This window comes from Corvus cornix, chromosome 2 (assembly GCF_000738735.6).
Source record: "Corvus cornix cornix isolate S_Up_H32 chromosome 2, ASM73873v5, whole genome shotgun sequence".
Taxonomy (NCBI): domain Eukaryota; kingdom Metazoa; phylum Chordata; class Aves; order Passeriformes; family Corvidae; genus Corvus; species Corvus cornix.
In genome coordinates, this window is record NC_046333.1 from 44216330 (window position 1) to 44443266 (window position 226937).

At 41.3% G+C, this 226937-nt stretch overlaps 7 protein-coding genes across 15 annotated transcripts; 4 read left to right on the plus strand and 3 right to left on the minus strand.

Annotated features, from left to right (window-relative positions):
- Positions 1–6426: 6426 nt before the first annotated feature.
- On the minus strand, positions 6427–17634 carry BTD (biotinidase). 6 transcript variants are annotated; one of them, XM_019285481.2, is made up of 5 exons: positions 17616–17634; positions 15927–15998; positions 12383–12614; positions 10776–10925; positions 6427–8750 (listed from the first exon to the last, which is right to left on the minus strand). In XM_019285481.2, the coding sequence occupies exons 3-5, from the start codon at positions 12608–12610 to the stop codon at positions 7566–7568; spliced, it is 1563 nt and encodes a 520-aa protein (XP_019141026.1). In that variant the 5' UTR covers positions 12611–12614; positions 15927–15998; positions 17616–17634; the 3' UTR covers positions 6427–7565. The 6 variants fall into 6 exon arrangements, with proteins under 6 accessions (XP_019141026.1, XP_010397290.1, XP_019141024.1 ...); XM_010398988.4 differs by lacking the exon at positions 17616–17634 and adding an exon at positions 17506–17593; XM_019285479.3 differs by lacking the exon at positions 17616–17634 and adding an exon at positions 17509–17589.
- On the plus strand, positions 17071–38593 carry HACL1 (2-hydroxyacyl-CoA lyase 1). Of its 3 annotated transcripts, none has more exons than XM_039549061.1 (17): positions 17071–17193; positions 18152–18256; positions 21915–21955; positions 22508–22588; positions 25342–25414; positions 25923–26000; positions 27033–27127; positions 27535–27647; positions 29294–29429; positions 30566–30671; positions 32083–32166; positions 32461–32562; positions 33494–33648; positions 34804–34962; positions 35258–35365; positions 35971–36157; positions 36560–38593. In XM_039549061.1, the coding sequence occupies exons 1-17, from the start codon at positions 17137–17139 to the stop codon at positions 36590–36592; spliced, it is 1713 nt and encodes a 570-aa protein (XP_039404995.1). In that variant the 5' UTR covers positions 17071–17136; the 3' UTR covers positions 36593–38593. The 3 variants fall into 3 exon arrangements, with proteins under 3 accessions (XP_039404995.1, XP_019141022.1, XP_010397289.1); XM_019285477.3 differs by lacking the exon at positions 17071–17193 and adding an exon at positions 17564–17649; XM_010398987.4 differs by lacking the exon at positions 17071–17193 and adding an exon at positions 17585–17679.
- A 9401-nt stretch (positions 38594–47994) lies between these two features.
- COLQ (collagen like tail subunit of asymmetric acetylcholinesterase) lies at positions 47995–89106 on the plus strand. The gene is made up of 17 exons (XM_010398986.4): positions 47995–48191; positions 60440–60552; positions 62128–62223; positions 65128–65172; positions 65946–65972; positions 67346–67417; positions 69775–69837; positions 70751–70777; positions 71406–71450; positions 72177–72212; positions 73122–73202; positions 76407–76503; positions 78247–78386; positions 81148–81267; positions 81864–81984; positions 84176–84278; positions 86268–89106. The coding sequence occupies exons 1-17, from the start codon at positions 48086–48088 to the stop codon at positions 86335–86337; spliced, it is 1362 nt and encodes a 453-aa protein (XP_010397288.1). The 5' UTR covers positions 47995–48085; the 3' UTR covers positions 86338–89106.
- Positions 89107–102712: 13606 nt separating this feature from the next.
- On the minus strand, positions 102713–128558 carry PLEKHA8 (pleckstrin homology domain containing A8). Of its 2 annotated transcripts, none has more exons than XM_039549806.1 (14): positions 128464–128558; positions 118338–118454; positions 117543–117698; positions 115716–115840; positions 114126–114284; positions 113183–113223; positions 112338–112495; positions 109676–109835; positions 109183–109268; positions 108492–108550; positions 107098–107228; positions 106528–106598; positions 105204–105265; positions 102713–104300 (listed from the first exon to the last, which is right to left on the minus strand). In XM_039549806.1, exons 1-14 carry the CDS (start codon positions 128501–128503, stop codon positions 104103–104105), a joined length of 1563 nt encoding a protein of 520 aa, XP_039405740.1. In that variant the 5' UTR covers positions 128504–128558; the 3' UTR covers positions 102713–104102. The 2 variants fall into 2 exon arrangements, with proteins under 2 accessions (XP_039405740.1, XP_039405739.1); XM_039549805.1 differs by having other exon boundaries at positions 112338–112549.
- A 534-nt stretch (positions 128559–129092) lies between these two features.
- FKBP14 (FKBP prolyl isomerase 14) lies at positions 129093–138995 on the plus strand. The gene is made up of 4 exons (XM_010399370.4): positions 129093–129402; positions 132031–132182; positions 134888–135015; positions 136308–138995. Exons 1-4 carry the CDS (start codon positions 129203–129205, stop codon positions 136464–136466), a joined length of 639 nt encoding a protein of 212 aa, XP_010397672.3. The 5' UTR covers positions 129093–129202; the 3' UTR covers positions 136467–138995.
- Positions 138996–149242: 10247 nt separating this feature from the next.
- On the plus strand, positions 149243–188521 carry SCRN1 (secernin 1). The gene is made up of 9 exons (XM_039549519.1): positions 149243–149286; positions 160345–160504; positions 171337–171518; positions 176973–177175; positions 179984–180178; positions 181790–181955; positions 183878–184058; positions 186057–186216; positions 186457–188521. Exons 2-8 carry the CDS (start codon positions 160346–160348, stop codon positions 186213–186215), a joined length of 1245 nt encoding a protein of 414 aa, XP_039405453.1. The 5' UTR covers positions 149243–149286; position 160345; the 3' UTR covers position 186216; positions 186457–188521.
- Positions 188522–192522: 4001 nt separating this feature from the next.
- On the minus strand, positions 192523–226502 carry WIPF3 (WAS/WASL interacting protein family member 3). The gene is given in 10 exon segments (XM_039549472.1): positions 192523–192996; positions 193725–193826; positions 194512–194658; positions 196244–196460; positions 196462–196824; positions 196827–196999; positions 198518–198646; positions 199266–199398; positions 213410–213584; positions 226025–226502. Coding segments are annotated over 9 exon segments (1425 nt in total). The 5' UTR covers positions 213530–213584; positions 226025–226502; the 3' UTR covers positions 192523–192955.
- Positions 226503–226937: the final 435 nt, after the last annotated feature.

A 226937-nucleotide genomic window follows, 5' to 3' on the forward strand; every position in this document is an offset into this window, starting at 1 on the left:
CTGTGCTCTCTTCCCTCTGAATCTCTCACGTATGCGTCTCTGTGGGAGTGATGTTCGTGCCTCAGCCAGGCACACAGGCAGCACTCACAAGATCCACATTGCCCTGTCTCGGGATTCACTGCAACCATTTAAATTCAAAGGCTGAAGCAACATGGACCCATTTTTTCCTCAAATGCCTGTGGGAAACCTGATGAGAACACCAAGTGGTGTGTCTGTTATTTAAAAGGTAACAGCTGCATGTTTCTGTTCATGAAACTCTCTGATGTTGATTCTAAAGCAGTGTGAAAGGATGATATTAATAGGCCTTTATTATCTATGCTGACCTCTGTCTGACTTTGAGATGACCTGTTATCTCTGTGTGCTGTCCGTAGCCACAGGACACAGATTATAGCAGGGGACACTCCTGTCCTACTGGAAAAATTGCAGTAGTGGCCGAGCTGTTCATGTCCACTGCATGCCTGGGTGACAGAGGAGGAAAAGCTCAGATGGCATTGGTTTGCTTAAAAGTGGAAGATTTGGGTATGGAATACAGGGACATGCAGAAAACAGTGGTGTTGAACATGTTTGTTTCCTTACATCAGTCAGAAATCATGCCTTTCATTTCATTGCTACTCACCTCTTGAGGAAGAAAAGTTTCCCACTGCATTAAATTACATTATTTTAAGTTAGGTTTTGTGAACTTTTTTTAGCTAAATATCTGTCTTTTCTAATTACGAATTCTCAAGTCCAGTTAGGAATTCAGAGTTACATGATTTGTGTAGCTCACATATCTCATCATTGCAGTGTTTTCAGTGAGCCTGTACATTGCAATTTGCATGTATTTGTTAAATAAACCCCCAAAACTATTACTACCTGGCAGTATGGGTAGGACAGTAATTGTGCCTTGTAAGTGGTAATTGAGACTATTGCTATAATATGGTCTAATTCCAAAAATGGAACGTGATTTGTTTAAAGACCATGCTACTGTGCTCAGAGACCACTTCCTTAATGAGTGGTCAAGGAACAGCAGGTTCCTTGTTTCTGAAAAGCAAAAAATGATGATGGTGTCTGGTGGGGGGTTTAAAGAAAAATGTTCATACCTCAGTTGGAGGCCTGTCCATTTCCAGAAAATTATGTTGGAACCTCCATTTTTCTAAAAGAAATTCTCCTGATTGTATACAGATGAATATTGCACAGTTACTCTTACAGCCCTCATCCAAACAATCTCTTGGATTTTCAGCAAGGGAGAGCAGTGAGCCTTGGCTGGACTACTGAAGCAATATATTACAATCAAAGAAACCCTTTTTGTTCTGGGGGGGAAAAAAGTCAAGTGAACTTAAGGAATGAGGACAGCTGGCTCTGCTCAGTTTTCTGTGTACTCTGACTTCTGGGATGTTTTATGGGTTTTCCGTTCTCAGGATAAATGTTCTGCAGGAGAAAATGCCAAGTCAGTATTAACCTCATAGGTTGAGCTGTTACTTTTAGAGTGTCATGTTGCAGGATAAATGCTGGATGCTGATGAGATGAAGAATCAGTCTGTCTCCCCCTGAGAGTAACCCTACTGCAATCGAGATTTTTCTTGTAATTCCATATAAAATCTTGACTTTGCTTTGTATTTCCTCCTGTAACTTTTTATCACCTTCCTGTGCTTAGGTGTCTCCAAAATAGTTGTATAAATGTATGTGGAACAGTCAGAGCTTTTATTATAGGCACCTTTTAAACTTAGATTGGTTGCAATTGTTTGGGGGTTTTTTTCTGGTCATTTATTTTGTTTAAAATTCTGACTTGTCTATATTCTGGTTTTGGCTACCAGGCTAGAGAATTAACAAATGTTTAGTTGAAAAACAAGTTAATATGTAAAAATTAATACCTCTACAAAGATGTTAAAAGGAGCACTAAAGATCCCAAAGCTGTTACCTAAACTGTAGGGAAGATGACTAAAAAGGAGACTGAGATAATGTTTACAGATTCTCCAACCCAATTAATTCTGGTTTTGAGAGGCATTAGCCTTCCTGTCTTGCCCAGATTGTACCCATTTAAAGACAACAACTGCTGTAGTAATCCAGAATAACATGCTCTATTTATATCTATCTACTATACAAAAAAAATGAGAGAAGGTTCATTAAATGCAGTTGGTTGGGGATAACACAAGGGTTTGGGTAACTCAGCTTCTCTTTTGCAGAAAAAAGTGTGGTGACCTTTCTGTTGCTGATCCTGCAACAACTGGGTGAGAGGATCAGAGTGTAGAAACATGGGAAGTGGCAGTGAATACTGCCCAAAGAACTGGCTGGCATTTACTTGTGAGAAGTCTGTCTCTATCAGGGAACATTTTTAACAGTCTGAAGGGAGCCCATACTACTCAGTTCCATGTTTGGATCAGTGAAGTTCACATCTTTAAAAACTGAAGCCTAAATAAAAAGGGTGTTTATGGAAGCAGCAGTTCTGGAGAACTGGAGGTCGTGCTCTTTGGCTCCATGTACCACAGGGTGGGCGAGGGACCTCCATGGGCTTCCCTGGCTACAGCTGGAGGAGCAGCAGGAGGATCTTCCTCATCTCCCACAACTTTGCCCTGGGCCTCTGCCGATGGTATGTATCCACAAAAGAAATGCTATCACACTTTTGGTTAAAAAGCATTGATTCCCGCTGACAGTAATTTCTGATAATCCAGTCCTGTTGCAATCAGACTAACTAGATGTTGGAGAGAAGGGCCTTTATTAATCTCTTAATGAGTAGTTTAAACTTCTAACACAATTTCCAAAGATCTGAATTTAAACTCGGCAAAATTGATATTAATATCACGAAAAAGTAAGTATTTAAATTCTTAAAGTTGGTCAAGCCAATTCATACAAATCCTTAAATCCAAGATCAGTGGTTATTGCTTCTTGCAGTAGTCTCAGTGATTTGTGATGATTTCCTTATAATCCTCTTTAAAATGCTGCAGAAGCTGGCAGGACAGTTGGAGAAGAATTCTGATTGGGATGGAAAACATTTTGTTGTATAGAAGTGTGTAGCTGTGACTCTGAATCAGACAAGATGAGAATTTATAAAACATGGGGCTCCAGACTTTACAGACTGAAATCCAAGGCGTTAAATGCTCTTGGGAATGTGGTGTGATCCCTGGGATGATCATGTGCAGGGCCAGGGGTTGGACTTCAGTGATCTTTGTGGGTTCTTTCCAATCAGACTATGAAATGAGAAGAGACATGGCACAGGCCTCCTTGTTAGCTGATAGCATTAGCTTTTTGCTTTTTCTGGAGTCCTCTCACTATAATATCTGTATGTTTTCAAATGTTAAGGGCAAAGGTATCACTGTGCATTAATTTTAAACAACGAAACAACTGGCTGTTCTTAGGTAACTATCCTGTTACTGTATTTATGAGAATCTGTAAGCCTTATCACAAAATCCCTTCATTTTACTGCTTAACAAGAGAAGGAAATGCCTGGCTGAGCATTGTGAATGTCACCCAGGCCCCCAGCCTGATCTGTGCTCCCTCTCAGACCTACTGAGAGAAAAACAGTCTGAAATGGCAGCCATGCAAAGAGCATTTTGTTCAGTTGTTCAGCAGTCTAGAGCCCAGCAAGATCACAGGAGTGTTTTGGTTTCCTTTCCCTGGGGAAGGTTAGTTACAAATGTGACTAAAATTTTCAAATTCTACAGCTCATCTCACAACTGAACTTTCCTGACAGGGAAAGACAACTGTCCCTGCTTGCAGGACTTGAAGGTTTCTTGCAACTCTTTCCAACCTGGTATCCCAGTCTCTTTAGGACACTATTTGTCTTCAAATAAAGCAGTATTTAAATTTTCTATGCTTCCCTGGTGTGCTGTGTGTTATTTTACATTAGGATAAATTTAGCTCGCTCCATTCCATGCAATTTTCAAGCTGAGGTTGGGAAGGAGATCTTGCAGTTTTCCCCCATGTAACTGTAAACATAGTTGAATAATAGAGAACCTAAAGAGCCTTTCAAACTGTCTTCACATTGATGGTGTCACTAAATATTTAAAGAAGAATAAAACACCTTAAAATCTTTCTTTTTTAAATTAAAATTGCAATAGATGCAGCCAGAAATCTCACTATTCAGGTTTACAACAGAACAAAACAAAACCTGCTTTGAAGCCTTGTCAAAGGACAGACAGGCAGATTTTCTTCTCAGTGTACCTGGGATCTGACATAAGTCTTACATCTCAGGTGTTCTAGGTTAAAAGAATGGATTAGATAGCTTAAATAGTTCTAAAGCAAAATCTAGTGATTCATGTATCCTGCCATGTATTTTCTGTCCCTTGCCAAACTTTGTTACTCAAGCTGTCAGCATAATTTTCTTAAAATTTTAAAAATCTTCCTAATCTATTAAAGTCTAAATGAATTCAACCTTACTAATCTCTTCTGCCAAGAGTGTGTTTCATTTGCTGTGGGTCCCACTGTTGTCTCTGATTTCTGACCTGCGTTGCCCACACCCGCTCTCCCATGGCAGGGAGAAAGGAGAGCACAGTGACTCTCTCAAGTATTTTCAGTGTTGCTGACTATTAAAAACTTGATGGAGTGATAACTCAGTTCAGCCTGTGAATATCCGGGGTTTTCATTTCACTGGCTGAGATCTGCCTAAAGGAGCTTATGCCCAGTTGGGCATTGTGAAGGTCTCTGGTCTGAACAGATTGTGTCACCTCAGCCTCTTCCCATGCCTCTTGATAGCTTAACTCCAAGGTTCTGTTTTCCATCTCTTCCTTTGATGTGCTTTCTGGTGTTTCTCTCCCTGTAAGGAGAGTATCCCAACATCCACCTGGAAAAATCACTGTGGATCCTGAAGCAGCAGATCCCTTATGAGGAACCTCCCAAGCCCTCTGACTCGTGCTGTTACTCCTGCCTGGACAGACAGTTCCTGTGGTTGTCTTTCCCCTTCCCAGTGTCAAGGCCCTTTAAAGACACCATCCCCTGCTGTCTCAGAGAGGAAGTTTCTTTAGCATCAGTACAAATTCCCAGATCCTGATTTCACTTTGGTCCGCAGACTGAGTACTCTCAATTTCAGCTCTACTTCCTCTGTCTCAAAAATCCATGTGTCCTGGTTTGGTTTTGTTCCAGTCTCAGACAGGAACGGCTCGGGAAGCTCTAATAAATCTGTTCGTATCCATTAGATGATGGGCTGCATGTTACCAGTGTGAACATCAGCCTTGCTGAAGGCTTCTCACAGCTCCTCAGTACGTGGTCAGTAGCTTCACTCACAAGACTGCAGGGTTGTTTGGGAACAGGGCAGTGCTGGGATTGCTGCTCCAGCACGCACTGCCAGCACCCACCAATGTGTGGTGGTACCGTAGGTTCCTGCTGGTCACCCCGGGTCAGACAGACACATCTGGTGTTACTCAAAGACCAGGGTGGGAGTGGAGAGTAGATAATTCCTGCTAATCCTTTGTGTTTAGTACTGCCTGTTCAAACTTTCCCAATGTCTCTCTGCAAGAGGTGGCTGTTTTGGGTGAAGGGAACAAGGTATGAGAACACACTCTAATATTTAATGCCTGCTCTTCTCAGGGAGGAGACAGCGGAACGTGCCTCAAGCAAACTCCAGTAGGGCTAGAAGGTCTTGTTCTAACAATTTTAACATACCCAGAGTTAGAATAGCTCTTTGGGACACACTTTGCAAGTATTTCACAGGTAAATACTACTACTTTCCTTAAGCATAGCAAATATGTGTAATGCTATTTATTTGTTTAGCCTAACTTATGGTGATAATGGTCTCCTTTGGAACTAAATCCCAAAAAAGTATTTTAGTGCATGAAGCTGCATGTTTTTCGGCCTCTTAAGTGGAGGGTCCTGAGAGCTGAAATCTCCAGTTGTTCATTATTCCATTCTTTCAGACTTGCTCATGTGGTACTAGAAGCAGAAGCATCAACAAGCTCTGCAAATGCTTTTCTGTTCTACCCTGCACGTCCTGGAATCATGCAGCATTCAGCAAGAACATGGTATGGGTGCCAAAAAATTAATGATCTTCAATAACCCCATGGTGGAATGGTTACTTTTATAGCAGCAAGTTTATGCCTAATAAGATGCAGACATTCCCCTCTCCATATTTCTGTCCAGTACACACTGCAGGATAAACAAACCTGGTGTGCTGCTGTATCAAAGCAGCACAGGCTGACTCACAGTGATACAGACTGGAGAAGGAGGGTTTGGTAGAGCCCAGAATCTTCCATAATTACACACTAATTTTGTGTAAATATCTAAGAAACCTAAGGTAGGAATTCAGCAACTTTTTGGTTGCTTTCCTTTCTGAAACCAGAAAGTGAGTTCATTCAAAGCAGGAGCTGATTGAGCACCTCTCAGGATTCATCCTTGTAGCTGTGGTGGTTTGAGTGTGAACCAACTCAGACCATCAAAACAGAGGAAGACTCACAGCTCTCCTGTCTACTGTGCACTGCTCCTTTCAGCCTGACTAACAGAGCAGCTGGAACACAAGGACTCACCAAAGGAACAGTTGTGTTTATTCCATTACTTAACAGCTATTACCCAGATGAAATCATAACAGCCAATAAGAACCCATAAAATTATAATGCTTGAGAATACATTAACTTGTCTGAATTTAACCCCAAATTAATAACCTTTGAATATTCTCTTCCCATCTCCTCCACTGCAGTAGAACAGCTATAGCACTTAATCTTGTTATTGCTCTGGAAAGAATGGTGTGTTTTACTCAGCAGCACAAACCTGCCATCTGGTACATGAAGCATTGATGCAAAAACCTTGATGTCCCACAGCTTCTTATGTGCTTTTCATAACTCCTCTCGAATAAATTCATGAACAGTGTGTAAGATGTCTTAAAGTCAAAACAGTCTTCTTTTAAACAGGGAAAGTTAAAATACTCAAACAGTAGGTAACATGGCCACTGATATTCAATGCTGATGTTTTCTTTAAACATAATTTCTTGTGAAGTGTGTCTTTCTGCAGTCCAGGTTTTCAGAGTCATTTGATACCCTGTTTCCCAGATTAGCTATTCTGTAGATGTTTACACTGTAACATCCAGTGAAATGTGTAACAGTATTACAGACACCGGAGTGGCCAGTCAATGGTAATGATTGCAGATGGGAGGTTTTCACTCTAAGAGAAAAAAACAATCATGGCACCCTAACCAGAAATCAGAACCTCAGCACATAAAAGCTATATGTATGTATACCTACATGTTTTTGTGCATGTTGTGCACAATATTTGTGTCTTACTTCCCTTTGGTTTTTTTTTCCTTGCAATAGTTTTCTATTCCATTCATTTCCATACTCCCAGTCAGGACCCCCAAAAACCAAACGATTAAATTTAAAGGAACAAAATCAGTTGAAATGAAAAGTGTTATTTTCCTGGTATAAAACATCTCACCAGATCACAACAAGCCTTTATCTTTGCAAGGCAGTTCTTTCACTCCTCATAGGACATAAACTACCATGGTACAGACTGTACTTACAGCCATTATTTCAAATGTGGGACCTAATCAGGCAGTGATGGGACAAACACACCTGAACCTCTAGGATATATGGATGTTCAACAATTTCTGTTAAGATACATACTCTGAACATATGGGCAGTTGTTTTCTGACTCAGTCAAATATCTGTGCTAGTCCTTTTCATACCATCGTCCATAGAGAGCAGCTGTCAGGAGGCCAGAAGATGTTCTATTTTTGCTTAGGAAATAGTAGTTGTTTTTCCAGCCCATGTGATCAGCAAAGTCCAAGGTAATACCAGATGTCAGCAGCAAAGGAAAGATGTAAGGGGTGCTCATATTTCCCCATAGCTGGAAATCTATCAGAGCAGTGGCATCTGTGACCTCCTGTCCACAAGTGCTAAAGCTGAGACCACCACACTTCACTAAGGCACAGGCCTGGACATAGTATGTGCCATGCACTGTATGGAGCCCATCAAAAACTCCCAAAGCATATAATTCATCAGTTAAAACAGCTCTCTGATAGTTTAAGTAACAACAAAGGGTATTGGCACAAACCTGGAGCTCTCCTTTTTCCCCCCATACAGGAACAAAAGTGAAGTTGTCATACATCATTTCTGCATAAAAGGAAGGAGGTGACTGTTCCTTTCCTTTTTCAGATACAATGCCAGGAGTCTCTTCTTGCTCCTTAAAGCAAACTTCATCATCCAGTGAGGTGCTCCTAAAAGTCCTGCATGAGTCATGTAAGTTCTCTCTAAATCTTTCGTTACTCTCTAAATTGGTTCTATAATCTGTGCTAATCACAGGAATTTCTGCTACTATGAGCTTGCCACCGTAACTTTCCATGTTGTGGTAGATGAATGATTTGACTGGAGTGTATATGCCACTCCCTGTCATGCCCAAGGTAGGGTGGTGGATGTTGGCTGCTAAAATATTGACATTGAAAGCTGTTGCAAAAGCTTGTTGAAATTCGACAGCAGACAAAAGCGGGAGCTGGTTCATCCAGGCAGTTGGATAAACAATTTGCTTCAAATTGTATTGTCTGATGAGGTTCACTGCAGGCTCAAAAAAGAGTATATCAAAGCAAGTGAACATGCCAAACTTGCCAGCAAAAGGGGTGTCAAAGAATGTGTAGTCTGGCTCTGGAGGGGTGTCAAAAGCATATTCGAAGTACAGGTTGTGTTTGCGATACGTGGCCAGCAGCGTTCCGTCCGCGGCCAACGCCACGTTGGTGTTGAACTGGTACCTCCCGTCCGACGGGCACCGAGGATCCGTGCGCTCACACGGCTGCTTGGTCCCTAAGTTGGCCACAAGGAATATCTTGTTCTTCAGAGCCATGCAGCTCAGGCGCTGAACGACCTGGAAAAGAGTATGGAGAAATGTGAGCACTTCCAAATGTGGTGGAGTAAGTTTTACTTAAGCATCTATGACTTATTTAATACTTTCCAAATTATTATTTTCAACTGTGTTCAAAATTGAACACATTAGACCATATCTGTGAAATTTAAAAGCACTGATGATTTTGTGACAAAAGCTACTGGAACCAGTAGCTTTGTCGGCAGAAAGGTATTTCAGATGTTAATTTTAAAATAGCTCTGAAAAAAATTGTCTGAGTTTTATTTCCTTAGAAGGAAGTAAGTAAATAAATCTATTCCAGGGGTGTTAATTTTTAGAAACTTGTGACTGGTAGGAGCATCAATGGCTTTAAAACACTGCATGTGTGTGCCTTTAGAACAGCAAATGTCTAATAATGATCATCTGCACCTGGATGTTTTTACTATAAATTTTTAAAAAGCAATTACTCGCTATGACTTAGAGAAGCAGAGATGGAAAGGGATAGACCTTGCATATTACAGAAAATAAATAGAAAATGTTGCAGACCACAGTATTGCTGGGATAGTTCTTCCATATCGGAGTGCTATACCAAGACTGACATTACTACAATCTCCAAACAGCATCATCTGAATGGCAAACTCAGTTCTTGCTTGCTTGGCCATGATCATTGGTAACAAAGATTCGTAGGCCAAATGGATCATTGTTTACAACTGCGATTCGTGTTTGCACACCAATTCTGCTTGGTAGGTACATGTAGGAACCCAGAGTGCCGAGAATTATTTCTCTGCCTGTTTTTAAGGGTTCTTACCCCCCTGAACAACACTGTTTTAGCCTCAAACCTTGGAAAAAACTGCCTATGATCAGACAAGAACTAGAAAATACAGTGGTGTGAATTAGGTGATAGACTACTATGTAAGATTGTCACAGGGTGAAAAATTTAGAGGTTTTGGGCTTCTCTTTGTAGTAAATAGATAAGAGCAAAAAATATCAAAATGGAGGATTGTTGTTGTTCTCCAAACCTTCTTCTTCTACTACTCCATATTCTGCAGTAAAAGTAATTTGGGATGATTGGACAAAGAATTCCACAGTTCCTGCCCGTGTTACTGAATAATTGGTAGGAAAGTAAAAATAATATACGTTTCTAGTAACCATTGGTTAAGTTATCTTTAAAAAGGCTGTGTAAATCTTGATAATTGGACTTCTCTCCTGCTTTCTGTGCTCTGTGTTATGCCTGGGTCACGCTAGTGGCTCTGTTCCTCTGATAAGACTTAATAAACAACTAGCTGGCAGCACGGAAACTCCAGGAAAAGTCTGGGTTTATTCTTTGAAACTCCTTGCAAGGACTTTAAAATATTCTCTCCCATCAGGAGGGATTTGATTTATGGCACAGTTTAGTGTCAGGTACATGCATGATTTCTATCATTCTATTGAGTTCTGTAATGTTAATAAGAATTAATAGTCTGTATTTACAAAGCATGGTTATTTTCAGTTCAGGTCCAGAATAGTCAATGACAATACTATTTTTGTAACAGCCAGGTCACCTCCAATGTAATCAGGCTTGGTTGGTGTCAAGCTGTGACTTCAATTACATTGTAGCAGGTAAGTCCCGTTACTTGTGCTAATGGTTGGACACGATTGCTGCGTCAGAATGCTGTGATGTCATTGAGTCATTCAACCCGAATAACGAGAATGCACCAAAAGTGAAGATTCTACTACGTTGTTTTATATAAAACAATGTTGTTCAAACTAAATTCACACACAATGTATCTTATGAGAGAGCAATTACCATTTCAGAGGTTGGGGAGGAGGAGATGACAAATCCAGATGGTTCACACACAACTAATTTCCTTGCATGTATGGATCTAAACCCTCCTCTGCTAAGAATGAAACTGGCAGAGCCTGAGCAGCCATGAAAACAGAATCTGGTACTAGGAGTTGTTAAATCTCTTGCTTACTTTCCTAAGCAAACCAACCTGAGCTATTTCCCACTTGGAGCACAAATGTAGCATTCAGTTATCCCACCCCTGCAGTCATCAGCCCTACATTTACCTCTGTGTCATTGAACAAATAGGGCTCTCTGCAGGGATTCCACTTCCCAGAGCGTGAATGCGGAACAAAATCCAAGTAAGGGTAAATGGAGCTTCTGGTGAAGTTGAAGCCATGGATTCCATCTTCAGGAAAAACAATGATCTGTGCCCCCTGTATGTAAAACCAAAACATGTTTTGTAGGCAAAGCAAAGGAAGAGAGGGGATCTCATGGCTAAAAAGAGCTAAAGAAAGTTAAGGATAACCCAATTATGTTCTGCCAATAATGTAGCTTGAAGATGTCTTTTCTTCTACTTCGTAGTAGGTGTAACTATGTAGTCGGTGTGTAACTATGTGTACAAAAAAACCACCTTATTTAACCTGACACATACCTTTATCTTGAAAAAGAATGCAAAAGAATGCATTTGGCATTATTTTAAGGGCATGCAAATAAGAGCATACTGCATCCAATTTCTTACCAAAGGTATTCTTCCTTCACAGGAGTCATGAGAATGTCATCATTCAGGTTAAACACTGATGATGTTAAAACTTGCCCTGACTTTTTTATCAGAATTATGCTATTTGCAGATACACTTTGTCAAAGGTGCTGCATCACTTAGTTAATTAGGTACAGGGTTGGACAGGGTACTGGCAGTGTTGACTACAGAAACAGCTTCACTGTGGAAGCAGTGCACAGTCTGGTAGAAATGTAGCCATGCCAGAGGCTCTGCCTGAAGTTCATGGAGATCTGAAGCATTCCTTAAAATGAGGTGGATTCTTCTTAAATCAGACACAGCACCAGCCACTCAGATTCCTGTTAGTTTTCAAAAGTCAGCTCAAATGTGTTACCTATGTAATGGCTGCACAAAAATTACTATTATGCTTCTGCCCAATCATCTGAACTTCTCAAAAAAAATTCACATTTTCAAATTATATAGAAATAGTAATTATTCTCTCCCAGAACAATAGATCTGTGAAAATTGCAAGTCAATTCTCCTCTGTGTAGGGGCACTAACATTGCTTCCTGTCACTAGAACCAGCTTTGGGTTTTCTTGGGAGGGGAGGAAAGAGGGCTGTGTGTAAGAACAGCTGGCGATACTAGTCTCTCTCCTCTAAATATATTTAGACTGAGAACCATTCCATGGTGGGTAGGAGAAAGGAATGGAAAACTTTAGTTCCACAAAGTTGTTAAAGGCGGAACATTAATTTCCAAAGCATCTGACTTCCTTAGTTTTTAGGAACATTCAGGAATTTCCATTGAGAGCATTGGAATAAAACCAAACCCAAGACAGCTGCCAGTAAGACAAGCTTTCAAGGAAACCCTTCCATTTAAGAAAACAGAAAGGAACTAGGTATTCAGACCAAAATAGAAAATTAATTTCCCTATACTAAATAACTATATGTGTGTTTTTCCAAGCTTGGAATAGCCCGAGTCAGGCAGGATGCTAATTGGCCTGATTCCTTTTCAGAGCTGCTGGCAGGTCAGATCGTCTGAGAACCCAGACCATAGTTATGTATATAAATATGGCTTTAGTTGCCTGGGAACACAAAAGTGAAAGATTATCTCCAAATAGCACTCCCTCTATATACACCCAGGGCACGCACAAGTGCTGCCTGGAGCTGGGCCGTACCTGCCTGGCAGCAGCCAGCACCTGCTGCTCATAGACGTCGAGGTTCCTGCCCATGAGCTCCAGCGCGGAGCGCCGCTCCACCAGCGCCGCCGGGGTCGGGCTCAGGATGGACTCGTGCTCGTACACCGCGGCCACGTAGTGCCCCTCCTGCCTCACTCTGCCTGAGACTGCTTGATAGAAGAGAAAGCAGATGGGCAGCTTCCAGCACAGAGCCATGGTGAATGCCATAAATCTAGAGAAGAAAACCAAACAGGGGGGTGGGGGGAGCATGAGCAAAATATAATGCCAGGAATTTAAATTTACAATTAAATAAGGATGGCAACTGATGCTCTCAGCAGTGTGGTGTCTTTGAGTTCCTGAATGACCCTGTGCATGTTGTTTCTAAACCTTAAATCCATCTACACTGGTGCTTTAAATAACTGTCCTGTTCAAAAGTGTTTTAGCTTCATATATAGCTCTACTGATCTCCTTGCTTGGTTTCTCTCTATAATAAACATTCATTTATAGATTATTTCACCATATATCAAAACATCTTTGAGAAAAGTTTAAAGCAGTTCACAAATTTGCAGTTCCTCCCCCGTTTGGTGATGGGGGATGTATTTAAAAGTAGCATTTCCTAAAATTACTTGGAGACTCTATTTAGTAGTCAAGCAGAAATAGGGCTTATTTTATCAATACTGAAAAAGATAATTGCCAAGAGAATTACACTAGACACTACTTCTGCATCTATCATATAAATGCATCTCCTAATGGATTATGAATTCACTGTATTCCAACACCACATGTGAAATAGGCAAATATTTCTCCTACAGTGCAGCTTTTCTGAACATTTATAAAAATGTTGAGTGCAATTCAGATCCACATTCCTCCCGTACGATGCAGATCCATAAGGTTAAAAATGTGTCCATAGTAACAACAATAAATCAAAAATCCATACAAAACAGAGAAAATTTGCATTAGTTAGCTTTTCTTAGAAAAAAATTAAGAATTATTGAGTCTGGAAGGCTGGCGCACTCTCTGCAATATGGGCTCTGCATGTAACCCTCCCTTTGACATCCCAGGTTAGGAGAGGACTTAGGAACAAGGACTGACACAGTCACTGGTTGTGCAATGCTTCAGAAAGACTGTTGAAATGCCTTTTAATCCAGAATTATTCTCACTTGAGAATTCTGTATTTGTCACCACAGCGTCACTAGTATCATTAAAGAATTAAATCTCAAATATCTGAAGCTGGAGGAACACGCAGGAGAGATCTACTGGTGCTGTATATTGATAGCTGTAAGTTCAGTTACTGACTTTTTAATTGTATTTGCTCTCTGGGAACTTGTATCCAAGAAAAAAAATGTTCCAAAACACTCTTAGTGCCCTTCAGTCTTCGTGATCTACAAATCCCTGAATTTTTCTAAAGCAAATACAGACTGACAGACACATGCATGAAGAGTCTTCTCTAGATCCCATTAGGAGTTCAGCAGGAGAAAAAGATCAATTCTAAACTAATCACAATCTTATTTTTATTCATGTTATATTAAATGTAGTTTTGTACCTAAAAAAAAGAAAGTCTATGGCAAGTTAACTGAAAATATCTCTTTGCTTGAATACCAGGATGAAAAGCAGCTAATAATAATGCTCAATACTGCTTTTTTTTTCCTAAACACCAACTGTTTAGTACCTAAAAATGAACAAATGGAAAAAGCATTTAGTAAGTACTATCTTAGTTTAAGGCACTTGTTTCCTTCTAGGAGCTCTACGTGCTATTTGCAACACTGGTTTGATAGCAGCACAATCCCATGTAGGACAGCAAAGTCATAACCTTGGTGCCCATGGTGGGCAGAAGAATTATTTTCTCAACCAAAAAGTCTTAACATGTAATAGTAACACTTCTAAGGGTAAAGCAGAAACTTAGCCATTCAACGCTGCTAAGCTCAACTACATATTCCTATTTCCTTGAGCTTTAATTAGCCAATGTGTCCAGGCATACATGCCTTCAAGGGTAAATTTATTTAAAGTGTGATAAAAACAGAATAAAACCTCGGCCTCCCTGCAATCAGATGGATTAGAGATACTGCATTTATATAAACAGTTTTGAAAAGTGATGTATGACAAGCTCTCCTTGCTATTCTGCAAGTCGAGGAAAGCATTCAATACTTTTTGGGGGTGATTTGGCAATGCATGTCAAGAATAGAGGTGCCTCCTTGTCCTGTGCAGCTCAGCTTTGCAAATTAAATACCAAAGCACATGTGAAGATATAAAGCAGCAGCAGGAGGAGGGAGTTCAGGGGTGGGAAACCTCTCACAGTTAAGGAATGTACTGAAAATAAACAAGCTATGTTGCATTTCACTGACAAGACTCTCTTTTCTATTTCTTGTCACCCCTTCAAAGCCAAAATGCCTATTTAGGACAGGAATGGGTTCTAGTCAGCTCCTCCTTAATAAAGTTGTCAACTAAGATGTAATTAGAATTCATCATTACTAGCGATGGAAAAAGTTGGAGAGTTTCAGCTCATGAGATGGAATTGCTATGCATTAGAAAAACTGCCTTTTTTTTTAAGGCAAAACACACTAACAGAAAAAAATTAACAGGTAATGAGCTTCTACAAAATGTTGTATTTTACAAACATGCTTGGAGAGCTGTTACTTTTCTACCACGTTTCATTTCCTGGTGGTCAGAAACACTCAAAAGTACTAATCTGAATCTCTTACTCATTTAGATGCACAAGAGGTTTGGCACTGAACAAGCCCCTGCACAATCCCATCCAGCTGAACCTGGGCCAACTAAAATAACTAAAATAGTTCCTCTGAGTCCAACCCTGGGTTGTGATTACTGCTAGTCCTACAGATGATGGCTGAACACCTGTGTGAGTGCTCCCTAAAGCCTTTCCCCTGTCTGACAGCTTAAACAACAGGACTCTGCTATCTCATGGAGAGCCGTGACAAGCCCCGAGGCTGGGCTTGGGTGTATTAAACTTTCCAGCCAAAGTAAGGATACCAACAGGGTTTATTCAGCCCTTTGCCTGTTGATATTCCAAATATGTCTGACACATTCTGGATGTTTTTACTACTGGAAAGTGCTACACCATCCCATAAGTCCTTTCCTTGAAGAGAAGTTAATTTGCTTAGGATCTACAGAGCTGTCACCTCACCCAAACCGACTTTAAATTTTCATGACCTGAAGTGCTTTATCATTTTACTTCCTTTTATGTCCCTTTCCTGTGATTTATGTGGTCTTTTGCCTGACAGACAGGCTTCAGCAGGATCATGTCATCCAAATACAAATATTTCATAGCAGTATTACTGTTCCGCAGCCACAATATTCCAGTTATAGTTCCACACAAAGGGTAAAAAGACTGGTGTTCAAGTTTGGATGCCAAGTTTTCCCCCCAGTCACATTGCAGACTGTTTTCCTATTCACCTTTTCAGAATCATCTAATCCCAGTGTGTTGTGAAGTAAAGCATCCAGTCACTCGCTTTTCAACAGCTTTGGAAACTTAGAAGTCTGTCACCTGTCACCACACCTGGATGTATACACAGGGAAAAGCAACACATACCCTCCTTCTTCACACTTCTACACTCAGAAGAATCCAACAGATGTTGAAATAGCAGAGGCAGCACGGGTCCTCCTAAGTGGTTAATAGCAAATGCATGTTAAGCTATGCCTAACATATAGTATAGTAACAGAAATAGCAACATAAACAGTAGTAAGTAATAATAGTAACATAAACAGTAATGATTACTAGGCAAATATTCAATTGGCTATGGAAAAATAAAGTCTTTTTTAGGTTGAACGATATCCATGGATTGTGATGTTGCTGCAATTTTACTATGTATTATACAATGTATTTTAAAAACATATAAACTATAGTGAAATTTAAGGGGTTTTTCCACTGATCCCTCCTGTCTACTGCTTTTATTTGCCGCCATATATTACAGTATTTTACTATGCAGGTTTTGTAAAGGTTTTTTGCGATCTATGTCATCTTATCTATGGTTGTTTGTTGTTTGGCGAGTGAGGGCGCATGGAGCGCTGCTATCGTTAGTGGTTTGGCTGCACAAACCGAGGGCGGTGGCACGGACGAGCCGGAGCGTGGGGCAGGGACATGCTGTCACCCGTGTCACCTCAGCGACACGTGCCGGGACGGGCAGAGCCGGACCAAGGGGCGTGCGCCATCCTTCAGCGCGGATTTTGGGAGGGTGTCTCGCACTCCTCTGGCGCTTCCCCTGGTGAGCGCGGGCGTCGGGCACCGGCACCTCACACACAGGCCCGCACTTTGCCCCGCTCCGTTCGCCACCTCTGACCAACCCCACAAAGCCGGAGCGCTCGGGGGCGGCTACCCCGGGTACCGCGCGGCCCTGCGGCTCACGGAGGCCACCGGGGCCGCGGCCGGGCCTGCAGCGATCCCACCCTCCCCGCTCCGCATCGCTCCCGGCCAGCCCCGCTCCCGGCGGTACCCAGGCAGACCCTTCCCCATCCCGATCCTGCCCCTGCCCCCGCTCCCGCCCCCCGCGAGCCTCACGCTGGCGGCCCGGCGCCTCCCGCCTCCTGATTGGCTGCCCGCTCTGGCCAATAGGAAGCTGTCCCGGTCTCCGCCCCGCGCCGCCCGCCGGAGGGGTCGGGGTGGGCAGCCTTGGGCCCGCCCCCTCCGCTGTCTGATTGGCCGGGCCGCCTGTCAGTCACTGCGCGCGACCTTCGGCCGGGGGCCCGCTCCGGCCCGGTCCGAGGGGCGGCGGCGGCGGCGGGGTCGGGGCAGCGGGGCCGACATGGAGGGCGAGGCGGTCAGCGGGGCGCAGCTCATCGCCCAGGCCCTCAGGGCGCAAGTAAGAGCGCGGGGCGGGGACCGGCAGCCTGCAGGCCGGGACAGCGTGCAGCGAGCGAATGTGCGCGGCCGGTCTCACTCCGACCAGCGCTGCCGATCTCCCGGGGGCGGACGGAAAGGGCTGGCCCCGCCGCTCTGTGGGAGGGAGGGAAGGAAGGAGGTTCCGCCGCACAGCCCCGGGAACGGCCCGGCCCTGGTGCCGCCGGGGCAGCCCCGAGCTGCTGACCCCGGGGCGGCGTTCCCCAGGCCGGCACTGATTCCCTTCGTCTGCCGAGCCTGCCCCCTTCCCGAGCTCAGCCGATGCCCCCGTTACCACCAAGCAATGCCGAGGGTCCTCTGCGGCTCTTGCCGTGACAGCTGGATGCGCCTCCTTCACAGTGACGAAAACTCTTGTGTTGTCTCTAAACTCGAGATGCTGCTCACCTGGCACGGGTCATGAGAGAAGACTTTGCGTTTGGTCTGTGAAACATAGAAAAGTAGTTCAGTGGTAATCTTTCTCTCTGTGTTTCTGTGGGCACGGTACTATCCCAGCCATTTCTTGGGGCTTTTTTGGCGTTAATTTTCTGTCAAAGTGTAAAAGCACAAGGTGCCATGAGGCATTTTCAGAGTAGAAGCTGACATACTCAGGAAAGTGACATAGCAGAGATATCCCAGGTAAGAACTGGTCAGTAGAAAGCACTAAACACACACTGACCGAGGTACTGAACAGTTGTCCCACTGCTTGTAGACGCCCAAAATCCAGGACTTTCACAACCACAGAGGGCTGAGCTGCAAACACTAGCTGATGCCAGCTCTTTATGCTTCCACAGTGACCTGTGAGCTTCTCTGGGATTATATACGTTGTTATATTTTGGTTTTAGACTGCCTGTGTAGTTAGCATGTCTGGGTTTGGCATGTGCTTATTAAAGCTGTCTTTTGGGAAAAAACAGTCTGACTTTTCTCAACATTTTTCTTTATAGAATATTGAATACATGTTTGGCATTGTTGGTATTCCAGTCACTGAAATCGCAATTGCAGCCCAGGCAGTTGGAATAAAATATGTGGGAATGAGAAACGAACAAGCTGTAAGTATATATCTGTAGTTTTACAATGGAATGAAACCCAGCTTAAGTTTTCTTACTAGAAAGAATGTGGTCTCTGAATGTTCCTTTAAAGAACCTGTACAAAAGCAGCCACTGTTATTTTGGAATAATGGTGCATTGGTTTGAGTATTTCTTTGTGCCCTTCTTTTCCCAGTTCCATTTTAAAGTGACCCCTCCAAAGGGAATTGCATCTTTAATTTAAAAATGCCATTCTCCAATAAGGGAGCAAAGATAGGAAAAAAAGAAAGCAAAAATAATTTAAAGACAGCATGTGATAGAGAAGAAAAATATTACCAAAGTCATCTCCTTCAAGTGATATATTTTCAGATTTTATCTGCTAGGTTTTGAGATGCGCATCCAAGGCTTTTTGTTTTCTGTAGCTTTCTACACACTTCCCAGTATTCTTCTTCCTTAATTTTTTTTACTATTTTCTTTTACTGATGTCTTCCCTTCCAAACTGGGACAATGTTATTGTTCCCACTCCAATTGGTAGTATTTTAATTCTTTTTAGGACTTTATTACCTACCTCTTTACTGTTTTTTTCCTTGTCTATGTGGTGTTCTTAAGTGCCCAACGAAGAAAGTTTTCTTGTTGATTGATAAACTTGTTCTGACAATTTAAATAACTATGGGTTTTTTTCCTTAAGTATGTTTCAAAAGCTCACAAAACAGCAAACCATAGAAAGTAATAATGCTTCCAAGTGCTCAAATCAAACATGAACATATCTTTAGACTCTTATTTATGAATATTTCAACTTTATTGTGTACGTATCAGAAATTAGAGTCAAGCTCCTCAGCATTTTGGTGTTATGCTGCTAGTTCTGCTTTTGTTTGGTTTCCCACAGTAGTAACTCTTTTAATCTCCGTAATTTCTTGGGTGGTCTGAGGTCGAAGATAATAACCTTGGGTTCGTGCGTCATTTTCAAGAGCTGCTGCACAAGATGGGGAGCTGGCTGCTAGCTACTGAACTGGAGGCAGATGGACCAGCTGTTTTCCATAGTTGGAGCTGGTCTACAGCAGTTGCCAGTTTTCCTTTATTTATGTAGTTAATAACCTTCTGGATAGTCCCAGTCCTCAACAAACTATTGTAACAGTAGTTCTCCTAAATCAGGTGGTTGTGAGCTGTATGGTTTTGCTCTGTAATCCTTACATTCTTATATTGGAATGTGAGCATTTAGGGGAGTGTATGTCTCTATGGAAAATCTGTAACATTTGAAAGAGGCAAATGTATACAAACATGTTTAAAAGTTGTATTTGAGTCTTCAAAGGACTGGGAATTCAGCACAGTCTTTATGTTCCTGTAGGCCATTTAGCAAATATTCTAGTTTTAGCTGTGGTTACTAACATGATTAAAATTAATTACCTCATGTGTGTCTGTAATGAGCAGAGAAGATTGCTTTGCACTGCCAAATGAGATGCTGTTCTATTTATTACTTTTTACTAGATGAAGGAGACAAGAAATGTTCTGCTGTGTAAATGATGAGCTGCTTTTGCTTAGTGGAATAAAAATCACGCAAATACTTGTTTTAAGGTCAAAATGTCAGGACTTCTCTTCTTTGGGGAGTGGAAAGGATGAATGAAGATGAGAGTTTCTGTTTTTTCTTTATCCTCAGGGAGTAATAGAGTAATTGCTTAGCAGAGGAGAGGGTGAAAGGTTATATATAGTATATTCAAGATATACTCAATATTTTCATGTCATGGATTTAAATATCTCAGTTGTGTGGTCTGGCTGTGGAGGATGTGTATACAGCTGCTTCCTTTATTGGTGAAGGCAGCTGTATATGATATAAGATATATGGAAAATTAAGGGTTTTTTTCCAGGGGTTGAGTTTCTACCTCATTTCTAGGCCAGATGTAGCAAAAGGATTTCCCTGTAAAACTGGTAAAAGTTTAATTAGTAGTGTTCATAGGAAATAGGGCCCATAAGCAAGTTAAAGCACAAAACTCGTGATAAGATGATAATCAAGCAATGTACTTGTTGGTTGGCATCCTTATGTTCTTATTCCGCCCAGGATGGTGGTGGAGTCAGCATCCCTGGAGGTGTTCAGAAATGACTGGACATGGCACTTAGTGTCACGGACTAGTTGACAAGATGGTGATTGGACAGGTTGGACTCAATGATCTTGGAGGTCTTTTCCAACCTTAATGATTCTGTGAAAAGCTCATAAAGCTGCAGACTAGAAACACCTGATTGAAGCATGAAGCTAAAAGTAGCACTACCAATGCCCATAAGCCAGTCTCCTGTAATATGGCATGAGTTTGCCAGAAGCAATTCAGCTGCATCCGTATGCCCTTTGAACAGTGAAAAATTGTGTTGCAACTCCATGGGGTGTGTTTTTGTGTATCTGTCCCTGGGTAATTAGAGATTGCTGTGATTGCTTAGAAGACTGATAACCCAGATCAGTTCTAAACTTCAAAAAACCCCCTTTACTATATGGCTGTTTGTTAACAACACACATTGCTTAGGTTTAGTTCTTAATCTTTAATAATAATTATCACTACATATTCAAAGAAATTTCTTGATATTTGTATCCTAAGTTAGTTGTGAATATACAATATGCTGGAGCTGTTGCAGCTGTCAAGGGAATAGGGCTCCAGAACACTTTAGTAACGACAGCTGGAACCAAAGTGGGCATCTTATTGCCAGAGTACTCAATAATAACTAAATAATCAAATCTCAGTTCAATTTACAAACAAAAGAGGTAGGTTCTAAGGCCAGAAGCTTACTTTAAAAAAATTACAGAATATTGCAAAATGATGTTTTTTCCCATTAAGTGTTAGAACTTGCTGATTTCAAGACAAGAGCAAGAAAATATGAGAGAGTGGGCAATGTCACATGTGAATTCTTGAGTTCTGTTGTCACCTGTAAACTTCTATTTCTGCTTGATCACATAGTGTCTTTTTACCAGGCAAAATTTACATCCAAATGTTCAATATCACTACAGGAATAGTATAAAAACATACTCTGCAATAACACTGCTGGTAAGGTATGCTAACACATGTTGTAGATGTCACTTTTGTCATTTTTATTCAAAACATGATTTTTCTTTAAATGTCAACATGGCTAAAGCAAAGCGTGGTACCAAAGTGGAATGAGAAGTATTTCACCAGCACAGCTTGTAAAAGACAATCCCAAATTGTCTGATTATTGTCCCCAGTGTGAGATTTCAACTTTTTGCTTGATATCTGAAATACAGTGTTTCTGAAATACAATTCAGAATGGCTGGATTTCTGCTTCTTGTCTTTCTCTTGCAAGTCCCTCTTCCATGTTAGTCCAGAAGGCAGTGTAAAGCAGAAGTTTTAGGCGTTGTTCTGTTCTTCTTCCCTGGTTTTAGTGGTTTTTTTTAATCTGGTTGATTTTTTTGTTTTTCGAATCCCAAATATTCCTAATGTAATATCTTGTGAAAACAGGAGCCTGAAATATGGAGAGAAGTGGAGAAGAGTCTTGAGATTTTTCAGAATCTTTATGTAGACATCTTATAATGGGAAGGGTGAGGTGGTGCTTTTACTTTTAAGCCCTGATAGTCAGGGAAGGATCTATAGCTACTTATTTTCGTTATTTTTGCTGAAAGTTGTGTACAAAATATCATGAAATGTATACATAATAATAATTGTATCATTAACGCCAATATTTTCAACAGGCCTGTTATGCTGCATCTGCTGTTGGATATTTGACTGGCAGGTATGTAAAGAGTCTGCAAAGCTGTTAAGAAATGCTCACTAGTTAAGAGTTACCATTTTTTATCTCATCACCTAGAATAACAAGTGTCTCTACCTGAATTAAAATGCAGTAAAATTTGCGTTGAATCAGATGCACTTCTTCCAGTGTGAGCTTTCTTCATTGGTAACTGCTGATAAAGTGCAGTTGAGAAAACTCCAAACGTAAGTTTACCAAATTGCATATAAATGTTAGATGTTGGAGCAAATGTCATAGAAGAAGTCAGGAGCTGTGTTAGGATAAGCCTGTGTATGTTGCACACCTCTCTGTGGGTGGCACATAATTGTTCACTTGCTTTTCCAGTTGGATTGATACAGCTTCATAGTTTCTGATTTCCATGTCTATCTTTAGTCATTCGTACAAATTCCTAGCCATTCATGAATTTTGATGACATGAGTAAAACTTTAATATTCTATTTCAGCACCTTACTAATTTTAGTTGATTATTTATTTGATGTTCCCTGTGCTCACTCTCCTTTTCTCTTTCTCTTTTTTTCTTTTTGTATTTTCTCTGTAGACCAGGAGTATGTCTTGTAGTGTCTGGTCCAGGTTTCTTACACGCCCTTGGTGGGATAGCAAATGCAACCATTAACTGCTGGTAATTTAACTGCATTTTCCCTTTAAAATTCCAATAATTGTGTGTTGTTATTTGTTTCAGATGTTGAGCTCCATGGTATTTAATATTTTACTTTTTTCCCCCTTCAGATAATGAGAAACAAATTCTTCCTTTATCAAGCTTAAAATTAATTTTGTTTTATTTTCTGTATTCTCATGGATAAAATTCTTCTTTTTGTCCTACCCCATTGTGTGTATATTGGGAAATCTATCAGTATAGCTGGTTGTATGGATGTGTTTGAAAAGGAAGTCAATATTAGTATGCTTTCATGATCATGGAGATCATCTTAAAGGTGTTTTCTAAATTGAAATTCATACTGCCTTTGAATTACTGTATTTCTTGTGTGAATAAATTGACAACTGCATTGTTAAAATCCCTATTTGCCCCCCCACGCAGACATTTAGAGCAGTAATTAAGTAGTGAATTAAATGAGGTACAGAGGGACAGTATGTACTCCTGTAAGCCTTCACGGAGGTGTGACAGCTTTACCTGGTCTGCCACTGAAAGCTGTTCAGAAAGCTGTACTGAGGTATTTTGGGAAGAAGCTGTAGCAATACCAAGCAGATGTGTTCACAGAACAGAATGATCCAGAACAGTGTGATCTGGAACATTGAATTTGCAGTGGCTGATGGACGAGGGAAGCTCAGCAATGGGAATGCTAACAAATCAAGTCTGACATTTTGAAAAAAGACCTCTAGTGTTCGAACTCTTTTTTTTTTTTTTTAATTGAGTTATTGACTAAAGTTTAGCTGTCACTATGTGACTTTGGACTAAAAAAGGAAGATCATATGGAAACCTTGCTTTTGAACAGTCATGGGTTTCGTTATAGGAAAGAAGTGTTCACGTCACTTATGGATTTGCAGGACACATTTTTGACGGCAAAATACATTTTCAAGGGCAAAACCTCTTGATGTTTTCATGCTGCAAATTACCTGCCATGCTGCTGCCTCCTGTCCTGTCTCATTCTGAGCAAGGTTTTGTACCTCAGTCTGGCTATGACAATAGACTCCAAAGACAAGTGTGTGGTAGCTGGTAAGATTTGGAGTAAACACTAGCATGCTGAAGTACCATGCTCTTTCCCTGAAGTTGCAGTTAAATTTTTTTTCAGTTTACTGAAGTTCTTCTCTTGCACATCCGTAAGACTTAGCATTATTAGTTTCATTATAGTCAATGTTCTTTCTGCCTCAGTGTTGTTTTTCACTAGCTTTATAAGCACTGCTCTTCAAAATGTTTACAATATTGTTACAGTAGTACAATGATTTCCTTGAGGGAAAAACTTCTTTCTAGTTAGAATTATGTAAAATTTCAAGAGCAGAACTAAATCTTTTCAAGATATAGCTGTTGGAGTTGGCTTTCTGAACAGTAGACCAGTTTTGTAATTGTATTTCATTATTGGGAAGTAGTAGTTACTTTGTTCATTAAAACATTTAAATAAATTTGGAAAAGGCAAGTGAGAGGAACATAGGTTTTGTCACTGTCAAACAGTCTTGTTATATATGGATAGTGATAATCATTTTGCTGAGGGGAGAGAATAAGCAGAATAAAATGTGTAGAGGGATCACCAAGTGCATTTTTCCCATAACGATTTTTCACAGAGGTAAGATACAGCCGGAAGTTCTCATTTCGCTGTGCCAGGGGATTAGAACTGAGATTTTTTGATTTATGGCTGAGAAATGGCCTGGTTATGAAGCTTGGATCTAGATACACATATCCCCAAGTCTTATGGGTGATTAAATTTAGGATTATGCATGGAACACTCTGTAAGTGTTTCAGCTTGATACATTATAGAGATAAATGCAGTCAAAGGAAAGGCTGTATCTGAAGAGAAATTGTTTAAGAGAAAAAGCCTAGAAAGCTATTGACCCAATATTTCAATATAGTGCAGATGAATAAGCAGATTGATAAAACATCTTTCTTCTGTTGACTCAGCCTTTAGCATTTTAAGGAGTTTGACCTACAATTTGAATAAAAGACAGGTTTTCATTCACCGTAGGAAAATTATTTCTTGTATTTTGTGGAAATTACAATAAAAATGTGCTCCTGTGGAATGTATAACCCTCACTGTAAACTAAAACTGCTTTCCTCACATAGCCGTGAACTAATTTAAGATCAGGACTGCTTGCAAGCATGTTAATTTTTTGTTCAATTCTTTGGGTTTTGGGATTTTTTTTCTAAGAACAAAATGCAGGGAGTTGTGCTCTCAGCCAGCTAACTTCTGCTGTGTTCCAAATTGTATACAAGGAAAACGTAATCTTTTTGAAAAATTGTATCCTAGCTTGTTTCTTAGTTCTAGTGCATGTTATAATACCCTTTATAAACACAAGTCTTAATACTTTTTAGACAGTCAATGCTTTTTAACTTCTTATTAGATGTTTTCATTCCCTCAAACCACCGTGTCACCTATATTATCAAACTTGAATGAAAATTGCCTGCCATGTGATTTGGTTTTAGGGCTTCTATGGTGCAAGTCACTTAATATGGCCAAGTTATCCTAAAGCTGGTGACCCAAAAGCTGCTGGGGAGCCTACCAGCTGACATTCTGATATTTAGAATCCATTTCTGTATTCTGTATGTATTCCTGTAGAGATCTGTGGATGCTAATGGTGCACAGCACACCAAGAGCAGTAGGATTTGATTGTAAGGAGAGTTTACAGGTGTGATTGCAATTGTAAAAAAAAATATATATGTATGCTTATGGGGTTTTTTTGTTTGTTTTTTTTAATATACTTTTCTAGGCCTTTGATTGTTATTGGAGGTTCTTCTGACAGAAATCAGGAAACCATGGGGGCTTTCCAAGAATTCCCACAGGTACACAGACACACAACTTTCTACAGGAAGGTTTCAGTTAAATGATTGTTGTTTCTTCATTATTGTAGGAAAAACAATCCCTAACACTAACATTTCCTAGCAGATCTTATAATGCTGTTGATTTGCTCCATCTACTGGTTGACATTGTGTAAATACAGCAGATTGCCTGGAATGTCTTTGTCCCTACTTATGTTAGAACTCATACTCTGTTTTAGGTTCTCAGCTAGTATAAATTACCTTTGTTTGTTCTGAGATGGACAAAAGCAAAATGTCCAAGAAAAGAAACCAATTTGTGGGGAAGGAAAAAAAACCCCAAAAACTTGAGTACTCGGAGGAAGGAGTATGGTTTTGACAGTTTTCAGCAGCTGCTGCTGCATTTTTCTGTGGGGAAGTTTTCACCTTGTTGTTTTTCATCTGGTATTTCTTTCATTTTACTCATATTGAAATGAGATAGAAATGAGCAAATCACTTCGATAAATCAGCATAATGGTTTTTTGCTTTTATTCAGGTTGAAGCTGGCAGGCTGTACAACAAGCTCTCTGTCCGCCCAAGCAGCCTGGAAGTTATTCCTGCTGTTATTGAAAAGGTAGGAAAAAATACAAAATTAACAACAGAACATCAGGTAACTGTCTCCTGTTTTAAATTTTGAGGGCTTATTTTTGTATAGTTGTTACTCTAAGTAATTTGCTCTGGCAGATGTGAGGTGGTGGTTGATTGAGTAAATTAACAATTGGGGAGGTTCTGCCTTATGAACAATGCTATGGAATAGGCTAGAAATAGATTCTAATCCAATCTGATGCTTACTGATCCCTGCAGTGGTTTTTGTTAGCTTCAGACAGAGTTGGAAAATTTTTGTGAAATAAATGCTTTTAGGGAGAGATGCAGTAACTAGAAATGTAATGCTTCAACTTTTTTACCACTGTCATGTGAAGGAGGTTTGGAGGGGGGGCAGTGGAGATGGTTGTGTTTGGGGTTTGAGTTTGGTTGTTGCTTTGTTGGGTTTTTTTGAGAGTGAGAGAAAACACATCCTTATCTCAATGCTTTAGAGAGGATTAGGGAAGTCTCTTGGTACTGCTGTAGCAGCCCTTCAGCCATGTCAGCCCAAATTCTGCGTACAGTCATACTGTTTCCAGAAGTGCAAATTCAGCAGAGCATCTAACTGCAATAGAAGAACTGGAATCAAAAGTAATAGAAAATGGAGGCATTGGTTATCTTGGTTTTACTCTGTTTGTGCTACTTTAAGTAGAATTCGGCATGAATGTTTAATTTTGTGTCTCCAAACATAACAGCTGATAATGCAATTATCTCATTGTAAATTAAACAAAGAATTTAATACTGTACATCTGCTGAAAGGCCCTGGCTGGTGTATAAGGGAAAGTATAAATAGGTATCAAAACTTCAATTTATGGGTATAAATCAAGCCATGGAAAATGTAAATAGTATCAAGACTTGAATTTATTGATGTAAATCAATTCATGGAAACTTCCCCTGTGATGAATCAGCAATATGAAACTGTGTACCTTGTCTGCCTACAGAAGAGTTTTCTTGCTTTTTTGAATATAAATATTTTTAAAATCCTGTCAAACAGTGATTAAAACTTTGACTGTATGTTTCCTAGGCTGTAAGAACCAGTATGTATGGTCGTCCAGGTTCCTGCTATATTGACATACCTGGGGATTTTGTGAATCTTCAGGTGAATAAGAGCTCTGTCAAGTGCGTAAGGATTATGTTCATTATTTTTCAAGTCACTGAACAAAAGAAAATTCATTTATAGGTTAATTTCATATTTCCCTAAAACAAGAAAATCCAGCTTTTAAATGTAACATTCCATCATAACATGATATACAGATTATAGTTTGTAATGAAATGTGCAAAAAAAGAGTTAATATGGTAGTATAACAATGTTACTCTGTAAATCCCTGAAACAACACTACCTACAAGATTAAAGAAACAAGGAGGGAAAACTTCAAAGCCTGTTTTAAAAAAATATATCCTGTTCTAATAAATGCTGTAAGATGGTGTGTAGCAACTGCAATTTTATGCTAAACAATAGGTTTTGCCTTTCAACATTTCTTGTTTTGGAATTTTTAAAGAGCATCTTTTGTTTTGCTTGGCTTCAGGTACGTGGAATGCTGCCTGCCACCTCCCATCAGCATGGCTGAGCACTCTGCTGTATCAAAAGCAGCCTCTGTCATTGCTCTTTCCAAGCAGCCTCTGCTCATCGTTGGCAAAGGTAGAATGATCTGATGTAGCTTTGAACTGTGCACGTTCAGGACAAGAACAGTGATTGCTTTTCCCCAGAAGTGTTACCTGTCTTCTTTTTAGTCAAACAAAGAAACCAACCAACCGGTAGTTAAAACACAAAATTCTTTGGAATTTAACGTTAAAATCTGCTCTGGTTTTAGACTATTTTTGTTTTCTGTTCTGTAATGGTTTACTTTTCATCTAGTTTAAAGAAAAATCGATTGATAAAATACAAGTTTGTGTAGAAAAAAATCAGATAACTGTTGTCTTTAATCCTAGAGCCAGTACCAAGGGATCACTTCCAAAATTCCTGACAACTTAAATTCTGTTAAAGAAATTATATTCCCTGTCTGGTGTTCTGCCATATATAGCAAGAATCAGAATAGCCAGAGGTCATTTTTCTATGGATTCTTACTGAAAGTGCCAGCCTACCTGTGTTGGGATATAAAGCAACACAGCAGGTATTGCTGTTGTTGATGTTTTACAGACTCTTCATTGTACCCTGCCAGTGTAATCAATTCCTGGAAATGGAGGGTAATTATTCTCTGTGCTGGTTCACTTCTTTTTTGCCTCCTTGTGGAATGTTAGCCAGTGCAGTGGTGTTTTTGTTGAAGATACAGGTCAGCTAGGAACAGAATTAAAATAACCAGCTCATTTAACCCAGCCTGTTTTCCTGCAGATGTGGGGAATGATCTCTATCTATGTTTAATTGGGGAGTGCAATGATTGAAATGAGATGGATCTTATGATTGATTAGGTAATGAAATTGAAAACAGAAGGTAAATCTGGAGAGGTTATGGGGTTTTTTTTCTCCCTGGCTGAATACACATGAACAAAAGGGTGTTCTTTGAAAGTGAAAGGTGGAAAACTCAAAAAAATAGATCTGTGTTTTGTTGATGTCAGCAACTGAGAATCCACTCAACAAATGTATCTGGACTTTGTGCTATATATTGTTGTATGCAGAATTTTTGGAAGATTTACAAAAGTATATTCTTCAGGATTTAAGACTCACAGACTCAAGCCATTACACAAGGACTAGTCAGTTTTTCCAGGTTGTCTGGGCAAGCTTAATTCAGCAGCCATACACTGCTGCAGCATCACAGGAAACGTGTGCATAAACACATACCTTTGCAAGGACTTCTTTGTGCTTCTCTCTTTTCACTAAAGCCTTATGGAAGACTCTTCAGGCAGGTTGTTATGGAGCATGTGGTACAGCAGCATGCAGGGGGTAAGCAAGAAATGGCATAACACAACATAAAGATCATCTTGTGTTGCTGCTGCAGAAGTCTTTGTCCAATAATACCAAACTTCACCCACTAAAAAATGGTCATTTTAAATAAACAAGATCTCCTATTTTTCCCTGCCCTGCTTCATAAAGATAGATAAAATAGTTCAGTTGAAGTCTTACAAAAAAACCAACCGAACAAAACTTTTTGTCAAAAACATGTGAAATTTTAACCCCAGATATCTATGGCTTGGCATGTTAAGTTTTGAGTTCCTCAGAATGAAAAATAACAGGCAGCTTTCATTATGGGAAACAGTACTCTTTCTGCCACTAATGTAATCAGCTTAATTGAAGTTCAAGCAAATACAGTTGGTTTCTGTAGTATTAAGCAGTCTCTTTCATTTCATTCAGGTGCTGCTTATTCACATGCTGAAAACAACATCAGAAAGTTGGTGGAGCTTTGTGGACTGCCTTTTTTGCCTACACCTATGGCAAAAGGAGTAGTTCCTGATAACCATCCAAACTGTGTAGCTGCAGCAAGATCAATGTAAATATAAAGCAAGGCTTCTAATCCTAACAACTGAGAAACAATTAGGAATTTTGGTGGGCTGCAGATGCCAGGGAAGAGAAAATTCGTACCACAGGCATTTTTTCAACCATGTTTTACACCTCACTGTGGAGCACTGAAGATCTCACTGGGAAAGGGACAGCAGATTTAAGTGGATCACTTAGAATGCTGACCAGGAAGATACTTTGTTTGAGATATATAATATTGTGTAACTGTGAAACCTATGGCAAGTAGATGCATCAATGTTGCTAGTGTGTATTTCATAACATAAAATAGAGCTGGCAAACAGTTTATGTTAAACATTTAACTTTGTGCACTAGACAAACTACTTTTTACTTTAACACCATAAGCAGAAGCTTGAACTGCCCATGTTGCAGTCGAGGTTTTGCCAGCTGTTGTCTCTGTGTGGTGTTTGCAATACCCTGTCATTAAACTGCACTTTATTCCTAAAGAAAAGTAAGGTATTTTGAACTACACTGAAAGACTATGTTTAAAGTAATTTTTAAAAGGGTTTTTTTGCCTTTTGGCAAAATTAATTTGAATGGACTCTAAGAACTCTACTATGTATGAATATGCACAGAGTCAGCTTGCAGATGAAGCGTTTATATACCCTGAGATTAAAATGCTGTCCATTGCTGAGTGTCTTAGCTTTATCACTGTTAAGCATGCTGCTAGGAAGAATGGGGAATAAAAGAATGTACCAAATATTGTTTGCCCATCTGAAAGGTAAATTAATGGGAGACTAAACTGAGAGGCCCACAACCATCTTAATTTTGACACCCACTGTTGCCAGTGTCACAATAATAAGTCTTTTGCTTTAACCTCAGCATCATTCTAGCATTTTGTTGGTCTCCTAATGTAATGATTCCTTTCCTAAATACAATGTAATAGGAAAAGAGTAATTACTTTTCTTCTTAAGTTCCTTAACTCAAGAATGGCTTGGTGATTGGCTGTATAAAAGGATACAGGGTTTTGGGGGCTAAGCAGGCATTTTAGAGGAAGGAATGTATATTCTGGGGTTTGCTGCGGTGGTTAGGATTGCTTCTAATTTTACAAAGACTATTAAATGTAATAGTGATTCCTTCTTATCTGGTTCTGTCATTTCCCTTTATTAGGGCATTACAGCATGCTGATGTAATCATCTTGCTTGGTGCAAGGTTGAATTGGATTTTGCATTTTGGTCTTCCACCAAGGTATCGACAGGACGTAAAGGTTATTCAGGTAAGCAGGAAAATTATTATCACTTAATGAAGTCTTCTGTGTTCTAGCATTGCCTAGAGAAATTATTGTAAATTATTTTGGTAATGTATTTCATGTGGCAAATACTGCCATATGGGCAGTGCAGTATGGTGCATATAGTTATGGTAATTATCAAAAAATACTTATGATTTCTTTAATTATTGTTTTTACTTCCTTATTTTTTTATAAGAATGCTTACAGTATTGTTCCTAGTATCAAGAGCTTGGTGCTGCTTTAATGAGGAGGGCAGACACTTCTATGCAGTTGACTAATACAGGGTTAGACTTATGATACTGTTGTGATCTTTGGAGCATTGGAATTTCTATGATTGAAAGAAAACTGTCTTTGAAATTGTGGAATCTTTCATACTGCTCTCTTGGCTGAATTTTTCTGAAAAATAATTGCTTTCAGATCCTGAGTCAGTCATAATGTAAGAGCTCAGCCACACGGAAAGTTAATGAAATAAGAGGAAGAAAGGCTATTTAACTAATTAATGTATTTGACAATCTGCCAGCTCTTAGAAAGAGAAGTCTTTAAATTGTGTCCTTAAAATCTCCTCCCAAGAGTCCATGGTCAAATAGTAGTAGTTGATCCAACATGCTGGCTGTCCTGCTTACACTGACCTGGAACATGATCAAAAGTTCCAAACTTTGCAGTAGCATTAATTTTTAAACTAAATTTTTACAAATACACATGCTATTTTTGCAAATATTATTTTTTAAAATAATACATATTTTATGTTTCCTCTTTCTAAAAAATTTAAATAAATTTCTTTTCCTCTTACTTAAAGTAATTTTTTTTCACTATCAGAGATTAATATTAAAATACTAAGTCAGTTCATAGTCTGTGTGACCTGGTCAAAAGTAACAGTTTATGGACCTTAGAGGGCTCATGCATCACTGATAAAGAAATTTGCTTCAGTAGTTGCAACTTACTTTTCGGTTTCTTCATGCTAGCTAAATTCTTACTGTCAAGTAGCATACACACAGTTTTCTCAGTGAGAAAATTGCTGCTTTGTATAGACTTTAAGGGTATACCTAAGCCTAGATTTTTAGCTCTCATATAATTATCATTTTATTCACCACCTTCTCCTTAATGTTGTAATAAAGTTCCATAGTGTCTGTGAGAGCTTGAAAGAAGCAAGCAGTCAATTTTAAGGATATATATGAATTTTTAATAAAATAGGTATATAACACAGGGTTTTACTTTATATAAAGGATTTCCTGATGTCATGTGAAGGAAAGGCAAAGGAAGCTATCTGTACAGCCAAAACAAGGTATGAAGACAATGTTAGACATGTATGTATGTTAAGCCATGTTCCTCTCTTGAACTGAAAAAAAAAGTTCTCTTTAATATCCTTGAGTTAATTGTGGTCTTTCTTTTTGAAATACAGATTGATATTTGTGCAGAAGAACTGGGGAATAATGTAATGCCAGCTGCAACTTTATTAGGTGACATAAACGCCGTGACTCAACAGGTAACGTAATGTCCCGTGTCCTCTGGTTTTGACTTCAATTTCCTCTGATTCATATAAAGTAAATTGCCCATTAAAAATAAAAAAAGCCCAGCTGTTCAAGAAAAACCATTTTTCAGGCAGTATATTCATGCTATATCCAGTATATCCAGTCTATTCTCAAATGGTATGTTCAAGATTCTGATTAGTGTTACTGTGATTGTGCTGGGATCATTCTTGATAATGTTATTCTTGATGCTTTTGTTGTCTTTTAAACATGTTGAAAGACCCCTCTATACCATTTCAATATTGTTCCAGCTCTTAGAAGAATTCAGCAAAAGATCATGGAAATATTCTTTGAATTCAGAGTGGTGGAAGAAGCTAAGAGGGAAAATAAAGAACAATGAGGAAAGATCGAAGGTAGTGTGACATTAAAGAAATTAAAGGGTTTCTTACTGTAACAGGCACTGATTGTGCCTGTCATAGTCATTTTTGTCAGTTTTGTAACTGGTCTATATCCAACCTCCTCAATTATTTCTCAGTTATATCACCCAGACTTGGAAATTCTAGTACAGGCTTATTCTTCTTAGGCTTAGGAACTATAAGCATTATAGTTAAAGTATTCTACGCTTTTGTGTAAATTCAAACTGTGTGGAAGTCATTAAACTTTGGGATTGGATTCTTAAAGCCATTAGTAGAAGACCACATCCAGAGCTGCTGTATTATGGGCAGTGACTTCTAAGCAATGGACAGATACTCCAAGTACTCCAAGTGGAAGCTGGCTTAGGTGAACATGCATTCTTAATTTTCTTCTAATTGTAATCACTGTTTGTAACTGTTCAGTTTAGGAATGCTGGTCTAGGTTTAATCTATGTTAAAAGCAAGTAGCTGTTAAGACCAAGAGACCACAGATGGTTGGTATATACCTAACTTTATGTAACTCATATCCTGCAACTTCAGATGCATGTTTTCAAGACTGAGATCCAAAATAAATTCATTCTAGCAGGTCGCTCTTTTGAATTATCTCCCTGCTCACTTAGGGTTGTCAATAGTCAAACCTGGGTGCAGAAAAATTTCATGTGCCTCTTGGGTTAAACTGAGTTTTAATAGCTTCTGCTAGCAATAGGCCATTGAAGAGTTGCTGAACTTTTTGATAGCCTTTGATAAATATGTTGTGTCACCAGGATAGATACAGAAGGAGTGACCTTGGTACAGTGTGTGGAAAAACCAAATACTCCAGCCTTACCTAGCAGAGTGTATTTGATTTCCGTCATTATTATTTAGGTGTCTCTGTTTAGCACCTTATTATAAATTCTATTCATGGGAATTACTAATATCTTTTATTTTTAAGGAATTAGCATTACAGAAATCTCTGCCTATGAATTATTATACAGTCTTTCATCACATCAGAGAACTGATACCCAAGGACTGCATTTTAGTAAGTGAGGGAGCAAACACCATGGACATTGGACGAACTATGCTTCCAAATTTCTATCCCCGTCAAAGGTGTGGTATCTTTTATACTGTGCTGACTCAACAGGCTACATTTATGCATAAATGTTTTCATTTAGCTAAGAAGTATAATGGTCTGGAAAACAGAAGTTTAATATGTTGAGAGAGGGGTTAAGGAAAGTTTTCCACTCACATACTGATGTCCTGTCATAGATTTTAACAATTCTCTGCGTGCTCTGCAGCAGAATGGTGATAGTTGCTCTCTCTTGTGGAAAGTGAATGATGAGCATCATGTTCATTCCTTGACCTAGATGTTTGTTTCTGTGTTCAGAGTCTGTGGTAAATATTGATGAAAAATAGAAACAATCATTGAGATTCTCATGTTGAAAAGAATTAATGTGAAGAGTTCTTCTTTGAAGCACTTCAAAATGGGGCAGACTTGAAAATTGGATTATATATTGGGCATGCTTTCATGTAAACCTGCATGCCTAAGATGTGGGTATTCAAAATACTACTTTGTGAACAAAACAGCCAACAACCAAGAAAACGCATGTATTTCGAGTAGAGTTGGGGGAAGACTGCATTTTTCTCCCTTATTTAAAATAAGGACACAGTAATGTTACTGGTTGTCTCTTCAGACTGCGTTGCACGTATCTGAAAGCAAATTCAAGAACTTAACCCTAGAATAATCTAGTGCTTTATGTACTTTTGTGTCCATTATGTGCTTCTGATTGAAATGGTCTAACTAAATTATAGCTTTCAATTTGATTTCAAATGGTTGAACAGAAGACTAAAATTTGAACAGCAGTATTTAATCAATGGCTTTCAGACTAATAGTTATATTTTCAAGGAATTAAATATAGAAATATTTCATGTTGTCTGTCTCTCTACAGTAATTGAATGTTTTTGAAATACTGTTACTATGCAAGCTAAAAGCATATGAGAATAGTTCTTTATTCTAGCACTAGTGTACAAGAGTTCCTAATTTTAATTAGAGTTCCAGTATGTTTATATCACGTAAAACATTTGCAGGTTTCTGGAATGTTTGGCTGAATATAATAATCTCTAGTATCTCTTGATATTAATTGTTTATAAAACAGTATTTGAATAGTATATGGCAAAGCATTAAAAGTAAAAGTAAGGCACCATGGATTAACTGAAGAGATTAAATAACAATAAAGGAATAGTAATTCTGTATTCTCCCTGTAGGCTTGATGCAGGTACTTTTGGAACCATGGGAGTGGGGCTGGGTTTTGCCATAGCAGCTGCAATGGTAGCCAGAGACCGAACACCTGGAAGGCGAGTCGTCTGCATAGAAGGAGATAGTGCTTTTGGATTTTCTGGGATGGAGCTGGAGACTATCTGCAGGTAACTGGGTTTTTTTTGGCTCAAGAAGGTGCTCTTCAGGGTCACTTTTACTAGAAGGCCAAGGATGCTGCTGGTCAGTGGTGTATCCATAAAGCATGTGAAAACGAGCCAAAAAACATACCTACTCATTTTTTATGTTGTTGTGATGTAGTGCCTTACCAGTGATGATTAAATCATATTTCAGGTGGAAATGATTTATTTTCTTTTTTTTCAATTTTTAAGGAAAACTACACTCTTAACATCTTAGAGAAAGGGGTAGGTATTTAAGAATTCTTCCAAATGTGTCTTTTTATAGATACAACTTGCCAATCCTGATTATTGTAGTAAACAACAATGGGATTTACACTGGTTTGGATGCAAATTCCTGGGAGGAGATGTTAAAGTTTGGTGACCCTGCTACATGGTAAGCATCTTCAAAGTATGTCCTGTTAATTGTGAAAGAAGTGATCAAAATGGTCATTCTCTTAATTTTTAATGCTTTGTGATCCAGATTGAAATTACTTTTATAAAGTCAATTTAGTCCTGGGCTAAGTTCACGTAAGTAAGAACCAGTTACCAAAAGCAAACAGCCAACCTAATCCCAGCCTATGGTTTGCACAACAGTGCAGCAGAGAGATGATTCTCTATTAGTTTTCTCAGGTTCCTGCAGCAGTTCAGCCCACACAATACAGAGCTGATAGTGGGCTAACCTTCAAGATCCTGGTAATCTTCAAAATTACCTGAGACTTGAGTTCTGAGTTTACACAGGACTTCTGCTTGTGAGCTGAGATCTCTGTACAAAGGGAACGGTGCTAAAGCTTAGCTCAGGAATGTCTCCACAAGATAAAAATGAGTATGGTACCCTATAAACATAGCTTAAGTGATATAGGAACCATAATTCTTCCAGCCCAGAATTTGTCAGGCCAGCACAATAATCATCTTGCACTTTAAAATTGGTGCTGAAATAATTAAATTGGTGAGCCTGGCAATTCTCCCATGCCATTAATCATGTTTTCCATTCTGTTACAGTGTACCTCCTGTTTCTCTCTTGCCAAATGCACACTATGAGAAAATTATGTCTGCCTTTGGAGGTAAAGGATACTTTGTTAAAACACCAGAAGAATTGCAGAATGCTCTGAAAGCAAGTGTGTCTGACAAGCAAACACCTTCTCTTATAAATGTAATGATTGATCCACAGTCAGAGAGAAAGAAACAGGTTTGTATGTGTTTTCCTTTCTTTTTCTGCAAGCTTCATGGTGGTGAGCTCAGGAGCTATCACTTAAACCACAGAGGAGGCAGAGATGGTTGCAAGGCAGAAAGATTGTGTTTAGATTTGGAAGATGGAGAAAATAGGTCCTTCTACACCATGCCATCTGCTTTCCTTGCTATCTGCTTGTTTGGGATTTTCCCCCACTGGCTATTATTAATGCACAATGTCCTTAATAAGTCCTTCCAGAATTTAAGGTTATTCCTTTTCATTCTAGACCAAATGAAATGAAATATTTTTGAGCAGTCTTTATATCCTGTGAATTCCATCTGGTAGCTAACTATTCCTCTTACTGTTTCCCCATTCTGACATGGTTTTTATTCTGTGTTGGTTTGGTTTCTTTGCTTCCAGGAATTTCCCTGGCTGACTCGTTCTAACCTGTAGAAGAGGAAGATGACGGCAGTGTGTTAAACAAAATGGAATTGTTTTCTGGAAGTGGAACTGATACAACTATATTTTGCATAGGCATTGGAACAAAGTGGGATTTTAGAATTGCTGTTAGAGGAATCTTTAAATGCTGAAATTACAATTAGGTAATTGTAAAATGAGAAAGACACATATGAATGTATACCAGGCCTTCTAGCAGATTGTACACAAACACTGATGATAAAATGATACACTTTTTCTTTTACTCAGAGTAATACCCATTATTTGTGAATTGAGGTCTTGAATATTCTGGATGAACAGAATGAGGTGAGGGTTTTATGCTGTCTGAAACAGAAGTGTTTGACAGTCTGCAATTATAGTAGCTTCATTTTTAACCAGCCACACCACCATTCTACTTGTTAAAAACTTTGTCCTCTAAGGACCAAAACAAAGCATCTTGTGAAAAAGTCCCGATTGACCTCATTATGCATTGAAGCCCGTTGCATTGGTAGTAGCTTCCTAATTTTACAGATTGATTTTTCAGCTTCTACTGAATGTAGAAGTAGCATATTAAAAATGCAGATTTACTCAAGGGCTAAGCTTCTGTCTACTGAATGTTCTTTTGCTGACTAGAGCTTATGGTGCTTGTAGGAAAAAAAATCCTGGATTTTTGTTTGAAGCTTTGCTCTTCACAAAGACACCACCATGTCTGTAGACTGAAAACAGGGCCATATTTATTAGTGAGATTTCCAGTATTGATAGATTGTAAATCTTTATAATCAGAAGCATTTTAAATAAAACCTTACCACCACTGCCAAAACATCAACAGCACCAAAAAGACAACAAAAAACAAACAAAAAAAACCAACAAAAAACCAAAACAAATAAACAAAAAATCCCTCACCAGTGCAGCAACAATGATGAAAAAAGAGACTGGAGCATAATGTTCATTTTGGCTGGAGTCACAAGGCAACCACCAGTGTTTGTGCTATGGCTGGCTAATTGTGCAACAAAGGTTCTTAATGTAACTGTATGGAAACCTAGTGTCCCACCTGCTCTGTGATGCAGAGGTAACATTTAAAGCAGATATTTGGCCTACCTGGTATTCTGTCTGCTGTGTTGTCATTTGTTGTTGCATCTGACAACCTGACTTCAAGTTCAGACTTTAAAATGAAGTAGCTCTTTGTCTATGCTTCTGTCATGGCCTACAGCAGCTACTATGCAGGGTGCTCTAAACAGATTACTTTATATTTACATCTGTTCTTAAATGCACAGGTTCTTTGTTTTTACTTGCACAAAAGAGAAAAACGTGCCAAAAATTGGGTTTTGCTTGCTTTATTTTCTATTTTTCCATTGTCAGTAAGTGTTAGTTATCTAGTGGAAGGCACTTGGATGACATAAGGAGAGGAAGGACTGGGCTGGCAGGGGATCATTGCCTACAGTCAGGTTTATTGCAGAAGGCTTGGCTTATTGGGTCTGGTACTTTAGTTTGGGTCTGGCCCAAGGCCATGGGTCTGTGAGGCAGAGGAAAGCAGGAATGTCTCTGCACACTAGAACAGGAAGATAATATCTGAAAGAAATAATATCTGAAATATCTGAAGTGCAAAAGGGTAAAATCCTAGAATAGATACAGCTCACAAAAAAATGTAGGGCTGCTGAGTTGCTGTGTTCTCTGGGGCGCTCTTCAACAAATGTGGAACAATTTTGAATCTTGACATTAATTTTATTTCATTCTTCTTGTCTCACAAATTAATTTTGATAGGTTTCAGTGATTAAACACAATCCATTATGTTGGTGAAAAATATCTCAAAGAGTTAATGCTGGAACTGACCACAGGGGAGATAATTTGCATTGGATAAGCAAATGTAGAAATTATTGTTTTATACTTGAAAAGTAATAAAAAGTGATTTTCATACTGTTTGTCCTTTAATGAGAGTATTTGAATTATGTCAGCATTTTGTGTCAGCTGTTGGAAATCAGTTTATATTTGATTTATTAAAATGTTGTTGAATAACTACAATACCACGCACAATTTATTTTAATAACTCAAGATATGGAAAGCATTTGAAACTGGGGGAAGGCAAGAACGTAATTGATGTTATCAATTTGGATTTCATTAAGATTTTAAAAAGCTTAAGAAAGAATTAACACTGCATTTCTTACTGCTATAAAACAGAGATAATACCATGATATAATAGAATTTCTTAGGTTGTAAAGATTAGGGGTTTTGAGATGAGAGAGGGCACAATTTCCATGTAAAACCAAGGAGAGTGAAATCTCTGCTGCTTTGTTTACGCAGCTTACCTGCTTGATATTATTTTACACCATGGAGTTGATCTAAGAGGAGTGTTAGGCAGGTGAAATTGCATGAATGAGGACAGTTTCAAAGATGAGACAGAAACAAGCTGTCCTGAAATGTCCAAATTTTATTAAAAGGATTAAAAAATTACAGATGCTGTAAGCCTAGAGAATGTTGTGACTCATGTGGCTTTACCCAACTGGAAATTTTCCTTCAAGGCCAGAACTTGGAATTAAAGATATTGAACAGATTAAAGAGGAAGAAAATGTCTGGGCCTCAGCTGAGGGAAGATGCTGTGAAAGAGGTAGTGTAATGGGACATGCCAGGAGTTGTTCATGTTTAAGTAAGATGCAGTTCTGAGTCTCTTTCTTATCATGGTTTTCAGGTAAATCAAGAGTACTTGAAATTTTGCTGTACATGTTATGGGTGCCCTCCATCAATCATTAGTTCAGTCCCTGTGAAAACTTTCCTAACATGGGCCTGCTCAGTTCATGGGGTTAGGAAGCCCGAAGTTCAGCCCAGCAGCACTTGTCTTCTTCAAAGAGACGTGAAAGGGATTGCAACATGGGACCAGCGAGTGGTACAGGAACAGTATTACAGAGATGTCCAAAACACAACAGGTAATTTCATTATGGGAGCGGAGGTGAAACCACAAGGAGTCACCAAAAAATGGCCTGGTGTGAGGAGCAAGAATCACAGAATATTCTGGATTGGTACGAACCCAGAAGGATCATTGAGTCCAGCTGTTTAAGTGGGTGGCCCACAGGGGTCAAACCCCCAACCTTGGCATTATTAGCACCATGCTCCAGCCAACTGAGGTAAGAGGTAAGGTTTGTTACTGTCTCAGCACCTCACAAAATAGCGTAAGGTGTTGAGTATGTGTTCCTGGAGCCCCTTGTGTGCTCAGCTTGCTAACAGGTTTAGTTTGCAGTAATTACAAAGTTCTCAGTAATTGTGTTCCTCCTTTAGTCTGCAGTGAACAGGCTCTGCCCTGTGCGCATTTGGGTGTATGGCAGGTCTGCTTGCCTTCAGTTGTTATGGCCACAGAGCACGCACCCAGATGGTAGGTTTGGTCTGGCCAGATTTGATTTTAAGCACTCCTTCAAAAGCCCAAGTACACATAAAAGCAGCAATGCATCTTCAGGTCTGCCACTCCGGACCCACAAGCAACAGGCACACACTGGCTGTAAGCTATGGTAAAAGTCTTATTAATAAATGTGTCTTCTGCACTGACTACCTCTTATTTTATATATTGTAATCAAAATCCCCATTGCAGCTCTTTTTAGGCTGTTTAAAGAGCTTCATGGCTGTGCTAAGAGAAAGGAGAGCTTTGTGATGTTCTGAGGTCAGACCAGGTGTCAGAGCTGATCTTCTGTACGGCAAACTGACAATGTGACTTCTGTCAATTTATTTACTTATTTACCCAATATTGAAATTAGTAAGAAACAGCTATTCTGAAGGAGACATTTGCTGTTACTTTTGATTAGGTGATTGAAACCAGATGGACAAGCTTTAAAGAGGCCCTCAGTAAAGCAGACCCTTCTAGCTAATTATGGCACACACTAATCTGAATGAGAGTTATTTCAGTGTCTGTTCTTTCCAGGAATCTCTAAGATATCTGAAATCATGCTGAAATAAGTAAGAAAAGTTAATAAAATAACAGTCTGCTTGCTTGAATATGCTTAAGAAATTTTGAGTTTCATCAGTCTTTTCAAGGGGATGATAGAGAAGGCAAGGAAGGTTGAAATTGTACTGAAATTGTTGCATAATTTAATCTGGAATTATTTTTCTTTTTATCAGCTATATGTAATAGTCTGAGCAATACAACTAGCAATTATTTGTGTAATGCCTTAGATCAAATTTTAAACTGTATGCAGATGAGGGATGCTTTTGAAGGTAGGATATGAATTGCTCTGTTTGAGAGTTGGAGAAATGGATTAGCAATTTATCTAGGATTGTATGGTATGATTGTATGACCATGGTCACATGAATGTAAGCAGCTTAGAACATATTTGCACATATGTGATGGGAGATTTCCTCTAGAACTTAGTTCTGGTAATGTTACCACATGAGGAAGAAGGTGGAAGACTCACATAAGCCTTTTTACATCTCCAGCCTACACAGCTACCTGAGTTTTTGTGGCTCTTGATTCCAGAAAGCAGTCACTGTTCCTGGGAACGAATTTTGTGCAGTGACTCCCTGTAGCTGTTGCAGCATGTAGCTTGTCATAACCTGCAGGCCTACCTGAGAACAAAACTGTTGGACAGAGAGGCCTTTCAGTTCTCCTCCGTGCGTTTGCCTGCCTCTGCGTCACCTTGCAGCTCTAGAGGTGATGTGGTGTCAACACACTCTCAGGCAGTCATCCAAGCTAGAGCTCCGCAATGTCTGGATGCAAGTCCCTGTCTAATGAAATCTTAACATTAAAAACACAGTTTTTAAAAATTTGCTCTTTCCTAAGTGTTTCGAGGATTTGTCTTGTCTCCTTGGCATCATCATTAGGACAATGTGCATGTATGGCATTTTATAAGCCGTGGTGCTGGGAGGTGCTGATATCAGAACTGGTGGATGTGCAGGCATACTTCAAGTTCCAGCCAAAGCAGTGCATCCTTGTTAGAGCAAGGAGACATGGCTGCTGGGATTGAGGTATGAAAGCCTCCCAAGCCAGGCTGTAAACTACCTGCTTGCTCTGAAAAAACAGGGATATCATTCAAGTGCTAGGAAAATAAGTAAAAATTATGTTAGTTAAAATTAATATTTCAGCCCTGCAAGGGATATAAATCTACCACACCTAAGCAGCTAATGCTGGGCCTTATTTTATGTAGTTGGAATCAGTGAGACCTTATTAATGATTTTAGTGCAGAATCTGTTTTTTCCTCAAAGTTTTCATCTCTGTGTGCCAAATGGCCATTTGGTAAGGTCGTCTTAAATACAAATTATTGAAGCTTCAAAAGTAGGACTTTATAATGGAAATTCTAATGCAGCCTTAATTACAGTTCCCTGATACTGCAAAGGATGCTGGGAAGATGCACTTCATCTGGTTTGATTAGATTCAGTTATCTTGTGTTTGGAAGATGACAACCCTGGCATCCCAGAATGACTGAGCAGGCGGCAGTGCCCAGGCATTTTCTATGGCTGCCACGGTAACAGTATAGCTGGGCTTCAAAATTTGAACCACTGTAAAAAGACAAATCCTCTCCACCTTTAGCCTGAACCAGCATCTTTTAAAATCAGCATGAAGTTAATTATCAGCTTACAAAAACAGGGCTTTTCCAGCAGCTAAGGTGCCAGAGGAGTCTCACTGAGTCCTGCTTGCTGTAGTGTCATGGTCAGCACTTGTAGCCATCCATTTGCTTAAAGAACCCTAAAAATCGAAAATGCTGTTTCTTCTTGCTGTTCTGCTGTGACCTATTTCTTTACCTATCCTCAGCTTTATAATGTTGGTTCTTCTGTCAAGTCTTTGGGTAAACCCTTGGCTGTTGTCCTCTACTACTGCTCCCCAAGTGGGTTCAGCAGGTATGCTCCTGCTTTTGCATTCTGTAAGTCACAGGATCCCTAAACATTTAGTGCCCAGATGTATCCAGGATAGAGCAAAATGAGCCATGGGAAAGTGAGGCTTCATGCTTTTTAAAAGACAAGGTATCTGCAGCTTTTTCAGGCCCTGATTTGGCAAGGCACCTAGGCACATGCTTCATTTCAGGAGCAGCTTCATTGCTCTCACTTGCAGGCCTGTGGTTGCACTCATGATTAAGTATTTTCCTGAACTAGTGGTGCTCTGGCCACTCACCTGAAGGCCACTGCAACCTTCTGTAGAGGATCCCTATGCCTGGTGACATTCTCCTAGGCATGCATGCACTGGTGTTTGGATCCATGTTTGTTTGCATCTCAGTGGTGTAATGGGCTGTACTGCAGTATGAAAATCGGGAACAGGATGCTGCACTGCCAGACATCTGTGAAGCTGTTTGGAATTAAAAGTCCTGAGTTTAGTGTGAGCATTAAAATAATGATGTTAATCATTTTTTCCTGCAAAAATGTTGACAGAGAAAAAACAAGGTCGTGCTTTGTGGTGTTTAATTCATTGGGCTCTTTGGCAAGCTAGATGATAAATCACTTACATTAGGAGCTGTGAGAGCCAATTACTGCCAGATATTCCTGTGTTCTGTGCCTCCGGCAGCACAGCAGCAATACCGGTACAGGCAGGGAGTTCTGCAGACATTTACTAATAGAAGTAAATAGCAGTAGAATGAAAATAAGATGAAAAAAATTACCCTGCACACTATTTCCATCTCCTCTAGTTGCAAGTACCAAGACCAGACTGGGTTATAGCTGTGACTTGTTTATGATTCACCATCTGAGGATGTTGAAGACAATTTATCTGCTTAGATACTGGTGACTGGAGACCTCAGTTTGCTGGGACTACGACTGCCAAGGCCACTGTACAGGGATTTCTGTGGGCGTCTTCTTTGTCCTGTATGACATTTTTCTGTGAATCATTCTGAGATTTTGCATGTTTGCCCCAGGTTTCCAAACCTGTCAATCCTGGACATGTATCTTTATTCTGTGCATATGTGTGAGCATGTATGATGAGTGCATGTCATCCAAGAAGCATTGCATGTTCTGCAGTTTGGAAGGCAAGGTTTAAAAGACAAATGAAATGGAAAAAGAGGAAGAAGAGTGCTTTTATAAAGGTCAGCACCTAAATTACTGTTTTAAAGTTGTTCTACTTAGTTGTGCCCTCCAATATTAAAAGGCCAGAAGTGGGGTGGTTCTGGTAGCTTTGATGGAACTCACTTTGAATTATCCCATAAACTTTACTCATGTCCTTTTGTTCTATAGTCTTCAGTAGAAAAAGAAATGTGTGCATGGGGATTACTCATAGGAGTGAACAAAAAAAAAGTGAAGGACTGAGCCTTTGAATAAAGTCTAGAAGTGCAATGTTAGAGTTTTAAGATGAACTTTCTAAACATGGGATGAGAGCTGGGCTGCTCTGTAAACAAATATGCTCTGAAGAGTGCAAAAATAGATCAGCTTCCCCAATCAGTTTTGCATTTCTGTGAACACAGAGAAGAGAGGAGGCCAGAAGGCCACTGCTTTTTGTGCGCAATGTATAACATCCATTAAGTGGCTAATTTGCAAAAAAGAGTTGCCTTTGGGAATTACTAGGCATGAATGTCCTGCCATCAACGTCCTCCCTCACCCTGTTCCTGCAGTGGGTGGTAATCTGAAGACTGACTGGTGCTGGCTTGCCTTTAGCTGAGCACCTGCCCCATGTCCTGATATGCAGCGGGGTGACTGGCATGGCTGGAGCTGTGGAGTAAACCAGAGCTTCATCGTGTGTGAATATGGTTGGATTTACTTCATCACACAGTTAGTGAGTCTGTTCCTATATGGGCTTCTAAATTAAATTTAAGTACACCAGCAAGGAAATGATGAAGCCACTCACTGCCTTTCTGCACTTGTCATTTTGCTTCAGCAGCTGCCTTTGTACTTCAAGTAACACCATCTTCCAAGGTGATGTTAGCTGTGTTGTCATAGCACTAAATCTAAGTGTTAGGCATAACTGATTCAAGTGTCCAAAATTGAGCAGGTATTTTTATTGTGAAAAACAATTGTTGCTAAATAACTATCTCACAAGGAAAATGTAATTATAAAGATTCTTTTCCAGCTCCTGTACTAATTGAATGAACAGGATTCTTCTGTACTACTTTGCAGACACAAGCTGTTATTGAATTACTGCATTAACTTGGGGTTGCTGTTTTAGCTTTGCCCCACTCAGAAAAAGAGCTTTCAAACTTTTGAACTAGAAAGCCTCAATTATATATTGAGTATCTCAGCAGGACAAGGGAGAATGGTTTTAAACTTAGAGGGTAGATCTAGGCTAGATAAAAGGAAGAAATTTTTTGTGGTGAGGATGCTGAGACAGTGGAACAGTTTGCCCTGAGAGATGGTGGATGCCCCTTCCCTGGAAACATTCAAGTTCAGGTTGGGTGGGGCTCTGAGCAACCTGATCTAGTTGAAATGTCCCTGCTTATTGCAGGGGGTTAGACTAGATGACCTATCTGACCCAAACTATTCTGTGATTATCTTTGTCCTTCTAACTAGAATGGTGTTCGTGCAAGAATTTGAGATTGATGGTATTTTAACTATATTCATTTTACCTTGTCTCATTGATGCAGTACCTGCCAACCAAAAGTGAACAGGACTGGGAAGAAGCCTTCTTTTTAAAAAGTATTCATTAATTCTTGCATAGAAAAAGACTCCTAAATTCTATTTACGTGGTAGTGTCATCAGCAGATTCCTCCATGCACTTCTAAGAGCTAAAGTTTGGGCTGAAAAGGTCAAGCAACGGCTCCTTGAACAGACAAACTATTCAGGCTATTTTCTTTCATTATGTGTTGGTTGGCTTTTGGTATTTTTATTTGCTGTGGCATCTACCACAAATAAAAGAAAAGGGAATAGCTGGAGAAATGCATTGCTTGGCTGAGCATGTTCACAAGGCTCAGGGCCTGGAAAGCACATGTTTGCCAAGTCTCTCATGCCAGACTCCCCCTGCTACGTGACACTTTCCCTCCTCAGGGTTCTCTCTGCCATAAGCACTGACGCCATGGAGGTCAGAAAGAAGCTGTGTGACCAGGTGTACAGCCTTGCCATCCAGCCTGGAGCAGGGAATATCAGTCTGCTGTGGTGTCACCTGCGAAAGTCATAAGCAATAAGCCCACAGCTATTGTCCATTTTATTTCCAATGGACTTTGTTCTTCTCCCATGAAACCATTAGCAACCTTGCCAGCAGCCTCAGCTGGTAAGGCCAACACCTCAGAATTAGAGGAAACACAACACAGGACCTGCACTCTGACATGGCCTGGCTCGCTGCCCTGTAATGAGAGCTCTCCACTGAAGTCTAAGGAGGGAATGGAACAGCATCATGAAGAAGAGGTCTCTTCAAATGAGTTAAAGTCCAAACATCTCCTTTCACGTTTGTTTGTGGAAGATGATGTGTTTTTCCCAGAAGAGTGTATGCCCACAGCGCTTTCTTCTCACATTGGCTGAGAGCCATTTCAGGTCAAACAGGCTCAGAGTGATGGAGATGCTATGCTGAAAGGAAGGAAAACATTGACAAAACCTCCATTTTTAATCAGGGTTCTCCACTGCAATAACCAGATTAAAAAGTCTCTATTTAAGAATTGACTACAAAGATAACTTTATGTGGTTTTTTTAACTCTGAAGCAGCCCTGGCTTTCTGTATCACTTCTGGCTACCTCTGATACAGAATCATAGAAGGAGGGAAAGATATGGGTCCTACTGCATGATCTTAGTTCTTTCTAGTATTATTGGATTAATTATTTCCTTATCAAATAGAACTTATTTTGTACTAGAAATTTCTACACAATTTTCAATTGCTAAAAGACTGCAGGAGGATTTCAGCAGGATTTGGAATTATTCAATTGTTCCTTTGACTAACTATTGTGTTGGTCACATATCTTCAGAGGTGAATCTTTTAATACAATTTTGACATTTCAATATTAAGCAATTTTTTCCAGCATCCATGCTGGAATTGGGGGATGGGGATTGCCCACTGCTTTCCTTTATAATCAGGCAGCTGGACATTTATCTTGTGTGCTTAGGGTTTGTTATGATAAACTTCCCAAGAGGTATTCCTTTCCCTCTGAGGTCTAGCATGCCAAGAAAACTAATGGCACTCACTTATTCCATGGTTATCTTGGTCAAAGAAGAAAGAGACCAAACTACTCTCTTCACTAAAAAGAGCCAAATACTAAGAAGTAACAGACAGCGGAATAAAGTAGATTAGATTAAATTAAAATAGAAAATCTGTTATCTAAATTGTTGCAGTACTGGAAAGGGATTTTAGAAAGAATTATGGTTATAATAAGCATGCCCTTTAAGGATAAAAATGTATAAGGCAGATGTGATTCTTCCCATCTAGCCACTACATTTAGAAAGATTTTGTCAATATGTTTGCAGTGCATTGAAAGTAACAGCCAAGGCTATTTAACCAGAAATGTGGAAATATCTCACTTTGCTGGACAGCGGAGTTAATGCCCAGGGGGACATGTCATCATTTCTGTCAATGAGAACTCTTCTTAAATGAAAAAAAATCAATTCTGTAATTAATCCAGAATACTTTCACTTTTTTCTTGGGGGAAACAACAAACAGTGGGCAAAGAAAACCATCTCTATCTGGGAGAGAATAATGATGTTTTTCACAGCAAAGGATGTACCTCTGATTTTCTTGGAAACCACCGTCAGATTCCAGGCAGAAAGGAGGATCTCTCTGCTAGTTTTTCAGAGGGCACAAGTTAATCTGTAAAACCCTGCATGTTGCAATAAGGCACAGAAACACCAAACTTTTGTACAGGTAGCAAGGGCACCTGCTGGTTTCCAGAGAGTGGGAGGTTTGTTTTCTTCACAGTGCCGTGTAGTGTGTTGACCAGCACCACCCCCAGAGCTGATAGCATTTCACTCACCCCATCACGGCACATGTATTGTTTCTTCCACCTGTTGCACCCCATCAGTGAACTCTGTGCAATTGTGCAATGTCTGGCACTATCAGTGATACTGTCGTTTTCACTTAAAACCAAAATAATGATGTGCTTGTTCATTTGTGAAGCCTTTGTGGCATCCCTCACCTTGAGCTGCACTCTGTACATGAATGCAACACTCGTAGCTACCAGGGATAAGCAGATGTTAAGTCACTGCTCATCTCTCTCATTAAGGCAATTAGTGACCTGTAGAAGATGATCAGTCAGGGATTTTATCCATCTTGACACTGGTGTCTGGTTGCCTGTACCAAAAGATTCTGTTTATGGTCCGGTTCTTAATTTCTCCCATTCCTGCTCATCATTATTATTATCCAAAGTGCCTTTTTGCTTCTGTTAGCAAAACCAGAATCCCCCATGCCTCAGTTTTAGCAGCTAATGTCCACAATAGGGGCAACTGATCCAGCACAGGAGTTAAATATAACTGTGTCTAGTGTAAGGAGAAGATTTAATGGGAAATGGTTGGCATTCTTTCTTCCTAAAGGCACGGGGAGGGAGGGGGGGAGAGAGAGAGAGAGACGTACACACACAGACACACACACGCATCCCATAGTGAGGGCAGAGGCAGAGAGCAGGCAAGGCAGAGAGGGAGAGAGGGGAGAGAGAGAGCCCCAAAGCAGCCCTGCGTCTCTGAGCTGGGATCTGCCAGGGCAGAGCCAGCATGTTGGTCCTCAGCCCGCTTGTCCAGGGATCTTACCTGCTGCTTTTCTTCTGCTTTGCTTTGTCTCAGACTGCGTACGCTGACAATGTCTTCTCAATTTCAGCAGGTAAATTGCTTTAAGTCATTACTTTTCCTTGCTTGGAGCTCTCTGCACTCTGATTCTTGCACTTTCTGGTGACTGGGAACACAGGAGAAAAAAAAATACTTCAAATTGCAGATCTCGGTGGAGGGATTTTGCATTGCAGACCTGCTCTGCCACATGCCATGACATTTTGTTGCTTGGTCGGTTTTGCTTTTTGCTTTATAATTTCTGGTTTAAACCCCTCCCTTCCCTTCCCCATGAGAAATAATGGACAAGATCCTCAGCTGCTCAAAAATGCTTTTTTTCCGTTGGCCTCTGCAGTGCTGTGCTAATTCATGGATCTGGCCCAATTAGTGTATGACTTGCATGTCTGCATGTTTCTTTCTGTTTTTGATGAGTTTAGGTAGAATACAGCAAGGGAAGGAAAATGAATCTCAATGTATATCTGCTTCTATAAATAAAGCCCTGACCTCAGTGAGTGCTGCCAGAGTCTGACTGGATGTTAGCAGAATAAACATCATCTGGCTCTGGCTATGACACTAACAAATACTCGGATGACTTACATAGCAAACAAGAGTCCACTGCATGGAAAATCCCTGCTAGGAAAAGACAAAACAAATTAGTTGTCAGTTGAGCCAGGGCACTGGAAATCCCTCTTAATACATTTTACAGTTTCAGCAGCAAGGCTTTCCTGTAGTCACGTTCTGTGCAAAGGAAGGGGAAAGCCATAGGACTCTGTGTCTTCTTTGAGGAACTTTCACCAATTCATGGCAAGTCGCTGTCTCCCACCTTCTGTCTGTTATTCTGTATCAACAGAGATGCTTCTAACTAATGTCCTGTGTTCCTTCAGTGTCAGATTTGAGATGGTTCAACCGGGTTTGTAGGTCAGGGCCTGCTATACCTATAGATCCTCCCTATGGCTTTCACAGTGATCAAAGGGGTGCATATTTTAAGTCTGTACATAAAATCAACCCTAGACATGGACCTAAAGGCATACGGCCTTTCTTGCTCTCTAATCCCTCTGGTGTACCCACAGAGCCAGATGGTTTACATTCAAGCTCTAAAAAGCCTTTGCATTTTTTACCATTTCTTTTCAATGGGATGTGCTTTTTCCATTATGTTGAGGTTAGCTAATCCTGAGGCACAGGAATCACCAGTTTTCTCTGATATACTCCAAATTGCTTTGCAATAACATGTAAGTCATCAGGCATCAAAATTTGGTTTGAAGTACTTTTTGTTTATTTGACACTTGTAGATGCCATGCAGGCAAACAAGAATGTGATGTTTCTATCGCCTTCTCCTGTGGCACGCTCTTGTGTGTCTACAGAAGACATTTGAGCTGTCCTCTTAAGAATTAAAAGTTTAACAAATAACCTGCCCCTAGGAAGAGGGAAGACTTGTCATCTCTGCTGAAACCATAGTAGAAGAGGCAAACATGAAGGAAAATGCCAGAATCTGGATTTTCCATGGTGCAGTCCTGGGGCTTGTCTGCAAGAGACCCCTTTGGGCAGATCCCCACCCTGCTCTCTGCTCCATGGCAAAGCCCCACGCTAGGCTCTTCTGGCCAAGACACTGAAAATCGCCTTTATACCCAGCAAGCTCTTAGTGAGACTCCTGCCATGAATGTATTGTCAGCATTTGCCTGATAATATGTGGAAGAAACAGCAGTTGGTAGAAAATTCTATCATAATCCCACAGCTGCCAGGCTGGATTAAGAGACATACCTGTGTGCCATTATTACTTGCTAATTAGGGCTACTTGGTATTAAAAGTTATATAATAAGGGATTCCTTTAGTGCTTTGGTTGCATCTGCATTTTAAGAAACTTCTAAGAAAAAAGCAGTAAGTTCTGATTTTTCTGGTAGAAATCTGACAGTGGGCACAGGAGGTGAACTAATTCCATTCACACTGAAGGTGAATTAATTCCACTTACATTCTCAGTTATTTTAGTAATTTCTCAAATGTTCTCTGGCTGTCAGCTGAGTCAGTTATTTGTATCTGGCACCAGGATGCAATTTCACATTTAAAGAATGAACTTCAGCAGTGCACTTTCAAATTCTGAAACTAATGCCATTTAGCAGAGAGGATGTTCTTAAGTGATGGCTTGTCTTTCCTATAGTTGGGAAAAAACATTTGGGTATCTTCCAGGTATGTCTGAAAACTTCTGGCCTAAAACTACTTTTGTTCCTGTCCTCACACATCTTTGCATAGCAATAGGTCACAAACAAAAAGGCTTACAGGTCACAAAGAAAATGGGAAACAGCCTGTAGGGTGGAAAATTGTTCATACAGTAATTGGGGAAAGAAGAATAATCTGGGGTTTTTTTTTTCCACCTTAGAGTCCCATCAGCCTCAAGCAACAGTGCATCCTTGTTTCTAGAAGTATTTTGAGTGTCATGTCAGCTCCAAAGAGTTGAGTCTCATGGTGCTGAAGTGTCATTTCTGGAGAAAATGTTTCAGGGAATAATCTTAAAACATGCTTAAGCATGTGGCTATGCTTCCTCATGGCAGTGAAGACCCCCAGGGATGGGTAGCTCAGCCCCTGGAGACAGCAGGTTGTTTTCAGGGTAACCTGTCATATCCCACCCTTCCACCACTTGTGTTCGTGGTGTCATTTACATCTATTTTTCAGAGCTCTGCCCTACTGAGGTTCCTGAACTGCTGCACTCACATGATGAAGGCATGAGTTCTGTGGTCATTTTTAGTAGGGCTACATGAACCAGTCTGCACCTTGTAAGAACCAGCCTGAAGGAAGCCACCTTCCAAATTCAGATAGTAGAATGACTGTCTTCCTCTCCTCCTCATTCCTTCTCCTCCCCTATCCTGCTCATCCAGGCCCAGCGTTTCTGGGACAGTATTTAAATTCCCAGAAGCACACAAAGAAAAAGAACTGCATCTCAGTGCTTCTTCTGGATTTTTATGCATGCCACAAATGCATCCCTTGATTGAATTGTTTCCTACAATCAATATTGATTCACAGTCCTTTGGAAAGATTAGGGTTGATCAGTTTAAAAGAACTCAATGGGATATCAGAGAACTATTGGCAGTATTCCTCACTCTTTCTTTGCCTTTGTCCTAATATTTTCCTGAAGAAAAGGAACATCATATCTCACTGGGCATTAGGTTCATCCTCTTTGAGTCAGGAAGGTGTAATATTTGCAACCAGACCTCACGTGGCAGAGCTGCAGAAAACAATTCAGTTTTCTTGTGGACTGACACTGTTGGAGCTGTGGTGATGGGCAAGGTGGGCTGGGAAGGGGAGCTGTGTGGGGTGAAAGCCTTGGCTGGGCAGCACAGAGAAGTGACCTTGGGAGCCACTGTGATGCTGTGCTATGGGGGGAGGGCATTGTGCATTTGTGAGGGGAACAGCAGGAGAGAAAGGACACAGAAACAAGGGACGATTCCTGACACTGAGGGAGTTGGGATCGGGGCTGTCTTTCTATAAAAGGAATATCTGACCCCATCCAAACCAGGGTTTGGGTTTCTTTTCCCTGCAGGAACCCTAAATATTGTCAAAATGAACAGCAAAGATGTCAGGTGGATGTATTTTGTTTTTGAAGAGAGTAATTGTAAATATTTAATTATGTAAAATCACAACAGAACGCATTATCAGAGTGTTTGCAGGAGAAAGAAAGTTGTAGAAGGAATAAAACAAGACAAAAAGTATAACTTGAAGACTCTCAAAAGGCAGCAGCCAGAGACTGCTGGGAAAACAGCCAAAAGGGTGACTAGCAAGCAAAAATGCCAGACCAGGGAAGGAAGCCTGGCTCTGCTCTATAAAGTCAGCATGGGCCCAGGAGGTGCTGAGCATCCTGGTGCCATTGGTCAGTGGTTTTCTCATGGAACACACATAAGCAGGAAAGCTGTGGTTAGATTAAAATTCCTGATGGAAATGAGCCACTGACAGGCTACAGCTTCATTAGAGAAGGGCAGCAGAGTATCATTGGCCATGAGAGGGCAGTCACCTAGCTGTGGATCTGAGTAGCCAAAGGTCTTGGGGCAGGACATTTGAGAGCTTTCTGTCTTGTTTGTGATTCATACAAGCCTGAAAGGGAGGCAAAATATTCTTTCAGTAGAACCTCTGTTCAACTTCAGAGAAAAAAAATAACCTTGGGACAGGCTGTTTTAACTTGATAGCCCAAATGGGTAGCTGGAAAGATAAGCCAAAAGAAGGATGGTGTTGTGATTACCGTTCTAAGCTTTTGAAGAAGACAGTTCCCAACCAGCCTCTGGGGAAAGGCTTGGACTGGTAGCAAATTAACAGCCTAGTATGGTGTAGTTACTGTTGCTTCAAGCAAATGGGTCTTTAAAATAAGCACAGTTAAAGAAAACACCTGGTTTGACTTTATCTGTATATATCTCCCCTGGTAGATATGACCTGTGGAAATCCCAAGCTGAGTGTCCTGCTCAGGTCAATGTAGGTGATGCTCAGGAAAGAAGTCACCTTAGAACTCATAGAGCTTCTCTGGTGGTGTATGCTGCAACAGCTGTGCTGAGCAAGGTGAGAGCAGAGCAACCACACTGGTGCACAACCTGTTCATGACTCCAGGCCTGCATCCATCTTCTTGTCAGGAAGGGCAAAGGGAACACTGATGTTATCCACAACAACCAAGGACCCCCAGAGCTGCTCTGAAATTGGCAGTAAACCAGCAAGTAGGAGCCCGCTTGATCCTGTGGGTAAGGGACAAGGAAAGGACATCAGAGGCACTTCACAGGGTTGTGGCATTTGCCTTGCAGCAGTAAATAAAAATCAGAAGAGGACATAGCCTCTAGTGAGGAAGCTGGAACGTGTTTGCAACAAGGCTCCTTAAGTACAGCCCTGGTCCTGCACGCAGGAGAGGAAACAGTCTTCTGGTGTGTTTACGGCATTACTGGTTGACAAGGTTCTTGTCTTGTCAAAAAAGGTTCCATGACAATGCAGATGAAGGGAAAGGGTTCAGTGAAATACTGTTTAAGCTGAATATCATGCCATTCACTTGTTGGGTTGTGAAGAAGTCCTCCAGCTGCCAGGGACAGGAGCTGAGGCAGCGCTTGCTTGGCTTTCCAGCAAAGGAAGCAGTAACTGATCTGAAGGTTTTTCTATAACCTATGAATGCTTCCGACAGGCAGCACCCAGCCCAAAAGGGAATCTCAGCTGAAAGTGATCTGCAGCTGACATGGAGATCCACCTGGTCCAAGCTTGTCCGTGCTGTACCGCTGCCATGAATGAACATAGCACTGTCTATAGTCCATAAGTAGTGGGCATGCTAGAATGCTAGAAGGTGAATACTAGTTTTTTGTTATGAGCAGACTGAAAGTTGGAGGCTTACATTCCAGCACAGCAAAGTAAGGTGTCTCAAAATCAGGTGTTTTCACTGAAAGGATAGAAGCTCCACCAACAAGTAATCCAAAGTGCTGCAAAATCAGCTTAGTCCCTATGTAGTTGTAGACAGACTGTGCTTGTAGGCCTCTGCCTTTAGTACAGGCAGTTCATTCATGGGTATGTCAATATTTCTAAACCCCTGCACAGGAAGGGAACAGTCTGTGACTTCACATTTTATCCTCCTTGAAGCTGACAGTCTGTTTCCTATCAGACACTGAGGCTTCCCATGGGTGGGATATTGGCACAGGAGCACCAGCAGCGTGATTGCAGCAAAAGAAACTGCAAATCCTATTTAAAACTGTAGAAAAGTATCAGTTGTGTTTAGACAGGAGGACATTTGTTGTCACAGTAGACCCTGTACCCCTGCAGTCTTTAACTCCTGGTGCTAGGATGGTGTGTGGCTGCAGAATCAGCTGTGGTGCAGCACAGGACTCAGCCAGGACACAGCCGGGAGATCTGTCTCGTGCTGCAGCTTAGAAGGTAGAAGAGAACAGGGCAAGCCCTTCAAATCTAGGGTTAATTGTTTGAGCAATATCAGAAATAAGCAAGAGAGGAAAAATTCTACAGGAATTAGCAAACCCCAACCTAGGTGCTCTATTTCTTCCCTTCTCCTCTCCAAGGAATCACCCCTTTAATGCAAAGGAAATTGTGGGGACACTTTCTGTAGTTACACAGCTGTGATGGTGAAAGGGCATTTGGGAAGGCAAGATGGGTATAGGAAAAATACAGAGGAGAACTGAGACACTGAGGGGAAAAGAGGTTAACCATTTTCCTCAGGAGCTAGCAAGAGGGTATGGATAAATGTAGGTTTCTGGGGAATGCACGCAAGTAACGGCAGTGCTACATTTCAGTTTTCTTCTACCCAGGGAAGTGATCATAGACTATTTTTATTAGCTTCTTGAAACTCCAAAGTTAACATTTTTTTACACTACAAAGTCAATATGTAGTTGGGTTTTTTGGTCAAAGGCAGGAGAATAAAGTCAGCTGGGCTGGGAATCTGTTGCAGCAAGGGAGTCATGAGGAATTAATCTAGTTCATGGCAACAAACTTTCAAAGAAGAATTGAGAGGCTTTTCTCTGAAGTCTTTTTGAGCACACAGCAACACCCACACCCTCACAGGGATTGTCTGGGACCGTCTGAGCATATGGTGGAGCAACATCAAAGTCAAGTACATGTTTGATCTATGCCAGCACTGACAGATTATGATCTTGCAGTCGCAGAAGGGTGGAACTGGTGTCTCTCAGATTTGTTGCTACTGATCTCACACAAAGTGGGAGAGGACTGTGTGGCAGTGAATGACATGTAGATGTCTTTCAGGGCTGATGCAGCAGCCGTCCTGCTTTAACCTTTAGGGCTTCAGGCTCTTCTACAGATTACAGTAAATTCTTAGGCTTTAATACTCAGAGTATTTATACTATTGCTCTGGTGTGACAAGTAGTTGAGTTTTATGATCTGGTTCCTAAAATGATTGAGACACGATATTGAGATTCACCAGATTGGAAGTCTGTTTCTGGTACTGTGACTAAGTTACCCATGGACTTGGGGGACTTGCTTAACTTCTCTGTGCCTCAGGTTCTCACACACTGATGGGGAGTGCTTAGAGTTGTCAACATTGTTTAGCAGTGTCTAGAGCTCTGGACTTCTGCAAATGAAAGGCATTAGAAGGAAAATTGCGCAAAATAGCCCTGTCATGGTTATTGGGATTTATAAGACATGGGTTTATTTTATAAACCCTTTTTATAACCCACTGAAGTGTTCCACCTATCAGATTTTACTGGGATTTTTCACTGGTTTGTGAAATGCAATGCAGAGCCAACACAAGCAAATCCTCCTCTCTCTCTCTCAGAATTTTCCTTCTCCAGTCAGTCTGAGAGAACACTGTATAATCTTCTGGCACATGTATTGTCCTCATAGAGGCACATACACACAGATAAAATGTCTGAAATGAAATACAGGGATTAGAAGGCTTTTCCTTTGCTTAGAAACCCCATAACCCCCTTTGCTTTCCCACATCTTGCCATGTCTGCAGTGTTTTCTAGAGCTGACCTCTGAGATGCAGCCACTCACTGCTCCCCAGCCAGGCTGCCAGAGCTGCTGAGGGACGTGAGCTAAATATTAGGTGGGGATGGAGGTCAGAGTGTCCTTGCTCCTGTAGACAGGTGAATACCCAGACCTGCTGTCCAGGCAGCATGCCAGGGATCATGCTACTGTCAAGCTTTTGGAACACTGACTGATTTTTAAATATATTTATTTATTTATTTATTTATTTATTACAATTTCTGAGTGTGCACCAGCTGGTAAAGTAGGTGTTACTGCTGCCACAGCCTGTAGTCACTTTGGAGTTTAAAAATGGAACACTTTCAAATTTTTCTGAGATTTTCTTGACTGTGCTAGGTTAACCTTTTGAACTTAGCGGTCTTTTTCAGCCTAAGGGGTTCTATTATTCTATTAAAAGAAACTTGCAAGGTTTCATCTGGATTTCTTAATTTTCTGAAATTAATTGAAATAATTTCTGATCTGCTTTGTTCTGTTTCTTGAAGACTCTGAAGCCCCATCTTAAGCAAAAGGAAACTAGTGGCAGGGAAGATCTGCAGCTCTGTGTCTCATCCTGTTAACTCCCACAGGAATTTCATGGGTCGCCACCTCCTCCACACAGACACCATTACCTAAGCTTGATATATTTCTTTGGCATATTTAATCTGGTTTATAGGGAAGGATATATTTAGGCCATCAACTATAAGGTCCAAGTTCTAAAATGTACTGAGAGATGCAGACAATTCACTAACTTGACAGTTCAGCCCAGCTCCAAACACAAGCTGTGTTCTCATCTCTGCTTATATGTCCTTAAAACACACTTTGGGTCAAAAAGTTTCATAAGACACACTTTAAAGAAGCATATATTGATAATGCTGGCACTTATCTTTGGGATTTTGAAGGAGAGCTTAATACCTGCATCTGCTCTGTAAATACAAAAGGTGCTCTCAAAAGGCACCAAGCTCTTAAGCTTTCCTAACTTAAGAGGAAGATGTGTCCCAGTCACCTGCAGTAGATGTACAGAACGGAGCTGGGTGTCTGCGGCCTGTGGTGCTCTGCTGTCCTTGCAAGGAGGCTGAGAGGAGCCTGAATGAATGACAACAAAGCAGATCAAAGTCTCAGTTTCAGCTGGACAAGCCCACATTCATTAACTGGCTGGTCTGCCCAGCTTGTTTATTATTAATTCTGAGTGCCATCCGAGTGGGAGAAGCATCTGTGATGGGTGTCAGCCATCAGAGGGCTCTGTCCAGCAGAGCCCTGCCTGTCACAAGCTGGGCAAGCCACCAGCCCTGCTGTCAGGGTGAGAAGGCTTTGGATAATAGCTCGGCTTCCCGTCAGGGCTTGCTGGATCAGTGTGGTCATAAATAGGAAGGGAAACACATGTTAAGTATCCCTTTCCTTTCTTGTCCTTTCCTCCTGGCGTTCGGCCTACAGCTTTGCAATTTTAGGATGAAAGTCACTTTCATGGTTTATTTATGATTTTTTTCAATGAAATCCTGTAAATTGGACTTCAATCCAGGGCAGGACTTCTCTGGTATCTCTGTTGCAGCTGTGGGGGTTTGTAGTGTTGAAGATTCCTCTAGGATCTGCCCTAGGAGGCCTCTTAGACCCCTTATGAGCCCCACTCCAGGGGACTCAGCCTGGGTGAAGGCTTCTGCTTTGTACCATCTTGAATAAGAGTTCCCAAATTCCAGCTATGGTCACAAGAAATCTGCAGGAGCAACATGAAACATCACACCTTATCTAAAGTATGTTGTTTTCTGAAGCTACCATTGGCAGTATACCCATGGATTTATAAAGTCACTTTCTTGAACTGGATTAATTTATAGCCTTGACAATAAAAATAACCTGAAAATGTGAATGTGTTCTATTTTAAAAGTGACAATTTTAGTTTTTATGTTCTTTGATAACAACTGCCTCTTGGACAAGTCCTAAAAGGATTTCTTCATTTTGTCTTTCTTTCCTTATTGAATATGTTCTTTGGCATTGAAGTTGTTGAAAGAGCAGCTTTCATATGAGATATGTAAACGCATGCTCTGTGTAGGCAGGGTCTTCATATTTCACAGAAAACTATGACAGTCCTATTCTTGGGCTGAGATTTTTTCCACTGATGGGGACTGGAGTATTCTGAAGCTCTGTTTAGCAAACAAAGCTAACCTGGAGCCTAAAAATATGCATTGCCTTTGCAGAGTGCCTGTAAGCCTGCCAAGGTAACCCTTTTGTGATATAAATCAAGGTGATACTGTAATGGTTGTACATCTTGGACCTATTGCAGTTACTGACAAAATCCATACCAAAGAAATGTGGTGCTTACTGGAAGATAAGATTATAGCAGTCATACCTGCAGTCCCTCTGTGAATCATTCATTTTTTTGCTCCTTCTGCTGTCATATCACCTGTCATTCCTGAGTGGGGAAGGTTCTTGGGTCTAGAATCAGTCTTTTCTTAAATATTTGCTTGACAAATGCACCTTCCAGAGCATAGCCAGGATTACTGATGGAGCCCCTGAAATATTAACTACCCAAGTCATTACATAATTGAAACCTGTTCTCTATAGCAGTATCTTTACTACTAATGGTATATAATTACTTAGTATATAATAATGGTGTCTATTAGAATTTAGTATCTATAATAATAGCATCTATTAATATCTAATAATATCTATAGTAATAGTGTCTATTACTATTACTGGTAGGTAGATTTTGCTTGTCTCCATGCTGACATCAGTACATGCTGTCACTGTTCATACCAGCAAACCTAAAGTGGGCTTCAACCTAACTTGTGTTGCAGTAGCATAAGGTGATAAACATTGAAATCAGGGGCTATTTTTTTACCAGCTTGGTTAGGTATAGTGTTTTTCACAATAAAGCTGTTCCACAGATTTTCAGGCTTTTCTTCTAAAAAGGAGAATCCAAATTTTTTATAAGCCAGGACTGGAATTTACTTATAGGATGTGATAAGTATAATATTAGAACTATAGCTGTAATCTTATGTTTGCAAAATATTTAAAGAACAACACTTTTTTTTTAAGTAGCAGTACAACTGTGGTAATGCAAACCTTTTTCTGTGGTGCCTGGTAGTGATCTCTTAGCAACTAAACCACATCAGGCTGGTTTTGGTATTCTTATTCTTGTTGAATGGTAATAATGCTACTGAAATTTTATCTAGACCAAGGAATGAGGTAATACTAAGAAAGATGACATTGGAATGTGGCTTAAAGTAAAGTAATAATCACACTTTATACCCTGTTAAATTTCAATCTGTCCATTACCTTAATAATGTCCTATTTTATCCCAATGCAATATGTTCAAATACAGCCCTGAAACTCAGACAACCACAGAAGTATGTGTGTTAAAAATTGAAACACTTGGTTACAGCTGCATAAGAGTGACTGAATTCAGGTTAAGCCAATATAAAACTTAACTCTTCATATTTTTGTATTTTATTACTTGTAAGATCTGGAGGCAGGAGACTCATACCTTTGTTACTTTTTAAAGGACACTGACATTTTCAGTATGTATTTAAAGCTTTAAATTAAAATATATACCTATCTTTTAATAAGTCTTCTGCCTTTCTCTTAAATTGAAGTTTTTGACTGAGTTTCAAACTTGTGAGGAAAAGCTGAGAAAGAGTCTTCATTACGGACCCTTCCAGAATTCAAATGTATCATCGCAAATATTGTTTTAATAGAGAAAAATAATCGGGATGACATGATTCAGCAGCCCCTGAATGCTGCTGAATCACACTCCTCTGGGCAGCTCTTTTTTGTGCATCAGGACTGAGAAAAAGCCGTCCCCATTAACATAGGATGATGGAACTGACATAAGAGATTTTCTGAGACATTTGAAAGTATCTCTATTCTTCCCTTACCTTGAGATGTGACTAATATCCAGCCTGCAATTGATTTGCACACAAATCTAGCAATTTCATCAGGTTTGTCTTCCCAGAAACCTAATTTAGAGATTTTCTATTAATACCAGATACTTTGCCATAGGCTTTTCTTCTTGGCTCCCTGCCACCCTTCAGTTCACAGACATCCATTCCAGCTGCCACTAGCCAGAGGAAGAAACCAACAGGCATAAATAAATATTTGCTATCCTTGGCAAAACATTTGAAGAAGGCTCTCACTCTGATTAGTGCTGTATTTCCCAAGGAGCAAGTAAAATTCAGGGGAAAAAGTACAGTGTATAAATGCACCATCTTAATATCCTTCCTTTGTGAATTTTGGTCACAGCTTCTTATATTCTTGATGGAAGTTTACCTCTTAGAAAACATTAAATACACTGCCAAACACAACTGAGGTCCTGCCTTACCAGTCAGTCGGTGACAAAGCTTTCGGCAAAGTCTGGGTTGTGGGATATTTATTCTTAGGGATGATGCACAAACCAGAAGTACAGCAACCTGGTTGAAGTCCCAGAGGAAATACAAGTAAACGCGTTGTAGGACAGCTTCCCACTTCCCACCCATCAAAGTGATTCAGTTCACAGGGAAGGTGATGGCCAACAGCACTGAGTGCTTTCCTGGTGGCACGTGGGCTGTGACAGGGACCAGAAGATGCTATTTCTAACAAAATTTTGGAACAGAGGGTAGAGAAAACAATAAATGTTTGATTCATTTTCTAGTGTCACCTATCTGAAGTTTTCCAGATTCAGCCTGTGTCAGAGCCACATTAAGGGCTTAAAACTCTGCACAGCCTTCAGCACAAGAAGGAACTTAGAGACTTAAGGGTCCACCGGGTTTCTTAAATCTGTGCTTGGATTACAGCATTGTAACCAATGCATATAGGATGTAGGAAAATACTGTGAAATGGCAACTTCTCTTATTCTGTAAGGAATGCTTGTGCTGTTCAAGACCACAGATGAGTGTTTGTATTGAACAGATCTCCCTTGTTTGGAACAGAAGAAGCAGCCCAACTGCAGAGCATGCTGCCTCCTTGGCCCTCCTCCACCGCCCCTGTTCCCACCACCATACTTCAGGCACAGCTGGAGAACTGTAAGTGTGGCTTTTACTTCTTCTACATGAGTTTTAATGACAAAGAGTGAAGCATCCTCTCAAGCACTGCTTCATGGTGTCACTCAGCAAACCCGCCTGGCTGTGCTGATATGGCTCTGTGAGGACAATCACTCAGCATCCCAGACTGGAGCTTGAAGTAAATATCAAATAGATCAAGGAAGAGGCTGGATTTGTTCAAGCAGTTAATTCAATTAACTTAAAATACTCTCCTTACTCTATTTAGAAACCTTCTTAGAGTGAGCCAATCCTGAACTAAAGGAAATGGCAATGCAGTAGACCAGTAAGGGCTGAAGGGCAATTTTCCATCCTGCACAGTGATTTCAGGGTGTTCATGATGTGTATGTCCTGTTTTGTATCACATTTGCTTTACCTAGTAGGTGAAATGAAGGTACTGAAATCCTCCCGTGGAATCTATTCATTTTGCAGAGACACACACGTGTTTGAGGTGCTGGTGTGCAGTTTTCACTCACCCACCCTTGCACAGACCTGCTCTGTGTGATACATGTCCATACACATATGCCTTCTGAGAGATCAGGGTTGAACTCAGGGTGCTGTTCTCTCCAGACCAAAATTTACTTGCCTTTGCCTTCCTCATCACCTCTCCTGCCTGTGCCTTGATTTCCACAAAAAGGAGATCCAAAGACAAGATCTCTTTAGGAATGTGGTGTACTCCTTCAGTGAGGATGACATTGGGACCAGGGTCCCTGAGATTCCTGCAAGCATCTCAGAGTAACCTGAGCCTAAAATCACCCTTCACACCATCTCTCCATAAAAACATGATACGTAAATAAGCAGTTATGAGCAGAGTGGGAGCCATGTGAATTAAACTATGAGCAGTTTGTTCTTTGGAGCCTGTAGTCAGAGCCTTACTGGAAAATGGCCTTTCACTGGGAAGCTGAAGATCAGTTGTTTTAGTCCGGTGTTTCTGGCTCAGTGTTCATCTGCATTTCTGGGGGAGATCACTTTTGTCACAGGGCATAAAAAAGGCATTTTACTCATGAAAGGTTAATTTTGAAGTCAAAAGATCAGATATTCATAATCATTTAAGGCACTGGCTCTGATCTGCAGTGAATGAAAGCCTCTGAGTTAGTGTCTTCTGGAGCGAAGTTCATGCTGCCTGTGCCCTCCCTGAGTGAAGTCTCTATTATTAGAGCAAGGATGCTATTCTTGGAGAGGAGCTGCTGCTGGCAAAGTGGGATAGAGAGGGCAGGGTCAGGTCTAAGAATAGGCCAGGGTCTCACGGTGGCTCAGAGGGGCAGCCTGGCTGTGATGTACCTCTGTGTGAGGAGGAGGAGGAGGAGGAGGAGGAGGAGGAAGAGGAGGAGGAAGAGGAAGAGGAGGAGGAAGAGGAAGAGGAAGCATGGGGCAGGAGGCTATGCTGAAGTGCTAGTGTTCAAACATCCATGAGGATAACCTTGTGACAAACCCCAGGCTTCTCCCAAAGGGAGGAAATAAACTCTTTTAGGCTGTAGTGTGTGGTGGCTGGATTTTTATGCATTTCTCCAACAGGCTACGTGTGCCTGCATGTTCACTCATATGTTTGATGTTTCATAGAAGCTGGATGTGGAAGAGCTGTGTCATGAGCTCCAGACAATACAGGCTTCCTCTCTGCCTGAACCTCACTGTTCTGCAGGGCCTCCTGGCCCCCAGGTGAGTGATGCATACGTGATTAAACCACATTGTTCTCTCACTTGCTCCAAAGTCCTTACAAAGCTGTAAAACATGTGGAAATGCTTTTTACCACTCAGTAAGCATGCCAAGCTCTGGCTTAATTTCATTTTGATAGGACTTTGCATATAATGTAGTCTTTTTACCTTGTGTTCTCATTCCTGCCTTGCATACTCCATTCTGTTTCAAGTTCAACCTTCATTTTTGTGCAGTTTACAGTGGGTAGCACCCATCAAAAATCCTGGAGGTGTCATCACTTCTTTCAGAGGGTCTTTGTCAGTTTTTTCTTTGCTTTGGACTCTGTTCTTTTTTGTGAGGACAAGAGCCTGTGGAGTGGATGCAGAAGAGACACAATGGACTGGAATGTTAGTGGAGTACATCTCGGAGAAGGCAAACATCTGCAGTAAAATCAGGGACAAGGAGAGGCTGTAGATGTTAGCAAACATCTACAGCAAAATCAGGGACAAGGTGGGCAGTGGGATAGGATTCAGGAGGTGCAAGGTCTCATAGCTTGACCTGCAGCACCTCTGCCTCTGACTTGCTGGATAGCCTTGGACCAGTCTTTTTGACCTCGCACCTCATTTTTTACAATTTATTCTTTCCAAAATCTTCAGAGGAAGGTCAGAAGTCTTAGAATCACATAATGGTTTGAGTTGGAAGGGATCTTTAAAGGTCAGCTAGTACAATCCCATGACAATGAACAGAGAAATCTTCAACTAGACCGGGTTGCTCAGAGCCCCATCCAACCTGGCCTGCTTCTTCTGTGGAAATGAACCACCTCTAGAGGGAAGATTTTTATGAATATCTCCATATTGTGGAGAAGATCACCCATTTGCCTTTCCATTTCAGTTCTCTCCAAGGAAAAATGAGAGTTTTCATGGAGAGGTACTTCCAGTTTGTCCTGGGTCTCAGACAGTCCCAATCTATGTGCTGTGCCTGGTGCTTTGGGACAATGATCTTCCTCAAGGCCCCTTGGTGCCAGTTTATTGCCATACAGCCAATAGCAGCCATGGCACAGGGCCTGTGCTGAGCAAAGCTGTGACTGAGGCTTTGGCAGCCTGAGAAGGTAACAAGCGCCCAAACAGCACTTAAATGTATGGGCACCGCATCAAGGCAAAGGCTCAGTTATGTGGCAAAAAGCATAGCTTTAATTATTTATAAGTCAGTACTTCAGAAGGTAATTGCAGAGTCTAGAAGTTGCAAGGTGAAAGCCCCAAAGACTTTGTTTTATAGAATCATAGAACGGTTTGGGTTGGAAGAGACTTTAGAGATCATGTCGTTTCAACTCTCCATGAACTTCCTCTTTATTGTTCTGCCATTTTGTCTTTGCTGAGATGCAGGATGAGGAAGATTCATTTAGTTCATGAGAGTGGAGAAGTGTGGTCAGAAGTGATGGGAAGTGTTTGCCTAGTTCTGTCTTGAGGAAAGTCTTCTCTGCATTATGAAACAGCCCTTCAGTGTGATTGGCCATGGTCCAGAGTTGCTGTACATGTGAGAAAAGCACTTGTTATTTCAGTCTTTTCTAGACTCTCTTTAAAAAAAAAAATCCTCTTGATAGTTTCTCTGACTTCAATTGCAAGAAAGTAATGTTAATTCTATTGTTCTACAAAGTCCATTGCTATAAATAATATTAATCTTGCAATCAAATGACCTATGATCCCTCCAAGAACATTTTTAAATAGAGCAGGCTGGCAGGTTTTATCATAACAGCAGACAGTAGGATGGGTATAACATGGCTTTGGAATTTTTAATTATAAGTTACAGGACTGTGTCTTGTACAGGGACAACATTAGAGCCAGTGGTCTTCTGGGAAATACTTCTGTAACAATGGCCACCTGCAATGAAATACTACCATTACAAAGAGACATCTAGTAATTACTTCTGAATTCTTCTGTAGGTTGCATGGCTTTTAGAGGAGTTTCAAAAGCTCAGACTGTTGACTCATAGCTGAATTTTAATAAATTTTCATAAGAAGGAGAATTAGATTTGTAATGGTATAACTTAGAGTGTAGTTCCTCCCATGTGTATCCTAAGGTAAAATGAAATAAATAAGGTAAAATTTGGTTCTAACTCTAATAGGATACATTGATATTTACTACCAAAAACCTAAAATAACTCTACTGACTAAAATAGTTGGAGTAATTTGTATTTGAAGGTACATTTTGCTCCTATTAATGTACAATTTGATCACATTTTGGGCAGTATAAGACAGCCAAGATCCAAACCTGGAGTGAGTGATTTTTACAGTGAATCTAATACTTCTCTGATGCAGGTTAATGGGATTTTTTTTTCATCAATCGTTCAAAAATAAAAGGTGATCTGTGAACCAAAGCATTTTAGAAACAAAACTGTTTTTCTGGATTTTTTTTTCTGAGATGGTGTTCAAGGTCTCCCTGGATTAAGAAGTCTCCTGAAAGGAGAATCAGCCTTGTATGACAGAGAGAAATACCTTCAGAATTCAGAAGTGGTGGCAATCTTCCAGGTCCATCCCATCCTGCAGAGCCCTTCCCACATGTTCCATGCTACTTCCCTTACCACCCCTTTGGCTGACCTCTTTTGCCAGCTGATGTGGTGTCTCCATGTCCTGGTTGCTAATTCTTCAGGGCTCTGATAACTTCTCATCTTTCATTCGCCACAGGCTTGTTTTTCTTGCAGGTTCTCCTCATTCATGAGATTCCCCTGCCCTTCCCATGTCAGTCGAACTCTCCATCCTGCTATTCAGCAGTGGCACAGACCTGGTGTTTGGAGGCCACATTCAAACACAACACCCAACACCTCAAACCTATGGGTTCACTGGTCCCAGGAGACACACACAGGGTCAAGGACTGAAGGAAGACAAGCACCTCACTAACGCAGTTTAATAATAGCATTCGTTTTTGTCCTTAGGGTCCACAAGGAATTCCTGGTATAATGGGACCAAAAGGAGAGAAAGTAAGTGTCTGTTGTCATGGAGTTTGATGTGGTTTTGAGGAGCAAAGAAGCAGGGGAGGGTGTTCATTTTTTGTCTCTTTAGTGAATAGTGAGCCTTATGAATGGAGAGTTTTTCTTTAATTCGAATGTAAAGCTATGAATTGGCTTGAAGCTATAATTTAAAACTTAGTCTTTCAGTGTTCATTTTCGGTCTTGAAATATTTATTATGGCTTCTCATGGCTGTGACCTCTGTTTAGCGTATGCTTTGAGAAAACATGTCGGGTGCAAAAGTCAGCATTCCTACTGACCCAAAGGCCTTTGAGCTCCCTGTCCCTCTGGGACGACTTGAGGAGCAGAGTTCTCCCATGCAGTGTGAATTGTATGGGACAGCTCAGGTACTAAAGCTGGCCTATTTGTTAAGTTATATTTCAGAAGTGCAAAGATTTGATCCATAATGATGCCTAAAGAATCTTATACCTGAAGCTGAGCACGTAATTACATGCTGTGCTATACAAGATGTTGACTGTAGGTTTAGGGCTGGGAACACAGGAAAGACCAAGGAGTTCTGATACAGAAATTCTTCTCATTTTACCTCTGTAACCAAAGTCTTGAGCACTGTGAAGAGATTCACAGTGTTTTGTTTGGTGGTATTTATTTGTTTTCTTGGGGATGGGGTTATGGATTTGCTTGTTTGTTTGTTTGTTTTTTAATAGAAATGCATTGATGCATTGACTTAAGAGCCCTTGTGCTTCCTGTGGTGCCTACAAGACTGACATATTCCTTTCTCTGACAGGGGGAGATTGGCAGGCCTGGAAGAAAGGTATGAACAAAGAAATCCATCCAATATTTAATAGCAGCTGCCAGGGAGGGGTGCAGGGAACTGTTCAATAAAAATTAGCTAATGTGGAAGTTTAACCTGTTAGTGCTTCTCTCACTGGTACCCAGGGTGGATGGTAGGGAGGTTTGGCTGGAGAGCTGCCCCAGCTGGTTTGAATTTGACAAATTCCCTGAGTAAAAGCATGGAGACAAGCCAAAGAGTGGGACATTACCTGAACTGTCTGTGTGGACAGGAGAAGCAGGTTATATGAGCTATCATAAAAGGTGTAAAAGCAAAATCACTCCAAAATTTACTCCAAAATTTACTCCTCCAAAGTCTAAACAAGACTCAGCCAGATACCCCTGAAGGAGGAAAAACTATTAATGATTACCCTTCCAGAGCTCTGGCACCAATGCAATATGCTGACTACAATCCTATGCTTGGGGACATATGAGCCATGATACATTGTCAAAAATATGTGCTCCTACATGTGATGAAACAGAATACGTTATCTCAGTCACTAAGTACATCCATTTAATGTAATTAACTTTAAAGAAGACAGAAATGCAGGATGAAATCAGAGATATGCAGGGGGTGGTCACTAACTAGGAAAAGAAGTACCCTTCTAATAATACACCAAGGATTTTGACACCTTTCTAATAATATACCAAGGATTTTGACACCAGCTACCAATCAGTAATTCAAATAAATATAAAACACATAAACAGAAGAGGTAATTTTCTTTAATCTATTTTCAAATGCGCTACAGTAAACAAAAATATTAATATAAATTCAAGGGTTCAAAACAGTAATGCCTTCAAGAGAGTAACCCACCAACCTACAAGGAAGTGCTAAACTTTAAACACAGTACATCAACACTTACTCTTCTGACGAGAACAAGTAGGTTCTCAAAGAAAAGTTGCTCATGTTGGAAATAAAACTGTGCAACTCTTGTTAAAAGCTGTCTGGCCCGTGAGAGTTCACTTGTGACCCTGAATGTCATGATGACATTTCTGAGATCATATTGTCTAGCAGTGTAATGCAGTGGAATAGCATTAATCTGCAGCACTTTAGGAGATATTCAAAGAGTGATTTACAGGCAGCAATTAAAGCAGATAAATGACTGTATGTACATACGTAGTTATTGCTATAATATAGTAGTTAATAAAGAGCAATTACAGCTAGCAGTATAGGAATGTTCAGAATAAGGACCATAGTAATAGGAATAGCTTCTTAAAGATTTGGTTCCGCTCTCAACATAAATTGGATTTGTATGGATATAAGTACACAAAGGTCTTTTTATCCCCTGTCTGCAGTAGTGACCTGTGTAGGAATGGTGTTACATGAACCATTGTAATCAATGTTTTCCGTTCAAGGGTAGACCAGGTCCCCCGGGCGTCCCTGGGATGCCAGGACCAGTAGGATGGCCTGGACCTGTGGGACCGAAGGTAAGACTAAAATTCACATGGAACAAACTGTTCAACATCACAGTTTGAACAGAAGAGTTGTCTTGGGAAATCTCTAAACAAACAGCTAACTTGCAGGAGGCTGGGAAGCTGCAGCAGTGCAAGGACACTCTGTGCTTGTCCCCTCTCTTACACTGCTCTGCAAAGGCCTGTCCAGTCTAGGGTTAGGTTACTCTGCCTCCAGCCCAGCCCCTGTAGCACTTCTTATGTGGATTAAACATGTCAAAGGGAAATTGAAAATTAATACAATGAAGGCTCACTGATAGCCCCCGGTGTCTCACAATCACACGGATCAGTGTTTCTAAACTGATTGCCATCATTATGACTATTGTTTATGAGGATCCATGTGCCTGAAGGTGTACTGTGAGCTCGTGTGATCAGAGGGAAAATACCAGGCTGGTATCAGGGGAAAGAGATTACAAACCATGAGAATGGCTGATCATATCTTTGAAGTTCATTCCCATACAAACAAATATTAATTCCTGTTATTTTTATTAACCAACAGCAGAAGAAATTACATTCTTTAATACTGCAAAGTGACTGCTTCACCTGCATTTGTTACAAAAAAGTCTTCAGGACAGTCCTTTAGTGAGTACTGGCTTATGAAAAAGATATGAGCTCTTCATAGGAGCTGTGGTTTATGGAGGTTCTACTGGAACTTTTGAGATAACTTGCTTTTCTTCAAGCTAGGATGCATTAGACTAAAGGACTGCACAAAATGCCTAGTTTGAAACTGCTTTTTCTGGTAACTCTTGGACTCTCCATTTGCTCTATGAAGGTTGATGCCCCCACCTCAGAGGATGTGATGCCATAGCTCTTGATACTGAAAGAGTAGTAGTAGGTGACTTGTGAATTCAAGCCACATCTGGGAATCAGACTTTCAAGATGTTCACAGACACGTCAGATGAAGAATATCATCTAGTATGTGGGAATGTAGGCAAGCAACAAGAAAGTATGCACTTACAAGAAATCGATGTTCACTTTGAACTATGGGAAATGGTTCTCCCCACAAATGCATTGTGTGCTATGATTTACCACAGCAGCAGCAGTGAGGGCAAAGTTCAGTGAACCCCTTCCTTCATAGTGAAGGAAGAGAGCAAAGCAGACAGAAAACTCATTCACTTGGTCTTTTCCTTATAAACAGTTTAGGTTTTTTTATGTAGTCTTCCTAATTTTGATTTAAACTCCACTATCTACTACTTTGCTTTTTCATCACACTCCTGGAAGCATCCCTCATATTCAGTAGTAATACTCTTTCCTATACTTTCACTGCAAGTCCTACTTGCTGTTTGATTATGATTCTTCTGCCTTTATTGTCTCTTCTAATACTGGTCCCCTCTGTTCTTTAGGTAGGTTCACAGTTTCATTTCTTCTGGTCTTTATAAATTTCATTTTCCTGCCAGTCAGCAAAGGCTCCAGTTGAATACAGTGCAGAAGATCTCTGTGGTCACTTCAGTTGGTTGTGTCTTTCTTTCTTTTCTCCCCATCTCTGATCTTCTCAAACTTCTAATTCTCCTCTTCACCATAAATATTTGCTGCATCCCTGTCTTGCTGTAAATCTCCAGCAAGCTGCTGTTTGGATTTTTTAACTCATGTCCACCTCTGTGGATATTTGCTATTTCTTTGGCTGGGTTTTGTTGTCTTCTCTTACTTTGACACAGCCTTACTCAGTCCATATTTCTCCTACTTCATTCCTTCAAGTCTTGTCTGAACTTCTGCAGGGGCAGCAGCCAATGGGAAAATCCTCTCTGTTTCTCGGACAGTGAAAACCAAAGGAGAGTAAGAGCCAAATGTGTTCTTCTGGTAGCACTGCTGCATGTCTGGGGGTCTACTCTGTATTTCACACTAGATATAATTAGCTGACAGCAGCCAGAGAAGTGGTTGTAAAGCTTTTTCATGATTTACTGGCTCCAAATGACTGTTCAGCACATGGTGTCTTGGAACTACAATAAAAGCAGTCACTATGCCTCCACAAGCCACAAGGCATGCAGCAAAATGCCTTTCTTTTCTGCAGCTCAGTGGAGGTGATGCTGGGTAGAGGCAATGCACCTTCATGCAGAAAAGGATGCACTGCTGATGGTGGTTTGCTTGCATGTCCTTTAATAACATCTGGGAAAACTGAAGCAAAAATTACCCACACAAGAAAGCGCAAACAGAAGAGTAAGATAACATGTGAGGGCTCAAGCAGGATACAACTGCAGTATAGACCCTGGTCTACAATGCTACACCAAGGTCAGGTTTAACTATTTGACATAAAACCTGAACCACTGAAATGTCAGACATTCAAATAGGACCTCATCAGAGTCACATTCAATAACTCTCTTTATTGACCCCTTTAGGGTGAAAAGGGAGAGTTGGGTGTGATGGGATTGCCAGGTACAAGAGGACCAATGGGCTCCAAGGTTTGTTAACCAAACACTGCATTTTCAGACATTGGTTTCTAATGCTCTGCTGACAGCTGCTTCCCTCACAAATTTTCTTGAAAGCATTTATCAAGGTTTATCTTTTCTAATACAGCTAAAAAATATGTTCTACATCAAGCAAGGTTACGCTGTCTGGTTGGGCTTGGCTGTGTTTTTGGCTTTTCATAAAAATGCTTTGGTATAAATTATTGTAATTTATTTTAAAAGCAAGCTCAGATATAATTGAATCCCACTAGAAAAATGGAGTTCTTAAGCATACCTGCAGCGTTAAATCATGTCTGCAGTGTTTTCCACTCGCCTCATAAGTCTGTGGAGATAATTTTGGTCCCCTACTACAACTACACATACGTACTGACAGTTGAAATAAATTATGTAATCAGCTTATTCAAATAAAGGACTGGAAAGAAGAACTGAATACCTTTGTTTATTCTATGTTTCTTTAACAGAAACTCAGTTTTATATCAATGATCACACTAGATTACTTAAGTATAACTTAAGTATGTTCAGTGGGGGAAAAAACAACAAACAAACAAACAGAGGAGGAAGATTATTGTTAAAATTATTTTATATTATTAATTGTGGCATCTAATGCTTTATTTACTCTCAGTTACATTTTATTTCACTTGTTTCAGTTTCAAAGCTTTATCAAAGCTGCTGGCTTTACCTGGCTTTTTCATAATGGCTTTTGGGCTGAATTGTCTTGCCTTTAATTCATATTTCACAGTTCTGTTTTGGTGCAATTTTAGGAGCTGTAAATATTCATTTGCATTTACATGTTGATGCAATTAATTATTTGTGCTTCGTTCTTTTTCTTCACTTCAAAGTTTGAAAGTCCGGCTTCTTGGGTGATCTTGAAAGCGAGAAGCATTAAAATATCTATCATTCCCTTTAGGGTTTTCCTGGAACTAGAGGAGAAAAGGTCAGTGTGACAACAGAATAATGTATAATTTAACATTTGGAAACACTTATGTTAAAAACAAAAGTATCTGTAGGAACGAGATTGAATTTTGATGAAATCTAAGGGTCCCACTGAGAAATGAAAACAAGTATTGAGAAGGAGCACAGTCTTGTGGCTTGGGCTGGGGTGCTGAAGAAGTGAGTTTTACATCCTCTAGACTCATGAACAAGTTGCTACAGTGAAACTCACTCCAGGTTCCCCATCTGCAGCATGGGTTAAATAATCCTTAGTTGTTGGTCTGGTTTAGTTAGGTGATACACACTTTGGCACTGAGACAGTTTGTACTCTAAGACTTTACAGTGGGACCTGAACTGGAGAAAGAAGCCAACTGGGAAAAAAATATCAAATTTTAAAGTATTATGTCCAGGAAAGCATGTATTTAAAGTAATTGTCTGAGGAGAATGAGTCCCTTTTCATACAGTCCTTACCCTCAGTTCTGTTATGATATCAATAATGAACCATATACCTCACTCTGAAGATATTACTGTACTCTATTGACTTCAGTAATGCACTGTGGAGGAGAAATATTTTTTGCTTCTTCATGAAATGGTAGTTATTAGGCTGTTGTTCCCCTGTTATCTCTCTTCAGGGATCCAGAGGTGACAGAGGTGACAAAGGAGTCAAAGGAGACCAGGTAATTTTCTTTTCCAAATGGCTGTGAATGTGCATCTGAGGAGAAATGTACTTCTGACAGGGAAAAACAGTAGGGTCATAGAGGAAAGGAGCCTGGAAGCATCTTCCAGAGAGGGCAAGAGTGGTGAGGGAAAGCAGTGGTCCCATCTGATGTGAGGGTCATGGGGCAGCTCCATGTCCATGTGCCCCTAGCCCAGTGCTTAGGGGGACTGATGGGTCAGAGAAGGATTTTCCTGGAGGTCACCCCAGCCCCTCCTGGGCTGTGCAGTCCAGAACCATGGCAGCTTCCCAAAATGCTTTCAGCTGGTGGTATGATAATACCAGGAGGGGAAGAGGGGGAGAGGTTCATGGCTTGGGGGTTCTTTCACCTAAGAAATGAAAAGTAAACTGCTTTAGGTGCAAATGGACAAATGGCTTTCCCAGAGGTAGGGTTTGGGAGCTGTCCAGGTAGCAGAGCTGCCTGCAGACAAGAGCACAATCAGGATGGTTTTTCCAGAGAAACAGAAGCTGGCAGCAGAAGATCAGACAGAGGAGTAATGGTACCATACAAGGAGCTTTATAGTAAAATTTTGCTTATAAATCTCCACCTACTGCATTACCTGCAGTGCTGAGTCAGTTTTTAACCAATATCCACACGTGGCACTTATTATCTTCCTTCCAAGGAAGGTGCTGCTTTGTCAAAGATCACTACACATTTTCTGATTATTTTTCTCCTTTGACTTTGTAGGGAGAAATTGGCTTCCCTGGAATGCTGGGACAAAAAGTAAGTGGGCATGATGTGTTGGGGAGTTGTGTTAAATGCTGAGACAGGGTCAATGAGTGGATTCAGGGCCTTCCTGGAAAGTATAAGACACTGAGGGTCTTGCTTGACTCAATGACCAGCACTGCCTGGACTTGATCAAATTCTTTAGACTTTTTAGTTTAGGAGAAAACTCTCAGATTTAACTCTTTGCCATTGTTTCTCTTTTTCCCCCAGATTGTTTGTTTAGTCATAATCTTCCTCCTGCTTAACATATCCAAACTCTTGTTTATAGATTTGTAACTGCCCTAATTGCTTGGGTTTTATTCACTTGAAACTAATAAATATTTCCTTCTTGATACTCTGAAACAAAATAGCACTACTGTAAATAGCAGTGGTAACTATGACCAGTTTTCTGTTATCATTATTCTGTACTTGAAAATCAATCAAGATTCAGATGTTGGCTTATGGAAAACCTAAAGGTGGATAATTTCGTGACATAATCAAATCATATCTCTGAAATTAGGAAAAGGAAATAATAGTTGCTCCTAAAGAGATTAGAAGATGAGTGAATTCACCTTCCTTTCCCTAAGCATTTTTATCACACATGCATCTTAACAGCAAAGCAAGGTATTGCCAAGGGGTCAGAGAGTTTTTCAAGCCTTGACCCCTCCAAGTCTCTAATCAGGTTTCTGATCTCATTTGGCCTCTGCCTTAAGAAAGGATTTTTCAGGGGTATGTGGGTAAATGGTGTGAGGTGGGTTTTTTTGTTTGTTTTAAAATATTTTTATAATAATTTTGGATTTCTAAGAAAGAAACGGTGCCAGAATTATCTAGAGGAATCATGTGAATGAAAGCAATGTGCATCTGTTGTCTTGGATGAGGCATAACCATGTACTCACCTCCTGCTTCCTTCCCTCTGCAACCACCAAGGGAGAGATGGGCCCGAAAGGACAGTCTGGAGTACCAGGATACAGAGGACCTATAGGAAGACCTGGAAAACGAGGCAAACAAGTAGGACCACAGTGTTTCCTCTTCCTGTGGCTCATGGCATCTGTGTGATTGTGTGGTCTAAGCTCTTGTACCCTGCCCTGTATCGCACAGGGAGTGGACAGAATTCCTGGAACACCTCACAGGCATGCACAGGCTACACAGGAGTTAAAGCCTCAGCTTTAGGGCTGGAGTCTTGTCTGCAGCATTCAACTCCCTGCCCATGCAGCGTGGGAAAAGATGTATTTATCCTGGATTGGTAATGAGCTCATTTAATACAATTTGAGCAGACTTTGAAGGCTTCCTTTGAATCCTAAGCAACATAGAGCTACGCTCCCAGCCACACCTGATGGCTAGAGAGCTCAAAACTATGCTAGCAGAGCTATATTTTCAGACATTCAGATGAATTGTAAGGACTAGGAATTGTGTGTAAATTGGATACTGACTCCACCACTATAGCATTTCAGTGGTAAGGGCTTAGCTGGAAGTATTTTATTTGCAGTCTTGTTATGCCCGGCATGGCAAGGAGAGGCACATCCCTGCTTCACTGTTGCTCTGATTAGAACAGGTAATATCTGAAGTGATAAAATAGCCAGGGTGGGGAAAAAAAAGGGTGGGTGTTAGGGAGGAAATAATAGGTAGGAAAGTAAGGAAGGTATGTGCAATGTAAGTCTGCTTGATGACCAACAAGAAGGTTTTTTTGTCCTAGATTTGTCAGGTTTTAAAAGCTGGTGTGTGCTCTTTGCTGGTTTTGAGGGGTTTTGCTTTATTTTTTTTGTGAACTCTGCTCATCCATCCTGCCTGTGTGCTGTGGAATATCTTTCCACAGCATAAGGCAAGAGAACACTCAGCGCCTGCAGAGCAGCTTGAACGCTGTGCACTCCTTCTGTGCACAACCTTAGACATGTTGTCACCTTACACAGTGGCTTAATAAAAAAGTGGTGACATAAGTGTGTCATAAATTAAGGCAACAATCGATGCGACTAAAAGACCTATAGTCTGGCCCTAAATCGGTGTTTCCAGTCCCAAGGCTCAGTACACAAACCCCTTTCTGGTGCCCTGAAAGCAATCTTAGCATTGATTCATCATTCCCTCTCTGTAACTGGTGAACTTGGTATTTCCTTTCTTCTTTTCTAATCCTTTGAAAAAACTGGGGAGTGGCATTTTAAGGCTGTGGGTCTGGCTGCCACCTTTAAGTACTGTACCTGTCTGGCTGTTTGTTCAGCTGAGAGGATAGTTTCCACCAGCATGGGGCCATTTCCTGTCTCTTGGTACAGCTGACATGCCTAGATAAAAGCAGCTAAATTAAGCAGGTGTCACTTCCACTTCCATTTTGAGATACGTCTTGATTAGCTCACTGACTTCTTCGACTCTCCCTGCCTCTGGGGCAGGCTCTTCCTAAAAGGTAGCCAGGAGGAGGGAGTCACAAGTCACAGTCCCACAGCTGCTAACTGAGATATAACACCCAAAGCTTTATAACTTGGGAGCTGACCCTAAGCAAACCCAAGTTTAGGGTTTCAGTCTTGAGAAGGAGGAATGACTTAGGGCTTTAGATAATGCTACTTTGAAAGAAAGAACATGAATATAAATATTGTCAATGGGAAAAGCTTCTCCAAATGGCGTGGGCACATGTGAAAAATAAACAAGGCAGAAATATTGAACATCAACCCTTGCTATTATTATTTAATCCGTCAGTGCTAAGCAGGAGAGCATTAAGCAATCGTTCCTCCAAAGCAGGGGACACAAAAACCAGCTTGTTTTCAGTCAGTACACGTCCGACTGGCACCGCCTTGCCTCTGTCAAATTGCTGCTGTGTGGGGGAAAGAGATTTCCCACAGTCTTCTTTGGGGTTACAAAATCCTGGTCTGCTAGTTCTGGGTTGCGTAATGTAAGAAGTAATTAGAGATCAGCATCACTGACATTCACATAAATCCTGGAATGTTTTTATGGCTCAGAACTTACCTAATAGGATTAAACAAAGCAAATATTCAATTAATTCTTTATAGGCCATGGCAAAATCAGCCTTCCTCTGCTGAAACGGTGCAAGTGACATTCAAACGTATCCATGGGATGTAACGTATTATATAACAACAATCATTTCAGCATGTATTACTATATATGCTTTGCTACTCTTAAATTAGACATGCAACCATTCATCATATGCCTTTGAATACACATTAACCTGGAATTACACCATCTTCAAGGAAATATTCTCCTTTGTCATTAAAAGAAAGCTTACGTAGTAGACATCACTTTGATTATGCTAAATAATGTATGCTGCTACATAAAAATCAAGTCGGATACTTAAACTTTAAGCTATGTAATACACTTCTGAAATATAAAGCTGAGAAATCCAAGCCTTGGAGAGTATATGAGCAGGAAGGTAAATATAGTTATTTTTAATAAGCGTCACCATATTAAATTCAGGAGCAAAAAATGAGAAGGTGTCAAACAGTTCTACGTTGAAACTTCCAAATGCCTAAGGATATGCTTGTATGAACAAGCTCCCATGAGGCAAATTAGAGCTGATTTTAGAGAATATTAGCTATTGCATGGTAACTGTGTGCAAGCCCCTCTCCCACAGGTAAATTTGAGGCATTGACTGCTTGTTTGGCTGCCAGAGGGACATCATTTATCAGCATGCTGTTGCTAAACACTAACCTGCACTTGTAAAGCCAAGCCCTCACTTGGTTTGTGATGATGTGTTAACCTAGATACACCCATGGTGAAAGTCAAGAAGATACAGGAATCCAGGCACCTCAAGCACTTCTGAAAATAGTGTGAGCTTCAAAGTCATTAGTGTGCTTCTGAAAGGCTGCACCCTAAGACTGGGAAATGTCACTGTGGAAGCCCTTGACAACTCCTCAGTGATTTTCTCCTTTCTTTCTCAGCTGCACTCACTCCTAGAGAGTTACAAGGGTTAAAAACTCATCCTTAAAAAAAGGCTATCAAATGACTGAAGTCAGAGCAGGGTGATTCCTGACTCCTCACAGGGCAGATCCCTGTGACCATTCCCATTTGGGAGCAGAAGTCCTGCCTGGGCATGCCTTTCTGTCTCCACATAGGAGAGGAGAGCACCTGTTCCCTGAGGTGGTGTCCATGAAGCTTGTGCTGCGAGCTTCTTCTGGCAAATCTCTTGGCTTTCTTAAATGGGAAGCCAGTGTTGGCTGGAAGAGGTTGTTTGTTACTAATAGTTTAGTCAGTAAATGGATGTCACTTCTTTTCTAGGGACTCAAGGGAGATGTTGGACCGGCGGGTGTCATGGGCCCACCTGGTAAGCCTGGTCCTGTTGGCCAGCCAGGCCCCCCTGGACCGTCAGGATTAGGTAAGCAGAAGATGAGGTGATGTCTCCAAGAGTGTCCCTGCTCCCCAGCCCCTCCTGACTCATCAGGCACACATAGGCTCCTCTTCACAAAGTGCTGGAGGGCTTTGTTTGCTTCTCCTCTGATGGCAAGGAGAGGATTTCTCCTGGAGGCAGGTAATGCCATCCTTGTCCATTATAAGGACTCTATACCTTACTTTAAAGCCTACTTTATGGCTTTTTATGTTTCAAATAAAACCAAAAGTAAAGCCTATGTGGTCCCTGAGGGATTTTTGTAGATGGGGATAATGAAAAGCCATCTGGTGGCCTCAGAGAGACTAGGTAATCTCCATCATCAAAGGTCTGCTTTTCCAGGTATCCTGGAAAATGCTCACCTTGTGCAGCTCTGCAAGAGAAAAACAGATGAGATCCAAGTTACAGTGGCATTAAGGAAAGAAGGAAAGAGAATGGAAGTGAAAGGACTCAGGGAAAAAAGAGCAGTGGAGAAAAACTCTCTATATAATTAAGTGCTTGAGATCTATGTTCACTGAAATCGTGTGTGTTGTAGAAATCATGAGGAAAACCTTGTAATAACTGGTAATTGTACAGCATCAGAGCTGTGCATGCACATGAACCCTGGTCAGCTTGTGGGTCCAAACGTGGACATGAAGGACAATACATGACCCACAATGCACAGTGGCAGTGAAGCCTCAGGTAGGGTTTCTCACCCTGGATATAAACTAAAGTATCTGGAAAGAAAAGCAAAACCTTACTATTGCTTCAAAGGTACAACAGCTGTTTGTACTGCAGCCAATCTCTTCAATGTCCCCTTCCATTTTGCTTTCCCTTTTTCTTCCCTTGCTTACATCAGTGGACAGGAGGTCTCTTCTTGTGGTGGTGGGGAAATGGAACATCTGTGAAGCTGGACACAGCTTCAGAGTTTTCACATATCTCATGCCTCCCATTAAGAAGCATATTTGCTTGAGTAAATTAGCTGGAAGCTTTCAGAAGGCAGAATTTTCACCATGCTGATGGGAAGGCAGCCAGGACCTTAAGATTACTTTTTAAAGGCTTTATTCCATCCACAGAAAGTTTGTGTGTCAGGGTTGTTAATAATTTTCCTCTAGAATATGAGTTCTGATCCTAAAAGACATTTCTGTACTGACTCCACTGCTTGCAGAATGAACATACTGGCTCATTGTCTAAATCTGCAGAGCAGCACATCCTTGCCAAATTTTAAAAGTCAAAAAGCAGTATTTTTTTAAATGTTTAATTAAAACATAAAAAACCTCCTGTATTTTTAGTTGTGTTTTGCTGTACAGAAACCTGTGAAACAGCATTGGTCAAGTGGTTGTACAAAGGCACAAGTCCAGTGTGTTGTAGATGCATACAGAGAATGACTCCACAAAACTTGGTGCATAGGTGCTGTAGAGTGATCTGTGTGTTCATCCTGTCCTGAATTTCTGTAGCTTCAAACAGGCTGACATTTATTCTAAGCAAATGGTCTCTCTCTTCCTCTATAAAACGGGTAGAAAAATTCAAAAAGCAATCTGAAACAATACAACTGTGGTAAAAACCTAGCATCTTTCTCCTGAATTAGTGTTTCTGGTAACCCTTCGGTTCCCAGTGGATTTGGTGGGAGATGTGCCTATCTGGAAACTTGGGTAAATGCATATCTCCACCTGGCCTGTACTTTTCCCACTAAGGCTGTGTTTGTGTGTTGTGTAGTAACTTCGTAACCAGGCAACCTGGTACTCTGCTTCCCAGGGCAATTTGCAATAGGACCAAAGGGAGAACGAGGACTTCCAGGGCCTCCAGGGAGATGTCTCTGCAGAACCCCACAACATATGAGTAACCCATCATATGAGGAATCTGTGTTTGGACACAGCTACCCAAAAGTTCCCGCGGTAAGCAGGTTTTCTGGGAGGGGATGTGAGCAGTTCTTAAGTGCTTTTACTACAAGAGATGTGGTACTCACTAATTTTTTTATTTAATAGGAAGATATATGGGCAATGTGTGATTTCTAGTACCCAAAACCTCTGAGATCCAGCTGGTGAAAAAAAGTTCAGTCTCATAGATAGTTGTGTGATTGATGTGCTGAAGTGCAGCTGTTTCAAAACATCAGCAAGGCAGCAAGTATTTGGAAACCTTTTTCAAGCCTGAGGATGCTGTCTTTCATCTACTACTGTATATATATAATCTTTTGTTCTTTTTATTTCATTAAATCAAAATGCATTTTAGATTGGTCAGTAAAGTAAGCATCTCTTTCTTGGTTTTTTTTAAGACAGTGATTTCAGAATTGAATATTGTGGTCAAGCATTTCACATATACAATAGAACTTTCTCCCAAAGCACACACCCTCAACCTTGAACCGAACAGGAGTTTCCACAAACCATGAGAATCAGGTGTCTGGGCTCCTGTCTGCAGACACATTATATTGCTAATAGTACACATGATATAGCTCATTCTCATCTCTAGCCTTGAAAGCATTTTTATGAGCAAATTGGACAAAATAAAGGACAAGGCACTGGTGAAATGTGACCTAGCAACTTTTCATCACTGATTTCTTTGGGCTTTGTAACTACTTTTTATGTACTTTTCCTTCTGCTGGGCCCTGCCTTATTATTCTGTACACTGTAGCCCTTAGTCAGCAATGCAGATGCTACCTTGCTGCTGTGTGCCAGCACAGCCCAGCCACTCCACTCACGCAAGTGGAAATGGAGCCGTGTCTGGCAGTCTCTGAATGTCAATAAGCAGCAATCAGCTTTGTTAAAGCCCCATCTATCACACTGTCAGAAAGCTGTTACAGTGTGTGGAAGGGACACACTCACAACACTGCCCATTAAACTGGGTCATTGAGCTCAGCCTTTTGCACAAGTGTGTTGCAAGTCTTGTGAGCTGTGTCAGCTGCTCACTCATCCCTAGCTGTGTTGCATTAGGAAAAACGCTCCTGCTGTTTTTAAAACATACTGGTGAGAGATGAATGTGCTGAAATAAAGGTGCATTTCACATCACACTGCATGCAAAAATACATCATGTGCTTTGCAGCCTGGAGAACTCACAGGAAAAAGTATAAGGCTCACACTAAAATGTGTAGGTCTTATTACCCTCCTTCTCCATCAGGCACAGTTTCATACCCGATCTTAAAAGATAGCAATGAGTGTGTAAGCATCTAAAATACCATACACTGTCCCTAGGAGCCCCCAAGTGCCATTTTGTTGCCAGGAACGTGGGATGGCAAAAAGGCAAGGCTTAGCTCTGGAAATGAAGCACTTCCAGAGCAGCAGTCCTTGTTTTCCTGCCTGCCCCATTTGTTTTACTCCCTCAAGTGTAAAGAGCAGGAGCTTAAACATCACTGTTGTTTATTCTGTTCAGATCCCCATGTAGCAGCTTTGAAGCCTGTCTTGGACCACTTGTCAGCTCTTGTCATGGTTTTATAGCTGCACATGGAAAAGATCCAGAGATGGTGCTCTCTGCCCTGGCCCCGAGGTTTGCCAAAGCAGCACATCCTCAGCACCATCACCCACTGCACCCAGCTGCTCCTCCAGTGCCAGCACAGCCAGAGGAGGGCAGAGGCTGGGGAACAAAGTGCTGTTTTTCTGTCACTGGCTTAGATTCATTCGCTTTTTTCAATCTTGTGTAATTTCAAAGGCTGATACCAGTTGAGACAGCACAGTTCTGCTATTGATTTCAAGAGAAATTGGAGCTCTGGGGCAGGGCCATGAGCTCCTGAACACAATTACAGAATCAGTTCTGTACGGGCATCCTGTTCCCTTGCTTTCTTTCAGTCAAGCTGAAGGCATTTTTATTCAATGCTTCCTTAATGAAAATGGCCTTTGTCCAGGGTTATGGGAATATTCTACTATGTAAAAATTTCAGGGTAACTTGTTTTTAAAAGAGCCAATTCTGTTTATGCTGGTGAGAATCAGACTCAGCCCTAAATCCATTTTGCTCAGAAGCACTCTGTTTGCTTTTTCTTAATTTAAAAATGGCTTGAATCTTGCAAAAATTAAATAGATTAAGATGCTGAAGGAAGAGATTATTTCCTAATGCCTCTTACATCCAATTTCATTGATCAAGACAATAAAAAAATGGGTAAGAGAGCAGCTTGTCCTAATTTTACCATTTGAACTAAATTTTTTTTTCAGTGTAATTGAAGACTTGGCTTTAGACCGTAGTGTATGCATATAAAGAAACATGCATTTTAGTGCCATTTAAGTCTAAAGAAAGCACAAAGTGGTAAAAGTTAAGTGAAGGTTGTATTGAGCCATGCATTATTTATTTTGTAGCCACAAACGTGCCTAAAAAGTTATAGTCAATCCACAAAAAGCACTTATGCCTATTTGGATTTTGTACTTGTTTCAGCATCAAACCATTTGAACACCAGAAAGTTCTTCTCAGCAGTGATTGTGCACCAGTATTTGTATGATTTTTATCTGTGGATGTGCATTTCAAAATAGGGGCCATTGGAGCCATAGTTAGGTGCTCATGAAACACCATTCTTTCCGTGGGTGCAGGTTCTCACCTCCTCTGTTTCTGAAGACAACTAAACCATTTTTCTGTGTGATTATTTACCTATTTGAAGATACATATGGCGAAACTAGATTCTGTGACACTCCAAAAGGCTTCTTGAAAAAATTACCAATCACCTCTTTTTCTGTGCCCCAGATATTTGTGGTGAATAATCAAGAAGAATTGGACCAGTTAAACACCAAAAATGCCTTAGCTTTTAGAAGAGATCAGAGATCTTTGTATTTCAAGGATACCTTTGGATGGCTGCCAGTCCAGGTGAAAATATGACTGTGGTCTCAGAAAATTCGTGAGTGTATGTTTCATTTTGAAATACAGAACATACTTCTGTACTTAAGGTGTCATACAGAATCAATTAAGCAAATGGGGGGAAAGCTCATTTTTGAACACTGCCACAATTGTACATATTTCTCTGAATTTTGTTCACAGGAGTCTTAACTACTGAGGCATTAACTCAGCAGTGGTGCAGGTTTTGCTAACCTCCCTGTTAACCAGGTTCCACTGTGAGCAAACTGGAGCAGAGCTCAGGGAATTACGGTAGTAAAGAGAGTTTTTATTTAATACAAAATAAGGTAAAACTCACCAGGGTACAAAGCTGCAGAACAAAAACCCTTCAAACCAAACTCACATATTTCCTTCTTGCTCCAAGGAGCTGAGTCCTGCTGAAATTAGCAGCAGGATCCTTCTTGTGTCTGCTGAACCTTGGATCAGACTCTGTATAAACCCTCTGACCAACAAATAACAAGACATAAAAACCTGGTTGTGGGATCTGCCCCCCAGAGCCCTTCACCTCTGCTTGCTAGCCAGGCTGCTGCTGGTCTGGTTCAGTAACCACTGTGTGTTTTCTTGGTCAGCTCACCCCTTTCTATCCCATGGATTACCGCTTGGAGGATGGGGGTACCTGTGGAGATGGGATCGTGCAGGATGGGGAAGAGTGCGACGACGGCAATGCAGTGGTGACTGACGACTGTATACGTAAGTTACAGTGCAGCAGGAGTGGCTTCTTTCTACCAGGGAAGGTGCATTAGTTGTACCACAGGGTACACTGCTGTCTAAATCACACAAGGAGAGCTGGTGTGGTTTGTGGATCAAGTGCAGGCACAGGGAAAGGGAGGCACAAGGGGCACAGGGTGAAAACTGAGGCCTTCGTGCATGTGGATGGCACACACTAGCACAGGGCAGAGGTGACAACAGCACTTCTCATGAAGTGCTCACTGGCTGAGTCAGAGCCAAACCACTGCATTTTGGGGGCCACATCCAGCAGCTGGTTTACTCACACACCTTTCCTGGGGGCTACCAGCTCTCTGTCTAAAAGCTGTAGCACATCTTTGCAGTGCAGCACAGCCCTTGGGATAGACACTGATGCTGGCTGTTTCTTATGGTAAAATAGATCCTGAGTCCAGAAACACCACTTTGAATTTCGTTATTCACTTAGGGATAACGAATAGGGATAGGTGTCGACCCACTACCTTCACTATTAGATTTATACAACATTTAATTCATGTCTACTGATTTTGGATGGCAAAGAGCATACAAGCATTCAAGCACCTGTGGCAACCTTCACTTCTCCCTCTCAGTTACTTTTATGGCTTGAATCCTTCCCCAGAGCACAGCTCTATACCATCTCCACACAGCAGGTTTGGTACTCTGCTGTTCCTAGCAAAGGGATGCTCCGTCACATTTCAGAAGTGTCACCCAACACTGAAAGATGCAATTCTTCATTTATATATCACTCCATTTTTGAAAATGGTGTCTATGCAGCCATGCCCCATGCAAGTTTCTCCATCCACCTGTCCATCACCACCCTTCCCCTTATAACTTAGGAATCCCAGTCAGCTTCTCAATGACAACAGGAAAGAGATTTCAAAGGCAATTCAGTCTCAACAGGTCTAGGGAGACATAAATAAAAGCTCCTCTAAGCTTGCCTGACTGCAGAGTACTCCAGAGAGACAGCATGATCTCTCCTGTCTCCAGACATGAGAAAATGATTCAATTAGAATTTGCAATCAACCGTGGGGAACAACCATGCAGGAAAATAGTCTTTATTAGTTCTAGTGCCTGCAAAATTATACGCTGTATGTCTGAGGGCACATCGTGTTCTCTGTGCTATGCTCTGGGCAAAGCTTCAGGTCAATGGAGGCCTTGCAATTCATACATTTCTGACACTGATGTGACCCAAGGAGTCAACACTGAGTTACTTGGAAATGAGCACATTGTCATCATTCTTCTCCTGTGACCGAACCAAAAGGAAAAGGCTAGCCAAGTGTTAAATGGATTTTATTGTAAAATAGACTTGTTGGTCTTAGAACCATCAATTTCTGACAAACACATCCTTGGTGCAATTAATTAATCATTTCTATTTGTAAACAACCCACTTTAGCCTCTTACAAACTCCCTATTCCAGAGTGTCTGTTTAATCCTTTGCTTAACACCAGTGGATTATCTGAGAAGATGTCAAAGGGATTTTAACTAAATCAATTTGTTCATGTTAGAAAGTCATTCTCAATATGCTGAAGATACCAAAATCAAAGTCCAATTGCTAAAATGGCAAACAAACCCACAAATTACTGCAGCCTACACGTCAGTCACCATGAAAAATTGTGACAAGTCCCACTCACGCTCAAGTCAGTAGCAGTCAGCAATGGGAAAAACACATTTTTGGCAACCATCATATACCTTTTTTTTATAGACAGGCTGCATAATTCCATTTGTATGTGGCAACTCATAGCAGACAAACATAGATGCTGCACAGAATTAGGTAAAGGTCTAGGCTAGGAATTTCAAATGACTTAAAGATCTAAGAGTATTTTTTTGAGATTGTGACCTCCCCAGGCCATTTATGTTAACTGTATTTTATGTTTCCTTTAACTTGTTTTTATAGTAATTATCTACGGCAGTAATAATTTTTAGAGCAAGTAATTAGAGATTCGGTAGTAATTATTTTTAGTATTTATCCATTCTTTCCCTTGGTCATTGAAATGGGGCTAAAACAAGTACATTCTTTGCAGTGAAGAGTACTGTTCCTCCTAAGACAGCCCTTACAGAATGCCCTCCCCAAAATATCTTGTTTTATACTTAACCCTTAAAAATCTATTTCCACTTTCTTTACCTGTTTCTTTTACATATGAAGTGCCTGGAAGATATTTGTTTCTTTGTTTTTCACCAGGGTGCCGCCGTGCTTACTGCGGAGATGGCTACAAGCATGAGGGGGTTGAAGACTGCGATGGGACGGATTTTGGATATTTGACATGTAGAACATACCTTCCTGGGTATGTAAGAGGAGGTCTTCACTTTGGTTTGGTGGGCTTTTGGTTGGTTTGTTTGGGGGGTGTGTGTGTATGTGTTTTTCCTTTCTTTTTTCTCTTTGCCAGCTTTAAAACAGAGGAACCTCACTACACTTAAAGCTTGTTCTACTGGGACCACTGCAAATAACAGGGAAGAAAGAGTCTATCAAATTATTTCTGCATATCATTGACTTTAAGGGGCAGATCTCATTTCTCTGTAAGAAGTACATGCCTCTTACTGCACAAATCAAATGAAGGTCACATAGACCTATGTTTGCCCATTTCTTGCCAATATTTCCTTAAATGTCCAGCCATGACATAAGAAGAGTAGGAAAGGCCATGAGAAGATGATCACACTGAAGGAGAAAATCCACAGCAACCAAAGCACAGGCTCCTGCCGACCTCCTGCTGCCTTTCCCGTTAATGGGTACTCTAGGGGCGTATTCGCTTCTGAATCAAGCAGTCATCTGTCAGCTTTTCCAAGGCGCAGGAAATTCATTCACCAGCAGATGCAAAGCCTTGCATCTGCTTAGCAACCTCCTTCATTTTGAACATCTGCTTATTGTTGACTTGCTTTCTCTGCCTTAGTTTAGGCAGCTTCCTCTGGTCAGCGTTTTGCCTCCTACAGCAGCACCTCTATTTAGCTGTCAGGTATTGTTACTGGCTAACAGGAAACATTTAATTTGCAAATTAAATTATGCGCAGAGGCCTCATCATTCAGGGAACAATAATGTGCTAATTGACAGGAATAAGAAACCACAGGACGTCTTTGTAAATCGAATGCTGTGCTAATCCCTCCACTGTAATTGTTGGAGCACTCCCGGTGTAAGAGATTACTAAAATCCAGACCAGTAAACCTGACAAACCTGAAGCACTTTACAGAGACCTCATCTTCAGACAGTGTGGAGCTGTTTTCTACTGTAAGAACTATTCCTTTCTAAGAGTCTGAAGTTTGGTGCCAAAGATAGCACCACAAAAGACTGAGGAAAATTTTATAGATTTCACTTTGTGTGTATATTCAAGTTGTGAAGAGCGACTGAGATCTTTTATTTTTGTGTGTAGTCTGCAAATTATCTGCCAAACTAAAGAAAAAGCTGTGAATCATGAGTAAAGTGGGCTGAGTATGTGAGTATGGCACTCCCATGGGAGTTTTACCCCAAAGTAACCTTTCCTCCAAGAATGCTGTTGCAACTGATTTTCCCATTTTTACTCTTTCCAGCCCACAGATCCCTCCTCCTATTTCACACACCTTCTCTTCAGATTTTATGTTGGTCTGAGAATGTGGGTTATCCAAGGACATAGTTCTAAAGCTGCTTAGTCCACAGCTTGATGCTGTGGATGGGCTATTCGTTTAGACATGCCAGCATTAAAAACTCATTTAAATTCTTATTAACAACTCTGGTGAAGTCTTCAGTAGGTAGAGTCACTGCAGCTCAGTTTAAGTCAGTAGAAAGACAAAATCTCTGTTTTTCCTTATTTTGCAAGGACTCTTCAATTTACTTTTTTAAAAAATTATTTCAAATGTGGGAATGTGTCACTCATTATTTCAAGAACATGAGAAATAAGTTAAAGGACAGACACCGTCACGCCTGCTGAAGCTGTTGGGAGTAACTGGAAGAACACTTAACTCAGACCATCAGATATTTCGTTCCACAGCTCCCATGGGTGAGTGCCAGGGCCTTTTGCATCCACCCCCACGAAATGCTCTAGTCCTGCTGCCAATAGGGATTTTAGTTTTTTTAACTGACATTATGGGGAGTTAAGTCTTCACTCACAGTTTCTCCTGGACTCCTCTTTTGCTGATAAAGGAGAACACACTTGAGTACTGATGAAAATTGCCCTCCAGTTTTGTTTCCCATATGTTGTTGCATGTGTATATTCTGAGGTTCTTCGCTCCTATGGAGAGTTACATCCAGAAAACCTATAAGTGAACTATACCATGCTTTGAAACTGAGATATTCTCTTTTATTCTAGGTCTTATGGAAAATTGCGATGCACTTCCTACTGCTACATTGACTCCACACAGTGTCGATACTTCACATGAGGGGAGTGGAGGCGGGTAGCATCCCACGTGTAGCGGGTGCTAGGTGCTACTCTATCACCTATCCAAGAAGGACTGGGACAAAAAACACCCCACCCACCTCTGTGAGAACAAACAAAGACACGTCATGCTGCTGATGGCCATTTTGAGATTTTTTTTATAAATTTGTGAGATAGGGAAAAATAGGACCACTGCATCCTGTCTTAATAGAGAAATAGATGTCAAACAGTGTGAGCCAGTGAGACTTTCATGTGGCTGAGGATGGCAACTTGCTCTCAATCATAAAAGCAACATTAAACTACTGGAAGCTGAGTTCCATTAACCAGGAATATTGTGTAACAATTACCTCCACTTAACACTGTTAAACCCAAATATACTCTCTTCAGGGGTTTTGTCTTTAACCCTTCTCTGCATAAACACAAAGTGTATCTTGGATGCGGTGTTTAGAGGGACTTTCCCTTTATTACAATGTGAACTTAGCAAGTGCTGTATCCACAAGAGATTACTTCAGCAACAATAAGGTTACCAATACTCCTTCATTGGTCAAAGGAGTTAAAGTTCTTTCAGAATCAGCAAATCAGCCAAACAAGCTTGTTAACATCACCTTCAGGCCAAGGCGTTGTCTGTGTGTGTCTGTGCACTACAAGCAGTCACAGGAGGCCTGCAAAACACAGTACAAAGGACAGACTGGACAAATAGACTGTGAAATAGCCAAGAAGTTCTCTCCCAGGAGAAAATCAGACAAGGAGGGAAGATAAAGAAGGAATATATTTCCATATTTTTCTCCTCTGTGCTGAGCTGGCTGGGCTCTGCCTGACCCCAAGGGGCTGGGACAGCATCGGTTCCCTGCCTGAAACCATGGCCGTGTACACATTGTCTTCACTCTGGTGTCCACACTGGAAGGTCTTTACATGTGCAACCCCTTGTCCACCTGACCATCATCATTCAATTCCCAGTTACACCCTGTCCTCCCTCCCCCTCTGCCACTTTCTGTTTCTGCTGCCATGTACCCCAGTGTGCACGCTCACTTTTGTGTCGCCGTAAATCAGACCTCGGAGTAGTGTGTTTATGGATGCTCAGTCGTGCTGTGCACTGTACATGTGGGTTTTGTTTTTTTGGGAAGGTTGCTCAACTATATCAGCTCTGATTGGAGTCAGGGTAATTATACACTTATTTATTAGCAAGTAGTGAAGAGCCAATTTCATATGGAAAGCATATTAAATGTTATGTGACAAAGAGTCTACAACAGAAAATGAAACAAAGAATGTGCAGAATTCAGGACTAAAAGCCTTAACACTAGGCTTTGTTTTCATACAAGCCACTCTTTTCTGCTTTGTGGTAAATGTTGTACAGGACTGTGTGAAATGTGTGAGTTATCTGTGCTGGTGACAGCGCTGCAACAGCTGCACTGACACTGGCACTTCTGTAGAGGTTAAATAAAGGTGGACGTTGTGGTGTAATGATAATGCATTAAAGCAATCAAGAAATACATGCAACTTTTACCACCTGCCAGAAGACTTTAACTATGCATGTATAAAGTGATATTGGAAATCAACAGTTAACAACAAAAAAAGAAAGAAAATTCGTGTACTCTTCATGACTATCACTTACCTGGGCTATTTATGTTGCTATGAAGCCAAGCCACCAGCATTTGTAGCCCATTTCAACAGTTTAATTTTTTTTTTTTTTTTAACTGAGGTCTTAATAAAAGGTCAAGGAACCACTGGAGCAAGAAAATTGCCACAAACTCTGGAAATCTGGGCACTAGCACAGCTGCCTTTTAATTTCCTGTGCTTGTGCAAGCAGCAGGTTCCAGCAGCATCACACCACGAGGAGCAGGTGTAGGGTTGCTGGGAGGCTCTCGAGGACAGACACGCTCCCAGCAGCATGTCCTGCTGGCCATCCCTCCGGCTGAGCCTGTGGCAGCATCTGCTGGGTGTTACTATCCCTCGGGCTTGGAGACACTTCATCTAACTACTCACCTTCTCCAAGGAATTAATCTCAACCTCCCGAAAGGCTGGAGTCTCCGAGAAACTTGGTAATTCCAGTGGCCTTTCACCTTCAGTTTTCAGTCGAATCATTTTGAATTAAAATCTCCTACCTCTGAAGGACATTGGAATAACAAAGCTACGTGCATGGATCATAGAATACGTAAACAGAAGATGTGATCACCCAGGTAAAACTGCACTGTGCTGCACATGCTCAGAAAGGGGCCTATCAGTCTGGTCAGTCTGAGAACACTTACAAAGCGTGGATTTTAAATGGACAAAGCAATGTAAAATATAAGGAAACAAAACAAAAGTTTCATACTACTGTTACTGTCTTGGTTCCCTCAGCTGATAAAGCATGAAAAAGACACCAGGCAAGGTATAGAATATATATGATTTAAAATGGTGCAAAATAAATCCTTTGCCCTCATTTCTGACATACCTGATTTATCATTAATTGGGTATTCTTCATCTGGGTTGTGCCTGGTCTGCTGCAAATTGTCTTCCCTCCTTCTCTGAGCTTCTTAACACATTGTGCCAAGACTGGTTCAAAAGTTAATTGGAACATTTCAGCTCATTGGACTTTTGTAGCAGCAAATGCTTGTGGGAGAGTTTTCTAATGATTAGTATGCAACTCTAGGCAAGTACAAAGCAGTATGCCATGCACTGTATTAATGTATACAAAAAATCCGGCTTGCACTTAATATACAATTAAATATATGTAATTACCTACTGCCTATACTAGCAGCTCATGTCAATAAATCATGCTACCTTAGTTCCCCTATGTCCTTACTTTCACTTATTTAATTTTGGGTTTAACAACAGGTTTTTTAAATATAAGTACCTAGTTTAAGATGCTGGGGAGGGAAAAAACCCCTCTTTTCCCATGCCTGCTGCCTGTCCCTGCCTGCCATGGGATCTGGTTCTGTGTGGGCACAATGACGCGCGCACAGCCTGGGAGTGTGACTGTGCATTCCTGCTCCTGGGCTTTCCGCTGCCTGTTCCCCAAACTGACCCCTGCAACACACCATGGGCAGAACAGCTCCACTTCCATTGATTCCTGGCTGGAATCTGCAATGTACTTGTTTTTAATAAGGCTTTGGGCTGTGGTTTGGAGGATTACCCCCTCCTGCTACCTGATAATGTATTTACTGGCCACTATGTAATTTTGTATCAGAGGCTGAGCTGATGGCTGCCAACCAGAAAGCAACAGCCTCGGGTGCTGGTGGACAATGGGAATGGTGGTGTTGGCACCTGGGATTTGGACGCTCCCAGAAACTGGCACCCGGGCTTCGAGAAGAGGGCCCTGCCTTGCAGTAGCAACCTGTGAGTCTGTTGTCTCAAGGCTTCCATGTATAACAGGGCATTCCAGAGATGGGCAGTGCTGCTGTCCCCAGGGGAAAAGGAAGTGTATTGACAGACAGAGAATGAGTGAGTCTGTTTTCTGCCTGTCCTTTCTAAAAACTCAGCTTCTGTGACACTCACCTTGCTGGCACCCAAATGCCTACATCATTTCCCCCTTCCCTTCAAACCATTCAAAATCATAGCTGTAAAGGCTGTCCTTGGCCATAAATCTGGCCATGCACGTCATCTCCTTCTTTCTTTCTTCTTATTTCCTCTAAAGGCACCAAAGTTCATATCCTTTGAAGCCTCCTGAAAACTCTGCAACACCCTTGTTGCTCTGCCGGGTTTCATCAGCTTCTCTTTCAGTCTCTCACGCCATCCCTTTTCTAACATCTTCTGCTTGTGACAGCCCTGCATATGTCACAGCAAAGCACCTTTGGTCATGGTTCTTACCTTCTGAAAATTGTAGGGTGCATCTCCCACTTCAGCCCCACTCACTTGTACAAGAGAGAGGGGATTGGTGGTTATCCTTAAACTGCAAGTGCCCAAGAACGGTCACTGTCCTTGAGCACCAGCTGTTTATGAGGAATAACAGTAATAAGTCCCCAGTTAGCAGCTTTTGGGGACAATTCAATAGACTTGGCAGCCACATACACTCAGGAGATGTATTTTAAAAAGATGACCAAAATAAACCCAAGAGAAGGAAATCAGTGCTGTGCTGTGGTTCTTTGATGATATTTAAGTCTATCACGCACAATGCTGCAAGGAGATCTTTAAAAAGCTGTTGGAAAAATCATGTTTTAATTCACAAAGGCTGAGGCAAAGAGAGCACTTTCTGATAGACTTTCAAGTTCTTTCTCTGACAGCTTTTGCCTAAGGAAATGGATATGTTGAAGCAAGGGTCCCTTCCCTGGAAACCATTCCCTTGCAAGGAAAGCACAGAATCACGGGCTATTGAACTCTGCTACAGGCAACATTAAGGTACTGGCAACAGCACAGACAACTGGTGAATGTAAAATTTGGATCAGGAATTTGGATCAGAGTAACTGATGCTTATTAATCTGGTAAGAGACTATATAACTTGTAGACCATTAGAGCACTGCCAGACTTTAACCAAAGAGAAAAAAGGAACAAAGCCTGAGTAAATGAGCCATTTGTGTCTTTAATGAACATAGTCAGTGAAAAACCCCCACAATATTAATGTGTCCAGTTACATGCCCGGAAATGTACCCTATGCAGAAAGCTGGTGTCAGTCCAGGGTTGAAAAGGCCAGAGCAAAGCCCGGGCACATGCTTTCATTGCATCAGTAATTACTGGGGCATTTAGGACCACGGCCCTGAACCATCCCAGCCAGGGAAGGCTGCATTTGAAAGGGTAGCCAGGCCAAATTACATTAGAGGAGTGTACTCCTCATGGAAATTACATTAGTGGCTACTTCCCTCCCTCTGTCCCCCACAAAATCCTGGCACTTAAAAGGCACTGAGTTATAGCCCTGGCCTTTTGTATCTTTTAATTCACTCTGACAGTTTCCCCGAGCATCTGAGGGAGGGTCCAGTTTGGATGCATAATCTTCTCCAGTGAGAGAGAAGAGGGTTTAAACACATGTATTTTGCTGCAGCCTTCCCACACACTACTGAGCAAGTAGCCCTCCTGCATGGAGTTCTGCTCAGGATTTTTTTGGAAAGGAGGGGGAAGGAGAATGATGGAGCTGAACCCATCAAAGCCACTGATAGCAAAGCCAAGGGATTGCTGGGAGCAGGAGCCACTCTGGCCAGTGTGGCTGGGGTGGGATGGGGCCTCATGTCCATGTGGGGCATCACATGTGTATTGGAGAATCTCCTGTTCTTTGGGAAAAGCTGTGTGCAGTGCTGTCCCCAGGGTTAATGCTTCTGGTGGTATCTCCTGCAGGACACAGGAAAGGACAAAGCACTCCCTGAGCTGTTTTGCAGGTGCAGCTGGGAGCCTGCCTGTATGTGATAACACAAACACAGAGCTTTGACAGAGCAGGAATCTGAGTTAATGGCACAATAAATCAGCCAGGAGGAAGAGGAGGTAACATTAACCTACTCACATAGCAGCATGCTTAGTACATTTAGAAACTTGGCAACCGATGACCCTCTCTTAGCTGCTCTAAAGTGTCACCATTTAATAAGTGAACAAACTGACATCAGCATTAAATTCAAGCCCATGGCAAGATGTCTTTGACCCTTGTGCCAGGTGTGGAGGAAGCTTTCAGTATTCATCTTGAAGAGGAGTCAGAGCCCTGTCAGGGTCCGTAGCATCCTCTGTAGGGCAAACAGGGGGGTGGGTGTTGATCGTTATTCACTGTCACTCTCCTGGGAGGAAGAGACACACAGTGGAATTCCCACTGAACCACTACTGAGTGCTGACTTACAACATGGAAATGCAGGCATGTAGCACTTATTTTCCTTTGCCTTCCTAACCAGAACATCCCCAATTTGGTGGAGCAAGCAGAGAACTGCTCCAGAGCCCCACCTGTTCCCCAAACCCTTCATGGGATCCCAGAAATTCTTCAGTGACTAATCTTGTTTGGAAGAGAAGAGGTACCATTGCTCCCTGCCCTCCTCATTTTCAATTAGCCATGTATCCCTGTGAAACTCATCATGCATGAGTTGGGAGAGGCTGTGCTGAGCCAGTCAGACATTTGGGACAGGTTATGTTTGGTGCTTCCCATGCCTTCCTCTCGGAGGTTATTTGATGGACAAACGGAAATACAGAGGAGCCTGGCAACCCTGATGCTTCACAGGAAAGTAATTTCTTTTACACATTTCCACTGGGTTTGACATTTTACCTACCTGGCACTACTGCTCTGAGGACAGCATGTGCCAAGAAAGAGAACACTGAGGACTGCTCAGGTTTTGAGTTGTCACCAGATTTAAAGGGGAGGATGAGTGATTAGAGGTGATAAACAGAACAGTTCAGGCAATTGAAGTGTCCAGAAGTGACTGGTTGAAATGTGTGTATTATGGGCCAAGATCCACAGGGAGACTGGTTGTGAAATACAATAAAATGCTGAGTTTAAAGTGTGATGCCACTGTACATTCAGATAAACCATCATAATACACGAGGTGGCTGTAGTGACAAGTTACTCTTTTGCTCTCATTTGAGCAGAGATTGGTTGTCAAACCCAGCAGCAGCCCCAAAGCAGAAGCGTGGGACCAGTGGGGAAAAGCTGGTAATCTCGCTGGTCTTGGTGGGCACAGTGAAGGGCAGAGAGGCTTGCACTGTGCCAGGACTTTTTGAGCAAGACAATGTCTGGTGTGAAAGGCTGCGGGATTACAGCTTCTAAATAAAGCTCCAAGAGCTGTACCTGCTGCTGCCTGGGGTCAGCAAGCTCTGCCTTATGCTGCCTGAGACCGAGCTCTTACGCTAACTTAAAGATGTCAAATATTTGTCCTCTGCTCCATACTATCGGATTATTTGATAAACAGTTATGTCCTGTAGGTTTATCAGGGAGTAACCACGTGGCAGGGAGGATTAAACTGCCGCGATTGGCCTATGGAACAAACAGCTTGGCATCAGAGAGTTTGCACTGGGTATTGGCAAGCAAGAACCGAGCCCTAAGGACATGCAAATAATGTGTTTATTCCTCTCGCATTCAGCAGTCAAGTATTTGTCAGGCCATTTGCAAGGGAAACCCCCTGCTCTCCCTGTACTGCCCTTGTATTTTTGCAGCCCTGAGGATGGTGGGACTCCAGCTGCAAGGTAAAGAGAGCTAAAGCTTCCTGCCAAAGCCCCCCAAAAGGCCGTGAGGGGGTTTCTGCAGCACTGTGGGGGTGATGCCGGCTGGCTCCGGTCTCTCTCTTTGCTTGCAGCACCCATATCCACGTTTCCCGGCAGGGTGGCCTGCTTGGTGAGCACATCTGTATGTGAAGACTGAGGACTTCTTAATTTCTGCTGTCACCACGGCAGATGAATTGCATCGGGATCTGGGAGTGGAAGGAGTTCCCCCTGCACCCTCAGCACCTGTGGCTCAATGAAGGTTGTCACTGAGGCTGAAGGACACACGCCATCAGCTGTGATTTACCAATGTGGTTATATATGTCTTATGTTTATTTACTGATATAAGCCAAGACAGCTTTCCAGACCCTCCCTTGGTTTCACCAAACTTTGAAGCCCGTAAGAAAAGATCCTTAAGGCAAGACTCCCTCAGCAGATTATTTTTTTGTCTCTTTCTGTTTTAATAAAAAGGTGATAACAAATAGCTATTTTTGAAAAGCTCTATTTGTGTAGGAATATCCTGCTTTTATGTGTTCTTAGGCATTTCCATCAATAGAGCAGAGAGCTGAGCTCCAATTGAGATGGTCAGTAGGCAAAAAAAAATACCAGTGTGGACAGACAAAACCTCACCCTGGATGGATAAGAGCTACATTCTCACAGGCTGTGAACATTGCCTGATGATACAGGGTTTAAGAAAATCTAAATTAATATTTAATTACTTTATCCAAAGCGGAAGAGCTTGGACAGGAGGGAGTCCTATTTCAGAAGGAGTGCGGTCTGGATACATGAACTCTCCACACAAGACTGATACAAGTAAACAAAGCTATATGAGGAAACTTCTGGGCTGGGTGACAAGAAGCTGGCTGTCCCAGTGCTTTGAAATAGCCCAGGGTTTTCCCCAGATTCTGCCCAGCGGCTGGTTTGAGCCCCAGGGGAGAGCAGCCTGCTCAAGGTGACTGATGAAGTGTGAGGCGGGGATAAGTAACAGTGACTATTTATACACAGAGTGCACTGTAGATTGAAGGTGAGAGAATATAGATCCTTAAAAGACTCATGGGGAAGAAAACGGAATTTAGCAAGCTGGACAGAAGAAAATAAATTGTGAAATGTCCTGGCACGATCCACTGAGTGACTGGGACATTCAGTACATCCTGACAAGGGGAGAAGCACGTGCCAGAAGGTTCCTGTGCCTGGCTGGCACATCTGCTGAGGCAGAACTGTCAGTGCCTCACACCATGGCCAGGGGCACAGAACTAAGCTGTATGTGGGAGAGCAGGCCCCTTGCTCTTGATGAGGAGGTTTTTGGCAAGAAAGCCTCTCCCAGCTGCCTGAGGGCTCGGAGGGGCGCAGGTTTCACAGACAGCTGCAGCACCCCGCTGCACACAGCCATGTCCTGCTCGTGGGACAGAGCTGCTCGGCTGGGTTGGGAGAGCTGGCTGCTCACTGCGCGGAGCGTGGGCTCAGCCAGTGCCAGTGCCTGAGGCCACAGCTCTGATGTCACATTTGGGAGACAGCGAGGTGGGCAAGGGGTGGCAGCACAGCAGAGGCTGCACTGCCCAGTTCCTCCCGCTTGCAGGAAGGGGTTGGGTACCAGCTGCTAAGCAAGAAAGCAGGTGGAAAACTATGACCTATAGGAAACTATGTGAGGCACGCCTGGTCTCTGAAGACTACAGATGAGCTGGTGATACCAACACTGGAAACAGATGCTAAACTGATTGGAAATTATTTTGGCAGAAAGCCATAGCTGGAGCAGGAGTCCTGGTACAAACAAATTGATGCAAAATGCATTTCAAAGTCTCAGATCTGTTTGATTTTAGGAAAACAGTGAGCCACTCTCTCTTTGGCATCGCTGTAGGACTTCGCACAGGCCACACACCAGTGCATCTTGCTGACAGCAGTGAGGTATAGGCAGAGAAAGCAGCCAAATGCTGCTGGTTGGCACCAGGACCCACCAGGGAAGCAGCATCTTAGTGAAGCTTCTTGGCTGGCAGCTCTGGAAGGATATGAGCATCACCAATCTCAGCTCCTCCTGCTGCAGGCGGAACTCCTGCACTCATGGTGACATCTCCCTGCAGCCGTGCGTAAACAATGAAAGACCCTGGAGAAATTTTACCAGACCTTGCAAGCCGAGACACCAGCAAAGAAATACAGGTTGGTAAAAGGTGGAGGCTAGGGGAACGCAAGAACACAACAAAAGCTGGAAAAGCCTCTTTCCCTAATCCCCAAAGTTGGGGGTTGTGCCTGCAGTGCCATCAGTGCAGCTTCTCTGGGAACCATCCCCTCACAGTGGCAGGGCAGGGGAGCCGGAAGCTTTTTAAGGCTGATTTTTTTTTAAAAACGGCAACACACAAGAAACAGATCTAAAACCTGTGTTAGACACAGGCGGAGTGGAGTGAAGTATCTGTTCATTAAGAAATATATTTGGGTCAATGTATTGAAATATTAGGGAAAAACACATGGTGACATCTCAGACAAAAGCTTTCAAACGGAGAGAGAGAGATGCTTAGCTTGGTTGCATCAATGTCTGGAAATGTCTGGTGCACTGCAGCATCTCCTGCAATTCCTTTTCTCGGTCTTCATATTCGTGCCCGATTCTTACTCTACCAGTTCTCAAATTATAAAACATTTCTCCGCATGGCTACAATTCAGGGAACAACTTTGCATAAATGATTAAACTGATGTTTAAAACCTGTACTCCAGGTTTTGCTGTGGTGCTGAATTATGGTCCCATATCATGCATTTCAAGAGCTTTTTATTTCCTAGAGGTCAGCAAAACCACATGCCAGCCCCATGCTGCGCGCAGACTAGCAGCATTTCCAGCTGGGCTAAAAAGAAACCAGCCCACTGAGGGTTTCACTCTGCCTCAGTGCACTGGTCATAGCTTTGGTGCTGAGCTTGCACTGTCTTTCCCTCTCAAAATCAGAAAATATATTTTTTATCCATACAGAAAAATCCTAAGGAAAAAAAAATATTTAAGGATATTTTGGTTATTACTGAATCTAATGTGTCCTCTTTGACCTTTCCATTTTAACAGCAGCACCTGTGTGCTCCTATGAACCCTTCATGTTCAGCACACCATTTTTTTTATTTTGAACCATGGATCTAGATTCCTGCAGGGACAGGAATTTAGCAGCCACTATCACATCCCCTGACCTTTACTAACAAACATGGCAGACTTTCAAAGCTGGGGCTCTTTCTGCAATTCATCTGGGATCTTGTCATGGCAACAGATTCACTTTTCTTAATCAGCAGAAGCTGCAGCGAGGTGGTACTTGCCTGGGAGGTATCTTGTGCATGGGATTTCTATCAGAGAATGTCTGTGCAGTGCTGCTGGTCTGTGTTTGGCTGTTCAGGAGAACGAGGCATTTTGCAGAGGGAACGGACAACTTGTCTCAGTCCTCACTGAAGCAAGTACAACTCTTGGCCTTCGCAAGGATGATGATCTGGGGCCAACTGCAATTAGAAGGGTTCAGAGTCTCCTGGATCCCATGGGAGACAGCAGCTCTCACTGAGCAGTGCTGCTGCAACAGGATACATGCAGCCCATCCCTCCCCCTGCCACAGGGCTGGTTAGGCACAGGCAAGGGCTCTTCTGCAGTGGAGAAAATGCCTCTGCCACAGCCCCGATTTCTGCCTGGTTGTTGCCATTTAACAGAGGGACTTGCCCTTGCTAGAGAGACACAACTGGGGATCACAGATCTGCTGTCAGGCCCATGCTGTCTTTACACGGAGAGAGAGAAAAAGCGAGAGGAAAGGGATATGTTACACCCACATTAAGGAGCACCAGTCCTTATCTGCATCTCAAGATGACCACATGGGAGTTTCTGAAGTCTTTGAAATCTCTGTGGAAAAGATTCAAGTCCAAGGACAAATAATACATGTCATTTGAAAACACAAATTCCTCTCACACTGCCCAGCTGGGTTTTTTTTAACTACAATCTTCACGTATTTACACTGACCAAGGACCCACAACCAGGTGCCAGACACAGCTTTTATTCTTGCAGTCTAAACAGGCTTCATGTGTGTGAACATTCTTCATACAAAGATACATACAGGAAGTTTCTGTGAACCAGAAACATACTGATTTTGACTGTTCACACAGTACCCATAACAGATGCAGTCCTGAAGAGCACTTTAGGCCCTATATTGTAACAAAAGAAACAAAATCCATGCAAGGAGAAAACGAGATTTTAAAACATGCTTATTTAAAATAAGTTTATTATAATGAAATAATATAAAAGTCTGTCAAAAGTCTTAACAATGCTCCAAAAGAAGAGACAGATGCTGTATGATTTGAGAGATGATGTAGACTGGAAACTTCAGAGTATTTCAGACTGAACTGCTTATGACAGCACAATTTGTGCAAAGCTTACACTGAGAGAGGTGATCTGGCGGGCACGAACAAGCCCTTAGAATTCATTAAATTTAAAGTGTGAGGCAATATACCTTCTCTTCATCTCCAAATGTATTTCAGTATGCATATATTTTAGTATGCAAAGTAAGGCTTACATTAAGCTTAGCTTGACATTGATAAAAATGTATGCCCAAAACTGGCTTGAAACAAACAAAATAGGAAAGGGCACCATAAAAGCAAGCTGCCCTGGTTTTCAGCTTAAATATTGTAATCTGGAATGCAATTTATTAGTTTAGTTTCAAGCAGACATAAATCTCAAACTTTCAAAATGGCTTTAAATAAAGGAATCAACAAGTTTTGGACCCCTTGAGTGCTGAAATGAAAAAGAAAGTTAACGCACTTAGTGTTAACCAGAAATCAGGAAATGAAAACAAGGAAGTTTTATATTTAAAAAATCCAGCTTTAGCACATCTGGAGTATGTGGGGGAGAAATCTTACACCAAGAAAGGGATATTAAAAATGACAATCAAAGACTACATTTTGAAGAACTGTGTGCCAGTGGGATGGTGCATGTCTGTGGAAGCGAAGCATACACCTATGTCATAACTTCAAAGCAAGTGCTTAAATTAAATCCTTGTGTCAACTCTGAGCAGGATCAGCTTATGGCCTGGGTTTGCTCAGAGCCAGTAAGTGCACTATGACACCCCTCCTACACGAGGGAGGTTATATATTGCCTGGAGCATGCAGGAGTTTGCAGGGTTTGTTCACCAGGGGGCTACAGAAGGTAGCAACCAGGCATGAATTCAGTTATTCCCACCCTGCTTGTTTTGTTTTTTGTTATCTGCGCTATGCAGGCAAGAGAAGAAAAATAAGTAAATTAAAACAACAAATTAAAAACAACAAACCCAAAAAACCTTGTGCTTTCATTCCTATGAGGCAGAACACCCGATTTACATTGCCTGCCAAGGAATTCACATCTGATTTTCCAAGTTTGTATTTGCACGCATTACAAAACATCCTGCTTTGCTCTGACAGCAGCAGCTCTGATAGCAAAGCAGATGACAATGGGTAGAAAGGAAGGACCAGGTGGGGAAAAAGGTCAAGACAGCCAGGTAAGAACATGCTAATGATCTTTCCTGGCATCTGAAAGGCAGTTTAAGCTTCCCTAAAGGTGTCCACAAAAGCTGAAGTGACAATGAAAACAAACGGTTAGAAGGCCCAGCATATGGACACACCTAACACTTTTTTCTGTAATGGCTCACATCCCTTTGCCAAAGCAGGCTGCAAACAGCTGGGGCAGATTTTGGGCATACTTTTTACATGTCCAGCCAACCAAGTGACTCTTTTCAAACTATGAAACATCTTCAAAGCAAACAGCTGTAACTTAAATCATGATGATGCTTTACAAAAAGCTTGTAAGTGAAGGTACATGGCCCTTAACTTTAAGTGCATCTGTTAAAGGGAGATCCACAGCACAACAGTGTCAAGACAGGATGTTTCAATGACTCCTTATGTTCACACTAAAGCACTTGAGTGTGCAGCTCATATTCTACAATTGTAATGTCACAGAACTTCAATACAGAACTGAGTATGGTGTCATAAAATAGCAGAGGGGGCTCCAGAACACAGCTTGTTTAGCTTGTTTAAAAAAAAATAACAACAAAATAAATAAAATAAATAAAAGTGTCCAATTGCTAAGCAGAACTCAACTGAGAGCTCTGCTCTAATGCCAATGACACTATATAACAAAGATGTGTTCATGATCTCTATTAAAATACGCTGACTGCAACTATTCAGTACTAGATAGCACTTCTATCAGATTGCTTTGGGATTTACCCTGTCTCAGCCAGGATGCACACTGCCTGTCTCATACGCTCTATCAGAGTTCTATGCTCAGCTATACGAACTTCACAAAAAGCAGCCTTACTCCCCCCTAGGGTAAGGCTGTGATTACTCTTATTTCACCTTGGATAAGTAAAATCCCTGAGAATATGCAACTGTTAGACATTGAAGGAAACAGCCAAAAGCATTTCTAAAGGAAAGGGATGCAAAACTTCAGACTAGCGCAATTGAAGAAACCAAAGCAGTTCATGTGAAGTATACAGAGCCAGGGTGCTGTTATCTGAGAGCCATGTGGATCTCTATCAGTGTGCAGGTCAGCTGTTCATAAATGTCAGCCATTAAAAAAAACACAACAAAGAAAACAACCCTAACTAATCAACAAACCAAACAAATGAAACAGAAAACCTCTCCAATTCTAAATTTGAAGGCCAAAAGTTAGTTACTTGTTCTCTACAATTATTCTAATGAAATGCCATCCTCTCTGCTTGCCAAACTGACACCACAGGAAAAGACAGTGAGTTGTTTATCAGTGCATTTGCTTCTACTTGGTCATCTGGCCTACTGCATCCTGAGAGGTGTAACTTGGAGTTCAGCTCTGCAACATGCTGCATGGGTTTCTTTCGCAGTGGTGGTTTGACTGCAAAGATGGCATTCAGAAGTCTTAGAAATGCTCAACATCCTGCAAGAGCAGTGCATGGTGAAGTGCAAGTTTTGAAGGCAAGGAGACCTTGCTCAATTCCTTCTCTGCAAGGCCCCTGTTTAACAAGCACAGAGGGGTCTCCTGAAGCCACAGTCTCTTAAAAACGTTCCCAAGCACCAATTCCAGAGTTCAGAAAAAACAACTTTACACAGAAGAGCAAGATGAGAATGCCTGCTCTGAGGCAGAATGCCATGCTGATTAGAGGATATGTTTTGTGGAACACTCTCCCTGCTTGTTGGATGACAGAAGCATGGTAGGAGTTAGTAACTGGAGCTAGTGGCCCAATGAAGATGTTCTTTGCCTACAAAATAAAGCCTCCTGACTTTCTGAAACAAATGTCGCATCTGCTGCACACCTAACAAACTAGTGGTTCTCCTGCTACTTAAAAAACAAACCAAAACAAGACAGAAACCCCCAAAATACCTCCAATATGCTTTCCTGCTACTGGAAAACTTAGAGCAAAAAGGAATTCAATTTTTGCCATGACCTAACAGTTAATTTCTAGAGAAGAGGGATCTCTTCCTGGTCTTCCCATAACCTAGCTGACATTCTGTGGAAATGTGATCTCCATTATCTTTCCAGAGCATTCAGCTAAAAACTGTTACAGTGAAGTTTCCCACAGAACAGCTGAAAACCTTGAGGAAACCACACAGGGTGGAAAGTTGGTTGTTCTACTACAGGGGTGATTTCTTTGGATTCATGCTTAGAAGCAGCAGACAACTGAATCCCAAAGGCTCTCAGCTTCATTTTTAGCACCGTGAGTAGTGAAGTAATTGAATAGAGCTTTGGTCAAAAGTTTTGACTTTGTACTCACACATATACTACTTAATTTAAGAAAATCCAAAAAACTAAAACCTGATTTTTTCTGATCCCTCTAGAGTACTGAGGAACTACAGATGGGTAAAACTCAGAGAAGATGACAGAGCAAAAAGTCACACTATTTAAATAGTCTCTTGGGAATCTGGAGAGGTCCCAGCTGACTGGAAGCTGGCAAGCATTGTCCTGATTTTCAAGAAGGGGAAGGAGGACCCTGGAAATTACAGGCCTGTAAGACTCACTTCAGTGCCTGATAAAATCATGGAAAGGATTATTCTGGGAGGTATTGAAAAACACCTGAAAGACAATGCAATCACTGGTCACAGCCAGCATAGCTTCATGGGAGGGAAGGCCTGCTTGCTGAAACTGATTTCCTTCTACAACAAGGTAACCCACTTAGTTACCCAGGAAAGCCAGCTGGTGTAATCTTTTTGGACTCCAGCAAAGCTTTCGACAATGTCTCTCACAGTATCCTTCTGGACAAGATGTCCAGCACACAGCTCAATAACCATGTTACATGATCAGTGAGCAAGTGGCTCACGGGGAGGGCGCAAAGGCTTGTAGAGACTCTGGTGACATCAGGCTGGTGTCCTGTCACTAGTGGGGTTTCACAGGGCTCCATCCTTGGCCCTGTGCTCTTCAACATCTTCATTAATGACTTGGCCGCAGGACGGGAAAGGATACTAAGTAAGTTAGCCAACAACACTAAACTGGGAGGTGCTAAATTGGGATTCTCTTGAGGGCAGGGAGGCCCTGCAGAGAGAGATTGACACATTAGAGATGGGCACTCACCAGCAGCATGAAGTTTATCAAGGGCAAGTGCCAGATTCTGCACCTGGGACAGGACAATCCTGGTTGTGTGCACAGAATGAGGAATGAGATGCTGGACAGCAGTGCTGCAGAGAGACTGGGGGGTCCTCATCAGGGGCAAGATAAGCTTATGTCAGCAGTGTCCTGGAACCTGGGAGAGGATTGTCCCACTCTGCTCTGGACTGGGGTCAGCTCACCTTGAGTGCCAGGGGCAGTTTTGGGCACCACAATATAAAAAAGACATGAAACTACTACAGAGTGCCCAAAGGAGGGCCATGAGGATGGTGAAGGGTCTGGAGGGGAAGCCTTATGAGGAGGTCACTTGGTTTGTTCAGCCTGGAGGAGACTGAGGGGAGACCTCACTGTGGTCTTCAACATCCTCACAAGGGGAAGCAGAGGGGGCAAGTACTGATCCCTTCACGCTCATGTCAGGACTCAAGGAAATGGCATGAAGCTGAGTCTGGGAAGTTTAGGTTGGATACCAGGTAAAAGTTATTCACCCAGAGGGTGATTGGACACCGGAACAGGCTCCCCAGGGAAATGGTCACAGCACCGAGCCTGTCTGAGTTCAAGTAGCTTTTGGACAATGCTCTCAGGCACATGGTGGGATTCTTGGGGTGTCCTGTGCAGGGCCAGGAGGTTGGCTTGATGATCCTGATCCCTTGGGTCCCTTCCAACACAGCTATTCTATGATTCTATGAAATGTCTAATTAGAGTCCTGCTATCTTTCTTCACACAGTAAGTCTGATGTTGGGCTTTTCTTCATGTGTCATATATGTTTCTCAAAGGTCACAATGCTAGGCCCTTTAGAAAGGATCAAGTATTCAGTGTGCAGAGGCTCCTGTCACAGAGCAATGCAGGGCAGCAGGTCTGTAGTACATTCATTTTACTGACAACATTGGTTTTAGCCTAGAAAAAGCCAGCACTACTTCTGTGAGTATGGCAACACTGCTTTCTGTATTTAGGAAAACTTACTAGTTCTAAGTACCTCACTAGCACAGTCTTCTCCCCTCCTGCACACGAGTTAAACTCAGCTCTTTGTACAAAGCCATCTGAAGCCCTAGGTCCACATAGAAACCTGCTTATGCCTTGAATGGGAGTCAGTAATTCACAGACAGCCTTCTGGTCATCAACACAACTAGAAATTTTGTCTCTAACCATATCATTAGCTAAAAGGACTTCTTTATTATTTTTAATAGGAGGAATGTTAAGGAACACATTTTTATCTGTATCACCAAAATGGGAAAAAGGGCAAATCTTACTTTCTTAATTTTCAGTCACTTCTAAATAGCTTCAAAAGTCAAGATTTGTAATTGGTCCAATGTGTAATAGCTCCATCACAAATTCTAGCTTCCCCTACACTTTACTCATTTCACGTCCATTTTCACGAAGTTTCTACCTATAATTACAGTCTAGGAAGGATTTTAATGGTATCTGCTTTTCACATACTGGGAGCTGGTCAGGGAACACAGCATCCTGTTTCAAAGGCTAGACCTTGGGGCCACTCAGACCACCAGCCACATACACCTGTGGTGAAGATCTCTGTAATATTTGGATTAAAATATTTATTTAATTTAATAAATATTTATGTAATGCAAATACATTAACTATTTGCATTTAAAGAGCTTCAACCCAAACTGAGGGACAAACTCACTGCATTATAAGCTGGTGTTTAGCTGTCCTTCTCTTCTGCTACCAGGGTAACAATAACTCTCATTATCCTCCTACACCATGGCAGGGAGTGGGCACAGGGAATGGGAGAGTCAGAGCCATCAGCACCTGCCTGGGTGCCATGCTGATGACCCAACAGCTCTGCTGCACGAACAAGTCTCTCCTCAGCAGAGGCCAAATTCTCCTTGGCAGCAAAGGCCAAATTCTGCTCTGTTACTTCTATGAGGTGAAGAGAAGAGGAGGTGCACAGGCAGAAGAGAAACAGTCAGAAACATTAATCACAGACATAGTCATGACCCAAAGAGAGACAGTACCTCCACATTTAAATGCAACACAAGGGTAATGAAAAGATAAAAATCACACATACCCTTCCTCCAAAACACTCAACACCCTTCCCACCCGAAAAGATACAACGAACAGAAACAATGTCCCAAAACCAAAATGGAAGAAATCTTTGTTAATAGACACAGTCCCTGAATTTTTAAGATGTGGTCTTGCTGTAGTCATACCACCTCATCTGACTCCAAACCATGTACTTCATAGAGAGTGTCCAAGATATTTAGCTGCTTTTCCATGGCTGGTAAGTAAATGTTGAGGTCCCTCTGCATTCCTTTGTAAAATGTTTCTTCCTGAGGATCGCACTCATCTACAGACAGAGCTGCCACAAAATCTTCATACGTTGGAGCTGCCCTTAAAGCTAACTGGGAGAGGAAAAAAAAGCTTTTAGATTTACAACACAGAACGGAAAAACGAAACCAACTAAAGCCATGAAAAGCTTCTAAGACTTCCCTCTTTGCACTTAGACCACAAAGCTTTAATTTAGTCATGCGTACATGCCTATGTTGAGAATTTTAACTAAAAGGGAGGCTAAATTCTTTCATGTTTGTTATTATTTTTATTTAAAACATCTTCAGAGATGCCTGACTTTTAGAAAGGGTCAGTGTATCATATTTTGTATAAATATATTGAGTACATCAGAAATTAATTAAATACAAACCCCAAATAAAGTATAGTTTGTTAGAGGAGCTCCCAACCCAGCATTACACACCATCACCAAATTCTCAGCATGCTCTTTAGAAAGCTCTCTCCAACATTTCTGCTTCTCTCAGTCAAAGCCATGATTGCCTGGATGAGGTTTCCCTTTCTCCTTCTGTAATTTCAGTGATAATTTTCCAATGATAGACACAAGGGGGAGCTGCCAGACTGGATGAAAAATTTCCTCTAGCCAGTATATTCTGCTTCAACTCCTGCACGCTCTGTGCTAAACCTCTCAATCATATTCAAAGAGAGATCAATCTTCAAAAAAGAAACATCAAATCCTCATTTCTTCATTTAATAACCCTGCAAGACTGTGCTCAAAAGCACATAATTAAGAAATTGAGCATGCAAATGCAATCTGTCTGTTTCATCTCTAGAAAGCGGGCTCCACCCTAAAAGTCCAGTACTAAACATAGTGAAAACCACAATCCTCGCTTTGAAAATAAGGTCTGGCAAAGGAATCTACTCATTTTAATGCTTAGAATTTTAACACAATTTATTAACTACAACATAACATCACACGAGCAAGACCCCCAGCTCTATCAGCAGCCAAGATAAATACTTACCGCAAAGACCCCGCGGACAACCCACCCATGGTGCTGCCGTAATGTCTTTCCATAAGCATTGTCTTAAAGGAAAAAAAAAATTAAAAATCAAGAGAGAGATGTATGGCAGTTTTAAGTTTGCATCAGAAAGAGAACTCAGAGCTTAGAAATGACTATTCAAGGCATATTCTTGCCACTCAACAAAAATAATGGCTGTTTCTGAGTACCAAAGTTATGACTGAAAGGAGATGACAGATTTGGGATTTCTGCACTGGGGTCTCAGCTCCGCTGTCAAATCTCCTTCAACTCATCCACAGCAAGTAAGTGTTCTAACAGACAGGAAGGCAAATGTAAAGTCTAAGAAAATACTGTATGGAGTGAAACTCCAACAGTAAACCAAAGCTGCACTGGTGGTACAGATATGGAAGAGCTTTTCAGGGGAAGAAAGGGAATGAAAAAGCAGAAAAAGCCAGCAGCATAACTGCTGCAGACACAGAGCAATTCAAGGAGTAATTCAGTGCTGAAGCCTTCAGACTCAGAAGGTGAAATAAATGCCTTGACCTTCCATGGTGTTTAACACCCATATCTGGTAGCAGTGTATTTACAGTCTCACTTCCAAGAGCTGCTACATACTTCAGTGTAGTAGTTCTTTTTACTAATCCTATAAGGCAACTGCTTCACTGTGCATAAGAAGCTAAAAGAAAAAGCTTTAAAAAAAGCTGTTTTGAAGTCGGTTTAAAAGATTATTATAACATTAGACTGCATGCATATAGAGAGAGGGTCTTGCTCAGGAGTAACTAAGTCAAGTCTAAGGGAGGCTTGTACTTTGTTTTGTACTTGCTGTGGCCAGTAGGCTGATAAAGCATCAGAAATCATGTACTTGGAAAAAATCCTTCTCTGTAACAACCTCCCTTCTAATTGATGCAGGCAACTCACAGCCATATTGGCAAAGAGGTGATTTCAAAGAATGATGGCAAATCACACAAGGAATTAGAAAACTAACAAAACAGCAATTATTCATTTGGAAGCACTCCCACTGCAAACCAGTAGAAAAATTTGAATGAGTCAAAGCACTGGTTTCCCTAAGATGTGACTGTCTCCTCTGCCAAAAATACGTCAATTAAAGGAATCTTTATTTGCTAAAAAATCAACATTTACCAATTATCTAGTAACCCATCTCAAGGCAGCCATTTTAAACAGCTGCAGTTTTCAAAAACGTTACATCTTAGAGATCACTTTCATCATCAGTCACTGAAGAAAAGAAGACACAGGTTCTAAACAAGGAGGAAAGTAGCCAAGTATGTAAATTTAGAAGCACATGAAGAATGAAGCAATTGACACTTACTCAGAGCTGTTTGGATATTCTTTTCCCCATTCTTCACTTCTGTCAAAAACCCTTTCAAGAACTTTAAGCCTCTGCCGGGATGAACCCATGAAATAAAAAGAAACCATGTTTATAAGAAAGTAACTCCAAGTGTAACAAAGCCCCCAAAGTTGCAATGCAACTCCGAAGTGCAGTAAAACTCAGAATTAAGGAGCCAATTTCAATCTGAACAAAATTGCAGCCACCTCCTCCGGCCTCTCTCCCAGTCCAAGGGAAAAGCACTTTGCTAAACATTTCTGCTGCAGCTTGAAATCATCTGCTTGATGCCCTAGCCCAGTAGGATCCGTCAGCCATTCATTGTAACTTCACTCTTACGGGAAAAAGGCTTGCCTGTAATGGTTTTTTCAGGCCTTTTGGCAAAGCTGCAGTGATACAACCACAGACAGCACATCAGTGTTGAACCTGGCCAGTTTGGATTGATGTAGCCCGTGGAAAGCAACCAGTCTGCTCCATGTACATAAGCGTGCACTGGTGAAAGGCCCCACATTACACCAGCGGTTCACAGGGCAGGCAGATACACGAGGCCATTACCTTTTCAGCCACAGGAGAGCCTCTGTAGCAGAGTTTCTAACTTGTGCTACACCTGCATTCACTTCATGGAGCACGATCTTCTGAAGGGTATCAAACTCTTCTTTGTTGGTTATAAATTTCTGGTTTATTTTCTGGAAAGAATATAATAGGCAGAGCTTTAGGCTTTTAAGACCAAACACGGGCCTGTCCTATAAATACCACCCATTTACCAGGACTCTTCCCTGCTAAGAGATACTACAGATTCCCAAGGATGTCATACTCTCCCCATGGCACGGCTGCTCTGACATGCTGGGCATGCCGTCCCAGGGCACACTGCAGACACATCTGGCTAACACAACCAAAATAAAGCAGCTCAGTCAAAAATTTACATGGGACCTACCCTTTCTGTCCAAAATGCTTGAGGTTCACCTGACATCTTCCCCACTGGAGGAAAGGAGTTAACTCAAACTGCTCTTCAAGCAAAGTCCCATTTGCCCAGAGCTTCAACTACAAGCAAAATTACCTTCTGACCGCTGCAAACTCTCAATCACACTTAGCAGTGCTCAGCATGCCTATGGTTTTAATTTATTCCCAAGTTTCTATACACAACTCCTCACACAAACAAGAGAGACAATACATAAGGGGCAGACAAATAGATTTTTCTTCTACATTAAAGGAGTAGCTGTCACTCAACACTAAATATTCTATGTTTTAGTTTTTTAAATAGCATTCTTTTCTCTTGCTATTTTCAGTCTTCCAGTGGATACCTTCCATAAGGTAAGCAACCAAACAAATCTGATTGTATACAATGTTCCTTAGCATGCACTCAGAAGATATGTTTTGCTTTTTTTTTCCTTGAAAGAAAATGCTACAAAAAGTCTCGCTACAAATATATTTTGTCTCATAGCCAGTATTTCAAAGGTTCTTGAAGGTTCTTCAGAAGGTTCTTGAAGCTGGAAGAACTTCCAGAACAAGAACCAAGCCTGCATGGTCTGCCCCAGTCTGCTGAGAAACTGCTCCTTAAAGCATTAACTTCCTCCTACTTGGCTGAGCAAAGCGGTTTTTCCCTCACCCCTCCATTTGTTTTACAGCTTAAAGTCAACATTGCTAACATAACATCATGACTTATACAGCTCAGAATCAAAGTCATATTCATTAGGTGTAACAGATGTTTTTACTTGGCACTCAACCAAGCATTTTTTAAGTTTGGACACAACTGGATTTATTAAACACAGCACGTACTGTCAGAACAGAATTAGGGGCATTTCAGTGCTTTAATCTGACAGATGGTAACATTATCAAATATTAAATAGCCTTCCAGTATTGACTCCTACCACAAAGATTCTTGAGCGCTAGTGTCTAAAGAGAGTATTTTGTTTAAAAACCAAAAATTAGTGCTAGAAACAAGTTGTTACCTTGATGTTGCCTACAAAATCCATTTTAACTGGAGCAAAAACAGTTGGTCCCAGCTTGTCTAGGGAAAAATAAAAGGCCATATTTTAAAATTGTGTCTTTTTCCAGTTCTCATGTTTTAGTAAAAATTAATTTCATTTACTCATTTAACAATCCTTCTAAATGGCAGGAGAATACTAAGTGAATGACAAAATGTTTTTCTCTGGTGTAGAACCAGTTCACCCCGGTTGCTACAACTGTTAAAATACTCTGACCTACAGTTCAGAAGTCTTCAGAAGGCTGCATGCTCACAGAGACATCATATCTACTAGATGCAGGGGTCAAGCTGGTGGGGGGCTGTGCTAGCTGGAGATCAAAGTCTTTGGAAACATCAAATAGAGAGTACAGCTGATGGTGTGCTGTCAGCTGTATTAGCCTGTAAGGCATCTATGCTGCTCTTTGGAGGGAGAGAAATTGCTGCTCCATACAGATGCCTACACTAGCAAACAGCTTATATGTGGGTCCCATCTAAATGAGAGTGATCCTCTTTAAAGCAAAGGGGTAAGAAACATATTCTGGTACTAGACAAACTGATTCTGCTGATACTGGTTCTACTATATCACTTAAGTGAAGAAACAAGTTTTCCAACCCAACTGCTCCAATTTTGCTTGCTGCTAGCAGCAGTCAAAAGAAGTCAGAAGAAAAGCTGCTTACCCAGAACGGGCACAATTGCATAACACGACTCCAGGAACTCCTCTGTTGGTATGCCCTCCTCCTCCCGAAGTTCAATATCACTGAACCTGGTGTCCAGGACAAGCAGAAAATATTGTTACCTCAACAATTCCTTTTGTGTAGCTTCTAAAAGCAAAATTAGATTTCCTGTCCAAGTCATTTGCATAGAGATAAAATTTATAGACATGAAACCACCAACATGGCTTTTGTTTCACTATGTTAAAATAACTGACTGCAGAGAACATATATTGGGTGGTGTGCAAGCAAGGCCTGCAATTACAAACAAGGAAAAATCTCCCACTTCACTCTGTACAGCTAATTTTACAAAAGATATCTTCTTCCAATTACTGTGCTGTAGGCAGTCCTGTTAAATAATCTCAGTAAATACAGCTTTACAGACAGAAAAGTCTTAAAAATAAGTCAATTAAAGGCTTAACAAAGTTTCAATAATACTTTTAATTGAAAACTGTACTACCTATTGCTCATGACACTGAAGAAGGTAGGATAATCATTTTCATTTCTTTCTTCCTCACACAGAGTTAATCCACTTAAAGAATTTGTTTCCAACTGCAGCAACTTGTGGGCGCCACAACTTTCTACAGTTTGGAGCTTGTCCTCTCCATTGTCTTTAATGTCTAACATTTATAGGAAACAAAAGAAAAACAAAAAAAGAAAACAGTTACATACACATATTATTACTCCTTTTCATCAAGGTGCCTTTCTGTTTGAAGGAAGGCACTTGGATATCTGGATAGTGCAAGTTTAAAAGCATCCCTGCCTGCACCGCTACTCTCACCGCAGGTTTGGTAGGTGCTCAGACCACATTTCAATCAGTCACCCCCCATTTCTTTTAATCAGACAGACCAAGCACCATGCTGCAGTACAGGTGAGCCCACACAACCTCAGCAAGGACAGTCTTGTGAGAAAGAACACTACTGAAAAAGAGATTTGGTGCAGCAGGGAGCAGACTCATCTCCCTGACAGGAAGATTACTACTCACATGCTTGTCACTTTCCCAGTATTGTTGAAGTGCCACAGTGCCTTTTCAGAAGGAAAGGAATAATAGCAACATGTTTGCTTCTTGTGATAGGTAAGCAAACTGGCTGCTTAGATGGACACTTGTATGGTATCAAAGGCTGCTATGTTCTCCTTGATTTCTATGAATATCTTTAAAGTTTCCCAGAAAAATGTCCAGGTGCCTCTTCCCCACTGTGGCCTATTTTATTTCTTTTTGGGGCCAAGTACATCTGATTCACATACAGCACAAGGAAGACAAAGGACAGACAAAATCTTTCATATACATCCCATACATGGTAAGACCTTCTGACCTCATGGAGAACTTCAGAGAACAAGTCAAGAAGCAAAAATGATTCACAGCATCTGCATCATACAAGCCATAGCTACAGGACACCTGGCTGCCAGGCTGTCAAACTAGCATCCAAGATTTCCCAGGGAACCTGTCTTTCCAGGAAAGGAATACTTTCAAGTGTCAGTGAGGATTAGAGAGAGACCTGAAGCAGAACTGAGCTTCTGGCTGAAAGGATCAAGCTGCAAGGAGCTCTCTTCCTCCAAGTGACAACTGAAAGCAGGCTTGAAGCAGTCCCTATTAGTTGCAAAACCACTGAACAAACCTGGTGCTGGGTGAAAAAAGAACCCCACATATCCAGACCAGCCATTCTCCTCAAGGCAGAATAAAAATAGCCTCAGACATCACTGACATTCACAAGCAAAGTGTCTCTGCCAAGAAATGATAAAGGTTTGAGTGATGTCACTGATCTGTCCTCTACCAAGCCATATAGGCTGGGGAGTAGAGAAACAGCCCAAGTCTGCAGTGACTCCACAGGAGTGCTATGCAAAAACCCTGGGTCCTCTGAAATTTCAAACTCAAACACTGTAAGCTCTAAATGACAGGGAAATTTGCTATGGGACTTAAGTGCTTAAGCACTTTTAAAGGCTGACTGCTGGTAATGAAGGGGAGAGGGAGGGAAAAGTATCTTTTTAAAGTATCTCTTTATAAAGAGACAGGGCAGAGCTCTTGGGGTCAGAGGGAGCACCCATCAGCGAAAAAAAGCCCATGGGCTGCCTGGGTCAGCCCAGTCTACATGGGTGGCCCAGCACATCCTAACTCCACCCCATACTGACAGCAAACCTCTGCAGCTCAAATGTGTGTACCCAACAGCCCTCTTCTGGGCACAGGAACCACAGTAGCTAAACAACACCAACAACTTGACTAGAATTAGTATGATGTCCTTGCTTTAGTGCTGTTTTATTGAGATATTACGCTAAATGGTGACATGTGTGTGTTTCTCTGCAGGGACTTACCACACTACATAGTACCAACCACAAAAAGGGGAAAAATTCCAAAGGGAACCCATAAGGGCAAAATCACTACCATCATTAACTTGGGCTTAAAATCTTCTGCTGACTCACTGACTGCACATTTATGTTTTGGAATAACAGCCAGGCAGAGAAAGCCACTCTTCAAGGATAGTAAAGTCCATTCAACAGGATGAGCAACTATTACATGAATAGTTATCCAAATTAAGTTCAGTAGCCCTTAACAATATAACTACATGGGAGAGAATTTTATACTGAATTAGTTCAACAGTATTTTACTGAAGTCACATACAAATCAGTTTCCCTCTATTGCTAATGTAAAGGAAGAACTAAGATGCTTTCTAGGATACTCTTAGCTGCAGAAAAAGAGGTAATTTTCTGTAAACATTGTCAGAGCAATAGAGAGTGACTAAAAGTTCAAGCCCTCCCAGACAGGCACACAAAGCTTCCATGGCCCCTTCTGACACTGCAGCCCTACATACCAGCAGGGAATAACGTGTCTGCCCACAGTGCAAGGAGAGCCCAAGCTCTGCCAGGCTGCTTTGTTACACACGCCAATCTGCACCTGGAGGGCCAAAACAGAATCTTTGATTTCCTTCTCCATTCAGTCCCAAGTTAGCCATCCACAAAGGCAGCAGGAGTTATGCTGAGAAAACTTGCAAGGGGCACGTATCAGACTAAACGACTGATAATCCCTCTCCTGGGAATCAGGGATCAGCAGTCTCACAAGGAGCCTATACCTTCCCTAATTTACACCTATAGAAAAATCATCCTGGATAAAACACTGTACATATACTTACCTGCCAAATCCTCTGCTACGTGATCTTCAACATAAACATCACCACTCCCCTCATTTGTTTCCAAGTTTAAACATTCCATACTTTTAATAACCGTTTGCTCTTGATGGTTAATTTCTGCTTTTACACAGCCATTTTCACAGGGGTTCAATTCCACCTGCCTGAAGAGAGGGAAAGAATAATAGTGCATAAAGCATTGCTTGGTAAGCTTCTTCCTGTGAACACACAAATAACACGAGAAAATGGTTGACAGAAGTTATAGGCTGTCACAGGCAAAATTACTTGTCTAAAATAATAACAAGAATGAGGCAGCTTTTTGCAGCAAAGAGGATTAAAGACTCAACCTCAGCTTGCAGAGTTCAAGTACATTTACAGTGATCTTTATTAAAAAGGTACATAACCAAAAAAATATTATAACAGATAAGAAAATCACAGGCAGGTATTGTAACTTGTAGAATATCCCCTCATTAGTACTTGAAAATATACATCCTTGCCACCTACTCCACGAATCAGTCTGCTCACCATCAGTGATTTTTATGAGCTTACGGAGTGGAATCTAAAATGCAGGAAGGAGCACTGAAGTGGGAGAGAGCTGGCTGGTGATTGAGCAGTAAGACACCAAGTGGACTGCAGAGAAAAATGACAGGGAAGGGCTGATATGGAAGAGACATGAAGTGGGGTGAGCTACATCCTTTTTGTTTCACCTGTTTCACCTGCTTCCAAGCAGGCAGCTCAGAGCAATACAATTCTGCCTGCATCCAGTAACAGTATAGAGTAACAATGAGGAAAGAACAGACACCACCAAATGCAGATTAGAAAGAGATTGACAGTAAAGACTTCTGTCATACCTTTCTGTTGAGGTGTGACTGGACAAGACAGAGTGCTTTACCTGAAAGATATGGATGGGGGAGAATATTCTTTAAAGCAAGAAGACCATCACACTTCTCAAACTTCACATTTTATTAAACACAAGTTGGAGTCAGCAAAAAGCCCCTCAACTAATTCTCTGACCTGGAGGCAGTATATAGACAAATGTGAAAATGATGCTACATTATTACACCATTACAATATTGTAAAGAAACAAAGAAATAGGAAAAGAAAGAAAATCAGATTTCTTTCGAAAGCTAGCTAGCAAGTGTCAAGTGAGACACCACACAGCATACGGAAAAGAAACAAAGCAGTGAGTTTCCTTCGCAATGTTTTCTTTACTGAATAAAAAAATATTGAAAAATCCAGAAGAAACATGAGGCTAGGTATCAGGTATGGTGAAGCAATCTCATTTCTCAGATGCAGTCATGCATCTACCTTCCAACATAGACCTTAACTTCCCGTTTGCCAGAGATGCTCCAGTTTTGCATATGTAGTTATGGATCCAGGATTCAAGAAAGTGCCCTTGTCATTAAAAAGCTAAACTTGTCAGCTCCCACTGGCATATTAGCACATATCCAATAATGCTGTAGCTTAGCAGAGTAATAATTGCTGTGAGCTCCCAAAATGGACAAATTTGCTATAGAGCTAAGGTGTTTTGAAACACCACTGTGTAACTTTCAGGCCCTGAAAGTTAATGTTTAACAACTTTCACCTGTCATTAAAGGTTAAGAGATGGTCACTGCTTATTAAAAAAATGGCCTTACCTCACTTGCAAACCACAAGAAATAGCAGAGTATGTCCAGTGTAGGACCAGTAGCTATGATATGGGTAAAAATGCACTACTTCTACAAATGCTACTTTTGACAAAAGGACCCTTTAGCATCCCTGCCAAGGCTGAGAAAAGAAGATACTGGCCATTACCTTGCTCGTTCTGAGAACTGCTAAATTTGGGGATCCAGGTGGGGTCTGATGCAACAACTCAGAAGTGAAGGCAGTATTTGCAATCTGCATACATTCTTCAAGAGTCTTCAGGAAAGTGTCACAGGTTGATTTCAACAGAGCTCCCATATCAATCTCACTCTGTGAGAAGAAATCAATTGGAAGAAATGGACTCACCACAGAAGATCAATTTGGAGCAACAAATGTTGCAAAGCCCAGAGCTGCTACAGTTGTGATTTCTGGTTAACATGAATTAAAATTCAGTGTGTCAGCTGCTCAGAGAACTGGCATCACACATTACTGTGGCTGTGTCCCCTTGCAGTATTACCACTGTTGTCAGACTCTCCGTACAACAAGCTTAGTATGCTTGTGTTTTGAAATCAATGCCTCTTAGTTACTTATCTTATTGGTGTTAGAACTGTATGAAATACTAAGCCTGGATGTATTCAACAATGGCATTCCAGGAAACACCACTGACAGGAGAAATGAAAAGTAAACAAATTAAATAGATGCACAATGATCTGCAGATAATCATCTCCAAAAACCCCATGAACAAAAAATTACTGCACATTACAAAAACGCAGAATGAAGTATGACATTGCCACTCTGCAAAGTGAGTTATTGATGCTGAAACGCTTTTAGCAATAAATCTTTGCAGTTAAATGCTAGTAAGGTCAGGGAAAGAGAGTCTTGCCTCAGATGCATGAAATATGAGCAGGATAAACACCACATTACAGGTCAACACCTGTGAGCTGCAAGTTCTAACAGTGCCTTTTAGTCATTCTAGAAGCCAGAAGCCTAGTCACATCAGGCTTCTGCACTGTCTTTTAATTCACCTTAAAAAGTTTATCAAGTATCTTTACAGAGATGGCTTGGACATACAAATGATTAACCATCAGGTGTTTTGCCTGCTTGTTCTGCACCTGAGCATCCATCTCTCCAGTGGGAGGCATCCCAGAACTCCACACCAGCTTCTCTAGCAAGGGAAGCACATCCCTCTTCACACATTTCTCTCTCAAAGCAAGGGGCAGATCACTGTCTTTAGGAAGTCCCTCTTAAATGAGGCTTCTTTGGTCGATCTGCAAGGTTTGAAACTTTAACTTAAGAGAGGCTAACCAAGCAGTTCTTTATATCAGTTTTGCTCTTTTTTTGTGGTCTGCATCATCTCTTGACCTTTTGAGGGTTTTGGATGTGTTTTGCTGAGCAGGATATTAATGACTCAGAGGCAGAAGAATGTACACTTCTTGCAAGTTATCTTTTTATAAAAGATCTGCTTTTTTGGATCCACTGTAAACACATGATCGCCTACAGAGGTGTTACTGTCTAGATCACAGATACCAGATCTCATCTCACTACTTGCTAGCCCAACAAAGGGCAAGTTATTTGCAACAATACAGTAATACTTCATTTAAACAAGAACTGTTGTGTGAGCACTTTACTTCCCCCTCAAGTTCTCTGCAGAAGGAGGTTGCAACATTAAGTAGCTATAAGTGAATACTACATTGGCTACCCAGAAAAGTTCACCAGCTTAAGACTTTACAGATGTGGTCTACAGGAAAAATAGAGCTGTACCTCTGGTTCTGACACACCACAAATGCTGGCTTCCTTTGTTTTATGCACTTGCTGAACAAGGAGGTTACAGTACAGTCTAAGTTCAGACATTTTAGTCTTCAAGGCTTCTGTGTTTTCAGTGAACTCTGAAAGTGAAACAAAAGAAAAGTTAAATTTACTGTATCCAATGCAAGGCAAGTACACAACATTTGGTCTTAGCAGGCCTTTTAAACAGGACAAAAGCCCTACATATAATATTCTTTGTTTTCACAAAGTAGTTTAAGGTGCAAGCCATACCATTGTTTATACAGGGTTCTAGGTAGAAAACATTAGACATAAAACATGCATTCTGTCCAACAAGAAAGGGATTAATTTAATACAGATATCCCTGAATCACAGAATGCATAAGGTTGGAAGACACCTTTGGAGAGCAGCCAGTCCTTCTCCCCTGTTTAAAGGAGGGTCAGCAAATTACTCAGGTCTAGTCAGGTTTTGAACAATGCCAACAATGGAGATTCCACAACCTCTCTGGGCAGGCTTTCAGTGCTCCCTCATCTTCACAACATAAACAAAAATTTTGTTTATGTTTCAATGGAGTGGTTTGTATTAAAAGTCATGCATATTTTCTCTTGTTCATTCACTGAGAAGACTCTGGCCTCATCTTTTTTATGCTCTCTCACTAGGTATTTCCTTTAATCATCTTAGCAGCCCTTTGTTGGACTCACTCCAATATGTCCATATGTTTCTTGTACTGAGAAACAGAGTGCAGGACTGAGAAGACTAATCCAGATAAGACTAATGGTCAATCTGAGATTTTTCAGAAGTAATGTTTTGGATATTAGAGTCCCTGAATTATAAAATAAATTGTCTGTTAATAAGACTGATGTGGTTTAGCTCTGCAAATACATCAGTAGCTTCTCACCCTGTGTTACTGTATGTCTCTTTACAGATGTAACTTTGTGCTGCTTCTAAGCACTGCACATCAGATCCTCACTTGGTGAAGGACTCTACAGTAGCATCTTCTGCTCAGTTCTGCCTCAGTTTGAACCAGTAGATGCAAAGCCTGGTGATGACACACATAAGGCTAAGAGGAGAAGCAAATCCTCACCTCAGGGAAAGGAAGTGCTCACCACCCCCTGCATTTGCTCAGGACATTAATAATTTGCTATTTTCCCATTTTCTGTATAGTCATTGTGCTGAGGTTACACAGGGTTAAGGCACAATGATCTGTGACTAATGCCACACTTGTAAGCAAGAGGGGCTTTCACTGGGGAGAAAGGGAGATTGCTGGTAAAAGCAAAGAACTGAATTCATTTTCATAGCCTGACCATGATCAGATTTAAGTTTCTGAATACTAATATATAGATTTGGAACCCAGTGCAAACCTTTTCTTAATTGCTGAGGCATTCTCAAAGTGCAGAAGACAGCCCAATTAGAACATGGAAGGAAAGGGTGTGAGGAACCCCAAAGCTTAAGAGACCCTGGTGTGAGAGGCTGGGTCGTCATATTTAGACAGTTGTAAAAGGTGGGGGTCTTACATTCTTGTACAGTCTGCATCACAGTGACCCCTAGCCAGGGCCTATTTACTCACTGTACTTACAGAAGCCATCAGCACATGGTTTTCAAATGACTTTTGTATAGTATATTTTAAGAAAAAGCCAAAGTTTGCAACTTTCTGTCCTGAGAATTAATACCTGAGATTTCTAGTTAATGTTCCCACATGGGAACATAAGCTTTTAGCAGCACCAGAGACCTGAAGCACAGGTTGGACACGGAAGTTGTGTGTACATGGGAAAGCATGGGGAAATACAAAGCAAAGAGTATGTGCCAGCAAAAGGGTGTTCTTGCCTTTTTCCTTCTGTGTCCTGCTGTCAGTCAGACAGGCTTTGGCAGTTCCTAGTGCAACCAGCCACTTTTGCCTTTCAACTGCATTTCTTGCCTTCAGATAGAAGTACTGCTCCCCTGGGATAATCAGGTCCATTCGTGTGTTATCTGCAGGATGAACTGAAAGAAACATAGACTTCAGACCAGCTCCCGGGCCCTTCCCAGCCCAAACAACCATCTCAACAGATGTGTTAGGCGGCAGGTCAAACAGTAATGAAAAAAGAATCTATGGTCCCAACTTCCCTCACTGCCATTTTATGACTTCTCTTCTGAGTTCAGAATGGGCAGGACACACATATGTACAGCTATGAAAGACAGTTTTGTGATCAGTATAATCTGAGAGTCTTTATGGAAAGGGCATCCTCTTCTGGCAAGCCTCTCTTTCAGGCTTCCAGCCCTTAACTGAACCTCAAAAATGTGGCAATATAACTCAGCAGACCAAGTACTGAAGTTTATCATTCATCTTCCTAGCTTCATGTTTGTGCTTATGAGGAGTCATTTGAAGCTGTGCGATGTTCCACCACAGCTCATGAAAAACAGCGACCCACCTGCACGTAGAATACCCATGATATTAGAGGCTTGCAGTTCTCTCAACATTTTCAAAATACTATGAAATAAAAACTGGCATATACATCAAGTTACTGCAGATACATACCAGAGAAATCAAGCTGCCAAATAGCTCATCACCTGAAATCTCATCTTGAATGCAACATTACTGGACAAACTTCATGCAGCTGAGTGTTACTGTATCTTATTTACCTTGAATTTCACAAACAGCCATTTGGATGCTTCCCTTGCAACCCTTCCAGGCATCTTCCTGAGAGTCATAATAGGACAGGATGCCACCACAGAGAAGGAACCACCGAGGCTGCCAGCCTGAAAAACAAAACTGCATTTCTCAGTTATGCCTCTCCCTGCAATTCCATCACCTCTCTCACTTGGGACTTGCTGCAAATATGGCCCCAAAGATTCTCAGTCCCCCTGGAAAACTAAACTCTTTGACGAAGTAAGATTTTTGGACAGACTTGGATGTTGTACACCATAACCCCTGCTTGCTGGCACCTACATGTCTGTTCTGCACACAGCTGGACACCACAGTGTATGTCTTGAGGTGCCATATGTCATTTTCAGCAGTTTTGCTAACACAGCATCACTGACTCACTCTCTCTTCCAAAACCACCTTCCAGTTCACCACCCCTCAACTCCTTCCATCACTCCTCAACCCACCTCTTCACTCTTCCCCAAAGCCACCGCTGCTGTTTTGCCTTACAAGTCTTCCTCCCTGGGCTAGCCAGGTTATCTTGAAAAATAATGGGTAAGAATGTCCAAAAAATCAACAGGAGGGAACAGAGGCAGATCTGCTGATTTCTGAATGTTCTGAATACCATCTTTCAGTGAAGCAGCTTTCAGCAGCTCTTGAAACTCCTTGTGCTGCCCACATAAAACATAGTCTTGAGTTCCTGTACGTCTGGATACCTTCCCAGAGAAGAACCCAAACACAAGGCTAGACCTACACCAGTAGTTCTGGGTACACTTTTGCCCACTCTGCTGCCCAACTTCAGAAGTAAAGTACCCTTTCTTGTTTTCTACTTTTGGAAGCACTACAGCAGTATGAAAAGATAAAACCAAACACGACCTGACAACCGCCATTTATGTCGAATTAAAAACTACAAGCTCATTAACTTAAGAAGAAATGAGGCAGCAACGTCACTGGAGGAAAGCAGCTTTCATTACTGAGCTGCAACAAGCTTCCCTGGCCAGGTCCAATGGATGGAGATTCTGACACTCCCACATTGAGCCAGCAAACCATCTCTGGAAAGAACACTTGGACAAGACCATGTGAGCCACATGGCTCCTAGATATTTTGGCAGAGGGTCCTCACTTCTGCTGTCCCATGCGCCAGGGCTCTGCCAACCAGCACTGTGCTGCAGGAGCCCAGGCTGGGCTTGGACTGACATCACATTGGAGGAATGACAGCTCCTTTCCAGCTAGGAACTGGTTCTTTAGGCTACTGCTGAAACCAAACACAACACAGTTTAAGGTTAGAAAGGCCTAAAGCCTCAGGCTAACAGCAGGAGTATGGTCTGGCTTGCCACCTTTTTTTTTTTCTTAAAAGCAATACCACTGCATTCAGTCCAACCCGGTTTATAGATTGCTGAACCTTGTGTGGTGGCTGGAAAACAAATTAAACATAAAGATTATTTCATACCCTTCCAGATTTCTTCCATTACTTCCTAGAAGAATATAAAAACATCAAAAATCAAAAGTCTTCTCAACACTTCTCTACTTCATAGGAAGGGGGGGGGAAAATGACAAGAATGAGAATTTAAAAAAAAAAAAAATCAGCAAGACTAGTTTTTATTTGTCTTGCCTCCCAAATAAAGAAATTATTCTAAAAGTCACTATTGATATGTGGGAATTCACAAAAAAAGGAAGTGATTGTTCAGCAGAGAGAAGCAGTTAATTGCTTCAGACACTCAATGGCACAGAACCAATTCTTTAAATAATGCACAGCGCCACAGTCAATACAAGCCTCTAATTCAGTCTGGAGATCCTGCTGCTGCACATGAATCATTTCAGCCATGGTCCTACAGCTTACAACTGCAGCTGATGCCCAACCAAATTGTATCCCATCAATCAAAGGCTGTGCAATCAATTAGCCAGCATACAAATCACTCTGCCTCCATCACTTTGGAGGTAGGTTAAAAATATGTAATGAGTCAATATATTTTGCTGAGACTTTTATTTGGTTGGTTTTTTTGGTTCTGGGTCTTGGGTTTTTCTGTGGGGAACAGAACTATCTGTATTCCTTTGCAGAAGCCAACTCTTCTTTAATTATTACATATGTATTAAAAAGACTGTGATAGACAATTTTACCTACGACAACACATTTTCAGAACAGGATTGTTACACTAATAAACACACATTTTTGTAAAAGGAAAACAATTAAAAAAAATACAGCAAGGTTCTGTCAGAAGATGCACTAACCACCTGGTACTCACTGAGTCAGCAGCCATGGGAAGGTTATCCTAAACAACCAGCTAAAAATAGCATGTGGCTGACAAATCATGGCCACTGCTCAGGGACATAATCTTTAATTACAGGAGCTTCACTTTAAGTGAAGAATGGAGAGAAAAAAAACCCAAAACAAAAACCAAAGCAGCAAAAATAGATACTTAGGCACTTCCAAGAATACAAGTCTTGGGTTATTTTCCTCCCATAAATTGTCATTGGAATATTGTAATTTTTGGAACAGAGCATTCAGACTTCACCTGATATGGAAAGGTAAAGCTGAACCGTTTAAGGTCTTACTTGTGCCAGCATTAACACAACTTTGAAGAAGAATTTACAAAATCCATTTTTACTGGTGGTGCCCAGGCAGGAAAAAATACAGCTCATACTTCCAACATCTCATTTTGGATTCACAGTACCATTAACAGTAAAAATTGACCTTGCTGGGAAAGATATGCATAAAAAACCCCCAATAAAATGTAAAGCATAATAAAAAGTGATCAGTAGCTTAAGGTCTGAGCCATAGAAGAGAGTGAAGATATACCAGACGACTTCACAGGCGCCGACCGGAGTAGATAGCGCAATTCTGTGGGAAGCTTATAGTTAGTGCCTGCAGTACCTGGAAGATCTATACTGTCCACTACAAAAACAGATATTTAAGCAGTCTGTGCCTGCTAAGGATTTACTATTTCTCCAGAAGCTTCCACAGAAAGAAAGATCTGCCTACTTCCACCATTATACTTCAGGAGATCTGGAGGTAGCTATCACTGAGCAAACTTGACATTTCTTGATAACACAGTTGAAATTTGGACATAATTCAAACTTTAATGTTACACAACTCAGACTCCAGGCAGCATTCCTTCCGAAGTGCTAAGCCTGAAGAAAAAACACCCGAACATTTGAAGACATGTAGATCATGTCAGACATCCACAAAGCCAAACCATCTGGGAGAATTACATACTCAAGAAGTCAAATTGATGACCTGGAAAACAAGCTGCAATTAAGAGATGCCAGTTCCAGCTGCATTTCTAAAATGCATAAAGGCCAGACACCCAGGTTTTTATTATTGCCTGCTTTCCATGAGAGTCATGTAACACTTTAAGCTTATTAATTTCTTAAGCTTCAGAACAAGTTTTTGTAAAACTTACGCAATAGATAGTCCTTGGACTTTTTGATCCTAATCCAGACTTTAACTGCAGATATGAGATAATTATGAACTTTCCACATTACAACATCTGTCTAATAGGAGGAGTTAAAGCCTCTATCACCTCCCCATTGCTTATTATAAGGGCATGATCCAAGACTTAGCTGCAGGTGGCAGAGCAGGACAGATCCCTGTTTTTCTGTGCAGGGTCACTAAAATGTCCCAGAGTGGGTGCCCTGACAGTCAGAGCCATCTCACAGTGAGAACAAGCAATATCCATCATATTTCATTGCACCCTGAGCAAACGTAAACTGTGCCATGTGTTCACTGTCCCACCATCTACAGCTTTATCTCCCAAGGGCAAAAGCACCACATCGTCTGCCCAGCACTGTGTCAGCGACTGATAGCAGGACAAGAGCTGCTGAAAACTCAGCTCTAGCAGGGCAAAGACACTGTCAGTCAACCAGGCCTCTAGTCAGGAAAAGCAAATAGCAAGAAAGCACCTTACACAGATCAAACTTGAAACTTTTCCCCTTTTTTCTCATTCAAGAAAAAGAAGTAATACAGTTAAAAGGTTATCTTGACATAAGCATTTTGCACCCAAAACTGGTGCCTACTTTTTCTATACAGCCTCCTAAGGCTACCCAGTATTTTGGGAAGGGTAATCCCAGGTGCTGGAACACATTTTGCAGCCTTAATTCTATAGCAAAACAATCTGACAGGATAAAAATCCAGTGTGTATCCATGAGGGACAGCAGAAAGGCAGACAAGAGTGTGTGACAACCTATGCCTCTTCTCTGAGCTATTACCTGTCACCTAGAGAGCAGCTTCTGGAAAAACCCATATTGCAATTTTACTCTGATTATGTGCATGTTAACAGCAGGAATCAATATCAAAAGTCCCTAAAGGTAATGAAGTTCAAAGATTTAGGACTTTAACAACGATATCACTTTTTAAAGCACTTGTTTGAGGGGCACTAGAGGTTCGAGTGAAGGATGCAACAGCTGGAACTGGCTTTAACACAATGACTTTCTCCCAAACGATTTTTCTCACAGGGGTTCCATAAAGTCCACTTTTGTTTCAATCACAACTGTCGGCAATGTTAGCAGCACTGAAAAAGCATCCTGTCATCACAGGGCAACTGGGTTTGTTTGCAGACGATTTTATGGCAGTGACCAGCCAAGGCACAGAGAGCACAATGTACCAGCCATCAGGCATTTTTGAAGGGGACACAGTGAAAGGATGAAGGGCAGAGAGGGGATTGTGGTGGAGGCAGAAGTTCAGTAATACAGGCCACTGCTCAGACACAGTAATTCAAGTCATACAAAGCTCCTGGGAGTTTTCCTCCTCTGTTTATACTTTCCAGCCCCAGCACACAAGCTGCTCCTCTCTCTGACCCCTGGGGTGGTTATCAGGCCAGACTAAGTCAACACAGTGAATTTATGTAAGCAGATACAGATACCACATGATGGTATCTCTTCACCATCAGTCTACCACACCTTTGGTTTCCGTCCTACCCAGCCATTCCTTGTCATCACTTACTCTTTTCAGTGCAGAGGGACTGAATGCAGAGGCACCGGTACTGCAGCATACCTGGCAGAGAATGCTGCACCATGAAGGCTCTGCAGCACTGCTCTAACACTTACAGAGGAGAAAGGGGACACCGATTTCCATTCCTGCAGCCTCATCAAACCTTTCTACTCTGAGCACATCACTCAATTCCAAAACAGCTGGACAAAAGCAAGATTGCTGCATGAAGAAATACAGAGGGAAAGGGAAGAAAACCATGAGAAAGAAGGTCAAATCACACAAAGACAATTAAGCAAAATCCGAAGAGAATTAACTAATCATTCCCTGAAGTATCCTTCGTGAAAAGTCTCACCCAGCCAGAACTGGCTGAGACTCAGGCATTCATCTAAACCAACACCTGGTCTCTGGGAGCAGCTACAGCCAGTAAGAGAAGGCAGACCATTGCCCTGAAGGCAACAGAAACCTCAGCTGTCTAGGTCCACCTCCGCAAAAGCCAGACTTCTAATTTTATACAATCAGAACTTGGACTATACCCAGAGGCTAAAATGAAGGAGAAAATTATAAAAGGCTTTTTAGAACCAAATCTTTATCTAAGTGTGAAGTTTTTGATTAATTCCTCCATCTCTGGAAACAGAGGACCTTATATACTTCCAGCTGATACCAAGCTCTGGATATGTGTCTCTCATCCTAAAACATCAAATTTTTTAAACTCCCAAAACAAAGACTAACTCTAAGCAGTATCATGCGCATCCAGATCCAAGAACTAATGCTTTTTCACATTTTCTTGAGCTCTATCCCCAAATTTACTAAGGAATTCTGAATCATTAGAGACAAGAGTAATTTAAAGTTTTACGTGAAAGCTGAAATTTACTGCTTGGTGTTGGCTCTTGGTATCATGGGATAAACTGAAAAGAATCCAAAGTACAACAATAAACTGAGAGGGGATGATTACATACAGGTAGATGGGGAGAGCTAACTGAAGTATGTGGCACGATGCAGCGTCGCTGGTGATGGCATGAAGGTGAGTGTATCATGCCTTGAGGAAGATTAATAACTTAGGGTTAGAATTACCCAGCACAAATAAGTGAATATTTAAATATCAGGAAAAGCTTAGCTTTGTAAAGGAAAGTGATCAAAGCCATTTCATGGGACATGCCACAAATACCAGGCAAGCCAGTGGAAGCAATCACCATTTTTCTTTCTAATGACGAAGCTGCCTTTGAACCCCAAAGCCAAGAGCTGATCCATACCATCTCTTCCAGAGTTAGCAGCAATCCTGCCTGTGGCCAGCAATCCCAAGTAGGCTGTGCGTCTACACGGAAGAGCTGAACTGAACTGAATTTCAGCAGAAAGAAAAGAATCAACTTGAAAGTGCCAAGCTCTCACATGCACCACTGAAGGGACTGATGGGATTCCCCAACTCCATGCTCTGTTTCCCAGAAATAGCTTACTCATTCTAAAAACCTGATGAGAAAAAAATCATAGACGCCTTTTACAAGGCAAACTCCAAAGACTAAATCAATTTGTTTTATCAATCAGAAGGTATGCTGCTCAATAAAGAGCACATATTGCAGGTTGAGTTCAGTTGGAGAGTCCCACGGGAGGCAGTTTCCAAGCAGCAAAGAGCAGCCTTCACGTGCAGTTCAGCTCCGCTCCCTCCTTTCTCTATGCTGCAAGCAGCATTCCCCAGCTGGAGATCAGTCACGCTATGACACTGCAGCCAGGATCTGGCTTGGATGCTGCCCACACCAGAATGGTTTGTGCTCAGCCAGGACTGCAGGCAGTAGCAGCACAAAAGACCGAGGGGCTATAGGAAAGGCACACGGTGACACTTTCATCATCCCAACTGCTTACTACAGTAAGTGGTACTGAAACAATAGTTACACACCCATCCCCAGCCCCCACAACCATCACCAAACAAAGCTAACATCAGACAGAGACTTCTGGCAAAGGATGAAATCTAGGAATTTTTTAAGATCATGTTACATGCTTTGTCTGTAAGCTCAGCTGAGGCCAACTTACATGCCTGCATGATTGAAGTCACCCTGCTCTGGATTTTGAGGATTAATAATTTGAAGTTTGCGGATGCATTATATATTTGCCCAAGAGAAACAGTGCTGTCTCACTTTACACGACAATGATAATTCTGCTTGCAAAGTTCCCTGCTCCCTCAAGGTTTTAACCAATTTAGTGGGGGAAGCACAGACAAGAGCAATCAAAGGACACACACTGCAAACACAAGATCCCAATGGATTTTCATAGGCTGGAACTGTGTGCATGTCTATCTGATCCAGAGCTGGCATACTTCATGTGAACTCAAACAAAAGTAACACACTGAGAAATCACTATCTGGTGGCCACTGCATTAGGGGAAACAAAAACTCTAAAAATCTCAGTTTTCTAAACTCAGAGATTTCAAGGTGGCACCGGAAACCCTGCATATAGAAACCACAATGTGAATGCAGGATCAACACCAGAGGAAAACCCCTACCTCCAAGCAGAAACCAGGTAATACCGATTTATCCTAATCTATAGAAAGCAAACAAGTGCCTTTACTACGAACAAGATAACTTGTTTAAGCAGTAAAGCAAACTAATCTGTCTTTCAATTGGTGGCAATCATGCTGTACTTTCTTTGCCCTTTGCCCACAGAATGCCAAACTCATTTCCTATTGCTGAGACGTTCTTGCTGACAATAAATACATAATTTGCAACACAGATCTAGCTCCTAGCCCAAGAGCTGGGAGGAAATGGGTTGATGTGGACTTGACCTCTCATGATGGCAATGACATAAGGCACTACAAAATCAAAATTCCCAGAAAAGACTCAATCACCAACAAACTCCCATCAGCTCCTCTCTCACAGCAAGAATGAAAAGCAGTTCTTTTTAACAGTTTTACACTTGTTCTTTGTTGAATGTCCTATGTCTTCTCTGACTGTGAGGGGTCCTCCTCATTCTGAGGAAGAAAGGGCAAAAGTACCGGCAGAGCATGTGTACATCAGCACCGTGTTATTAGCACAGGCACCGACGTACAGAGGTGACACACAAATTCCCTGTTTTTGCGGGCATCATTTACACTATACAGCACCTGATTCATCAACCTTGAGCAACAGGAAAAGCATATTGGGGGCAGAATACTGGCAGAAATACTGTTCTGGACGACCTGTTGAACCTTCTTACTTTCCTTAATCCCTGAAAGGATGCTTTCCTGTCTCTCACTCTCTGGCTCTTTATTACTGCTACAACAAACACCACATTCCAGAATGAATATTTTTTTTTTTTTTGCATCTCTGCATAAATTTATAACTTAATGGCTTCAGGGCAGGAAGTCTTCCTTTTATGACAAAAGAAAGCACTACTATGCACAGTTAGCTTGCAGAATAGCAAATTTATTGTTCTCAAACACACCACGGGCCTTCTAAACTCTAAGAAAAGGCACAGAGTAACCTTGACTACCACACTTACAAGAAGAGTCAGGTTTCAACAAAGAAATCAGAAAGATGCTTCAATCTTCCATCACAGATTTTCTGTTGACAGCAAAACCACTGATTTCAGCCAGTGCAAATCTTACATATGCAAGGAAAAGAGTTTCCTTCAGTCTGCATTCACTTAGACCGAGGTTTACAAAGTTATCTTTCTTCATGATGGGTCATTTGATTGGAAGTACTTATCAATGTGGCTAGCAAAAGAAAATTTAATTTTGATGAAAAGGGAATACTTCTTAGTCTTCATCTTACCATCAAAACAGAAGTCCAGCTCATCCTACCACAGGCACACTCAGGCATTAAAATGTCAAATGCCAGTCAGTTATCTACAATATGCATTGCTTCCCACAGACACACATTCCCAGGTCTCATGGCACACAACCAAGCACAAGGGTTCCAAAGACACCCCAGCATCTCAGCAATGCAAAGAAAATCATGTAAAACTTTAGATCAACTGAACCATAGGTGGTTTTAGTATGGGGAAAGGACTAATATCACTGCTAGAGTTCTGCAATTCAAATGGAAAAGGCAAGCATGGCTACTCCTACCGCCACAGACTTTATAATTCAAGAGCATTCACAAATAATTAACAACAACAGCAAAAAAAATCCATGTCTATTCACTGAGACCTGACAAATTTTGATTCTCATCTCAGAACACCTATTGCCTAAAGGGGAAAAGTCACAGCAATCTTCCAGCACAGCAATAAATCCAGCTTCGTGCACCACTCCTGCCCCCTCCCATCCCTACCACAGGAATTCAACACTCGCTTGTGCTGCAGCTTTTTCTTTGTTTAATTTTGATTTCCTACATTCTCCCAGCTCACCAGAGGTGCAGCTGTTCCAGTCTCTCTGGAAAAAATTCAAGCAAGGCAGCAGCCCTTACACATACACTATGGAGCAACACTCGCACCTGGCAATGTCAAGGTGGTCGTGGTTACTTTTCTCTGACCTTCAAGTTTCTAAACTGTTCCAACAAACCACAGAGAGGTTTGCACCTGGCAAGACCCCGTCCACAACCCCAAATCACACGCCTCTGCCTCACCTGACTCGAAGGCGTCCGGCAGTGAACATCCCATAGGAACACGGGTGGTATCGGATCCTCCCCACCTCTGCAGTGCTTCCGACCCCACCACCTTTAACCTCTGCTGACCAAACTCTGGCCACACACGGCTGCTTCCAATCTGACATGAAAATCAAGCCTTCCGTGGCACGGGAACACCCCAAAAATTAAAATGTGGGCCTAGAGCTAGCAGGACAGCCCCCCTCCACCTCTTTTCTTGCCTTGCTATTTTTTTGCACGTCTTTTCATCCGAATCCCCCAAATGGGACTGAATGGCAACACCCTTTCCTCCCAGCTTTGGGAATCCCTCGAATCCCCGGCTCGCCTCAGTAAAAGTTCCACGGGGGTGTGTGGAGAACGGGCAGGTTCGCTGTTCGAGCAGTGACCCAGAGCATCCAAACTACCCCAAACCCGAAGCCACGATCTCGGGGAGGGCGAGGAGCGCCCCGGACGGGCGCTGGCACCGGGATAAATGCCGGGCAGCGACAATAAGGCAGCGCCGGGGCTAGTCCCCTGCACGGCGAGGTCAAGAGGCAGCGCTGCCCACACCCAGCAAACACAGTGAACATATGCATGCATGTACTTGTATAAATACATATATGAGAAGATGACGGCGCCCGTCCCGCAGACGCTGAGCACTGGCAGGAACTCACCGCTCAGGTAGTTGGTCCACTTGTACAGCACCCCCTCCATGCCGGCCGGCCCCCGGCCCCATGCAGCGCGGCCGCCCCCCGGCGGGGTCACGCCGCCCGCCGCCGCCCGCGCTCCTCCGCGCCGCCGCCACACAGAGCCATCGCGGGGGGGCGCGCGCCCCGCCCGGCCCGCGCCGCACCCGCCCCCCGCCGCCGCCGCCGCCACGCTCCCGGCGCAGGGCGCGCCGCAGCTGCGCAGCCACAGCACGGCCTCGCGGCGCTACGTCAGCGCAACCCGCGCTGTGAATCGCGGCCCGCGTGACCAGCGGGCGCGAGAGGCGGGCGGGGGGCAGGCGCGGAATGCCCAGAGCAGGTGGCCTCTCGCGGCCAATCGGAACGCGCCCTCCCTGCCACCGCCGACCAATCAACGGCCGGCAGCGGCCGGCTCTATTGTGCGTGCGCTCCGCGGGGCTCTCCCGCTCGCCGGCGCTGTGACTTCCCGGAGCGCCCGGCCCGCCCACCTCCCTCGTCTGTCCGGGCCTGTCGATTGGATGAGCTGAGGGACGGACAGGGGCGCGCTCCAATGGGCGGCAGCTCCTCCTGAGCTCGCCCTGCGCAGAGCCAATCAGAGCGCGCACCGCCGGTGCCGGGCCGTCGGGAGCCGGGGGCTGGCAGCGGTGCGCGCCGCTGCCACGTCGGACGGACCGGCCGGGCTCGGGGCGCGGGATGGCGGCACGGTGAGAGCAGCGCGGCGGGGGCGATGGCGCTGCTGCTGTGCTCCGCCCTGCTGTGCGCGGCGCTGGGCTGCGCGGGCGCGGCGCTGATCCCCCCCGCGGCCGACGTGAAGGTGGAGGTGCTGCACAAGCCGTTCCTCTGCCACAGGAAGACCAAGTGGGGGGACATGATGCTGGTTCACTACGAGGGCTTCTTGGAGAGGGACGGCTCCATGTTTCACTCGACGTAAGTGAGCAGCGCGTCTTCTTCGAGCGAGCTGTTGGCTGAGCTTGCGTGGGGAAATATATATGTATATAAAATAGAATCATAAAATGGCTTGAGTTGGAAGTGACCTTAAAGATTCCTTGACTCTTCCACTAGACCAAGTTGCTCAGAGCCCCATCCGACGTGCCCTTGAACGCTGCCCAGGTTGCTCAGAGCCCCATCCAACCTGGCCTTGAACACCTCCAGGAGTGGGTCATCAACAGCTTCCCTGGGCAGCCTGTTCCAGTGGCTTGCCACCCTCACAGTAACGAATTTCTTTCTAATACCTAATCTGAACCTACTCTCAGTTTAAAGCCGTCACTCCCTGTTCTGTCACTATATGCCCTTTTAAATAGTCTCTCTCTATCTCTCCTGTAGGCTCCTTTGAGGTACTGGAAAGGTGCAATTAGGTCATCCTGGAGGTTTCTCTTTACCAGGCCGAACAGTCCCAATTCTCTCAGTCTTTCCTCCTAGGAGAGGTGCTGCTCCGTCCCTCTAATAATGTTGGTGCGCCTTCTCTGGACTCGCTCCTTTATCTATATATATCTATATATATTTATTTATTTTAATATAGATGATCTCTTTTGCTCGTGCTTTCCTGAATCCAGACTTCTCACAGGGGTCTGCAACCCATCTGCGAAGTAGCTCTGTGAGGGTTTTTTTTTCAGGGGCAAGTGTTTTGTTTTGGTTTTTTTTCACTCCTCCCTCCCCAGACGCCCCAAACTTGCGTTTACTTGTGTGCAAGGAAGCAAAAGCAATGCATGAATGTCTTATTTGGTTTTGGATAAAAGAGTTTAAATAACACTGCATAAACTTGTCATTGGGGCCCCTCCCAACTGCCACCTGTTCTCAGAAAGTTTGGTGTGAAGAACTGTCTCACAATGCTGTTCAAGACGAACGCCAACAGTAAGGCTTATCTCCCTTCCCAAGGTAATAAAATAAATCTTACTTAGCCTTTGTTTTCTGGTCAGTCTGTAGGAAGTAGAGCCATGTGGCATTCCTTAAAAGATGGGGATGTTATGCACGGAGCACCTCTCCTCGGTGGAAAGGTTGAGAGAACTGGGATTGTTCAGCCTGGAAGAGAGAAGGCTTTGAGGTGACCTAATTGTGCCTATCCAGTGCCTCAAGAAAGATGGGAGGGAGACTTTTTGCAAGGGCATGTAGTGACAGAACAAGGGAGAATGGCTTCAAACTTAGAGAGTGCAGGTTTAGATTAGGTTATTAGAAAGAAATTCTTGACTGTGAGGGTGGTGAGACGGCTGCCCAGGGAAGTTGTTGAGGATCCATTCCTGGACGTGTTCAAGGCCAGGTTGGAAGGGGCTCTGGGCAACCTGGTCTAACTGAAGGTGTATCTGCCCATGGCAGGGGGATTGGAACTGGGTGGTCTTTAAGGTCCCTTCCAATCCAAACCGTTCTGTGATTCTGTGATTTAGGTGCAGGTTTTGGTATGTGATCTCAGCTTTTTAATAGGTCTTGTGCTATGCATGAATTTGTTTGGTTTCTAAAGCAAACCATTAGTTTTTAAAAAAAAAAAAGTTACATGCATCCTTCGACTACCGGCAGCACAATCACAGCTTTTCACTATTCTTTACCTGCCCCCGACCAGACAAGTCAACATACCAGAGCCACAGAAATGCAAATAGGAGGAAGAGCCAGAAATTCTACGGAGTCTAAGAGCCTGCAACGACTTGCTAATGCTGGATGTCCTGTAAAACATCAACGAAGTGTTAATAGTGGGAGACAGCAAAATACTCAAGTCTCTGCAGGCTGCCTGAAGGCTACTTTTGTATATTTAAAAAAAAAAGACAATTTTGCATGTTTATGCTCTTGTAGATGATTCAACTAAAATCTCACTAATTTTCTCTTGTAGTTAACTTGCCTCTCTAAAAGGACTTCTAGTGACACTCTAAAGTTTTTGCTGCTGACTAACTTCTGTAAGTGTTCTGTTTTCTTCTTAAACACCTTTCCTGCATGACTAGTAAATAGAGCTTTTAAATTCCTTGTCTGTTAGTAGAGTGAAAGTAGTCCGGGTTGTACCACCTGGTTAAATCAGGAAAGGGTTTTTTCTCCCTGATCTAAAGTTGAATGTTTTGCATGCGTTTGTTTCTGTTTTTTTCTAGACTGTTATGTAGTTGTTTAGTTTTGGGGTTTTTTTCCCTAATGGCTTCTTTTGAAAGAGATGTGGCTGATTCTTCTAAGCATGTTAGATGTGTATTGCTATCATGACCATGCTGGTCTGTGATATGCAATTTACCGAAGTTTGTAGATGGCTTTGACTATAGATTTTTAAGAAAAATGCTTTTCTACTCTGATCAGTTTCCAAGTGGAAGTAGGTGATCAGGGAAGTGAAGGTGGAGATCTGGGTTGATTGGTGTTGTCATAAACACACCAGGTAAATGTTGTTTTATTTCTTTCCACTTCTCAAGGAACCTTGTCATGCAAAGCATAAGTTTTAAAGACTTTGAAAGTGTAAGTCTTTCATTTTACAGATGTCAAGGTACCGAGTAGTGCTGTGTTTTTAACTAAATATTTACATTATGAGCATATTCCATCTGCCTTTTGTGGAACTTGATGCTTAAATATGAAGTGTTTTATTCCTTTCTTTTCCAGTCACAAGCATAACAATGGTCAACCTATGTGGTTTACACTTGGCATAAGGGAAGCTCTCAAAGGCTGGGACAGAGGTTTGAAGGACATGTGTGTGGGAGAGAAGCGGAAGCTAACTATTCCACCAGCCCTTGCTTATGGAAAAGAAGGGAAAGGTAAAACATGTGAAGCCCTTTCCTTGCTCTAATTGTTTCTATTCTCTGTATTTTATGTTATTCTAGGGCTAAGAGGTTAGCAAGCTTTCCAGTTTGATTCTGTTAAAGAAGAAAAATTGAGGGAGTTGGGTGCTCTTTCTCATAAATTTGTTTTCTGCAGTAATATCCATTAAGTGGCTATGTGGTGAATGCAGGAAAAAAACCCCAGAAACTGATGGTAGCTGCTGTGCTGTATGTTCTAAATGTCTTTTCTGTTAGTGCTGTGCCCAGCAGTTCCCTGCGTCTTCTTTTTTTTTTAGTTTGTTTTTTTTTCTCCCTTCTTTTACAGTCAAGTGGAGGTGGTTGCTTAGGTAACAGTTGGCTTTTTGGCTGTTGGATCTGTTTTTGTGCTAATACTTCATGAATGTGCATGTGCAAGCCTCATTCTTGCTTGCAGGTTTCTTTTAGAACCTTGTACTACTGCCCAGCCGGTTCTTGGATGATACAATGAAAAGTCACTGTTTATTTCTCCCTATAGAGACATTAATTCTTTCCCTCTTAGAGCTGTTTTCAGTTTGGGCGGTGGTCCCTGTTATCCACAGTAAGATGTGTAGGTGCATGGGCATGTTGTCATGTTGTCACCTACTGAAAATGCACTGACTGCTGTGCAGACAGATATAAACATCCTTTGTAGAGTTTACTCAACCTGTCTACTACTGAGGGTGTTTGGGGCTTTTCTTTTCAAGTATTTCCAGATTCCTATAACGGGGGGGCCAGATTTGGAATATGCAGTTGCTTAAGTGGCAGCTTGAATGGTTCTGTTTCTGCTTTATGGGATTTGTTTTAGTTAACTTATTTTGAGCAATTATTATGAATATCTATGTCATGACAAGAGTTGCAACAAATGACCTACGGTAGTGCAAGGTTCCAAAGCAGAAGGGATGAATGTCTAGGAACATATAGTCTATCCTGCTAATGTTCTCTCCCATCACTATGAGACTGTTTGGGAGTGAGGACTGTGTGCAGTTCTGTACCTTCTGGCAAGTAGGGCTGCACATAGGCTTTGGACTCCATATTACCTCATGCTAGGTAGTATTCATGCATACAGCATACTTCATACCTTCCTCTCTTGAATGTACCAGTTTAACACATTTTTCTAGAAGCTCTGCTTCAGCGTTCAAGATACAGTATTAGAAGTAATCGTGTTTCTAGTAGGGAACGGGAACATGCGGTTGTCATTTATTTGTCTTTATGCAGGGAACAGCTGTACATTTTTCCACAAAAAGATATGAAATGCTGCAGTGCTCATGTAGTCATCAGCCCTAATTGTTTGATTAATATGTAAAGCACTAAAGTTGTCCTTCAAAGACTTGCAAGCCTCACCTCGGTGTTTAGTGCAAGAAGGTTAAACAGCTAAACACTGCTAACTGCTGTAAGAACTGCTAAGTGCTTTAGGAAGACTTTGAAGTATTTGGCCATAATTATGTTGCTGTTTTCAAATTATGCCCTTGAAGACAGAATTATTTCATTTTCTTCATGCTTTCTCTGAATGCACATAATTTCAGTAGCCTCCCACCTTGCTTGCTGTCTGACTCATTATTTGAGTCAGATGCCTTTTTCTGTAACACTCAAAAAAATTACCTGTGTTCCAAACCCTAAACAGGGCACTATGCCCTGTGTTTCCAGAAGATTCTGCATGTTTATCATCCCAGAAATCTAAAAGCCCATTGGTTATTGCAGTTCAGGGTATATTTAACACCATAGCTCCAAACAAGTAGATGTGGATTATTTTTTCCCTGTTTTCTCAAGGCAAAGAAATAGTTTTTGGGGTGCTGCCATCCAGTATAGAGATATATTTGGTCCTATTCAACCTTTCTGTATAAAGGAGCAAAGTGATGTGCTAAAAGGTCTTTGACAGTAGCTTCAGCCATCAGCATGAGGGCATATTGCATCTCTGTGAAAGCCAATGCCTGATAAACTGAAATCCTCGAGGTGTGGTGGCGTGGGGGAGTGGTCTGTGGCACTATTAGGAAGTTACTGGTCTGTTCACCTACATCAAAAACGATGTAGTGATAACACATGCTTTGTGATTAGGTTTGGGTACTTAGTTTCTGCTGTGTGTTTGGAAATAGCTCAGTACTTTGTGCACTGAGTCCAGAGACTGCTGTGGGAGACCAACATTGTCACTACCCTTCTGTCCTTCTCTGCAAAAGAGTTTTTCCCTGTGGCAGAACAGCAGATACAAGGTATCAGTTGGCAGTGGAGAGGAATTTCGAGACTGACGGGGTAATGGTGTACTGGGGAGTACTAAATTCTCCCTTCTTGCTGCCCTGTCCGTTAGTCTTGGCTGTAGCCTGTCTGACTGTACAGTCTCTTTTATTGTTTTCCAGTTTATCTGGCTCTGGCCATGAAAGAAAGAAGATTCAAGAATGTTGTTTGATAAACTTGTGATGGTAATTGCTGAATAAGAGCTTGCATCAACACCTACTAGTCTCCAACAAAACTAGTTGCATCTAAAGCTGCATATATGCTGTAAGGGCTGCTCTGAGTCCAGGCTGCAGGCTGAAATGGTTGAGGTCATCACTGTTAGAGATACTTATCCTTGCTAGTTCAAACTGTAGGATGCTTTGAAATGACCAGGATTACTGGAACATTTCTCTGACACATATGGCTTTTATATGGCATTGGATATATAGTTGGTTTTAACTTTTCTCCATTTTGGGCAGGAAAAATTCCACCTGAGAGCACACTGATTTTCAACATTGACCTTCTAGAAATTAGAAATGGACCAAGGTCTCATGAGTCATTCCAAGAGATGGATCTTAATGATGACTGGAAACTATCCAAGCAAGAGGTGAGTGGGTTATCCTTCTCTTGTGAGCAAATCTAACAGGATGGGAGAGTGAAAAAGAATGCACATCTATGCTGCACTGCTCTGAGCCTTGCATCCTAGTGAAAATTCCAGACTGGAGGTTCAAAAGGAGCCTTGGTAAGCTGAGGATAGGCATGTGACTCATGTGTGCCGCATGCTTATGGAAGACTTGGATAAAATAAAGCATCTTAGGAATAAAACCAGACTTCGGGGCTTTTTGGATTTAATTGCTGATTTATTAATAAACTGGAATTTCTTCTGCTGTAGGGCAGTCCTGTTTCATAGCATTCACTCTGTGAAGGACATGTATTCAGCATTATTCACCATCTGCTTGCCTCTTATTTTCAATCTTCTGATTCTCCAGTGTGCAAAAGTGATCCATGAGAAGTTAGTATAAACCACTGAGTTCTTTTTGATTTGCATCTGGTACAGTTTACAAGACCCAGAAGGCTAATTAATCATTTGTACTATGCATCACACAGTGTCAGTGTGTGTAATGTCTGTGTAAGCAATAACCTTGACAAATCCCAGAGAGTGAAATGACTAAAACAGACCCGAAACATGGCCCATGGTTCTTACATGAGTGGTATCTGTTTAATAGATGAGTATGTTGGTATTGTTGTTTTTGTAGAAGGCTCTGCAATTCATAACACTTGGGATCTCCGTAAGTTAAACCTTAAAAACTTAGTAAAAACAATCTGATGTCGTTGAAAACACTGTTTAGCATTAATATCTAGCTTAATGTAAGTAAGTGTTCCAGTGGTCTGTTTAAAACCTGCCTTGGCTCTTTGTCCTTCAGAATTTTGAGATGTCTAGAAATCTTTTAAAGTATTTCCCACTGGAGCAGCAAACACTGAGATTATGGACAGATTTATGTATATATTTGGGGTGGCTGTTTATATGTACTGGGTTGTCAGGGTGCTGGAATGTGGAAAAGTTGTCTCTGACCAATTGGTAGCTAATAACTTCTGCCCAGCTGTTTGTACTTTACTGTATAGACATTAGAAGACAGGCTGTCCTGGCTCATTTTTTCAGTCAGATACCATAAAGGTAGGCAACAGCTTTGCTAGTTTTACTGTCACTTCTATCACTAAAGACTCTTCACTCCAAGGGACTGCAGAATCTGTTAGACAAGTATTATTCTGGCAGTGGCATAGGAGGAGGGTATCTGTTACCTAATACCACCATCCTGAACATAGCATCCCTCTGTTATGCTGCAGTAATCAATTCTTTCGTAAGTCTGAAAATGTTCACTCTCACCTTTTGTCTAATAGGTGAAAATTTACTTGAAGAAAGAATTTGAAAAGCATGGAGCAGTGGTAAATGACACCCAGCATGATGCTTTGGTTGAAGACATATTTGATAAAGAAGATGAAGACAGTGATGGGTTTATATCTGCAAGGGAATTTACATACAAGCATGATGAACTGTAGAAAAGGGTGGCATAATTTTTTTTGACACAAATAGTGGTGACTTAGACTGTCTGATTCTCGTGTCATCTTAATTCTGTGTTTTGGAGTTGAGAATTGCTGTTGGCAAAGAAACACTTTGTTTATAGAAAAGAGATTTTCTCTTCATTATGTACAAATGTTTTAAAGTATTTTAAAGTGTGAAAATGTACTCCTTCTATAGCAAAGACTTGTACATCAGTGTTTTTTAAATTTTGTATTAAATTATTTTTCAGAAATGAAACAAACTTTCCAGTTACCAAGCATAAAAATCAAAATCCAGTTCAGTGACTTTCTGTGATTTGTTTGTGTGCCAAGATCACTTTCAGCAGCTACCTTACGTATAACTTGTAGTCTGTGGCCTAATTACTTGACCTTCCTTCTTGTGTGTCACTGCTTAAAAAGCAGTGTGCTGACCTTGGGTTTTTTTTCCAGATTTTTAAAAGATGTAGTAGAAGGCATCAGCATCTCTTTATACAGCTGAGAAACTGATACAAAGCTGAATGAGAAGAATGGTTATAGTGTGCTGATCTTGCCCTTCTAAAGGGAGAGTGTTACCATCCATGGCAATAATTGTCTGCATTTTTTGTTAAATTTTGTGAACAAAGCAGGAGTTAAATGTCAGACTTTCACTTCTACTGCCAGCAACATTCTAGGAAATGTCTGTAGTTTGGAAAGCAGCAAGTTGTGCTGCAGTGCAGAGGTGGTGTCCTTTAAATGTACACATGCATTTGTTTTGAAACTCAGACTTAGCATTCATCAGAAAAGATCATGCCTTTCTCTCACAGTTTGAAGGGGATATTGAGCAGAATACTACAAGTGTGAAGTTTTTCCTCTTGCAGAAGGGAGAGTGTACTGACAGGAGCATCAGTACGGTCTGAAGAACAGTTTCCATGGGCTTGTCTGCTATGCAGCTGCGTGAGTCGCAGAACTTGTTTCATTGCCCCTTTGCAGCATTTTTCACAAGTAGCACACAAGTGATAAGAATTTTAAATAATAAAGTGGAGTTTTAGAAAAATAAAGGTGTGAGGTAAATGTTATGGTGCTGTGTCTTTACAGAGGTGAAGATCATTAGGATTTCAAACACAAAATTGGAGTTCAAAGAGGAGAGGAAGAAATTTTTGGAGAGGAAGAAGTATTTTGCAATTGTCCATGGTTTCTTAAATGAGAGGGCAAGGTATCTCAGGGACAGAATTTATTCTGACATCACTAACCTATAGGTCTATGAACACAGCATTGTACTGTGTTGCCCAAAGCTATGTAAGGACGCGAAGCAAATCCAGTTGTATGAAACCGAGATTGCTGCATTGCACTGACCCTTAACTACCGCAAGCTGAGACTGCATTCAAGGTTCTCAGTGCTGTGGGTGAGTTAGATGTTTCCCTGCCACCTAGTGTTGCAATTGAGGATTCGAAGACTGCTTCATTAAACTGAGTTCAGCCGCAGACGGGCATTTAGAGATGCCTGTCAATAGTGACTGTTGAGAGGGAAGAGGAAAGTTGTAGGTGAAGGTGAGCAGCGTTGGGCTGTTCTGTTTTGGTTTTCTTCCAGCATCTGACATTTTGTGGGTGGTGTTCTAAGTGACAGGGAATTGTAGCCATGCATTTTGTTTTCAGTAACCTTAGATCTTTTTCCTCAGTAATGCTGTCTGCTTTTCTTGAACCCAGTAACACTTGTGCTTTTAGGGCAGTGAGTTTCACAGTAAAATAGTGTAGGAAAATGTTTCCCTTCTGTTTTAGGCTCATTGCCTGCTCTTACTCTTTTATCGTGAAGAAATAATGAATAGTCATTACCTATTTAGCTCTTCTGACTGGTCTTGGTTTTGCACATTGATGTTTTTTCCCATCACTTAGGAAAATCAAGCTTGCCTGACTTCAGCTTGCCCAAGGTTGGTTGCATGTTCTGTGCTGGCTGTCTTGATTTCCCCTACAGGCTCCAGAGCACTGGGCACCTGTGGGCAGCTCAGTACACGTGTGTTGTTTATCTTGTACTGGGATAGCTGCCTTATCAAACAGTGTCCTGTCTTTCTCTGTTGACTGTGTGGGGAACGTAGACAATTTGTATAGCCTAGGCCAAGGGGGGCTAATAGCTGTGAAGCTGATCTTTAAGCTGGTTGTGCCTGCATGTGGGAACTGTCAGGTACCCAACCAACCGAATGGGAAATACTGTGTGTGTGTGTGCTGCTGGGAAGAGCAGAACTGAGACTTACCTTGGGTCTGTGAGGGTTTTAGATCATTGTTTGCAGGGTTTAGCATGTTCTCAAAACATCTGGCTGGGGAATGAAAGCATAAAAGCATGGGATAAAATTTGCCCATGTTACTGACCTAATACATTAAAAGTTAAGATTAAATAATGGGGTGTCAATATGTGACTCCAGTTAGGGCCAATTGTTGTTTCTTTTATATTAAGAAGGAGTTTATAGTCAGTGACTGCTGTGAAATGTATATAGGCATTATCTTCTGCTTGGATTTTTAAAGCATTTCATAAAAATAAACTTTTAGTGAATGTGTAGTTGTTAATGCCAGCAGAGTGTTAAAGCTGCAAGACCAAGATGCTTTATTTGTTGTTGTGTATAGGTTTATGCCAAATGAGAGCATGGGTTTTGTTCTTAATAATTTTCTTGAGAGCTGTGTTAAATTCTGAAGTTGAACTGAAAATGTTTTTTAAAAGTGCAGAACCAGCAGCAGATTTGAGAAGTCACTTCAACTTGATTATCATTTGCTATTGTTAAAGTCCTCCTGTGAAGATGAAAGGCTTTCCTAGGTAGAAGTAGCACTGCCTGTTTTAACTTCAATTGCATTTGCTTGTTAATCCACAGGGCAAACTGCTGGAGTGCCGGCAGGAGCCAGCCAACAACCTCCAGGACACCAGAGGCAGGCAGCTGCCTGTCCCCTGACGTGGGGAGGAATATTGGAACTTCAGTGGCATTCAGGAGTGTTTCGGCTGGCTTGTGTGTGAAGTGCAAGGTGTATTTCTCCTGAAGAAACAAACCCTCACTGCATATCTGTAGAACATGGCACTTGAAAAAGTGGAGAGGGTTCAAAACAGACCACTCTGCTCCTGCATCTTACAGCCTTCTTCAAACATTTCTTGTTGGTTTGTGGTTATTTAGGAAAATATATAGTGATGTTTTTTAGAACTGCAGCCTGTCAATCACAGCCAGTATCTAACAATTACAGTGGGAGTTGCTGCCTTCTGTAGGTACAGAAGAAGCCTTCAGAGCACATTTTATTTGAAAATTCTTGACATGCAATGCAATGACACAAGAAAGCTTTTGGCAAAGCTTCAGGAATGGTGCTTTAGTCTGAAATGTTTTTTAAAGTTTTCTTTTTTGAGATAAACTGACAAGGCAAACAGTGGTGGAAGTGAACAAATCACTTTACATCTGTTCAGTACCTTATGTCATAGAATTATAGAATCATGTATGTTGGAAAAGACCCTTAAGATCATCCAATCCAACTGTTAACCCAGCACTAGCACGTCCACCACTCAGTCATGTCCAAGTGCCACATCTACATGTCTTTTGACTACCTGCAGGTATTTCAATGGTTCCTCCACCACAATCCTGGGTGATCTTTCCCCATGCTTGACAATCCTTTCCATGAAGAATTTTTGCCTAACATCCAATCTAAACCTCCCCTAGTACAACTTGAGGATGTTTCCTTTTGTCCCGTGCCTTGTCACTTGGGAGAAAAAGTCTACCCTCACCTCGCTACAACCTCGTCAGTAAGCTGTAGAGAGTGATAAGGTTTCCCCCCTCAGCCTCCTTTTCTCTAGGCTAAACACTCCCAGCTCCCTCAGCCACTCCTCATCAGACTTGTGCTCCAGACCCCTGAGCAGCTTCCTTCCCTTTTCTGGATGCACTCCAGCACTTCAGTGTCTTCTAGTGAGAGGCCCAAAACTGAACATGGGATTTGAGCTGCAGCCTCACCAGTGCTGAGTACAGGGGGGACAATCACTGCCCTCATCCTGCTGCCCACACTACTGCTGAAACAGGTCAGGCTGCTATTGGCCTATTTGGCCACCTGGGCTCACTCTTGGCTCAGGTTCAGCTGCTGTCGACCAGCATCCCCAGGTCCTTTTCTGCAGGGGAGCTTTCCAGGCACTCTGCCCCAGCCTGTAGCACTGCCTGGGGTTGATGTGACCCAGCACTTGGCCTTGTTGAACCTCGTACAGTTGGACTCAGACCATTGATCCAGCCTGTCCAGATCCCTCTAGAGTATGTCCTTGTGCTGCCAGGAATATCCCAAATACAGAGTGTTTTGGTATTTTGGTGAGTAAGGTATGTTACAGAGTCATAAAATTGCAGTGTTAAGTACATATAGAACAAATTGCTGCCATAATTTCTTCTTCGTGATATCTTCAATGAAAGTCATACATAGTTGGTTTCCAGAGTACTTCAGTGTAAAAAATAGATTGTACAGGTCAGCCCTTAAATTACCTTTGTCATACATGTTCCCCACATCCCATTGTTTATAGGTGTTCTATCCCTTGATCCAGAAATCCTAGTTTCAGATGCAGGTGGGTATCAGCCCGGGCAGCTGTCTTGCTGTGATATTGAAGCCACAAGAGAACAGTTTCTTGTGGAGATGTCTCCATAGCATGAGCAAGAGAGACTCCTCTCCCTAAGTGAACTGAAAAAGATTATTATAGAGGTGGTAAACTGACTGAAAATCTCAAGGGTTGTCTTTTTACATTGTCAGTGGGAGAAGGGAGAAAGGTGGGGGGAGGAGAAGTGTTCTGAAGGTTTAGTCTGGTTTTTTTTTCTTTCTTTTAGGTCTGTTAATAAACTTCTTTATATTCTTTTAAGTTTTGTGCCTGCTTTGCTTTCTCCTAATTCTTATCTCACAGAAGCAAAATAAGTAAGTAATGGATATTTTGAACCTAACCACTACAATTGGGAAAGCTCATTGCTTTGGGGCATTCTGGGAAAAGACACAAAGCTAGGGAAAATGTCAGAGAGAGTAGAATTATGTAGAGTGATGTGGGAAATGCAAAACATTTTATTTCCTTGATCCTTTGGCATCTGCTTACTTGGAAGAAAGAGCACTGGCAGCCACTGATGTAAGGACTGCAAATAATAAGGCTAGTTCCTGATTTGACTTTGATTATAAACCACTCCTTTGGACAGTTCCTGTATGGAGTTTAAGGCAAAATTTAAATTCACACTTCCAAGGTCTGTTAAAGAATTTTCAGAATAGGTATGTTAGAGTTTACTTCTTGAAAATACATTGGCCTCATCGTAGAGTTTTTGCAAAAATCCCCAAAACACAGCCCAAAACACACTACCCCAAGCCCTTTAATTTGTCTTCAATGCTGAATTGTTTTTGGTAACAGGAAATAAATAAAAACTGCTTATATTTGTATAATCCTGGATAATTTTAGCTTCTCTTGAAAGTTAATCATAATGCTTACATTCTGTGTCCTAGTTTTCTCCTGGTTCAGAGGAAAAATAACTCTCTGACAAAATAAGGATCTTTCTTTAGCTATACTGCTTCTGTTTTCATGCCTGTGCTTGATTATGTCAACAGTTTCACACAAGAAATATAATTGACAATCTCAGTAGGAGGCTGTTTAGGGACAAGAACATGGTTATCATCTTCCAGCCTGGGGGGGATTCAGATGGAGGCTCCTACTGCATCACATTTCTTCCTCCTGGGAATTTTTATTCCAACAAAAGGTTGGTTTACCTAGGGGTTGTATCTGGTCAGAGACCATGCAGTATTTCTGTCGAATGATGTAAAAAAAGAAGGAGCTTGGTTTATCTGAGAAAGTTGCCATGACAGAGGATAGTTTGAAACATGGCAGGTAAATAATTTTTTGCAAATTTTCTGAAGGTCATGTTCCTTGTAGGCTGGAGTTTGTCCAAAGGGATAATTTAAAATCTTTTTTCTTTTCTTTCTTTTTTTTCTTTTTTTTCTTTTTTTTCTTTTTTTTCTTTTTTTTCTTTTTTTTCTTTTTTTTCTTTTTCTTTCCCTTTCCCTTTCCCTTTCCCTTTCCCTTTCCCTTTCCCTTTCCCTTTCCTTTCCTTTCCTTTCCTCTTTGCATTTCCATTAGGTAAACAAGGACAAACCCACTTTTAAAATATTAGGGTCTGACTGCAGAAATCCAGTGGAGCCAACTCTTCAGAGCTCCCCAAATCCCAGCTATATTTTCCTCTAAAAAAATCTGAGGCTGATGCTAACTACCATTAAAAGCTGTCTTCATTTTAGACACGATGCTTCTAATTTCTAGTTTGTGTCATGACCTGCATAAGGAGATTAAATGATGCAGGATAATTGATTCCTCATCTGGGAGTCAGGCTGGAAGCATTAAATCAATCCTGTCCTCTTTCATGTTATTGCCATTGAAATTCCTTTAAAGCAGGTATGCTTCCTCTTCTGCCTCTTTCCCCAAATAGTGAACTAGGTAACACCTATTTCTTTTGTGTGCTTGGCCTGCTCTCTCTCTGGAAGTAAATAGCAGAGTTTACCTCTGGTCTCTCTAATCTGCTGGAATATGTCTTTAGAGAATAGGTTTTCATTCCAGAAATGCAATGCAAAATGGTTTTGTGTTCATCTCTGGGAATGGGCTCTGTAGGTCTGTAGCTAATGGACTAATTGTAGTTGAAAGGAAATCACAACCTGCTGGATTTTACTCTTAGCAACGCTGACCACAATACTTAAGAGAGACAAGACTGGTGATGTTCCTTCATTTTTACAGAAGGTGAGTGTGGATACAAATATGCAGCTAGCAAGAATTTCTCTTGCTTCTTTCCAGTCCTGTGAGATATTTTTCTCTCTCACGGAAGATATTAGCAGAGTTCTATAAGCTATGAACACCTGCGACCTTGCAAAGCTTTGTTTATGGTACAGTAGAAAAATATTTTGACAATGGAAGTTTTAGGATTTTAGCCAATCACCCCCAAGGGGTGGCTGATCCTTTGGCCAATTAGACTATGAAGAAAAAAAATCTATAAAAGAGTTGTAAAATAATTAAACAAATGAATCTTGCTGCACAATTCTTGCCTGCTGGATTTCTCTTCTCCTCCCTACCACTGCGGGATACCGGGATAGGTGGGAATTTACCTTTGCATCCAGTATCTCAGCCCTTATGTGCCATCATGTCTTCACTGCTGTTGTCACTACCAGCAGCTGGGTTAAATCCTGGGCTTCACATGTTCACATGGCAGACTTGGAGAAAACACCAGGGCCCTTGGGCTGGCAGGGAATAGCAGGGAAGATAAGCAGGGGAATATCTCTCCATACCGTCCAGTTTTTCTTGGCTGATATCCACACCAAATATGAGGAAGTTTAAGAACTCCTGGGTAATTTATTATTTACATTTCTCTGTTAAAATATGTACATAAGAAATAACATGCAACCAGCATGAAACATACAATACAGTGTGAGCTTCGTAATTTTGCCCATCTATTAACTACTATTTTCCAGTTGAACCTTGTGGATAAGGCCATTTATGTAAACATGGACTGTTTTATGACAGAGACAGTTGTGAACATTTTAGAAAACAGAGTTTTCCAATCCTTTTGGAAGTTCAGGAGCCAAAAGTACTTCTTTTATTTTAGTTAGAAATATTTCTGTTATTAGTGATCTCTTCCCACCTTGCAGCTATCTACCCCTTCCATGAATAAAGAAAATACCTTATTCATGGAGAGAGTTTTTTGGAGTCAGAATTCCTTGAAGGCATATTACAAAAAACCAAAACAAAACTCTCCAAGTTTTAAGTCTCCTGAAAAATGGAATACTGGAAAATGCTGCAGCAAAAACATCTGTAGCCCAGGAAGGACATGCCACTGCTCACAGCCCCCAGTGAATGATGTGTGTGGGAGGAGAGAAAAGGTTGCTGACACTGCATAACTTTCAGGAGTACTCAGCAGACCTGTTGCTGTGGTTACTAACCAGAGCCTCCCCTGTATGAGTGCTATTTGCACGGTGCCAGATGGCTGATAAATCCCATTGGGGAATTTGCTGTCCCTTGTGTTACTGTCCGATCTTTTCTCTGAGAGCTATGATTTAATTTACAGCAATTTACACATAGATTATTCAGTCACAACACAATAATATAAGACATAAAACTGCTGCAGGTATGCAGTCACTTTAGTGAACTCCTGTATCACCTGCATAACACCAGAAATGTATTTTGTCTTATGTATTGATGTTCAACTTGTTGCAATTTGATGAATAATGCTGAGAAGAAAAAAAAAACTATGCTTGAATTTTAATGTAATTTTAATAACACAGTTACTGCAGCACATTTATTGCAGAGGGAAGTGAGATGCCTTTTGCAGTTCATTGGCCTGCCACAAGTATTTCTGTGCAGGCAGCATCAAAACCATGAAGCATAGATGAAGATTAAAGACGCTCATTGCATAAGAAAGTAATGCTGTTGCCTCTGTATTTTCTGCTGCTTTGGTGTCATTACTGCCTTACCCTCTCAGGATGACAGTCCACCTGCCTGGACTATTTATTATTATGAGTCTTAAGCTATTATCAAGTGCTTTAGCCTCGTTGTTACAAGTGAGGTTCTAACACATTAAAAAACCCCAATATTAATAAATGTGTCTTGTGGTACTTTTTTAGAGTTACAAACATAAATATGCTGTCCCAGATTTCTGTGAATTAAAAAAAGGAAAATGACAAAATCTATGAAAACAAAGCAAGAGACTGATGATTTTTTGATACAACATTACTCCAGAAGTAGGCAACTTTTTGACTGGGCAATGGAGCAGCTTGGTTGTGTGGTTCAGTGCTGTTGTGCCTAACAGGTTTCTAGACACTGAGAGTAACTACAGCATGCCCAGAGTCCTTGCAGCATCCTGTCCCTGTCACACTGAGGAGTTGTGTTCTGTTATGTCACTTGTGTAATGGGGATATGAATCACCTTCTGTGGTGCATGAGTAAGAGCTCAGCATCTAAGCCTGCCGTTGTGCCTACAATTGCATTTTATGTACAGCTGCAGCCATTTCCATAGATTAATCTTCAATGGTATAATTGGATAAGGAGGCTGCAGCCAGGATTTCTCCTATCTTTTTCATTTTGAACATTCACAGAGCTCAGCAAGCAACATCTTTATTTTACATCATAATCCAGCACCTGCCGTCCTTTTTCTTTGTTGTGGATGGAAGCCACTTTTAGTGTGGGAGAATTACTCTCAGTTCTCTGGTCCAGTCTTCTGACTATATAAAAATAGTCAAAACAGAAACTCCTAAGTGCCATTGATACTTCTTGCTCTTTAGGTTCAGTCTATGACATCAGCTGAATTTATTGGCCGATGGTGTAACTATTATCTAGGGTCTCACAGGCATTTTCAATGTTACTAACTCTGCTGTATATATGAAGCTCTTTTCTTCCTGTAACTGACTGTAAGAGGAATAATTTAAATTTAGTGGGATGCCTTCGCGGGTATGGGCTTAGAATTCTTCTTAGCAATCAAGTACATTTCTTCTGAACAAACCGAGTTCATCTGATTTTTAGGTAGTCCAAATCAGTGTTCCACCAGGAAGAACATGACTAAGATGGTGGCTTGAAATGACAAAAATGAATACCAATAAAAAGGTTTTCTTGACTGTACTACCCTTCCAGCAAAATCTATCATTTTAAGCCTTTTAATATAATTTCAAACCTTAGATAGTATTTTCTACCATCTACATGAAGTCAACTTCTCTCCTCCTAAACACAGTTTACTGAGAAAATTAGTTACATCCGTTGTATGCCTGCATTGCTGCTGTCTTGAACTTGTGGAGGAAAGTATTTTGGAAATGATGAAATAAAGACTAGTGCTGCAGTGTCTCGATGATTTTGGGGTACTAGTTCTGCTGAACTAGCTTTGATCTCCAGCTAAGTAGATGTTTAAAGAAAACAAAAAACCCACTGTTAACTTAAGCTGTATATTGCAGCATCTGCCTTTTGTTCTCTTCCCTTCACATATAAAACATGGAAAAACATTCTTTAAATTATCTTTTCTAAAGATGTGTCCTTCCTGCCCTCCTTCTTTGATTTTGCATCCCATTGGAAACCAATCTTTTACAGGAGGAAAAAAAATTTATAAAAGCCATACATTCTGCTATTATGTTTTTAAAGAGGAAATAATCAGATAAGCATTGTGGCTTTGTCCTAATTATTATAATTTTGTATTTTCTGTTTACACAGTAATCTCCATTGAGAGATTTTAAAGATGCAGCTCTGAGAAAATGTTCTCCCTGTTTCATGTGTGAGGTAATTTAATTACTGTGAGGCTGCAAGATTTATCCAAACCCAAGCAGCAAGCTTACAGCAGAGCAACATACACCCCAAGGCTCTCTCAATTCCCAGTACTGTGCTCTAACCACTCATCCTTGCTGCTTTACACAGTTCATGACAGCTTACACAGAAAGGAAGCATCAAGGATTTCTGTGTTGACAGTATGTAATCATTCTGTAGACAGTCTAATAATTCTTAGGTAGATTATACTCAGCCATGATCATCTCCAGTGTAATTAGAGAAGAGACTTAGTCATCTAAGTGAGCATAATATAGGTAATATAAATGGCGTGTTATAGGATATAATCTAAACCCTTTTCTAAATTGCACCTGCTCTTTTCATCAGCTGTCTTTCTGATTCTAAGAAGCAAGCTGCCTGTGATGCAGTTCATCCTTGATGTAACTCCAGAGCAAGGAATTTGAGTTGTTATGTTCAACTAAAATTATTACAATTAAACTGGTATAAAGTCCTGACCTTTTCAGTGACTCAGATCACCTTTCAGTTACACACTTAAGCAGGAGATATACAGTCTTTTCTTTTTCTGTGGTAAAACACATTGAAATGTAATTCTGATGACAGCAAAACTGATAGCAGAGGAAAACCAAGGTCTTGCTTAAAATACATAATGGAAACTCTTAAGAGTATGAAGGGCTCCATGTTGCTAATGATTAGCCCTGCTTTTTAATCAAAAGCATCAAGCCTAAGTAATGACTTCTAAATTAGACCCTATTCAGGTTACTGACATACCCCCAGAAGCGTCAGTGCCACAGTATTTCACATTCACTGAGACTGGGAACAGCAAACTATTTTCTCTCTTAGTTATATAATGGGGCCGCAACTTTTGGTCTGCATTGAAGTTTGACAGCAACAGTGTCCAAAGCTTATCCACAGCTTCTGAACACATGTAGACCTATGGTGTTGTTTGTGGTGATGAGAGGAAATTCTTTTCAGTGCATATGGTTTCAGAATTTTTCCTTCTATATTTTCTTTTAATGTAGTGTCACATATGCAGATTCTGTCTGGCTTTTTGTTTTTTCTTTCGCCAGGTTACTAAAACAGATCGTCTGATCTAATAGGCAGTGTGATATTTAAGCATTACTGCAGTACCAACCTAACATACTTGCTTCTTTCTGCTCTCATGGTGAATTACTCTAGCTTTTAAGGCTCTTTTATCTCTCTACTGGCTTGTCCTTGCCTCTCTGACCTTTTCTCCTGCCTCCTTTTAACCTTCCTGTCTTCCATCAAACATACTTGGCAGTCTCTTCTGCACATTAAATGTCTGGTTTAAGGCTGGAATTGGTGGAATGTGCAGCCAGGTTCTTCTTCTCCTTGAAGACAGAAATAGAAACATAAAGGTGCTGCCTTATACCAGCACCATGTAACCATACGTGTTAGACCATATTTAGCAGTTTAACCATTTGTGCAGGGACCTGCATGATTTTACTTAGCAGTGAAAGTATTTTCACCTCTGTATGGAGGCACAGGTTGTGTGCTGAGGATGGAGTGCAGAGGACAGCCCCATTTGGGCAGGTTTGGCAAAGAGAGCAGGCCATCTGCTCCACATGCCATGGCTGAGGGATGCTGTGCTGTGAATGAGGCCTCAAATGGATGGCGGGTGCTGCCTTGCTTTGGGCCTGGTGGTGCTGGTGCTGCTGCACCCAAAGAGCTGAGAGGTCCCTGGGGGTTCAGCTGCTGGAGGAGTAGGAGCCCACTGTGACACTTCACATGCAGCAGCAGAGAAGTCCTCAGTCATCAATCACAGAATCAACGTGATTGGACAAAAGTTGTAAAAGACCTCCAAGATCATCGGGCCCAACATCTGACTGATCACCACCTTATCAACTAGACCATGGCACTGAGTGCCAGCCCAGTTGCTTCTTGAACACCTTCAGGGATGGTGACTTCACCACCTCCCTGGGCAGCCTATTCCAGTCCTTAACAACCCTTTCCTTGAGGAAACTCCTCCTGACGAGGTCATCTCCTCATCTTTGCAAAGTCTGGAGAACTCCTTACGCAGCGGTTTGACCGGTTAATGAGGTAGCAGCCATATTTTAAAACACCTGCTTCACTTCCTAGACTTACTCTCTGTGTGAGACAGAGGAACACAAGCTGACCGTAAGACTAAAACTGAATAAAAAAGCCCCTTCTCTTCCAACACCTAAAGAGACGGGCACGTTTATGCCCGCTCTTGGTCCTCAAGACGGGCTGAGGGACGACGCCAAATGCTGATGCCTCTCCGCAGCACCACAGAATGGGTCAGGTGGGAAGGGAGCACCGTGCGGCATCTGGTCCAGCCTCCGTGCTCAAGCAGGGTCATCCCAAAGCACGCGGCACGGGCTCCTGTCCAGACGGCTCTTGAGTATCTCCGGTGCGGGAGACGCCGCAGCCGCTCGGGCCGGGGCCGCAGCACGCTCGGGGCCGCAGCACGCCCGGGGCCGGGGCCGCGCCCTCCGCCGCCGCCGGCCGGGACTCGCGCGCGGAGCGTGCGGCGGCGGCTGCGCGCGCAGGGGGCGGGGCCCGGGGCGCCGCGGGGCTGAGCGGAGCGGGCGGAGCGGGAGCGGGCTCAGGTACGGGAGCGGTGCCGGCAGCGCCGCGGGGCAGGGCGGCAGCTCCCCATCATCTCCCCATCATCTCCCCATCATCTTCCCGTCCCCTTCCCGTCCCCTTCCCGTCCCCTTCCCCCTCGGAGCGGCGCGGCCGGGCTGGTGTGTTACTTCTCGGCGCGGGGAAAAGTGTCGGGGTCTGCGGGCAGCGACCTTCCCGGCGGGGCTTGCCCCGCCAGCGCTGTGCGGCGGCGGTGGACAGGGAGGGAAGCAAGGAGGGGAGGAGGAAAGGAGGGATGTAGGGAGGCGAAGAAGGAGGAAGCCGTGGGGGATGGCGCGGGAGGGGACCAGCGGGAATGTCGCGGGAGGATGGCGCAGAGCCGGTTTCCCGGAGTCGGTGCGGGCGATGTTCCCCGGAGGCTCTGCGCACCTGCTCCCGCGCTGGCGGGAGGCACCGCGCCGCCGGGCGGGGTCCGCGGGCCTCCCGTACCGTGGCTGCGCCGCCGCCTCCCCCGTCCCGGAGGTGCGGGCGGGGGTCCGGGGCGGGGAGGACTCAGGGTTGGGAGCTGGCATCAGCAGATGCCGTCCCCGGCTGTCCTTTGCCTTCCCATTCGAAGCAAGGCTCTCCGGCCTCTCGTCTTCGCTGGCTGCCCTCTCTAGTCGCTGCTGTTTTCCCGTCTGCTCTTTATAGGACCCGGCGAGGGTTTTTTCCCCCCATCTTTTTCTTGAAGGTGCCTTTTCATATGGTCACCTTGAAACCTAGATGGCTTCCTGTGCCTTTCTAAGCATACTGTTACGCTCAGGTGGGTATGCGATGGTTTCAGTCACTGATGAGCAGACATACCTTCCTGCAGGAGCCTGCAAAACTGACATCTCTATTCGTGCTACTATAATAATTCTACAGGCTATGATTAATCTGCCTTAAAAAACATCCTCCAGTACTGATAGTTAAAGGGGAAATAAAAAATATTTAACCAGCTTCTCAAGCAGAAGACAGCTTTGTTAGGGCCTTGATCCTATGAGTACCCATGCTTGTAGATCTATCCCTATGAAAAAGTGTTCCCAGAACTGAGAAAAGCCATCCATACCTGTAAGGTATCAAACTTTAATAAACCCAGAGAAATGATTGTGCTGCAGTAAACCTGGTAAATTCTGTGATGCAAACTATGTGTCTATGCTAAGTAGTTTGAAAGATAATAAACACATGAACTTGTGCAAAGTGGAGTGACTGGCTCATTTAGTTTATAGGCTATTACAGTTTCAACTACTGCTCTAAAAGCTGTTTTAGAATTAGTTATTTAAGGCACCTCCAAACACGCTGTTTTGTTCATAATATGCACTCTAAATCTTCAGCCAGGCAAAACAAAATCTTGAAAGACCTCCAGTCATATTCTACTTAGGAAGTAGATCTCTGCAAACACATGACTTTCTGCTTTTTGAGGTGAACCAAGACTGAAGTTAACTTAAACCATTTGTAGTGTTGTGAACTTTTCCAAGTAGCTTATGTCCCAGAGCTTACATTGACAGTCTAAAAAGGCAGGTGTTATATTGAGGCAAATGTGGTGGATGAAAATCCTTTCTTGGTATCAGTTTTGTCCTCCCCAGAAAAGTATTTTTCATGCTTAGGGCTTGCGATTTTTAAAGGTCACTTCCAGTTTTGAAAGACATTTGTAACTTTTTATTTGTTTTTTTTTTTTCTTGGTAAAGTACAGCATGATTTAAGCTCCATTTATTTACTTGTGCCAAGGTTGGTATCTTTGGTAAAGGGTACTGAATTTGGCTCTCCACCCTCTCCTACAGAAGTCATCAACTGTGGATACTTTACGCAGCTTGCTTGTGGGAAAATTTGCTAGATGTTTGAAGCTGCTAGTAAGAATTTCTGTATTATGAGCTTGAAGAGTTGTGAAGATGGACATTGTCCCCATAGTGTATTTTTCTCTTTGCTGGAAATTCAGCAGTTTGAGAAACAGAGTTGCTACCCAGACCTGCCTCTCTGTGGAGTCCCCAAATGCCTGGTTTCTGGCACCGTGCTGCGTTACATCCTAACATTTGCAAACTCTTATTGGTAGTGTTGCGACACTTGCTGGTTTTTAGGGTATATTTAAAACTAAAGGGAGACTTCCAGCAAGCTACTTTGATGCTTTTTAGTTTGCACCTTGTTAACGTAACAACGTTGCTAATTTGAAATGACGAGCAGTCAGCGTGCATTAGCCAGCTGTGCGAGGAGGTGGACAGGCTCCCTTGTGCAGGGACGAGGACCCGGCTGAGCAAAACGGGATTGTGCTGCTTCTGTAGGAAAAGCGAAAGCTGCACGGCCAAGCGTTCTGCAGCAGTTAGCAACTTCTCATTATGAGCTTGTGTGCTGTACAAAGATGCTTTAGATGCCAGCAGCCCCTAACAAGGGTCTCTGCCCCAAAGGCAGAAGCAAGAAAACAGGTGCTTCCCTACAAAATGGAGAGTGTTACAAATATCATCTTAAACTGCGGGCTGGGATAGCAGCCACAAAAGGGATAGAGTTCTGTGACTGCTTGGAGACTTAATTAAGAGCACTGACACTCACTCAGTGAAAAGTCTGTATAAATAATGAATTTTCCCTGTATGTGCAGCCCGTGATGGAAATGAGTCTGAAATCTGTTGTCTTCTGCGTGACTGACCCTGATTTGTTTTTAAATAGAACTATGTTTTCATTAACATAATTCAGATTACTTGGGGCAAAAAAATAAGATCCTGTCTTATTTTGAAAGATGCCTGCTTTGAAAGCAAGGACATACTTTGGACAAGGGTGTATTACAGAATTAAAATAGAACTAGTTGGTCAAGGGATTGTAAACTCTTGTAACAGCTGAAATCTTACCATTTGTTAAGACTTAAAGTGCTGAAGAGTTTCAGAATGCTCATTTGATGACCACTATCTGATTTTTTTTAGACTGTCTAAAGCAATCTGGCAGCTGTTGCCAGGAATATTCTAAATTTTCCCACATACAGCAAGAGAAATATTTTCAATTCCTTCCAGGCCTATTATACATTTGTTCAGTTAAATGACTGAAGGGATCATACAGCTTAGTAAAGCTTTGAAGTGCAACTTGATTTTATGCCTGCATAGAGAAGCATAGAGAATTGCTATTTCTCGTAATTCAAAAATAAAAGTAAATTTACTGGAGAAAAAGGCTATCCCAAATCCCTGATTCAAAGTTTGAGATGTTGCCCATTTTGAGTAAATTCCTGAGAAATTTTCAGCATGTAGTTAACGTAAAAAAAAAAAAAAAAAAAAAAGGGTTGAGCATGTCTTGCTAAATTTCAGCTGTTGATTAAACTCCCCTTGGGTATCTTGTCAGGCACAGCTTAGAGGGACAGTTGAATGTGGCACCTTCAAGCAGTAAATTGGTGTCATCATCTACTGGTAGTTAGGAAAGAGTCAAACAATTTGACTAAGGTCTAATAATGAAATGTCCAAACCATAGGGACACAGGGATCTGGTGTGGTTTTGTGCTTTGTATTCAGGAACAGTCTGTGCTTTCTAATTTCTTAATACATGCAACCTTCCTCTCTCCTGATAAGTCATGCATTAAAACTGTCCAAATTGTGAATAAAAAAAAATAACCTTTCAGTGTTTCCTTAGATGGGAACAGTATTATTATTGTGCCTTCCAGTTTGCTGTCTTTGTTCTGTGCCTGCAGCTGAATGAATTTTGCTTTTCATTTCTGTTTTTGGAAGCATTGCTTTTCTGCAGGGTGCAGAGATCACATGTCTGTCTCTATGTGCATAAGATGCTGGGCTTGATTTGTAAATGGAAATACAAGCTTGTCTCAGGCACAAGAAACATCTTAATTTCAAAGTTAAACTAGAGGTTGAAAACCAACAACTCAGCTCTGAACAAAGTTTTAACAATTGTAACTGACCTTTCTTTTGCCACACCATTAAAAATATGGAAGAGTTGAGAATAAATGGTGCATGGCCCATGCAATATATTCTTCCTGTCCTAGTAAGACAGCCTTGCTCCAAATCTGAGGACCCTTGCTCATATGCTGCCTCTCAGTTTTTTATTGTAAATGTTTCTTGCAGATGAGATCACTTACCCTTTCTGGTTGGAATGAAAACAGGTTTATTGCGATCTTAAAATGTTACTGAAATAGTTCGGCAGTGTTTGCACAGCTGGGTTTCCGTTTTATAAAAGCACAAAATATAGTGAGGATTCGTTATCCTTTAATACACAAAACCACATTATATGTCTTCATAAGAGGTTTAATGTGCTCTCTGGACCTTAAAAGCAGCTCAAATCTCTTTTGTAAGATAAATATGAAAGAAAATGCTGTCATCACCAGAATGTAGTCCAAACTTAGGAGCAAGGAGTTTCTCTGCCTCTGTGTTTCTGGTACCTAAAGCACCTGTTAAAGACTGGCTTTAATTTGAAGGAACCAAAGAAGTGAGGGTAGAAAGATCAGGCTATATGATCAATAAAACTGATGTTCTGACCAAACTGCTGTGGAGGTCTGAGATGAAACCTTGGTGTTAACACTCCCACGGTTGTTTTTGTGGACACCTGTGCTGTCTTGAAAACATGATGTTGATTATTACCAGCATTAATAATGGGTTATCTAGGACAATCACAGGTGTGCTTCAAAAACTGGGAGTTAGGAGAGGTTTAGTCTTCATCCTGTACAACATTTTGATCATGTCTGAGCTTCAGAGAGCTTGACAATTATACCAACAAAGCTCTTGAAGACAAATACAGAAAATGTTTGAAAGATGAGTCTGTAGTATATCTATGCTACCTCACTAAGGTGAATGATAGCAAGGTGTGTTGTTCCTGGTTCCATCCATGCTTGCTGGCATAGTTGTGCTGAGTAATGAACACAGCAATGATGTTCCTGGGTGAAGGTTTGGCTCGATCAAGCTGAAGTTTTGCCAGCTTCTGAGTCTAATCAATACCAGGCGGATTTTACAGCTGAATGCTACTCATCACAACGTGAGGTGAATGCTCTTCTGTTGTCAGTGCTGACTGCTTGGTCTCACTGAAGCTTAATATCCTTAATATCTGCTTGAGCGCTGCTTCAATTTCTTGTGAAGAGGATCTGTAATGGTGGCAGCTGCCTTCTCATGTAGCACCTTTTACTTTATACGTGATAGTGACTGGCTATTATTAAATTTTTGAGCAAGAGACTATATTGGTGTAGAAAACAGAACTTCCTCATAGTGTGTTAGGGGCAGAACTGTTTGTAGATGTGTATCACTTAAAATGTCTTAAATGGTGTGTTGCTGGGAAAGAAATAGCTCTGTGTGGGAATAGCTCCTTCAGAACTTTGTCATTTGGTATAAATCTTAATTGAGATTAACAATAACTACTAATTAGCATTTCAGAAACTTGTATTAAACCCAAAGGGTTTTTATATGTGGTGTTATGGGCATCTTCAGCTTTTCCTGAGACAAAGTTGCAGGGCATGAAGTGAGCAGCAATTAAAAGAATTGTGAAGAGCAAATATTGGTTTAGTTCAATAAGCATGAGTTAAATTTCAAGACAGACCCTTACTTTCACCCTTTTTTTCTCACACCAATCCTTTTTGTCACCCACTGCTTCCTAGTGAGTGCTGTGCTTTCATTACAAGCCTATTGTTTTGTTCTTCAATTGACAGAAAAGATAGAGAAAAGAGCAAAACTAGTTGTACTGTTATAGAAATAAGTTTTGGAATTACTTGAACAATAACTTGTTATAAGACCTTCAAGATCATAATAGTTCATAGTACTGAATGTTTATTTTTGGTAATTTATTTTCTTAATAAGACAGCAACTGTGAAAGCTGCTGTTGGCAAGCCAGTTTTCACATAATTTGTAACTTTGTAAAACTAGTAATTACTTTGTGCTTAAGGTCTTCAGGTTTTTTTGGTAAACAAGGAAAATTAGTTGACTTGAAAAGTCAACGTCTCTTTGATGTGGGATGATAAAGTTATTTTTCTGAGAAGTAATTTTGTTGTAGCAGTCAGATTTTTGAGCTTTATAAAAGATTATTGCAGTACCAAATTACAGCTTTCAGAGAAGTACACAGTGTTATTCTGGAGAAATAACAGAATAAAACCCCAAGAACTCTAGAGCGAATTACTATGAAAATCTTCCTTTCTTTAGTTTGGACACTGTCATGCTAAGCCCAGAGTGCTTTGTTGTGAATACATAGCTATTTCAGTTTTCTTAGGCTGGGGAAAGGAAGGCTCCAAAGCACACTGAATTATTTATGCCTATCTCTATTTTCTTAAGAGCTTGGCTTCAGCCTCTGACACTCATGTTTGTGAGGTGGAGGATGGTGTACTGCAACCTCTATTCCATGTGTTAATCTCTCTTCCAGCATTATTTGTCTGTTCATGTTTTTGTAAGTGAAAAATGACATCTAAATGGAGTTTTCATTAGATTGACACAAGCTGTATGTACAGATTTAATAGCAGTTTTATTCCTTGTTGACCACTCTAAATTTCTGGTTGTGGATGCATTTTAACTCTAATAGTACAAGCTGTTCTAATTGGAGTTTGTGAGCTTTTTAAATACGTGTCAGCATCTGTAAGAGCCTCATACTGTGAAATGGAAAATACTCCAGTGTAAAATGTTTCAGGTTCAATATTTTCAACCTGAAGATTAATTTTTTTTTGTTCATCAAGATTTATGGGTTAGTTTTCTTGAGGTGGTGCTAGGCAATTGCACACCCATGTTCACCCTATTTCAGGAGTATAGCTAGGCTCAGACATGTTTATAAAGCCCTGATAATTGTCATACCTGTTGTTTCCCATTGTGATGTTTGGAGCCAGACATCTGTCCAGAGAAGGGCAGTGAAGCTGCGAAGAGTAAGTCCTACAAGAAGCAGCTGAGGGAGCTTGGGGATGTTCAGCCTGGAGACGAGGAGGCTCAGGGGAGACCTCATTATTCTCTACAACAACCTGAAAGGAGGCTGTAGCCAGGTGGGGGTCAGTCTTTTCTCCCAAGCAGCCAGTGACAGGAGAAGAGGAAGTAGTCTAGAGCTGCACCAGAGAAGGCTCGGTTTGGACATGACAGAGAATTTCTTCACTGAAAGGCTTGTTAAGGCCTGGAACAGGCTGCCAAGGGAGGTGGTGGAGTCACCATCCCTGGAGGTGTTTGAGAAACTCCTGGACATGGCACTTAGTGCCGTGATTTAGTTGATGTGGTGGTGTTTGCTCAAAGGTTGGACTTGGTGATCGTGGAGGTATTTTCCAACCTTTTTGATTCTGTGATTGCCCAATGTGTGTCACTCCTTTCTGCATTAAAATACTTACGAACTCAGTGCTGTCTGTTTTACCACTGACAGTAGTGGTGATATATTCATACGATTAATTTGGCTTGTCGGTTGTTAAATGGGACTTACCACAATGAGAAAAGATCTTAATAAACATGTTAAGTAAGTCTTCTTTATAGTGTCAGAACACAAAAGACTGGAAAAAAAAATATGACCAGGTGGAAGATGGCATCCCTGCTGTAGCATGTTTTTGTCAAATAAAAAGATAGCAAGTGGAGTATATTAGCTTGTGGCTGCTGCTCAGAACCCTTTTTTCATCCCTTGTTCCTGCAGTGATTTGAGGTTGACCAAGCATGATGCCTGTTAACTTCCTGGACCTGCAGCAGTTATTATATAGTGGCATAGCATAATGTACAGCTCTTTGTCTGTTTCCAGGCTTCCATATGCAGAGTGACTTTGGATATAGCCTGTAATGGTCTGTACAGTACCTGCTTCTCTTAGCTTGCAGTGGCCCATCCATGAGTATAATGGTTTGCAGTTGAGACACACGGTGTAGGTTTACCTTTGTCTCCACCAGAATGTAGGTCTGAGGTATGGCCTTTTGAGAAAATCAGGCCAGTATGCTTAATGTGATCTGGGGTAAAGAACTGTGTGAATGGGCAGCAAGGTGTTTTTTGAGATTTATTTGTAGTCATTCCCTGTGTTTTCTAAGGTTTTCAGGATTGCCTTTCACTGGAGGAGTAAACTCTGTGAAATAAGTGTAGGAATTACGACATTAGGTGGTTTTGTAAGTTAGACTGAGTTATCAGAGGTACTATGAAGGAGGAGTGTTCTTTTCCTCCTGTGGCTGAAAGATGTTTGTTTGGTACTGAGCCGTGTAAGAGGGTAAAAGGTGGCAAATATATGAAAATGAGAATGAGGACAACCTGAAGTTGAATAAAGAAAAGAAGAACATGAAGTACACCAGTAGAAATGTCCTGCTTAGATAGGTGGTTGCTAACAGACTGTTTTAGTTATGTGGTGGAGGAAGATAAAGTACAGTAGAGTTCTGAACAAATACAGGTTGTGGGTGTATCTGAGAAATGGCCATCCTTGTCATATTCAAAATAAACCAAATGAGATTCTAGGAAAAAGTGCTACCTAGCAAATTGAGTAGATTTAAACTGTATTAGACTGCTAGATGTCTTCCTTCTCTAAAATGAAATCTGAGATCCCAGTGCCAGCTCCTCCCCTGTCATGTTTTCAGTATAAGGTGATAACATTTGACATAGTGTTCGACTGTTATGTACTCACCTGTATGAAATACACTGTGTTGAAGTGACCTTTAGTTATTGGGTAGCTTGCTCATACTTAGGAAATGTACTGTGTGTTGAAGGGAGCTCTACTTACTCATACTTTCATGCTTAAAAGGCATTACCAAAATGGCAAGTTTGTTTTTGGTTCAGTAACTGTTGGTATAATTAAGGAAAAAAAAAAAATCCCACAAATACACTTACTCATACTTTCGTGCTTAAAAAGCATTACCAAAATGGCAATTTGTTTTAGGTTCAGTAACTGTTGGTATATTTAAGGGAAAAAAGAAATATCACACATACAGTTGAGTCTATTTATTTCAGGGAGGTTTCGGAATTCTGAAGAGCATTACATACTTACAAGCTTTTAATTCTTTTCCCTACCTAGTCAGACGATAGGTATGTAAATGCCTGCCTTGCATACCTTCATATTTGTTCAGTAACAGGGTGCTGAAACATTTCCCATCTTTTTAAGCCTATCTGCCAATATGTTTAGGTATTCATTTAATTAAAATTATTATTGTATATAATTTAACCTTTCTTGCTAGACTCTTGGATGTGTAATATTTTTCAGCTGTGTCATGTATTTCAAATAAATCTGCTTGGTTAGTGTTTAGAATAAAGGAAATACTTCTTTGGAACAGCGAGATCCTCACTAAGTCTGCAAGTTATTCAAGATTTTGGCTCATCTGGCAATGTGTCAGAAGGCAAATTTGGTGCGCTAAAAGATGAGTTACCTGAAGGCAGATGGGAACTCTTAGAGTGTTGGAAAGCAGTTCCATTGACATCACCAACATAGCAATACTCATACTTGGCATAACTCATAGCAAGGTGCTGAATGGTTTCATTAGTGATGAAGGTTGGCAACGTTCGACATACGCACCGCGTTTCGCTTCAGCCTCCGATGGCTCGCAAGCCATGAGTGGCAACTGAAAGGGGCTTTTCATCATGTCTGTGTGCAAGACACTCATGTAGAACCAGTAATGTCCCAGATTCAGAGGCACAATAGGCAGGTCTGCAGCCCAGTGTCCTCTTACAGATGTATTTTATCAGCTGGCATAATTCCAGCTCAAAGTAGCTTGTCCTTTCCCACCGCTCTAAACTCTGCTAGTAAAAAGGGATTTGTTTGTTTCCTAAAGCATTTTCAGCTCAAGTAGGTGAATATAATTTTACCTAAATTGAAAGATTGTGTGATTTCCCTGGATGATTATTGCCTCACATTGTGTTGGTAGAGGGGACTTGTAACACAGATATACTTGACCTTTTTTTTGCAAGGTTGAGCATCTGTGTGACCTGCTTGTAGTCTACAGGCATACAATTACCATTTTATGGATTACAGTCTTTATGCAAAAGGAATTCTTCCTGTGTTTTATTATCTGCTATTCTGTGAGATGTACTCAAATGGCACTGCTTAGAAGAAAAAAAAAAAAAGCTAAATTTGAATGGTTTGAAGCATGTGCAAGTTAATGGTAAAAAAGCAGCTTTGCACACTCCCCCATGCCCAGCATTGTCTTGCAGATGAATTGGGGGTGGGGGGCGGGGGGAACTCATGTGTTGGTTGTTTCTAAGGAGTGCAAATGTGTGCAAATATTTTTACTTCTTCAGGATATTGTGGAAGAGGAAGATGTTTGTTTGTTTGGAGGCTGAGTTTCTATTGCTGTGATAAGAACTATGAAGAAAGCTCAGACATCTGCACTGAGTGCTTTTTTACCAAGTGATAAACAGCCCACCTTTTTATTTTGTGGGTATATGTGCCAAAATTTTCCTGAAAGGTGGGAAAAAATGCTGGCTATGGCAATGTATACAAGATCAGCTACAGTAGTGTCGTAGTCCTGAAACAGTTTATATTTTTTCTTAATATATTGTCATTGCAAACACTTGAAATTATCCTATAAACATTTCACATTAGCCTGCATAAACAAATAAACAGCAATCAATTAAGTTCAGGTAAGAACAGCAATGCAGAGAAACCACAGAGAAAATAAAGTGCAATTAGTGTTTCAGTGTCTCTCCCATCTGAATAGATAAATTGACTGACAGGTTTTGATGTAACTGTGTTGTATCTTTGTTCTGTTTCCAGTTATGCTATTGTCCTCTCTCAGGAATCCCTCAAACATGTTTTATCTCTCCTTTTTAAAAATATTAAAGTGCATGCGAGCAGAGGGACTAAATTATTTAAAATTCTGTGTCTCTGTACTTGTCTGAGTCAGCAGAATACATCTAGGTCATATGTTCCTGAGCAGCTCCAATGCAGAGTATCTTCTTTCTGTGGGGACTAAGTAGACTCATTAAGGCACAGTTATCTTGCCTTTTTACCTATTTATGCCTTCACAAGGCTTGGGTGAAGAATGATGAAAATTATTATATTTTTAAAGTTCAATTCAGATAAGCTTCCTTTGAGCTGGCCTGTTCCATTATCATTGGGCAATCGACTGACAGAGGGAATGCATTCCCTCTTAGCTACAGTTAGCAGCAGTAGATGGAATGATTCTCTAATGTATGCAATTATGAATAAAAAAACCCACTAGTTTTGTTTGTTCATGCTTTCTTCCCTTTCTAGGATGGCTGCAGCTCCTCCAAGTTACTGTTTTGTAGCCTTCCCCCCATGTTCTAAAGATGGGCTGGTGGTGTTTGGGAAGAACTCTGCACGGCCTAGGGATGAAGTACAGGAGGTGGTCTACTTCGCTGCTGCAGAACATGATCCAGGAAGCAAAGTTGAGGTAAGGGTGAATTGTGGCATTCAAACTGTGAGAAATCACTGTTATTGGAAGAAATTAATATTGTCCTGTTTTCTCATCAGATTGTGGAGTCCTTGCTCACTTCACTCAAATCTCTTGAGTAGAAAGAGACAAGATTTTTTAAAAGTCCTGAAAATCAAACTCGGAATGTAGCTTTTTTAACTGGGGAAAACATCTGTGATCTGTACTTTCTCCATCAGACAGGCAAAACTGTTCACATCTCAGGTTCCTGCACCACCTGTCTATTGATTCCTTTTTCCTTTTAAGGGAAAAATATCCTGGCTATCTGGAACTAGAAGCCAATTTTCAGAGTTTATCACGTGCCAAACAAATTATTCTCATTCATGGTTGTTGTTTGGCAGTAATGGGGGCTGACTGTGCTACACAGGTTGCAAAACAGGCAGACAGAAATCTGGGCCTTGAGGAACTTGTGCTCTAATAAGGGAATGTGAGAGGAGGAGAATGAGAGTGTGCAAGCCTTGTAAGCCAAACTTAACTCTTGTACGTGCCATTGGCTCTGTTGGTGTGTTCTGTAGCTGGGCACCTGCATCATGGTCAACTTTGAGTGCTGTGGCTTCTTTCTAAATGCAAGGCTGGATGTGGAGTCCTGAAGCTGGACATTGATGCCATGGATGCAGGTTGAAAAGGACCCTGCTGGAAGTTACTGTAATTGTAGTCTGTTACTGCAGGCTCGCTTCAATGACAGGAGAAATGAAAGGATAAGCAGATGGGGAAGAGTGAAGCAAAGGGACAGATGAACAAGAAGACAGGAAGAGGGGAAAGTGTAAAGTGGAGGTGGAATGAAGAGACTGAGGCATCAGAAGCAAAGACAAGGATCTGTGCAGGTAGTCATTTTATCAGAGGAAACAGAGCCTGATGCTGCACTGCCAGGAGCTTTTAGAGTCCACAGGTTCTTGCTGTGACCGGCAACTGGGAAAGCAGAATCGGTGAGGTTCCCTGCGTTCAGCTTCCTCCTGCCCCTGTGGCTGTGCAGAAGGCTGAGGACAGGAGGTGTTCTGTGGCAGGCTGATGTCTCTCATCCCAACAGATTCTTTATGGATCTAATTGTCACTTGCCCAGAAGATATCCTAAGGCTAGTGCCAGTTTTAACTCTGTTTTTCAAGTGGGATCACTTCCAAATTTCAGAGGATTTGGTGCTCTTCTTTCTAACAGTTAATGTTCTCTTAATTCTTTTTGCTGCCAACATCTAGTACAATGTATGCATTATTAAATGGTTTGATTTTGGATGTAAACAAATCCTCTGCCCCTGTCCAAGAGCACTGCGTGCAGTTAACTGCAGTGCTGCAGCACCTCGGAGACACGTGCTGGCATCGGTAACACAAGTGTGACAATAAGACTAGAAGAAAGCTTCAGAGCAGGTTTTTTTTTTTTTTTAAAGCATCTCTTCATGGAACTGGAAATGAAAAAAAAAAAAAAGTTCTGTTACTGGGGTAGAAGAACATTGGAAAGCTTCTCTGTTTTGTACCCTTAATGGAGAATACTTTGTAACAACTCACTGTTAGAGTTCTCCATTCCTTTGGTCTCTTTTCCCCATATCTTACTCTTTGATGAGTGTCATAATTTGCTGAAGCATATAGTTAAGCCGTAAATAATCTATTATGATTCCTCTTTCACAACATGATTAACCAGTTTAATGCCTTTTTTTACAATTCAGTCATAAACTCAACTCTTTTGCCAGACCTTTTAGAAGCAGGAAGCATAGTTCCTTTTCATAGCACAGCACAGTTTGTAGATTTAGTCTGCTAACCAGAGTCCGCAAGCATTCTCCTTAAATGTTGAATTTTTTTTTAATCAAGGTAAAGTTTGTTGCAGTGTGATGAAGATGCACGTTTAGATGAGGGACTGGAGTGGGCCATTTTTTTTTTTTTTTTTTTTTAAAGTAGGGGCTTAAGTCGTAATTAATGTATACTTTGGCTTCTGCTGGCCTATGCTACTACGTAATTCTTCATTAGCTAGCTGGAGGTTTTTCGAGTAGAGTGGTGTACAGAAACATACAGGCTCCAGATGTTTGCCAAAATTCTTGCTGTTTCCTCCTAGCACAGGATAAAAACAATTTTCTCTGAAAGCAGTGCATGTGATTGCTTATCACTGCATCTTCATTGCACTCAGCACTAAGTATTGTTAATGTTTTCTTTTTTTTTTAACTCATGAATATTTTGAGTGGAGTAAGCTGGTTAAAACACCCTACTGATTTTAATTCTTTGTTAGGTCTAAGGGCTGTCTGGCAGCTTTGCACAGTCGTTGTGTATGGGTAGTGAGTGGTACCTCAAAGTCAAGAAAAGCTTTAAGAAAAGGCTTGAATTCAGCTGCTTCGCCTTGTTAAGTACCAGGCATGCAACACTATCTACCTTTTAAGCAAACTTGTCAGAGGTAATTAACTGATGGGGGAGTGGAGGGGAGTGTCAAAGCTTCTATTTGTAGCTTTGACATACTCTGGGTTATTACTTTGTTCTTTAAAACCCCCGAAAGCTGCCAACACTTCTGTTATTGTTGATGCAGGGTTTTTTGTTTTTTTTTTTACTACAGCTTTCCTTCCCTTGCACTTTGTAAAACTTACTAAACAGTTCTGAGAAACTAAATGTACCATATTTACAAATGGAAAGGTGTGTTTGATCAATTTCACACTATAGTTGTTCTAAGTCAGTAATCCTTTGTGCCTTTGACTGAATTTTTCCTCTCATCCATCCTGGTGTATTGGTGGGGGTTTTTTTTCAAATAAGCAGCTTTTCTCTCCATTCCATATTGTATATTTGCTTTGGTTTCTTTACCTTCATTGGACAATGATAGTGGACTTGGTTTTCATTATATTCTGTGTTTTGCACATAATGTAGTTCAGTGTGTATCAAATTGTGATTACCTGTTTGTGGCTGTCACTCGTGGTCTGAACTTCTGTTAAGAGGTAGTGATGATATGGGCTGCTCCATAGGACTCTGTCAGGGAGTTTGTATCCTAGTTCCTATTTCCACTCTGTGCTGCTCACGTTTGCAGCTGTGATAATGCACAGTGTAACCAGAAATGGCACAGTAATTCGCTGAGATTGTTGCCAGAAAGGAATCGGGCTGGCTGTGCTATGGGGCTATCAGTTAGTTTGTGAGAGGGCCTCAGGGGAACTCGGTGAATGCTGCAAGTCATTTTCAGCCTGATCTTTGTGGCTCAATCTACCCGACAAGCAGCCCTGCAGCTAGCTCATCAACATAATTCCTTCCCTCCATGTCAGCGGGTTCCCAAGACCCTGAACAATGGGGCTTTTCATTAAAGGTCCCGGCTGTGTTATGTGAGTGACAACTTTCTCGAAAGTTTGTTCTTCTCTTGCATTGCAATTTTGCAGTGGCAGATGCTGATCAGGCCTCTTCCTTGTTGTAGTGATCACCCTAGTGCATTTGTGTGTGCAGGTGAAATATTGCTCCCCTAAGCATAAATAAGGTCCTTTTTTGAATTCCTCTGCTAAAAGTAAGTGTGACTTTTTTTTCCCCAGATGTGGATTTTAAAAATTTGTCATGTGTTAGTGAGAATTCTTGTCATAATGCTCTTTAAGATGCAAGCTGCTCTGTCCTATTTTTAAGGTAGGTTTTACTTACTAGATTTCTTTTATTCTGTAGTAACCTGCTGCTTGCTGTGGTTTTCCTTCTCCTGAAGATGTCTTGGCTGAATGACTTTTTTGTAGATGAATTTCCTATGTGGATTTTTTTTCCCTTTTAGATCTACCGTCCTTTTCTTTAACTTGACCTTGTATTCATTATTTCAAAATAGTCATGGTTTCTTGCTTCACTGTAGAGCTGTAAAAGCTCTTTTAACATCATGCAACTTCTTATGGAGGAATGGAAAGGGGAAAGTAGAAAGGGTAGACTAGCAAAGAAGTCTATAAAACTGTGGAATATGCAAAATTTTTCTAGTATGTTGGTGTTAAACACAGGTCTGGGCTAAAAGCCAGCCTTCTGTGGGGTAGGAGGAATTTTTTTGTTCTCTAAAACTTCATGTCATAGTTATGCCTTAGTTATTCTTCTGTTTTCTCTGTTTTTTTGTTTTGTTTGGGGTTTTTTTGTTTTGTTTTGTTGGGGTTTTTTTGGTATGGATACCATTACCTCTCCTTGCTCTGAGTTTTCAGAGGAGCAGAAAGATTTTTTTCTGTACATTGGTCTGAAGACTGCAGACAAAAACTCACTTAAAGGAAACTGGTGGGTTCCTGCCTAGTGTTGCAAGACAGTATAAAGCTTGGAAAGCAGACTTTGATTGTATTAAAGTTGGCTTTGTATCACCTGGAGGTATCTTAATCCTGGTGTTTGTGTCATAATCACCAAGCATCACACCAGTGCTGCAGTTCAGTTCTGGGGTACTTTGGTTCCCTTTTTTGCCAGCTGTTTGGCTTATCTGCATTGTGTCATGGGCAAGGTGTTCAGAATCTCATGACAGAAGTCAATCAACAGCAGGATCTACTGCGAATTTGCTCTTTGGGAAGCCTCCAGGTCAGACTGGCAGTGCTAACTCACAGTCACATTGCTGCAGGTGTGGATGTAAACCTGGGCACCCCCAGTGACATGGGGAAGTGGTGCCTGGCAGGAAACCTTGATGAAACACGGTGGTGTTTGTGCCCGTGATGGAGCTTTATGCTTACTCCATGTAGACAATTGAGGTTGTGGTCTGAAGGCTCGCAGTTCAGAGGTGGTTTAGGAAGCCGCATTCTTGCCTCTCCACAGAGACCTGGTGCTGGCTGGGAGGCAGCAGAGCTCCTGCACATGCAGACAGATGGCTTTGCCCAAGCCACCATGCTGCAGCTCACCCTGAGACCTGGCACAGAGATGGGGAGAGGTATTGTGCGGGCAGACAGCAGCTGATCAAAGAAACTGGTTGCTGCCTTCAGCAGTCGATTGCTTGGCTAATGTGAGCTTTTTCTCTCTCCTGCTCCATTGCAGGCCACTGGCCTTCAAGCTAATGTGTTTGACTTTGGTTTGTAGCGCAGTGCACAACCCGGCAGCAGTTCAGAGGTAGAAGCCATAATCTCTTGGATGTTTCTGCCCTCTCAAAGCCTGTTTTTACTGTAGGAGTGCTGCTTATTTGTTCTCTTCTGCTACCAGAGCAAAACTGGTTAGCTTGAACTAATTTTTTTGTTCTTAATCTTTTTAATTTTCCTTTTTTACTGTAGCAGAGAGGAAGAGGAGGGGAGAGTATTAGAATTATTTGGGGCAAAAAACTGACAACTCTCCCATCTTGACCCAAACCATTTAATTGTGTCAAGTGAGTGAGCAAGTATTTCAAATGCCTAGGATATCCAAGAGTTCTGAGGATAGCTCTGTGATGGGCTTTTTGTGGCTTCTTTGAAATCTGTCTCTTATTGTTTTAAAACATAAAATTAATAAGCTTCATCCCCATTTCAGTTTTACTTTTGCTCCTCGCCCAGGAGACTGCTAAATTTGTATCTTGAAAAGCAAGAGGTGAATTCTTGACTGCTAAATCAACTCTGACTTATAGTGTCTCCAGAGACTGTCCTCAACCTTGGGTACCTTGATGCACTCTGTGCTACTTGATTTATTTAAAGATATTTAAATTTCATTTTGCTGAGCCTGTTTCCATACAGTGGCTCACATGCCTGAGGCTCCTTGGTGGCTTGGTAGAGCAGGTTAGAGTCAGTCAGAGGGCATAGATAGTTCTGCTTTGTGACAGGGGAACTGTTTGGCTTTTTCTAGCTTCTCTAATTATTTTTTTTTTTCTATTATAAATTCTAACATCCTTACTGCTAGAGATAAGATTCAAATTTTATATTTACTGGTTGCACTGAATACAAACAGCTGGGAACAATATGCAAATACAAAGTGTATGTAAAGTGCACCAGGGTCTTCATAAAAAGAGAAAAAAACTGTTCTTAATATGAAGAAGAAAGAAGCACTTTACTGTGGCAGAAATTGGCTTTGTTCTCTATTTGTACATTAGTAAGTGCTTTTATATCTGTCTACAACATGAGGATATAGGTAGTAGCACAATGTGTGTTTCTGAGAGCTGGCTACCTGAGGATTCATCCTGCTACTGGAGAGACTTTTGCTCACTGTTCTGGTTTGACTGTGTGACCACTAGAATTGGGGCTGACTGCTTGAGATGTACCCAGGCTGGATTTATCCTGGTGTATGGCTGTCCCCTTCACTGTGGCACAAGTTTTGCTGCTGTAGGAGCCATCATGGCCATGTGTGGTAAAGTCATCCACGTGTCTTACACTCTATGCTTAGTTCTGCTTAGTGCATAAACAAGCAGTGGTAATAGCATTGGCTTACCACCTCCTTTCTATTGTGTACTACTGCTTGTGTGTTTCTCTTTCCAGAGAAAAGTTACCCTCACTTCTTTGAGCTCTACTAAATTTGTTCCTGTAAATAAGCAGCAAAAGAATTGTCTGTAAAGCTCGTTGGCAGACACATGTGCATGAGATAGTCTGAGCAGCTTCCTTGAACAACTCTGTTCTAGTTTTCCAGATTTCCACTTCACCGTGTTGGGAAAGCCCAGGCAGCCCACATCACCTGTGGAATCACCTGTCTAGACATTTCCAACCAGGCTGTCAGTCTCAATGTCTTGATGGCCAGGGAGGCAGTGGGTTGTGAGACTGCCTCAGCACATTTTTTTCATCCCTCCTTTGGAAGGGGTTTAAAAAGCAGCCATGGCACAGTTTACTGAGTTGCTGCAATCATACAGATACTTTACCTGTGTTCAAATATGTGCTATGGTATGGCAGTGCTTGAAGTAGTTAAGCAAAGAGTTAATGCCAAGTTCGAGCCTGGATCTGATGGCAGGGAAGGGGGTTGGGGTGGGATCTCTTTTGTAATCTGGAATCTTAATGCCCCTTTTCAAAGATCATTTCTTTCTGAAGCATTCCCTGACTATTGCCTTTGTTATCCAGGGCTGAAGCCTATGTGATTTCATTGATATTTCATAATGACCTGACTGACCGTGCTAGGAATTGGGCTTCTGCAGCCTTAGTACAGTAGAAACTGCACAATAGTTTCTTTTCATTAATGAAAGAAGAAATCTCTTGTGCTTATGACTGTCGTGTCTGGTTTTGGAATACCTCCAACTTATCTGCATGCCCTAGCTAGGGTGGGAGATACATTTGTGCCTTGTGCCATTCTTAGAACTCCCTTGATAAGATTCTCTTCTTGATACTGTAAGTGAAATAAAGAAATATCATTAGTTCCCAGCCTGCTCAATTCTCTCTAAAGTTGTTGGCTGCATCTCTTGTATGTGAAGTCTCTCTTCTTTAGTTTTATGTTTTCTGACGGGAATTTACTCTCACAGGGCAGGATGCCAGTTATGCCACTTTCAGGGCTTGAGTTCTAGAAAATCCATGGAGCCTGACACCGCTCACTCTCAGCCTTTATCACCAAATTTGTCAGTATTCTTCTGGTTTTAGCATTCATACTCTAAGAAAAATGTTAGTTTTAGGAAACGCTGAGGTTGGACACTTCAGGAATTTTGAAGACAGGGTTAGTGGCAAGCAGAATCACAGCAGTACCTGAGGTCTGTTTTATTTGTCATTGCCTAGTTTGGCACAGCACTTAGTGGAACAGGCAGCTCTGCTGTTGTGCTGGAGGGATGTGCCAGGTCTGTGGGGTGCAGGAGAGGGGACAGGTTTGGAGTTTTTACCTGGTTTTGAAATCCTGTCATCATCCGAGCTCCTGTTTCTAGAGATCTAGTGGCCAGTGAGGTTTTTTTGGTGGCTAGTGTTGTCTTTCCCCCACTATTTCCTTTTGTGCTCGAGCTGTTGCAAGGATATGTTCTGGTTTCTGTGGAACAAGAAGCAGTGGTTTGCTGTGCTGCAAATCCAGTGTCTGACTCTAGTTGAGCTACCATTACAACTGATGTGTCCTACAAGTGGATAGCCCAGTTCCTTTTGTTTCTTGGGAAAGAGTTTTCTGGTGTTATTTTAAGGGGAGATGGTGAAGTTACGAAGTGAGAGATTTATGTTTAAAATTAATAATCTACTGTCACCTCTGAACCCTATTCTTTTGAGATGCTCATACCTACTGGTATAAATATGAACCAAGCTCCTGCCTTAATACATCAATCCCATTGAGTGCCTACTTTTTATGCTTACTGGGGTAAATACTTAGAGTGGGAAGGTAAAATTTCATCAAGACTTATTCAGCAACATCAATATCCATGACAAATGAATAAGAATCAAGTCAATACTAGTTTTATAAGACCTGTCAGCGACCGTCAGGTTGAAACAGTTTTTCTGTTGTTTAGGTCTTCTGAGACAAGTTATATAAATAAGGCTTGAATATTGTGTGTGTACATGGTTTATTGTATGGAAACTGAATATAGTGTGAAAATATGGTCCATGTTCACTTCTTTTTGGGTTGAGCAACATAAAAAAGCAATACAGAAGGTGACAGCTGTATTTTGAGGTGTGTAGTGTTGCCTATGGATGTTTTCTGGCCTCTGATTACATAGTTAAAAAAACAAAACCACATTTTTTTCAGAATGCTCTGTATTCGTGAAGCAGGAACAAACTATTTCCTCTTTCCCTTTTCTCCACTGCTACCATTGACAATAAGATCTCTGCAATGAATAGCAGCTTTGGAAGTGCTTGGTTTTGGAATGAGGCACCAAGTAATAAGCCATTGGTAGTGAGGATAGCCTTGCAAATATGTTTTGCAGAGGAAAGGCATTCAGCATTTTTTTGGCTTAACTATCACTTTTCAGAGTGTTATCATTTTTCCTTCTAGTAAATCAGAGTCAGTGTAAGCAAGCTTGTATAATAGGGCTATTCAGCGAGAAAGTGCTATGCAAGTGTGGGTTTATGGAGTCCTGAAGTCTCCTCCAGACTGTGCCTAGGTTTTTGCTTTCTGCTGTGGGGTTGAGATGGTTCATGTCCTGGATGGCTCTGCAGGACGGCTCCAGCCAGCTGACCACCTGTGAAATGTGGGGGGGCTAAGGCTGCAGACTTGGGGCCTGATAGCTGCTCTGGGGTTGTCTTGACATGTAATCTTTCCCTGCTGCTCCAGCTCCCCCTTTGCACATGCAGCAAATGCAGTTATTCTCTGTTCACACACAAGCAAACAGCACTGACCTGATGTTCTGAAATGAAATTGTGCAGAATGTCAAAAATGAGATTTATTTGCTGACAGCTCAAAAGGAGAAGGGGGAGTTTTGATAAGAAATGTCAGTTTCAGCATGACTTGGTTACACAATGAAGCAAAGGGTGAACTGTAAAGAGTTTTTATTAGTCAGATCTTAGCTCCTGGCCAGTGCCAAATGTTGTTGCACCTTGATAGATGAGGAATTTGCCTCTACAAAATCACAGTGTATTACTATATAAGCAATTTGGCCTAACAGCCTGGGGAAATATTAGGGACGTTCTCCTACAAATACAGCAGGTAAGTCCCTGACAGGATCTTGTTGCCTAAGCCTGTCCTTAGACTGAAAGAGTTCACTGCCCCTCTGCTTCATTTTGTTTTGTTTTGACCTATTTGCACACATTACCTAATGAAGGTGGCAAGCTCATTTCTTGTATCCCTCTTGCGTGGTCAAAGTGAAGGACTCTGAAAATCCCATTTTTGACCAGAGATAGTCTATTACATGCTTTAATTGCATGCTAGAGGAACTATTACTGTAAAAATCATGGCTCAGGACTGGAGGCTGAAGATGATCATGCTGTATAATCTTTAAGGGGGGAAAGACAGGCTGGTAAAAAAACAAAGCTTCTCACTGCTCTGATAATTTTGGATGATTTCTTTGGCTTTAGGTTTTAATATAGACACAGCCAGGCAAACAAGGCAAATAACTTTTAGTCCATTCTGATGATCCTGTTTACCTTGATATGCCTGATCATATATTCCCCCAAAAAAACTGTTGCAGATTACTTCCTGTAAGGAAGAAGTTACAACAGGAATGCTGGACCCTAAAAGATGCCTTGTAAATACAGATAACTTTAGTTTTCTCAGATGCAAGTTCTGCAGAGTTTGATCCTTGAAAAACTTGATGTGAACTCAACAGTAAAGTGTAAAGTCCATTTCTTTGGTTTGCACAAGCCAATGATGTAATGATGGATTGAGCTCTCATCCATGCTGTCTGGGAAAATAATGCTTGTTTTGAAGGCAAGCGCTTGTTATGAGGAGAAGTAAATGTGTTTGAAACATAACATAATTTCTTTCTTCCTTGCAGTTTCAATGGCTTCTCTGCAGCTTTCCTTTGTATTTTTGACTTGTCAGAGTACATCCACAGACATGTAATTAAAGTAGACCATTTAAAATAGTAGAAACACCAGTTTAAGCAACAGCAATACCCATGTTTTAGTTTTGTGACTGTTTATCAAAGCATACTACTGAATCTTTCAAGGCTTGTTTTTTTTTTTCCTCTTTCTACCAGTTGTCTCTGTCTTGGGGGCAGCTGCAGGGGAGGCAGCAAGGGAGAGGAGGAAGCCTTCTCATGTATTTTGTCCCAGTTACCACTGTTACACTATGTACTTAATAAAGTACTGGAGATGGTGCTTAGGGGAGGTGATAGAATGGTTTGATGTTGTTACTGTGTACAAGTATGATCTGTGTTTTCAGTGTAGCAGTACAGTCTGTCTCCTGCTGCTTTCCACTGATTCTAGCATTTGGATCCTGCTTGTCTCTTGGGAGCCTGCAAGCATCAACACATGTATTTTCCCAGGCTTGTGCAATGTAAGGATATAAAGGTTCAAACATGACACCTACATGTTGTTTTTAAAAGTTGCTTGTTCATTCACGAAACATGGACTTTTTAAATAACGTGTGTCCTTTCTGTACATTGTGATTGTTTAACTTTCTCTCTTGCTGCTGTCTCTGCAGTGCACATACATTGAGATTGAGCAGGTGCCGAAGACTCATGCTGTTGTGCTGAGCAGGCCCTCCTGGCTTTGGGGGGCAGAAATGGGAGCTAACGAGCACGGGGTGTGTGTAGCTAACGAAGCTGTCGTGACCAGAGAACCTGCTTCTGAATCTGAAGCCTTGCTTGGCATGGATCTTGTCAGGTGGGTGTCTTGCTGAGCTGTGACCAGCCTTTCATCATCAGCCTTAGATGATGCTGGTACCAGCTATCAGCTTTGTGGTGTTGGCATGAGGAGATTTTTTAAAACACTATAAGCAGGAGACCTTTCTAGGTAGGGCTCCCAGTACAGCTGAGTTAACACTTAAAACACTTGCAGTCTGAGTTTAGCTACCAAGTATGTACCATGCTTATACTGTTGCAGGTTCACTCAATCTACCTTGTCTACCTACCCTTCAGTCTAGCAGTGGCTGTTCTGACAGGATAAGAGATATGATTATGTTGTTAGTAAGGAACTGCTAACTAATTTGTAATATCAGATTGCCAGTGTGCCTTTCATTCTCCCTCCCTTTACAGCAGCCTACTCTGACCTAAAAAGCTTATTCTGGGCTTATAGCCAGCTGTAGACATAAACAAACTACTGTGCCTTACTTCAGCCCATGCATTCCAATGCAAACCATTGCCCTCATTCAAATGCTGGCACACAAACTCCTGTGAGCCTGTTCATTGACGGCCGTCTGCCCAAAAGTCTTGTGCTACCCTGTAAGTCTCAGCCTGAATGGTGATCTTGCAGTGAGGAGAGTTCAAAGGAGGCTTGGGTGGGGGATGAAAGCTGAAAATCAAAGAAGAGAGAACATGTGAACTTCTTTCAAAGAGAGATGAAGCAAATGGACTCAATTTAAAGACTGAACAGAACAACAGCTGCATATTTAAGTAAATCAGTGTTAGACCCAGTGGTCCTGGAATTTGCCCTAGGATACTTAATGAGCTGACTGAAGCAGTTACAGGTGAATTCTCATTTTTCTTGAGGACTAGTAAAAGATGGGAGAGGTTTTGGTTGACGGGAAAAAGTTAAATGTTGTGGGTATGCTTAGTATAGTTAAAAAGATTTGTTATAAACATGCTTAACCTCAGTTCATGAAGGGGAAAAAACTCAAATATCAAGGAGTTGATGAATGCACAGTAATAACTGGTAGTCAAGAAAAATCCTGTCAAACCATTCTACTTTACTCCTGCAATGAGTTAACACATTTTATAGATAAAAGGATAGGAAATAGATACCTTGACTTTTAAGAGGACATTAAACCTTAGAAGTTATTCTCATAAGCAAGCTGGGAAGCATGAGTTAGAAGGAATTGTTGTTAGGTGTATAGCTGCCTGAAACTGTAACTGTACGTGTTCTCTAAGGCGTCTCTGCAGAAATATGGTTATTACTGTATCCCACAGCTGTAGGGAGGAGAGGAGAGAAGATCCAGCAGGCAGGAATTGTGCAGCAAGATTGATTTAATTATTTTACAAACTCATTTATAGACTTTTTTCTTTGTCGTCTAATTGGACAAAGGATCAGCCACTCCTTGGGGTGATTGGCTAAAATCCTAAAACATCCATTGTCAAAATATTTTTCTCCTGTACCATAAACAAAGCTCTGCAAGGTCACAGGTGTTCATGGTTTACAGAACTTCTGCAAATATCTTCGTGAGAGAGAAAAGTATCTCACGGGCTTAGAAAGAAGCAAGAAAATTTCTTGCTAACAGTATTTTTGTATCCACATATGGTTTCTGCTTCCAGCTAAATCTAGAGGAATATGGGCCAGTTGGAGAGAATGCAGTGGAAATTGGAAATGTGATCAGAGAGCTATAGAATCTGACCAATGAGAAACTCATGAGGGAATTTGGGTTATATTCCTCTTTGGTATTTTCTCTAAGCCCTGTATATACTGAAGGAATCTGTGGAGAAACTGTACCTGCGAGGATGAGTAAATTTAATTGCTTTGAGGGAGACTGAGTAGATGTGAGGGGTTATTTAAGAAAATATAGGACAACCTTTTGTGAGGAAAAGGGCTTAGATATCTGACTTTCTAAGCTCCACCTTTATTTTTTCCCTCCTACTGCAGTCCTTTTGAAACCTTAATAAACCATTGGTTTAAATGTCAAGTTCTGCTTATTTTGGTCACAGTTATTGCAGTCTCAAAGGACTGGTTAACATTCAAATATATATGCTATCCAACAGCTCTAGATTTACCCACACCAGCAAATCAGGACATATCAAAGTAAGGAGGTGCTGGTCATAAACTACAAATAATCGTCACCTGTAGTTGCTACCCTCCCTCTCTTCCTTCTTACCTGCAGAAGAAATTGTAGCTCAGATGCAGAGAGGGTGCTTCAGGCTAGGAGAACCAGAGATGTGTTGTTACCATCTGCTGCTTGTTCCAGCCAAAGTGTTTCTTTCTCTTACTGTGAAGACTTGGCCACTTGAATTAAGTGTGTCTATTTCATGTCACCTCATAGAATAGAGAACCATCAAATATGAAATCAATCTCTATAGGCTGCAGTGAAGCAGCTGGCACCAGCTCTGCCTCTTTGATAGAGTATCACAGCATGTCAGAACACTTCAATGATAATTATGAAATTAATAAGGTTTGTGTGATGGACTTCGGGGTTAGAAGTTGGTCCCATTCCATGCAGGCTGGTCTCCATCCCAGTTAATCTGAATGGAGAGCATGAACCTAGTCACAACACACAGAAAAACTGAGAGAAAACATGCTCCAGCACAAATTCCTAAGGAGCCTTTTTTCTCTAGGGTTTTATTCAAAAGCTTGATTTTTCAAAGCTGTACCAGTATTGCTACATTGGTTGGCTTATCAGGATTTTCTTCAGGTATTCTTCCTCGCTGCCTGCAGTTTTGGGTTTTTTGGAGGCACAGTTGCCTCTATAAAGCACCTGTTTACTAGCGAAGCACATTCGTATGAAGAGTTCATGTATTGTTTTGCTGATGCAGTTAGAAAAGGACAGCATTATCACAAAAAAGGTATATATGGAGAAACCTGTAAGTTACACCCTTATTTTTGCATTTTTGTCTTAATTTTAATCCCTATGTGTTTGTATTATTTATTTGTTCTTTTCATCACAGGTGCAATAATTTTTTCAGAGCCACACAGAGATACCAATCTTGGCAGGGAGTCAAGAATGCTCTTTAAAATGGTATTAATTTGTTTACCAATTTCTTTCCTTAGAGACCTCAAAATTGAATAAAGTAGAATGTCATCAAGTGTGTTAGTTAATTTGGAAAGCCTACATTATGTAACTGATAGGTGAAGTTGAAAAGCTTAACATAGTGTTGTTTTGACAATATGATAGCATATTGGAGGTACTTAGGCAGTGGATTGTACTCAGTCACTGAAATTTTATTAATGACTAATTCAAGTTCTCATCTGGGGGTGAAATTGCTTCAAACTTTTCTTCCAGCTCACCTTGAAGGATGCTCTGAAGTGTGTTAGTGGGAGGGTTATGCTGTGGTTGCCCAGGACACTGATGCTGAGATAACTGACAAGACTTAATTTTGTGGAAATGAGTTGTGTGATTGTTGTGTTGGATGGGGTTTTTTCCCCTTGGTTTTTTTTGCTGTCCCTTGTGACTGACAGATAGGAGCAGCCAGGAAAAGCAGAGCCTAGACCTTTAATGGAAATAAATATAACATTGGAGCCATTTATAAAAAAATCATACCTAAAGGATACTTCTTCAAACTGAATCCCTGCTGTGCTTTTGACAGGGAAAGCTAGACTTTAACCATCTCAAATGGAAAATTTCAGGGAGACATTATTAAAAGTTTTAGTGGGATGTTATGTCTCTTGGCAGGTTTTGATCTAATTATAACCTAATGGTTTTGGTCATTATCTGTGGAGAAGGGAGCAGATTATCACTGAATTTAGTGACTGTATGGTCACCAAGGTAGTTTTCAGTCCATTCACTTACCTGTGGCAGTGGCAGCTCTTGGGATTGCTCTTAGGGAATAAGACATGCTTTTGGGCTAGCTTTTCAATGATGTCTTTTAAATTTTTCTAAATTATGAAATCTGAAAAATCAATTGCACCAGTGATGAAAAGAATGAAGGAAAAACATAAATGCATAGGGACTAAAGATGGAGTCACCAGTACAAAACAAGTTTCAGCTAACAAGAAAAGACAAGAGGGAAGGATCCTATAAATGCAAAGTAAGGAGATGATGGGGGAGGAGCTGTCACTTTAAGGTAGGCCTTAAAATTCTAGTTGGCTCTTGGCTCTTCTTTGTCAGTAAGTGAAAAATAGATGCTGCTGGGAGAGATGAAAACACGGCTTTCAATAATTCAGCCTAAAGCAAGGCTAATGGTAGCCAAGTATTTAACAAAGCAGACCCAGTGCAGAGATCAGGTTGAGAAGTACTGAGATCAACAAATCTGTACTCAAATTATCAGAACCTGATTTGTCTACTGTACTTTTTAGGACAGAAACAGAGTAGTGTTTTCTTGTCATGTGATTTCAAGAGAAATGGAAAGAGCTAGCATAGTACTTTTATCTAAAAAAAGTGATTTTCTTGGAACTATCCATCAGTCAAAATTATTTTGTCCATAGAGCGATTAGAGAAAGACAAACACAGAGGAAAATATTAATGTGACAACATTAATAATAAACAGCAGAGAGAAATTTTGGACTGATCCAGGTAACTCTCCCATTGGATGGAGGCATGGATATGCTGTTGTTTGAAACACTGCATTTCCTCATTACCAGTAATTGGATTTTGGAACCAGTGAAATCGTTTGCAGGTCAGATTTGAACTTCTGGTTACTGCTTTTGTTGTTGATTCAATTAGGGCTGTAAATTATATCAAGGGATTATCTAATGCCTCTTCTTCAAGGCAGGATACAGTCGTTCCCTAGGGCTTTGTTAAATTTATTACCACACCTCAGATTACTTTTCCATAAAATACCCCTGCTTTGCTCGAACTTCCTTTTAAAATTATGTTCTTTCAGACCTATGGTTACTCTTAATTCTGACAAAAGCCATATCTGGTATTCAAACAGTTTTTTGGGGAAGTCTCTGCAGGAACTCTGAAGTATGACTGTGCACAAATGCTTCTCTTTACTGTGTGCAGTATGCATGTAAGGGTAACACCTAGTTTCCATGGCCAGGCAGAGCATTGGGAAAGAGAGGTTGTAATATTGGATATTGGTCCCTTCCCTTTTTTGATAGCTGGTAGTATTAATTTGCTACTTCCCACTGTTGTACAGAAAAGTAAACTTGGTACAGCTGTTACTTAGAAAAAAATGTTTGCAAATTCTCCTTCAAATGTATTCTGCTTGAGGAGAAGATAAGTAGAACATTGCATGTTTACAGTGCAGCTGAGATCATTGGTTGGTAATTGGACTCTTTTTTAAAAAACTGAAAGCCAGCTATGATAGGCTTGACAATAAAGAACCAGTGCAGAAAAATCAAGACTAGAAACAAATAATTTAATATCTCATTCTTTAATTCTAGTAACTCATTAAAGCAAGAATTCTTACATTAGGCATACCAGACACTTCAATACTGTAAACCCTGATGAGTGCTGATGTTTAAAATTAATAACTTAAGGAGATCTCAGTGTTTCATTCCTCTCTGAATCTCTGTTTTACCCTTTTCGTATAGGCTTGGCCTAGAAAGAGGTGCAACAGCTAAAGAAGCATTGGATGTAATAGTTGCTCTGTTGGAAGAGCATGGGCAAGGTGGAAATTATTATGAAGATGGGAGTTCGTGCCATACTTTCCAAAGTGCGTTTTTGATTGTGGACAGAAATGAAGCCTGGATACTGGAGACTTCTGGAAAGTATTGGGCAGCTGAAAAAATCACAGGTTAGTTTAGCACTCACAGCAAATCTCTGTTATTATAAATACCTGTAAAGAGCTGTCATGGAAAAATTGGTCTTAGAGTCAGTAAGTTTAAATAAGTGACTAATTAATGCAATTTTAGACTTCTGTATTTGTGCTACTATGATTTTTTTTGTTACGTGTTGATTTGTGTTGGCTGACGTAACTTAGCATTTTCTGTGAAGATGGAGATTGTTGCCTTTATGCATAAACTATATAATAATCATCATTTTTGTATTTGACAGGTGTATTTTCCCAGATTTATTTCCCATTGGGAATATGTCAAGTGTTTTTTTGATGGAGTTAATGCCCAAATTATTACTTACAAATCTAAAATACTGTGAGAAAAGGATATGCATTGATAGTTTTGACAAAAAGGCTTTTTTGAGGTGATAAATTGAATGGGTTGCTGGTGGTGGTTCCTTTACTGAAATAGATATACTCCCTTCATATCCCTGTTTTTTAAATGATAGTGCAAAACAATACTTTTCTGCTCTTTAAACTTGTAAATGGTTTCTTTTTCTGTGTGTGTGAAGCCAGAGCTGCCAAACCAACTTCTAGAATTTACTAGCTTAGTGGTTGAATTTATTTAAAACTTTTCCAGCATATATGGGCTGCCTTAATGTAATATGATTGTTTCAGGCCTGTATTTAATTTATTCTCATCTTGGTTTTGAAGGAATTTTTATTTTCATAAGAGTAGAGCTTTTTAAATGTACTCATGTTTGAATGAAGGGAAAATTCAGAGTATTTATGAGGACTTTTGTCATCCATGACTTGAGCTATGACAGATCCACTCAAGTCTTTCCTTATTTCCCCCTGAAGGAAAGGTAGGAGATAGCAGATATGGGAAGGAGCAAAGAAGTAACACCAGGCTGTGCAATGTTGTGCAATGCCATCAAATAGGAATCAGTAACCTTAACAGAGGTGGTGTTTTCCCAAGTAAAGCTTGTATTTTAAGGATACCTACAAGTCTTCTGGCATGAGCAGATACCAAACCAAGACTGAAAATGCTGTCCTGATAAAACCCTAGTTCTGGAAAGCAGCTGACTCCTGAGGTTCCTGGGATTATGCAGTGACAGCCTGCCTTCTTCTCTTGACCTGCCTTACTGATATTTGAAGAACAGTGGGTTTTATTTAGCAGTTTTAGCTGCATCAGCAATACATAACCTTCATGTCCTTCTTCCCAGCAAATAAGCTGTTGCCTTCATCTGCTGCTTGCAGCTTTTTGAAATGGTTCTGCAGCTCTGTTCTGGTTTTTACCAGCACATTGCTCTTCAGGAGGTCCCTGTGAGCTGCAGATAAGTAGTTTCCCTCTCCCACAGCCTACCAGGAGGAAAGGCTGCTGGCCCTGTAAGAACTCTGTATTTCATACTTCAGGGGGCTCTTTTTTGCAACCATAAGTGTGCCTCTTAAGCTTTCAAATGAATGCACAAATGCTGCTAAAACAGGGAAAATGTGTCATTCTCCAGTATGAAGGCATATCTTTTCCTCAGAGTTGTTCTAATATTACTGCTGCAGGACTGTAAAGCTTATAGTGTTTATCAAGCAGCTCTCTGACAGTAATTTAAGGATAAACACTTCAAAATCCTTTCTATTACTGTTCTTTAGTCTGAGTGGAAAAATTTGATTGATAAATTTTATTTTTTTGTGGTGGATCAAACCCGTGAAATATTATTTTGCCTGAGTTAATAAATGTAGTATTTAAAGAGCTCCTAAAGAGTGGCTTTCCTAGCTGGACATGAACACAAATACTCTCATCACTCAAGTGAAGAAAAGTCCCTGAAAAGTGTACTGTTTGAAAGTGTGAATCAAAATAAGCTGTCAGTCACCCTAGTGTAAGTCAGAACTGGATGACAGGGACTTTTTTTGCAGAATGATGCACAGAACTTCCTGAAGTTGTTACCCATTATTTAAATTGCATGCATGAGGCATTACAAAAGCGAGATTACTTTTTTGGAAGGCAGTATTTAAAACTTCCACAACAACTGGTTTTGCTTCTGTTTAAGAAATGGTTTGTGCCAAATTCCAGAATCTGTGTTTATTTTAGTTTATAGTTTTATTTTATCAGCTCTTTCTCTGGCTTGCAATACATTTGCTTTATTCTCTCTGAGGGATATCTACAGCAACCACTGCCATGCTGTGGATATATGGTTGTAAGCACTGTGGTATTTTTGAGAAAAGGAACTTAAAAAACCCTTTAGTATTCTTTGGAGGCTGCTTACACTTCTTTTTACTTCATGCCATTTTAAAATTTAAGATTAATTTAAACCTATCTTGCAGCTTACAGTGAAATTGTTTCTCAACTGGGAAGGTTAAAGCAATTGTTAAGATTTTAAAAGCATTTTCCAAATTCTTAGGTTTGAAGGGCAAGGCAGGTTCATTAAGTGCAGCTCTGCTGAAATATATTTTGAAATCAAGTCCGATCTCAAGCCTTGTTGTGTCTGTGGAATATGCCACTGGAAAAAAGATTAGGCAGGTGCCTTTGGCATTTGGATACCACTGTTGCTTTGTGGTCAGAGCATGTGAGGTGTGGATTGGGAAAATGGCATTCTGACTAAATCTCGCTATTAATCACAAGTGTCAGTGTCTCAGCAGGGCACAGAGAATTGAGCTCTGCAGCCTGCAGTGATTGGTAATTCTGTGTATGTGTAATTATATAGTTACACAGTTATGCCAAATGTAAATCCTAACCAGTGGTTTAATTTGTTTCCTAATTGAAATGACATTTTCCTTCCAGCTTCTCCCAGAAAAACTGTATTAAGGCTCTCTTTTGATATGTGACTCTTTCTAGAGGGAGTGAAATGCATTTGCAATCAGCTTTCATTAACTACAAAAATTGATGCTGAGCATCCTGAACTAAGGAATTATGTCAAAAGTCAAGGCTGGTGGAACGGAGACTCAGACTTCAATTTTTCTGAAGTGTTCTCTCTTGCTGATGGCCATTTAGCCTGTTGTTCCGGCAGGGAGAGCCTAGAAAAGCAAGGTGGTAAGTGTTGAGCTATCTTTCTGTGGGCACAGTGGGTTTTTTAGTCACTGCTGCCTCCTTTTCAGGCATTCTGTTCAGAACTGCATGTGACTGAGAGCACCTCTACATGTGTAGGAACGAAGATCAGAACTAAAGACTGTCCCTAAACTTGCCACAATTTAGGATGAAGCCCTTAGTGTCACCCTCAAGGTTTCAAAACAGGATTTCAATTGCAAAGTAACTTCCTTCAGTGTTTTGATGTGCATGATGTGCCACTGCATTTGTGCTTTCCTGTAATTTTAGCAGCCCTACCTAACACTAAAATTATATTATTATTTTAAAAAAAAAATGGCCTCACATATTAAAGATTGAGCTGAGTGGAATCTGCATTTTGGGGAAAATGTAGATTTAACCTTTTGGGGAAAGTTTCAAGATCATAGTTAAAGGAAGAACAGCTGCAAACTGAAGTTCCTTTCTCATGGCTGAGCAGAATGAAGCTGCTGGAACAGACAATGTGCCTATTCCCCACAATCAAAGGAAGGGTTTATCTCCAGACTCAAATTTATTACTGACTTCAGTTCACTGCAGCTGGCCAGCATACCTCTGAAATGACCAGCCTGCAGCAGTGCATGGCTGACATATATCTGCTCTTTCATGCATGAAAAACAGCACAAATTATCATTTTCTAAAAGGCTGTTAACTACAGATGTGAGTTTACTAGAGTGTTGGCATTTTCACATGTTGGCAAATGTCTAGAGAGTATAGAGGTGAGATATTTGTTGCACTGCAGAGTTCTTGCTAAAGCTGTACAATTGCAGGGAGAGTGGTTTGTGTCTGAGGCAGATACAGTAACTCCAAGGGCCTATAGGTAAAAGATCCTAATAAACCTGGATTATAGCACTAAAAACCCTGAGGGCCCCTGCAGACAGATGGCTGTGGCTGAAAATCTTGCAGGCTGCTGAGTCATTCCGTGTCTCCTGGTGTGCTGAGGAACCTGTGCATGGAGGTTTGAGTCACTGCAGAGTCTGAGAAGGTACAGGGGCAGAAGCCTCACCTGCCAAAGGAGCAGTGGCAGAAAACATGGAGCGGCCATGGGGGCAAAGCTGTGAGTGACACAGGCAGGAAACACAGTGAGAACAGGGGATTCTTGTAGGTAGGGGTTTGGAGAAAAATCTTGGTGCCTAGGTCTGCTGCTGTAACATTCTGTGACTGCAAGATGATGTTTCAAAATTTTGACTGAGAGATAATTGAAAGTAAGAAGTGGAAGATCAGGGTGCTCTCATTCTGCCCTGCTTGGGTAGAGGAAAATGGATGTTTTATGTAAGTAATCTGTTCATAGTGACTGCTAAAGCAGTATTACAGCCTTCTTCCTGAAAAAGTACCTTTTTAATAACATTTCTCCCTACCTGGCAATTGTCATGCCTAATTAATGCTTCCTACCATTCTCATTTACTAGCTAGGCACGTTCTTTCTGAATGTTCATTATTTAAGTAGAAACTATTAACTGGGATTTGTGACATGCCCATGTCAAGTGTCAGTGGCCATTTTAGGCCAAAGCTTGTTCAGGCTAAAATCCTTACCTGGACTCCAAGCCATTGAACACTCAGGAATTTTTTCCCCCCCTCCATATAGGTGACGTTTCTGCACAAGCTATGATTGATGTCCTGCGTGACAAGGATAGTGGTGTCTGTGTGGACTCTGAATCTTTCCTTACTACAGCTAGCATAGTGTCTGTTCTGCCTCAGGACCCTAGTTTTCCCTGTATTCATTACTTCACTGGCACGCCAGACCCTTCAAGGTAAGCCACAGCACTGGGGTCCCTGGGGTGCAGAGCAGGTGATGGGTTGAAAGGTAGTAAACAAACCCTGCCACCCAAACTGGAACATACTTGAAGAGCATGTTCTAACCAGAAATGCAGTCAGTGCTCTGTGATGTGCAATCTGACAGTCCTGTGTTACCAAACTGCATCTTGCTGCAATTCCAAATGGACACCACTGGGCTGAAAGACTGGATCTGGAACTTTGCCTAAAGTCAGAGCTTCCAGGGGAAATGCAGTTTAGGGAGGACCCAGGAATTCCAGTGTAGTTGCTTTCCACTTGGAAAGTTGTTTAGATGATGAGGCTGGGGACTTCCCAAGTCAATTCCTTGAACAGGTGGGTGCAAAACGCAAAAAAATGAAGTGTCTTAACTATCAAAGAGGGTTTGTGTACTCTAGGCAGCTTCATATGACATCAAAATGTTAACACAGCAAAACATCTGCAAATTGCTGGTATCCCAAGCATGTTTTTTATTGGAGGGACAATTTCTAGTTGGTTTACATGGTGTCCTCTCTAGCTGAAAGTATCTGAGGAGATTAGGGAATTCATGGGCTGGATCATCAAAGAACTAATGAATTATCTTGTATTTTAAACAGAATCCACCTGGGATTCACAGAAATTAAACTAAACCACTTGCAGTTATTCAGGAGATCTGCCACTTGCATTGAGGTAAAGAGGTTATGGGGAGAAGAAGATGGTGCCCTTGAACAGCTGACAGTCATTCCTGTAAGAGGACTGGTAGTAATCATTAGGTTTTACTGAGGGCTGTGGAAGTCATCCATGCCAAAGGGACCTTCCACCCACCTTGAGTTATGTAACTCAGATTTTCAGGGTTAACTGTCAAGTTTAAACTTGCTTACCCAAACTTTTCTTTGACTTGATGCAAATCCTTTGTGATAAAAAGGAGCAAGGCTTCAAATTATTGTGTTGGGACTTCTGTCCTTTTGAACATGGAAAACCTAGCTTTTATTGAAAGCCTCGTCTAGAGACCTTTCTTGCTTTATTCTACACTGTAATGCATTTAAAAAGCTTTATTTAAATGCAGCTAGTGAGTCATGTAAATTCTTAGTCAGCAAGGCTTCGTGACAGTGATGGAAAGGGTAGCAGCACTGAACCTGCTGACTGTACACAGGCAGTGGTTATTAATTGTGTGTTGCAGAAGTCTTGCACTTTTGGCAGGTTCTTCACTGCAGAATGCAGGGTGCTTTATTGTTCCGTATCTAAAGAGAAGGAAGGCAGTTGTTCCATGCCAAAACCTACTTTCAGCTTCTCAGGAATGAAGATCCTACATTGATGGGGTTTTTTTGTCTGTCTCTCTCTGGAGTTTAGATCCAAACTCAGCGTTGAAGTTGTTTGAGAAGTGTCACAATATTGGTAGCCATGTCTTCCCCCAGCTCTTGAAGTAAAATTCTAAAATGCTGCTGTTTATATGCCAAATCCTCTGATATTGAGCAAGATACGTAATCTTCCCTGCTCCACACAAGTGTTTATTTATGATTTTAATAAAAATTAAACCTGGAAGGAGGAGGAGAGATGCCAGTGGGAACAGAGGAGAAAAACTGATGTGAGGCCGAATGTTGAGATTTGTTACAAAAAACTTGAAGAAGAAAATCAGTGCTACTCTTCTAAAGAAGTGGCAGAACTGGCATGAGGACACCAGAGAATCTTATAGGTAAAAAGGGGTAATAAGGTTTTACAATAATTGCCAAACCCAGTTCTTTTAAAGCACATAGATTTGTTTTGCTTGTGACCAGTACCAAGTCTCTAACCTTATCCATGCCTAGTGTAGACGAATTACCTGTGCTGCTCTGTATGTGTTGTTTTAAAATAGCCTGGTGAACATTTCAATAACATATATGAGATCTCTCTTATTACTGCAAGCAGTAATTCTCATTTCTTTCAGGTCCATATTTAAACCCTTTATTTTTGTCGATGATGTAAAATTAGTACCAAAAGTACAGTCTCCTTCTTTTGGCAATGATGATCCTGCTAAAAAGATACCTCGATTCCAGGAGAAACCTGATCGTAGGCATGAATTGTACAAGGCACATGAATGGGCCCGATCTCTCCTGGAGAATGATCAGGTAAGAGCTGTGGGACCTGGAATTAAAGAATTGAACTCAATGTAGATTCCTAACTCCATAATTTAGTTCACAGTCACTCACTGAAAAACATTCTCTGAATATTCTTAGAATCCTTGTAAGTTGAGCTTGAATAATGATGGCCTCTGAAGGACAAACTATTCTGCATAGTTTTTGTTATCCTGAGAGTGTTGCTCTGTTTCATGACTTTTACAAAATGCAAAGTCAAACTGGTAAGCTGATTATCTTGTTCAGGCCCCACTGTGGATATAGTCTTTTTAGTGATTAGAACACTGGATGCTAGTGCAACCTGGTATCAGAATTATGTGATAGGATGGCAGCAGGAGTGTTATAATTTAAATTATATGATGGATTAAGGACTACATAGCTTGGAAAGGTATTTTTCTTGAAGGAATAATTTGCACTTGACAGTTTTGCAAGTCTTGCATTTTGCAATTCAATGCATTTCTGTTAATTTTTAAGATTTAACTGACAATGCCATATGAGAAGAAACAACACTTTGCAGAGCCATGCAATACATACCTGAGGGCTGAAAACCTTCCATTGTAAAACTTAGTGTTGAAGATCTCTTATGCAAATAATTTTGGAATAAGTCAAGAAGGGGATTGTTCTGTATAGCTTTTCCAAATGGTTGGGATAAAACTTTTGGTGTCATTGGGCAGGTAGTTCAATAACTTCTCGACATTTGCAATTACAACTACAGCAGTAAACTGGGTACGTGGTTTTTGAGGTAGTGAAACAGAGGGAGAGACCACCAGGGCACACCAGTCAGGCTTTTATTGGTATTCAGGCAATTTGTGGAAGACCCTCACATGGTTGTGTTGAACTTCCACAGAGGACTTGCTTTCCTACCATTTCCCTCTGTGTGTATTTGCATGGGTCAGAGTCTTGCTGTGATCGTAACAACATTCAGACTTACCCATTATTGATTAAGGAAGCTATGATAAGCTTTGCTGGTACAAACGTTATTGAAATGAAGTTTGGGCTAGATTTTTGATTTCTTGGAATGGTGTAATTTAAAATATGTGGCCTCTGTGGCAATTTTGTTTTAATGTGCAGCTGGCTCTCATATCATTATGCAAGATGTTGATTTAGGGAACACCTAGAAGAGGCATCTTAGCATCTTGTGAACTCTTGCCTGTTAAAGTCCCCACAATGTGACACCAATAGTTGTGCCAGAAAAGGAAATGCAGTTTCTGTTCAGGCTTCATGCTATAAAACCTGCCCAACCAAGAGTCTAAACCTTGGATGAAGTGCTCTACTCTTTCTGGACAAAATGTTGAGGAAAATCCTGAAAAACTCAGAACCAGCACTGATTCTAAATGACTTTTTTTTCCCTGAAACTCAGTTTTGAAACCTGCAAGCAAAACAAACAGTGCTTCTCCATGGAAAAAAAAAAAAAAAAAGAGTTTAAATAACCTTTGGATTAAATGAAATGACAGCTTTTCCAGGAGTGAATTTTCTAGAAACACAAAGAGTAGTAAGTCAGAATGGCACACAAAACCTCCCTGGGACCTGGAGTCTTAATACTGTTACATGACGCATCATTTCACATCTGTTGACCATCTTGCAGGTGTTGATTTGAGGCATGCACATGCAAACACGACAATCCGTACAATTCTTAGGGCTTCTAGTCTTCTCATATAGTTCTGTTTGTGGGATTACAAGTTTAAGAACTTGCTTTATTATATGTACAAGCCTTATATAATTTTCCTCTATTCATCTTTCACCTTCTTCCTTCTTTGCTTTAAACATAGCGGCTCCTTTTTTGTTGTTTTTCTTAATGCACAAAGTGTCCAGGACTGTTCCTTTTAGCCTTTGGCCATCCAAAATAACTAATAACAGATATAGTTTGTAATTAAAAAGGCTTTTCCATTTTAAAAAATATTTGAAAATGTCTCTGTAACAGAAGAGAAACAGTAAAATGCTTTAATGAGCCTGTTTGCTGGTTAACTGAGTTTGGTTGTTTCATGCCTTTAGGATAAAGGCCAGAAACTGATGAGGATTATGTTAGACCTTGAAAAACAAGGTTTAGAAGCAATGGAAGATATCCTTTCTCGTACAGAGATTCTGGATCCAGCTGAAGTAGTGGATCTCTTCTATGACTGTGTTGACACAGAACTAAAGTTCTTCAAATAAAGTAAGCAAACAATTCTTTAGGTACTACTATACCAGTGAATGTGAAATGTTGGGTCCAATTCTGAACCTCCTCTTTCTCTTTTACACTAAGCTGAGGATGTTAAGAATTGGGTTCAAACCCACCTGTCTACTTGCTCAGGTTGTCTCCAAAATCCCTTTTCCCTATGTTGCATTGCAGGTGATTTTTTTCAATTGCACTCTTGCTTGGAATGGATTTTCAACAAATTTTATCTCATTTCAGCTACGGTGGCTATTGTTAGCCTTTTCACTGGAAGACTGCAATGTTCTTCAAGCCTTGAAAGAAAGTCTTCACACTTGTGATTTTGCAGGAAAAAACATTTCTAGAGGAAAAAATGTTACTTGCTAGCTGTATCCAGTTAACAAATTGCTTTCCTTTGTCCAATCTTGTGGTGTTCCTGTTTGTGTATGTATATAGTGAAAGGAGAAAGTCACTGACTGGTCCAATTACTGTGTGCATGCTGGCTAATTTAGTACAGAATGTTAAAACATGTATGTTGGGCAACCAATTAAAGTAAAGATTAACTTCATCAGGCTAATTGCCATACTGTCATTGAAAGCAATCTGGTTTTCCCTCTGTTGCTCAGGACTAGGCTTGCAGCAAAGCTGACTTGCATTTTTCTCTTCTTGCTAATTCATGCAGAGTTGAAATGGTAGAGTTGAAATGACAGTTTGAGACGGGCAGGAAGGTAAGTCCTGGTTCTTGACCTTGTTGTGCTGGCCTCATATGGCCGTATCTGGTTGCAGTAACTCAGCACCTGACATTATGCCTGTACAAATTATCAGAATTAAGTCCCCCAGGTTAAGTTCTGCCTTCGCCCTCAGCCAGCTTAGGGCAGCTTGTGTTTGTGGTGCACCTGGCTGCTGCTCCAGAACTGAGTACAGAAGTGCAGAGCCAGCCTGGATGCTGTAGACATCTACACATATTGGCTCTTAAGATGCAACTGGTAAGGTGTCAGATTTATACACAGGCTACAAATTTGGAATTTTTTTAAGGAATAGATACTGGACATTGATAAGTACCTGGATATTCTTCATCTTTCTGCCTTTGTACTGCTGAACAGTTTTAGTAATCTCTGTTGTGAGATACATGGCTGATGAATCCATTAAGGACCAGCAAGTTGCTGGTGGGTGTGGCAATCCAACTGGTTAGGCTTAGAAATGGCTGTCCTATGCTTCCTTATATTAAGTGCAGTGCTGCAGCATGCTTCCCTTCCTCCACAGTCTACAGGCAGACCTGCTTTTCATTGTATTTTCTTCTTGTGGAAGTGGGATAGGGCAAACACTGAGAATTAAACCAGTAAACACTGTGTCCAGTGAAGATGGTTGGTGGGTTTTTTTCATAGAGGAGATTGAAAGAAGACGTCCATGTCTTTAATAAGTGGAAGTTAACATGTGGAGTTAAAATCCTTCACTGTTTGGGAAAGTGGGTGGTGAAGAACCACAGGCTTCTGTATTGAGGAAGTAAAAGCTCCTTAGAAAGCAGTAACACCTCAAGTTGAAACTGTAAGAGTTGTGCATCAGGGAAATAGTCATTGCCATATTAGCACACTGCATTCTCAGGATTTTTTCAATGACATTGTTCCATTCAGACTCATTACTTTGGTATTGCCTTACATGACAAGTAGCAATTGGACAAGAAAACATGGAGCCTTTTCATTTACAGAAAACAAGCAAGAAGGTATTTTCTCTTATGGCCTACCTAATAATCTCCCATTCACAAAAAAATCCTCCCATGCTGTCTATCATAGGACCAATTCCTGTGTCTTAAGTATTTTAAAGTGTAGACAATGGGAGAAGAAAATATGCAAGTAAACCCTGAAATTTAGCTGCTCTGTATGGTAGCCAGAGGAGGGGCTGACTGCAAGAAGCACACCTGATTTCAGAGAATGTTGTGTGGGATGAAGCCCTCTGAAAGAGAAGTGTGCTTTTTCCAGATGCCCATAACTGAAATAAATGGATTTCCCATGAAATCACATCTCCTGATAGGACTAGCTGGGTATTTCTGAACACCCAGGGAACAGGGTTTGATTGCCCCAGACAGAGGACAAAAATTAGGATAAACCACTTCTCACAGCTATTTTGCACAACTTGGATCTCTAATCTTTGAGAGTTAGGAGGGAGGCAAGATGAAAGAAGTGGGTGTTCCTGTTAAAAACATCATATATCTTATTTGCCTGTTTCTTAAGAAAGAAGAAAGCAACACTTGCAATTATCTCATGGGCATTTATGTCCGTATTTGGAACTGCTTATATGACGGAATTAATAAATGGTTTTGAGCACAGTGATCCAGGTAGTAATTTTCTAATAGTATGTTGATTTTGCTTCAGTTGTGTAGTGCATTTAAAACAAAAACCAAAAAACATGGTTGGGTGCAGTCAGTATAAACCAGAGCAACTGCATAGTCTTAACATTTCCAGTGGTCTTGAGCAGAGCTGTGCCTCAGTGGAAGGACACAGTGGGACTTGTGGGAGCAGCTGCCCCAGGGTGAAAGCCAGTGTGATTCTCTGTATCTCCAGAACCTTCAATGGAACTTGAATGACAAATATATGGAAACAGCATTTCAGTAATGCTAGCAAATGCACACAGGATTTCTAGTTTCATCCCTGAAAGATGTTTATTTCTAAAATACCCAAAGCATAATAAAAAATGGAGTAAAATTTTCTTCTCCTTTATATATATCTGCTGGTAGGTAGTCTAGCATTAAGTAGTTTTAAAATCTTTAGGAAGGTACTTACTACAAAGCAGTACACAAATTTCAGAATAAATGAGAGCCAACAATATGCCACCTTTAATAGTACTATAACAAAATAGTTTTTAAAGCAGTATTCAACTTTTCCAGTTGTTTGAGCAGCAATGTAGATGTAGACCCCTGCTTGTTACTATATTCATGCATATTTATCAAGTAACTACAATAATGACAGTGACAGTATTGGTCAAAGCATCACCACTTTTTTTTTCATTTTTCTTTTCACATGATGTACAGCAAGGTACCATAATAGGCTAGAAAAAGACTAATGTTGCTTTCTTGGAGTCCTGTGGGTGAAGAGCTTCTTACCCCTACACCATCTCACACCATGAACATGCATGTGTGTGGGAATAGTTAGAGCATAACAGAGCTGCTGTAAGAACAAAGAGAAAAGCAGGGATGTAAAGATGCAGTTACCTGTCTTTTCTAAGTAGTTTTGTTCAAGGGCAACACCATGGGGAAAGATCATCTGTGATCTATAACATTATTACAGCTCTAACTGAGGGGAATTGATGGCAATTATATAAATTAATGCCATAACTGAAAGAGCCTAGCTGTTTGCACCAGACTCACCCTGGAATAGCAGTATTCTTTTTCAAGTTTGTGAATCATGGAATCATTTATATTGGAAAACAACTCCTGAGATCATTGAATCCAACCATTAACCCAGCACTGCCATGTCCGCCAGCAAACCATGTCCCTGAGTGCTGTATCTACAGGTCTTTTAAATACCTGCAGCTATTAAATGGTGACTTCACCACTTCCCTGAGGAGCCTGTTCCAATGCCTGACCACTCTTGGTGACAAATTTCTTCCAAATACTGAATCTAAACCTCCCCTGGCACAGCTTGAGGGCATTTCCTCTTGTCCTGTGCCTTGCTACTTGAGAGAAGTGACTGACCCCCCATTAGCACAGTATGCTTTTGGGTTATAGAGAGCGATGAGGTCCCCTCTGAACCCCAAGCCAGGATGTTGTTGGCCTTCTTGATCACGTGAGCACACACACACTGGCTCCTGTTCAGCCACTGTCAACCAGCACACCCAGGTCCTTTAGTGCCAGGTGGGTTTCCAGCCACTCTGCCCCCAGCCTGTAGTGCTGCCTTGGGGTGTTATAACCCAGGTCTAGAAACCCAGAAAAGCTGTAAGAAGGGGAATCAAAGGGTGGTTGGGATTGAAAGGGATGGCTACAGGTCACAGAATCACAGAATGAACTAGGCTGGAAAAGACCTTTGAGATTGTCAAGTCCAACTTAGGATCTAACACCTCCTCATCAACTAAACCATGGCCCTCAGTGCCATGTCCAGTCTTTTTTTAAACACATCCAGCGGCGTGACTCCACCACCTCCCTGATGATTCCATTGCCCAATTACTCTTTTCAGTGAAGAATTTTTTCCTGATGTCTAACCTAAACTTCCCTTGGTGCAGCTTAAGACTGTGTGCTTTTGTTCTATCAGTCATTGCCTGGGAGAAGAGACTGACCCCCACCTGGCTACAAAAACCTTTCAGGTAGTTGTAGAGTGATAAAGTCTCCCCTGATCCTCCTTTTTTCCAGGCTAAACAACCCCAGCTCCCTCAGCTGTTCTTCATAGGGCTTGTGTTCCAGGCCCTTCACCAGCCTTGTTGCCCTCCTCTGGATGTGTTTGAGCATCTCAACATCCTTCCTGAACTGAAGGGTCCAGAACTGGACACAGCACTCGAGGTGCGGCCTCACCAGTGCCAAGTACAGGGGAATAATGACTTCCCTGGTCCTGCTGGCCACACTATTGCTGATACAGGCCAGGATGCCACTGGCCTTCTTGGCCACCAGGGCACACTGCTGGCTCATGTTCAGTTGGCTGTTGACCAGAACCCCCAGGTCCCTTTCTGCCTGGCCACTGTCTAGCCAGTCTGTCCCCAGCCTGTAGCGCTGCAGGGGTTGTTGTGGCCAAAGTGCAGGACTCAACACTTGGAGTTGTTAAATGTCATGTTGCTGGACCTGGCCCATCAATCCAGCCTGTCCAGGTCCCTCTGCAGAGCTCTCTTGCCCTCCAGCAGATCAACACATGCTCCCAGCTTGGTGTCATGTGCAAATTTACTGATGGTGGACTCAATCCCCTCATCCAGATCATCAGTGAAGATATTAAACAGGACTGGCCCCAGCAGTGATCCCTGGGGGACACCACTAGTGGCTGGCTGCCAACTGGATGCAGCACTGTTCACCACCACTCTGGGCCCAGCCATCCAGCCAGTTCTTAACCCAGCAAAGAGTGTACCTGTCCAAGCCATGGCTGCCAGCTTTTCCAGGAGTCATCTGGTCCAATACCCCTGGCCAAGCAGGGTCACCTAGCGCCAGTTGTCCAGGACCAAGTCCAGATGGCTTTTGAATATCTTTAAGGAGTGACTCTACCAGGTCCCTGGGCAACCTGTGCCAAGGCTCAGTCACCCCCACAGTCAAAAAGTGTTTTCTGATGTTCCAACAGAGCCTCCTGTGTTGCAGTTGCTGCCCATTTCCTCTGGTCCTGTCACTGGACATCACTGAAAAGAGTCTGGCTCCATCTTTATACCCCTCTTCAAATATTTATATACATTGAAGAGATCCCCTCTGAGCCTTCTCTTCTCCAGCTGGAACAGTCCCAGCTCTCTCAGCCTTTCCTCATAGGAGAGATGCTCCAGTCCCTTCATCACCTTTGGGGCTCTTTGTAGGACTCTCTTCAGCATGGCCGTGTCTTCCTTGCACTGGGGAGCCCCGAATTTGGACACAGCACATGTGGCCACACACAGGTGTGGCCTCACTAGTGCTGAGCAGAGGAGAAGAATCACCTCCCGTGACCTGGCACCACTTCTCCCAATGCAGTGAACTGCACAGGAGTAAGGGTAATTCTTGCTAGAAATAGACATCTTGGGACCAGATCTGAACATCTGTGATCCAGAGACCTTACCCAAGGTCTGAATATTAAAAGCAGAAGTTCAAGTCTTGTCTGCTGCTAGGTTGTTACTTTTCCCAACCAACTCTATTTGAGACAAAAACCACTTTGGGGACTGAGTGTTCCACATGGTGTGTTTTGGACAATGAATCCTCTCTGCTGGCAAATAGTAGTAGCTCTAGTTGCCTGTTTAAAATGTAGGTTTTGGATCACTCATCCAAAGGCCTTGTAATTGCTGGGTAAAGGCAAACTATCAGAGAAATAGTAAATATCCACTCTGCAGGCAGGAAAAGACAGGACACATGTCCTTACATACACTCATCACAGCATGTGTATTCACATGCACCATTTCTTTTGCTTGCTTACAATAGAGCAACTTCCTTTTCCTCCACTTTGGAAGGGTTCTGTCATCTTTGTCAAGTCCATGACCACCCTACCCAGCTGGGCTTCTTCAGACACTACCCTATAAGGATCTGTAATCATTAGGAGGTAGGCTCAATAGCAGCCACAGCTCCTTGGCGTCTCCTCTTCACGCTTCATGAGAAAGGGATTGTGGGCCCATCTCTTCATGAAAGTGACATCCTGCTGTATGCTGAGGACAGGCACAATGGAAGAAGTGAAGAAACGTAACAACAGACTAAAGACAGCATATTAGTTTGACAGTTCATTGAAAAAAATGTCTGAATAATAACTGTAGAATTTCCAAAAATTATGATGGAAGGGGAAAAAAGAATTACAGGCACGTAGCACAAAACATTCTGAGGTAACATTGTCAGAATGATAAGAATGAGAATTGTTTCAACACTACAAGAATTTAGATTTTATGCTGCTTTGCTTAAAAAATATTCACCTATATACAGTAATTTAAAAGCCTGCACTAACGTTCCTGTAGTATGTAGGCCAGTTCAAAAGGTGTCATTGATACTGTTTTTCCAGTTTATAGAAATGTTAACATTGCAGTACTTGCGACTCAAGTACAGTCTATCACTGCAATGGGTACCCCCTTCTGTTTTCTATATTATTTTGATCTTCTTTTTTAATACTAGTCCAGAGAGCATCAGAAGACTCTTCTCATCTCACATGTGTTCTTAATGGAGGATTTTTAGAGGGATCTGTAAATAGATAGGTATGAAAAGTCATGCAAAGTACCTTAGCATGGAAACAAAACAAAACATAACAAAAGGTTATTAAAAGTTGGAGATCTAATAATACAGAAGACCGTGTTTTACAAAAAGCAGAATATGGGCATGAGATCTTTTGGCACCTTCAACTACCCATTTTCAAAGCTGGATAGGTCAACTGCTCTTACAACAGTGACCTGATTCTAAGTTTCTCAGTTAAGAAGGGAGGAAAAAAAAAATAAAGCAAGGTTCAGCCATTTATCACTTTCCTGACAAAATTCAGGTACTAAGTCACTTTGTTATTCAGGTGTGTAAAACACCATGCATAGGATTTAAATCAAAATACATGATGGAATACACGGATCAAGTCACCTTTCTCTGTGATTTCACAAGTTAACGAACAAAAAAATCAAACTCAATAGCTGCCCAAGTCTGTTCTACGACATTACTGTTTTTAACATCACAGGCTTTGCAAATTTAGCAGTCTAGAAACACAGGCTGCATGTCCAGCCACATAATTTGTTTTTAGCTAAGATGCTAAAGTAACTAAGTGCTTTTCATTATATCTTTGGTCCCTGTTGCCACTGTGACAAGTCCCATTCCTCTCTGTGCCTATGCTAGCAGTTCAGTTATGTTAATGCTGGTTCAGTTCTTTATTTTTCGTCCCCATTCTTAAGCCTCTTGATAATGATCAGATTTTTTCATGTTTACACACTTACCTCTGGGTATCTTGCTGGGATATGTTTTCTGAAATGGTTTGAATTCATCAGGTGGGGGGAAATCCTCCACAGAATGGAAAGTAAATTTAGATTCGAAGTCATCTGGGAAGTTTCAGGGAAATAAACATTAGTGGCTGCTAGAGAGAAACTTCAAAAAAAAATCCCCAACAGTGTTGCCACAAGTAATTTCAATTAAAAATGCTGGCTTATTTTCCCCTGGAATTGATAGTGGCTCATTCCATAAAAAACCATCTTGATGAGTAGTTCTGTGAGCCTTCCAAGTTTTCTGCCTTAATTGCAATCACTGCCTGCTACTAAAACTGAAGTTAAGCTTCTGGCTGCCGTTCCAGTTTTCTGCATTGATGGTATTGTGGTAATAGAGGTATTCCTTGGTGGTTTTCAAGACATGTAGCTGTAAACAAGAATGAATGGCCAATTCATCAGACCACAAAAATAATTCTTCGTGGTCTTTGCCCTATATGGCTGAAGCCTCTAAATGTCCAAGATCTGGTTTTAAGAACGGTAATATAAGCACACTATGGGAACTATTCATATTTTCAAGTAATTTTGCAGGTAGTACGTGCTTTTCTACTGATTGAATTCAAATCCTTTGTGAAAAGCCTTAATTTTCTATCATTGTATAAGGTTGTACAGAAATGTTTCTATTATACTACCCTGTTAATCCTATGACAAAGTCTTGAGTGAACTTTTGAGGTCTGAGACACACACGAGCTTTGGTACTAAAATTATTAACTAAGGCCAAGAGATTTAATTTAGATGGTATTACCAATGATGTGCATATTTCCATTTTTAAGTGGTGTGTAGGGGTCATGCGCTGTAGCCCAGGCTGAGACTCCAGACTTGCTTGTAAGTTCAGTTGTTGGTGATCTTGCTGGTGGCTGTGGAGGTGTGACCAGCTTTCCAGCACCGGTTCCTTCAAAAAAAAACCCCACGAGACCAGCATATAAACATCATCATGACTTAAACCTGACAGTCAACTGCACACAAAAGTGGAGGAGGTACAGAAAGAATGCAGTGTTTGGGGCAAACATACCCATAGCTGTTGCTTGTCAAGCCTGACCATCGATTTGTAGCATTAAGTATTAAATTCAAGTCACTATTGGAGTTGGCTGAGACTTTCCATTTCCAGTTCTAAGGAAAGTGTGACATTCTGAAGTGTGGTTTTGTCCCAGTCTGGAAGGGAAGATTATGCTTCCACTTCTACAAGAACAAGCAGTCTCTTTATGCAAAGGAAATCAATGAAACAACCACAGCAGGTGGTATGTCTAGAAGAAAATTTTCTGACACTTTGGCAGCTCTGCAATGGAATTACCATTAGTCTTGTGCGTTTCACTGAGGAGTTGCAAGGGCCATCAAAGTCTACACCTGGCAGATATACCACAGGAGCCATGTGAGGGGGAGGGAGCCCAAGGCCTCCAAGGTATCAGCCTCTCAAAACTGCTTATCCTCCTTGATAACCAAGGGACAGGCAGGCTGATTTTATGGAGACTGCACAAATTGAACTACCATGAGAAATTGGCATCCCGACATAGTTCATCAGAGAGTTCTGAGCAGCATTAATCACCACCACAAGGCACCTGATCTGCTGTACTTACATGGCCTTTCCCCTGGCTCTCAAAGGGAGCCAGTAATCTTTCTCCTGACATGCGGCTGCTAAAATACAGGGTACAGAACATTCTCTTTCAGATGTTCCCTATTAAGTAGCTGTCTCCATTTCTCAAACCCACACAGATCTAGGCTCATCTTTTTTATTATTTTCATTACATTAGAGGAGTTTAATAAAATTTCCTTCTATCATCTACTCAAGGAAATACTGGCTAATACCCCACTTCCCAAGTAGTCAGAGAAACCTTTGGCGGAACCGCCTTGATCACAGGAAGCACTGGCTGCTTCTCTTTGTTGAACAGCAGAGAGCTGCAGCCACATTTGCTTTTGCTCACCTGTGGCTAGTAGCTGCCCCATCTCTGTTTCATTAGCTCCTGTAGTGTTTCCCAGCTGTTGCCAGTATTGCTTCTGCATGGGTACAGCTGTAGAGGGATGTCCTGAGCAAGCTGGCAAATGAGCAGCTGCTGACCTGGCAGACACCGTGGTGCGTACTCTGCTGCCCTACCTGAGCCTGTCAGAGTACCACCCACTGCACTGCTGGAGACACACCAATGCCAACACAAAAGCAAGAAGCAGCCCAGTGGTCCGAAGCGTTTGCCTCCACTGATCAGCATGTCACTTCCCAGAGTGGCAGCTTAAACAATAAGGCATGTGTGCCCAGTGCTAAGAACTGCCTGACATCTCAAAAAGCCAGATGTTTTGGGTGTTCATCACGTGCCGTGCAACCTACAGGTATTCCTCCCATGTGTGCTCTTCATCCCTCCCCCTCCATGCTCTCTAGTCATCAGTGCAATAGAATGGTTTGGGTTGGAAGGGGACCTTGAAGAACGAAGTCATGACTTCCCCCGGGAAATCCAAAGGCAGGGAGAAGCCTTCAGAGGTGCCGCTCTCACCTGCGCCTCGGCCGGGTCTCTTTTTCCTGGTCTCCACCACGGCTGCGGGCTGAGGAGGGCCGGGGGTGGGTGGGAGCGGCAGCGACTGGATGTTGCTTGGCTTGTGGAACTGTGACAGCAAGTGTGGAGACTTGGGGGGCAGCGGAGGGGGCACGTCAGCACCGCTGAAGGCCGGGGAGGGGGGAAAGGAGAGCCTGTTGGGGGCGGGGGTGGGCGTGTGGCGGCGGAGGAGGCGGGGGCGGCGGCGTGGCAGGGGGACAGTCCCTTCCTTCGGCTGGAGGGGCGGCGGCCGCAGAGAGCTCGGCGGCTCTGCCCGGCAGCCCGCAGGGGGGCACGGAGGGCAGCGGTGGAGGAGGAGGAGGAGGAGGAGGAGGGGGCGGCGGGGGCGGGTGCGAAGTGCCAGCTTGAAGCTTGGCGGGTTTGTCAGCCTGAGGGGGAGGGAGCGGAGGAGCAGGGCCGGGGGTCACCCCCTTGGCAGGGCGGTCGGCCGGAGGGGGCACAGGGGGAGGAGGGGGAAAGGTGAGGGAAGGCTTGCTGGCGGCGGACGGCGGTGGAGGCGGGGCGGGCAGGCTGGGCCGCCCGGGCCGGCTCCCGCGGTGGCTCGGGAGGTGCCGGGAGGCTCCGGTGGGACAGCTGCCCTTGGAGCCTCGGCCGGGTGCGAGGGGTTGCTGTTCGCCTTGGCAGCGCCGCTGCTCGGCGGAGCGGAGGGTCTAGGGGCTGCTGCTCGGACTCCGGAAAGCTGCCCAGGCTTCCCTCCTGGAAACCAGATACCACATGTTACACACCTGGATTGCGTTCCCACTCCTCAGACCGAACAGCGACAAGGGCAAGCTCTTCATCTTCACCTCCCCAGTGGATAGCCGGAGGCATTAAACTAATTCGCCCCGAACACCGCATACCCAACAGGTTTCCCGTGCTGTAATGGGGCTTAGGAGGTGATGTATTCCAGTGGGCACCGGGGATTCTGCTTAGTTATGTGACGACCTGCTGAGAGACCCTGCTCCCCTCCCTGTTCCTCTGCTTTTGCAGAATGAAACAGATTAAGAAGGCGCTTTTCTGCAGAGTCTGGGGCCCTCCACACCAGCCTCATCTGCCTGGTACAGCCCACTGGGCGTCGAGAGTCCCGGTGAAAAGTACAGGAGCAGTTTGACACAGATCAGCTGGCATCCTTCAAGTCGAGTACTTACTCAGGATCAAAAAATTCACACAAATGTTACAGAAATCTCAACTCCACGGATAAAAGCCAGATTTTTAAAAGCAATGCTTCAAAGGCTTTCCGGAAGGCACAGGTTCTGGTATTTCCTTTTTAACAGCAGATGCCTGAAGATTCTTGAACTTACAAAATGTCTTTTCCTGAGTAAATGTCAAGGATTTATCACAAAACAAGATGTCAAAAAGGCATCTCATTTGACACTCACATAGTCTGATAGGCATGGCCGTGCTTTTAAGACCAACTCAAAGTAGTTACTGCCACTGAAGCTGTGTCAAAAGCCTCATCACATACAGTGCTGGGCATCTTGGGCTTGCCTTTCAGGAGCAAAAAACCTTCAAGTAGAGCCAAGTTCTGTCTTCCCTGCAAATAACTACTTTTCTCTGTGCTGCCTGAGCAGGCACCAGCTGCCCAGCAGTGCCAGAGGTCATTACTGTGACTGTAAAAGTCATCCCTCATTGATGCTGGCACTTCCCGAGGTGAAAGCAGGAGTGGGGCTCCTACATCTGCCTTCCTCCTGTCATTGTGAAGCAACAATACTCTTCTTTTTCAGGTCAGTAAATTACCTTGCTGGATCAAAGCTATACTTTATAAAATCCAGAGGGCAAAAATCATAAATATGAATCTTGAAAGTAATACACAAGACTGCAATACCATAGAAATATACACTAATGGAGGGAAGGAAATATGACTTTGCCATTTGTGCTGAAACGGGTACATTCAGATTTCAATACTGTATTCAAGAAACAATTAAAAGTTTTAATTAAAATAATGCAAAAAGCTCAGTTAAAGAGATCTATTTAATCTCTTTCTCACCAAGTGTGGAGATAGCTTTTTATTTACATTTTAAGGAATAAGGCACCTGAGATCTAGAAAGATAGCTTCAATCACATTGTTAATTGAGCCCTCCATGGTCACATGATGAACTAAGCATTCAAAAAACCAAAACACAAACCAACCAAACAACCAACCCAATAAGAATCAGTCACTAAAGCTAACCCTAAAGTATTTTCATCCCAAATCACTGTCCCCCAGCTACGCTTTCATACAAATGGAGCCCTTACCTGTCATGTCCCTCTGGCCTGCTGGTCTGAGAACAGGAAAGCCACCAGCAAACAAACCTCCCAGAGGCTGCTGAGGGCCAGCTTTATTAACAGCTGGGTTAACTCCATCTCTGTTAGCTCCTTTGGGCTCTGTTAAAAAGAATAAAAAAACTAGGGTCTATCAGAAAATAATTTTATCCTTGCCCTGAGACTGCTAAGGCTTGGCACCACCAAACAGCCAAGGCCAGACTTCTCCCTCTACTGTTACTACAGAAACTGCCATCACTCTCTGACCTGTAGCTTGGAGCACAGCACCCTCTGGTGCTCTTCAATCTCACACAAATCATGACCAGAAGTAGTTGTGTTAGGCCTAGTATTAAATTTATGTTTCCAGAAATTTTCAACATTTTCTGTTCTTTTACTCTAATAAAGAAAAATTCTTCTGCTAGAGCCAACAATTCCCACAATTATTTTATTGAAAAACTCTCAAGGATTTCATCATTCTTTTTTTTTTTTTTTTTTGAACAAGGAATGCCTGTTAAGGTGATACCCAGGTAGAGACTTACCATGAAGTGTTAACAGTCATTGATCTCAGAGCAGGATGCACGTTTAGAAAGTGTGCTTGCTGTGCATCCTAGAGCCATATGATAATGCAGACCTTTGCTGACCTTCAAACCTGCCCTTCAGTTTGAAACTGTCCATCTGACCTCCACCCACACCCAAGGCTTCAGCAAAGCTCCCCCAGGGCCTTACTGAGGAGCAGACTCACTTTCAATCTGTGGTGCACTGCGGTCGTTGATTTGAGTCACTTTCCTGAGGCGAGTTCCCTGCTGGATATCAGCCAAGAGTGCGTTTCGGGCTTTTTGGTCTTCCTTTCGCAATTTTGGTATCTCTGAGCTTGCCTGTTGACAATAAGAGTTTAGATGGGGAGGTACAAACAAAAACTCATGTTTAGAAAGGATACACAGGCAAACACGGGATAGAAGATTTGAAATAAGCCATCCTTGGCAGCTGTCATTCCCAAGCCTTTGAGTCAAGCCAACGGGAACAGCACTTGGTTGTGCAGGCGGCAGGAAAGCTGAAAGTTTAAATATCACACAGATCTAATAGTAGTTGGGCTAATACTGTTGAAAGCAAATTAGGAGGCATGCTCAAGTGAAATGTGACCTCATTTGGCCATTTATGGCTTCTGCCCCACAACTCCAGCTCCGACTGCTTCTCTCAGCTCTTTTAATACAATTTACAGTGCTTTGCATCAAAATTTTTATATGTCACATTATAATAAATATCTGTTTTATCTACTCTGCTCAGGAAAAAAGATAGATAAATGCATGCTGCATTCATATTTGAATGTGATAATTAACTTATTTAGACTGCATCTCTGTATTGGAGATTAACACCAGTTTAAGTAGAATGTCTTTAGAATAATACAATTATACTTTAGTAACTTTTCTACCCTTACCAAGCTTGGTAAATGTAAAGTCAAGTCACAGTTTAAAATTTTGTAATAAAACAAACATACAAACAACATTTATTCGTTATTCTTATTTCATCAAGTTTCTTGTTTTATATATTGAAAAAAATCTTTTAAAAAGATTGGATGTTTCACTTTTTAAAAGCAGGTTATAAAGAACAAAGCTGTTATTTCTAAACCTATTGTGATTAACAGAGCAGTCTAATAGAGGGGAATCTTCACATCAGAGGAGCAATGTTCTGCTTGCTTCCAAAATTCCCAGAGGTTAGCTAACTCCCTAAAGAGAACGAGTACCAGAAATGTTTCCATAGCCCTTAATTTTAGCATCATAGTTGTAATAAAGCAGAACAGTACTGTCACACTTTAAAACCCCCCCCCCAAAACCAACCCAGCTTGGTAATGGCATTCTGAAAGCAAAACAGAAACTTGAAAACACTTAACCAGCTGCTGAATTAATAATGTGTCTAACTCTCTAATCCCAAGTGAAGAATTCTATCGGTACGATATCATTCGTGGTTATTTTTGTACTTGCTGCAAAAATCCAAACCCGGCCAGCGGGATTTGCCGTGCCCCGCTAGATGGAGCTCCAGGCCGCCGCTAACGCCGCCGCATGCCCGAGCCCTGATGTAAAAACTCGGAATTACAACCCGGCTGGTAGGTAACCATGTATTATTTTAAAATGTTAGGAAACCTCCCGCTCTGTTGTATAGTTTCTTCGTTTGAAATAGCGCTGTCTGCCTCGAACTTGCAGAACGGGGAGTCCCACTGGCCATAAGAGGCCCCAGAAGAGCTGCCCGTGTCGGGAGTGTTAGACCACGTACCAGCCACAAACCATTTCCACTGCCCTTCTCTGGGAGCTGGCCATACTTACTGTGAAAAATGGAAATACCATAACTGGAACAGGGGTGATTCCCTTCCTCACGAAAGCTCTTTACCAGTATCTTCAACTTCTTGTCTCTTTGCTCCCACTAATGACTTTGCTGCAGCGGGACAAGCAGGAGATCTAAAGGGATCTGATCAAGGGCTATGTTTAAAATTAGATCCAGCAGCTGTCTTTCATTTCCGGGTTCAAGTGTCCATATATTATACCAGCTGTCCACTTCACCTCCCAGATCTACTTGTCTGGGCAGACAGGCTGTTAGAATATACGGTCTTGATATCCAGACAGCTATTAGGCTAAAATAACCCACTTGTGGCAACCTGTGGCAAGTGACCCATGACTTGATATCAATGTAACACAAGGAAGACAAAAATCTGTCATATAAAAAATCAGGAATATTATTCTGCCGGTCTGTAATGCAGCATAACAAGCTGCCTCTCTCTTACAATAGATCCTCTTACTCCAAGCATGGCTCCATCCCATGCCCCAGCTGTTTCTTCTTCCTCCTCATATACGTGAGAGATACAATCTTCTGTGCCCAGCCTGGGACTTGGATGATTGATTAGCTGCCGAGTAGCTTGATACGGATTCTCTTTTTCCATTACAAAGTCAAGATGGTCTGGGGTGTAGTGTTGCCTGGTTGCAGAGTGGTCAAAGCTCCTGTGGATTTCTTGTTTGCACTCCCAAGGCCAGTGATAACCCTTGCCAAGAATTGTTCCACCAGGTAAGTATTTCGCCCACTCATCTACTGGTGTCTTGCATTTGCAAATTCCTGGATTTACCATATTGTTTTTTGAGAGAACCTTCCTTTCTTTGATGAAGAAATAAATCTTGGATTCACACTCATGCTGTGCTTGCAATGCACAGCACAAGCACAGATAATAAACACGTAAGTTCTGCATCAAGAGAAAAACAGAAAGAGGAACTCTTATGGCTGTCAAATCTTCAGTCGTGATCACATGCAATAGGAAGTGTTTCAGCAGAAAGACAAATACATTTTAAGTCACAGAGGGAAAACAGCTGCAAGACAAAAGATGTAATTCTTAGGCTACTTTCTACCCCACCATCTGCAGGGCAGCCTCATTTGTTTACAAAAAGAGAAGCATCTCAGTATTTCAATGAAAATCAGAAGGGAAGTGGAGAAGAATGTGAAGATCATTTGTTTTATCAGATGCCAGAGCTGCCTCAGGTAACAGAGTGAAATTAAATTCCATACTTTATTTACAGGAATTGGTGAGGGAACGGTGGGTTCTCATTACCTTAGCAACCACTAGGTTATTCTGCTACTATTTCAGACACAAAGAACGTCACGTTCAGTACATACTTAGAAACAGAATGGAACAAACCACACATAGCCTGAACATAAGAATGGCTTCCTTTTCATCTCACCCAACTCCATCACGTTTTGTCTTTAGTATCCTAAATTACACACTCAGCTGTGATATTCAGTAAAGTATAGGATTAATGTTTAGGCTATCTGTCAGGTCTTCAAAGTACATGAAAATAGGAAAATACCATCAAACCACTTTTTTTAGAGTGATGTTTCAGACTGTAAATCATCAATGTTGGAAATAAATATTTCAGAATTTGAAGCTGGTAACTTAGATTAATGGAGATACAAATGAGGACAGCATGAATATACAGAGATATCTAAATCACTGCAGCTTGTGGCCATTTGAAAAGAACAACAAACCAAAACATGTTTCCCTACTGCTGAGGTGGAGGGGGGAAAGGGAAAAAAATGCACAATATGGAAATGTCAAATGTAAAACTGAAAATGACTGGATTACAAACACTGGTCATATCTCTGAAATTAAAGCCTGCATTCCAAGTGCCACAAGCCTGAACCTGGAAGGGGGCTCCAGCAGCAAGCCTGAGTGAGCAAGTGTGGCAAAGAGGGATAGCATAGTCCTCCAATATATTTCATCCTTTCAGAAAAAATGGTGTGAGCAAAAACGGAATCACAAGTTCTGTTCTGGTCTCCAGATCTTTAAAATTACATTGTGGAAACCTGGAGATGCAAAAGAAAGAGCCAAAGCAGTGTTCAAAACACTGGAGGCAACAGCTCAGATTTTAGCATCTTGGTTTGGACTGTCAGCTGTGAAGTCTATCTGGGGGTGGTCTGCCTGCACACCACAACCTGTGCTGGGAAATGGTGGTGAGGACTCAGGCAGCAGAGACAGGTATTTGGTGAATTAATGTGAGATGCAAACAGCCAAGCTGCAGACAACAGCAGAGTATCAATCTCCTGGTGTCTGGATCAAGGCTGGATCCTCTCTGTCCGAAGTGGTTTTTGTGAAGCACGTCACCAGGTCCTGTGCAGAGCTACTTGCTGATGTGCAGTACCCTGTGGTGGAGGGGCACAGCCAGTGGTTTGTAAGAGCTTCTTCCAGTTAGGAGTTCTGTAGAAGTGGATTGTTCAGTTTAGAAGAACAACTCTGTATTTTTACACTTTCTCTACATGGACCACTCCAGGTTTGACCCTGAATAATCACAATCTTAACACCCTAAATTGGGTTGTATCAGACAAATTAAGAACTGAGAGACTTTTTCTAGGGAAAACTGACTGAAATGCATGGTAGTGAGCTCCATTTCTGGGTACACTCTGCTGTGATATTTGCATCACCTTCAGAATGTGACTTTACATCCTGCAAGACAGATGGGAGCATCGACCTACCCTCTGGGCTCCTACAATACTTAAAATATTTAAGAGGTATACGTGCTCAGATACTAAAGTGACGTAAATGCAGAAGGCACCAGCCATTTGAAAAAGTTTATATTAATACTAATCATAATCTTCAGATTTTAAAGAGTACCCCTACATACAGAAAAGGGGAAATCTTCTGGACTCTGGACAGGTAGTTCAGTCGCAGTTCATACATTCTGTCCCATAAGTGGATTATATTTACTCTGATTTGAAATATGCTCTTTAATGAATTTGTAAGTACTTCAGGGTAATGTAGATCTACATAAACATGACAGCTGCAGGAAAAATGTACCTCTAGCCTTCTGGACAACCCAATAGCCAGGCTGTCATGGGCCTTTCTTTCAGAGTAAACCCATCAGGTGATGTGAAAAGATGATCCAATACTATAACTCTAAATTAGATAGGAGCCATAAGTAAGATAAAATAAAGCATTATTTCATCCAAAGGCACTACATACTCTTTTATTCAGAGAATTTAATAGTACTGAGTATTTACTCTCCTGACATGCAATGAATTGTATCATCACAGTAGATTTTCTCTCTTGGTCACATTTTATAGGAAACACTGGAAAGACACCTGTGTATAAAATTATTTATCTGAACTAGGTAAAAAAAAAAAAGAAGTCAAAATATATTTAGCTTTTCCCTAACTATTTTGTGAGACATATAATGATAAAATTAAAGCCCAATCAATACAATTGACATCAGCATTTTATTATGGGCAGAAGGAGACCTCTCTCTTGCTGACAATATAAATTATTTCTATGAATCTGGTGGCAATTAATCTTCCTCTCTCCCATTACCACTTTTTCCCCCCTAGACAAAACCCCCCAGATTCAATGCAGAGATTAAGCACAGGTACTGGCAGAAGGCATAAGCATCATATATTTTAGTGAAAGAAGAGTTTGAGGACACCCCTTAAGAAACCCTTGCTTTCTTATTTTTCTCTGCTATGCTCAGCTGAACATGCATAGATCTAGACTGAGGCAAGTGATCTTCACCACTGCAGCATGAAACACCTCAGGTCTGGCTTTTAAGGAAGAGAAAGACAGTGCAGCAAGATAAATAGCGAACAAAGGATATTTTGATCACAGAGACATATATTCATGAAAAAAAAAAAAAAAAAAGAAGAGTTCCTGAGCCAGTCCTGGCCTTGTCTGGCATTCAATGTGTCATGATTCAGAGACCCAATTTAAACTAAAAAATACAAGAGAAAAAGCCTACAAACCTGTCAATGGACAATTAAAACCAGCATCTAAAACAGCAGAGAGGGCAAAACCAGCAATATCTGGGTAGGCAATGCAGTCAGTAATATGATAGTGCCAGGTCTGGTCAAAGAAAATGTTCATCAACAGTGAGAGACAACTAAAACCTTAAATAAAGGATGTATCAAGCATCAAGGAAGTGCAGGAACCACTGGAAATATAACAAAATTCTCCAAATATTATTTCTATATTAACAATAACTGAAATTCTGGTGTGGACAAGCACAGATTTTTCAGGAAAGAGGACAAAAAAGGTGAAGCTAGCTGCGTAATGCAGTATGCGCATCATATCAGAGATAGCTGAGAATATGAGAGAAAAACACAGCTTGTTTGGGGTTGGTAAAGCATCTGAGGAAAGATGATGAGTGTTCTTACTGCCCATATGGCACCACAAGTCTCTCCAAGCAGGAGAGAATGAAGGGAGAGATGATGACTGGGTCCCTATCCAGCCATAAATCTCCTGCTCCTCTGAAGGAAAGCCAGGCATTGAGTTGGTGTTCGTTAACAGTCTGGACGGGCACAGACCTTGAGTAAGGGGCCCCAAGGGGCAAGAGTCTGTTAAAATACCCTTCTGGGAACACTGATGATAAAAAAGAGTGGACTAGGAACAGGGGAGACCTGCTTGCAAGCAACTTACTCAGTAGCTTCCTTCCACTTAACCACAAACTGCTGACCACAAGTACTCCATAAGGAGACTCCTGTAACCATCAGGACGAAGGTATTTGAGTGAATTCAGCTCCTCAAAGACTGCATCCTTTTCAAAAGCAGAACTGACAGGAAAAAAATAATATTGCCAGTAAGATGCCAGAACTGTCTAACAAACTACAAAGTCATAACTTTTTATTAAAAGAATGAGGTTGTTCTGCAACAAAGTAAAACATGGAAGTTGACCAGAAATCTCACTGTAAGATGACCAGCATGTCTTCCTTGACATAGCACAGGATTATAAAAGTCATCTATGCATTTGTAGCTCAACATGAAATCTGAAACCCCAGAAGAATTTGCAACTTGATCCCAAGAACAATTCACTATTACTAGTTTAGAATTATGCCAGGAATTAATGAATTTACATTTTCAACAGAAACAATTTGCCCCGGAGGCAAGAGCATTGCTTTTACAAAGAATTCTTGAACTAGCATCTAAAGTCTCCATCAGGAATGTGCCAAGAAAAGTAGCAACAAAAAGAAGGAGCTTATTAAAATAAAAAACCCAGTTTCCAGCACAACACAAACAGAACTACCATAGAGGATAACATTGTCATCCTTCTTGTATTTACATTACATGTGCATCAGGTGTGGTTTCACTCATGCACTGTCAAATGCAAAATAAAATAATCAAAATAATCCTCCCTTCAAGTTTAAGGAAAAATGCAACAAGTCTCAACAACAAAGCAGATGTCTTCTTTTATCTTAAATATTTTGAACTGCTTGTTTCTAAAGAAGCTTGGGAGATCTGGTACCTGACAGTTTTGGTTCTATTCATAAGAGAGCCCTGACCTCTGATTTAAAGCTTTTTAGTTGTGGGAGACCGCGCCACTGTGCACAACTCTACCTCCACAGTCATTTGCAAGATCAGAGCCACTTCTTGTGTTTCTGCTGTGTAGCATAGGACAAAACTAATTAATTCTTGGCACCTGGTCTGCCTGGGCAAACACGGCAAACTCTCAGCCTTCTAGCAAGCTGAGCTTCAAATGCTCCCCATGTGAGGGGTCACTCTCCAGCCAACTTTTCTGAGGGAGCCCACACGAGGGGACCTGCCAAATAGCTTTCTGGCAGCTGAAGAAATCATTGTTTCAAGAGAATTACAGGACCAGCACTTGACAATTCCACCTACACCCAGCTCAGTACTGATTAACCATGATCTCAGTCTCCATCGCACGAAGTTCTGCAGTCTGAACCTGCCAGGTTGAAAAGGTCATCGAGCAATGTGTGTGCTTAGATAGGCTGTGTCTACACCGACCTTGTTTCTCAGCTCCCAGCTAGGGAAGCAGTGCAAAAGTTGTTATGGATCTCTTCCTGGTGCTACAGCCACCGCCTAGTCCTGGCTTTAGTCCCAAATAGTGAGGCCTTTCAGTGTTAGCAGAGCCTGGTGCCTGCTCTACCCTGCCTGAAGTTACCAGCCCACACAATGGCAGGGAACAGAACACAAAACCCAGCATAGCAGGAGCAACTTTCTTCTAAATCTGTATTCCTAGTGCTCATTTCAAACACCATCAGAAATCAATGCCACTGCACCCAATAAACCCTCTGCACTTTATGCTAGCACCGCTGTATCAGGTAATATAAAATCTTGTATACTGAAGGGTTCAATTGCTCCTGCTTCAGATGGAGCAGCGGGCTTATTAACTGGGGTGTACTTAAGGTTTGCTAGTGTGGGTTGCTCCATTTCTGTACTGTAATACAAAAAATGCAACAGAATCAGTAGGATCATTTATACCTGCTGAGCTCTTCTGTGGGTATTTAACTTTCTGACACCCACATTTTAAATGCAAATTCTGACTATTCTTTCACTAAAAGAAAACATGCAATAACAGAAGCCACCAAAATGGAGGCAGTATAAAATTTAAACAACTCTAAAAGTGTTTCCCAGCAGTCCAGAAAGACCACAAGTCAAATACCAAAAATATCTTGAGACTGGCTTCAAAAAATAATTTTGAATTTCATCTTTTGATTTCTAAGTTTTTGGTATTCAAAGTCCCATGCCTGCCTCTGCATCAATGAAAAGAAAGGAAAGCTCTTACATAAACAAGAAAATCTGAGGGCCTGGCATTGCAATGAAAACATCAAACAGTACAAGGCTGAAAACATCGCCATGGGAGCTGGTGACACTAGCACTGTTTATTCTCTCTGTCTACCACAGCAGAGTCCCCAGGATGACAAGGGATGCCATGAGTAGTGGCAACAAAAATTTCAGCGTGTAACAACCTACACACATCACAATTTAATCTCTCCCTGAGAACACTAGGCCATTTCTCATACCCAGTTACCTGTGCAGAAGCCACTGATCATTCTGAAATGCCTTTTAGCATTCACACAAAATTATGGTTAACCCAAGAGAGAATAATGAGAAACTAGCATTTCTTGCACTCTCACCTTCCAGCCATTCAGAGAAGTCCTACTCAAGTGTTGCTATTATTCTGAGTTCTCTTTTAATTAAAAGGCTAAAAGTATAATATTAATTGACAGATGGAATTTAATATGTAGCCACGGCATACACTAGAGATGGAGTACTGACTTTTAAGGGCATTATTACTTTGTGATTAGAATGGTAAATTAACCTATTAGTTCTCTGCAGCTAGGCTGCTTCTGGTACCTGGGCTCAATCATTTACAGCTGGTAACTCTACTCTGCAATTTCCATACTTGTATATTACACAGATGAAAAACAAAGAGAAAGAATGCTCTTCAAATGCTTTCCATTCCATTCAGACTCGTAGAACAAATGACATTACGAAGAAACCTGCAAAACAGAATTCAACATCTAAATACATTAAAAACTGTGACCTTAGAGTTCTCAAGTGAAGCATTCAAGAAGATTAGCACCTAGGAACTATATGCAGTCCATAGCCCTGTACCTGTCCAGATGAAACAGAGCAATGCCAGCCTAGTATTTATGTTTTCTTTTCATCTTCCCCACCTTTCACAGCTCCCACTTACCCTTTCTGTATTTGTTGACTACAAGAGTAGAAGGCAACCGCAGCAACACTTTGAGATGCCGCAGCTATGCAACCTCAATTTTCCAACAGCTGAAAATTAAGTCAAATAAACCACACAAAGACACAGCATTTTTTTTTTCCTACATGATTGCCTCTCACTTCTTTACGAAAGCAGACTGGTGTGAGATATGATATATTATTAAAACACTATAAATCAGTATCCTTTATCTTGTCTGGAACAAGGCACTCAAAAATTTCAGCTGTGCTTTGTCCAGCCCTTAGCACAGTCTGTATGATCAGTCAGTCACCAACAAGATTACCAAGCCTGCACTTTTTCTCACTTTGGTGTGTTTTACCTACCAGCAATAAATACTGTGCTTTAGTATCTCCTGGCCTAGGGACTCCATGACAAAGTACTAAATATGATCTTACAGCTCAGATAAAATTTTAATAAACACATTCCTACATATTTTGCAATTAGCACCATGCATGATTCTGTTCTTTCAGTATTACACTTGCATGTCTAGGGGTCTGAATAAAAACTTGAGAAATTACTTTAATTTTTACAATAAATAATTAGCAAGCATGACCAAAAATTTATGCATATGAGTGCTCGTATGTGCACATTCACTCATACTATATTTGGTAAGACCAAATCAAAATAACATAAATCATCGTTATCTTCAGCCAAGATGCTTTTCATATGTTGTTTGTTCTCTTTCCAAAGAACAGTAGTGCTAAATGTCATAGGAGCAAAACCAACTCCCACACAACTTCAGATGAACACTCTAGCTCTCTGAATTTCTTCGGAAGGCTGAAGGAAACAGCTCAGCAAGGTTTTCAATCTAACAACTGCATGAAGGAGGGAAAAAAACATCCCCCAAGGAAAACTATCAGGTGATATTTTTCTGAACCTTGGAAATCCTTCCTCTGTGTAAATTATGCTTTTATCGCAGCATTGTATCATGAGAAATTGCTTTTCTGCATTTTGTATTACAAGAGTAGAAAATAAGATGAGAATAATAAACTTGGTAAACACCGACAGGTTTGTCTACAACAGTAATTCTGGTTTTAATTATTTTTTAAATTTTAACTAAATAAGAATGAGGTAATCATTCAGATTCATCTACATGCTAGTGTAGCATTCATCATTGTTTCAAGTTTCACATTTCTATCACCAAAGTAAGCATATTACTTTCTCTTCCTGCTATCCTAGTTTCTAGTGTGCCACAAGGCAGCAAATAAACACCTGGTGCTACTTTATGAGCTTTATCCATTGTGATTTTGGGGGTTAATTCCTATGCTAAGACTTTAATCATAACAATTCTAAAGAGAACAGAAGTACTTTCTTAAATTCCAAAAACATGAATCATTAAACCAACATCTCTGAGTAAGGCACAACCCAGCAGGGCTGCTATGCATCCACACTTCCTTCAATATGAACATTTTGATAGGTGATGACTGATGATAATATTAGAGATTCACATATACAGAGGCTACACAGCAGTCAGCAGCCCTCACTGCATGTAATAAGTGAACAGGGTTTATCAAAGCAAAATTATCTCTTGGTCCTTTTCTTGGGAAATTAGGTGAAGAAAAATTTTAATCAGTCTCGGTGGTGGCACCAACTCTAGAAAATATGGCAAACCAAAACTAACCTGGTTGCCTCATATGCCAAACTTAAAGGCAAGAGCGGTAAAAGAAATAAAGGGGGAATAAAATGAAGATTTTGATGAGCAGAAGGCTTTAAAAAGCTCCAAACCTACCACCCTCTTCCCCAACACCACCAACAGAAACTCTATGAAAGAACCTTACATGACATACACATAAATTAAAAGAGCTTTGGAACGAAACCCTATGCCTCCTTTCTAAGTGTGCTTTGTTAAGATGTAGGGGGAAAGGAAACAAGAAGAGATCTGAATTGTGTAAGCCAGTGCCAGAAAATACATCAGGGCACAGTTTTATCCTGCCTACTCACCCCTCTCATCTCTATGACCCCCAGAAGGCAGGCATTTGAAGACATGCTCAATTAATCTAATTAGATATATTTACATTTTGACTCAGCCACTCTACCATTCCGTCCTGAGAAATCCACATCATTTTCTTTTAAGTTTGCTCTTACAGCCAGTAACTTTTTGGCTGTTGGGCACAGGTGGCTCCTAGCATGTCTTAAATACCATCTCCAAATCACTTTATATTATCTTGTAAAAAATTCTGTGAATAAAATTCAATACAAGTACTTACAGAGTATCAGGAAGTCCAAAAGTCTTAGAGAACTGTAGGAACAAGGCCAAAAATCTTAGAAAACACTAGGAAAGAACCTTTGTTCTGCCTTAGGAAGGAGTTAACAGGACGAAAAAGCTACGTGCCAACAGTGGTTAGAATTTCCATGAAGTAAGGACTGCAAAATTACTTGGGATCATGGCTCACAATATTCATGAAGAAAATGTGTAGGAAAAAAGATAACGTGGTGACTACATGTGCTAAAAATCTCTTGGTAATGAAAGCAAGGGGAAAGTGTGGCTATTATCCATAACTAGAAAAGCAAGGCAAGTCTATGGTACCCCTGCCATAGCATCATGAAAAACGACAGGATTCTAAAACCCCCACCTACACACAGGCATTTTTCTTTTAACATAAATCAAGTAAGTTAAACTAGTGGCTCACCTGCATATCAATAGTGAAATTAAAACCTAACTTTTATTTGCTAACATGCAAATGTTACTCTGGTTTAATCATACCAGTATAATAAAAATCACTGTGCTGTTTACTTTGGAACTTTTCCAGCTGTTGGCCAAATAATGACTTATTTGCTTTGAAGGTTTTCCTTAAAGCTACATGCCTGTTAAAATTTTTCCTTCTTCCATCCCCCAACTGTAGATCTTGCTGTAGCAGCTGTAACAACAGCTGGGCAGTTTAGCAACTGTAAAAGACAAATGCCAATTTCTAGCAAAGGGCTATCTAGTAAAAGAAAACAGGATCTGTAGCAAGTTTTTGCAGACTCCCCAACTATAAGATTTTACTCTGTAACTTGGCTCCAGCTGGAGAGCTGACTCTTACTCTGTGCTTCTGCTAAACTCACCAGGCAGATTCCTGATCCTGTCTCTCATTCAGTTTTGACAGGGAAAAGTAATGTTGTTGTTGCAGGAAAAAACAATGTTCTGCCACACTATTTTACTAATTATTTGTGCTGATTCATATGCTCTTTTTAGTATCAACACTTATTAAAAGCAAGACTTTAATATCAGGCATTAATTAGAAACACACCTAGTATGTATCGTGTCACCAAGATTAAGCTGACTCTAAATTCTGCGTGTCTTGTACAGAGACCACCCCATTTGAAACAGAATGATCCAAATAAAATATGAAAATAAGCCTTCTTGTATCAAAACCCTATCACAGTAGTGGCTTTAGTTGTCAGAAAAGGGAAGGGAAAACAAAAACCCTAAACTTGTTCATAATGATCCATAGGGGTCTTCTTAGCTTTCTCAAGTCATTTACAATTGGCATATGTTAGAGGAGTCTAAAAATGTCTCTACATACTTTACTGATCTGAATTTATTAGGATAAGAACATTTGTAGCTTCTGTTGACTTTAATTGCAGTTGTGAGCATTAAGCTGCTCACAATATGCAGCCCACTTATTTCAGTATCTAAGTATAGGTTGTGTACCAGCCCAGAAGAATTGCTAATTGGAAACACTGCTCATGGTGCCAAAGTTGAAACTGAATGCTGAAAAGAATAAAACACTGCTTATTTCATTTGCTGTCTTTATCCTCCTCCTCCTCATCTCCACAACTCATGGGGAGTTTTACAAAATGGTTCAGCCTGTAAAGTAGCAGAGAGAAACTTGCAAAGAAACCTCCTTCTGGAAAAAAGATAACAGAAGACCATTATGAACAGTACCAAACAAAATCAACTGACCTTCTTGGGAACAAAACAGGCAGAGATGCCAGGGAATGCAAGGGAGAAATGTAGCTCTTAAAAAAAAATAAATTTGAAGTACTTTTGAAGTACATTTGAAGTACCATGTACTGTTTTGCTACAGAGACTAACATACTCTGCAAATAAGTACAGCAGTGACAGAAAAACATATGAAAAACAGTCAGGAGAGATTTTATGACTTGAACACAACTGTGCCAGGTTCTACTCCTTCAAAAAAAGTCTAAGAATTTCAATGTAGAAACAGGTTATGACCAATTGATCACAGAATTCAAGGAACTACTTAAATAGTTAAATATTGTACCATAGGTACAATAATTGATTGTGAAGGTATGAAAATGTAATACCCTGAATATTCACCCAGAGCATCCTTCTCTTATTGCAAACATGCTGGCAAGGCACATGTTCTACTTCATGACACACACAGTAATGATCTGTTACAAGCTGTAATTGTTCCTGCACATGCACAAAAGAATATTGTGCTGTATCCCCAGGAAGACGCCCTGTGCTAGAAAGGGCAAAACCTACAGCTGAACACTGTGAGTCTTAATAGGAGCTGTAAGAAAAAGGATGAAGAAACTAATACTTACCATCTGTCCATTACCAATACAAAAATGAATTCCCTGTGGCTGGAGAAGTATTCACAAATGCTGAATTCTCACCATATACACTCTAATCATCTCTAAACTTTTTGATCCTGCACTCCTAGCAGTAAAAAAAATTTTGAGCATGCACCCCAATATACATAGGTTTATTTCTTTATAAAGTGTACACATGTATGATGAAGTTCCAGTATTTTCATCCCACGCACCAATGGATCATCTCACACACCCCACTTTGGAGACCACTGCTGTAATGAACAGAAGAACCAGTGCCAGCAAAACAAACATCTGCCCCAGATATTTGCTATGAATATCCATGCCAAAATCCTGTGGGCTCTGAGCTGGCTACTACAGCTAAGCTTTTGCTCATAGAAATGAAAAGTCAGTCTTACCAGTGGTGGTGGTGGAGGGGGCCCTCCAGAAGGTGGTGGTGGTGGTGGTGGAGGGGGCCCTCCAGAAGGTGGTGGAGGTGGTGGAGGAGGAGGTGGCGGTGGCGGTGGTGGCACAGGCATCCGCTCGGATTTCTAGCTTCACGCAGTTGTGAACAATATAGCCAAAGTCTATGTCCTTGAGGAGAAGGAAGGGAGGAGAAGGAAAAGTGGAAGAATAAAAAGAAAAAACGGAGAGGAATGTGTTTATACTCTGCAAGCTGAAGATTGGCCAAATATCTAGCTCTCAGCAGACTGAAGACTTTTATACTGCACTGCTTCCAAAACTACAGTAGGAACAGCCTCATTACAGTTATGATGACAACATACATCTAAAGAGCAAGCTCACGGATCTGGGCCAGTGCCATGAGTACCAAATGCATAGATGCTAGCCTGTCCAAATATTACATCTTGCCTTAACCTAGCCCGTAGCCCTGAAATGCAGAGAACAAATCACAGTAGACCACATGTAGACTCTCCTGCTGGGAAAAAAACTCTGTTGACTTTAAGCCAGAGGTTTGCTGCTCTAAGGAGAGAGTAAGGGACTTTTTAAGGTTCAGCGGACTTACTCAATGTCTAAACAACAACCAAAAAAAACCCCCTCACGACTGAATAATAAATAAAGAAATAATTCTACAAATTAAAGCTTCTATTACCAAATGATATCATATCAAGGGCCAGACATCTCAAGTGTTAAAAGTCATGTGTTTTTCCTGCCATTTTTAAATGTTAATTTTCACAATTCTTTAGTAATACACTGACAAAAAGACACGTATCTTCCAACAAAAGCTATATGCTTTTTTAAAAAAAATTTTTTTGGAGAATGATGGTGCATCACTCACTGATTTTCATACCTAACCCAGCCCTCAGCATGACTCAGTCATCCTTAAAGTTAACAAGAAACCCCTGTATTTCATTAGTAAAGTTGCAAATGAAAGTACTAGGCAGTGCCAAAGAGAGCCCTCTGCAAGCCATACTTGAAATCTTCTTTTGGTAGTGACACTTGGATCAATGCTCTGAACACATCTAGTTTTACATCTCATTCTACATCCATCATGTCACAACTATCTTCTGAGACTCTTCACAACGTCACATAAAAGAGTATCAAAAACCCTACAATAACACAAAATATGTCATATGCTTTGTCTTTCCTGTCTGCAAGGCTTTATCTTAACAAGAAATTACATTGGTGTCTCGCATTTTCTCTTTATACATCTCTCTAGGTGATAATTTGTTTTCCTGTCTCCTGCAAGGTCTTAAAAACATTTTTCACATTTTGATGTTTTACTAGAAATGGATGTTAAGTTGAAAAGACCACAATTCCCAGACCCAATTCCCCCTGGTTTTCCCTTTATTTTTAAAAGCAGACACTCCACTCTTTTCCAGAATCATCTGTGCAAGGAGGAGGCACGACAGTTAAATCTGGAAAAGTTCAGGAGAGAAGACGACACAGAAATGAGGCAAGTTACAGTCTTGTATATCTGGGGAATATCTGGCTGTTTTGTTAGAGGGTTAGATTGGAACAGGCAGTGAAATTAAAATGTACATGCAGACTTGTTCACTTCCTACCTAGTGTACATGAACAATATCCAGATAACATCTGAGTATTTTTCTCCTTCTCTATCTCGTAAAATACTTAATGGGAGATCAGTCAGAAATTAAACATGCAGAGCCTCTGAAATGCTCACTTTCTCCCTTGAGAGATTGCTATTCAAAGGACTGGCATATCAGAGCACCCTGATATGTAACAGAATTGGTTGCAATCACTTTAATAATCACTTAATGAAGCTTTCCAAGAAAGCTGGCATCACAGCATCTCCACCATTCCACCCTCATTGTTGCCCTATTCAAAAACCCGTTATCAGAAGATATCTCTTTTCCTCAATTAAGCCATTCAAAAACATGGACATAAGGAGAATGAGTCTTCCCAGCTAATAATATGTTTCGGGCTAGTATCTTCCTACCCTGCAATACAGACCTTTTGTCTTCATTAAGGATTTAGAATGGAAAATATGCTCTTAGTCAAATTAGAAAAAAAAAAAATAGAACCCACGCTCCTGTGGCAGACCACATGAATGGCAGCAGGAGGTTGAGCACACTGGAGGCAAGCAGCAGCGGGAGAGAGGAAATGGGAATCGGCTCTTGCTATTTAAAAGTCACAATCTGAAATGCCATCAGATGACTTTTCTAGCTGCCTCTCTACCAGTCCCTGCCCCAGCACCTGTTCCTCCAAATGATGCAGCCAAAATTCAAGGACTAGAAACTGTGTGACTATCTACAACCCAAAATTCAGTGCAGAGGAAATGTTCACCATATATCCCACTCCCATATCCTCCTGTCCAGTGGCATCAGGGAAAAATGTATTTAGTGGGGTTGTAACACACAGCCCTTGAATGAAATACTGGAGACACCATAGAGCTTTCCTCCCATGCTGTTTCAAACCCCCTACAAATAAACCATCTTTCAGAAAATCCTGCTTATGTGCCCTCTTTTGTCTCTTACCACAAATTCAGAGGCTCAATGTCCTGACCTTGGCATGCTTTTTAAATTCATTAAAATTCATGGTTTTTATACCAGCACTGTTACAGGGTAATGCCTACACAATGAAGAACCATTTTCCACATTGGGGCTCTATTTGTTCAAGTGGTCTTTGTAAGGAGCGCTGCCACCTCACAAGTAGACGCTGCATGTTGATAAAGGCAGGAATCTTCAAGCTAACTTACAATAAAAAACATTTGGCTCTTAGCTTTTAGTCATAACTGCATGATCTACACTTTTTAATATGTAGGATTGGCTACGAGAACCTCTTTTGTAATACTGCAGCTATCTCACGTGGACTGTATTGGAAGAAAATTATGGAGAAGGCTGCAACACTTCCAATACATCAACACATGTTACTTGGAGGCCTCTGTTCCTTGGTTAAAGGCTGTATTTAATTAACCTCTCATTATATTTATATATATATTTTAAATATATATATAAAATAATAGATATATTAAATAAATATAATATATATAATATAGTATATATATTATACATATTATATAAAAAACCATGGTCAGCAATTTCACACAATAGCTTCAGAACATGCTGAGTTCATGGATTTCCACATAATAATCTAAATAAACTCTGAATTAAAACAAAAAAAGGAGTATCATACTGATCAGCTCTAGTGTCTGTAAGAGCCAGGCAAGAGGGAAATGCTACGAAGGATCCTTAAGACACATGTGACCTTTCTCCACTCCTTTAAATATACATACCTATAATTGGAAGAGAAGGGTCTGAACTACTCCTGAGGGACAGAAATAAAAAGATACAATTCAAAAAGCTGGCAATAGGTGGAGGAGAGAAGCCTGTATGTTTAACCTCAGTTTCCTAAGACAAGAAGCAATGTAAATCTTTCGTTGACTTAAACATCACAAAACAGAATCAAGCCCAACAATTGTAGAATTTATTGCAAAAAAAGAGAAAAAATCCCAAACCCTGCCTGTTCTAGTCCATCTCCCTACCAAAGCAAGGTTGTACATTTTTTTTAGTGCTTTCTGTATTCTAATTTTAGGTGTCCCAAATAATGTGGCTTTTATTATTTCCCTTGGGAAGCTCTTTCCCAAATAACTCTTTTAGTTCAAATTGCCTGACACGCAGCCTAATTTCTCCTTCCCTTAGTTTGATCCCATTTGCACTCCACTGCAGATGACTCTACCTTGTTCCAAGCAAAACAGTTTCTTCTACTGCTCAGCATCAGCTTTGTGGAATATAAGAATTTTAGTTCAAAAGTACATTTACAAGGACTTGTTATACTTTTTGAGTTGTTTTACTTCTCACAAGGCAGTGAACTTCTCATCAGTCAGAGAATATTATTACTCTTCTCGATCTCAAAACAATTGGTCTTCTTTTGTTCTGTTGGTAAGGATAATTCTAAACCTGGTAATTTCAGGTGTCACAGATTGTTCCTTGTGTGTTCTCACCACACATGCTTGAATAGCAGCTGGGTTTAAGAACCACACTGCAGTGATCAATGTAAGAACTCAATCTCTACATTTCTGAAGGCCCAAATAAAGTCTTCACCCAGACTTTAATTTTAAAGTGTCAACGAGACAGAGGAGGTGAAGATCTTTCTTCTTCATGGACTGCTCTTTCAATCTTGTCCTGGATTTGCCCGTGGGAAACTCAAAACCTCTGCCTAAGCTTTTCTGTAGCTTTGTTCTCACTTTGCCCAGCTGCCAGACATGCACAAACTCTGATCCAAACGCTTCCCAAAAGTCTCCTCCTGAAGTGTCACTGCCACAGCAGCAGTGCAGGGCTCACACTAAAACAAAATCCTGATGGGAGCAGAGAGCCACACTAAGAAACAGTGGATTTTGGACAGCAGTTGACATGTCTCCTGCCACACTGACATTCAGCAGAACCACCACAGGTGTGCCTGCAAAAACTATTCTAAAATACCTTCACCCATCAAGGAAAGGAAATGCATGAAACAGCTGTACCTTCAATTTAGTACAATGTCTAGAAGGGGAAAAGACAGAGGGAAAAAAAATCACAATTATTTAAATGTGCATAATATGCATTAATGCACTAAACTCTAAATAGGGGTATTTTTTAAATGGCCAATGTCCTTAGGTCTTTAGGTGGTATAGTCATTAATATGAAACAACACAGTTGGAATTGAAAATCTGACTCTTATAACCAAATTGGAGAAAGGACTGCAAAAAAACTGATTCATTATTACTGGATTTGCAATCACTGCAGCTGTACACTCTGAAGTAGGTAATACAGCTTTGGGGAAATGTACAGGTTTTCTTCCTTCAAAGGAGAGGCTGGGGTGGATATTTCAAAAGTGTGCAGGAAACCTAATCTATAATATTGGTCTTATTTTCTTGACTAAAAACTGAAGAAAAAAGTAGACCACAAACTGGTTTTATCTTTTAATCAACTTTTATATAATCAAATACGATTTTCTCATTAACTGTACTGTTCTGAGTTACAGCTTTTAAGTCCTTATATTTCAACAGAAAAGTCAAATAATTTCAAAATCACTTGTGAAAAAACAGCATCACTAAGCATCTGCTCAACTTTCATGATCTGAAAAGTAGACAATGAGTGTAGTTGTGTGCCCATTTGCTCCTGTGAAACATCACTGAAGAACAGCTGAAATCATTGGTATGTGCACTCCACAGATCTTTTAAAGACAATACAACACGTGTAGATACAGGGAAGATTAAAAACAGAAGAGTAGATGTGTGTTACACAGATCAACTTTCCTGCTGTCACTATCACACAACTGGAAAAGACTTGAAAAAAGCTTCTGTTTGGAATGAGCTGGTCTAGATTCTAATTTTAAGAGAATCAAACCATTTAATTTTTAAGCATTGGATGCTACATCTTTTCTTCTTTTTAGAGTGTTAATGACATTTTGTGTTTAGAGAACAGAACAAGGAAGAATCAAGGTAGAGCCTCTGAATATCCTGTCTCTTTTTCACCCTGCAAAGATAACCCCATTCACAAAAGAGCTGATAGTCTCTGCTGCATTTGAGACATTTAAGAACTGTGCAGAAGTGTCAAACTGTTAGAACCTTCATTTACAGAAGAAAGGCAAACACCCATACACATACCAATCTTACTATATGTATATTAAGACTTTCACATGTATATTCCTACAGCTGACTAAGAAAACTCCAGCCTTTCACCATCTCCTAACAGTTGTACACCTGAACTGTGTACAACTTGAGAGAAATTTCTGCTCTCGGTCACCACTTACATCACTGCAACTAAAGGCAGAATCTGGCTTTTTCAATTTCATTGGAATGTGCAAACCTTAATGAAGGGCTCTTTCTCCATTAAATACCTGATGAAACACTTACAAGCAGCACTGGTCTTCTACAGGGTCTGCAGGATTGTCTCAAAGCACGTAACAGTATCCTGAATTTAAGCCAAGGACCGTAAGTTTCCCTCAGCTTGGACTATTTCCACCAGGCTTAATGCAGTTAAGGGCTGCATCCCCTTTCTGCCTGAAAAAAACCCAGCATGATTCTTACTCTGTCAGAAGCCTGATAAAATTGCCACAAGCTGTCCAGGGCTGACCCAGCAGGACAGGAATTTGAAGACGCCTTGCTTCCATGTGTGCTGTGAGCAGATCTCTGCTGGGCTCCCTGTGGTGCTGAGGGCAGAAATTACAGTGCTATGGCTTGACAAACCTCCCTTCAGAGGCAAAGCTGCACAGATGACTTCACATCCCTACATATGACTATTTCAGGGTGTAGCTTCCTCTGCTCCATGGGGATCTGCCATAGATGACTGATTGTAAGGGAGCAGAATAAGAGAATTCATCATCCTCTTTCAAATAAAGAGTAAAAGAACAACACATACCAACAAGAAATATGTTGTGCCTATAGTAATGTTAACCTGAAGTTAGAGAGTCCAAAGACAAATGAGGTAAATTAGAAGTAATTAGGACTTGCACAAAGACATAACTTTTCAAAGGAAACAATTTATATGAAGGGTTTCCTTGAAATTAATACCGCATCATCCACACAAAGACAGACACGGCTTGTTTCACTGCCAGATATACAAACAATGGTGTATTTGATAATAGCAAAGTTAATCATTGGCCTAACCTAAGAAAGTGCAGCTCAGTAGAAGTTCAAGGTCACTGCCACATTCTGAAGACAGCTGTTTACTCTTATACTCCTCAAGAGTATCAGTGTGAGCAGCGCTTGATCTCTCTCTGTAGAGGTAATTTGATGTTTCAGGTTAACATTTGCAAGTTTTGAAGCTTCTGCTAAGAAGCTAATTGTATTTTTTCACATAATTATTAATGATATATTCCTTTATAGTTAATCATATATTTATTTACTCTGTATTTGTATAATACAGAGTTATTTGAAAAGTATACCTGTACACGGAATGGTTTCCACAAAAAAAAATTTCAAACATTGTTTAACCAATTTCCTTAACAGAAGAAAGTTTTGTTTTCCAATTAAGTAGCTAGCATCAAAATAGAAAATGCAAACAAGGCAGTATTCAGCATCTTGCTCTTCTATATTTGCTATAGACAGCTCAAACCCTGTTTTAAAATGTCACTCAAGTGAAAAGAATTTGCAAACGTGGGTATCGGAAGACTAGAGGACTTTAAAAATCCAGTTCTTAAATAATTCTGAAATTTCCATCTTCAACCACATGAAATTTTATCAGAGGTTCTATTTTCAGAGTTTTACATGTAGAAAAGATAAATTTACAGAAACCTGTATGCATGCCACATCAGGCTGATAGCTACCAGCTTAAGAGACAATCTAATACTGGCCATGCAAGAAAAATAAATTTTGCTGTTAAACATGCACCATTCTTTCCTGCAATACAGTATGAGGCCTCAGCATGGACTGTGGTCACCGTATGTGATAAGGAGAACTGTCTTTCACAAGGGATGTAAAACACAATGACCTGCAGGAATAAGTTGCCAGGGAAATCCTCACCTCAAAGAAAGACAGGGAAGCTTTGATTTTGGTTTTCAGTGAAGTTGTGATTACCTAATTACCATTCCAAATCAATTTCCAGTGGTAAAAATGTTAGCCCTAAAGGCCTAACAATTTAAACTGTAACTTCTGAACATGCTTATTCATTCTCACTTTCATGTCCTTTTCTGTCAATCCCATTGAAGCTGCTGTTCCATTTCAATGACATAATTGATAGCTTCATCTCAGATGGTCTTTACACCAAGGTAAGGCTTCCATATTTACAAGTACCTAACTATAAACCCCTGTGTTGTTAAGAAAGCCTTGCTATGCTACCATAATATTGCATTTTTGCTATTTTAACTAACTCATTGTTCTGAAAAAATAATATGCAATATGTTCTCATTGTCCCTTGAGTGTCAAAGCTGATATCAAACTTCCTGTGTGCACAAAGGTGTAAATATGTCTTCTTGTACAGAAAATTGTTAGCTGTTTTTAAAGACGGTGCCCAAAGTATCTAGCTCCAATCTTACATCCATTTACTCAGGAAAATGATTTTACTTTGTACAATGAACAACAAATTGCAGTCATTTTCAATTGCAACAAAAAAAATAATCCCAGACAAAAGATGTTTTGATTTGTAGACCTAGTTCTGAATTGCTAGTAAAACAAAGTTCTCAGAAAAAAACAATATGAATTTATTAAACTGAAGTTTCAACCCTTTAACTTATTAAAGGACTTCATTTGTAATTTCTTGGGAAAGTCATTATATTTACAGAGGAATTTGTGTTTGATACCTACCTGTACACATGGCATAAGCAATGAACATCAGGGATCCGAAAACACTCAACTAACTTTGCTGCCTGATGAAGAAGGAAAATGATTCTAGAGATTAAATGGCAATAGAAGATATTTTTGCATTTGTATCTACCATAGGCACAAAGGAGAAAAGTGGTTTTCTGTGAACAGCTCCCAAGTATACTTTCAGAGCAATCAGTATCTGCTACCATCAGACCAAGCAGGTTAAAGATGAGGACTCACTTGCTCCCCTGAATTCTGGTGTGAGGTTTTATGCTGGTTTTGGACTTCAAATTTCACATTAACCAGTCTGGATCTGGCCCTTCCTCTTTCTTTATTTCACTTTGTGAATATTTCGTCCCTTTTCTAGTGGTTTACCAGTCTCTCCATTCCCACTCCACTTTCTTTGCCCATGTCACCATTCACAGCACCTGTTGCCTGCTGTTGATGCAAGGCTAGGCGAGAAGAGGCATTTTATTTAAAAGGTAGAGTTGTCTGCCCTGGGGAAAGAAACACTGTGCATGGTGCAAAAGTAAGTAACTCTGCATGATGATACTAGAGCATAATAGCACAGGCTATTAGTACTGAGAAAAAACAGAAGAAATGCAGAGCTAGGCTGATCCAGCTCTGCAAAAAAAACCCAGAAAATGTGATTCTAGGAGATATCAGGATGTATATCCTGACTAGAACTTGTAAGTATTAGTGCCAATGTACAAAGCCCCACCTGATGGATTGGATAAAAGATTGAAGTATTGGAGAAAAACAAGCAGGTAAAACAGTCTGGGCAGAGGAAAGGAGCAAAGCAACCACAGTATACTCGTTCTGCAACTACACCAGGCCTTTGCAGCTCTTGGTACAGCTTGTTCAGAGCAAGCCCAAGTACCCCCACGTGGAACTGCATCAGTTGTCCTAATGTTAAGTTAATGTAAACTCATGATCACTTGATCCAAGAATATTTTGTACAATCTGCTTCTGCATAATTTCCTTGCTACTTAGTCATTTCAAGGCTAAAAACGGCTTTCATTCTGCATTAAATGCCCTGTTAGGCCCCACATCTATCACTCACACAGTACATTACAGAGAGAGTCTCCACCCCCTCTGCCAATTTACTAACCTAAGGACTAATCCATCTCTTATTTTTTTATGCCAAATTTTCCTTTGTTTTCAGTGGAAGTGAGATCAGTTCTTTAGGGTATAAGTCTGAAAATATTCAAAGAAACACAATCTACATCAACAGAAGTAACATCTCTAACGTGTTAAGCTGTTCACACTCACACAACTGACCAATGAAAGCAACTTTCTGTCCAAATCCCAGGCAGAATTTGACAGATACTTTTGCAGTGATTTACATATCCCCAAGAGGAGCAAACATTCCCTCTGAAAATAAGTTGCTAAAGCCCCAGTCTGTTTTCCTGGTATGTAAGCCTGGCTTGCCTTTTATGTGCCTCATGGTTTTCTTTATGTGTCTACTCAACTAACACAGCAGGTCTATAGATTTTGAACAGATATAGGGTTATTTACTTTCTTCTTTAGCACATTAAAAATGTGTAACTGACTTGGACAAAAGCCAAAAACCTGTCAGGACTGTTTTATACACATCAGTAGTGCTGGTGCATACATATTTTTCTCTCACACAAAACTATGCCAGTTAGGAAAGAAATACTATAATAGCTTTAAACAATAAAGTACAAAAGAGGAACGAAAAATCCCAAGACCTTCCTTGTGATCCAGTACCATATTCTGTTCTCCTCCTTTTTTTTTTTTTTTTTTTGTTACTTATGGAAAACATGATAGAGAACTAGGAAAACTTAAATGGTACAGCAGTCATTTACAGACCTGTGTATGGCTCGTGAAAGAGACCAGCACAAAGGGGTTACTATCTCTGAACTTACTCATTCACTTCATTCATTTTACCCCTCTCTTATGAATGAAGCAGAAGCACTGTAATTTATAGCCAACACTTCCATTTGTCAAGGCAGACACTGCAGTTGCCACTGGTGTAAATGAAGGTTGTAGAATATCCATTACACAGAAGCTGCAGAGCAGACACAGTTTGTTTAGTTTTCTTAGGCACTTGTAAGAGCAGGGTCAAGACTGAGCAAGTGCTTTCACGCTGAATTTTCTGTTCTTATGCTTAGAGAACTTAATCTTGTAGGGACTTTTGGCCCAGTTTTCCTCTGCTTTTCACTTCAGCACTTAACACTGTAGCTATAGCATAGGTGCTGTGCTGCTCTGCTCTGCCTGGGCTGGCTACAGAGTGACACCATTCGCACCACAGAGGGTTATATATATCTATTTGTACAATGGTGAAAGCTGACACAGGGTCAATGCAAAGAAGATGCATGATCTTATTTGAGAGAGAGATATTTCTGGTAGTGAAATCTGTTTCAGCTGTTGTTTCAATTACCGTGGCATGTTTTCGCATCTCCCGAAAATCCTTTAGCTGTTTCACATACTTTCAAAGCAATGAAAAGGCAGCTTTACAGCTGTCATGTATGTAATACTGAATGAGTCCACTTCATAATACTCAGAAGTCAAATTAAGGTGGGTCTGCTCAAAAAAATACAATTTTGTCTAAAAATACAGTTTCTTTCTTTCCAATCTGGAAACCCCAAGGACATTTTTTTCTGTTTGCAAATATAACACTCTTTATATCTCTGTTCATCCTGGCTACAAAGCCACCAGAGAACCCTGATGCAGAATGACCGCAGATAAAAAAGCAACTGTGAAGTACCATGAAGGTTTTGCTACTATAAGCCCGTTTTCAGAAAGCTTCAGTCTTTCAAAGACAGTAACTACTTTGTGTAAGAACACAGACTAATTGAGGAAGATCTCTAAGAACAGTGTTAAAGGCATTCCAGAAAGCTGCATCTCAAAACTGCGTAGCAGCCACTGGTAACTCAGTGTAATGTGAGTACTAAAGACTTCTAGATAAAAGACTTTACTGGATATCTCACTTGATTATTATGTTTATTTAGATACTAATTTCACATACACTCTGAAGAAGACAGGAATCTTTATTCTGGCATAGCAGAGCCAAATACTTCCCCAGAGTTTCAACTTTTCATCTGTGATTTCATTTATTAGAGCTTAAATGAACTGCATAAAATACACACATAATAATGCAGCAGATGCTCACACACATGCAGGATCAGTAACTTACAGGGCAAGAAAGCTGAGCTGAGCCTGTCCAGTCTCACCTACTCTGCATGACTGAACAGAATTTGTCCCAGTCACAGAGCACAGAGAAGAAAAGCTTCCACAAAAGCAAATGCTTCTGAAAAAATAATGTAATTCTTATCTGTGAGTTATGAATTACAAAGAGATTTGATATCAATATTTTCAATGTTTTGCTTCTCTTTGGAGCTAAAGTATTTAAAAATATTAATATTAAACTTTTTAATACTTAACGTAAGTTAATATTTATTTTAGATGTAAAATACTAAATTGTGTTATTCTACTTCGGAGTTCTCAACATCTCTCTCTTAAAGTGTGCAAATATTTTTCTATTTGTTATGACTAAGATACTATTTTCTGTTCAAGGCCTTCTTTTCAGAGGACAATGAGTTTCCCAAAATACTGACCTCAACAAGCAATAAAATTACTAAGTATAAAGATCATCTATTAGCATCTGGCTATATCCTGTTAGGACATTCAACAACCAGTGCTGACTTTCACGGTGTGATTGCTGAGATGTGACACTTCTGTGTTTTGATTCACTGCTAAAAATCAACAATCTAAATACTTTCTGCAAATTCAGATTTAGTAGTCATTATGTACAGACCCCAAACATTGACTGTCTATTCCCCTACTGCAGTAACAGAAATTGAGATGCTACAGGATCTTTGTTTATATTTCCTCTTGTAGGTGCAGAAGGAGTGAGAGAAAAAAAGAGGAAGATGCTTTGTATTATAATACATAATTTGATAAATACAGTCATATGTTGCCCTTTCCAGTGCAGTACAATCACAAAATCTGAATTTCAAGTGCATCTCAATCATTTTCAGGCACAGATCCAAACCAGCAATAACTTGAGCACTGCAGCTAATGAATTAAGCATTGCATCTGCCCCTAAGCAACCAAAGTCTGTATGCAAAGCTGATCAAACTATTTATACACCCCTGTCTTTAGAGAATATATATCCTTCATTAAAAAAGACAAATAAAAGAAGTTTCATACTTAAATTGCAAGCCCCATTCCCTAACCTGCATCTTCTCCAGGAAAAACATCAACTCCCACAGCATTCTTCGTGGTTATGAGTCTAACCCAGATTTTGTCACCATCTACAGCAAAACAGCTGAAGCAGTCTATCAATTTAAAAAAGCACACTCACGCAATCTGCTTTAAGGGTCCCACACTGAGCTTCTCATATGTTACCTTGCACATGGAAGCCAGTACCTGACAGCAAGGCAGACTCAACCCTTCCACTGCACGCAGGGAAATGTCTCGTACGAGCCGTGGGTGGCAGCAGCGTCGGCACCGCCTGCGCATTCCAGCCGGGACACTGTTTTGGGTCACAGGTTCACGCAGCGAACGGGAACCATCCCCACGCACACGGACCTAACAAGTGTCCCAGCTCCCACTGCCACCACGGAACGAAGTTGCATGCATGTCCTTGATCATCTGCCCTATGGCTTGTCCTTCACTACTTTTCAAAACCAAGACAAGTACAAGGCACGTGAACGGAAGATGTTAACATTGATTATACAAACACACGTTGTTAAATAAACAGGAACTTGTGCTGGTCGTACAGATGGAGAAACTGAAAACCCTGATTGTATCAGGAAGCAGTTCAACGACTTGATTCATGCGGCGTGCACAGTAACAGGTATCACTGCTATCGCAATTTCAGCAATATGTCACTGTCTGAATCAGCAGGAGCACTTGCAGACTTTAGCCCGTACATCCAGACTGCTCCACGACCGTTCTGTGTGGAAATCTTCAAACTTTATCTTATATCAATGTTTCCTCTCCTAAATCAGACTTATTTTGCTATCTTTCAGAAATCTCGCTTAGTAATATTCCACTTTCAGGACCAAACAAAATTAAGGCATGTTGGCCTCATGTGTCCTGCCTATTCTCAAACCCCAGAATTTCTTGTGCGACTCAAACCCACCCCGCCTCCACACCCCAGGGATGCGGGCTGTCACATAACCCACCATCTCCATGCCTTTGCAAACTCCGAGCATATCCAAAGAGAAATAAAAAATCCGCATGCTACCCTTTACCAACACATTCTCTGTCGC

Coding starts and splice junctions, on each gene's coding strand:
- BTD (XM_019285478.2), bottom strand. Junction 10,926..12,382: donor TGCTGGCTGCTGCCAGGCAG/GTACGGCCCAGC, acceptor TTTTACATACAG/GGGGCACAGATCATTGTTTT. Junction 8,751..10,775: donor ATTTGTTCAATGACACAGAG/GTAAATGTAGGG, acceptor ACTCTTTTCCAG/GTCGTTCAGCGCCTGAGCTG.
- HACL1 (XM_039549061.1), top strand. CDS start 17,137: ATGGAGGGCGAGGCGGTCAGCGGGGCGCAGCTCATCGCCCAGGCCCTC. Junction 17,194..18,151: donor CCCAGGCCCTCAGGGCGCAA/GTAAGAGCGCGG, acceptor TTTTCTTTATAG/AATATTGAATACATGTTTGG. Junction 22,589..25,341: donor AATGCAACCATTAACTGCTG/GTAATTTAACTG, acceptor ATACTTTTCTAG/GCCTTTGATTGTTATTGGAG.
- COLQ (XM_010398986.4), top strand. CDS start 48,086: ATGTTGGTCCTCAGCCCGCTTGTCCAGGGATCTTACCTGCTGCTTTTC. Junction 62,224..65,127: donor CAGGGCCTCCTGGCCCCCAG/GTGAGTGATGCA, acceptor TTTTGTCCTTAG/GGTCCACAAGGAATTCCTGG. Junction 76,504..78,246: donor CCCTGGACCGTCAGGATTAG/GTAAGCAGAAGA, acceptor TCTGCTTCCCAG/GGCAATTTGCAATAGGACCA.
- PLEKHA8 (XM_039549805.1), bottom strand. CDS start 128,503: ATGGAGGGGGTGCTGTACAAGTGGACCAACTACCTGAGCG. Junction 117,699..118,337: donor GGCTGTTTGTGAAATTCAAG/GTAAATAAGATA, acceptor TGTTTCTTTCAG/TTCATCCTGCAGATAACACA. Junction 104,301..105,203: donor TTGTCCGCGGGGTCTTTGCG/GTAAGTATTTAT, acceptor TTCCTCTCCCAG/TTAGCTTTAAGGGCAGCTCC.
- FKBP14 (XM_010399370.4), top strand. CDS start 129,203: ATGGCGCTGCTGCTGTGCTCCGCCCTGCTGTGCGCGGCGCTGGGCTGC. Junction 129,403..132,030: donor GGCTCCATGTTTCACTCGAC/GTAAGTGAGCAG, acceptor TTTCTTTTCCAG/TCACAAGCATAACAATGGTC. Junction 132,183..134,887: donor TTATGGAAAAGAAGGGAAAG/GTAAAACATGTG, acceptor CATTTTGGGCAG/GAAAAATTCCACCTGAGAGC.
- SCRN1 (XM_039549519.1), top strand. CDS start 160,346: ATGGCTGCAGCTCCTCCAAGTTACTGTTTTGTAGCCTTCCCCCCATGT. Junction 160,505..171,336: donor ATCCAGGAAGCAAAGTTGAG/GTAAGGGTGAAT, acceptor CTGTCTCTGCAG/TGCACATACATTGAGATTGA. Junction 181,956..183,877: donor GGCACGCCAGACCCTTCAAG/GTAAGCCACAGC, acceptor CATTTCTTTCAG/GTCCATATTTAAACCCTTTA.